Genomic DNA, 245,614 nt, shown 5'->3' with positions numbered 1-245,614 from the left:
GATGGTTTCGGACTAACTATGTTTATGCGAAAAAAAGAATACTGTTTTCTGGTCACCTGAAAAGGAGCTACGCTGTGCAACCAGTCAAAGGAAAATACTTTCATCTGTATGGCGACATACATGCAAGGGCGTCCGCAGAATTTTTTGCAGGGGGGGGGCCCCATTGGTTGTTGGCGCCGGAGGGGGGGGGGGGGGGGGGGCATGTTCGTAGCAAAAAGGCACTATTTGCGGTATGAATTTATTTATTTATATATAAATAAAAAATAAGTGAAATACACACATGAAATAAAAATTACAAACAGCAAATTAAAGTGTGGCTAGGAGAGATACATTGCAGTTTATCAACGAAGAAACAATTAAAATTAATAAAAAATCCGAAAATATACTGTCACTTCGTGGAGAAGAGTGCTCAGTATTGCTGCATACGGGTTCTCGACTCACCCGGATTGATGACCAGCACACAGCACAATATGGTCACAAACACGCAACTACAGTCACTCAGTCATCTTCCTTGAACAGCAACTGTAGACTCCACGGATTTTTCTGGGCGAATTGCGTGATTGCACGGGTGATAAATTCATTTCTGTGCTTCATTACTCGCTCTCGGTGCACACTCGTCACACACATTGATTGGAAAAACGGTTGAACGCGCACGTTGAAAACAAAAGATGTCTATACATACAACGAAAACTTATTTACAAGATAAATGCACGCTCGCAGCTTCATACACCTCGCTCCATCTTGCTCGCGCATCCGCACAGTCGAGCAACCGCACGCACACTGCTCGCCGCTCGTAGTTTTCTCGTCCACTGTCTTGGTTGTTCTCAGCTTCGTTGACAAACGGCCACTAAAAACACCGAAGCACAAATACAGAGGCGCGCACACGTGCAAGGGCTTACTTCCGTGCGACTTCCAAGGGGAAGGGACACTCGCCACTCCGGTAGGAAAATTTGTTTTGTGTGTTTTTATGGGGTTCAGAGCCCCAAAACGACTCAGGTTATGAGGAACGGAGTAGTACAGAGCTCCGGATAATGTCGACCACCTGGGTCTCTTTACCGGGCACTGACCTCGCACAGTACACGGGCGCTGTTGTCATTTGAGGCCCAGCCAGAGGTGACAGGCGAGCCAGGCAGGCGCCATCGGGCTGTGTTGACCAAAGGCGCTGGTTTTCGGAGAAGACGCAAGGGACGCTGGTGTGGGGGCGCCTCTGGAGACTGCGTCGCCGTGAACAAAAGATGCTAATCTCCTTTGCCGAAGATTCTGATAGCGGCGCTTCTACCGCACTGCGCTCTCCCGTGGATCGGAGGCACAGCGAGCGGCGGCGGCGCCAACTGATCGCCCGCTTGCCCATGAGCAGCCCGACAAAGCGGGGGTGGACACGGCTGATTTGTCTTTCCCTCCTGAAGAATTCATCGGTGGCCGGCATAACGAAGGCGAAAACAAGATGCACTGTGCACTGTCTGCCTCCGTGTCGCTATCTGTCTAGAGATCAAAGAAACAGGCACCCATTTCAAGACGGCTTGAAACACATGCTCGCCGGTGCCGCTGTATGTCTGCAACAGGTCGGCCTTCAACAGAGCTAACGATGGCGTGGTTTGAAAACGGCATAAAGACGCGTGCCCGGACGCGGCATTTCGCAGATGTGACCCAAAGCGTGGAAGCGGGGCTGCTTTTACCCTTTTGGCTGAGCCCACCACGGCCCCTGGCGTGCGGCCATCACTCACGGTTCGAGGGAGTGATTTTCCAGGGGGGTGCAGCCGCCCCCCCTTGCCCCCCCCTCCGGACGCCCATGCATACATGTATTTAGGCGAACGGCAAATATCTTTGTCGACACTAGGCAGTCTATCTCCTTTTCTTGCTACAGCGAAGGGTGTACTATAAAGAATTGTCATCATCATCAGCCTGACTACGCCTACTGCAGGACAAAAACCTCTCCCATATCTCTTCAATTAACCCTGCCCCGTGCCAGCTGCGGCCACCGTATCGCTGCAAACTGTAGAACTGTAGAACAGGGTGCACAGCTACCATAGTCCTCCATAGAGTCAGAAATAAAATTCCAATAAGAAAGGGTGTCAGGTAGGGAGACACGATCTGCCTGCCTGCACAGCTGCTTGGAAACATAGAAGCCGTTCATATATACACCCATTGGCATGCAGCAAGGCGATGGTTTTTATTCGTGGTTTTACAGAACTGAACATCTCAACGCCATTTAGTTTCCTGAAATATTGTACATCTACACCACACTGTTAGTGCTGCCAGGCACTAAAAAAGTATTTTAATAAATCGCAGTACATTAGAATTTTGGGAGATAATAGAGGGGAGTGTAGCAGCCTGAAAAAGGTCTTTTTTACTACAAAAAATTTCGGAAATATTCAGTAAACCTGGCTCGTCTGTAATGGCTAGGAACTACGCTTGTGAGAAAACGTGATAGTATTCGTTAAAGGCCTCGTTCACCAGAAAATCTGGTGGCGTTGCGAGCGAAAAATTACGAGCATGGCTGTGGCAGGTGGTCCGCATAGGCAGACGGGCCACCTGGGTCACGTGACCCTGCGGCGTCATCACCACCTGCCCACCGTGGCAGGTGGCAGTTAAGTTAATGACTGGTCGGTGCTGATCCGCTGCACCACTGCGCCAGGAGAAGTACGAGGACTCCCAGGGATCTGTGAATGCAAAGTAGAGAATGACATTCTGCATATATGGGCATTAACCCATTGCATTAACGCGTCGTCATACCCTAAGGCTGAGCTCAAGTGTCCCCTCAAATTTTTTTCTTAACATTATTGATTGATGTAAGTTGTACATTGATGTACATTGATGTAAAATGATGTACGTTGATGTAAATGTCCCAGTTTGATGCAAAGGGGTAAGAGGGGACAAGATAATTTTTTTGCAGGATGCAAAGCATTTTTTCGACGCGTTCATGCCCATTTTGAATATCGGAAAATTGTAAGGTACTCTCATGGAAATATTGAAAGTAATGGTGCATTCTTCCTCGTCATTAGGGGCTTTTAGCATACCTAAGACCTATTAGCGTACACGTATACCAGTTTACCGGACCCCTTTTGCGCACGCTCAGTGGCATAAGAGAGATTTAGCATACCGGAGAAGTACAGCGGAGGCATATACCGTTTTTACGTAAGCCTGTTGAGCATGCTCAGTGGTCCTATTCGACTACGCCCTTGTCACGCCCTTGTAAAACCGGTATACGTCTGCGCGAGTACGCCGCCTGTATGATAAATCTCTCTATTGCTGGCGCCAGGCGGGGCTATTGCTCGTGCGGTAAACCGGTATACGTCTATGCTAACACGTATCCGATAGGCTAAAATCGTCTGTCATCAAAAACTCCGTCTCGCTGTCGCAATTGCTGTCGCTGTCAAACAGGTATCTTTGACGTTAAGGATAAACCGCTTACCTGATCTATGAAAACTCCCGCGTATTAGAAAGAATGCAGCATATTTCGCTGGATATGCACCCTATACACAGACGAAGCAGCTCGCTGCCAGATCAGAAAAGAGGAAGTCGCTCAAGCACCGATAACACTACAAATATTCCATGCCTCTTTCATTGCCGTTCGCAATACCGCCAAGAACTAGGATTGTATTTACTTGTTTTCGGGAGATTGGCTCCAAACAAGAATGTCAGAGCTGGCTTATGGGATTTCGCTTTCACTCTAACACAAATGGGGCTAAGGCGGGAACAGAACTGTTACACTAAAGCTTAAATAAAGGCTGAACGCGAAATGCGCTCAGAAACCACTGAACATGAAAATTTAAAGTGGATTAAGGCACTCGCTGTCACCATTATTTCGCAGACGACCTTCTCAATTCCCTTTCATTTACGGTTGCCAAGGTTACCGTTGCGCAGGTAACGACTATTTCGGCCTTTCCCTCTCTTGAGAAGAAGACCGAAAAGTGTACCAGAAGTTTCTCAACAGACAGATGCGTCGTACATAAACCCCATGGAATCCGGCTTAAATTTACCGAGGCGTATCTTTAAGTTGATAACGGCCCGTGGGTACGAGAAAAAGCGTTCTGTTCCCGGCCAGCATTTTATTTTCTCGCGGGAAGATACAACGCTTTCCTTGCGTCATCGTTAGCTTTTCTGCCTTTTGTAGGCGTCAAAGTAACACCAGTTAAGCCTTTGTCGGATAGCTCAGATGGCATAACACGCGTCACCAAAGCTGGCTTTGCATCGCGTGGCACGTTTCCGAGTCTCCTGTTCTTTAGAAGAAGGGTCAGAAGGTCGCTTTATGACCTGCGCATACTTTTCACAAGTGTGCATACTTTTCACAAGTAAAACCATGCTGCAGCAAATCACGAGCGTTGTGCACGCTACGGTCACAATGTCAGGTGGCGGTCAGCCGAGGGCCACATGGGGCGTAGAATACGAATAAAAGAATTGACGGACACCTCCCGTTTACGTACACAGTGTTCGAATGTTTCGAATGTTTATTGGTTATTGTTGCACGGATTCTCTCCGTGCAGGGGGCAGAGGTAAAGACAAAATGTCTGACAGAGCCTCTGCGCTCCCACCGTTCAAGGCAGCATGACGTATCATTCACACACATATTTATAATAAGGGAGTAATTACTCATTGACATCCACCCAAGCGCAGCCATACGACTACAAAGGAAAGCTATACAGCTTTCTCCGAAACTTCGTAGTTAAAGAAAAATTCATCCTAGTCCGGGGTTCGAACCCAGGGCCACCGCTTCACCGGAGCAGTCGCTCTACCAATAGAGCTAACCGGGACGGCAAGCTTATGGTAGGGCGAGAGCGAATTGATCAATAACTCGAAGTGGGAACAGTGTTGGTCAAATGTTTAGGGGAATCCCCCATGGTGGAGTAGATTTGTAATATGGGAGTAATTACTCACTGACATGGTGGACGTCAATGAGTAATTACTCCCTTATTACAAATCTACTCCACTTTGGGGGATTCTCCTAAACATTTGACCAAGACACATATTTGCCAAACATATTTTTAGCACACAGCAGACAGCAACGAAAAATTCGATTATTCAGATCGCATGTCTTCAAAGCATTACACTTTCTTGAACATGATAGATTTTGAAAAGGCAGAAGATACATAAACAATAGGTATTATGTAATAAAAAAATTGGCTTACATCAGAAGTCAACAAAAAAAAAAGAAAACCACACAATTCATTGGTCCGAAAAATAAATAGCATATGCAGTAAATAGATCATTACATAGAAGCATTTCAGAAAAAAACAAGGTTTAAACTGACGTGCAGTGTAAATGCTGAAATAATGGCAAATATATTTCACAAGCGATGAGAGAAATAACATAACATATAACATAAATAAAACACAGAAATTACATAATGTAATGCAACATAGCTGAGGTTACATCTGTTATCAGGGATGAGCGCAAGTTAACAAAATGAGAATGCAATGTTACTGCCCACTAATAGCTTTTTACAGTCCTTTTTGAAGCTGTGGAAGAATTGTGCATATTGTACGCGTTAAAGTGATCACTGTTTAATATATTAATTGTTTGATAATTCAATATTTGCCTTCTGTAAGTAGTTCTTGTGGCGGGCTTAATTTAAGATGGTGTGGTCTACTTACTGGGTATGAAGTGCAACCGTCTACAGGTATTGTGTACAGCCTATTTTTATAAATCCACAGGAGTAGTTTGAAATAAACTTGATCTGCTTTAAGCATGCTGTATTTAATGAAGAGCGGTTTTGCTCGGAGTCCTCGTTTGTCACCAATATAATGTTCACACATTCTCAATATTTTCTTTTGAATCATGATTAGTTTGTTGTAGTTTGAAGCTGTCATAGTTCCCCATACTAGAATGCCGTAAGTGAGTTTTGAATAAAAAAGTGAGTAGTATAATGCTTGTTTCAAACAGGTGGGTAGTATATTTTTTATTTTATACATGCAGCCAGTAACTCGAGATAGCTCACTTTTTAATCTGTTAACGTGAGTATTCCATGTAAGGTCCTCTGTAAACCATACGCCCAAGAACTTTTGCTCTGTAACTTCTTCCAGTAGCGTGTCCTCAAATTTCAGATGAACATAGCAGGGGTCTATTTTATTTGCTGGCTTAAAAATTGTATATTTGGTTTTGCATGTGTTTAAACTCAGTCGGTTGCTGTTAAGCCAACTGGAGAGGTGTATGAGGTAACTGTTAGCTGATGATTCTATTACCTCTTTTGTGGCGCCAGTGAAGAAGATATTCGTGCCGTCAGCATACATTATTATTTCCGGGGAGTTTGGTATTGACGTTATATCATTTATGTATACCAGAAATAAGAGGGGTCCTAAGATTGATCCTTGAGGGACGCCATATTCGACTTTCAATTTTTAAGGCGAAAACCTTTAATGCCTCATCGTTGTAAGCAGGAGTTGTCGACAGAAATGTCACGCTTTTGTGATGCCAGATTGTCGACGTATACATACTGATACCGCAAATATTTTCGGTATCAGTATATATTGCAGTATATTTGCGGTATCAGGACTTGCGAAGACCGCAAATATTTTTCTACCTTTTCTTTTTTAGGCCACGAAGGCATTATTGCGGAGTATCGTGACGTACCCCAAAAAACACTCATTCCACAGCGAACGCTTTATAAGCCAAAAGAGTCCGCCGAAGCCTGCGCCCGTAAGGTGACTTCACTGCCGCAGCTAGGAAATTTTTGCCCCATACAATGAAATGCCGTGAGAACGCGTACACACGATTACACGCATATCGTAACCCTTTATCACTGTCACCGCCTTGCACGGGTGATAGGATTCCGCGCGCTACAAAGAGGGGATACAAGGCCGGCCGAGAGATTGTCGCCTCATATACTGCGATGTTTGGTACGTGTCTTCACCGTTAGGCATTCAGTCTCTTGACGAGCCAGGAACATGAAGGTGATAGAGGGTCATCGCGCTCCACGGGCTTTTTCTGAGGCTACGCTGAGGACTCCACGCTTTATATCTAACACCTCGCCTGCCGTCCGAGTGCCTCGCGAGCTTTCCTGACTTTGACGCATCGACAGTTGGACTGCCACTATCGTAAGTAATACGTTTTGCACACTTATCCAGCTGCTGATACAAAATCGGGCCCATCGGATTTCGATATCCCATCTGTACATCTTCGCGCCTGTCTGACAATTAATGTTCGTGATTTGCAGTGCGAACGGGCTGTTTGCAACTAGTAATGGGGACAACATGAACGCTGTGGTTTGTGCTTTGCGGTGAACTTTGTACTTGAATGGCCGAAGTCCCTGCTCAAAATTTTGTGCGCTGGAAGCAAAAAAAAAACGATGAAATTAGTGTTCGCGGCGCGGCATAACCTATGCGTCGGCAAGAAAGTGATCATCGTTATAATGATGAAAAAATTAGGAGTCACTTTGGCGACTAAAGTGGTGCAAGGCGAAAGCCTGAGTACAGCATTCTGCCACGAATGTGGTTGTGAATGATGATTCAAGTGCTGCCAGCGAATGACGCGTCCATTGGCTGTCTGCGTGTGTTACTGATGTGTGGTTAACATGTTAAGCTTCGCCTGTAAGAGTGGAACGCGACAGCGTCTTGCAACGCTGCCAGGGAGTCCACAGAACGCCATCGCCAATTCGGCTGTACGCCTTGCTGGACGGTAAATTTATTTTTTGAGGAAAGGAAATGTATCTCTCTCGCATATCTGGGTGGACACCTGCACCTCGCCGTAAGGGAAAGGGGGAAGATGGGAGTGAACGAAGACGCCGTATTAGCTAGACGCGCCTTTGTTCATTCCAAAACCATTCAGCTGGCATTACGGAGTGGCTAGCGTGCTCGTATCGCACTCCGGAGACCCTGGTTCGATTCCCCAACTCGACCAATTTCGTTCTCGGTTTTATTGATTTATGCGGTCTAACTAGAAAGGTTAATTAGGCTTTTTCATATTTATGTTATTATATTTCTATCCATCTTGTTCTGTCATTCACCTGTCAAATGTTGGAACTGTCTAGGATGTTCGACACAACGTATATGAAACGAGCAACGTCGAACTGAGTGGGGAAGTGCGTGGTGGTGGAGCGAACGCGGCTTCGTACTTATCTGTTTTTTTCAGCACCGTCTCCTTCCGCGGACGCTGTTGTCGCTGCGACGCGCGTCCTTCTTTTCTTTTCCTCTTTCTTCTGACCTCTTCATTCTCCTCTGTCTTAATTAGGCTACTTGATTAATTAAGCAATTAACTAAACTCAGTCCCACTTACTTGGAGCATCACTATACGATCCCTTTGATTGGTTGCATGGTTACTAGCCAAAGTACAATTGGCCCCATTTGAAATTCGCGCACTGTGACGTCACGAGCATTTCGACCAATTGAAAAACGTGACATTTTCTGTCGACAAATCCTGCTTACAACGACGAGGCATTAAAGGCTTCCGCCTTAAAAGCTCTACGTGCTATTGGAACGGCGCTCAACGAACTGATGTCAGCACCGGTGGACGGCAGGACCCCGACACTCCACGGGTTATCTTCGCTAACACTGAGTTCATTGATATGAAGTAATTAACATGCTGAAGTCGTTAGGTATGATGACTGGACACTGCAACACTGTCAGACGCGGCACTGGAGAAGGCGATAGGTCACTCCCGCGTGTCTTTTGCGTAATAAGCGCACGAACGCGTTTAGTGGTCAGAGAATTTTGCCGTGGCATCAAAGCATGTCCTTGGGACTGAAGAATCTGAGCAGTGATCCCTGCTGAGGGTAGCGGGAGATAGAGCCATACCCCACTACAACAAAGCGACCTTGGACTGAAGAAATTGCATTGAATTTTATGCGAAGCATATTATTAGAGGTACACTACAGCCCTTCGCCGTGGTTACGCGCCGTGCACACCACGTGGTACAGTGACGTCACACCACGTGACATACCACGTGACACATGACGTCACGACAGAGGAAGACGGAGGTACACTACAACCCTTCGCCGTGGTTATGTGCCGTGCACACCACGTGGTACAGTGACGTCACACCACGTGACATACCACGTGACACGTGACGTCACGACAGAGGAAGACGGAGGTACACTACAGCCCTTCGCCGTGGTTACACGCCGTGCACACCACGTGGTACAATGACGTCACACCACGTGACATACCACGTGACACATGACGTCACGACAGAGGAAGACGGAGGTACACTACAACCCTTCGCCGTGGTTATGTGCCGTGCACACCACGTGGTACAGTGACGTCACACCACGTGACATACCACGTGTCACGTGACGTCACGACAGAGGAAGATGAGGGTCCACCTCGCGCCGTCGCTGTGGTTGCACGCCGTGCAGACCACGTGGTACAGTGACGACACACCATATGACATACCACGTGACACATGACGTCACGACAGATCGCCGTCACGCGCTGGGAGAGGGAGAACGATGCCATCGCACAGACACCGGAATGTCCTCGAGCGGCATTCCCGCGCATTTCGAACGCGCGTTCACACTCGGTGTAGGTGAAACGCTCGCTCCACCGGGCAGGCGGACGCGGCTTCCGTGGCAATCCAGGCGCCCACCCAACGCGCGTCTCGGGGTTAGTCGGCGTTCCGCTGTAGCCATGCCGTTGTCTTCCCCCACGACGGAGGCTTCTAGTGGTTGTATTAAAATGACCAAGTATTCAACCAAGGAAAGCCATGTATTACCAAGCCTAGCCATGAATATGCTTCGCATCTGACCAGGGTTAACCAAGTTAAGCCTCAGCCATTTTTTTAGACTTTAACACTCTTTGCGCATCGAACTGCCGCACTTCATAAAAACTATAAGCATGAAAGGGGGTGTAAGGTATCGGTAGTGCGTGCGGGGTCATTACTACCGCTAATTCTTTCTCAGTGCCCCGCAGCTGCCTTCTTCAATGGACCCCCCCCCCCCCCTTCCTCGACGGGACGGGACGGGACGGTGGGGCGCGCTCGAAGGGAAGAATGACATTTCTTGGAACGATGCGCGCGCGCAGGCGCCGGGCCGCTCGGGCGTCCATCGCCCCTTGGGGCTGATTCGCGCCGGCTAGGCTAAAGAGCGGTGAAAGCTATGTGGCTGAGGGGCCGCCACACGTCGACCCCCCCTTGTCTTAATCCCCTCGTCTTGGCGGACACCAGATATGCGACACAAGCTCGCGACGAACGTCTCGTTCGAAAAGTCTGCAGGATTCCTGAGAGGATTAAGCACTGCCGGACGGAACGGCGTCAGGGCGCCGTTGACGAGGGGGCAAAAGAGATGAGGAATAGCCGGCGACAGCGCGTCTAGCCGCGAGCAGCGTAGGCCCGAGTTGGGTGACGCTACGGGTATCGGTGAGGCGCCGACTAGCAGCCTTGGGAAGGCTAAGTCGCCTTGGAATGCAGGTCTGAGCTCGCAGCGTCAGCTACAGTGGTAGCTGCCCGCTTAAGCCCGTTAATCCCGAATTCCGAGACGACGCCAAAGTCGAGGGTCATAGGGGAAACCGCCGTCACGTGCTCGCACGAGTGTGTTTTGTGTTTGTGTTTACTTTTATTTTGGAGGGAGAATGTTCTACCCCGGACATGCTGGCACTGGCTGGCACGACTGTGCGTTTGTTTGTTTTTATTTTTTTTTTGCAATGGAGAGGGTGTTTTGCCCTACGGAGGCTAGAGGGCTGGCCATGCTCTCGAGAAACCAATCATGGGAGCAGTGTCACATGATTGGGTGCTACCAAATGTGGGCCGGGCCTTTAGGTCTTTAAAACCGGGCCCCGGAGCCGGAAAAAGGGTTCTGGGCTAAGGTCAGGTGCTATGCATCTTCGGCTACGCCGAGTAGGGGCCTCCCCTAGTGTTAGCCAGTTCCACCTTTTTGTTGTTTGTCTTTTTGCTGTTTAATGTTTCTCCAGTGCCTAACTTGTATGTGATTGTAAATATCTGTACATAAACTTCAAGTATTCGCCTTATCAGTTATCCCTGCATCGTAACTCATCTTGAGACCGTCTCTGACGGGGCACCCCTGGTGCGAAGAAAAGCTTCAGTTTTCAAGTTAAACAAACCGCCTCTGGCGGGGCACCCCTGGTGCAAGGAAGGAAGATAAAGAACTTGTGTGAAACTTTACTGGCGCAGTCGACAGGATCCTGCGGCCATCGGAAGTCGGCGCAGGAAGAAGACTGAAGGCAGGGAGAAAGGCGACGACCAGGCAACAGGTCAGCTTTCGAGAAAGGACCTGCGGAGAGATGGCAACCAGGAGAAGCAGCGCGTCGAGTCGGAAACTCGACGGTCACCGGCGGGTCGAAGCAAGGCGACAGCAGCGGGCACAGGAACAGCGGCGTGCGACAGCTCATCGCAGCGCGCAGTGAAAGTGGCGGTGGACTCCGACACCAGGAGGCTGGCAATGCGGATCGACGCATCGAAACCGTGAGTTTCCTTGGTTGCATTGTTCTCGTCCCTGTGCATGTGTTCGAGCCGGTAGGACAACAGACGTCGTTATGGAGGGTTATCCATGGCGACCCTCACTCGATGGGAGGTGCCAAGTAGAATTGGCGAAGGCGCGCTTGGCGTACTTTGAGGCCAAACTTGCAAAGGTAAATGGCGGAAAGACGCTGCTTCGCGAGGAAAAACCTCAGGACGTTAAGTCCGTCTTGAAGGCGTTAGAGGCAAAGCGCCAGCAGCTAGAGCTCGAGCTGGCTGAGCTCAAGGGGGTTAGGAGGGCTAGTGAACTAGCCAGGGGAAACTACTCCGAGTCCAGACAGACTGCGCTGGAAGGCAAAGGCTTGTGCTCGCCGAGCACAAGTGAAGGAAGCAGCAGCCAGGTGGCTGTAAACAAGCAGCCGGCATGCGGGAACACCTCGTCGTTCGAAAAGGCCGAAAAAAAGGCAGGAGGTGAGGGCGAGATTCCTGAGGGGCGCGAAAATATCACAGCTTTTCCGCCGCTACACGCGGCTAGCAACGAAAAGGAGCAGCCAAATTCCGATGTTTCGGGGGCAATCGAGACGAAGCTGTCCGATAACAAGCTGGACAGCGGCCTAATTCCTGCAGGCTCGATTGCTGAGTTGGGGACCTCCGACACGGAGCTAGTGACAGCAGGAAATATAACGTTGCCGCAACGACACATTATGTCAGGCATAGGGCATGAAGTGCCCCATAGCGTTAGTGATGACAGGAACATTCCCTCCGAGGCAGAGAACGAAGGTGGGCCTGATGGGCCGACCGGACCGGGCGCCGCGCAGTTCTTGAACGCACCCGACGGGTGTCACACCAGGTCCTTCGAGGACAAGGAGATGCGTAGCGACTTGCCAGAAGGCAAATTCAAGTCGAATGACTGCGAGGGGGCTCATGCAGCCCCAGAATTAAACGATGCTACGGAGCCGGCCAGCGCCTACAATGCAGGGAGCGGAAATTTCGATACTTGCCCGTGCAGGAACGAGGCAAATGGCTCCAAGCGAGGCAAAGTGGCAGAAGGCAGGGGCTTGGCTTGCAGATTGATAGTCGATACGAGGAACAGTACGTTCCGTGCTACAGGTCGCAAAATCAAGTGTAGCAAGACGGACCGTACTGGTACGGTTGGACGGGGCAGGGGCTATGTCCCTTACGCCGCACGCGGTGCGTACTTGCGCGCCGGAGAGCGCATGCCTTCAGGTGCGTTGTGTAGTCAAGGTTTTGGACCTATCAAGGACCAAGAAGTTTTCGATCCTGGAGGGCAGCAGCTTTTGAATTCTCGCCCCGTGGCGTCATCAGCCTAGTGAGCTGAGTGACCGTCAGGCGTTGGCGTTAATCGGGTTGATTAACGCGTAGCGGCTCGAATACGCACAGGGACACTCGGTGCGACTAAGGAGGCTCACGTGGCCACCTACGGCCATCGTACGAGTGCTGCTGAACGCTCCAGTTGCGAGTGTCTGTGTGTGTGTGTGCTCGTTCGCGAGCAGGACGACGGTGTGCATGCAGATGGACTGGGTACAGCCTATCAACATGGACTGCGTTTTGCGGCGCACAGCAGGCATGCCACTGTGTGTAATTGTGCAATTTGCTTATGTTGTATTGGTGCCCGTGTGCATTTTGCTTTTAGTTTTGTTGGGGCAACTGGTCGCAGCGCGACGGCTTGGACTTCGGTCAATGCGCTGGATTTAAATGACTGAAACGCGCATTTGAATGTGTACATGTTCTTTATGTTCCTCGTCCGGCGAGGGTTTTGTTGGTGCAAGTGCTCACGTAATTACTAATTAAGTGCAGCACTACAGTATGTCACCCGCAGGGTGGTGTCGTGACAGATACCGATCCCTATTGTTTGTAATTCTAAAAGTGCCATTTGAGCCCTTTTTAGAATCTTGGAAAGGGCGTGTAAGGTATCGGTAGTGCGTGCGGGGTCATTACTACCGCTAATTCTTTCTCAGTGCCCCGCAGCTGCCTTCTTCAATGGACCCCCCCCCCCCCCCTTCCTCGACGGGACGGGACGGGACGGTGGGGCGCGCTCGAAGGGAAGAATGACATTTCTTGGAACGATGCGCGCGCGCAGGCGCCGGGCCGCTCGGGCGTCCATCGCCCCTTGGGGCTGATTCGCGCCGGCTAGGCTAAAGAGCGGTGAAAGCTATGTGGCTGAGGGGCCGCCACACGTCGACCCCCCCTTGTCTTAATCCCCTCGTCTTGGCGGACACCAGATATGCGACACAAGCTCGCGACGAACGTCTCGTTCGAAAAGTCTGCAGGATTCCTGAGAGGATTAAGCACTGCCGGACGGAACGGCGTCAGGGCGCCGTTGACGAGGGGGCAAAAGAGATGAGGAATAGCCGGCGACAGCGCGTCTAGCCGCGAGCAGCGTAGGCCCGAGTTGGGTGACGCTACGGGTATCGGTGAGGCGCCGACTAGCAGCCTTGGGAAGGCTAAGTCGCCTTGGAATGCAGGTCTGAGCTCGCAGCGTCAGCTACAGTGGTAGCTGCCCGCTTAAGCCCGTTAATCCCGAATTCCGAGACGACGCCAAAGTCGAGGGTCATAGGGGAAACCGCCGTCACGTGCTCGCACGAGTGTGTTTTGTGTTTGTGTTTACTTTTATTTTGGAGGGAGAATGTTCTACCCCGGACATGCTGGCACTGGCTGGCACGACTGTGCGTTTGTTTGTTTTTATTTTTTTTTTGCAATGGAGAGGGTGTTTTGCCCTACGGAGGCTAGAGGGCTGGCCATGCTCTCGAGAAACCAATCATGGGAGCAGTGTCACATGATTGGGTGCTACCAAATGTGGGCCGGGCCTTTAGGTCTTTAAAACCGGGCCCCGGAGCCGGAAAAAGGGTTCTGGGCTAAGGTCAGGTGCTATGCATCTTCGGCTACGCCGAGTAGGGGCCTCCCCTAGTGTTAGCCAGTTCCACCTTTTTGTTGTTTGTCTTTTTGCTGTTTAATGTTTCTCCAGTGCCTAACTTGTATGTGATTGTAAATATCTGTACATAAACTTCAAGTATTCGCCTTATCAGTTATCCCTGCATCGTAACTCATCTTGAGACCGTCTCTGACGGGGCACCCCTGGTGCGAAGAAAAGCTTCAGTTTTCAAGTTAAACAAACCGCCTCTGGCGGGGCACCCCTGGTGCAAGGAAGGAAGATAAAGAACTTGTGTGAAACTTTACTGGGGGTATTGTGAAAAAAGAAAGAATCATACATTAACCCACATATACCTAAACACCCGTAAATCGAAAAAAAAAATTTCAATATAAAATGTTTATTTAACTTCGGAGCTCAGGATAATCCTTGTATTGATAAAAGTGTGTGTCACAACGACGACTTTTCAACCGTATTACAATGATTGGTTGGTTGGTTTATGGGGTTTAACGTCCCAAAGCGGCTAAGGCTATGAGAGACGCCGTAGTGGAGGGCTCCGGAAATTTAGACCACCTGGGGTTCTTTAACGTGCACTGACATCGCACAGTACACGGGCCTCTAGAATTTCTCCTCCAAAGAAATTCAACCGTAAGGACTCTAGGCATATGCACTTTACCTTTTCAACCGTAAGGACTCTAGGCATATGCACTTTACCTTTTGGTGCGGTAAAACTTTAAACATTTGGCATTGACTCTGAGGTCACATTTCTCACCACGTTGAGTGGTTTTCCCACGACAGCGTAACAATCTTGCTTGCTGTTCTTGCGGAATGACAATGTGGTTGATGCGGTCAAAGATGCTCACAACTTCCAGAGGGAGACTGGCGGATATTATTGAGTATAGAAAGCTAAACCCACACAACGCAATGCTCGCACAGAAAAAAAAAAGTTTAGAGCGCTTTGAACCTACTCTAGCGGCCGCAAGCGTTATACAGTAAACCTTTAGATGTTAGATGTACTTCGTAAAAATGTGGTTCCCTACATGCAGGACACTAGGCAGATATATGTTAACTGTGCTCTTGGCATTCTTTTCTCTCTCTCTCTCTGTTTGTGTGTGTGTGCACAGCAGAACGCAGTACATCGTAGAAGCCGTCGCCAGAGCGCTTGTAGCTTCCCCTCCACTGCGGTCGGTCAATCAATCAATAAATCAATCAAATTTATTTGCATCAATCAAGGTGATGCTGGTAGCACGATCAAAAAGCCGACAAAGTTGTTGGCTTGACAGGGCTCACGCTCCCGACTAACTTACTTGTTTCTGCGGATCTCAGCTCACCGTGCGCCTACGAACTGCAAACGCCCCTACATGCAAGCTGTCAGTGCAAAGATCATTTGCAGCGTTTCACTGAATTGCCATCTTGCTCCTAGAGCTGGTTCCAAGCGACGGGATAGATGTCAGCCACCCGCCTTATCACCACGCCTGTACTATTGTTTCTTGTAGTGCGTCATTCGCGATACATGTACGATATGCGTGACATTTCGCGACCCGGACATTGTCCTCAAATACCTACATTGATGCAATTGTATCAGATTGAAGGAAAGGGGTAAGAGTGGACACGATAATTTTTTTTTGTGAGGGGAAAGCCTTTAATGCCTCATCGTTTCGACAGAAGGCTGTCAGAAGAAGCTTGTCAGCAGATGTGTCACGCTTTTGACGGGTGTCCACGGAGAATGCGAGACAGTTACTGCGTAATTTCCTTTCCTCAAATACAATTTTCATTTTATTCATTACGGCCCCTCTTTCTCTTTCTTCTTTCACTCCCACTTCTTCCCTTCCTGTACAAACGGATGACGGGTGTCCACTGAGATATATGTGAATGTTACTTCCTAATTTTCTTTCCTCAAATACAATTTTCATTTTCTTCATTACGGCCCGTCTTTCTTCTTTCACTCCCACCTCCTCCCTTCCTGTACGGTGCAGTTCAGGTGTCCACCGAGATGACAGAGATTTACTTCGCCATTTCCTTTCCTCAAAAGCTCTGCGTTCAAAGGGAAAGGCATCGCACCGAACGGGCGATGGCGTTCCTCCGTAGAATTGAAAATTGGTTTTGGAGGAAAGAGAATACGCAGTAACTGTCTCACATATCTCTAAGGACACCCGAACCGCGCCACAGAGGAAGGGATAAACAGTGGGACCAAAGAAAGGGTTTATGGTTTTGAGTTTTGTTTAACGTCCCAAAGCGACCTCAGGCTATGAGGGACGCCGTTGAGAAGGGCTCCGGAAAATTCGACCACCTCGGGTTCTTTAACGTGAGCACACATCGCACTCTACACGGACCTCTGTAATTTAGCCTCCATCGAAATTCTAGCCGCCCGCCTCGTCAGTTGTGCTCATGCGCGGAGTGTCGTCAGAGATGCGGCAGGAATAAACAGGGTGTCCAGGCTAACTTTAGCCAAGGGTTAAAAAATAAGATATTTGAGGTAGGCCAGGGAAACCACTTACATACACCCAACAGCCGACTTGCGCATCTAAGCAATTTTTTGTATTATTATTGATTAAGTAGTAATTAAGACAATTTTTCTAAATGCGTAAATATTGACTTTAGACAGAAAATGTGAATAGCAAAGTTGGAGCGCACCATCAGAAACCCCCATTCCATTTATTTGCGATAAAGAAAGCCTCACGTGTATCTTTTTTTCGAGCTCCGAAGGAAGTCCGCAAAATACAAAAAAAAATAACGTGACTAGCGCGCGCGCCACGATTGTGCTACACTCAATCCTCGCTTGAGTGAACGAAATCAGTTGCTGGTATGGCGCGACGACCCCCTTGTTCCGGCAGGCCGATATGTCGACGGTGGTTACGACGGCCGCGCGAGCCGGTCTGCTATCGTGACGGTGCAAGTTGCGCCGCAACCACCGTCGACATATCGGCCTGCCGGAACAATGCTCTAGGCACGAATTCGTTGGTAGGTGTATGTAAGTGGTTTCCCCGGCCTACCTCAAATATTTTATCTTCTAACACTTGGCTAAAGTTAGCCCGAACACCCTGTATATCACAACGACACGGACGGAGCCTGTGGTGCAAATAGACAGCTCGGAGGAAGGTAGCGCTCGTCGTACGAACGAAGGCAGCAGGAGGCGGCAAGCCGAGGAGACCGGGGAAAAGCGCGCTAAGCGTCTCGATAAGCGACGTAAGGACGACGCGGCTAGAGGGGCTCGCTCAGCCAACGACAGTGCATCCATGACGACAGATGACGATGAATCGAGTTCTGCGTCTCTGAAGAAAGCTAGACTCTCGCTACTCTACTAGGTTTAACTAGAGATAAACCACAGCCATTTTTTTTATGCGTAGCATATTGCAATCACTCAGTTCAGCCCTTGGGCGCGGCCGGGCAGCCACCAAAGTGGCGTCACGTGGTTTGGTGACGTGACGTCACCAAACCACGTAAAAAATAAAAAGAGAGAAGAAAAAAGAAAAAAAAGGACGGCTGAGCATGGTGGCGGTTGCCACCACCCCGTTTCAAAGGAGGCGCTCCTATCCATCCATCCATCCATCCGGATCCATACCTCACGGAGGAAAAGCTGCTGAGAAAATCGAGTGCCGCCAAGCAATACCTCGCGCAAAAAGACCGCGCAATATGCAACGCATCCTTGGCTTAACCAAGCTAAGCCTGGGCATTTTTAAAGCCAACCCAACTGAATATTGACTACAGTGTCCTGAAATGGACTGAATACTTTCTTCTAAACCGATCGCAGTTCGTTTCCACTAAATATTAAACCCACCTTTCAGTGAGTTTACTCGGGTATACCAAAGGGGTCAGTGCTTGGACCCGTTTTGTTTCTCATTTAAAAATTACGTCCCATCCATTGTGTCATCTAACATTCACCTATTTGCAGACGATTGCCTTGTTTTTCGTGAAATAAAATCAATCAACGATGCTAACCCTCTTCAACGTGGTCTCTCTAAGATTTCTCATTGGGGAAATGAATGGCTTATGGAACTCAGTACTAAGAAGTGTAAGATTATGCGAATACCAAGACACGCTAGCACTCCACCTGCGTAATAATAATAATAATAATAATAATAATAATAATAATAATAATAATAATAATAATAATAATTAAAACATTTATTTGAAAAATGACATTGTACAAATGCGAGCCAGCACAAACCAACAATGGGCTTGTGGGGCAGTGCTCGGCAGAATGGAGCGAGAGGCAGAGAACGGCATAGTCAATCAATACTGCACAATAATCAGAATAAAACTAAGGAAAGACAGTAAGAAAGGACGGGGGAAAAAAGAAAAAAAAAGAAGAGAAACAAAATTACACATACAAATCAAAGATAGCAGATTCCACTTCTTTCCGAGTGCTGAAAGATAAAACATTATCTGGCAGGTCATTCAACACATCTGGTACACAAAAGCCCGGACACGTTTACCATATCTTGTCCGTACTCTGGGCAAGGTAAAGCGGTCGCGTGGACGTAATGCTCTGGCGGGGACATACGGGAGGCAGAACTCATTGTTCCATATATACATAAGGATTACAGTTTCTTTGAATGATAGCCTGAACGAAGGCATGTGCGAGCATGAAAAATGACTGGAATTGTTAGTAATGTGCACACCATACATCACTGCCCGAATTATAGATTTTAGTAAAGAATTAACTTTGTTGCGCCAAAACACTGAACACAAATAGAAAGAGCAGATTCCATATCGCAGCACACTGTACGTCAATGCATGTGCTATTGTTTTTCTTATGTAAATGTTTATGTATTGTTTTCCTTATGTAGTACCTAAATAACGTCCCTTTAAAAGCAGCCACTACATATAAATACGTAAGTGTCCACATCTCTGCTGGCTTCACATGGACGCGCCATATTGAGAGCATTACTAACAGTGCTAACCACATGTTGGGCTGCAGCCACCGCGGTGACTCAGTGGTTATAGCGTTCGGCTGCTGACCTGAACGACGCAGGTTCGATTCCGGCCGCGGCGGTCAAATTTCGATGGAGGCGAAATTCTATATGACCGCGTACTGTGCGATATCAGTGCACGTTAAAGAACCCCAGGTGGTCGAAATTTTCGGAGCCCTTCACTATAACGTCCCTGATAGCCTGAGTCGGTTTGGGACGTTAAACCCCCATAAACCTTAAGGATGTTGGGCTATGTATGCCATAGCCGAAACTTTTATAAAGCCCCGTCTTCCTTGAACCTGTCACTTTACAAAACACTGATACGTTTTAAACTTGAATACACAGCTTCCAATTGGCATCCTCACCACGAAAAAGTCACTGCCTCGCTGGAGCAGGCCCAGAATAACGCTGCTCGTCTAATCTTGTCCAACTTTAAGCGTACCGCGAGTGTAACAAGTACGAAAGCCAACCTTTCTTTGCCACTCTTAACATCCGGAACATCCGGCCGGAGGGTAACTCGTCTGGGCCTTTTTCATGAGCTGTACCATCATTCCACACGACGCGATGCCCTCATTACTACTACAAGATGCTTGCCACACCGCATTGATCATCGTCTGAAAATTGGGATTGAAACATGCAACACCATGTCCTTTCCTCACGCATCACGTGGATGGAACCACCTTCCCGCAGACCCTTTTTTCGAACCACACTAGCTAACATTGTATAACAGGAGGATGAAAAATACTTTGTTTTGTAACATTCTCTGCATTTGTTTATGCATTTTGTTGGTTTGGTTTATGGGGTTTAACGTCCCAAAGCGACTAAGGCTATGAGAGACGCCGTAGTGGAGGGCTCCGGAAATTTCGACCACCTGGGGTTCTTTAACGTGCACTGACATCGCACAGTACACGGGCCTCTAGAATTTCTCCTCCAAAGAAATTCTAGCCGCCGCGGCCGGGATCGAACCCGCGTCTTTTGGGTCAGCAGCCAAGCACCATAACCGCTGAGCCACCGCGGCGGCTATGCATTTTGTCATTTGTAACCTGGCGCTGAATGTTATATTCGTATAGTAATTTGTAGCAGAACTTTTTTTCTCGGTGTTAAGTTGCATTCCAGAACGCATACACCACTCATCAATAGCCTGCAGGTTTCCTTGTAATACTGCGTGGTTAATTTGACGCTGTAATTTCATTAAAAACCGCGCAATCATCCGCAAACAATCGGACAGAAAGGTCATCATAAATGACGTTTGCCACTGAAGCGGTGGCCTTGTGGTAGAGCATCCGCCTCGCATTCGGGAGGTGCTGGGTTCGATCCCCAGCGCAGCCGGGTACCCACCGGTTTTCTAATGGGTAAAAGATTTCCCTCGGCCTGGTGCTCAGCTCTTCTAGGGTGAGATGCTTGGGAAAGGGTCTTAGACCACAGCTGGAATGCTGGCAAAGTGCTAGCACACTAGAACAACAGCGGCCCCAAGACAGTGCCTTGGGACACACCAGAAGTCACGGACAGCATTAGGAACACTGCAGAATTTCAACAAACTGCTGCCTATCTCTAATGTAGGCACTAATCTATTGCAGAGATACAAGAGGTAATTAAGGCCGACAGAGTCCAACTTGCGCAATTACTTTCAATGCAGCACTTTATCGAGGGCTTCATAGAAATCGAAAGCCTTCATCTAGCTCGCCGTTCATATATAGTATTCGCACAGTAGACATGTGTTTCCTGAAACCTTGCTGATACAAAGATAACAAGCTGCGGCTTTCTAATTCCTAAGAATTATCGGATGTGGGAAGCGATCATATGGTATAAGAGCTTACAGCACTCGTGATTGAAATGGGGCGGTAATTTCGGAGAGAGAAATGATTGCTGTTTCTGCGAACGGGAACTGCACGTGCTTCGTGCCTGTCATGAGGTACTTTACCTGTGCCAAGCGATAAGTTGAAGATATCTGTCACAAATGGAGAATTTGGTATGCCATCATGAGCCGCAGGTTTTTTTTTTTTTTAGTATCGGGTTTTAAAAGAATAGCTATGATACCTTCTTGAGTGACCACAGGTTCATTTGTGCCTACACACTGTGCAGTCAGACACTGGAGCTTTCTTCAGCTTCAGTTAATACACTCTGGAAGTAGTCGTTGAAATGTTCTGCGATTCGCCGGGGATCGATTATTGTTACATCTCCGATCTTGATTTTATTAATTTACCTTTTTCTTCCATTCGGGTGGCACCAGAATTGTACTGCGTCGCCTTTTATGAATGAATTAAGACGTCGAGAAAAGTAATTACTCCTGGATTCACTAACTTATGCTAACACCTCTTGCCTCAGTTCATTGAAGCGCGATGTTATCGTGCTATGGTGTCTTCCCACTTTCTTGATCTTGCGTTTCGTTTTAATAATGTCGCGAGTAATTCAGGGACTGAAAAGCCGGCTGCCAACATTTTTTTTTGAGGGCACATAGTTGCTAACACTAAACCTGATGACGCCGCAAAAGTTTTTCCAGGAATTGTGAACAGGATTCACTACATAGTCATACTACATGTCCAAGTAGCCAATTATTGTATCATCATCTGCCCTGCAAAAGTCTGACTGCTCTTAAGTTTTTTTTTGCTATCGAGTCCGATTTTATTACCGCCTTAAAGGTATCAGCTTGTGGTCAGAAATTCCTAGCTGTACTGAGATATTTATTCTATAAAATAATATGCATAAATAAAAGATCGAGAATAGATGTCCCGCGAGTGCATTCACGCATGCTCTGTTCCAAGTTAAGATAGAACATCATATCCAGTACTGCATCCGCTGACCTGGAAACGCCATAATTCAAGGAGCTCACATAAATTTAGGGCAAAGTTGAAATCTCGTGTGATCAGCACGTTTTTTCAGGCCAGAACTTGGAGGCGGTCATATATACGATACATGAAAGACCCATCCGTGTCCAGAGGGTGATATATACCGCACTAAGAAAAAATGTGACTCCTAAAAGGAAAATTTTCAAAAACACGCATTCATGTGTAGCAAGTTGCTAACAGACAGTAACATCAACATAATCCTTCGTAACGACTGCTACTCCACCTCCACGTGCGCCTCTGTCACGCGCCGATATAGGTGATATATCCAGGTGACGCGATATCATTGTCATGCATATCGTTGTTTAGCCAAGTCTCAGTGATCACACAGATATGGGAAATACGAAATCAAACGTGCCACCAGTGCGTCTGTTTTATTCACGACTCTTCTAGCACTGAGCGAGAACATGCTCAGCTGACAATTTTGTTTGCTAGCTTTCAGATATAGACTTAACGAGACATCGTGTCGGTCGGTCGGTCGGTCGGTCGGTCGGTCGGTCGGTCGGTCGGTCGGTCGGTCGGTCGGTCGGTCGGTCGGTCGGTCGGTCGGTCGGTCGGTCGGTCGGTCGGTCGGTCGGTCGGTCGGTCGGTCGGTCGGTCGGTCGGTCGGTCGGTCGGTCGGTCGGTCGGTCGGTCGGTCGGTCGGTCGGTCGGTCGGTCGGTCGGTCGGTCGGTCGGTCGGTCGGTCGGTCGGTCGGTCGGTCGGTCGGTCGGTCGGTCGGTCGGTCGGTCGGTCGGTCGGTCGGTCGGTCGGTCGGTCGGTCGGTCGGTCGGTCGGTCGGTCGGTCGGTCGGTCGGTCGGTCGGTCGGTCGGTCGGTCGGTCGGTCGGTCGGTCGGTCGGTCGGTCGGTCGGTCGGTCGGTCGGTCGGTCGGTCGGTCGGTCGGTCGGTCGGTCGGTCGGTCGGTCGGTCGGTCGGTCGGTCGGTCGGTCGGTCGGTCGGTCGGTCGGTCGGTCGGTCGGTCGGTCGGTCGGTCGGTCGGTCGGTCGGTCGGTCGGTCGGTCGGTCGGTCGGTCGGTCGGTCGGTCGGTCGGTCGGTCGGTCGGTCGGTCGGTCGGTCGGTCGGTCGGTCGGTCGGTCGGTCGGTCGGTCGGTCGGTCGGTCGGTCGGTCGGTCGGTCGGTCGGTCGGTCGGTCGGTCGGTCGGTCGGTCGGTCGGTCGGTCGGTCGGTCGGTCGGTCGGTCGGTCGGTCGGTCGGTCGGTCGGTCGGTCGGTCGGTCGGTCGGTCGGTCGGTCGGTCGGTCGGTCGGTCGGTCGGTCGGTCGGTCGGTCGGTCGGTCGGTCGGTCGGTCGGTCGGTCGGTCGGTCGGTCGGTCGGTCGGTTGGTTGGTTGGTTGGTTGGTTTATGGGGTTTAACGTCCCAAAGCGTCTAAGGCTATGAGAGACGCCGTAGTGGAGGGCTCCGGAAATTTCGACCACCTGGGGTTCTTTAACGTGCACTGACATCGCACAGTACACGGGCCTCTAGAATTTCTCCTCCAAAGAAATTCGACCGCCGCGGCCGGGATCGAACCCGCGTCTTTCGGGTCAGCAGCCGAGCACCATAACCACTGAGCCACCGCGGCGGCCAGACATCGTGTTGTCATCCCATGCATAAAACTGTTCGTCAATATGAAGCTTATTATGAAATAAATTCACTTTTTTCTCTTGATCTTTTCCGTTTCTTGATATTTTTCGTTTCTCGATCTTTACCTTCAGAGTCACTGCGTACGCTCAACTAAAAATGTCTGTTAATCAGTGCGTGTCCGTGGCATTTCTCAATGTCGAGCATGGCAGGTTTTATGGCTGGGTTTGCAAAGCGAGTTTGCCAGTTGGCCTGGAAGGTCATTACCCTGCTGAAAACAATTTCTATGATGCAATTACCTCACACAGGCTTCATCATAGAACATCATACAATTTGTATGGTATCCTATGACATATCTATGATGACTGCATGATTTTACAGAAATGTATGACATTTGTACGATAATTTTCTATGTTTTGTATGATAATTTTGTGATATTTGTAGTACAAACTGTATGAGTTTATTGCATCATACAACTTTTTTCAGCGGGGTATTCTGTTTAATACCGCTGCTATAACGCTTAATGAGCATTGTTTCGCAAAATTAAGGAAATATAGCAAGGTTCATCCCCTTCTTAACAAGAATTATTTGACTACTTTACTTGACTACACATATCTAACGCTGCAAGATCATAGACACTTTCCAGCAAATGAGTCACTGCTGAATGTTTTCGGCGGAAACATTGCTGTCGGCCATCAACAATACTGTTCTCTTCAGCAAAAGTGGAAATCTGTGCGAATATAACGAGCGGACGCAGAAAGTAAATGAGCCTGTAGGAGGAAATGAGAACTTGATCGGTTGTTTAATTGCGTTAGCATTAGAAAGCTTACGCCAACGGAAAAACGGCGGCCGTCTCTCAGTGTACAGCTCTAAAAACTTGCTATACTTAAGGCTTCGAGCAGAAATCGAACCACGGTGGCGCAAACAGATCACCTCCACTAGTCGCTCCTTTAGACCTCTCGACCACCGCCGCAGTCGTTATCCCCGCTTGTTAAACTGTCAGTCTCTCGAGCTGCGCTTTGGAAGTAGCCGTCTTTTAAAATAGTCATCAGCGTGATGGCTTCATCACCATCCGGGGCTCTTTAACGTGCACTGACATCACACAGCACACGGACCTCTAGAATTTCGCCTCCATCGAAATTTGACCGCCGCGGCCGGGATCGAACCCCCGTATTTCGGGTCTGCAGCTGAGCGCCATAACCGCTGAGCCACCGCGGAGTTTGACATCTGGACTGAGCAGAAACGTTAGTACACCTTTTTCACTAACAGATATATCATTTATCGGAGGGATTTTGTCAAATGCAGGGAGCTGCGGAGTGGTCTCATCATCCCTGCAGAAAAAAGCGCAAATAAAGATTTGAGGCACCAGCTTTCTCTCTGCTCTGTCTGTTACGGCACTGCCTTTGTCAAGATAATCGAAACCGATTGCTTATCGACTCACGATAAAATTCTGCCGGGGACGCAACAATAAGCTCTTTTAAACGCAAGCTTTGATAATGGCCCTTAGCCTTATTTATGGATTTTTATCGAAGCAGACATAATACAGAAAAGCAGTACTTATGCACCTGCCGGGAAAAGGAGATTGTCAGTATTGCTTCCATGCTTTTGTGACCTTACGAACTGAAAGGGCTATTTCTTTGTCACCCAAGGGTTGCAAACGCGTTTTACGAAAATTTTCTGTGGAATAGAGCACCCTATACAAGCGTACGACTAAATCTTTGAAAAACATCCTTAGCTTATCGACAGATATGCTATGGCATACACCTGGGGAAACAAAAGACGAAGACATACTGGCCAACGCGGCGAGCTCGTACAAATCACTGGCGCGGGAATAACAGAGAACAAAGGTTTCCTTTTTTGAAACCTTCTTGAATTCTATATCGAAGGTCACCATTTTGTGGTCTGAAATGCCCCCAAAAATGTGCATGGTTGGATTCATGCTAATAACTATGTTATTGACAAGGAATAGATCTAAAGTTGACATACTTCTTCTGGAACACGAGTAGATTGTTTAAATAATTGTCGTAAATTATGTGATAAGATTATGTCAGCAAAGAGCGGTGCAGAACGAGAGCACGTATCTGGGAACTCGATATATATTTAGGGCAGGTAGTGACAGCTGATCCGGATCATGGGAGGAAAATAACTACAAGAATAAGAATGGGGTGGAGTGCATATGGCAGGTTCTCTCGGATCATGAATGGCAGTTTACGAATATCCTTCAAGAGAAAAGTGTACAACAGGTGTATCTTGCCGGTACTAACCTATGGGGCAGAAACGTGGAGGCTAACAAAGAGAGTTCAGCTTAAGTTAAGAACAACGCAGCGAGCTATGTAAAGAAAAATGATAGGTGTAACGTTAAGAGATCGGAAGCGGGCGGAGTGGGTGAGAGAACAAACGCGGGTTAATGACATCCTAGTCGAAATCAAGAGGAAGAAGTGGGGTTGGGCAGGGCATGCAATGCGAAGGCAAGATAGCCGCTGGTCCTTAAGGGTAACGGAGTGGATTCCAAGAGAAGGCAAGCGTAGCAGGAGGCGGCAGAAAGGTAGGTGGGCGGATGAGATTAAGAAGTTTGTAGGGATACTGTGGCCGCAACTGGCAAAGGACAGGGTTAATTGGAGAAACATAGGAGAGGCCTTTGCCCTGCAGTGGGTATAGCCAGGCTGATGATGGTGATGATGATGAAGGCTTAAAATTTGGAGGGCGATAACATCCGCTATCGAGAAGGTGAAAACCTACCAGAACAACACTAACAACGCACTCCATTTCAACTGGATCAGGTAGTCAGACATACTGAAGGACTCTAGAAAAACATGGCTACACCCCATCCTTGGGAATTTCTGTCACTAGGGCAAATTCCGTAACATGCCGGAGTGATATTTCGACATTACCATAGCCAACAATTCGGGACAGACACATTTTTAAAAGGGAATTTTTTCATATATTGTAAGTAGTAGTAGTAGTGGTTATTTATTGGTACATTTAATATGGACGGTAAAAGAATGTTTGCTGCCCCGGCATCTGCTATCGCAGCTGGAAGCATCTGAGCTGGGGCAGCGAAATATAGGATAGCAGGCAGTATGTAGATTTCACTATAACAATTAATATATCAGGCTTACATTTTTTTCTATTAATGTTTTTGCTATCGTCAAAAACATTCCCCACTGGTTTTCTGTGGCAGCCTTAACTGCTCGATGCGAGCGATGGAAAAACTTTAAAAGAATGGACAGTTACCTTCAATATAATTTTTCATAACAGTACCTGACAGTTTTCTAATATTCAAAATTTTTGGCCACGAACGTTGGACATGGCTATGTCTATGTAACAAAGTTTCTGTGATGACTATAATGTGCGAGCTATAGGCCACAATAATGCTTTCTGGATCTTCTTTTTTTTTTAACTATACAACGTGCATTTACGCCGAGACAACAAAATGTACTTTTGGCGCGAGTGTCGGTATATGGTACCTCTTTAGACGCAGTTAAACGTGCAACGAAAGGCGCTGTTTTCATTTCAGTTCTGTACCAATTAAACATTTCGTTGTCACTTTTCATTATGTCGCAGACCAACCTGGCATTTCCTCTCTGCCCTCTAACGTCAGGTGTACTGTCCCATAAAGTTTTTCTTACTTGTCTCATGGTTGCTGAAAAGTCTTTACAAAAGGACATATTTTTTTCTATTTTTGATCTTAAAGCAGTTTTCAAGAACCTTCGCTTTATTCCCGATGACCAGTAAGTTTCAGAATTACTGGACGCGGTTTTCATGGTTTCTTTCCGACAATTCTGTGTATCCTTTGTGCTGAAGATTGCTGCTTGCCAAGGGTATTATGGAACAAGTCATCGACCATATCTTCCATACGTGATAAAAACATTTCGTCTGCGCGATCAAGGATGCCAAACACAATGAGGTTATTTCACCTACTGCTGTTTTCGATGTCAACCAACTTTGTTTTTAAAGGTTTAATCGTTTTTTTCGATATCTCTCATCGTTGTGCCTACTTCCTTCATTATTGCTGCTGACTCTTCAACCTGCCTGAGATTTGTCTCGAACGCGTCCAGTCTTTCCTGCATACATTTCCGACCACCTAGAATCTGCAACAGTAGCTGCCGAGCGTTCTGTTCAGAATTAACCTCAACATTGCCACAGCAGCAATAATGACAGCAGAATAACCTGCGGCCGCCGCGGTGGCTTAGTGGTTACAGCGTTCGGCTGCTGACCCGAAAGACGCGGGTTCGATCTCGGCCGCGGCGGCTGGATTTCGATGAAAGCGAAATTCTAGAGGCCCGTGTACTGTGCGATGTCAGTGCACGTTAAAGAACCCCAGGTGGTCGAAATTTCCGGAGCCCTTCAGTACGGCGTACCTCATAGCCTGTGTCGCTTTGGGACGTTAAACCCCAATAAAACCAAAAGAATAACCTGCGCGTAGAGGTAGACGACTAAAACACTTGTGGCACGCCAGGAGAACCGGAGAACGATTGCTAAATTTTGCTGCGGAAATTTTAATGTTGACCTACGCAGAAAGCGGGACTGTGTTTGCCTTGGCGTTGACCAGTGCCCCTCGGTGGCCGGTGGCAGAAGTTATCGGTGCAAGGCGAGCTTCTTATAAGAGCAGGGGCCGAAGTGGAGGGCAGGGCCGTCCAGACGTGCGCGTAATGTGGCAGTCTGGGCGCGCAGGCGTAGAATCTGGCAGTGGCATTGACACATGTTCCGTCATCGAATGTGCTGGCCGGTCCAGTTGAGCCCAGTGGTAGTATCTGTGAAAAAAACAGGAACCGGTTTCTCTTGTTCCATGTCACGGCATAAACATACAGTACAAAAACTTTCGTCGTAAGCATTCTTTAAAAACCAGTGAGTTCAGGGTCTTTTATGCTCAGGGTTTCTGACCGGTCCCTCATAGCTATATTGCCACGAAATGCACCTTGACTAAACAAATTTGTCTCTTTCTCTTAAGCGAATGTCCTCTTGAGTTTCGGGTGTGTATGTCGAGTGAGCGACCAATAGAAAAATCGGTAGGCAAATGCCGTATACGTGCATTTACCACACCTGAGGTAACAATTGAGTCGTGAATGTTTATTACGAAACATCAATTAATGTGAAGAAATAGTCCTGAATGCGGGTTTGGTAGCGAAACCCGTCTGCCTCTAGGGTTCTGCAGATTTCAGCCTTTATCGCAGAATCTTTAATAAAATTTGCATTTAAATTCTCCGGCCAAGATTAGTTCACAGCTGCTGTCATTTACACATTCTCAGTATTCATTTAAAATACCAAGTTTTATGCACTGCCCCCAGAGGTTCTCAATAACGTACAAAAAAACAGTGTTACTATGACAGTTATTGAGTTTTTATAGTCGATACTAACAGAAAATTAACGCAACATAGAATAGATCAAGTTGCAAGTTCAACCTGAAAAATAAGAAAGCAGCGTCGGCCGTGTTTAATATTATGAACAGTGGGCTTCTGTAATCTGTTATTGAAAGATTCATGCTTGGCCCAAGCGTGAGATATAGCTAGAATTCCCGCGTTATTTATTTCTTATTTCTCTCCCAAGCCCAAAACTCGACAGAAAAGCTTAGTTGTATTACATTAATACTATGAAGAGACAAAACAGCAGTACAGGTAAAGTGATGAGGCGTCTATTAGCGAAGCGTTAGTGACTAAAGAGGACACGTCATGGTTTGGGTACAGCGGGAGGACTCGATTCAAAGCAGTCAACTTCGCCTTGACCCTAGCCGTTCCTCTCCACGAGATTGCGCAGCTTGCTGAAACATTCTTTCTTGGCTGGCTTCATTGAAGGAAGGTGGCGAATCTGGCTGCTATCGCAAGTTCAAGAGGAAGGCTGTCGCACAAAAAGCCGTTTGCCGCTACCTTCGGTGAAGGCAAGTGCGCCTGATAAACCACAGCACAGAGCATGTGGTATAGCCGGCGTTGGAGAGATAAGTATTCGGTGCAGGTCGCGCATTGTCTCGGAAAAGGCAACTTTGTTTTGACTTTGGCGGCACCGATTATAGCAGCTGCCTCCTCTTCATTGTTATCAACGGCAGGGGAGGTATCAAGAGACGAGGAAGGGGCTCCGTTCCTCGTTATATCAGTTCTTAGCTGCAGAATTCTGAGATAAGCCCAGCAGAAATGTCAGGGCCGCGAGCTTGGACCTGAGTTCAGTGATCTCCACCCAGCCAGCTCAAGCTGCACATCAGCAGATGTTTGAGGGCCCGTTAGACTGCTATCCTCGCGAACACACACACACACACAGGGTGACACGCACAGTCAGTATGGACGGCCATAGTCCTTGTTCCAGCGGTGCTACTCAGCAGGCCAGCGTTCGGAAGCGCAAAACCCGAACTTCATTTGCGTCGGCTTCCTTCTTCTTCGTCGGCGCTAGCTGCTGAGGCATCAAACCCCAACTGTCTTGCTTACAATATATATATATATATATATATATATATATATATATAGATCGATTTTGGTCACAAAACTAGTCTTCCACGAACTTTCGTTGAAATTCACTATTTACGAATGAGAAGAATTGCATAATTAGGGAATCGCCCGTCTCGAACTGCTACCTGTTTGAATCTAAAAAATACTGCATAAAAAATACTAAACGAAACATTAAAGCGAAACTGCGCCTGCATATGACGCACCTATTTCGCCACGCTCGGCGGGTAGGCATGAGGTTCCTGCAGAAATCAGAACGATAGTGGCTAGCACTGAATCGCTATGGTCACGCTTGAGCGTGTCATGTGTGACAACCGAAAGAAAACGCCGGAGTTCTAGCCGAGCTCTGTGGTCGATTTGGAAAGGCCGTTTTTTTTATTATTTCGAAAGCAATACTGCTCGCAGTTTGAGCCCTTCAGCGTCGTCCCGGCGGTGTAACCACGTTTGACCTTTAGCATGACCTCCGCTGTGACGTCACGCCAGACGGAGAGAGACAGAGCCCCAACTCGTCTCGTCGCGGTCCTCCCAGCGTAACCACGGTGTCTTTCTCTCAGTCTTTAAAACGTCACGCAGCTGCCAAGGCCGCGGCCAATAAGAGGCGCAGCTCCGCCGGGTCAGGAAGCTCCGCCCCCGAAGGTGGGGTCGGCAGAGGAGCGCCTACCTCCCAGCGTGAAAAAAGTGACGAGAGGCGAGGGAAAGGCGCGAACACGCTGCAATTCAAATTTTGACTACAGATAGCTCGGACTCTACAAAGAGCATTAAAAAAATTCTTGCAGGATAGTATACGTCAAGCGGCGTGCTTTAACATCCCAGACATACCGCAACGTTATTAGAGCACCTTTCAGAGTCTCTTTAAGGTTTACGGGACCACGATTGAATCTAGTGGGGACAGTAATGTGTCCTGGATTGATGTCTCATTAGGTGCACTGATACACTTTCCACATAGGTACAGTACAACGGGATTTGTGTTTAGTGGTGACGCAATCTGCAATTAATTTTACGAAGTTGTTTCTTCGTGTTGCTTCAAAGTGGACAACGTTTCTCTGGAGTCAGAGGATTGCCCCAAACCTTCCTGAGGATGCTGAAAGCATCCTTTTGTTGTTGTGAAGGGCACGCAATGATGTTCTAGGCAGTAAGGAAAAGTCCCTTACTTAGACATAAAAATCCATATTTTGGGCATTTTTTGCTGCGCAGGAGTTTGGACATTTTCTGCATTCTTCCCTGCTTTATTTTATAGTATTTCTTCATTATTATTTGCTGTTCACCTGGGTGAATGAAAGACAGACTGTAGGAATTCGGCAAGTACCGGCCAGTTCAGTTTCCGATTTCAGCTTTGTATTTAAAGCAGGGGCGACTTAAGTTGACCACTATCACCCTCTAAGGCTGCACGTTTGCTGGAAGAGTTGCTAGGAATCCAGTTTCCAGCTTCATTCAATCAGAATGCAGCTCTTAACGGAAGAAAGGGAAGCAGTCACGGAAATTACTATAGCATTCCCCCGAACCCTGACTACTGCCTGTACAGCGGTGGCCCCGGGTTCGAATCCCGGAACAGGTCGAATGTTTCTTTAACTAGGAAGTTTCTGTGGAATCTTTATAGCTTTCCTTTGTACCTGTACGTGCACTCGTGTGGCTGCTAACGGGTAATTACTCCCTTTTTTACTATAGCATGAACTGGCATCTCGTACGTGACTTGCTTCTGGAACTGCAAAAGAAATTTAAGTCCTGAACGTCGTTTAGGTCAGCTAACGAAAGCGCTGAGCTGCCAACACGGTGTTATCCCAATGAGTTGAGGGAAATCTTCCAAGACAGAGCAGTTCTGAAACGAGGCAGTAAATACTCACTAGGTGTCCTGGTTGGTTTCGCTGGTAGATCGACTTTCCCGTACAGACTGCAGTACTGGTGCGATATCCAGACCAGAGAGGGTTTTTCAACCACGAAGCTTCTGAGAAAGCTGTATAGCTTTCGTTCATAACCATATGGTTACGCTTGGGTGAATGCCAATGAGTGATTACATCCTACTTTGCAATTTACTCCACCTTAGAGGATCTACCTAAACACATTGAGGCCCGTGTACTGTGCGATGTCAGTACACGTTAAAGAACCCCAGGTGGTCTAAATTTCCGGAGCCCTCCACTACGGCGTCTCTCATAGCCTGAGTCGTTTTGGGACGTTAAACCCCATAAACCAAACCAAACCAAACCAAACCAACATTGAGTATATAGTAGAGCACGAGAGGATACCCGTTATTTAAGTGCCTCGTTTTCGGTCTAATACACCCTAAACACCCGACCTCTCGGCTACGGCTTACACTGAGGGAAGTAATGGAAACAACAATAGCGGGAACATGCTATCAACCATTTCACAGCACGCCCGATGGGGCTCAGTGCTGATCGCCGTATCAGCCTTGTATCTGTCTGTTTTTTTGCAGCTCTCTTAAGAGAGACGGCTCGTAAAAAAATTCTGCAGTAGCAGAGGTAGCCATTGTCACACTATGAGATGGCTCGAAGGCGGCCGTAAGGAAAATATTTCCGCACTACAGCGGTCGCGTCGTCCTCTTCCTTCGTTTTCTGCGTTGGCAGTCGGATTTGTGCCGTGGCCAGGCCGTGATCTTTACCTTCGCCCAAAATGATCTTCAGCTTCAAAAGTTCTTCCGATTTTCCTGCCAATTCCTGAAATTCCAGTTTTGGACCGAAAAGTCCCCGAGGGAAAGTTCACCGCATGGATAATCACTGAACGGCATCCATCGCTTCTTAATAGGTGAGTTAAAATATGCGGCAACTGCAAGTATTTACTAACCCCGAGGGATTGTTACTGTTTGCTATATGTTCTTGAAAAGTTCGTACCCGTAGCGTTTATAGCTGAAACGAGAGCTTTTATTTGAAGCCATACCCAACAATTCTGGACAAAAGTAATTTTGAACGGGAAAGAGTTTATGAGCGCAGTTTTTCGGATATTGTAAGATTCCACCGTAACGATCAATATATCCGCAGTTCTCCCGTCGGCAGGCTAGCATTTTTATGCTACTAATGTTTTTGCTGCCGTCAAAAGCGTTCCCCTTTGGCTTTCCATTGCAGTCTTATCTGCTCAATGCGAGCGATGGAAACTCTTTAAAAGAAAGATTTTGCTACATACCGAAAGAGTGGACTATTACTTTAAATATTTATATACCAGTATCTTACAGTTTTTCAATTTTCAAAATTTTTTCCAAGAACGCTGGACACGATTCTTTCACACGTAATTCGATCTTTGATAACGGGGCCAATGGCAGATGCCCTCTGCCTGTTTTTTCTGAGTATTTTTGGCTGGTTGTCACTAATTTGCTACTGCGTTCACCAAAAGCATAAAAGTACCCCTTTTGTCAAAAGTAACCGAGCAAGAGGTTTTTGCTTCTCAGCCGTATAACGAAGCCTTTACGGCACTCCTAAATGCCGAGAGGTATCAGAACGTGAGAACAAGGGTTCATCTTACTTTACGCATATTCAGAGCTTAAGGGCTGCCGTGAGTGCTTCGCTAGGCGCCTAAGAAACAAACCACCTGTGCCCGGTTACTTTCGACAAAGGGGGTACACCATACATTGCCGGTACGTTACTTCCAAGTCATGGCGCTTTACCTCCACAGAAACCCTGCAACTAGTTATCATGGTCAGCAGGCCCACAGCGGGAGAAAAGCCGATCTTCTAGTTAGCCCCGTCTTGAGCCTGCCGCCGAGGCCTCCCCATACTAGCCAATTTCCTATCCGACTCAGTTGACTCCCCATGGTTAGATTCTACAGTTATCCTCACAGTTGTCTGGAGCGCCGGAACGGCGCGTTCTATTTTACATTTATGGCCATCACCACGGCCTGGCGGGTATGATGCAGCTTTTGAATGCACTCGATCTATGAGAAATGCGGGTCGAGGTCAGGTTTCGAGCCCTAGGCCAGTCGTAAATAACACAAGTGCTGTCCGCGGTGCGCCTTCCGAGCTCTAGACAGGTTTGTGGACGACTGTACTAGAGAAAATTAATGGCTCCAACCTTGACATTTCTAAGCCGCAGAAGAATTTGCTTGCAGCGTTCATCAACGATATGTGTTCAAATTGGACTCTGTTGATAACGGCGACAGCGTCGGCAAACTCGCGCAACATGTGCACTGACGCACTGTCTATGGGGACTATGAGTGACGTGGCGGTCATTCATTGTCCTCAGTGTTATTTACAGCAGTGTTAGCTACAGTTCAGTACGTGCACTTGTATGTTCCTGCTGCGTGCGTCAAATGCGTTGTGAAAAACTGTACACCCTCCCATTCGGCTACCCGTCATTCCTTTTATTGCTGAATCACACTGAAGGGCTTTCAGAGTGCTGAAGTTTTTAGTTCACCGGCCGATTTTAGTAAAGAAGTTCGGTTTTCGCTTTGAAATTGACATTTTTTTTATTTAGTGCGCTCAACAGTGACTTCACTTCTACGCATGGGAAGTCTAACATTCATCCTGTTTCGTTTTACTCGCCTCCAGATGTCACACTGCTGCCTCTTTCATAAACTGGACTATCACAACTTGGCGAGTTGAAAACGCAACTGTCCTTCATCTCACCTCGCATCTACCGCGTCCAGAAAGTTTCCGTTTCCCGCTTCACAGACAATCCCTTCCTCTAATTCCTTCCTGAATGCCTGAGACTTGCCATGGCTGGAATCGTTTCCCACAGCCTGAATGCATCCATGAACTACACCTTCCAGCAAAAATTTAATAACTTTGTTTTCGTTTGACTGATGATTGTCTATTGCTCTCTCACTCCGCTATTTATTATTCGGGTGCTTCGTGTATTAGCGAGGTTATTATTAAAAATGTTCCTGTGTGTTGCGCTTCCGTTTGAATCTCGTGCTTTAATTCTGTTTGAACACTGAATCCTATGCTTTTTCATCGCTGTCTGTTTCACAATCGTATGCCCCCTCCCTCTGTAACGAAAAAGCCTGAAGGATGAAATAAATCAAATTTGATGCTTTTACTTCCATGGAGGCAGCCAGTGAAGTGCGTGCGCACGTTAATCAAATCCCTCACTTCGCTAAATTTCGGCACTTCAGCAGCACCCGTGTCCTCGTCCAACTATTCGCTGACAACAATTTTTGTGATCCCTGCTGAAATGACGTCCGCGCTACCATTGACGCTTACGTATATTTGCTAGAGCTGACGTCTGCCGGAATCCTATACTTGGTGGTCAAATAGATTTTTTTTTTTTTTTAAGTCGAGTACGTAACTGCATCACCCTAAACGGATTTCTTAGAGGAACTCTGACTTTGTTCGTAACATCGAGACATTCTCGTATCTCCCGCAGGAATTATTTAAAGATTGTATGTTGCGCTCTTGGAAAGACCACAGAGAGAGGAAGATACAACAAAGAAGAAGGCTACTAACAAATGGTTTCTCTTTGGCGCCAGGAATGACATTTACAGGCATCACACCCCATGCCCACAATGGCGCGGTACCAGTCGTAAACATGCTATTGCCATGGTTCATACTCTTATCTACTTTCACTGCGTGGCTACCCGTTACTCGCTTACCCACACAGTGAAAGTAGATAAGAGTATGAGCCATGATTATAGCATTTTTGGAGCTGGCGCCGCCCATTGTGTGCGTATTGTGCGATGGCTATAAATACCATCCCTGGAGCAAAAAAATAAACCACTTGGTGGTAGCGTTCTTTGCTGTGTATGTTTGTTTGTTTGTTTATGGGGGTTTAACGTCCCAAAACGGCTCAGGCTATGAGGGACGCCGTAGTGAAGGGCTCCGGAAATTTCGACCACCTGGGGTTCTTTAACGTGCCCTGACATCGCACAGTACACGGGCCTCTAGAATTTCGCCTCCATAGACATTCGACCGCCGCAGCCGGGATCGAGCCCGCATCTTTCGGGTCACCAGCCGAGCGTCGTAACCAGTGAGCCACCGCGGCGGGGCATCTTTGCTGTGTCGTTCTCTCTCTGTGGTCTTCCCAATATCGCAGCATCCAATATTTAATAAATGAGTTACCAACTAACCCAGTGCCAAGTTCTACTGAAGTATACACCCGCAAGAAGTTGGCAGCGAGTAATCACCGTTAACAAATCGGGCGGCCCTGCTGTCTCGGCGTCAGGTCGGTTAGTAACCAATATCACATATCAAGTTCAGTAACGACATTCGCAAAAGGGCAATGCCGCATCGCTGTTAGTTAGAGACGAGATGCAAGTGATAGGCATGTCTGTCAAATTGATAACGGTAGACTGCACCGGCTTGTATATCAGGTTAGTTAAAAAACCGTTCCGAAAGGGACGTTGATGCGACTCGTTAGCTACAAGAAACTTTGAGAAACTGAGTCTTTACGTAGTCTTTAGTGCCTCCATATTACGTAGGTTAACTGCGTACTTTCGACCTGCGAGTATAAACAAGCAAGAAATGCCCAGAAGCGCTGCCTTGAATTCCCTGTCATCGACGTGTCGTTAACCGCTACAGAGAGTTCAGGTTGTTGCATGGCTCAGAGGGTATAAATATTTATGTATAAAGGAAAACGTCAGAATCAGTGACAGAGGTCCGTGTCCCGTGTCGAGCGGAACTTGGCACCTACTGGGAGGAAACACAGCAACTCACCGGAACTCTAACTGTGATAAGTTACCCTGTCAGACAGCGGCGGACAGTTTCGTGCATTCTTTATAGCGCGCAAAGCAAGTAACCTCCAATGAAACGCGTTGTTTGCTTTATCTCGCTGAGACCATACACCTTGGCGCCCAGGCTCCGTAAATAATTCTACCTGGATATGCTAATCGCGGTTCTTGTTTGTGCGCCGCCCAGTTCTTGGACCCATAACAACATACCTGATTAGCTGGCCCCTGTTGTGTAGTTTCATCCAGAGGAAATTTAGGTTAGATTGCGTTTAAACAGCTCGGTCATACCGACTGCAGGCGGCTAAAGGCTCAGGAGCACACTTCCCGAAGCCCTGAAATTATTAAGGTAGAAGCCTTTAATGCCTCATCGTTGTAAGCAGGAGTTGTCGACAGAAATGCCACGCTTTTCAATTGGTCGAAATGGTCGTGACGTCAAAGTGCGCGAATTTCAAACGGGACCAATTGTACTTTCGCTAGTAGCCATGCAACCAATTTAAGGATTCGTATAGTGATGCTCCAAGTAAGTGGAACTTAGTTTAGTTAATTACTTAATTAACCACTTAGATTAATTAACTTTCCTAGTCAGTTCAAATAAATAAATAAAACCGAGTAGGAAATTGGTCGGGCTGGAGAATCGAACCAAGGTCTCCGGAGTGCGAGACGAGCACGCTACCACACCGCCATGCCAGCTCACAGGTTTGGATTGAACGAAGGCGCGTCTAGTGAATACGGTGTCTTCGGTCACTCCCACCTTCCTCCCTTCCAGTTACGGCGAGGTTCAGGTGTCCACCGAGATGCGCGAGACAGATACATTTTCTTTCCTCAAAAACCAATTTACCGACGATCAAGGCGTAGAGCCGAACGGGCGATGGCGTTCATTGGACTCCCTGGCAGCGCTGCAAGACGCTCTCGCGTTCCACTCAGGCGAAGCTTAACATCTTAACCATACATCAGTGACACAAGCAGCTACACCGCACTCAAGGCTCACCGCACTCACAGCATTTTAGGTCAACAAAGCGCCCCCTGGATTTTTATGTTAGAACGGGAATTAAAAAAAATAAAACTATTGATAGTTACTACAACTATCAGCTGCAGTGCGGGGTCAGAATTAGCTTGTTAAATTGAGAAATTTGTAAAACTGAATTTCAGCCAAACATCAGTTGTTTGAGAGTTGAGTGGTTCCTTCGCAATGCGTCGGCTTGCCCAACAGCGGCCACCGCGGTGGCTCAGTGGTTATGGTGCTCGGCTGCTGACCCGAAAGACGCGGGTTCGATCCCGGCCGCGGCGGTTGAATTTCTTTGGAGGCGAAATTCTAGAGGCCCATGTACTGTGCGATGTCAGTGCACGTTAAAGAACCCCAGGCGGTAGAAATTTCGGGAGCCCTCCACTACGGCGTCTCTCATAGCCTGAGTCGCTTTGGGACGTTAAACCCCATTAACCAAACCACACCAGCTGTGAGCGCGCGCTTTGTTACACTCTGAACAGAAAGGAGTGAAAAGGGGCTAATCTGTCCTCTAGCGCATAAAAGAGAATGAGCTAGAGGACAACTTAGTTCCTTTTTACTCCTCCCATATATTCGTATTCGTGATAAGAGTGCATATGAGAGCGCATAATTGCATTCGTATATACTCGCTATACAAGAAGCAAGGAGCCCCGTGTACGTTTCACGCCGAATAAATATCGAACACCTCATGCATGCCACGCTGGCTCAGTGGTTATGGTGCACGGCTGCTGACCCGAAAGGCGCGGGTTCGATCCCGGCCGCGGCGGTCATATTTCGATGGAGGCAAAAGACTAGAGACCCGTGTATACACGGGTCTGTTTCGATGTCGCTGTACGATAAAGAACCACAGGTGGTCGTATTTATACGGTGCTCTTCACTACGGTGTCTCTCATAGCCTGAGGCACTTTGGGACGTCAAAGCCCATAAAGGCCCCGCCGCGGTGGCTCAGTGGTTACGGCGCTCGGCTGCTGACCCGAAAGACGCGGGTTCCATCCCGGCCGCGGCGGTCGCATTTCGATGGAGGCGAAAAACTAGAGACCCGTGTACTGTGCGATGTCAGTGCACGTTAAAGAACCCCAGGAGGTAGAAATTTCGGGAGCCCTTCACTACGGCGTCTCTCATAGCCTGTGTCAATTTGGGACGTTAAACCCCATAAAACTAAGTATAAAACATGCGTATCGGGGGACGATAAGAAACACAGTAAAAAATGCGTTTTTATTTGATGACTTTTTCTTTTTTTTAGAGCGCAGCTCTTTGGCGTCCGTTCCTGGGTTTCGCGTCGTCGTCGGCGTCGGCCTCGTAACCAGCTCCGCCCCCCTTTCATCCCCCCAGCGCTATCGGCGTCAGCGGCATCAGTCAGTCGCTGCTATCTCTTCCCTCCTCCCTTTATCGTGTTGTCCGCTTGCTGCGCGCGCTTCTGCCCCCATCGTTTGCCGCTGGGTGTACACGCCGCCCCCCTCCCCCCTCTTCCTGCGAGTCTCCGGTTGTCAAAGCGCCGGCTCGAACTTAATTCCTTTCTTCGCTCCTCCTCCAATGCAACCCCTGTGCGGTGGCAATCAGAGAGCCAGATCGGTGGCGGCGGATCTGTATATGTGCACCGCCCGAGCCGAAATTGCGAATACGTGTGAAAAATAAAAAAAAAATTCTGTGATAGCGCATACATGTTGCTCGATTTCTTTGCCTCAATCTATCGAAAAGGTGAAACAGCTTATTTGCTGCGCTCAAATTTCGCATTAGGAAGTAACGTAATCGTCGGTAATGTTTTTTAATATCTGCTGTGATCGTGGGCACGAGGCAGAACGCGGATGCGACTGCAGGTGCGCACAATACACATCCGCGCAGTTTTTCAAACAAAAGTGACATTTGGCAGAATCATGACCCACGCACACTGTAGCTAGATGGCTCGGCGCGTACATTCCGGTAAAGTTGTTGCCCACACTGATCGCCGTTTCGAATGGGCACGACACACGTTCCCGCCTTTTATTTTGTTTACGCAGTGTGTCTAGGCCCAAAACGCCTCTTCACCGAGGGTTTAGCTCGCTTTATCGCCTATAACCTGTTCGTGGAAAACAGAGAATACATGTCGTAGAATACGTGGCCTTATAATAGCAGTTCCATCGGCCCCGAATACCCGAAAGGAAAATAAAAGAACTAATACGGCCACGATTTAATGGCTGGAATGCCAATATATCCCCATCGAGCACGGCGGCTCTGGCTTTGTGTTTTCGAATACCCCTTCAAGCCCAGCACTTGCGGGGCACGTAACGCATGCAGTGCTCTCTGATACCTAGGGCAGTGTTCGAGTGGGAGAGTAAGAGGATGTGTGCATTTTACGGATAGGCAGTGCGTTCTCTTCACGTGGGTCGGCAAAGGGCGTCATACTTTATCGGGAGCACCGATGAACCCCAGGGGAAGAAGAGTGCTAGCTGCCCAGTGGCCGAAGCGGAAAAAGGGTGAGTGCAGTTCGGTGCGAGACATCTATCAGAGCTCGATCTCAACCGCAAGATCTTTGTTCATCTGTTTGCTGGGTTTCGGGTCGTAGAGCTTGAGTCAAAGGTCGAGTATTGCAGAAATCTTTGCTCCGGATAGTTCGTGAGTTCTTACCTTCCCTCCCACACTCTGAAACAGCGGTATTCAATATACGGTGACGTGGAAGTGTGGATATGCATGTCATTATTGTTGAGGAATTAAGGGGAAAGTGAAGAGCTGAGGATCTGCGGCTAAGCCAATGGCAGCACATCGCAATGGGCACTGGAATTCCCTCGGACGTCCTGCGGACGTCTTGAACGTCCGCATTACATCCATGGGAGTTTTAATGTCCATTGGGATGACTCTTGAATAGGCTTGTCGGTGCCTGCGGTAGGGCAAGCTAGTCGCAACGGGATTGCGAGTGAATAAACTTGTGAATGAATTTTGTACTGTAGGCTTGAATTTCGTCCCGAAGCGATGCATGGGTTATGAGGGACATCACCGTAAAGAGGGCTCCGGATTAATTTAGACCACCTGGGGTATCTTCAAAGTGCGCTGACAGTGCACGGAACACGGGCGTTTTTGTATTTCCCCTCCGAAACGCAGCAGGCCTGGTGCGGCAAGTGTGGCATACGTGAAGTAACGAAAAGTGCCGTTGAGGCGTATAACAACGCCCTGTCTGCATTTGTTCCCAAATCATAGTCTAGTGGCTCGACAGCCAAAAGTGAGCGCGCCAACGCGATGCTCTGATCTCACATCTCGCGAAAGTCGACGAAGGTGCACCACAGCAGACGCTGTCGGACTAATTTGCACTGGTTTCTTGCCGGATCGCCCGCTTTCCGGCACTCTACTCAACGGGATATCTGGCGAACAAGAACAGTTCAGCCAGTATATGCAACAGGAATAATTTAGTTTCGTCTTTTCTTAGTTTATACGCCATTTGAGTCTCAATAAATACAATTGGAGCTCTAAGCAGGAAGTGCAGTCGCCGCTGGTTGTAGAACTTATCAGCGGACGCCGTCGAGAACCCGGCCGGTCGCATTCGCTGCCGATCAGCTGACGCCATGTTAGCGAGTTGCCTGCAGCCGCAATTCTGTGCACCAGTTGTGCACTCGGAGTCGCGACAAGACAGGAATCATGGAGAACTACCGTGGCAAAAGCGAAAGCGGGCGGACTCCAAACCTAGTAGTACGGCAAGTACTAATGAAAATTTATAAAGTAATTATTTTAAAAGAAATGTGAGAGTTACGAGTCATTTATTAGCAAAGAGTTTATAATAAGATCCCTGAGAGAAACGAGAAACGTCCGGCAACATATTCAATCGCGGCACCTCCTCACTAAAGCGCTGTGACGTCATGACTACGCTCCTTCCTTCCGGCGCGACCCCAACCCGGAGTTGCGTGTCATCCTGGCGTGAATATGCTCGGAACATGACGCGTTCCATAACGGGCGCTACCAAGAGACAAAGGGGAGTATGTGCCCCGTAGCGGACGTACCTGGCAATGATGATGATGATGATGATGGTAGTGGTGACGACGATTATGACGACCATGATGATGTATCAGTACATCTGGAAGTACATTTCAGCCACAAACCCACAAACCTCTCAGAAGCGCCTGGCGTTGACTTTAGATTGCGATTTCGTCGCCTGGATGGCAAAAGCTGCATGACAGGTGCGCTGCGGTCTTTTGTCTAGAGCAAACAGCATCATCTGCGTATGCCGTAGCAGAAGGCACGCGTTAACCTGTTAGCCAATGAGAATTTCTGTGGGCTGAAAGGGGCCTCTTTCCAAAGTGTACAGTTAATCATCATCATCAACATCATTTTCAAAAAGTGAAATAAATAAAACAGATACATTAATTTACTAGGGAAGGTGGCGCTCGCTGTTACTCCGATTGAAAAGAGAAGCCTATACTGTATGGCCAATGTAGTATAGGCATAGAATTTCTTACTATTAAGTAGAGGAAACGCTGACGCCTCTGCACTTCTGCATTTCATTCACCAATGACGTTCGAGGCGTGCCGCGAAGATAGAGGCTTCGGACTGACTTCTGCTGGCTTATTGGTTGTGCTCAGGATTGGATTTCTTGGTTGTTCAGTTTCATATTCATTGATATTTTTTGTGCGCTTTGTGGTGGTGGTGTAGTTCAATTTAGCTACGAAGCATCAGAAGGCGCTTGACTGGAAGCGAGCAGAGCAGAGTGTCTGGGGCTTACTAGGCCTGAAGTCCGTTTGCTCCATCGTTTGGAGCCATCTACGCAACGAGCTGGGTTCGCTCAGCGGGAACCTGTGCTACCTGTGCGTTGAAAGGTGAAAGAAGGGAGCAAAAGTGTTTTTTCTAAATTTAAAACTGAACAGTTTGGTACTGTGAACATTCTGCACATTTCTTGTAGAAGACTCGGGGACACTTATCTTTTAAATGTGCAAAGTACTTTGACAAGCGCAACTTTATTTAATCGTATGCTCGTCGAGGATTGCGTTTGCTTCATTTCGAAGTCTGGTGGTGGCCACGTATTGCATGTGGAAACGACTTCTACTTCATGAATTAATTCACACAGATATCCGCACGTTCCACTTGTCAGCATGAACACGGCCGTAATTTACGGGTACGGTAGGTTTCCGCTTCCTAATTTATGTTTTTCTTCGCAAAACCTGTAAGCGCAGCGCCAGGAGATGGTGAGAGCCGGCACTTGGCACGTGAAAACTAATTTCTCATAGAAAAGCGAGGGTTCGGGCCGGTTTATCATGGCGTGAACCCTAGCCCATGCACGAACGTGGGGCGCGAACTCGCAATAGCAGACGACACCAGTGAAACGTTTCAATTTTTAACAATGCGAAAACGGAAGCTTCTATAATTTGTTTTTTTGAGCACTAACATTTTCTTTAAAGCACATTTGCTCTGAAAAGTGTCTGTTAAAGGGGAAAAAAATGTTTTCGGCGCTTAGCTATACTTCACGACATGAAGAGAAAGCGTCTCTCCCCACGGGTTAATTTGGGGACTGTTTGCGCCTATCTGCTCATACCGAACAATTCTGGACAAAAGCATTTTTGAACTGTAAAGTGTTTATGAATGCTATTTTTTCATATATTCTATGATTTCAGTATAATAATCATTTAATCCGCAGATCGCCAGTCGACAGGCTTTGACATGCTTAGACAGGCGTGATCCCTACGGTAAAATCTGAGGCCGCTTTTTTGAGGCAGGTGTACGGCGACGGCTGACTTATAAACGTAATGATAGCGCTACAGGACAGGCATTGTCCCTGGCTTTGCGCATGCGCGACGTGGGCGTGTGTGTGAGCGTAAATCCTCGGTGAAAGGTGACATCTATTTCCTGCCCCTTACGTACCTCGCAACAGCACTGCTGACATGTTATTTATTCGGCATCATAAGGGGAAGGGGACAGGAAACGGGAAAGAAGCTGTTAGAAAAACAAACAACGCGTAGAACTGTGAGGGACAATTTCCCTGCGGCTGAGACGCCGCTTGAACTACGTTCTTCGGTCTATGCTGCTGCACACACGAAATGCCTAGACTGCAGACGTCTCAGTGAAAAGAAACGCGTCAGTTGCAATAAAAAAAGAAAAAGAAAGTGATAACGCATTGTTGGCGGGCACGACACAAGTTGATAATATCTATTTCGATGCAATGTTTGAAATTTTTGCGGCACACATATTTCTGCCAACTGATCTCGCTTATCCTTCAAGGCAGCACCATAACATTCCATTTATTCATTAAAGTTTCTCTTGTGGGTTTCTACGTGGACACAGGCCACCACCCACCGCGGGTTCGAGCTTCGCGCGAGCCAAGGGCCCCGATCAGCCGTCACCACACACACACTGGGACACCGATGCGGCGCACTCAACCTCCGCTGGGAGGAGAGCGATTCGCCGCAAAGAAATAGGCCTCCAAGTTCACAAAGGAGACGTTTATTCACGTCGTCCTTCAGCAGTACACACGCACTCAATCGTCACCCCGTCCCGGGGGCGCGCGAGGAGCAAGGCTCCGCTGCGCGCACGAAGCGACTCGAGCAATGCGCGCCGCTAGCACGCCGCTGCAGGAGAATGTCCCCGCGGCAGTGCTGTGATCCCTCTCTCGTGTCGACCGTTGGGCCGGTTGCGAGAGAGAGTGGGCAATCAACGCAAGGTACGCCTGTCGGAGGTCGCTGGACCCCGCTGGACAGGCTCGAGCTGCTGCAGGTCAGAGGACACGTGCGGGCGAGCTCGAGTAAGCACTGGTCCGAACGGCAAAGGCCGGCACGGACAAACAGTAGTGTACGCACCTTACGCTGTCTCGGAGGGATCTCTCTCTCTGGGCCCTGCTCGGACGGTCGCGCCGTGCCCGGCCGCCCGTAGCGGGTCCCGAATTCCCGCCAAAAGGCGCCAATGGCAAAGGCCGTTGGGGATCCGGGGCGGAGCTGTGGCCAAATGACAGTGATTAGTCACCCAGCCGCCTCTCTACCGCCTGAGGCGGGAGCAAGGGAAAGAGGAGAAACAACGCAGGAAGCCGGCACAGCCGCGCAAAGGCAACGGCGGAAAGCCAGGATTCCCACATCCCCCTCTCCTTAAATGCCCTCCTGCCCATCGGCAAAGCACGCGGCCAAAATAAAGAAATCAATACACAATAAAAAGCTACACTTCAGTTCCAAAATAAAGAAATGAATGCACAAAGAAACTAGCTACACTTCAGTTCCTGCCAAAAGAAACTAAAACACACAAACAAAGGAAAAACAAGGCAAACAAACAAACACTGGCATACGCTTGTAAATCAAAACAGCTTGCAGATTATATACACGGTACACAAGGCGATGTGAATTCAACTGTACAACTATGTGACACGTGGATGTCAGCCTCAAAGTTCGATGGCGCGGCCCAGTGGCCCGGTCGGCGACTCACCGCTCGCAGGCTTCAAGTTGAACGGGTTGGGAGGGCCGACGACTGATGGCGGTCTTCTTTCCGTTGATGACGACGGGGCCGCGGCAGAGCACTAACCTCGCGCCCTTGGGCACGACGTCACGTTCGGGCAAAAGCGTTCGGGCACAAGACAGTCAGTACACCCCCCTTCACGCCGGCTGAAACGGGCGAGGACGTTCGGCGGCGTCCTGATGTGTAACCTTGGCCACAGCGAGGGGTCCTTCTCATCCTCGCGCTCACGCAGAAGCACACAACGGCACAACTCACAGGCGTCGCCTTGGCTCAGGGTTACGCGCGCACACAGTCACAGCCACAACCACGCATACACCGGCAAGTGCGCGGACGCTGGTCGGCGACAACGATCCGCTCATCAGAAGCGTCCAGAGGCGCCGCGGCGAGGGTCAAAGGGTGCACTTTCCGCCCCCCATCGCCCCAAACGCCCCGCCAACTTCCCCTCCATACGGGCCGCACAAAACTCGCACCGCGACACACGGCTCCTTAACGAGCCAACCACCCACAGTCGGGCCGGAAATGAGAAAAGGCGCGCTGTACAAACGACACCTAATCCAATCTATTCCTTCTAGAAAAGAGCAAGCACGAGCGGGCTGAAGTTTGCCTATGTACATCTGGGAACGTTAGAACAAAAACAGACGAGCAAGCGGGGAAACGAAAGTGGCTAGAAACTGACTCAAGCAAAAACAAATAAATAAACTGATAAACACACAAGGCTGGAACTGATCATGCTGCCAAAACAAAACAAAACACACCGTGCTTCGCTTGGGTAGGGCCTGACGATAAAGCTCGCCAGCTAGCTGAGGCTGCGTGCCTTCGGTTGCGGAAAAGTCCGCCGGCCGGCATCAATCACGCCGGTGACCGTCGCCTCAGATTGTACCGGTGCTCCGTACGCTTGCGTTCCGCAGCACCAGTTGTGCCTTTGCGCTTGCCTTTGATACCAATGGGTACCGGCGCAAGCTCGTCAGACCGTGACGCGTAGGCCTTCAGGTCTATGAACCCCTGCTTGCCCCTGGGGAAAGGCCCCATCAAATCGCAGGTGGCCATCTGCCACGGACGCACACTGTCAATCGGTTTGATCATTCCAGGCGGCTTGCCGCCCCGTGACTTCACCGCTTGACAGACATGGCAGGAACGGCAATAGCGGAAAATGTCACGCTTCATGCCGGGCCACGTCACCGATTGACTCAGTTTTGCAAAAACTTTGGAGCCACTCAGATGACCGGCCAGTGGTTCGTCATGAGAGAATCGCAAAAGTGCGCCTCTTAGGCTTTTGGGGATAACCACCTTCAACGGGTCGATGGACTCGTCATCGGTGGCTATTTACTTCAGCACGAGCCCGTCATGGTCCAGCAAATATGAATCCCCGGGGTTCGCCGCGACACACGCTGGCTTCTGCCCCCCTGCGCCCGCTACAATACAAGTAGCGTCACGGCGCTCCGTCTCCCTGAGACCGTCGCTCACCTCGCGACAAAAGGGGTCATTTTGCTGGGCTTTCAGTAGCTCTTACGGCTGAAAACGATTCCAGTCATCCCAGAGGGGAGCATGGTCTCGTCCCCACTCAGGTTTGCAGCCAAAATTTCCGTTCGCGTCGGCACCTCCGAGGCGCTCACGAAGAGCTTTGCCTCTCGTCCGCTTTGCGAAGCGCTGCTCGCCTGGTTAGCGGAATGGGTTAACCCGTTTGCGGGTTCCCCCTCCTTGCCGCCCGGCGGCTCGTCCGCTGTTTCGCCCCCTCCGCCTACAGGCGTCAAGGCGCCGCTGGCGAGTGGGGCACGGGATAGCGCGTCAGCTACCACGTTTGTGCTCCCCTTTCGATACTGCACCGAAAAGTCGTAATGCTGTATCAGGAGAGCCCAGCGCGCCAGCCGACCCGCAGGCTCGCGGAGCCGCATCAGCCAACTGAGCGCACTGTGGTCTGTCTGCACCACGAATTGCGTTCCATCAAGGTAGACGTCAAATTTACGCAGTGCAAACACGAGGGCGAGGCACTCCTTCTCGGTCACGGAATAATTCCTCTCCTAGGGCAGCAACGAGCGGCTGGCAAAGGCCAGCGGTTGCAGCACGCCATCGAATTCCTGTAGGAGAATTGCTCCTAAACCCAGATAGCTCGCGTCAGTCTGGACTACGAACTGTCTGGTCAGGTCGGGTAGCCTGAGCTGCGCTGTCTCGGCAATGGCTCTAGACAGGAGGCGAAAGGATCGCTCTTGCTCGGGCTCCCGTCGCCACGCGGCAGTCTTTCCCAAGAGCTAGGTCAAGGGTGCCTGCACGCGGGCACAGGACGATAAAAGTTGGCCATTCCCACACAACGGCGCAGGCCGCGTACGTCCTTGGGCGCGGGAAATTCGAGTATGGCTCGAAGTTTCTCCGCATCTGGCTCAATGGAGCCCCGGCCTCAGCGACTGCGCCTCTGCCTCAGTGGAGGCTTGGGCGGGTTGCACGAACGAGGGAGGCAAGGCTCCTAGTTCGATGAGCGGCGCGGTTTCCGCAGGGAACCGGGCCAGCGCCTCGCCGTTTCCAGAGCAGAATTGACTGCTCGCGGGGCACGGCTGCTGCTGTTCGAAACTGCCGGTTGCGGCAGCGTGACACGAACTGCTTTCGCACTGGGCGGAAAGCGTGCACAGCTGAGGCATGTGACCAGCGGATGCACCGCAGGGTGCTTCCGATACAGCTCCAATGGGAGCTGCGTGGTCGACATTTTGGGTTGTGTCGCCGTAAACCCCAATGGGGGCCGCGGCCAACCACGGTGTCTAGCTATTCGAAGGAACAGCAGCCAGCGGATAAAACGACGCTACAACTCCGTAGGGAGCCGACATGTAGCTGCCGAGTGCCCCGCTGGGGGTGTTAGACATGGTGCGCAAGCGTGATCGTCAAGGCGACCTGCTCGGCTAATGTGCCATCAAAGGCGTAAGCGCCAATTACTTAGCACGTTGGGCGCCAGTTGTGGGTTTCTACGTGGACACAGGCCACCAACCACCGCGGGTTCGAGCTTCGCGCGAGCCAAGGGCCCCGATCAGCCGTCACCACACACCACTGGGACACCGACGCGGTGCACTCAACCTCCGCAGGGAGGAGAGCGATTCGCCGCAAAGAAATAGGCCTCCAAGTTCACAAAGGAGACGTTTATTCACGTCGTCCTTCAGCAGGTACACACGCACTCAATAGTCACCCCGTCCCGGGGGCGCGCGAGGAGCAAGGCTCCGCTGCGCGCACGAAGCGACTCGAGCAATGCGCGCCGCTAGCACGCCGCTGCAGGAGAATGTCCCCGCGGCAGTGCTGTGATCTCTCTCTCGTGTCGACCGTTGGGCCGGTTGCGAGAGAGAGTGGGCAAACAACGCAAGGTACGCCTGTCTGAGGTCGCTGGACCCCGCTGGACAGGCTCGAGCCGCTGCAGGTCAGAGGACACGTGCGGGCGAGCTCGAGTAAGCACTGGTCCGAGCGGCAAAGGCCGGCAGGGACAAACAGTAACGTACGCACCTTTCGCTGTTTCGGAGGGATCTCTCTCTGGGTCCCGCTCGGACGGTCGCGCGGTGCGCGGCCGCCCAGAGCGGGTCCCGGATTCCCGCCAAAAGGCGCCAATGGCAAAGGCCCTTGGGGAGCCGGGGCGGAGCTGTGGCTAAATGACAGTGATTAGTCACCCAGCCGCCTCTCCACCGCCTGAGGCGGGAGCAAGGGAAAGAGGAGAAACAACGCGGGAGGCCGGCACAGCCGCGCAAAAGCGACGGCGGAAAGCCAGGATTCCCACACTCTCTGTATCTCTAAAATTCCATTACTTCAGCGATACACTAGTCTGCGTTTGAGGGTGGTGCAATCGGCGTCGAGCCTCGATAGGAATATTGGCTGGCTGCAGCTCTTCATTTCATTTTAATGCTGCTTATTTATTTTTTCAGTAGCACAGAACTATAAACTACTCTGCATATATGTGACTACGATATGATCCGAAGTTGGGTACAGCAATGGTATACTGCAATGTACGAGATGGCTGTTCTTGGGCCGTAAATCATTGCGCGGTGGACAACCTACATTTCGCATTATAACTGTCAACCCACTTATCAGCGGTAAAAAACAACTCCTGCACTACAGCTGCAAAAGACTCGTCGTGGCATGCTGCTCTGACATCGAGTGATGTGACATTCCGATGTCAACGATCTAAAGTCCTTGCGTCATGAAAGAGGCTTAAACCTGAATCACATCGTCCGGACGAGCCGAACTTACATCGCATGCATAGGTTTATGCATATGAAATTGTATGAAAGCACATAGTGGTCTCAGGCCCCATCCACGCGAAATAAACGGCCCGGAGGACAATAATGGGCTGGAATACACTTTGAAAAAACTGTTCAGCCTTATAAGCAGCAGATTAGCGATGTCCCAAAAGAAAGTACAGTTGAACCTCGTTATAACGAAACTGTTTATACCGAAATTATGAATATAACGAAGGAACGACGAAACACCTAAGAAGCTCGGTCAACTCGGGCTATAACGAAACTACGGCTATAACGAAGTAATCGCCGGGCTCCTTCAACTTCGTTATAACGAGGCTCAACTGTACAGCAATTGTCAGAAATGTACAGCCGAAGAGTTTTGCATCTAAGCCGTGTAGTGAGGCTCCTTATAACCCCAGGGATTCCTACTCTGATCATGAATAGCCAGCCACACTGCATGGCCCTGATGCATACACGGCGGGCTGTATATTTTTCACAAAGTCTGCATGCTGCTGCTAATCTCTTGGGTCCAGACTTAGAGGCCAACGAACAGGCTAACCGAAGCCAGCGCGCAGCGAGCTGTCAAAGAGGAAACGAAAGGAGTGGACCCTTAAAGGCAGGCAGCAGCGCGCGGGTTCGAGAACAAACTCGAGTTGGGATATTCCAGTTGAAATCAAGAGGAGAAAATGCTCTTGAGCAGGGCTTGTAAAGACAGAAAGTCGGGAGCTGCTAAGACAACATAATGCATTATAATAGAAAAAAAATATCATAGTCTGGGGCACCAGAGTGCGACAGGGAGGACCAATTAAGTAATTTCCTTCGCTAGTCGTGGCCGCGGTTGGCACAGATGTGGTTAATTAATGTGAGAGAAGCCTTCAAACTTAAGCGGACGTATAGTCTAGCTGGCTACGATAATGATGATAAAGGTGAGGAGGAGGTTGTTGCTGGAGCTCGACCGTTACGTGTGCTCTCTGTATGAGCAGTTTCCGCAACTCGGCTGTCCGCTTTTGCCGGTGGCGAGACAGCTAGAGAGCTGTTCAATGGTACCATACAGCTCTCGGTCAGAATTGACAAGTGTAACGAATATGGCTTCTAGGTACGACTCAACTGATATGAGACACTGAAACAGAAAGAAAGAAGGAAAAACACGATGATAATTTGTGTTCGATTGCGGAAGGTCAACTGGGGCCAAAGAGCGCCATGGCTAATGTGTTTGTGACCTTAACGAGGTGAGGTCAAAGATACATTTTTCCAAGCATTTCACCACAGAGAGGTCAAACACCAGGCCAGGGAAAAGTTGCACCCACTGGAAAACTGGTGGGTACCGTGCACTTCCCGCGTATACGACCAAAAGAAGACTTTCAAACCAAGTAGGACCAACGACGTTGATAACCACACAGAGAACACTGTGTTTGCATATGGCTCTTGCCAACTGCTAGCCTTCTTTTCACCGCGTACCATTTCACACAGATCGAAGTTCTTCGTTTTGTAAACGGAGGTATACTGCCTCTGACATCCCGATAGTTCTTCGTTGTCTCTACGCGCTCTTGAATACAACACAGGTGGCATCCAGTGTGTTTGTATTTATAACGACTGAAGCAAAAATCCTGAAACGTTTATGATTTATGCTGGTAGCGCGTCAATCAGTATTCCGCTATGCTTCCTCGGGCTCATTGTACCAAAAGGCAACTGGTCACATCAGACAATGAAATGAAAACAATATATACTGCCAGAAAAGCCGCCAATCAAATTGTCCGCAGGCGTTGTGTATCGAATAGTCCCACCTTATTTTTGCTCTACCTTCTAATTTTTTGTTTGTCAGATGGATCAGGGGCTTACTGTTCAGCAAGGCAGTTACGATGGCCGCTGTTATAACTTCTCTTGTTTTTTAATTTATTTTCATGGACATGAAGAATAGTTTGATGCATGGCAGCAGTGCCGGCTGCTCCTTTTCACGAAATGAAGGTAATCACATTAGAACTGACGACGTATATATTGCTCAACAAAACACAACTACTGCGCACAATGTACAGCATAGAGAACGCTATACAGACGGCGAAAATGCTAAGGTTGAATGAAAAACAAACAATAAGCAATGAGCACGCATAATGAAAATAATTGAAAAATATTAAATACAATCAACTAGCAATACACAAGCAGTGCCATAAGAAGCTAACCATAAACAAAGTCATAGGGATGCAACAACGTGGTCATAATCAGAAGCACATGATGGGGATACGCAAAACTGATCGTCAGAGAAATACTGCTGCAATGAAATAGTAATGCATGAACACATGTAAGGAAACACCGTAGAGACAGTGGAGACCGTCAGGTAGTGAACCAATATCTAGGAATCCTAGTAACGTTTATGAACTCCCAAAAATGTTGCTGTCCTCTAGGAATAATCGCAATGCCATGATTGCTCCTTTTTGTAGCTCACGCGTCAGCCTTGCACCTAATGGGTTTTTAAGATTGAAAGGACTTTTACCAAGGCTGTCAAGTCCCTCTTCAATCGTGTCGTAAAACTGTCATTTTCTGGGCCACTCACACCGCCACGGCCCCATACATTGTGGGCTGTCTGCACGGCCAAAGCTATGTTTAGAAAGTGTTTCATGTCGGCTGTTCCGAATAGCAAGCGGTGAATGAAAGGTTCCGAGCTTGTGACGGAAGGAAACGGAAATGGAAACTTCGACAGTGCGTTGATGGAATGTAGGTTCGGCTCGAAAAACATCTTTTCGCGCATACCAGCACACAGGGACTTTAAGCGACCGCCCCTTTCATACCCAGAGAACGGAAGCCTAGAATAAGCTGCACTACTGCAGCGTAATGTTGTCTAACCACTGCTTCTGCTTCGGCCTTTTCAGGAATAAGAAACGTGATTTTTTTTCAAGACTGATCGGTCCTTTGACCGAAACATCGAGTTAATAAAAACGTTTCCTTCAACGAAGCGTAAACTTCGCTATATACTTTTTTTTAGCAGTCCAGCACATGTACTCACCTATGGGGCAGACACATGGTGGCTAACAAAAAGGGTTCAACTTGAGTTAAGGACAGCGCAGCGAGCTATGGTAAGAAAAATGATAGGTGTAACGTAAAGAGACAGGAAGAGGGCAGAGTGGATGAGGGATCAAGCACGGTTTCATAACATCGTAGTCGAAATCAAGACAATGAAGTGGGCTTTGGCAGGGCATGTAACGCGAAGGCAAGATAACCGCTGGTCCTTAAGGGTAACGGAGTGGATTCCAAGAGAAGGCAAGCGTAGCAGGGGGCGGCAGAAAGTTAGGTGGGCGGACGAGATTAAGAAGTTTCCCGGGATAGGGTGGCCGCAGCTGGCGCAGGACACGATTAATTGGAGAAATATGGGAGAGGCCTTTGTCCTGCAGTGAGCGTAGTCAGGCTGATGATGATGATGATCACCGATGATTTATGAATTGCAGGGCCAAATATATACCGTAAACCTCAGCATCCCTGATGCCTTCGCGCGTATTAATTCGGACGATCACCGTTCATTCAGCTCGGGAACTCGAAATGCATCATAATCATCATAATAATCAGCCTGACTACACCCACTGCAGGGCAAAGGCCTCTCCCATGTCTCTCAAATTAACCCTGTCCTTTGTCAGTTGACGCCACTGTATCCCCGCAAACTTCTTATTCTCATCCGCCCACCTAACTTTCTGCCGTACCCTGCTACGTTTGCTTTCTCTTGGAATCCATTCCGTTACCCTTAAGGCCCAGCGGTTATCTTGCCTTCGCATTACATTCCCTGCAAAGCCCATTCCTTCCTCTTGATTTCAACTAAGATGTCATTAACCCGAGTTTGTTCCCGCGTTTGTACCCGCGTTTGTTGTAGATAAATTTTGAAGACTAGAGTCATCATTACACACACGAAGGTGACGGGTGTGACGATGACGGTGACGATTGTCACCTGTGTTTCCGGTGTAAAGTAAAATATTGAGCAGCAAGTATCATCATGTCGCGCTTTCTCATCACCCCTTTGACATACATCACGATCGCAGTGGTCACTAGAACCGAAACGTCTTCTTCTTTCCAAAGTTCACAACTCGGCAGTAGTACTTGGCGGTTCTCTAGAAACTCTTTATGCATTCGGCTTCCATCTCGTTCATACACCGCAGAAACAAACGGGTGCCTTTCGTGCTGCAACATCAAACAGAAAATGTGCCGGCAAGTCTCAGTTGTTCTCAACACTTGAAATGGGGGCTGCCGTTCCTCTGCGAAGACCGGAGAGCAAAAAGCTTTTGGGGAGCACCGAAACACACACGAATGTCTCTGGCTACTAGTCTCTGTAAGCGCTCCTCCGAAGCTCACGAGAGCCCGTATATTGTCGGTGCAAGAAACGATTTTTTTTTTTTTTCACACGAGTGCATGGTGAACTTTGAGCAGAGATGACGTGCAACTACCTCAGTATGTACAGACAAGCCTGAGAAGGCTGTCACGACAGAGTTCACCTGTTCTTCGAGAGATTCTTTGTGCCCTGTCTAAAAAAAGTTGTCGGTCTAGAACTACGCCCGGGAAAATTGTGTTGCTTAACAGTCATCACATGGATTGCCTGTGGGGACAGAGCGGGAAATATTTTTGATGCTTGCCGGTGAAAGGCAGCGCAGCTGTTTTTGCGTTTGAAAGCATCATCCTGTAAAAAAAAAAAAAAAGAGCTCAGCTGTTTTTGCGTGCAGAAATATCATCCGTTAAAAAAAACAAATGCGGTCAGTGACATTTATGCCTTCTTTTGAGGTCGACTGGTTGAGGCTCGTATATAGTTGGGCCCGAAGCCCAAATGCAGACGTCGTCGACGTATGGGGAGCCCTGCAGACCAGATGGGAGCTTTTGTGACAAATCCGCCTGTCACGCAGTTAAAAATACAAAAGAGCTCAGCACGCTGCCCTGCGGAACTCCGTGCATTAAGCCATGCTCTGCGCTTCTTCCTTCATTCGTATGATCGAATATTTTCCTGGGATGTCGTGTGCACTGTGATGACGGGACGATGTGTATGTGGTTTTGTTTGGTTTATGGGGATTTAACGCCCCAAAACGACTCAGGCTATGAGGGACGCCGTAGTGAAGGGCTCCGCAAATTTCGACCCCCTGGGGGTTCTTTAACGTGTACTGGCATCGCACAGCACACGAGCCTCTAGAATTTCTCCTCCATCGAAATGCGACCGCTGAGGCCGGGATCGAAGATACGTGTGTAGTGGCGTCAGGACCAGCAGCAGTCTTTGGGCAGCACCACGCAAGTTCACATTCAACTTCACCTACTGTTAATTCGCATTCCAAATAGGCGTGTTGGACAAGACAGCAAGCTCCTTTTGTCGAACAGATTTCTTAAATTCTTGTCTCTTGTAAACCACGCAGTTCGAGAAACGTAAACGGTCACTCAGAGCAGCTTCCTCTGCGCACAAAAAAGGAAAAATATGTTGCACAAGAAGTTTATCACAGCCTGCACTTTTGGTCCTAAATTACTGGCATTTCACTGGACTACCCCCGACACTGATAAGGGTTATTCATAGACAACTCGCCGGTGGGCCCACATTCTGCAACTATACAGCGTCTCTTGTATCCCAAGGTACAGCTTTTGGAAAGTAAAAACTTGTCATATTTAGCTATGCCGTGACATCAAGAGAAACCAAGAGTTCGATTAATGTGGTCGCCTCTAAAAGCACGCAGTACGCTCTGTTCTAATAAAAAACGTGATATCTCGATCAAAACTATTTATTTCGACGCAATCTCACCAAGAACTTTTCTGGAATCTTTGCCAAAAATGACCAAGAAATGGGGCTCGTTTCTTGGCAGGGCGGTGGACCACTTATGGCACCTCTTAGGCTTAAAGAAGAAGTGTAAGGTCAGGAAAACCCTTTCCCTCACTTTTCGAGACCTTTTGGTTTTTAGGTGTGCCGTACGGGCTTTGTATATACGAGAAGCAAATGCCGTCGCTTGGTTACTTTTGGCTAGGACGGCACGCACATGCTCTGTCCGCTGGTAACGAAATATTGCCACGTATCATTGTAGGGTCCGTTCGTTCGCGCAAGGCCGCAGAAAAGGGGTGTTATCATTTTTGTTCGAGACGCGAGAAGCGACCGGTCTAATCTCGATTGTTCACAGCCATGAACAGCTGCATCTACGTGTTTCCAGATTACTCTAGATGATCTCGACCTGTTATCTCGAAGTTTCCTTGGCGGCTTTAAATTGAACGATGCCGCGAGCAGCGGGCATTCGTAGTTCGATGATTGACGAGCACGCTTGTTGCTTACGCCGCCACCGAGTGATTCAGTTCTTTTGCGGGTGCAAGTCAGCCCAAATAAAGAGCTTCGTTTGCAAGTATTTCTGGTGTCTTCCTGACCGCTGGACTGCCGTCACTACAACGTGACATCTGGTGGAGGTGCTGGGTAGCCTTCCAGTACCGGACAACCCCTGCAAGTCGTGACACCAGCCCTTTGAGTTATTAGCCGGAAGACCTGACTCCAGTCTACCACGCAGCCTCTGGAGCCTCCAGCCATGACTTACGCCGCAGCAGTGCGCCGTCCTGTACCTCGACGACGGGACCCAAGCCCCTATCGCCCTTAGCCAGCTGCGCTGGAGCGCCGCCCTCTCGCCCGAACTCGCCCGTCCTACGAGCGTCGCACACGGCCGAGGAAATGCGTCGAGTGGAGAACACCCGACCAGCGCCGCCCACAATGAGTCCACTGCGGAGAAGCCGGTCACATTCTCCGGTACTGCCCATACAGGAGAATGCGCATCCGAGGGTTCCCATACGACGCCCCACGACCCCGACCCGGCCAGCGACCAGCCGAAATAGAGGATTTATTGCGTCGGGAAGGATATTCATCGCCGAGCCACCTATCGTGTTCTCCGTCGCCATCGTCACCGCGCTAAGTATCTCCTAGCCGACGCTACGCACTGCGTGGACGCTCCCCCAGCCCCCGAAGGTCAAACTGAGTAAAGCAGCCTCTGGAGGTGAGGTTGCTTCTGAGCGCAAGAACTAGATCCTCCATCGAGGAAAACACAAGACTATGCCTCAACGACGACGACCCCTACGGCGACGACGATCCCTACGACGACTACGACCCCCACGACGACTACGACCCCCACGACGACTACGACCCCCACGACGACGACGACGACGACAACTACGACGACAACTACGACGACAACTACGACGACAACTACGACGACGACGACAATTACGACGACGAAAACTTTCACAACACCGACGACGACGACACTGCCAGACTTGAAGCTTTTACCGCTGCACTTAAACCTTATTATGAACGCTAACGGACTCGAAGTTAGCATTCTCCGTGTTTATTTTCATTTTAAAGCATCGAGACGATGCTTCTTTGTGAGGGGGGTAATGCCACCTATCATTGTAGGGTCCGTTCGTTCGCGCAAGGCCGCAGAAAAGGGGTGTTATCATTTTTGTTCGAGACGCGAGAAGCGACCGGTCTAATCTCGATTGTTCACAGCCATGAACAGCTGCATCTACGTGTTTCCAGATTACTCTAGATGATCTCGACCTGTTATCTCGAAGTTTCCTTGGCGGCTTTAAATTGAACGATGCCGCGAGCAGCGGGCATTCGTAGTTCGATGATTGACGAGCACGCTTGTTGCTTACGCCGCCACCGAGTGATTCAGTTCTTTTGCGGGTGTAAGTCAGCCCAAATAAAGAGCTTCGTTTGCAAGTATTTCTGGTGTCTTCCTGACCGCTGGACTGCCGTCACTACAACGTGACAATATCATGTGTCTGGTTCGCGAGGCAGAGCTACAATTAACTTTTTTTTTTCGACAACATGCGTTCCGTAAAATTTTGATCGCGATACTGCAGTTCGTGTCTTCTTTCCAGTCGGCAGCCGTTTCAGTACTGAGCGTCATCGCCTTTACACACACGCGCTAAACCTCGACGTATACATGTAACTGTGAAGTGGCCCCAAATTTTCGGCACCTCATGTGGGAGTGCGGGGGGCTTCAGACAATGCGGGAGAAGCATATTCCCACAATAGTGACGCCATACACGAGTTGGATTCCGCCGAAATCTGCGGTGAACGAGACACTTAGCTCACTGTGGAGCTTCGCTTGTGTGGCTTCCATGGTTGGTCACACCTAACCCCGGCCTACCTGCATTACCCCAGCAGGCCGCGAGCCAATAACGTTTTTTTTTTCTTCAATACATTCATCTCTCTCTCGCTCTAAGTGCACGGGCTCTTGGCATCCTCATGACGTTGACGATGCATACATGTCAAACCCAGCAAGAAATGCAATGCCGCAGCGGGCACTGAGTCCAGCGCAGTCAACGAGAAAAAAAAAAAGAAATAGCGTACGTGCTGCGCAAATAGGTTTTGATGAGGTTTGCAAGCGCCATGTGCTTGTCTGCGTACTTGTAGAGAGCGGTATAATGAGGAGGAGGAGGAGAGGCCAGCCTGCTGATGCCGATCAAAGTGACATTCAGTCGCCGGTATCGTTTTTTTATTTTTTGTAAACGGCCTCCTCTACAAAGCTACCCTGTAAAAAACAGACCAGCCTATAGCAGCAGGAGCACTCGGACGCAGGTCCGTGGGGCGTGCGCGATCCGGTGAGTATATGTGCTCGTTTTCAATCTCTGTGCTGAGTGTTTAGGCGCCATTAGTGTGTCCGACCGGTCCGCGTGTTCGCCAAATGCAGCCGGTACAGCCAGCGATGACAGCGCCGCCCACCGGCAGGTAGCAGCCACATTATGGCTGGTTATAAATATTCATTCAGAACGACGGCGTGGCATCGACGCTAAATAAAAAAAAAAAAAGACGCTATGGCGCAATGGATTAGAGGCACGTGTTGCGTATGGAAAGTCGGCCGTTCGACTCCGCTCTCTGTACTGAAATTTAATTGTTATTTCAATTTCATTTTTTCCATTTTTCCCTTTTAGGTCGCAAATTGTGATGCTTAGTGGCATATAACGCCGTTTAAGAGGATTTATTATCCCTTTTAGGTAAGCCGTTGCGACAATCTTCAGTCACCGTGATCAATACACCGTGGTTTCAAGCCTTGTGGCTGTACAGGCTGCAGTTGGCGAATACGCGACCGGTCCAGTCATGAAATAAGAGTGGCAGCTTAAAAGGCAACTGCAGAAGTTTTAGATTTCGATCAGCATAAAGGGGGCTCGAATGTGCGAAATATGCAGGCAAATCACGGGAAGTCCTTTGGGGATAGCATCTGAAACAGAGACATTATTGCCAGTTAAAATCGCGACGGCCTTCAGGCTTCTCCGCAGCGCACAGCACCAAGTGGGGGCGCATGATGACGTCGTCTACGGTTCCGGTACATTTCTAATCCTTAAACGCTGCTTTGAAAGAAGGAAACCAATGATACCGAAGGCAAAGCCCGCCGAGCGTTGTTTGGCAGCATCCAACTAAGCACGGCAAGGTGTGGTTGACGGCAGTTGAAATTTGAAATCTTACCGTCCGTGACGTCACACCGAGCTTCTCCGCACTGTTTTAGTGCTGTGAGGAGAAGCCCGAAAATTTATCGTCGATTACGTCATCATTTTAAATGCTAGCTCAGAACAACTTGGCATGCTTTGCCTATAGACTATATAGATTTGAATCCTCGAATATTGCAAATTTTTCAAGAAAAAAAAAAGTGGTGCAGGTCAGGGGTAACAGCATAAGCGATGAGCTTTTATTGCGACTTCATCAGAGGCATCGACAGCGAAGACACGCGATGACGCGAACGCGACACTTCGGGCATACTTTATACGCGTTGTCGAGGCCCGTTGTGGTGCTAAACTATTCACACGTGCATGGACATGGCATTAATATGCACGTGCCACTCGCATGCTTCTGGCCGTCTTCCGAAGCACACGCAAGTACCGAAGACCGTATCGTCTTTCAATCGCTGACGATTATACGCAGACACGAGTCGTTAGATATGACGGTGTGAGCCGAAGCTGCCTTTGCTGAATCCCCGCAGTATACTCAGGTCTATCCTTGCAAACAGCTGGCAAGGCGAGCGCGTTTTGTACATTACGTGCTTCTGAAAGTAGCATCATATGTATGCCCTTTCTGTGACTGTGTCTCCAAAAGGCTTCACATTCACGAATGGCCCAGCTATACTGGCTCTCTGCATATTCCGAGCCCTCTGTACGCAAGCCTAGCTATGTGAGTGTATCAGCAGCGTGTTTTTCACATTCGTCTTGCTCTCCTGCTGAGCTATATGTCTTTTTCTCGCGTTTTCTTGAGTATTGTCGCGGCCACAACAATACGCGGAGCAAGCTTCGATGATCAAACTTCTATCGCGTGTTATATAGCGAAAATTATTAAGTACTTTGCACACATGCTAGCAAATGCCACTCGTGTGCTCACGTACAAACCCAACAAACTTTCATATCCTCTTTGCGGAACGCGTGAAAAAAAGTTCGAACGCAGAAGTGTGCTCCGTACTATTTGGCCACTTGTGCACTTTTTTACTGTTGCCCCGGAGCAAGCACTCCTTTTTGGTTTTTGAGGTGCGTTGACGCATCGCTCGTCGGTAATCTTGAGGTCCACGACACGTGGGAGGGAGTGCAGGATTCACTTTTGTGTTTCCATACTAACCGTCCACCCACATCTACTCCCCCATGAGGGATTCCCGTAAACATTGAACTTAACCCTTCATACTTAGAGTCGTTGATCAATTTAGCCTCCTCGCCCTACCAACTGGTTCCCGTCCTGACAAGGCTTAACTGGTAGAGCGACTGCCCCGGATAGGCGGTGGTCCCGGGTTCGATACCCAGAGCAGGACAAACTCTTCTTCCACTAGAAATTTTTGAAAGCTGTATAGCTTTCCTTTGTGGCTGTGAAACACTGCTGGGGTGGATGCTAATGAGTAGTTACTCTCTTATTAGATATATACTCCACTTTAAAGGAGTATATTTCCCCGAGCATTGGACTAACTTTCTCCCTTCTGCTCCGCACACTGACAGCGCGCTATAATAGCCGCCCTTTGCTGAATCCTTGCACCCCTGTTTCTGAGCAGGGCTCAGGACCAATGGATTTACTTTGTTGCTTCTTGCGTCTGACGGGTCTAGAAGTGCTTCTTGAGTTTGACGGATCTAGATGTGCACTTGACTGCAGGTGTTGTCCTTAACTAGCGCTCGATGTGTCATATTTTATATCGTACTTTCGTCAGCACTGCATGCAGGTTTTCGCGGCGACATGTTTTCTAGTTTTACATAGGCGAATGTCTTTAATGCCTCATCGTTGTTGACAGAAGGTTGTCAGAAGAAGGTTGTCAGCAGAGGTGTCACGCTTTTTCTAGTCAGACCAGAAAAAAAAAATTTGCACGATGGGATACGAACCAACATCCTTTCGTTCCGCAGTCAAGCGTGCAAATGGCTACGCTACTTCCTGTCAATGCATATGTAGTTCTACTTGTCTAGGACGCTGGAGAGTGTTTGCAGAAAGGCGTCGAATCAGACGGATGCCTCCCAAACGCCCTCCAGTGTCTCCAGCATTTGAGATTCACAAACAATTGTGTACTTAACATCTTAACCACACATCAGTCACACAAGCAGCAACACCGCGCTAAAGGCTTTCGCCTCACCGCACTTTAGGTCAACAAAGCGCCCCCCTGAATTTGTTTTCTTTTTTTGCAGAGCCATGGACGCCGGGACAGCGAACGGTGTTTATCGACGCGTACAGCAAGAACAGCTGGCGAATGGCTGGTAAGTCATGTTCACGCACGTTTCACGCTCATTTATGGTAAAAAAAAAAATACAGGCGCGCGTTGTTCCCTGGCTATTCGATTAAGAAAAGTTTGGCTTCATTTCTCTGGTTGTGATCTCGATGAAACTTACCAAGGAAATACGGCGCCTGATTGTCACACGCCGGAGAAGACGACGTTCCGCAAGCGCTTTTTTTTTCTTATCGAGGCTAGGAGCAGGATTTCGTAAGAACTATTATCAAATTTAAACCTTTTGCCGCCCATCTGATGGGCCTTGCAACCTGTGCCACAAGGGTCAATAACCGATCAGTCACAAGTTTTGGTTTAAAAAGCTTAGCTGATCGATGAAAAGAGGCGGAAGAATGAACTGAGAAAAAATCGTTACCGAATAAGAATCTGGGTGTCCTTTGTTTTTTTTTTGTTTTACAATTTTTTAATCGGAATTATCATGGCAAGCATTCCTATGTGCTTGAATGGGCAAAATTTAGCTTTTTCGTCTTACATGACTGATAACAAATGAAACGACAGGCAATATTATTGGTCAGCCACGTTAAATGCAGAATCATAGGTGCGAACCGTCGGATAATTCTATTGCAGTGGACCTTCACTGACGAATCCGAAATCTCAGACAGGCCTAGGTTCGCTTGGAAGTTGCGGTCAATAAAATCATATTCTCGAAGCAGTAGGTCCATGGCGAAGATAGTTGTTTATTAGTTCTAATTTGTTTTGATTTCTTTCGTACGGTACCAAGCACCACCGATGCTGAAAATACTGTGCGGGTTACCTGCACAACTCGTATGTCCTCCCACACATTGAGTCAGCCTTACCCAGCACCCGTCCCAAATCTCGACTAGAAACTGCCCTATATCGTGGGAAGCTCTACGTCCTTTATTTCCCCACCCATACCAGTAATAACACCTAATCAAATAAATTTCACATTACATTACGTGTTGACAATGCGATAATATAAGAGGCTAATGATGCCTTTACATCGAGTTCTGGGCCATTCGTGCACAGTTGTGTTAGGTGGACGGATGAGATTAAGAAATTTGCTGGGATAGAGTGGCCGCAGCTGGCACAGGACAGGTTAATTGCACAAGTATGGGAGAGGCCTTTGTCCTGCAGTGGACGTAGTCAGTCTGATGATGACGATTATGCATTTGCGGACCCCTATACGTCTGTTTGCAAACAACCAGACATCCCTTCGTACCATACAGCGGGTTACAGGCTTTCTCGCTGGGGTCTCGAGGTGATGACATGGACGTGTACTTATCAATTCCGGTCTGGTGAATTAATTTCCCTCCAGCCAATCGAAGTGATGCGGTCTGGTGACGTCATTACCATCCAGCCAATGGGCGAATTTTATGACTGACAACACATCTTTTTTTCTTTTTTCAAATGTGGCTTATACTGCTTTCGGTTTAAAATTTCATTCTCTCGTGTCATATGCCAGCCTCTGCAGCAAATCTAGGAGATAACTTTCAAAGCTGATCCCAAGTTTCACGCAACGAAAGGGCGTAAAAGAACTGGCGTGACACCATGAGAAAATTATTGGAGAATAATCTGGCCTTTGCTGCTTCAGGCAAGGTACCATCCTTGATAGGCGACGGATGTCGTTCTAGTCCCAAAGCGATATTAAGAGCTTGATAATCGATACAAAATGACATTTAACCATTTTTATTCGCTGTGACAACCATACTTTTTTTCACAATGTCAGCTGGGGGAAGCTTTTGATGGTGTCTTTTTGCTCAAGCCATGTGAGCGTTGTTTCAAGTTCAGTCGAGCATTACAACTCAACACAGTCGTGGGGCTTGCTCCTGGCTTGACTTCAGGGGGAACGCTTTCAGACAGATCGGCCAGAGTCGAACCAAAAACATTAGCAAATTTCTCCAAGGATTTGCTTGACGTGGCCAACGTGGCTTCCACGTTTGAGAGAGAAATAGAGAGATATAACTTCTATTTTCCAGTCAGCCGTTACTAGGTCCATAAATCCTGCTCAGCTCATCACTGACTGCGATGAAGTCGATCACTGTCGGCTGTAGTCACGCTGTGCCTTGCTTTTTCGCATGGTGTGGAATTGGAGTCGTTCCAAATGCGCAAGGTTGTACAGGGTGGCTCAATCTGCTCTGGCAAAGCGCTGTTGAGCGACCGTCGCTGGCGACGAGGGACGTCAGATTCATTTCATTGTCAAGGAAGGTAGCGGATAGTCTTTTATTGCAGTGTTTACAATGAGGATTCCATCTCGGTCGTCGTCGCCATGGTGTAAGTTAGTAATATTAGTTCTGCATACCGCTGCAAAGTCGGTCAATTTGCTTTTGACACAAACATGACAACAGTTTACGCATGCTTAGCAAAGGAGCATTGCCAGAGCAAAAAGCTGGCGGCGGCCGTTCGGCGTCGCCCACAAAAGTCCTGATTGGCTGGCGGGCAGTGACATCACTGACGTCGTCATAATAGACACATTCCATTAGCTGGAGGCATGTGACGTCACTATAGCGGAAGCGACGTTACTAGGCCGGAGAATGCCCATTGGCTGGCGGGAAGTGATGTCTTCAGACTGCAGATTTGTCTGTGTGAAGCTTCCACCTGCCAATCGCAGCAGGTGGCGTGGAGAAAGAGCTACGGAGTGGCAACCTGGGCCTCACAAGCTCCATCAATTACTTCAGGCAAAAAGGCATTTAACAACTTCAGATGCTGTCGCATTGCCAAAGCATAATAGGTTTACAAGGTGTCCGTGTGTTTTTTTTTTTTTTTTGTTCGCTGGTGATTTCCACTTCAGCACTTGCAGTATTTACCTTTGTTCACCACTTTTTACCCCTGTTTACCTTTCCTCTGTCGGGTGACTGTGTTCGACTCCGGGTTTTTCTCCCCGATTTGTACTTCCTCGGTGGCTGTTGCACCTTTTCGGGGCACTTTCAGCTGCTGCTTGGTTGATTCGTTATCTAAGCATTACCGCAAGACGCTGATTCCAGCAACTTTATATACATACTTCCTTTTTGGCACCCGGATGCAGCTAGGTGATAGCAAAGGCTTTCATTAAGTGCCGTTCGGTGGAAGAAGCATGCACTTACGTAAGCAAGTTGAACACTACGCTATTTGTAGTTTCTGCGAAACAATAATGGCTGTATCATAGCCTCCTCTATTTTTTTCGTGCCCCCTCAATCGCGGGAAACGGCGTTGTTAGGCGCCGTTCGTGCTAGTACGCGAAGCTGCCGACGAGTGGCGCGCGCAGCCCAGGATGGACTACATGGGTGAAGCGGCTCCAACACCTTCGTCGCAAGTTCGGCTTCTTCAGAAATGAAGTACAAGCCGACAACGCGAGGAAATGGGCCAAGGCAGTTAATACCCAAGTGCATGCGCAGGAGCGAGAGGCGTGGAGGGCTGCCATGGAGGGGAAGTCGACACTGGAAGTGTACCGGGCAGCCAAGCAGGACATCTGCGTTGAGAGCTTCTACGACAACAGTGTAGGCAGCCGCCTGTTGTTTGAGGCACGCGCGGGTGCCATGCCAACGCTTGTGTACCGCAAGCGCTTCGACACTACAGTCGAATGCACCCAGTGCAGAGCCTGCGGAGAGCACGACGAAACAACGGAGCACATCGTCCTACTCTGCGAGAAGCTGCCAACGCCACCGCACGAGGGCGCTACGTTTCCGCAGGCGCTGGGTTTCCGTTCTTCGAACGAGGGCTGCACAGCAGATGCGGCAAACCATGCGGCAGTTGCAGCGACGAAGCGCCGACTGACAGAGTGGTGGACGCTGGTGCGACATTAGACCAGTACTGTTTCGTCGGTATTCGCGTGTGTGTTTGCCGCTTCGCGTTTGATAGTGGTGTTTTTATGTGTGTATCTATCCAGCCAGGGCACCTTTGGTAGGCGCCCGCCCGTTACAAAGGGAAGGCTACATCATCATCATCATCATCATCATCGGAGCAGACGACGCGGCAGGAGTTGCACGCAGCGTAAAAGACGGCGCGCAATTCTGCTAAGGCTCCCAAAGCATCGCCGGGTGGCGCTGCTGCGCCTGATGTGCAGCGCCATCTATGGGAGAAAAGTAAAAACTGGGGCGCTGCTCGCTGCTCGCGCTGCTTTCACCACGCTTCTTTGCACGCGCGCTTTCTTGCACGTGCGCGCGCCCGCGCTGTCGCGATGTGTCGCCTGCATGAGCCACTATAAGATCGTTCAGACTGACGCGCAGTACTGCAATGCAAACTTAATTAAAGGGGGGAAACTGATTAGTCGCGTCTACTGTGTGGAGCAGACGGTCGACGATGAGGAGGCCCATTTGACTGTAAAATGCGTTTGTCGAGAGAGTATTAACGTCGTACTGTATGACATGTAACTAGACGTAAGTCCACGGTATAATTATACTCGAAATATGCGAAGTACTATCAGCTCTGAGAAATAAAGCGAGACACTTGTTGATCGTAGTTGTCAGTTGTTGCATGCGATGCGCAGGGCGATCCACTTACGTGCGAGTCGAAAGGACATGCGACCAGGCAACAGTTCGTCAACATTCTACTCCACCTTGGGGGAACCCCCTAAACATTTGACCACCATTGTTCACACTTGCAAGTGCGACCTGCGGGTCGCCTTCTTGCTTGAAACGAAAACTCTCCGGAATAACATTGCTTGCGCGCTTTCGAGAATTTCGTCTGCTTTGACCGCGTCTCCTGCACTCGCGCTCGGTGCGATTCTCAATGCACTACGGTGACCAGGAGGATGTCGTGACGGTATTGATGTGCACCGCAGTCGTATAAGCGTCATGATGACAGCGACAGCGGCGCGCTTCTCAGGGCCGGCCTGCCGACCCGTTTGCCTGCCGCCGCCGTCAGAAAAATACGCTAATATTGTTTGTTCGCGTTCATACCAAACCCTGGAGTAGAGCAACGTCAAAAATGAATCATTTTTGAGGATCGTTGGCCAATACCGAGCTGCTGGTAGAAGCGATAACTGCGATACAAGCATATTTCTTTTCCAAATCCGCTTTGCTGATGCCCAGTGCTGCTCGCCTGTTGTCACCTGGCTCCGCAGTTAAAGGCATCACGGAAATCGATCACGTCTTTGTTTTATTATGTGACGGTGAACATAGTAAAACGGTGACGCGAGTAGCACCTTTATTAAAGCGCTGGCGAGTTCCGAAGTGCCCTCAGCTGCAGCATCGATGCGAAATGATTAGGCTTAGCGACGACTACGGCAGCGAGGGAGCAGCGCAGCTCGTCGCCCGGCGTGGCCGCGGGCGACGTCGTTGCCGAAAGATCTACTGTCCGCGGACGGCGTCATTGCCAAAAGCTCCACTGTCTCGCCGATTAGTTCAGCGGCTTGCGACTCGCAGTCGCAAGGCTGGAAAATCGAGCAGCGAGCGACTTGCCTGCGCGTCGTCTGCCACTTTTTTCGTGCATGGTAGGGACAGACTCACTGGCTCTCCGAAGAGCGCGGCCGCATACTCGCGTGTTCGCGGTAAGAGTGAATCACCGTGTACATACGCTTTGGTTTTTACATTACGGCCTTCGTACTACCTCCTTTTTGCTTCGCCGAGACCGCGTCTGTCAGCGCGAAGATTGCGCCTCGCGCGACTCTCCCGTCGCACGTGCACACAAAGCTAGCAGGGCGTCTGCTACGGCGCCGCCCCGAGTTTCCGCTGCTCGCCGCTGCGGCGCTGGCGTCGCGCTCCCAAACTTGAGCTTGGGTTCCCTTAAGATTGATGTGCGGACACGATCGTTAAAGTGCTAAATTGTTTTTGTTAAGCCATGTGCACATGTACTTTAGTAAAAGCTGCTCATCAAGGAAAATATGAAATCGGCGGCCGGGCATACATATCGAACGTTGCTCCAGTACCGAGATGAATGCTTAAGTTTACAGCTATAACGACGGTAATTGTTACTGTGCCTCTTTGTACAAAACACGTATTCTTAGCATAGGTCGTATCTGACCCAATATACAAGCAGAAACATTAAGGAAGCATTTTTGTGAGCGATGAGTGAATGGAAAAAATTTTACTGTCGTATATAGAATAAAACATACATGCAAAAATGTTTTCACAACTTCAAAATCTTTCTAGATAGAGGCTTTGATGTCAGCGGTTTCACTACATCGTTCCTGTCCGTCACCGATAAGGCATAGTTCGCAAAAACAGGGCGGAAAAACTTTCCGCAGATGAGCTTCAGATGGCTGTGGTGGTCATTGGACGCAAGCTCACATTTCAGTGCTCCATGTTCTGCAAGAGCCTCAACTGCATTGTTGACTGCAGCTTGCAGGGGTTTTGATAAGAACCGTCTTTTGTTGAGCAGCACCTCGACGTAGCTCTTGAGGGCGTACAGAACATACAAAAACTGCGTTGAAGGATTCTGTCCTGAAGACGGATCAAACTGTCACTGGGCGCAGATGAGGCTGGTCGCGTGAGAAGAGCATTGCAGCTGCTGCAATCAATTTTTTCTTGAACGACGCGAGCCAAATAACCTCCTAACATCGCAAGTGCTGCAGTGTCTGGCGCTGGCAGCAACGTTTTCTGTGTCCTGAGAAGGTCTTCAAGGAGACTTTTCGCCTCCGGTGGAAAGTCGTCCGCGCGCTGGGTGACTGCAAGTTTCTGTGCACTGTTCAGTGCTCCAAGTGCTTGCCTTTCCGTTTCTATTACGTTGCTGTGTTGGGAAGCAGACACTAACCCAGTTTTTAAGGCCTTCTCTACGCCAGCGAGTACCGCTCTAGCATCTGTCTGATCATTGCTTCCTGCAATTCAGCTAATTCGAAATCTGTTTTTAGCGCCGCTTTATTCCGGGTTGCTGCGCATTTCAGTGCACAAGGATTAGGCGCGTTTTTGCTAACTTGTTCCGGCTCTTAGTGTGCTGGTTTCGTCGATGGTGATTGTGTGTGTTAGGAATGTTCGGTTAAAGGACTGCGCGCTTTCTTGCATAGTTGCGGATGTCGTTTTTGTGTTGCCGAATGTTTGCTTTTATATACTTTTGGTAATGGCTTAGGACGAGTTGGTCGTTTGTGGAGTAGGCAAAGGCCACATTTATTCCGCGGCCGCCGAATTCCCTGCAGCCGGCCGCAACTACGCGCACGCCCATCCATCCTGGGCTGGCAGCGCCGCCCCGCGGAGAAACACGGCGGAGTCAGACGGCGCTTCAGCAGCCTTTGACCAGGCACAGAAAAAATAGAGGAGGCTATGGCTGTATAGTGCCACAAATCGAAGCCATCTTTTTTTTTCGTCGCTACGCCCTTCGGATGCCTCGTTCAAGTTTTCGTACAGCTGTTTGGAAACAGCGACACTGCAACCAGCACAAGGCTCCAGCGAAACACCTGTTGGCACTCGCGCACTAAGCACAGACGAGAGCGCAGCCCTGACTTTGTAGTCTATTTCAGCACTTCCGAATACCGGCGCATCCGCCAGCGCTGCTCGGTGGAGGAGGCGGAGGGTGCACCGCCCTCTCCTTTCTCTCACGTCTTTCCGCTTGTCTGATAGCCGGCCAGCGGTGCGATGACGTCGTTTCATGAAACCGATGACAGCGAGATCGCGCGATGTTTAGCTATGACAGCTGTCGATGGTTAAAACGGCTCACAAGCGGCCCATGTTTCGACTCTAGCGAAACTCTCTTCGTCTATATGGCCGCATGATTTCACGATTTGTCGCGAAACGTCGCTACAGCTACTGGCCATTGCAGTGCCATTCTGGAGTGAATTTGTGACGCGAGGGTAAGTGGAGCTGCGCTGGTTTTTTTATCGAACGGGTCACGTAACCAAACGCAGTTGTTTTCCGTTCCCCGTTACGTTCCGTTCCGTTCACCTTCAACACACTGCTTGGCCCTTCAATACGGTGTCCCTCATAGCCTGCGTAACTTTGGGACGTTTAACCCCCTTAAACCATAAACTCCTGAATGGGCTTTTCTGCGGTGCACAACCCTTCCCCGGAATGGCTGCACACTCATCGAGCTGTGCAACATTTAATGCGGCAGATATCTGCGAATTACTGCCTATAGCTGTATCAGTGGAATTCTCAGTAGTGATGCAAAACTAATGGTAAATTGAATATCGATAGCATCGATAGTTTTTTTTTATACAATCGATAGCGTAGAAAGACTATCGATAGTTCTACTATGGAGCCGTAGTACAATCTATAGTATCTATAACTATCAAGAGTTTTTTCGTGCCTGCATCTCCGTTCGCGGTCCCTTCAGGACGTCTAATCAAAGTAATGACAAAATTCATGCTACAAATCTACATAAGGGGAGCCAGCCGAGGATTGTTCATTTTCCAGAGTACAAATGACTTGCATCTATGACTTTATACTCTCCGACAGATGTTGATGCCCGAGGCATGAACAAGAAGAGAGGAGAAAAACGATCACTGAGTATACTATAGTTTGCCACAAACTGCAACAAAATACATGTCTCGTTTACGCGAGAAACCAAGCTCGTGGAAGGCGACTGCTCGGCGGCTTATGACGTCAATATGTCTTCCATGATGCCGGCACACTGTAGTTGGAGGCATATTAAATGAATAAGAAAAAGAGATTCCTATCACTATTTTCTTCTTTTCCTACTGATCCCTGTTCGAAGTACCACGCAACTGCTGACCGCAAGCCGTCTCAAGCCAGAAAATTACTACATGAGGCGTTCAGAATAACATTTTTTTCCTACTTCTGAAATCTTGGAATGGTGCAGTGCCCTCAAAACTTAACGCAGGTTAAAATATAAGGTAGAAAAGTGCAAGTCTTATTAACGGTGCTTTACTTACGGATTCCGGACTGTTCCCAGTCACTGGGTTTGGCTGGCGTTATATGCATTGTCTGCGTGGTGACGCTGAGCGTTCCGGTCTAGCTCACCTGCACAACCGACAGCTCCTACTGTTTTGTAAGCAGGCAAACTCCCAAGAGCACGAAAGTCTGTAAACATAAGCGTTGAAGTTTCCATCCCATTTCGGCTCAGAAGCAGGCGCGCCCAACGATGCGTCTGGGGTCGTTTGGACGGAGCTGTTCACTGTAGCCAGCACAACTATAGACCTTCGCGGAATTTATTTTAAGCAGCGACTGTACGGAGGGTACATCTGCAGTGCTCGGTGACTCGAGTATAGAGTCCTACCATCGTTACCGCCGTCTGAATTAAAACGCCGTCAAGCTTATGCTGCCGTGATTACGCTCGGTGCGTTGCGTGATCTCGTACTATTGATAGTACAATCAATAGTATTTTTTTGCCATCGATAGTTTGATAGTGACTCAACTATACATAACAACGATAGTACTATCGATATTGTTGTCCCACTAATTCTCAGTAGCATGCATACAGGAGCAAACCAACTTTCACGGCGAGGGTCGCTCTGCGAAATATGTAGTATTTCTGAAACCTTCTTAAATAAATTGAACGTGCCGCGTCTCTTTTTGAACTGAGCAGTGCCGTTATGAAATTATAGAAAGCAGAGCTTTAGTGCATCAAACTTGCATGTCAATGGTGTAATCCTGCCGCTGCTTCCCTGCTACTTTCAGCTTCGCAACGCTTTGGTCACGGCTCCTTCGCCGCCCCTTTTTAGTACGCCCCTTGTGTTCCCTTTCTTCTGCTCATAAATTCATGAACTGTTGTGCGAGATTATCGTTACAGGCGTTTCGCATAGAGGATACGTACTAGCGTAAACGAATACCGAATCACCGGACGCTGGCCGCGCAAGTGCAGCGGTCCCGCCGAGTATACGTCTACGATACGTCTACGCTAGTACGTTTCCGCCATGCTAAGAGCCCCCATATCGTCCACTTTCGGCTGCAGCTGGTCTCTTCATTCAGCCTCTTTTTTTTTCTTCTCCGAATTATGCAAGATTTGTCTCTGATACAACTTCAAATTATCCAGAAGAAAAAAACGATGAAATGCAGTTGGGCACGAATATGCTATAAAGTTTTCTCACGGCATTCAGTCTACTTTCCATGTTCCAGATTCACGTCAAATCGAAGGGCACTGACCTATGTCAGATTTATTCCGCGAAGGCAGACAACAACAAATACCGGTTAAAGTTCAGTGCAGAACACTTGTGCGCAGTTGATGCCGGAACTGCATCATTGTCAGCCAATACGGCGTCACAACTCATTCTAACGACGCAGCACCTGTCAACCGCTTCCTATACAGCGTTGTTCCAGAGCGGATAAAACATGGGTACACGGTTTAATACTGTTCATGTGACTTGTATTTGTCTTTCTTTCCAGCATCCGACGGCGCACTGCATGAGATTTTTTTGCATTTCCGGGGTATGCAACTGCTCTGTACAGCTCTCTCTCGTCTACATTCGAGACCATTCACAGAGCGCGGTTTGTCTCTTTGGAGCGTGCTCGAAAAAAAAAAAAAATAGGTCGTTCAGACGCCAGTGCATGCCAGCCACGCAGCGTAGTATTCAGTCTTCGTAATGTAACGTATTTACCTCTTCTTTATGTAACAGCATAGCAGGTTGAGACTCGTCTGCTCAGTAAAATTCGCGGGGACCGCGAGCGGTCGTGAGTAGGTCGCCGCCCTTCCACCCTCTATCGATAAAAGTGCAAAACTTGAAAAGTTTCCCTCCGCATCTAAGCGACATATCAACAGCGCCAAATACTGTCGCCACGCTGCAGTTACTTTCTATAACTCGAACAGCATGGGACCACATTCTAGTTCCCACACGTCTGCCGCTTTCTTACGCAGCGCCGGCCGCCCCAGCGCAGTGCACATGTTCAAGGAGTCGCCGCCGGAAGACGCGGACGAGTCGGAGACATCCCTCGTCACGGCGTCCATCCTCAAGAGCTGCAAGGTGCTCGCTTACGTGATCACCTTCGCCGTTGTGCTCTGCGGGTCCGTGCTGTCCAAAAGCACGCTTCTGCTGATGACATCACAAATTCAAAGGACGCACAGTGATGGAGGTCACAACCGGACCCGACCTGTCTGCAAGGAGAAACTGTGTGAGTGTTCAGGACTCAACGCTCCAAGTGGCGAGCATGTGTGACACACAGACACGTTCTACGTGCGACATTGTATGGTTACGTGTGTCTGTGTGTTTTTTTTAGGCCACCCGTGCGTCTCTCGGGGGAGCTACAAGATTTTTTTTCATATTTTGCATATTCTGTTTGCGTTTTGAAGGCCGCGATGAAAAATTTCGGCCGTCTCGAAAATACGCACAAGGCCGTCTTGGATAAGACTTGAGACGATACTGCTTTGGATTGCCGTAAAGAACAGTGTTACGAAAAGGAAGAAAAAGATAGTAACAACCTTGTCGATCTGCTGTAACTGTCGTCTTAAACATTAGGCTGAACAGTACAAAAATTCCGGCAGCGCTAAGTTTCATGCACTGTATAACATAGCAAGCACACTCACTAGAAGCATACGGCTGAAAGTAACTTAAAAAGCAGCAAGTGCATGCCACTTATAGTGTGCCTGAGAAACCGCTGAAAGAAATCGATTGTTTAATAAACTTGTTGAACGATACTGCGCTTTGTCGTTTCAGTTTTAGACGAGGACGACGAGGACACTGAATACGTGACCGGATTCGACAAGTCAGAAAGCATCGCTTGGATGTGGGTCATCCTGTTTGCCATGCTCGTTCCCGAGGTGGTGACGTTTATCAGATCTGTATGGACCTTGATGTTCAAGGCCATTCGCAAACCTCGTGCAAGCACGTTCATTTTCGTAAGTATTCCACCGAAGCTCACCGTTAGTTTCGGCATGGTTGCATTCTTTCGATCACTTGCTTGAAAGGTCTCGCTAAGAAATATAGGGGGATCACTGTGAGCAATGGTCTCTAAAAAAAAAAAAAGACGAAGTATACCGCTCTGAAATCTGCAACGAACGCTGAAACCGCTTTGGTGGTCGCGCTAATTTGAATAACGATGCCAAAATGGCATGAATACTGCAGTGTAGCTAGGTTGTGTCGTACGTGAACCGAGGTCAGTAGTGTCGCTGGTGCCATGGATAGATTAAAAAAAGCGCGAGTTGGCGGTGCTCGAAAAACTCGCTTCTTCTCCGGCAGATGGCGCCGCGAGCGTAGGAGTCTAGCGTAAAGCCGCGCTGAAAGTGAAGGCGAGCGCAATAATTATACTTGTTACCCTGTAAAAATGTTACCATGTAATGTGAAGTAAACCCGTGCTAATGATTTAGCTGTTAAACTGTTATACATGTGAGTGAAATAAGAACAACTCAAAGTACACACAGACAAAACATGACAGAGGGAGACAGACTGCAGACAAAGAGAGCTTAAGAGAACCTACAGAGACAGACAGCCACACAGACACCGAGGCAGAGAGAAGAGACAGACAAAAAAGGCTGCAAAATGTGTTTTGTTGTGATTGACTCAAAGGCGAAAAATTCAAGACCTGCTGTGCACTGCAGGTGGTATGCACCGTCCGAAAGCACTCACCAGGCATGTGCGAATAGTAATATTGCAAAACTTTAACCAAGGTAATTTAAAATCCAAGCAAATTCCAGCACGCATTAGAGAGTCATGGCTAACGATGGTCTTCGAATATATCTTTGAAGAGCATGCGGATCCCACTCGGCGCTTTAGATTCGGCTATAATTTGAGCCGCCACCTACGTTGATTGTGTTCCCCCGTTCGTCCCTGACCGCGAGAACTGTGCGTAAATGAAAAAAAAAAAAAGGCAAATTAGGCTTTCTGCGTCCCAGCTACTCGCTTAGCTGTTTCTTAAGAAATCAGTGCAATCACCTAACATGACAACAGCGCATCTGTACACTTTAACGCTTTGAGGTGCGTTCAAGGACTGTCGGAAGTTGCTAGGAAGGAGAGAAACACATTAATTATGGTACTTGTGGCGTGTATGCGTTCGTTATTTTTCGGAATAATACGATCATTTTAGAACACTTTTCGTTTCTTTATTTTCGATGGCGCTTGCTAGCCCTTCCATACGAATTGTTGCTGAGTAATGTTACACGCTTTGAAATTTAAACCAATACAGCGTTACTCTGTTGACGGTTGAAACGCAGTTTTACAAGACGCATATTTAATTTCTCGATTTCTCGAACCAATTGCGATTCTTCGATTTCAAGCCCCGGAGGTTTGCGTATATTAGATGTTTCAGGGAAGACTTTAAGTAATTTTCGCAAAAAGGCTTTTCGGGGTAAAAATATGCCTCTTGCGGCCTAGTATTACCAGTCCTAGCGGACACCAAAAAACAGGTGAATCGTTTTAAGCAGTAAGCTGGTTAACTAATTTTTAAAAATTAACTTTTTAACTATTATAGTTAGGTGCCTATAGTGGCAATTAAAGACTTGTAGCCGGTCATTAGTAATAGACATATCAGCTTTTAAAGTTCCGAAAACGCTACTATCCTCGCCGCCGTGGCTCGACAAAATCTGGCTACATCGTGCCAAAATACAAGCGCTTTCGAAAAGCATGCCGGCAAAGCAGCATTTCTAGTGCAGTTAACTAGTCAGAAAAGCCAAATCACTAAGCATCGGTTCACGCGATAAGGAAACATAAAAAAAAGTTGTTGTACCAATCGAAAAACTCTCAAGAGAGTCTTACGCGTCTCCACCTCAAACGTTGTGGGATCTCGCACTTCTTTAAGTCTTTGCGACCCCAGTCCAGCGCCCAAGAAAGAAGTACTCAACAATTATTGCTCCTTTTAAAATTATTTTCCAACACAAGAAAGCGGAAAGATATCGTCGTGAAATATGCGGATACTTGCTTGCAGACCCTGAATTGTTCCAAAGGCTTTAGAGATAATAATAATAGTAATAATAATAACTATTAATTAGTCTTCAAGGAAACGAAAGGCGCAGTAAATGTCACTGCATATTAGAACCCGAACCGCTCCGAGAGAAAACTGATGAAAGAGGTAATAAAAAGAGGGGAAGAGAGAGGGGTGGAAGAGCCACAGCAGTGGAAGGTGCTGGTTCAATCCCGATTAGCATCGCACAGCACACGCGCGTCTTTTGCATTTCGCTTCCATCGATAAAGAAAAGGACAAGCACGAACAAGCGATTAGCTGGACACATTGTCGTTTGTTTGTTTGTTCGTTCGTTTGTTTGTGGGCGTTCACAGCCTATAGATTTCGCTTTCCGCTCTTTAACAAGAGCCATATTAGTGCACAGTGAATTGCGCATAGCCTTGCCCGTTACAAATGTCGAGCAAAGGAAACGACGGGGTTTTACTGAAACGCCGCGTCAGGTACCATGAGTAGTCTCACCAAACTTGTCTTGAGCATGCTCATTCAATAAAGGAATGAACCATTGGGCTAGTTGCACAGAGGAAGTGAGTGAAGCTTGTGTCTGCTGACAAACGTTCCGTTAGGACACGTAGGTCAGCGTTAGACAAAGAAGGCCTTCCGCCTTTCCCTTGTTCAAGTCTGTGCTTCGACAACCATTTTTTTTTTTTTACTCTTCTATCGTCAATTCTTGCATGTCACTTTTGAGTGGAGCTATATCGAGAATCTCCTGGTTACACTGAGAAAGGAAGTTTGTCTTGATATGACCATGTGGCTTTGCCTTCGGTGCAGGCTCCGACGGTGTTACTATTAAAGGTATCACTCTCTCACGCGGGTGTTTATGACATTGCAGATCTTAACCCTCGAGAGCCTGCATGTGGTCGGCACCAGCCTTTTTGTGTTCACCGTACTGCCAGAATTGGACGTACTGCGCGCCACCATGATCTCCAGCTGCGTGGCTGTCATTCCGGTCCTGCTGAAGGCACTGTCTCAGAAGGACATGTCGCGACTACCGTTGACCTTGAACATCTCGGCACTGCTGGCTCAGTGTTCGGGCCTGGTGCTGTGGTCGGTGGGAACCCGCGGTTCGCCCGCGCTGGCCGCAGCGCTGCTTCTCTCGTCGTGCGCGTGGTGGGAGTGCTTCGCAGATGAAGACGCACCCGTCTTCCGCCTGGTGAGGCTCAGGTCGCTGAAGCGGAACCTGGACCAGTGCCGCCTGTTTGTGTCAGTGATGCTCTCGCCCTGGCGAATACTCGTCATGTTAGCAACAATGCTGGTGCTGGTGGCGGTTGGTTCCTCCGTCACGGTGCCCGAACTCTACGGCAAGTTCTATGAGGCATTCCAGCAGCACGAACTTCCGCTCTTTATGTCCCGGACGTTCATCGACAAGGGAGAAAAAGTTGCCCTCGACTTGGTTGAGACGGACTACGTCTTCTGGAGCAAGCGGTGCGTATGGCCTCTTACGAAGTCGCCCGTTATTTTTGTCGCTGACAGTTTTCGTTTTCGGGTAAAATCCGATTTTGCCCATTTCTTGCACCTTGACATGTCCAGCAATTTCGGACAAAAATTTTGAAGAATTGCAAACTTGTGAGATACTTTTACGGAAATATTGAAGTTCATGATCAATTCTTCTGAAACGTAGCAAAATCTTTCTTTTAAAGTGTTTCCATCGACCGCGCCAAACAGTTAAGACTCCCATGAAAACCAATGGGGAACGCTTTTGACGATAGCAAGAGCCTTAATAGAAAAAAAAAATTCAAGGCTGCCGCCGGGTGATCTGCGCATATCTTGATTGGTATAATGAAATATTAGATTATATGAAAAAATTGCGTTCTTAAGAGGTTTGCCGCTCAAAAATGCTTTTGTCCAGAATTGTTGGGTATGCATATCACAAAGCTGAAGACACCGTAAGAAAATTGGTGGATACCAAGTTACTATTCCAAAGGGGTGTTTTGGGGCAATTAGGGGTTGAGGTTTGAGGATTAGTTCGAAAAGGGTGGTTTAGAAGTGAGGCGAAAGCATGGCTACTGACCAGACGTGTTATCGGAGTCACTGTATTAAGCGCTACCCACACTAAGGACACCCTGATCCAAGTACGTTAAGCGTTCAGTATCGTCGCTGTGATGTTGAATATTTTCGCAGTGTAAAAAAATTGCAGGCTGTCCTTCCTCACACGCGGAGTGCTTAATCCCGATGTGCATAGCATCGTCGTCTTCATCAACTTCCATCTGCAGCGCGGACAGATCAGATCAGCTTAACCTCGATTAGAACTTAACCTGAGTCTAATAATATCTTCTCCAGACTTGCCGACGACCCAGCAAAGCAAAACCATGGCTAAACAGATGCTTTCATAGGTCTACTCGGTTTAGATGCGTTAAAACCCTATACCACTGCTGCCTTCTGCTTAGACCAAATCGGTCTGCAGTGTAGGGCAAATAAATAAAGTGCACTTCGGTTTCTAGGTTTTAAGACAAGCCCTTTTAACGCTATCTCCCTGCACTATACTCTTAAGGCTCATTAGAGTTATATGAAAATCTACAATGTATGTCTTAGAAATGACAAACGTGAGTGTATGTTCCTGTTAGGAAAAAGTGTGAAGATCAGTAATAGATTAAATTTCGCACAGAGCTCAGGTCTCAGCAAGGCCACGGCACACACCCTGCATATTCGCACGAATCATCCGTGGAGCCTATAGAAAGTTCGGCGTAAGCAGTGCCGCGTGCGCTCGCTTCTGACTGACGTCGGAAACGTCTCCGTTCGGTTTGTATAGACGCAATGAAAAAAAAAGGAATATTCTTGAATTGTAGCAGAAAGAAGCTCTAAGTAACTTGTAGGCTTTGGTCCAAGCACTCAACATATGTCTTGAAGACAGCTGGGGTTTCAGTTGAGGATGTTGCCAGCTACTAGCAGTAAAAGCTTTGCGATTATTACACGGAATATCTATGCCGTGACATTATAATCATCATCATCATCATCATCATCAGCCTGACTACACCCACTGCAGGGCAAAGGCCTCTCCCATATCTCTACAATTGACCCTGTCCTTTGTCAGTTGCCGCCACTGTATCCCCGCAAACTTCTTAATCTCATCCGCCCACCTAACTTTCTGCCGTCCCCTGCTACGTTTGCTTTCTCTTGGAATCCACTCCGTTACCCTTAAGGACCAGCGGTTATCATTATAGATGAAGAAAATAAAATACAAATTTTAAGGGTCTTTCACATAGTGTGAAGCAGGTCTCACTGTCATCTGTAAATGGGAATGTGTTCGGGATGCATCTGACTAATGGACCATATGATTCGTCATGACCCACTGACAGCTGACAGATCTCACATAATTGGTGCTATGACTGAATAATGTAACCCATGGGTGACGTGGCCCTTTGATCACATGATCGATGGTAATGTCTCATGTGACCTCGCTATGTGATGACGGCACTTAATGCGGAAGGTGACCCCGAGATATCTCAGGGCGTCAGCCCATGGATAACAGCCTACGCTGTGAAAGAACAGTGACCATTCATGGCAGTGTTCTCTGTCTTTCCTGAACACGCGGCAATTGGGTTGAATTTTGCATAAGCAACGTTTGGGGTACCTCAATGTCTTTTGCAAACAGCCTCGCCCCAGTCGCCGTAGCCGCTGTCCATGCCACTGCGAGCTACGTGACCTACCGTGCCAGCGTCTTCGCCTGCAGAGTAAAGATCCAGGGCTTCTCGATGGTCCTTCCGTTGACTATAAGCGGACCTGTGACCACGCTTGTTCTGGCCGCTCTCTGCGCCCTGCGGAACAACGACACCTGCTTCCTGAGCGACACCTTGCCGCCCCACGTCTTTTTCAACTGCTACGAAGGCACTTGGTCCCAGCTATTCGCGCATGAACATGCCTGGCTCTGGTTTGCCTGGTTTTCAAGCCTGCTGTTTGTGACAGTCCGTGCGTGGAGGTCGAAGTCTCCCAGGATGGCGGCTGAAGAAAGGTAAGACGCTACTGCGCTTCTTTTACCTTCCTCACTCACCAAGCGACACGATTTAGTTTGCTTTTCTCTGTTTACTTTTGGTACTTTTCCGCAATGAGAGATCGTGCACAGTACGTGAACTTTACTGTCTCACAACGTGTTTTCAAGGCATCATTATTTTCCTTTCCTTGTTCTTTTTTTTCCTGCCGAGTGCCGAGAGAGAGAGAGAGAGAAGAGAAAAAGTTTGCAAGACGGTCAGACATCTGATGCTACAATTCTGCAGAAGTAGTTGGATTTACCCTCGATGATTACATCAATGCTTTTACTCTAATGAATATCTTTACTCCGAACCGAGGCTTCACACACGCGACAGAATATTTATGGAGAGCGAAAACGGGTGGAGGTGATTGGGCGGGTCGGTGGCGCTTGTGGAGGGTGTCGGTAGGATGGGGAGGTGATTGGCGCTTCTGGAGGGCAGCTGGCTTTCCTTTCCCACTACTTCGTTTAATTAAATTTCGCCTTGGATTTTTAGTGCGCTAGCACTTAGAGAGGCCATTCTCCCCATTTAGCCGTTGTTTGTTTGTCCTGCCCATACGCCCACCTAGTGGGCAGGCCGCCCACCTGCCCACCGAGTTGTGCATCAGATGTCCAGGTGTGTGTGTGTGTGTGTGTGTGTGTGTGTGTGTGTGTGTGTGTGTGTGTGCGCGCGCGCCTGGAAAGTTGTGATGACGTCAAAAGGTCACGTGACCTAGGTGGTAGGTAGACTATAAGCAATGCAAAACAATGGCCACACAGCGCTAGAGAACTTAATTAGGATTTGACCTAACTACACAAATCATCCGCCATTTTTTTTCGTTCCACTCCTGCGTGAGCTTCTACTGGGCAGAGGCCTGGTGCAGGGTGAAGGTGGGCAGAGGTGGTTCGTGGATGGCGCCTATAGAGGGTGAAGGTGGTTTGGTGGATGGCGCCTCTGGTGGGCGGAGGTGGTTAGTGGACAGCGCCTCTGGAGGGTGAAGGTGGGCGGAGTTGGTTGGTGAATGGCGCCTCTGGAGGGTGAAGGGGGGCAGAGGTGGTTCGTGGATGGCTGGAGGGTGAAGGTTGGCGGAGGTGGTTGGCGGATAGCGCCTCTGGAGGGTGAAGGTGGGCGGAGGTTATTGGTGGATAGCGCCTCTGGAGGGTGATGGTGGGCGGGGGTGGTTGGCGGATGGCGCCTCTGGAGGGTGAGGGTGGGCGGAGGTGGTTGGCGGATGGCGCCTCTGGAGGGTGAGGGTGGGCGGAGGTGGTTGGCGGATGGCGCCTCTGGAGGGTGAAGGTGGGTGGGCGTGGTTGGTGGATGGCACCTCTGGGGGCGAAGGTTGGAGGAGGTGGTTGGTTGATGGCGCCTTTGGAGTGTGAAGGTGGGCGAAGGTGGTTGGTGCTTCTTGAGGGTGGAGGCTTGACTTTCCGAGGCTACAGACATACCGACGCCGGCATTTTTGCGCTGTGACACTGGCACTACTTTGGCAGTAAAAACTTTCATTAGAAAGGAGGTTGTAGGGAGTCGGATTCTTAAGCTATAGCTGTCTCTAGCGAATGAGAAGTGCAGTCATGCCAACACCCTGTCTCCCCATGTGCGATGTTCCCCTCCGCGCCATAGCGTCATGAGCCAGAAAAGAAAACAAGAACGACTGGCTTAAGTAATGTGAGCGCAAATGGCTCAGCAATAAAAAAAGTGGGGAGTACTAGAGTGTCTTTAATGGCACTACTTCTTCTTTACGCAGCCTCTATTGCGCCTGAGTGCGCTACCTCAATCGCTCCTACTCCAGAGCCGGAAAACCGAGGGACAACGAAGTTAAAGACTGCTGCGGTTTTCTCGGATACAGCTGCGCTTTAAAGTTGTTTCGATTCGTTTTCGAATGGTGAGCGTGATTATTTCAGAAGTAGTAGCAGATACCCAGGCCAACCAAATGTTAGGGCGCTGCCGCGAAAAAATTGTTGCAGCATATATTATACTTCATTTCACAATGCAGTTGTATAGGGGATCACGTTTGCTGGGTTAAACGTCTTCGAAGTCGTAGTATGTCGTAACTAAAAACTATGACTTCCACCTGTGGCCCCGGTGGGCTCAGGCCCCAATTAGAACCATGCCTTAGCGTACTTTTTGCACTCCAAGTTCTTTCAGTTAGCCATACAGTTTTCAGTGAGTCAGACGACAATGCACTTTGTGAAAACAGTCCCGCTCCGAGCGACCTACACTATAAACACAAGCATGCCTATATGGGAGTAAAAAGGGAATAAGCTTTCGCCTCACGCTCTCCCTTTTATAAAAGAGAGTTCGAGAGGACAGCCCTTTTTACTCTTTTTTGTTTAGAGTGTACATCGCGCCCGCGGTGACAGTACAGTGGTTGATGAACGCGCAGTGATGCGCACCGCCAAACACGTAGGCGCACTGAAGTGAGCCATTCATTATCTTTTGGTTGCCAGCTAAATGCATAACTTTCCTGCGCCGAGGGGTTTTCACTCCTTCGTGAAGTGAGCTGTACCAACCGCACTATATATCCTGCGTTTTATATTCAGCGCTATATAGTACTACGTGCTCCGGCAGCCCTCGTTCACTGCAATGTAATATCCCGTTTGTCGGTAATCGTGGCGAGGTTTCTTAGCTGTGCAGCCTAAGAGAGCAATGCGAAGTAGCTCTGCTACATTTCAGACAAAACTGCTAACCACCTGTGTGCTTTTGCAATGATTGCTACCGAAAATCGGGAAACGAAAGAGCTTCTGCAGGCCATATAGATAGTCGTGCCGGCGAGATAAAAGCTTCGTGTAATATGTTACACGAGGTTTTTACAATATATTACGTGACTTCATGTCTCGAGTCTGTCGTAACGATAAAAAAATGCGAAGATTATCTGTTGACACTACTCCCTAGCAATAATTGGTTGATAATAGTTAATGAAGCTCGAGTGAGTGGATGTACAGCCTCTCTCAGAAATGTATAGGTCATATAGGATTTGCTGCAACACTGTGGCAGCAGGAGCAACAGCGTAAAAGTGAAAAACAAAATGTGAAAAATGCTGAGTTTCAGGCCATAAATTATAGGGTTGTAGTAGCGCTCCTAGAACTCCTATAGCAGGGCTCCTGTGATGTCAGGATGATGACCTTCGAGAGATTCGGAACGCTGGCGATGAAAACCGAACCGTACGCTGCGCGGCCAAAGAAGCGAATATATAGTGTCGCGTACGATTCTGATGTAACGGCTGTACACCGCAACTGATTTCTTGCGCACGAGGCAATAGGTACGAGCTAGTGAGCTTGCGAGGTGCGTCCGGCGGGACACGTTGCTGACTAGTTTTGTTGCCGGTTCTTCTAACGACGCAAGGCAGCGCGAAACGACGACAGGCCATAGACGACACTCACTCACGATGACCACTCGAAGCGAAGAATTCAGTGAGTCCACTTCGATCGACATCAGCAAACGCAGTACAGCGATATGCGTTCCACGAAGCTTCAATTTCACTTCCGATCGTCATTGCTGTCATCGCTGCAGAGCTGCGCAAAGCGTAACAACGTCTCCTGCTGCCACCTGTCGAGAACCGCTCAAGGCCATCGTTGCTCAAGGCGGGCGTGTAAAACACGGAAGTTACCTAATCGATTGCCGCGTCACTGTCTAGGTGGCAAAGGGCTCGTTCTGGCAGGCCGCCGTGCCTAGAAGCCCGCGTCATATTGACGCAGGCGAAGTAGTTAAACGGATCCGGGAGATGCAGACAAGCGCGCGTAGAGGGTGGTTTGATGTCACGTTACCAGCAGCACGTGTACCCCGACATTCGCGTTGAGGATCTCGTATGACACTCTATACTGTGCCGTGTTGGGTGTTACGGTATACCAACTGCAAGACGCCGCTTCTAGACCCAGCTCCTTCTGAGTGGCTGACCAAACGCGGGTGTAACCTCATCGTCACGGGCGCTGCTATCTGCCGTCTGTTGGCCAAGTTGACAGCGTCACGCTAACGGGTCTGTTTTTCAGTGCTTGGCTCTGGGCTGATATTGGTTGCATATGCCACATGTTGCGTTTTCATTGTCGCGGTTTATCGGAATTCAACTCAACAGACGCGTTGCTTTCCGCAGAGCCTCAATAGACCAAACGATCAGTTTGTGGATAACCCGCTTTAAGAATTTGCACTAAGTGATACGAAAAGACTGCGTGAATCGTGAATGGAGTGTAAGCATGAGCTCTAAACTAAGTTCGACACGGTGCAAAACTCCCGTCACTGCGTGCGCACTTACAATAGCACAAGTGACGACCATCTTTATTTTTTTGAACGCTTACGCAGCCTCTTCGCGCGGCCCTGGTACGCAAGCGCACTGCTGGAACAGTCCGTGATCCTGAACATCCGCAACCTGAACCGACTTGACATGGTAAGTCCTCTTTCCTTCGTCAATGGGTACGTGGTTGTGGTGGCAGTGCTAGTGTTTCAGGCAGTCCTAGCCTAGCGGTGTCGGACATTTCGCAAGGAAAACACGTGTACGCATGCACACTCGTTGGTGCTTGTGCTGAATTCCCTGACACCATGATGCGTCCTATAAATGGCCAGCTGTTCTGCGGCTAGACCTCCCCATCAGCAACCACGCGTCGTGTTGTTTGGAACAAAACTGTTCTAACGATGTCAAATACCAGAGTAACGTGTAGCGTGTGCTGGAAAGGTCGAATTGATATCAAACATTGTTGATTAGGGGGCAGACAAACGCATTACTAATAATTCAGTAACACTTTCCAAACAGATGTTACCGAATCCCATGAGGAAAGTGGGACATGCGACTCTTAAAATATCGTTCTTAATTTGCATTCCCTCACTCATTTCGGTGATTCGAATGTTCTTGCTTTCCTTTTTTCTCTTCATCACTCACAGACATGAAGGTGACTTTTTAGTGTAAAATTTATTCATTTGTTTGCGATTCGTACGTTCCGTACTGGGTATTATCGAACCAAGCCAGCTGTAATCTAAGCAAATTAAAAAATAGCAGTGTCCGATATATCGTGATGAAAGTGCCTCGCAGGATGCAATGGAGCGGCATCGGCCTAGCGAAGCAACCATCGAGGGCATCCGGGAGGTCGTGGAGACCAGCTTCCACAGTCCCAAGACCTTGGAGCAAGAGCAAGGCAACGGTGATGACGTCACGAGGATCTACGCGTGCGCCACCATGTGGCACGAATCCAAAGAGGAGATGTTGCAGCTTCTGAAATCCGTGCTCAGGTACGCCGCTGCGCTCGTTCGATATATGCAAACTGTTCGTTATAGAGCGCAAACAGGGAGGGTGCTTGTTCTTGTAGCCGGGAAGATTTGTTGGGGAATACAGCCAGAAATACTACGAAGGCCTGGCAGAGTATGTGCAGTTTAATGTCCGGAAGTTGCAAGGGAAGCTACGAGAGGTGCCATAGCGAATAAATCATGTCTAGCATACGCTTGTTTTTACGTCTCTCCTTCGTCCAAACGCAGTCGCCTTTTCCGGGGTTCGATCAAAAAAGTAATTTCTCTTAGTGGCACCAGTGTACGTCTGCGCGCGATTTGAAATCTGTGAAACACAGGAAGCTGTCACGGAGCCGGCGAACACGCACTAAACATCGCGCCCTGATTGAAACTAAAATGCTCCGTGCGAAAAATATTCGTTGTCTGACACGTGCACGACAGAACAGCTATGCATAAACGCCGGTAATAAATCTCCTGGCACTTATCACAAAGGCGGATTCACATGGAAAACAAGCGAACATGCATCATTCCGTCCCAGTGGCCTGTTATTATCCGACATTTGCTTCCGGATTAAAACGCACGCGCGCACACACTGAGACTGCTGCTCGAGGCACCAAAAGCACAAATTACCCGCAGCAGATAATGGTTGTTAAAGATAGAGGGTACAATTTGGGACACGAGACGAAAGGCTGACACAAACAAGCGCTTGTTTGTGTTAGTCTTTCGTCTCGTGTGGTTGTTAAAGATAGAGGGTACAATTTGTTTATCTATTTTTCATTGAATATAACGATAAGAAAGGTACCTCGGGATAATCACAGCTTGTGGGCGCTCCGTTATCCAAAATCTAGTCTTAACAATGTGCAGGTCACACAACAGCGGAAGGTTAAGCGCAAGTAGTAAAATAGTCAGGACATCTTGCGGATTTTAGTACACAGACACTCTAGCCAGACTTTCAGGGTATCGTCGGGCGTTACTTCGTATTTACACTAGATCTATCCCCATTTTGAGCCAAATGCAGTAAGTCGTGCTCTACTCCATACTGATAACCACTCCATAAGTTAGTACAGCTTCGAATAGGTCGTTAAAACTTAGAGATGAGATTGCACGTGCTGATACGTGCTGACCCTCTGTAGCGCCATCTGATACTGCTAAGAATGGATGCACAAAAAAAAAGAGAAACTAAATTAACGACTCGCTCCTCCAGCAACTTCTTTAATTGGTTTAAAAGGGGGGCTTTTGTACAGAAAGGAGTTGAGTTGAGGTTGTAAGCTGCTCGCGGTGTAAGCCTTGTGATTATTCTACCGGCAGTTGGTCCACCGAAGCGACACTTATATATCAATTATATGCATGAGTTTAGTTACAGATCAGTGACCTCTCAGAGCTACGCCGCCACTCACACAAACACCCACAATAGGCATCAGCTGCTGCTGCCGTCACCATTTCGAGTAGATTAAAGTGCCTTCGAGAAATGTCTTCAAGTGAACAGTGTGGCTGTCCTGCCACCTGGAGGGAAGCGAGTGGGACACACCTCTCCGCGTTGTAATCCGGGCAGCACATAGGGTAATGTTCTGGATCCCCGCGCACACCACGTGACATACACAGCAGGGCCGATACCAAACAAGTTTCACGCTTTCAAGTTGTGGCAAGAGCAGAACCCGTGAGAATGCGGTGCAGTAGACTCTTGAGGTCTCTTTAGTCTCTTGGCCGCACACGGTAGACTGGGTCACTTCTACACACTGCCTGCTATCCTTTATTTCCGCTGCCCCAGCTCAGGTGCTTCCAGCAGCGATATCAAATGCCGGGGCAAGCAGAAATCTTTTCCTGCCATTTATTATGTCATTAAAACCACTTAATACTACATAGGGACATCAAATGTCTAAGCGAGCGCCGTCTATTTAAAGATTCTCTTTGCATCTTGAAGGATATTCCTTAACAGATCATCAAACAGGGTTTCATGGGTGAAGCTGTTCATCGGAACCTCTGGTTGCCCAAGACACTAGAGTAAGAAGGTACCCACTAGAATGCGTCTTGAGGACAACTTCGTTCAGCTACTGTCCTCAGTAAAAAAATGATTATCTGGCTCGTTTTGGGTACGTCGTCGTTTGTCCGGCAGCAAAAAAACGCATTTATGTCTAAGAAAACTGAGTTTAAAAATTTTTCAGTCACGATTTTAACTCGTGACGTTTACACCGAAATGGACTGGTTGCCAACGATTTGAAGTGAATGACTGTGTAGCCCATATCCTCCGGGATCCAAGCCCAAAAATTGATGTCGATTCCCGCATTTTACTAGCAAGATCGGCCGATGATGGCGACACCTGTAACTCGTTTTTTGTTCTTTTTTCTAGCTTATAAAAGCTCCGGTTTTGTTCTCGGTGGGATTAGAACGCGGTACCTTATCTATACGGGCAACTTCAATTTCTCCTCAGTGTCCCTTCAAAGGGGGCCGTAATGTGTAGGCGATAATGACGATAATGAGTGTCTTGTATGTATTACGGGTTTACTTTGTCACGTGATCCACCAAGAATTCAAATTTCAGTGAATCACATGACGTCATGCGACCGATAACAGCCTCACTGATCATGGTGAAGTGATTGTGGCCTCATTTCGTGCGAACGACGCGATCTCCGCAAAGTTTAACGGCTGATGGTGTAAAAGAAAAAAAGTAAGAACGAAGTTTGAAAAACCGAGAAAGCGAACCGGCAAATACTCTTCGCAGTGTTTCAGAAGTGAATGAATCTTCCGAAGATGTGAATAAAGCCCTGCAGGGCGACACATTTTCTACAGAGTGCATATCACGACTTCGGCAAAGCCTTTGACTACGAAGCAGTCCTCCATTCTCGTGACCACGGTGCACCGGTGGCGGCGTAGCGTAGAATACGAACTCAGAGAGGCCGTTTGCGGGCTAACAATTGGCCGCTAGCTGTGTGCGAACTGTTACCAGCCGCCGGCGACCGACCGCCTTTCAGCAGCGCCAATCGTTTCTCGTTCCGCAGGATGGACAGCGACCAGAGCGCGCGGCGACTCTCAAGGCTGCACCTGGGCATAAAGGACAAGCTCTATTACGTCTTCGAAAGTGAGTTCCAAACGGCCGGGGGCTGTGCACGCCCACCGTGCAGTGCGCGGTCCACACTGTGGGACACGACGAGAGAGTGAGCGCTTAGGACGCTGAAAGCATGCAGAGTAATAGTTCGAGCAGGTGGATCGTGCGGTCGATTAAAACCGGGCCAGAACGTGCCACTGGACGAGTTGATGTGTTGTTTGTATTTTAGATGCCGCAACACAATACAAATAATAACGCCAGACAAAGCATCGGCTTCCGTTTGACATGGCTTCGTCGTCGTCTCCTGTGATTTGAACACTGTGACGTCGTTATCAAATGAAATGAAGTCTAGGAACTGTTGATTGAGATAGAACATCATGCATTATTGTTTTATGTGTACGAGTGTTGTGATGGAGTCAACGTAGGCTTCAGATTTTTTTGCTTGGTTATAAGAAATAGAACGGAACATGCCTATAGAATGGAAGGGAAGTGTTAATTTCTTTCTTTTCTTTATTAGTGCTAGCGTGCAAAGCACTTAAAAATGGTTAACAGACGGTCTCTGATAGATCTACAGTATAAGACTATACTCGGGACCTTCGGGCCTCCGTGACCTAAAGGCTAATAAGGGAGCAAATTACTCATTGGCATTCACCCAAGCGCAGCCACGTTGGGGCCCCCCTAAGCATTTGACCAACCGCCTAAAGGCTATCTGCAATAAGTACAGCATGTCGCATGAATTCGAGGAAACAACATGAAATTAACATCAAAAGTGTCCATGAATGTAAAATGTGCACAGCTGCTTGCTCTGTTTCTAACAACCTTCCATCATTTTTCTCTTCCGCGTCAGCCGCTGTCACCAGCGAATACAGGCAAACGTTCAAGTAGTTTTCCTTTATCCTGCCACTCACGATAATGGTCGTTTAGCATAGTGTACTCTTCTTTAATTATTTCCACAGAGAGTACGGCACGTGATTATCTCTGCGACGTCATGGACGCCATGACTGAGCACCAAATAGAACTTGAACCAAGTTTCCACGGTGTCTGTTGCGCAGATTTACGCCGTGCATGCTCCCCAACATGGCGGCCATAGTGACGCCAGTAGACATCTATAGACATGCAGTGACTTTTTGAAATTAGAAATGGTGAAATTCTCGCACGCACGCCCGCAGGAACATGGCCATACCAAGTCGAAAAAAAGACAGAACGACGTAAAAAATACAATATGCTTTGTGGCTTTGTGGTAGCGACAGACTTTTCAGTTGTCTTGTTTGGTTTGGTTTGGTTTTGTGGGGTTTAACGTCCCAAAGCGACTAAGGCTATGAGAGACGCCGTAGTGAAGGGCTCCGGAAATTTCGACCTCCTGGGGTTCTTTAACGTGCACTGACATCGCACAGCACACGGGCCTCTAGAATTTCTCCTCCAAAGAAATTCTAGCTTGTAGCATTTTTCTGTAGTACTTTAGAGTACTACAGAATCAAAAATATTACAGAAAATGCTGTGAAAACAAACTTTTTATTGCACTTACCTGTAGTTCTTTAGTACTTTTTTGTGTAATACTAACAAAATTTTATTGGTACTTCAAAAATTCTGTTGTTACTGCAGGTTTCGGTCAAAAAACATCGCAGAAAATCTGTTGCGACGACAGAAACTTTTCTGTTGTTTTTCGACTGGTATAGTGCCTCGGCAAATAGCACATGGGAGAAAATGACCGTGTGCACTTGGGGTGCCGTACTCGGAAGAATACGAAGCATCAGAAGTTGAAATATACGTGGAAATAAAAAAAGTTCATCGTTTCTTTTCTTTCCTCAGCGCACATAATTTTCGACGACGCCTTCAAAGATGGTCAAGACGCATCGGGTCGAAAAGGTCGCGTGCTGAACGACTACGTCCATGTTCTCATCAACACGGTGAATGAAGCTGCTCGGTGAGTGCTAAATGCAACTCAACTGGTTAGAACCGGAACTTCTTCTTGTTTCTTTAACCACCTGAAGACGTAGCTACTAACGAGTGGACGAAGATGCACCGTCGTACTTTTCTCAGAAGTCAGTTTTTTTTACTTTCACGCCGTCGACATGGGCACACGAGCTGTAATTCGTTTTGCACTTTTTTTCTCTCGTTTAGTTCACGCTGTACTGTAGTAAACTCCGGAAGAATAAATGCTTCCCTCAGCGTACAATCATCTACGGGAGTGACTTAAATGCTCCTCACTTAGCGGTCTACATGAAGTACGCAAATCGCAATATAATAGATATAAAATAAATGGTTTCGTTGGGTCTATGAGGGCTTAGCGTCCCAAAGCAACTCAGGCTATGAGGGACGCCGTAGTGAAGGGCTCCGGAAATTTCGACCACCTGGGGTTCTTTAACGTGCACTGACATCGCATAGTACACGGTCCTCTGGAATTTCGCCTCCATCGAAATTCAACCGCCGCTGCCGGGGTCGAACCCGCGTCTTTCGGGTCAGCAGCAGAGCGCCATAAACACTGAGTCACCATGGCGTCGACATAATTCGATGCACCCGTAAGATCTTTACGCAGTGTTGTGTGTTGAGGAATCATACTCGTCCTGGAGTTGTTTTGAAGCGAAAGCTTCACTACGGGACCTCGGGCTTCAGTCACGGACCATGCAAATTTGACCTTCACATGACCTTGAGCTTCGAAAGCAAAGGCGCATAACTGGCCGCCTGGGACAGTGGGCACCTTAGTCGCGCTTTAAGCCACGAAACCAATGAAGCGGGAGCTTGGAAAGCAAAGGAAAGGCGCATAACTACCCTCTTGGAACAGTGGACACTTCATTCGTGCTTTAAGCTACGTGGCGGTAGTGACAGATGTGCGCTGCATGCGTTATCATTGACAACGTTGTGCCTTTTTAAGGAAAGGAAGTGCGCATAACTGGCTTCATGGGTCAGTGGACGCCTGAATCGCGCTTATATGTACGTGGAGGGATGAGAGAGAGAGAGAGAGAGATGTGGGCTGCAGGCATTGATAACGTTGTGCCAGAAACGCGGCGCTGAAGCCATAGGCCGTCGGCGTTCATTGCGCTCATTGACGTTGGCGTTGACAACGTTTTACACTCCGATCATTTTACGGAAAGGAAGTGTTTATAACTGGCTCCCTCGGTCAGTGGACGTACACCTAATCGCGCTTATAGGTACGTGGGGTGATGAGAGATGTGCGGTGCATGCGTCAGCGCCGACAACGGTGGGGGAACTCTCGCGATCGACCATTAACTGCCACCTGCCTGGGTGACAGGGTGGATGGGGACTTAATGTACTTACATACTACAAAGACAAAAGGGAATTTCTTACCACTTATGCTGCTGGTGATGGTGGTGAAACACTTTTTTAATACTCTGAGAGAGTTTGGGGATCAGAAGACCCCGCTACATGGTCGGTATCCTTAGTCCGGGATACCACACGACGAGGCCCCGTCTCGCGCCCGCTGCTCCACACTGGAGGCCCTTTGGGACTCCAGTGTGGAGCAGTTGAAAATAGCAGTCTCCCATGCCTCTCGGGTGGGGGGTGGGGAAGGGGGAGGTGAGGATTCTGATTACATGCCCACACCATGTGAAAGATATCGCAGATCTCTCCACAGTGCGGGCAGCACCCATCTGTGTTCGGATCAAATTGTTTGGCGATGGCAGGACAGAAAAGAGTTCCTATCTGCAGGCGCCGCAGAGTTCGCTCCTCCGCCTTACTCAGCCCTTTGGCAGGTGCCGGGTAGAGGCGGTGGCTGTCGCAGTAATGAATTAAGATTTCGCGGAACCGCAGAAGCGGTTTATGAGCTTCTGAGCCAGGAGAGCTAGGATGAGGAGTCCGGTGTGTGAGCGCTCGGGCGGCCGCATCAGCGGCCTCATTGCCTCGTAGACTCTGGTGGCCAGGAGCCCAGATTACCTTTGTGTGAGTTCGATCGGCGGGAGCCCGTCTTAGGATTTGGGAGGCAAGAGGGGATATTTCCCCTTCAAGATAGTGTTCACAGGCCCGGCGGGAGTCTGTGATAACCGTTCTGGATTTTGGATCGGCGGCAGCGAGAGCTATTGCAACTTCCTCCGCTCGCGTTGCATTTGGGGCCCGAAAAGATAGCCCATCGACATTCAATCCCAGAATCCTGCGGGTAACGGCCCTGTGATGTCCACGTAGTAGACGCCCCCTTTAGATCCATATTGCCTCTCAAGCACGCGAACCCGCGCTTGTCGTCTGCCTTCATGTGAAGTCATGTCCATGTTACGCGGAAGCGGAGCGACCCAGAGCATATGGCGCCACAGCACCGGGATGTTCTCCGTCCCCTCTGGTATGCATGTGTATTGTATGTGTGAGCGGGTTAGCAGGCGACGACCAGGAGCCGTCTAATAGAGCCGCATGTATTGGTTCACGAGGTGAGCCTCCCGTAACTCCTGATAGGAGTTCAGCACTCCCAAAGCCTTCCAAAGTTTGGCGTTGGAGATAGCCACCGGGAGGTCCAGTGCTCGCTTTGTTGCCTTCCTGATGATGGCGTCAATGCGCTCGTCGTCTTGTTTGGTGGTGCGTAGGTACGGCACGGCGTAGAGGATCCGGCTGGTCAGAAGGCATGGGCGATCCGTAGTGCGTCCGTGCCCCGCAGACCACCCCGCTTGTTATAAATGCGGTGGATCATGCGCCCTACCTGTACACCTATGCTCTTGAGTTTCGCTATAGTAGAGTCCGGCCTAAGCCTGTTATTGATAAACAGACCCAGGATCCGGAGCTCTGCCATTTCTCTGATCGGACCGCCCGACAGAAATGTGTAGAGACGTGTTGTCCTTGGGATTTGTCCTGACATGTAGAAGCTCTGATTTGGCGGGAGCACATTGAAGACCACAGTCGGCAGCATATGCGTCGACTATGGATGCGGCCTGCTGAAGGCTATCCTCCATTTCCCCAAGGCTGCCCTCGGAGATCCAGATTGTAATGTCGTCAGCGTAGAGCGCGTGCTTTATGCCCGCCACCTGAGCCAGTTGGCCGGGCAGGTGCATCATGGCGATATTGAAAAGGAGTGGCGATAACACCGCTCCCTGCGGTGTACCCTGTGTACCCATAGCGTACGGGCCGTATTCCTCGTCCTCGATCCGGAGGAGTGCCTGACGCGCAGAGAGAAAGTCTCTGACGTAGGCGAAGACATTGGCCCCGCAGTTAGTGGCGTTCAAGTTAGGCAGTATCGTGCCATGTTTAACATTGGAGAACATCCCGTTCCTCTCGCTCGTAACGCCTCCCACGGCTGTGACAACCTCGCGAAATACTTGCATAGACCTTGTCTTTAAGAACCAGGCATTGGTGCAGCATGTCGAGCATATATCCATCTATTTCTCCGTCCACAAAGCTTCCTTCATGACAATCAAGAACTGTTAGCGGAGTGTTTCTTGAAGAAGGAATATGTGTGAAAAATAATAAGTTGTTTGTATTTGTACATACATGTCTTGCTCGAATTTTTTGCCTCAGTCTATCAAAACGCTTAAACAGCTGATGAGCCGCGCTCAAATTTCGCAGTAGGAAGTAACGTAATCGTCGGCAATTTTTTTATGTGCCCTTCAAAATGATTAAAACATCTGCAAGAAAGCGTTCGGCTAATTTTCCCTGTATTTGTCAATGTCAGAAAGTGGAGACCAGCGCGGCAACGACTGACAGAGCGCTATGCTAACCGCTGTACTTTAACCCCGACAATAAAATAAGAGGCAGGCGTTTCTATGGAAAAAATGACTCGGCACTGACGGCAAGCACATTCTAAAGCTTTGTTCGGCCCGACGACGACAGCGCTATGTGAACAGCTGGTAGCTCAAGCAGACGCCAGCTTTTAGTGCGAGACCGGCGGGAGACGGAATGTAAGAAGCGCAAAAGCGGGTAGGACGGCGCGACAGTCCCACGCCGCTTCGCCTGCTCCTCCCGCGTCGGCGCCGGGATCAAGCGGCGCAGCAGTTCAGACGAGACTGCATGCCCCGTCTCCGCTTCCTCCTCTCCCTCGTGCCCCGGTAAAATTAAAAGCAAAGTTATTCCAGATGGCTGCTCTCGCATGCAGCGCTCAAGGGGCGTCGCTAATAGCTCCCGATGCTGAAGAAGTTGTAGTTGGACCTCGTTCAGTGAGGAGACTTGACACGTTCTGTCGTGTTCTTCTGAAGGCTTGCTCTTTCCGTTTGCCGCTTATGAGCGCACACGCTTGAGGCTTTTAAATTTGCGATGTGTTAAAGTTGCTTTTATGCGCAGCATACTAGTCGCACAACCGAGCTCTTCCTTGCTGCGCCGCGCGCGGCCGCGTAGCTACCACTTGACCTACATCGGCGCACCACGTGATATGACGTCATAACAGCTGTGAAAGCTGGGGCTCAACCAATACCTCCTAGGAGGTATTGGCTCAACTCGCGCGCTCGCTTGCGGACGCGCAGCCTCCACCGGCGGCCTAACTCCCGCTCCTTCCGCTAGGGGCGCTGACGTCACAACAGCTGTGAAATCTGGGGCTCAACTCGTGCGCTCGCCTGCGGACGCGCAGCCTCCGCCGGCGGTATGCTTCGCATCCTAGGCTTAACCATAAGCTAAGCCAGGCCATTTTAGAGCGCAGCTCTTTGGCGTCCGTTCCTGGGTTTCGCGTCGGCGTCGGCCTCGTAACCAGCTCCGCCCCCAATGTCACGCTTTTCAATTGGTCGAAATGCTCGTGACGTCACAGTGCGCGAATTTCAAATGGGGCCAATTGTACTTAAAAAACAGATAAGTACGAAGCCGCGTTCCCTCCACCACCACGCACTTCCCCACTCAGTAAGACGTTGCTCGTTTCATATACGTTGTGTCGAACATCCTAGACAGTTCCAACAATTGACAGGTTAATGACAGAACACGATGGATAGAAATACAAGAATATAAATATGAAATAGCCTAATTAACCTTTCTAGTTAGAACGCATAAATCAATAAAACCGAGAACGAAATTGGTCGAGTTGGGGAATCGAACCAGGGTCTCCGGAGTGCGATACGAGCACGCTAGCCACTCCGTAATGCCAGCTGAATGGTTTGGAATGAACAAAGGCGCGTCTAGCTAATACGGCGTCTTCGTTCACTCCCATCTTCCCCCTTTCCCTTACGGCGAGGTGCAGGTGTCCACCCAGATATGCGAGAGAGATACATTTCCTTTCCTCAAAAAATAAATTTACCGTCCAGCAAGGCGTACAGCCGAATTGGCGATGGCGTTCTGTGGACTCCCTGGCAGCGTTGCAAGACGCTGTCGCGTTCCACTCTTACAGGCGAAGCTTAACATGTTAACCACACATCAGTAGCACACGCAGACAGCCAATGGACGCGTCATTCGCTGGCAGCACTTGATTCATCATTCACAACCACATTCTTAACGTACGCTCCCTTGCCGCACATGCCAAGGACGTACACCACGATCACATTCTGCGCCATTCCTCTGTACTTTGCTTTGCTGAAACCTGGATGGATCCCGAAGAGCCTCTCGAAATCATAGATTTCCTATACTGCTGTGGTGCTCGCAGAGACCACAACAGAGCGGCGGGAGTCGCTATCTACTTGCGCACAGGTCTCTCTGCAATACCAGTCGAAATGTTTGGCACGTCACATGAAGTTGGCGAACTGTGCGCCGCAAAGTTGCCCAACGGCTTGCTGGTAGTAGCTGCCTACTTCGCCCCTACCGCACTCACGAAAGACGTCGTGCACTTCCTGCAACTCGCATTAACCGTCCATCGATCCACACCGATGTTAGTAGTGGGGGACTTTAATGTTGACATAAAGACAAACAGCAATTTCCTAACACTTATGCGGGAGAACATCCCGTTCCTCTCGCTCGTAACGCGTCCCACGGCTGCGACAACCTCGCGAGGCACTTGTATAGATCTCGTCTATGAGAATCAAGCATTGGTGTACCAAGTCGAACATATATCAGTCTATTTCTCCGACCACAAAGCTTCCTTCATGACTGTCAAGAACTGTTTGGAGTCTTTGTTAAAGGAATACGTGTGAAAAATAAAAAAAAAAATCTCTGCCTCTCCCGTAAACGAGAGTAGAGTAAGCATGAAATGTTTACGAGCCTAATGTCATCTCGGTGGACACCCGAACCGCACCGTACAGGAAGGGAGGAACGCCACCACCCGTTCAGCGCAATGCCTTGCCATTTGAACGCAAGGTTTTTTGAGGAAAGGAAATGGCGCAGTAATTCTCTGCCATCTCGGTGGACACCCGAACCGCACCGTAAAGGAAGGGAGGAACGCCACCACCCGTTCGGCGCGATGCCTTGCCCTTTGAACGCAGCGCTTCTCCCCCGGATCACGTATGACAACGAAGTGTAACGTGGCATTTATGTGCTTTTTGCACGCGTTATTAGAAATCGGAAATTATAATTCCGTGCATTATCAAACCCACAGCTCCACTGATATCTTGATAAACATTGAGAAGGCACTGGCAGCAGTTATTTTTTGTCTCGTTTGGAGACCAACCGGCGCTTGCATGCCGGTCGCGTAGGAGGGCTTAGAGAGTCTCGTTAAATCTCGTTAAGTCTCGTACGGTGCCCGGATGTTCTCGTTTCAGAGCCCGGATGACTGGAATTCAGTGCCCGGATGACTGGAATTCAGTGCCCGGATGAGTGGATTTCAGTGCCCGGATGATGGCTCTCGGTCTCGGCGTGACGTCACCACACTGCCGACAACGGGAGCTAAAAGCATTTCATGCTTAAAAATTCTGTGATAGCGCATACATGTGTTGCTCGATTTCTTTGCCTCAATCTATCGAAAAGGTGAAACAGCTTATTTGCTGCGCTCAAATTTCGCATTAGGAAGTAACGTAATCGTCGGTAATTTTTTTTTCTCTCCCTTTCGTCTTCATGGTCCTTCGTTCGTGCCACTGCTAAAGCTACCGTCTTGAACTGTTTGGCCTGACTCCTGCAGTGTTGGCGAAGCATTTTAGCGTTGTGACTAGCATTTGCGAAAGGCGTGTAGTGAAATCTCGGCAGGGAGTTCGCATTTTTTTTCGCTGATAAAAAGAAAAAAAATGCGGTAGGGTTTTAACGTAGTTAAGCCGAGTAGACGTGCGAAAGCACCCCTTACCTGAAAGGTGAGAAAGCGAGGGACCTTAAGGGTGTCAAGGTCACCCTCAAGGTCACCCTTCCATTGGCTACAGCTGGCGCGGCACACCTCCGAACTTACCAGAGTTATACTCCGAGGCTTCACGCAAGATTTTGGTAGGAACCGTGTTAAGTAGTGTTTTCACACTGAAAACGACACTCAGCCTTTACACGAATGGTGAAACGGCCAGAAATCTCCGACAAGCTTCTCTCGTTAGACATAATTCAGTCATTCTCACGGCTATTGCTGCAAATGAATTTATCTGATAGAAAATTAATTCAAGGAATTATGAAACGAACTCTATTTGCTAGGAAATTAATTCGGAAATGAACTCTTGTTGTCTGTAAGCAAACGAGGGACGTGGCACGTTGGATTAACCTCGCTCGAGCTTTCATTTGCCGATCAACTGCGCCGCGCTCTATTAGACGCCCGGATTAGTTCACTGAGGGAGGCCTAACTAAATGATTTCTGCGCACGAAACAATACATAGAAGATGTGCAGGACGAACGATGTAGTACAAGGAGTCTGACAGGGGAACTATAGGACGAATTTGTTCGTATGTATGTACCACACCCGTGCAGTTCCAATTTTTTGTTCAACGACGAGGGATTTGGAAAGTTGCGCAACTTTCTTCTGTGTACCGTGTGAGAGCCATGTTACAGATGCCAGGCGAACATTATTACTCCCCCATATATCATCTCACACGTTGGGCTTTTCGAATAAACTGCATGAAACAGGCGTCATATTCGTTTTTTCTCCACACCTATGGTCTATAGTGGTTCAAGTATCCGCCTCGCATGCGGGAGGTTTGGGGTTCGATCCCCAGAGACATCGGATACCCACCGGTGTGACACAATGAGTAAAAGCTTTCCTCTGGCCTGGTAGGCCCCAGGCTTATCTGGTGATCTTGTGTAGCTGAAAGTACCTTGTGCCATGGGCCATGGCACTGTCCAAAGCTGTCCTTGCACCATAAAAATAAATAACCATCATTTTACCTCCATCTGCCCCGAGCAGCAGCGTGTACGGACTGAACGACATCTGGCTGGGCCCTCCGCGCGTGCTGGACACGCCGTACGGTGGCCGCCTCGAGTGGACCATGCCGGGACGCAACCCACTCGTGGTGCACCTCAAGGACCGCGCCCGCATCCGCAACAAGAAGCGCTGGTCGCAGGTAATGTACATGTACTACCTGCTCGGCCACCGGCTCGAGGCATCGGGGCTGGAACCCAGACGAAGGGAGCTGCGTAAGCAGAACTCGTTCATCTTGGCCCTGGACGGCGACATCAGCTTCCGACCGGAGGCCGTGCTCTACCTGCTGGACCACATGAAGAACAACGCGGCGCTCGGGGCAGCCTGCGGACGCATACATCCAATCGGGTCAGGTGAGCAGGCATTCTTGGTGGAACTCAGTTGGGATATTTAAAAGGCGCCCCTGAAATATGCTCTCAGAGTTGGTTTTTCACATCGTGTTTTTGTCGAAACCCGAAGCGACCAGGAACCGAACCACACGTTCCTCGCTAAGACAATGTAATGCAGCAGTTCAGCTCCAGTTTCTGTGTACAGTCAACGGCTGACACATATACATAAAAAAGGCGAGAAAACCCTCATCTATAATAATCTCTGAGCACGTTACTGCCAGCGACTAGTTACGTTAATCTGAGGTAAGGAGGCGGTTTATCTTCGCGGTGCCATTTCTTCTTCCCGAAATTTTGGCTCGTAGGTTATAGTTTCGTGCCCACGAGAACATGTCCTACTAAATGACAGCCGTGCTCTTGCTACCGGCGCCGTACGCTGTTGACGCAGGTCCCATGGTGTGGTACCAGAAGTTCGAGTACGCCGTGGGCCACTGGCTGCAGAAGGCCACCGAGCACGTGCTGGGCTGCGTGCTCTGCAGTCCCGGCTGCTTCTCCTTGTTCCGCAGCGAGGCGCTGATGGCCGACAACGTTCTCAAGACGTACTCCACCAAGTCTACGGAAGCCCTCCACTTCGTTCAGTACGACCAGGGTGCGTGTCAGTCCCGCTTCTTACCGGTCTCGGTGAGGGTATGAAATTTACACGCCTTTGGCGTGCGTGCTGTTGTCGCAACGCAGGAGAGGACCGGTGGCTGTGCACGCTTCTGTTGAAGCAGGGCTACCAGGTCGAATACAGCGCGGCCTCAGACGCATACACACGTTGCCCCGAGTCGTTCGAGGAGTTCTTCACGCAGCGCCGTCGCTGGACGCCCTCGACCATGGCCAACATCATCGACATCCTGCTGAGCGCAAGAAGGACGGCGCGCGTCAACAGCGGCATCTCGCAATTCTACATGGCGTACCAGGGGATGCTCATGGTGGGCACCATTCTCGGACCGGGCACCATCTTCCTCATGCTGGTCGGGGCCTTCGTCAACTGCTTCAGCGTGTCCAACCTGACGGCGTTCGCCTACAACGCTGTGCCGGTCATCGCCTTCGTTGCCATCTGCTTCCTCTGCTCGCAGCAGGTCCAGGTAAGGCCCGTCAGCTGCTCCTTGTACCACACCGACCTTTCGGCCCAAATGTTAAAACCCATCCCTCCGCTTCAGCTAACTGCTCTTCGTATATAATATTCGCGTAACGTTAGGAGCACAAACCAAGATTTAAAGGGGCATCGATAAATAAAATACAGCCGTCCCTGTGGCTCAGTGGTTATGGCGCTCGGTTGCTGACCCGAAAGACGCGGGTTCGATCCCGGCCGCGGCGGTCAAATTTCGATGGAGGCGAAATTGTAGAGGCACGTGTACTATGTCAGCGCATGTTAAAGAACCTTAGGTGGCGGAAATTTCCGGAACCCTTCACTACGGTGTCCCTCCTAGCCTGAGTCGCTTTGTAACGTTAAACCCCTATAAACCGTAAACGAATAAAATATTCTTGATTTCATACGCAGACTCAATTCTGGGTGCCAGATTTGGAGCGATATACATTACGGACACATGTATATTTGGCGCAGTGTTTAGACAATTAGGTATCGACCGCCGAGCTTAAGAAAACGGAACTTTTAATGTCACTCTTGATTCGTCGAGAATTTAGAAGACACCAAATACCAACTGTTCACAACCTTGTCTTCTCGAAACGCGCGGCACGTTCAACTAGAAAATAAACACATTGCCCGGAGGCGCAAAGCTACTGACAGCTTAAAGTTAAAGCTAATAATTATGTTCTTACATTGCCAAGGAATCAACATGACCCCCAAAAAAACCAGGATAACGGGACTTGATCCCACATTTTACACATGGGTGCAGCAGTGACAGAAATACTGCTTTTATTGTTGCAACATCCCAAAATGCACCATATTACTTCCATTTAAACGTATCTTATAATTAGCTCCTCCTGAACTCTCTCCCCCCCCCAAAAAAAACAAAAAACAAAATCTACGTCACACGACCATTCTTTGTTTTCAATTCAATATTTATATGTGATGGGCAAAAGTGTTGACACAAAGGCACGAGAATCAATTGCAGTTTTCTTCGAAAAAATTGTATATCACATGGAATGGAAAACGTTCCTTTTGCGATTGTGAAACGTCAAGAAAAGTAGTGTTCCTTCACCACGTATGTTTTCTGCAAGTGTGCAAGCACGCACGCACGCACGCACGCACGCACGCACGCACGCACGCACGCACGCACGCACGCACGCACACACACACACACACACGCGCGCGCGCACGCACACTATGCTATGCTATGTAACCGGTACCTGTTTCTAACATGGAATAAACTGACCTGAAGTAACATTTTGCTGGTAACTAGCTGCCTTCCTGACCTGATCGGGGTGCTGTACATTATGCCTGTCGCCCCTCCTCAGATCCTGGTGGCCCAAGTGCTGTCGGCGGCCTACGCGCTGCTCATGGCGGCCGTGGTGGTGGGGACGGCGCTGCAGATCCGCGAGGACGGCATCGCCGCACCCTCGTCCATCTTCTTCGTGGGCACCACGCTCGTGTTCGTCTTCGCCGCCCTGGTGCACCCGCAGGAGGTCTCGTGCCTGGTGCACGGACTGCTCTACTTCGTCCTCGTGCCCTCCATGTACCTCATCCTGGCGCTCTACTCGGTCATCAACCTCAACGTCGTCTCCTGGGGAACCAGGTGCGGTCTGCGCGCGTATCTTATTATTTCTGGGCACTGCTGCCGGTGGTGATACATGCACAGGATCGCTAAATATAAAAGTTAACTAGTGAGCGCGTGGCTGCCGCACTTCGCGAAGCGCGGTCGTCGAGACCCGGAATGAATTGGCGGCACCAGGTATACATGCGCGGAAAGAGCAGCCGGCCAAGCTTACTGCGCACGCGTCGATTTTCGCCGGCTTTCGGCGCCTGCGCTTCGCGAAGTGCGGTGGCCACGCGCTCTCGTGTTTCTTTTCATACTGAGCGACCCTGTACGACCATTGTCAAAAGCCAGAGGATTTGTTGTTGGTGTAAGTTGCTTAGCGAGGCTGTTGATTCACCTCAGGATCGCCTAAGCTGCCTTTTGATGGCGAGGATTTTTCTTACTGTAGAGAGGATTGGGATTGCTGGCAATACGGCATGCGCTCGTATCCGAGCGGACGCGAAGCAGTCCCCAGTCTTGGTCTCCGTATTTTTGACGAAGGGTGTACGCCAATTTATTTTACACATTCGCGGTGTCGGAAGTCGCTAAAGGCGCTATAAGAGTAACATGACCTCCAAGGGCACGGCGCCGCGGTATATAGTATACAACCCAGATGCAGCCTTTCGCGCAGGTCGGGAGACGAGGCTTTTATAGAATCTTGTCATTAAATTCGTTCGTGTAATTTAAGTCAGCTTCTGTGTTTTGCGCCTTTCAACGACAAAAACAAGTGAGGCAAATGGCGGGTTACGGAAAAAAAAAAACAGTGGATAAAAAGGGGGTCCTCAGAACAAGACGATGTGTTGTTTAGCGCAGCTTGCGTACAATGAACTACATGCGTACCGAAGTTCGAGGCCCTCGAAACCGCTTCTTCATGCATGAACGCAATTCCCCTCATTTAACTACAAAATTCAGAGCAATAAATGATCCCCAATGCGAAGCATGGGTCAGCCATGACTCGCCACGTACGATGCAGACCTTCGATCAAGTTCTCACCGATTCAGACATGTGCCCGACCCAAACGTGTCATAAAACAAAAATCACCAGTATACTTTCACTTCTGTACGAAATTTGAGCGCGAACGAGCCAACGGTTTAGCTGGGTAATTTTCCTTGGATTTTTTCTGAGCTGCCCAACGCTGTAACTACTAGGTGGATGCCAGCAAAGCAAACGCACTAGATGCTGTTCCTCGAGATACAGTTATTTCTCAATGGAGAAACATTGGTTCTTCTCGCCCGATTGCTCGTATGCATAACGGCACAACACCTTGGTTCATTCGCGTTGCTCACCCATGACTGCGGCATATGAGGTAGTTTCGGAATCTCTTCGCGCATTTGGCGCTCATGGAGTTGACAACCATTTCTGCAGATAGGTATTCAGCATATACGTTCTATAGTGGGGTCGCCTCACTGAGTCGGAGTGATGCACTTGCCGCGCGCCTTTCAGAATGCAGCAGAGATAAGTAGCGTCTCAGTAGTTCGTCGAGCAAAACTTCATTTCTTATGGCGTATTCCAATCGTCGAACTGGAGCAGAACCATGAGTCCGCGAAAGGGCACAAAAAAGCCGTATCGACCAATAAGAACTCAAGATTTGAATCTTAATCGACCACTGAAGCCCGCTTTTCGGTTCGCGCGGAGCAAGAAAACGTGCCATACGGATCGCCGACTGGTATACGCCGTTAATCTATCACCGGCTTTAATCTTAAACTTTAATCTTTAACCGCCATTAATCTATAACCGGCACTCACGGTAATACAGGACGTACTAATCCGCCGCAGTGGACGAGGGTGGCGCTGGTGAACACTCTCAAGGTTCGATTACACTACACATAAATACCTCCGAAAGCGGAAGATTGGGCAGCCGTCGCCGTATAGCTCAGTCAATAAACAAAAATTAAGTCGCTGTAAAAAAAAAACTCGCCGTAGCTCAGTTAGTAGAGCACCACACGCGAAATTCGGAGCTAGTGGGTTCGGATCCCTCCAGTGGCGGGTGGTTGTTTTTTCTTTGCCTTTATTAATCTCCCATTGATAAAAACAACGAAATAAAAGACATCCCCTATGCTCCTTGGTTTCATTCTAGTTTAGTTTAGTTTATGGGGTTTAACGTCCCAAAGCAACTCAGGCTATGAGACATGCCGTAGTGGAGGGCTCCGGAAATTTCGACCACCTGGGGTTCTTTAACGTGCACTGACATCGCACAGTCTTGGTTTCGGTGACTTGGCGTCCGTCAGTTATGTCGTAACGCGCACCTCTTTCCATTCTCTCGGCTTCAAGAGCGCAAGTGTTGTTATACGCGATGATGTATTCAATCCCGCAGGGAGACGACCACTTCCAACACCGTGCAAGCGGACCAGTCGCACCGACGCAGACCGGCGGTCTCATTGAATGCACTCGCGTCTTGTCGCATCGGCGACCTGGTCACTTGCCTGTGGTGCACAAAGTCCCCGAAGGGTGCCGCGTCCAGGGACTTCTCCTTCAGGGTGTCCAGGAGTGACTCCAAATCCGCTCGCGACAGCCTCGAGCCCCTGCTGCCGGAGAGTGGGGCGAAGATGCCTGCCTTAAGCGAGGAGGAAGACGAAGCGGAAGAAGAGAGCTCCCGGCAGCACGAGCTGGAACCCAACGGGACGGCGCTCTCAGGTTCGTGTTGTTAAAGGTGCACTGAAGAGGAATCTGAACTCGTCTTTTTGCCGCGGGAACTGGATCTACACGTTCCTAGCATTCTTAGAAACTGCGACTTATTGCCCTGTGTGGCCGATTTTTCTAATTAAATCGAATTAACGTCCGGCTCCCGCCTTTTTTTTTAATTCTCCCTCGTACGGTGGGCGGAGTCGACCAACGCGTGAAGTGCCCTTCAGCCAGCTCCGTGGAGGCTTTGCTTTCGCTTCAATTTGTTTTTTAGGTTTTCGTGAATAAATAGTTTCAATTGCAGATAATATAACCGCAAAATAAGCCCGCATAAATAAAAATACGCGCGGACTATTTGCTTCTACGGACTACTACGTATTACTCCGCCGATGGCAGAGCGGCAAGCCGCCACGGGACTGGGTGAAAGGAACTACCCGCGTTGGTCGACTCCGCCCACCGTACGAGGGAGAATTTAAAAAAAAGGCGGGAGCCGGGCGTTAATTCGATTTAATTAGGGAAATCGGCCACACAGGGCAATAAATCGAAGTTTCTGAGAATGCTCGGAACGTGTAGATTGAGTTCCCGCGGCAAAAAGACGAGTTCAGATTCCTCTTCAGTGCACCTTTAAAGCCACTGGTTACGGCTGCCTTGCGTCTCCCTCATCGATTAGTCGGGAACGTCGGTACAAAACGATAGTTTCCAGCGGACGCTGCAACACTCTAAACAGAAAGGAGTAACAAGGGAGTAAGATGTCCTCCAGCGCACACCCTTTCATAAAAGGGGGTGCGCTACACTCTAAGCACGAATACACCTATATGGGAGTGAAAAGGGAATAAGCTCCCTCTAGGGGGGTCTTTATTCCCTTTTTACTCCTTTCTGTTTAGAGTGCAGAGGATAGCTTGCCGCCTTTTTACTCCCATATAGGCGTATTTGTGTTTAGATTGTGGTCGCTTCTACAGAAGGAATAGAAAGTCGTTGGACGTAGATTCCCGCAGTATTTTTGGCGGGGAGGAAAAAGTGAAACATCAGCGTGCAGCTCTCTGCGTCGCGTTGGCTGCTCCCTTGATCATGGGAGCGAAAGAGCTTTAGGCGTGAACATCACGCTTAAGATAGGCGCGTAGAAATGAAAAAAAAAATTAAGTTTGCTATGAGCGGCATTTTTTCAAATGTATAGACAACCAAGTTACAAAGCAAGCTTTAAAGGTAATCGCACCAGTTTGAGCCCGTCCTTACCTTGGTGTTTGACATCGTCTTGTGGAGCGACGTAGACGGCAGGCAGATGAGCAGACTGGCGTAGAATCAAAACTGTTTGTTAGGTGAATTTGAGACCACTGAATTTACTGAGAGCAGCTCGGCAGCGGCAACAGCAGTACGCTCGTTTTGCCTTCGCCGGAATGTGTCGCCAGGTGGCTGTCTCCAGCAATCTATAAATACATGTCTGGCAACCCACCAGATAACAAGCTTACATCGCAAAGATCGATGTTGTGCATGACTGTGGCATTTCCTGGCTAACCTAGGTGCGTCGAGATGAGGTAGGCTAGATAACTCGTCGAGCGCCGAGAGCAAGAAATTACAACGCCATGCGCCAGATGATAAGCAGAGAACGCTCTTTAAAAAGTAAACGTGTAAGGTAAACGTGAAGAGCCTATCTCGCTCGCAGCGTACGCGAAAAGTATACCTTCTAGGGAGATAAGATTTCGGCGTTTTCAACTAGCAAATATCTTGTTTCGAACACCATACGAAAGCCGTGTAATTCGCTTGTTCGAAAATTTTCCCGGGTGTACGTGATGCGCCCAAGGCCTGAACACCGTAAAGATATAACTAAGTTGCCTAAACAAATCAGATGTAAGTGACGCCAACCAAGTAAAATACAGGAAAAATTTCCTGTATTTCCCAATATAAATTTCCCAACCAGACAGACTTCTGTCGAATGTTTTCTTTTGATTTTAAATCAGATGTAGTACTTAGTATATATTCAGACCAAAAAAAGTTGCAATGACTTGACAAAATACCCCTATTTAGGCCGTGCGGGTGTACCGAATTAGCGCAGCAGGAAATGATTAGGCAGCCCTTACAAAAAAAAATTTAGACAGTCTATAGACAATCTATAGATTTATGGCCATACACTTTAAGTAGATTTTTCTCTATAGACAGTCTATAGACTATGAATAGACAAAAAGAAATATCTATAGGAAATCAATGGAGTTAATAAGAAATCCATAGACTGTCTATATACCATTTTTATAAGGGAGTAACGGCAGTTAATTTTATGAAATGCCGGCCGGCCGCGACAGTGTGCTTCGGTTAAGGCACCCGCCTAATTACGAAGTCAAGAAAAAACGCCAAGCCCGCCAGAAGACCTTGTACTATTCGAAAGCGTCCGCGATCGAACCACGCGCGTTTATTCTTTGGAGCTTTCTCTTTCCAAACCATCTGACAAGTACGCAGTCGACCTTCACGAGCCGTGGCACAACACGCGTCACGGTGGCTGCGTTGCGCTTGTAGCAGTGCTACGCGGCTTCGGCACACGGCTTTCGTTCCTTGAAGGTGCGATAACTGCAGCCACAAGAAGGCCTTTGCAGCACAGATTCGAAGCCATCGGACAGATATTTCGATGTCATCCCGCTTCCTTTGAGCGTATACTCAGCAAAGCCAACAGCAGTCGCAAGAAAGACCGTCTTGTTAGAAGTATTCTGGCACAAAGATGGAGACACACAGAGAGAGAAGAGAACGAGTCGTCCTAAGCATTTACTGTAGCATGGCTCTAACGTGTAGCTGCTGCATTCCAGCTAATTCATGGCAGTACTATAGTACCATTAAAACACTTTATTTAAGAACACAAATCAAAATTTGCTTCCCCTGTCGCACTAGGTAAAGCTGGCCCTCTTCACGAGAAGAAGCATACAATCCTTAATAAAGCACGTTGTGGGGCTGGTTGGTGATGCATTTTCTTTTCATGAAATTTCAACAGCGCTGCATTTTTAGACGAATACACAGATAGACAGCGCCCGTCCTGTCATGTCTATCTGTGCATTCGTCTAAAAATGCAGCGCTGTTGAAGTTTGAAGAGAAGCATACAATCCTGTAGCGGTTATCCTGGGACTCGAAGCTCACCGGACCACGAGGAAGGAATTCGCAGAGTATAAATGACATTTTCTCGAGGTCTGCGTCGATAGTTCCCGAGGTACCTCTATAGACGCGTCGAGAAACGGAAGCGATGGGCCGGACGTATGCGGGCGTCACGTTGTAGCTTCCCGCAACGGTTTGCAGCTAACGACCCAAACGTGCAACGCGACAGTGATACGGTTTTGGTTAGACGCTTCCGACACACGCGTCCGATCTTGAAGGAAGGAAAGCGAAAGCCAGATCAGCGGGTCAATCGCCGACGGGCCTGGCAGCAGGTGACGGCGCGGGCTGCCTCGATCGCGCATATTTCTCGCGCGGCCTGACGGCTGCTCTGAAGGCGGCCTCACGCGCGAGCCGACCGTCTCCGAACGTGACCGCGAGCAGGTGTCCGGGCGCGGAACGCGAACAAAGAAAGCTGACGAACGACCCACTTGCAAGAGGGTCGGAAGCGACGCCTTCGGCTTGGGCAATCGCCGTGCCACGCACAACGCCCCCCCCCCCCCCCCCCCCCCCCTCCTTTTCTTTCACAACGTGCGGAGGAATCGAGCACACAAAGAACCCTCTCCCGGCAGCATTTATTTTGCAAGGGAGCTAACAATGAACGTCGCTGTGGTGGACAACGCTGGAGTAAAAAGCGCGGTGCCACCAAAGCGGCGCGGAGGTAGGGTGGCGGTATCGCCGCCATTTTGGAGTGCGGGCTCATTTAGCCTCATCAAAATATATTTGCGGAAACCAGCGTTTCCGCGTCCTTGACACGTGAGAACGCCCAGTATTGTTTCCAGACATCGAAGTCTTGCTCCAGATTAAATTTTAGAAGCTTTCTCTCCTTTGTAGCAGTCGGACAATTCTTGTGATTCAAAATGGCGTCTCCCGATCGAACAGTTGATGCCGCCACCTTACTCTGAAGATGCGCCAACGTGGGCGAGTGCTGGTCATGGTAAAGGCAGCTGTCTTTTCTGTTTGTGGTGGCAATGAAATGCGCGCGCAGATGAATCGCAACATCTTTACAGATACCGGGATGTAAAGGGCCCATCAGCTTGGGCTTCGCGAAGCCTACTGGTAGTCTCACGGCTTCCATCTAATTTTTGGAGCTTTATTTGACCAAACTAGCTGAGCAGCACGCATCCGCACGCCGTTATGTGACATCGTGTACAGGGTCAATCACACTTTGAGGGAACACGGCTCCGCGCGGCTGCGCACACGCGGAGCTTCATTGCGACCAGGCCGGTGGCAAACCCGTGCACAGGGGCAGATGACATGAAGCACCACGTCGAGGACCCTCTTCTCGCGCGCCAATCTGCACCGATTCATGAACAACGGGTTAGATGCAATGACCCTTCGCAGGTACGTGGACACGCGGAGCCGTGTTCCCTCTAAGTGTGATTGACCCTGTACAAGATCCCGAAGTCGTTTATTTTGACTGTCGAGTTCAGTGTGTTCGTCCTTTTGCAGAAGGACCCCAATGCGCAGTAGCGAAGTCCGAGTACACCGCGTGGCGTTCGCACCCGGCGCTAAGGCATTGCAACAACGTCGAGTTAGAAGCAGAAGAAAAGGTCTTTTGGAACACCCTCATCACGGAGTTCCTCCAGCCCGAACAAGCGAGCGACGCCTCCAAAGTCCACGAGCTGCAAGGGAAGTTGGACTCGCTGCGCAACCGTGTCGCTTCTACCGTGCTGTTCTGCAACGCCATGTACATTCTCATCATCGTGCTCCTTCAGCACCACAGGGACAGCCTCTACATCACCTGGCCCCTGGCGGCCAACGTTAGCATAGGCTACGTTCCTGCTTCGGGCTTCGTCCAGTTCAACTACCACACCCAACACCTCGAGCCCATCGGCATGGTGTTCGTCGCCTTCTTCGCCTTCATCCTGCTCTTGCAGGTGTCCGGCATGATGGTCCATCGGTTTCACACTTTCTCACACGTGCTGGCATCCATTTCGATACTGGACTCCTCTGAGCCCAGGGCAAACGACTCGTCTTACCTGTCCGTGGTCAAGGAACTACAGACGCCAGAAAGCGTGGAAGACCTCCCTCCGCCGACCGCTGCTGGTGGTGAAGAAACGTGCCGAGGCCCCAGGAGGGTGGACCTGGAATTCGTGCTCGGCCGCAGCCTGCATCTTCGTAAAGGTGACCAAAAACGTAAGTTGTGCCCTTGGTTGCGGCGTGACGAGTCCCAGTGTTCCCAACATAATTATACAGTGGAGTTTTTGTTGCATAAAGGGTATGATATCCTTTACGTAATCCTAAGGGGCAATGGTACCCTTTATGTAACACGCCTGCGGGGGCCTACAAGGGGTTTAGACACCGAAATTTGAGGCCATAAAAAGTCTGTTATGGGCTCCCTTTGTATGTAAGGTCACCCATAGCTAACTATTGGGCGTAGCAAACGCTTGAAAGATACTTTAATTCAATTCCAAAGAGTCCTTAAATGCACTTTCTCGTGATCGAGACCCATCGTTATAGCTATAGTTAAAGGGACACTCAGAACAAATAGAAGTTGGCAGAGAAATTAAATACAGATTTCGCCACCACCGGCCGATTTCACAAGTAAAATGCGCGCAACAAAACCGGTTTAAGACTCGGATCCCAGAGGCTACGCTACTATGCCATTCACTTCGTAACGGAGGCAGCCCGTCATTTTCGTTAAGGACGTCACGAGTTTAAATCGCTGGCAGGAAGATTTTTAAATCCAATTTTCTCGGCGATAAATGCGTATTTTGCTGACGGACAAACGTTAGCGAAAAGAGACACGGGATCAATTTTTAACGGAGAATAATAATTAGCTTGAGTTGTCCGCAATGTTTCTTCAATGACGTAACCGTCCAATGATTTTTCTGATAATTAATAATCTATGTCAATTAAACTTTTTGTTCGATTAATTAGCGCTCATCAAATGCATTTTAATTCATTCAAACTTTATTTTCATTCCTTTGCTTATTTTTGCACTATTTTGCCGTCCACGGTTGTTTTCCCGTCCACTCACTATGTCGACGTCCACGCTATTTCGGCATTTTTTGTTCTAATTAGTTAAGTAATTATCCTATCGACATATTTTTTTCTGTGCAGCATCCTCACATCATCATCTTTCATTACAACCACTCGCTTGATGCTACCTCTTCTGAGAACGTCACAACTGCTGCGGGCACATTTTGTGGACACATTTTGGTGACACGACCCTGCCGACATAGCGTAGAAATTCTTTCGCATTAATAAAGTTAACATCTGTATTTACAATTTAAGTTGACACGAGTTACGCAACAGAACTGCCTGTCGTACAACAGGGCAGTCGTTTGTTGTCACACAGAAATCCTTGTCGTGCAACAGACGTTTCTGTTGACAGGATTTTCTGTTTTACAACAGGGCATTCCATTGTACATTTCGATAGGGTTAGCAACCATGGTTGTAAAAATAACGCATTTTCTTCTTTTATTTCCTTTTTTTCACTCTTCCGCAGAACTTTCCGAGGAAGACGCGAGCTCCCCGCAGTCCGGTTTGAGCCGACGGGATGTGACCGCCATGGTGCAGCGTCACCTGAGCGACGCTGCCGTTTCTCGCCGTGCAAGGAGAGCGGCAGATCGGTCTGTTTCGTTCAACACCTCACCTGAACTGCGCTTTCGTCTGTGACGGGACATCTGGTATGGAGAGAAGAAGGCGTTAGCCGAATAAAGTTCGCAAACGTTGACGTGTCAGCGGATGCAGCACAGACCAACGTTAATGGAACTAAACGTTGGCACAGACTGCTTCCGGTAGACCCGGAATCCGTGCACTTCGCCAAATCGACACATCTTTGTGCATTTGCGTGTGATACTGTGCAGGTCGTCGAATAAAAGCACCGAAGTCATTTTCCGCACCAAGAGAGGTGTCAGTCATTGTAGCTGTGGCGAAGTCGCGCTTGCATGAAATCCCGGCTAAATTTGCGTTCAGCGGCGCGAGCGGTGTTCTTGAGTATGGTTTGATTTGCTCAGGTTTACGGGATTTAACGTTCTAGAGTGATTCAGGCTATCAGGGATGCCGTAGTGGAGAGCTCTGGATAATTTAGACCACCGGGGGTTCTTCTGCGTGCGCTGACGTCGCACAGCACACGGGCCTTTCGCCTCCATCGAAATGCCGCGGCCCGGATCGAATCCGCGTCTTTCGGGACAGCAGCCGAGCACCATTTTATTTATTTTTATTTCAAGATACCTCTAAAGGCCCTCGTCACCAGGTTATTACATAGGGGGTGGTAAAAATTAGAACATGAATGTATAAGAAGGAACACCTAACATGAGTAACAGAGGAAAAAAAACAAGAAAAGCGCAATAACTGATAGTCAGCAAAGTATCAAAATGTGGCGGAACAAGAAAACGCAAAATGAACATAATGAAAAAAAAACAACGTATATAATAAACAGAACGAAAAAAAACAAAACTAAAACACATTACGGTGAGCACAACAGAACTAGAAGAAAACTACACGCTTTGATTTTTTAAAAGTTCTTGAAATGATGTCGCATTCATTTCAGTTGTGATTGCGGAAGGCAGCCGGTTCCAATCAATAATGGTTTTGAGTATGATTTGGTAAAACTTGAAGTGTGACATGTGATGCGTTTGATGTTGAAAGGATGGTCACGGCGTGGAAACACGGCTGTGAAAGAAATCGTCGTGAAGCAACGGATGATGGTAAACTTTGTGGAAAAGAGTTAAGCGAGCCATTTTGCGACGATGGGAAAGGTTGTCAAGTCCAGCACGAGCTTTTAACGCCGTGACGCTAGTAGAACGAGAGTAGTCAGAATAGCCGCCACGGTGGCTCAGTGGTTATGGTGCTCGGCTGCTGACCCGAAAGACGCGGGTTCGATCCCGGCCGCGGCGGCTGGAATTTCTTTGGAGGAGAAATTCTAGAGGCCCGTGTACTGTGCGATGTCAGTGCACGTTAAAGAACCCCAGGTGGTCGAAATTTCCGGAGCCCTTCACTACGGCGTCTCTCATAGCCTGAGTCGCTTTGGGACGTTAAACCCCATAAACCAAACCATAAACCAAACCAGTAGTCAGAATAAATGAAACGAGCAGCACGGTTTTGCAGGGAATCTGTGTTATCTTTTATGTAGGCTTGATCTGGGTCCCATATGGCTGAAGCGTGCTCAATTTTAGGTCGGATTAATGTAATAAGCAAGTTTACGCACGTGCGCTGGAGCATGTCGAAGGTTACGTTTTAAAAGGCCAAGAGAACGGTTAGCAGCTGAATGAAGTTAATATGATAGTTCCAGGTTAAGTCTGATTGAAGGTAAACTCCTAGATACTTGTAAGTGGAAGTTGTCTCAACTGTTATGTCATTAAGAGAGTATGTGGTTGGGATGCGATAAGAATTTCTAGCAAAAGAGACGAGCTTTGTCTCAGAGCGATTTAGGGTCATAAGCCACAAATGGCACCAAGTGTTAATAGAATCGAGGTCAGTTTGTAAAGATTGTTAGTCAGAGCCATTTGTGATGGTTTAGTACACAACGCAGTCGTCAGCAAACAGTCTGATTTGTGAAGAAATGAAGTTTGGTAAGTCATTAATAAATATTAGAAAGAGCAGGGGACCAAGCACACTCTCCTCGGGTACGGGCCATTGTAGAGTTAGAACCATTAACAGAAGTGAACTGAACGCGAGATGAAAGGAAGTCTTTAATCCATGCTAGTCTTTAATCCATGCTTTAATCCATCCAACTCACTCAGTTTTACTATTTTTTACTTTTTATGGCTAGGGTTCAAGGTTGTCGCCGTACGCTCCCTCCGCAGTTTTTTTTTTTTTGTTGTTGTTCCTTCATGCCGGTTTGTAGGCATGTGGCGAAACAGAAGGCGCTGCGGAAAGCGTTGTGCAGGCGACGCGACGCCAAGGCTACGCCCGACCTTCTTCCGTCAGTCAGAACGATGCACCAATGGAGTGCCTTTAGCGAAAGTAATCCCCATGACGTCAACGGGGTTCAGAGTAGTGGGGCGGGGACGTTTTTGTTGAAGGAAAGAATGAGCGGGCTTTGATTTGAATTTTTGCAGCTTTTCGGGGCGCGCATGGCTCTAGTATTTTGCAGAGGTTATCTTCGATGCCTCATCGATGCAGTGGGCTTGTTTTTCAAAAATGTCCGGACCCTGGTCAGTGGCCCTTTAAGCATTTTTTGGTAATTTTTATCACTTTGTATTTTCGTTATGTGTTCAATAACTTTAGCAACCGCCTGCCTACACAAACGTTTTTTATTATTATTAGCTCTTCGCAGCCGCCCACTAAACCAGGGCGCACTTTTGCGGCACTTAATTGTGATAACCGGTACGTATTTTATAATGAGGTTAACTGAGTAGTTTTAAACAGTATACAGTTGTGTTCAATGGAACGGAATGGAGATTCAGCCAAGAAACGCCCAGAAAAAGAGATTAATTATGATTCATTTGGTCAAAATCAGCTCTGCTATATAACACCTGATCAGCTTGGTGGTAGTTTCTCGTTCGATAATTCTGCAATTGATGCACCCAGCAATAATGTCATGGTCAGAAGGACCATTAAGGTGAAATATTTTACAACAAGCATCGGGATTATTAGTTAGAATCAAGTCGAGAATGTTTGCAGTGGTACCTAAGGATCGCGTGGGCTTTGTAATGAGCTGAGTTAGGTGAAAATCAAGACAGGTCTGTAGGAAAGCGTGCGCATCCTTATCATTTGGAGAAAAAACGCGCACACACATTGGTCAGTCAGCGACAAAATTAAAGCCATCACACGGGTCGGGTCGACGACACAACACAAAGGCAATAATGTTTGTAGTAGTACATTTCAAGGAGACGAATACACACTCGAGAAAAGTAGAAGCTACAACTGGTATAGAAATCAGCTCTTGTTTAATCGCAATAAGACCACCACCTCCTCTTCTGTTCATTCTGTCGCACCGAAAAAATTTAAAACATGATTCGCATGAAAGGATGTCATCATCTGAGATATAATCGGTTAGCCACGTTTCAGTTAATGCTATTAACGAGGTTACAGAGGAGTCGATAAGGGAGGAGAGGGCATCACTTTTCGCTGTAACGCTTCTGATGTTAGTATATAGGAAGCATACGTTATATCTAAACACTTCTATCTCGGCAAGATAGGCGGTGCACGATCGGAAGCACCATGATGATTTGAATGTTGTCAACCGGTAGGAGGCTCAGTTAGACGCACAGCCCAGTTGCCAGTAGTGTCACAGAGATAAACGTCGTAGTTTATATGAAGGTTATTAAAATACAGACAAATCCGGTCCCCCTCCTTCTTTATCGTCTTAGAAAACTGCCACAAACACAGAGCTACCGCTGAGCCACCGCGGCGGCTGTTCCTGAGTATAGTCGCGCCCACTTTAACAATAGTTGAAGTGCCAAGAAAATACTATTGCTGTGAACTATTACTCTAATTAGCGGGTTATATGGAAAAAAGAAATACGACCGATCTCATAGTGATTTCATAAAAATAAAAAAAATCTAATAAGTTAACTTCGGCTCACAGCAGTCCAGTTCGCATAGGTGAGCGGAAGAAATTCTTAAAAAAATGTTTGGTTTATGGCAGTTTAACGTCCCAAAGCGACTCAGGCTATGAAAGACGCCGTAGTGAAGGGCTCCGGAAATTTCGAGCACCTGGGATTCTTTAACGTGCACTGACATCGCACAGTACACGGGACTCTAGAATTTCGCCTCCGTCGAAATTCAGCATCCGCGGCCGGGATCGAACCCGCGTCTTTCGGGTTCGACCTCTACTCCTCGTTGCCCCCTCCCATGGCCATGCGCCTTCCTTACCCAATAAAGGACTTTTAACTGAACTCAATCGCGCGTAAATAAGAGGGTGAAGCGCGCTTTTATTTCTATGTGTAACATTTTAAACACGAAGGCTCGAGTGACCAGCGCATGCAGCGCCCCCTCCCAACCCTCTCACTGGTGTGAAAGTGCACCCCCTCAGCTCTGCACCCGGTGCGGTCCGCACTCCCCTGCATGGTGACACCACTGATGGCACCTCTTTCTCTCTCCTTTTCACTCCTGCCTTCCTTCCGTCCCTCAGCGCGGTTGAGGTGTCCACCGAGAAGTGAGAGAAGTGAAGCAGTTACCGCGCCTTTAACTTCCTGATGACTAATCATTTTCGGCGCGGTTGACATGTATGCCGATAAGCGAGACAGTTTCTTCACCATATCCATTCCGTGAAATTAAATGTTCATCATTGCGCTCATCGTCACGTCGTCCGGGGACTCACACGAAGTGCGCGGGTTGCCTCATTAAAGGCCAAATGACGATTGCCAGAATGAATATGTTTTTACTGCTAATATATATATATATATATATATATATATATATATATATATATATATATATATATATATATATACACATAAAACCAGCAGAAAAGTTCCAAAACATGTCAGCGCAAAATCGAGATCATTCGCGTACAGGAATGTGAGCGACGAGCTCGGTGACAGTGGAGCAAACGTCAGAAACAAGTAGTACGTGACACCTTGCCACAACACTTCTGCACAGAGCTGAGATCAACCTGTCTTTGAAGTCGCCACTAAGGCGGTTTTTTGTTCTACAAAATTCAACCTGGGAAACACTTCCAAGTGCATTCGAATATCACGTTTAAGGTTTAATAAAGTAGAGAAACGCTTTAATAACGCGTTCACCCGGCGATGAACAAGCATATGGTAACCTACTGCATGGTTTTCAGAATGAAGCTGCAATGCGTGGGAAAAAAACCTAACGTATTGCATGCGATCCCCCGACGCGAGTGCGAATACGCCGCGTAGTTATGTCAACTGCGGTGTCTGCGCAGACCGCGCAAGCAGCCAGCCCGCCCGCACAACTCTACCGCAAGCACAGATGTGGCAAGAGCAGCAAGAGCAATCATGTGAGCGAGGGAAGAAGCAAGCACGCACCACTGCGCGCCTCGCGCGTACACAAATAGATGGCAGCACTAGCCAGGCCCCCAGGCGAGCGGTTGGGTTTTTTTTTTTTTTATGCTGCTTTTGTGTTCCTTTTAACTCTGAAAGACCGGCTGGCTCCTCGGCGGGAGAGGATGCCGGCGGCACTTAGCGTTCACGATCTGGCTGCGGCGGCAAGCTTGCGCGGAGGCGCGGCGCTCTCGCGTACAAAAACCAGTTTGTCTGTTTGCCCCCTCTCGGAACAACGGAGCACCTGACGGCGCAAACCTGAGACGTCCGTGCTATCCGAGCTGACCGAGACGGCATCGGGTGTCACATCATGGAACGCAGGGAATCGCCGACTGGGCCTTGACGATCCACGCTGGATCTCTCATCCATCGGTGCTCGCTCGGAGTTCAAAGCTCCGGGAGCGGTGGCCCGCTCCGTGAACGTCTTTGCCACGTTTGTTGACATCCGGTAAGCATTCTTTTCTTTTGCCTAGCTCCTTGTCTGCCGTGTGTCTAAGCTCAGTCGCGTGGTTTGCTCGCTCCGTTTCTACTACAAATGCTTTGAGAAGTGTGTGCAGCCGTCGTCTAACTTCGACGCTGGACGAATTATCAGCTACCGCTGACTCGCGGTGCCTGCCAATTGTAGGCTCGCTCTCTGGCTCAGTGCCGCTTGTCGATGACTCACAGGAACTGCTCTAAATCAAGTAGGAAGCATCTTTCCGAGAACGGGCCTCAAGCTACATATCTATCGGTGATTCACCCAGCGGTAGTTGCGGCGTGTCTGTCGCCAGCGCACTTGACCCGCAACCGTGTTACGGTCAAGACGAGGTCATCAAATGAAGCGCAACCGGCAGCTTTCGGGCGGCGTCTTGTCACTAGCGTGGCCTCCTTATTCGAATTATTAAACGCGCCACTGGCCTCAGAACTCTGTGGCGCACATCGGTCGTTGCACTGCACTCCGTGGTCGACGATCCAAGCTCATCGCTTCCGTCAACATTAGTGAGTGCAGCGTATGGGGCCACAAATCCGCGCTGATAAAGCTACGCGAAAAGTTTTTTTAGTAGTTTTGTTAGTTTTGTCGGCTGCTTTTCTCGTGTTGTACGCTGCAGTGCAGTAGCTCTTACCCCGCGCCGCGCGACACCGCGGAAGCGGCTTTATCTGGCCACTTTTGCCACTTTGTCACCCATGCAGGCGCTTCCTTATCTTCATTTTACTTCGTCTGCTGCTTGTGCGTATTTTTTCCTTCAGAGCCGCTGCAGGCTGGCCCGTTCCTGGTAGACTCTGACCGACGGCACGGGGACTATTTTCGATGGCGTCGGTGTCATAGATCATGGGAGACAGGCCCAAGTGCGAAGTTCCCCGGGATGAGAGCAAGAAAAAAAAAAAAAAGAACGTGGGTTCGGTTGCTCCAGAGTGCGTTGCAGCGTAAAACAAAGGAGTTTTTTCACGCATGAGCACACAAAAAACCAGAGATGGTTGGCAGGGTCCGGAGCGCATACGCGCCTGGCAGGCCGCGGCAAAAGGGGCCCCTGGTGGGGTCTTGCTGGAGTTATTTTCGGTTCAGAACCTCCGGGAAGAATACATGGTTGATTGGGTCGAATAAAGGGTGAATGGCCGTCGCAGCTATTGCCACACGAGCCTGTTGTGCACATGGGGCAAGAGACCAACTGGCACAATACACAGCTGCAGAGGTCCCAATTGCCTGTTACGACATTTAAACTGGCTTAGCGTACCAGAGCTAGAAAACAAAACAGATAAACTTATTGTGCCATAGGCAGCCACAGTGTTTGCTTTTAATTAATTTTACCTCTGTAGCTTTCATGCTAGGCTGTGTAGTGCTTCATTATATGGAACTATGCTTAAAAATGCATGGCTCTGGAGGAACTGCACCACAGGGTAATGCCATATACATGGCAAGTTGGACATGCCATACAGTAGTTCGTGAAGTTGAGTCACGTATGTAATAAAAAAAAAAAAGGCAGCTCAATGACGGTAACGTCTGTCATCTCTGAACTACAGGACATTATGTATTCAACACGTGTTTTTTTTTTTTTTCTCAGTTGTATGCATAACCAGTGTATAGTGACAAGACAGGTCGCACATTTCTTTCTTTCTTTCACAGAGCACCCAACTAAAATTACTGAGTACTTTCTGTTGTCGCTTTGGCTCAAGATCGTAACCATATCAATGAACGTTCCTAGGGAGATTTCATTTTGTATTAAAATATTGATCTCAGGTGCAGGTCGTGCTTATGTTGAGGGTGGTATGACATTTTCATTTTTTTTTAAAGAAGTTATGCTAGGTGATCCAAAATCAACTTCCTTGCTTTCTGTGGCTTCCTTTGGGTTAATTCCCATGCACGATTTGAATTCCATAAAGAATGGTTACTGGAATGCATTTGGTGCTTTAGAAATTGGAACTGAGTGTATTTTAGCTGCAAATACCACGCTGTTAAATTGCAGGTGTCAACCATGCCATCACGGGAACAACCCAGGAGTGGTGGTTCCTTCTCGTGTAGCAGCCCAACTTGCACAGGCCTCTTGCTGGGTGCCGTGGCGTCAGTCCTGGTCATTGGAGGGATCTTCCTGGCCTTCCACAACTGGGACTACAACTGGCTACTTGTGACAGGCATTGGGTCGCTTCTAGTCCTCATTGCAGCTGCTGTGCCCTTCTGCAGCCGGGAAAGTGGCAGGCCGGTTCATGGCAAGCGAGGAAATGGTGGCTTGCACATGGTGAGGCCCCGACCATAGTGGTCTTCATGGCATTCACAGTCATACGTTATGTTGAAGGTTTGACAAGTACTTTGGCCATTGTACAAGTGGAGTTTTTGTTCATGAAGCTCCTGTGTAAGCTTTGAATCATCTCTATTTTATATAGCATTTCCTTGTTAGCTTATTAGTCAACATTTCTGGACTTTGCTTTTTCAGGTGAGCTTGTTTAAAACTTAATTTTGTATTCTTTTATTTCACGAGCAGGACATAGTGGTCTTACTTGAACTATTGCTCTGCGAGAAATGTTAAACTACTATAGACACCAAATTTTGCTTGCATGTTTTCTTTCAAGTATGCGCCTAGCCGCTGCAGTCGCATTTCGAAGGAAGTGAAATGCTAGAAGCCTGTGTACTGTGCGACGTCAATGCACGATGAAAACCCCAAGGTGCTCAAAATTATCCGGAGCTCTCTACTATGGCATCTATCATATCCCGAGTCGCTTTGGGCCATTAAACCCCATAAACTAAACAAACCAAAACCAAATGATGCGTTAGACATAAGCATACATGTACCACCTATGGTGTTCCCCTGTGACTGCTAAACAATTTGTAATTAACTTCTCTCATGCAGTTTCAGTTTCATCAACCATATGATGGCTGTGATGTGTAAGGAATGTTTAGGTCACATGGGCCATGAAAAACAACTGCAATATAATAGCTGATAATTAGTTTAAATTCAGTACAGTACAGTACATAAGCTATCCTGCTTCAAGATTTGCAGTAGCAAAAAACAATGTATCAGCAGTTACATTGCAGTTGTTTTTCATGCCTCATGTGACCTAAACACTCCTTACATGTCACAGCCACTGCGCGGTTGATAAAGCTAAAACAGCATGAGAGAAGAAATTCAGTTATAAATCACTTAGTGGTCGTAGGTCATTATACGTCATTACAATGAAGAAAACATGCAACTAAAAAGGTGTGTCTACGGTCCCTTAGAAGAAAAATGCTTGCTTGGCTGTCTTTGCCTAGAGTCTGGTATTGCCAGAAATGTGCTATTGTGCTCAAACAGATTTAAAAGGAAAGCACTTGACCAAAATAAGTGTGCATTTTTGCATCACATAAGCTTTAAGTCAAGCTTTTAGTCAAGTGAGACACATACGAGGGGGTACCCAAAAGAAACCGGACTTATTTTTGTTTGAACTTATTTGTTCACATTTTCAGCACAGACCTTCAATATCACCGGACTTATTTTTGTTTGAACTTATTTGTTCACATTTTCAGCACAGACCTTCAATATCCTTCAAAGTACTCTCCACTTACAATGATACTGTATTTTCATTCTACGAAACAAAGAAAGTAGCACGTGGCAAGGTCGAGTGAGTATGAAGGTTGAGGAACAGAGGTCATGCCATTTTTGGTCCGAATTTCTCGTAGAGACAGGGCTGTGTGAGCAGGGGCATTGCCATGGTGGAAAAAACCAGTCACCCGTCTGCCACAAATCAGGCCGCTTCCACCAAACACTGTTGCCCAATCTTTTCAAAACATCCAAACAGAAAGCCTGGTTAACTGTCTGACCCTGCGGAACAAATTCTGAATGGACGACTCCTCTCAAGTCGAAAAAACAAATCAGCATTGTTTTGAGGTTTGGTTTCACCTGACGAGCTTTCTTGAGGCGAGGTGAATTTGAAGTTTTCCATTGGCATGACTGTTGCTTGATTCAGGATTTAATTCAGGAACACTTGAGTTGTCCCCATAGCATCGTCCTTGAACGTCTTTCTGAATATTTCAAGAGTTTGCGTTCCACTTTTTCCGAGAAAAAATCAGAATTTCACCGGCGCACACTGTTCACGAAAATCAGCCATTGCAAAAACGACACTCACACAAAACAGTCGTCACTCTAAAACTCTGCCTAAACTAGTCTGACCTCCTTCAGCGACAGCACTCGGCTTACTGACTCTGAAATGTTCGTTCTATGCGCTCCTAGCGGCAAAATGCGGTACCACAGAAGCTGTGCCGATTCAAAAAATTAGTCCGGTTTCTTTTGGGTACCCCCTCGTATGGAACATGTGGGGCTGGTACTTTCGCTGTACTCTGCATCCAATACCAAAGTGCTATCTAAGTGCTCTACAGAAAGAAGCACCTGTCTACCACTGAAAAGGCTGGTACTGCTTACAATTGAAGCAAAGCTTGCACCGGGTTGTCTTCATCTGCTGACACAGCAGTAACACGTGTTTTCTGCTGTCATCTCCAGGCCAACAGTGAAACACTGCCGTCAGCTCCTCCACTAAGTGCCACATACTCAGTCAGCCAGCTGTCGCTGAACATCCTGCCTCCTTTATATCCTGGATGTGAAGAACTGCCACCAAGCCCCCAAAACAGCCCACCAGGCGGTGTTCCAGTCAACCACATCATGAACATCAATGGCCAGAGCTACCTCCTGCTACCTATCGTCTCACCCACTGCACAGACTAGCACAAGGTATGTCAGTTGTGTACTGTTGATATATACGAACCAGAATCAACTCATCAGTAATGAGAATTGCAAGATTGTCTTGATGAGTTTCTGTAGCATTTTACTGCGGAAGCAGTGCTGCTGTCACTGTGCGAAAACACCGGTCTGGGTGACCAAAGCCTCAGTGGGGGCAGCAGACGGGAGAGGGAGAGGAGGAAAGAGTGAGGAAAGGAGGACGCTGCACTGACAAGGGAGAGAACGATAAAGGAGGAAAGTGGTGCAGCATGCTGCTTGCCTCCTTTATGCCACATGCGACACTTGCACCGAGAAATGCAATGAAACTGCAAAACTGCATTTGCATTTCAGCCAAATCTTTCCCGAGCCCTGCGTCCCACTGCGACTCCATGGAAGGCTCGTTTCCATGGGGTGCAGAACAGAACCGCGTTCCAATATTGGATGGGGTAAAAGCACACCCAGTTTGCGAAGTGCAAGAAGGAACAGCTATGTTCTTGTAAAGACATGGGAGGAAGGGTTGGGTATCTGTTGATGATACTTGACGTATCAGTGGCTGTTAAGACCCAGCAAGCTGCAGAGGACTTCACAGATCTTTAAAACAGCGTAGTCAGAGAGCACAAATCAAATTACATGGTGCAGTTTTCGCGCAAATGGAATGTGGCAGAAGGGAAAAGCATCAAATGGAAAAACGCCATCCTTCAAAGTGCAGTCTGCTTACGCAGGTCATTGCATCAGATCATCTGTAAATTCTTTTCCTAAACGAATGTGTGGATTTAAATGCATATACGGGCTGCTTCAACCCACTTTTTTACCTAGCGAGAGGCCTTTGCCTTACCTGTGTTTTTCTTTTGCAGCACTACAACGGAGGCACAGAATCCTTGTTATTCAGCCGCCCTGTCCTGCCTTCAGGTTCAACTGCCCTCGAAACAAGAAGGCGAGCGACAGAATGAACTTGACCCTGTCAGTGAAACGAGTGTTGTGCCAGAGACGCCATCCACCCCCTCTGTTCTACCAGCAATGCAAAGAGATCTCCTCTGCGAGTCTCCACCAGCGGAAGACACGACATCACCACTGCCAACAACAAATGTGTCCAGCCCACCTGCTCTCCAAGTGTTCGATGCGATTCCTTTGACAACGCCAACAGCAGAGCGCCGGGACTTGGGGGCACCCACGGCGCCTTGCTCTTCAGAGTCGACCAGCACCGGTAGCACCCGGGTCAGTCGCACCAACTCTGTCAGTGAGAGGACGACAGTTGATCTCCAGGACTCTTCTCTGCCGGACGATCTTCTCGGTGTCTCAGAAACCGATGTCGCTGTCAGTGACCAGTTACCACTGATTGTCATTGACCCAGAGAGCTCCGAAACAGCTCTGCAGAACTCTCGTGATGACTCTGCCCAAAGCACGAATGCATCGCAAGCGGAGAACGACACAGATTTCCTGCTTACGGTGGGAGCTGATGCCAGTGATGTGGACGATGATGACAGGCTTGTTGGGGCCACACCTCCACCAAGCTATGATGAGGTGGCGAGCGAGCGAAACCCGAGTGCATTTGAACCTCCTTTTGGAACGCTGTGATAATTGCCACATTGCTTTAGCAGTACCGGTCGTTGGTGAAGTCGTATTGGCTTGCCCTCAGCACCTGTGTTGCAACATTTCTTGCATGGTGGCTGTGTTTTGACAGCGCACCTGTGAAATGTTTGTGGAACTTTTAAGCTGGTATCCCAGAATGCAACTGTCTGAACTCTGCTGTTGGTGCTCTGCTGGATCTGGAGTGCGCTCTCAAAGAAGTAAGCAACTATGGAGTTTTGGGATAGGTGGATGCACGTTGCTGGGCATCGTGCTTGACTTCCTTGCTTGTTCTAATGGACAGGCAACAGGATTAATGCAAAGTATTGTTCCAGAGAAGAATGTGAAGTTGTGTAGCTATATACAGGGTCCGATGTGAAGGAACTGCAGAGTGGAAAACGGACAATGCAAAAGATGTACAGGTGATACTATAGCATGTTCTAGATGCCTTTCTGCTTGTAACTTGTATGCCAGGAAGCATAGATTGATTAAGCACTAGACACTTTAAGATGCAAAAAAGTTTGTAAACATTACTGCAATGGTGACAATCTTGCTCCATGTGAATGTTATTGCTTGCTTGAAGTAACGCATTTAAGGCAGAGTTTTTAAGAAGAGCAATGATTAATAATATGTAAACGAGACATGCGAATTGCCATCAAAGCAGGATCATGTGAGTGGGTGATTTTCAGAGGTCACTCCATACTCTTGCTCGTAAAAAAAAATTTCTTTGTGTTTTAGTTTCATAACAAAGCTAAGTGCAGCTATATTTTAATGCAAATGTATTAGGTGATTCACATGTACAGCCTCACTGTGTGGAAAGGTTCTTCAATGAATTCTGTGCTGCAGGATAATAGACTTTACTAAAGGGCTGTGTGGCGTTCCCATAGTGACCTTTTTTTTTGTTTGGTTGGCTTGTGCTTATGCGTGGAACTGATAAGAAGACATGTTAAAAATTGCGTGTGCATCTTGAATGTTTCAGTGTATATGCTGGACACACTAGTATCATGCCAGGCTTAACTTCCAAGCTGGTTGAAGGTCAAGGTTATTTTTATACATTGCTTCAACAACATATTTGCGAGACATTAACTCGGCTTGCTGATCAAGCCAGAAACTATGGGGTCCAAGCAAATGTTTGTTCTTGTCACTGCCTTTGAAGAAAATAAATTTTACAAAACGTGGCTTTCTTGGTATCACAGAAACAACTGTGGTCAAACATGGTTATAATGAATTTGAATGCCCTGAAATATTAATATACATAGTGTAGATATCATAACCTTCAACAGGCAACATGGCATTGCACAAGTAATGCTGAATCAAATCGAGATAATTAATTATGGCTGTGCAAATATTCAAAATTTTACATACGAATCAAATGTTTGTTTTCGGATTCCATTTTGTCACCCATTTGTCACGATCCCATTGCAGGTTGCATACTGTTATGCTGTCTAATCAACCATATACGTTTCAGTTCGCATATACATATATATTTTTTTCACAAGCTGCTCAGTCAAGTTTAGATTAATTTGGGTTGCAAAGACAATATGCTATATTTTAAAAGCAAGGACAACAAAGTTTTCCTATTGATCTTTCTTGAAAATCTTTTTTCAATACTGAACAGTTAATTGATATTTGAAGCCATTTTTTATATTCATTTTAATAAATTTCAATATTTGCACAACCCTAAAAATTAATTTTATGCTTGGCCAGTTAGTACAAAACATTTAGAAACTGCCAGTTGTCATGAAAATAGAAAAACTGTTCCACAAAAATCTGGACATGAATATGTACTGCAAAGAATGAACAATGCGACATGTGAAGCACTTCTCTATTCAGATGGGTATTAATGACCTCAATGTTCAGTGTTTTAAAATCTGGTAATCCTGCAATCTCATCAGGTGTAAAAGCAGCAGTTATAAAAAAGCCTAAACTCATGAATCTGCAGCAAACATTGCATGCATTGGAACAAGAATTGTGTTTCTGTCTGCTCTGGTGGTTAAGAGATTGCACGTACAAATGAGCAAGGGGCCTTGATTTGACTAACATTCAGCTTGCATAAGTGTGTAAATTGATATTAGTGAAGTACTGATCCATATGAAGTAGAATATGCTGAAGCGAACAAAAACAGTTCAAGCACAACATTTTAAAATAAATTTTTTGGCAAGACCCAAAAGCAGAGAATATCTAGTAAGCAATATTAACTGCAGATATTTTCGTCCTTTGGTTCTGTGACTCAACAGAGAAATTTTAGCATCTTTTCAGTTAGCAACATGCAGTTTTAAAGCAAAAATTCATGAATCTGCTGCAAATGCTGCATGCATTGAATAAATCAGTACCATTATTTTCTGGCAGCATGGTAAGGTTAACTCATCCGAAAAAAAAGACAGTGTGCACATAATCTAAGGTGCTGTGGTTGCAATAATTTTATTCAGATATGTGTCTATTAAATAGATTGCAGTCTCCGGCTTCCATGGCATATTTACACAAATGTACAGAGTAAACTGTAAACAAGGCTTCCCATCTTAGGAAAACAATAGAGTCCAACTGGTATAGATATATATATATATATAATCACTCATATATATGTAGATATATATATATGTAACAACCATTAGTATAAAAAAACACAACAAGTAAACGTTAGGTGCAAACTCTCTCTGTGAAGAGCTCGCCTCTCATGAGCCCATTCTGACTGACTCCATCCACATGAGACATTCTGCGTGTGCATACAATTTTGCATAAAGTGACTACAAACAATGCTCTTATGTGAAAAAGCATATCCACTGGCGCATTTAAGCACTCTTGCTCTGTATAAGTACATGGCCTGTGGAATTCGTACAACGTTTGCAAGCATAACACGCGACTTCTAAATCCCTCCTACACGTCTGAAGTCAGGAAACAAAACCAGTCACTCTACTAACCGACACCCTGTCAATGAGTTTGGAATGATGCAACAGCAACAAAAGCTGGCCGAGAACAATCTATATCTCAAAACTGCTTGCACTTTTATGCTTTCCAGCGCTGTTAGAGCTTCGATTACATCCCCTGGCGACAAGCACTGCTGAAAATCCTGCTGGCCTGGTTTCCAAACATTTAGCACCACCATGCATACGACACTTGTCCATTTCTTATGAGTAACATTACATGACAAGCTTGCTCAGCCTACTCTCAAAGAAACTTCTCCACAAGCTTGCCCATTCTACAGCTCACAGGAGTCTGTGCTACTACTTAATACACGTAAAATACATAAGTCCAGTAGGCTGTGCTACCATGTCCACGGTAATATACATAGGTAAGCTGGACTGCCAAGCGCGACGAAAGACTTCTCTCTGCATACTCCTGTAAACTAATGTTAGGCCTGTAAAAATTTCCCCAGCGGGATGTCACTGCGCAAGTCACTGCGCTACAGATACATGTTGTCTATTTATAGATATATCTGAATGCGGCGCAGTCTAACCTACATGTACTTGTGGTCTGGGCACTGTGTTCTGGAGTACTATAAACATTGAGAGCTTCACAGGTTTATCTGCTACCACTGTCTGAAACCGGACCGTACCAGGTCGTCCATTTTTCTCAAAAGACAGGTCACAACCTGCCTCTCCATGTAATACATTTTCTTTTCTGCACTATCAACAGACTATATTCCGCTTTTGCGATTATGGCCATGAAGCAAAAATAACTCGAGGTACATAGCAAACAACAGAGCTTAACATGCAACATGAAATCGGGCAGGTATAGAGACAAATTAAGCATGTAAAGCCTGGAACAAAGCACAATTTGTAGGCAACTCCGACATAAAATAAGTTGCATTCATTTTCACTCTATCCCTGTTGTACTGCAAAGCACTGACACCTACTGCCACTCGCCACGATCAAGTGCCGTAGTCTGTTGAATCTAAATCGTAAGCTCCTATGATAGCACATAACAAGGTTAGCTTAAACAATTAACAAGCACATTTAAACAGAACAACAGAGTTCATTCTCATTGCACTTCACTTCAGAGAGCCTGCTCTGAAGAACGGCAAGCATGCCATGCACAATTCACAAACCATTCGCATTGCTTGCCCTGCACAAGATTGCTCGGATACTATTGTCCGCGATGCGTCGAGTCATAGCAGTAACATCAGGCGCAATGTTTTGTTAGCCTTTGTGCACCCAGTCAGTCTGCTGAACACCGACACTGAACCTCAAACAAAAATTCCATTTAAATCACTATCAAAGCAGCACCTCAGTCTGGACACTAAGGAAATTGTGCATCACAGTAAACACTACACGTAAGTGCCAAACTGACTGCTGAGGCTACATTTTACGGAAACTGCAGGTGCAACTACGAAATGCGGTGCAAAATATGCAATGCGGCAAACTATTCATTGCGCATAAGTGTGTGCCACCTCCTCACAGCACTGCACACCTTCCTTTTGTTAGCAACGGTGCTAGAACGAACACTCGTGCTGCTTCACTGTCACAACCAATGCTGCCAACAAGAGGAAAAGACGGAAAGAAAACATTAACAATACCCGTGCAAACGATTAGGAAAAAAGAACAGAACGTCTTGCACGACCACTATGCTCTCTGTGCTAGGTTAGGGCTCCCTGCAGTGCATGCGTGGAGGCCAGAGTGCATGCTTGCGAGTCACGTGTTGGGGAAGACTGTAGTTCCCCTTTCAGGCACCTGGGTCTTGAATGCTTGGGCGCTTCTGAGTTGGGTCCTGGGGGATTCAGGAGGAACGCAGCGACGACGTCGATATTCCAATGACAACCAGCTTCCCATTGCCGAGGCTGCAGATGAGGTGCGAGTTGGTCGGCGTTCGAACCACGGTCAGGATGGGAGAGCACAGTGGCAGCGACACTTTTTCAGCCAGGCTGCAAGTACAATGCAAGATGGCTGTTTAGAACATCATCACAGAAATGCAGTTGCAAAATGAAAACAGTACGGATGCAGCTGCGGAATTGAAAAAGCAAGGTCACATCACACATTTTCTCCATGACTTCTAGCACTTGTTTGCAATCACCATAGTTGGAGCAGACTAGATGACAAACGTACAAAATCTTCATAGTGAGTACTATCGCGCTCAATATGAGTTGCAACGCGCGGTCATCGACCGGGGCTCATTCCGTGGTGTGCCTCCTCCAAACAGTCGCTCGGAATTCTGGGAGAAACTGCTGTTCCAGGAAACAACAGCACCCTCGCTCAAGAAAAAGTTTCTCCCTGAATTCCGAGCAACTGTTTGGAGGAGGCACACCACGGAACGAGCCCCGGTCGATGACCACGCGTTGCAACTCATATTGAGCGCAATAGTACATACACAGCTGCAGTAAAAGGAATAAATGAAAAACTACACCAAGTACAACAAGCCGACAGAAACGTGCAAGCATGCAAAAGGACAAATCATGCTTTGAAGAACAATGAGCGTGCATATTCAGTGCTGTTCCTGAAAGCAATGTTTTGTGTAAACATTTCATATCCTTGATATCTCTGCTGCAAGAGCTGTTTCCTCATGCTGTGGAGGCTGCAAATAAATAAATAACAATAAAACACTGCCAAAAATTAGTCCTATTATTTCTGAAGTTCGACAGCATACCGCAATTACTTGTGTAATGAACTCACTTTTTCCAGAAAACTTTGATCTCAATTTGAAGGAAAATTACAACCATTTTTTTTTTTTTTTTGCGAGTCAAAATTCTATATTATACATCTGTCTGCCCCATCAGTCTGTTAGTCCATCTGTCTGTCCATCAACAAAAGTGAGTCATAGACAAGTTGCGTCCCCACGTCATCCGTGTTTGTGTCACTGGCGTTTAGCATTGTTAACTTCAAAAGGCGTTCGCTGTGTCACAGTGTGATCTGACGATTTTGGTAGTCAATGGCACTGGTTTGTGGCAAGGTAATGCTGAACACTGGCCCTGTAGGTCAGGTGCATGTTTTTTATGCGAGGACAAAAATATTGATAGACTTTTTTCTTGTAAGCGAAATTTCATATCATACACATGTCTGCCCGTCCGTCAGACTGTTCATCTGCCCACATTCCTGTCCGTTCGTCAACAAAAGCATGTGGTCGACAAGTTGCGTCCCCATGCTGAACACTGGTCCTCTAGGTTAGGTGCACGCATTTTACATGAGGAAAAAAAAAAAGTAAATCCTCAACCACAAAAGTGGCAGGTGGGTTCATTATGCGAGCGAGTCTATTACGTGAGTAAACACGGCATATGGGCTCATCATAGGACTAACAGTGCCGTGAAACCAATACGCGTGGGCTAAGCATGCTGTGGCTTGTCGAGAATGCCCTTTTGTAACCACAACTCTGTGGTGGCACTCTACAGACTGTGCCCTATCTTTAGGTGCTGCAAGGGAGCAGAAACCCTGCAGTCGTGCTTAAAGAAGGCAGGGCATGCCCATAAATTCCACTGCTTATTGTTTAAAACAATCCAAAAATGGACTATGAATTGTTCACTATTTAAAAATGTGCAGTTCCTGCACGCACTGCACCAGGCAACCTCCTGTGCTTGGTTATAAAAAAAAAAGCAAAAGAAGAAAAGCAAGACACATAGCGCACCCAAACAATTCGTAGATGACGAGCAATCCATCTTCGTCACCCGTGATGAGGAAATCATCGCATATAGTCATGTCTGAAATGGCCCTCGACACCTCCTTCCTCAGCAGATACTTCCCGTTGATGGTGTACAGGTGAAGCACATAGCCAGATTTCTGCAAAAAATGTTCACACAACAGTAAATCTAAGGTAAGTGTGAGGCACACCACCTCACAATTTAATAGAGTAAAATACTTTTTGTCAACTTTGAAATGGCATGCAGTCTTGCTCAGGTAGTTTGTGTTTCTTTGGCACCACTTTATGACTCCCAAGTTTTTAAGGCGAAAGCCTTTAATGCCTCATCGTTGTAAGCAGCAGTTGTCGACAGAAAATGTCACGCTTTTCAATTGGTCGAAACGGCCGTGACGTCACAGTGCGCGAATTTCAAACGGGGCCAATTGTACTTTGCCTAGTAACCATGCAACCAATTGAAGGGATCGTATAGTGATGCTCTAAGTAAGTGGGACTGAGCTTAGTTAATTGCTTAATTACCCAAATAGCCTAATTAACTTTTCTAGTCAGGCCATATAAATAAATAAAACCGAGTAGGAAATTGGTCGAGCTCGGGAATCGAACCCCGGTCTTCGGCGTGTGAGACTACCATGCTATCCACTCCGCCATGCCAGCTCGATGGTTTGGAATGAACAAAGGCGCATCATCTAGTGAATACACGGTGTCTTCGCTCACTCCCATCCTCCTCCCTTCCCTTCCCTTCCGGAGAGGTTTAGGTGTCCACCGAGATATGAGAGACAGATACATTTCCTTTCCTCAAAAACCAACTTAATAACCGAATGGGAAATGGCGTTCTATGAACTCCCTGGCAGAGTTGCAAGGTGCTGTCGCGTTCCACTCTTAGAGGCGAAGCTTAACATCTTAACCACACATCAGTGACCACACTTTAGGTAAAAAAAAGTGCCCCCCTGAATTTTGACGGGTGTTCACCGAGATATGTGAGACAGTTACTGCGTAATTTCCTTTCCTCAAATACAATTTTCATTTCCTTCATTACGGGCCCTCTTTGTCTTCTTTCACTTCTACTTCCTCCCTTCCTGTACGGTGCGGTTCAGGTGTCCACCGAGATGACAGAGAATTACTGCGCCATTTCCTGCCATTTCCTTTCCTGTTCAAAACGGGTGGTGGTGTTCCATGGACTCCCTGGCAGCGCTACAACACGCTCTCGCATTCCACTCCTAAACGCGAAGCTTAAGCGTCATTAATTAGCAGTTAATTAGTATTCAGGCATTAATCTGTAATAAAACCATTAATTAGTGATTTGTCATCACTTAGTAATTAGTACTCAATTATATATGACGCCACCAGTGCCACCGAAGCAGCGAAAGTGGTTCGGAAAACGCTTTCGCCTCTACGCACTTTAGACAGTCAAAGTGCCCCCTGAATTTTTCTGGAAGACCTTATGCTGAGCAAATGCCATGGATGCTTGCAATACATGCTGAAAAATTGAAAATCTGCTGAGAGACAAACGGGGGTCGGCATGACCTGTGCCCCACACAATGTGCGACATTGTTAAACAAGTCAACATAAGTGCCTTGCATGCCTTATTTTGCAGCCCTTTGTGGTTACCGATAATGTTTTGCAAGATCCTCAATGTTCACTGCTTCTCTTGATGTGTACCCAAGGACAAAATTTTGGCAAAAAATTGTAAATTATGGGTCTTAGCATCCTGAAGTGACACATACAGCTGTCACGACCAAGATCGAACCAACGATTTTGGGGTCAGTAGCCGAATTCCAAAGCCACCAAGCCACCTCAATGGGTCACCCCACATTTTGGAAGCGTCCACTAAGCGTGCAAGTCCAAATGGCCATAGCTTAAACGGGGCCAATTTTCTTGCCATAAAATATGAAAAATGCCACTGCTGCCATCTCAGATCACATTAATTACCAAAAGTTTCCACCGCCTTTAAACCAAACAGCCATCACCTGTTGCCGATTTCTGACCGTTTAGTATACAGGGTGTTTCACCTAAGACTTTCTGCAATTTTTAAAGATAAGCTATTTGAATTAGATGCTCGCTTTTTCTGGCATAGCATTGTCAGTGGTGTAGTACATCATAATTCAGCTAAGACGTGCTAACTAGCAGGCTTGTTAACCAATATTTAATAGTTAACTTTTAAACTATTACCGTTGGGCTCCTTAATTATTGAGAGGCATGTAGCCCACCGTAAGTAATGTCCATATCCGTTTTTAGAATTTCGAGAACGCGATTATCCTTGGCGCTGTGGCCCAACAAATTTCGCCTTCATCGCGCCAAAATGCATGCGGTTTGAGAAGCTTGAAGGCAAAGCAACCTCTCCAGTGAACCTAACTCGTCGAAATAGCCAAAATTTGTTGGGCCACAGCGCCGAGGATAATCGCGTTCTCGAAATTCTAAAAACGGATATGGACATTACTTACGGTGGGCTACATGCCTCTCAATAATTAAGGAGCCCAACGGTAATAGTTTAAAAGTTAACTATTGAATATTGGTTAACAAGCCTGCTAGTTAGCACGTCTCAGCTGCATTATGATGTACTACACCACTGACAATGCTATGCCAGAAAAAGCGCGCATCTAATTCAAATAGCTTATTTTTAAAAATTGCAGAAAGTCTTAGGTGAAACACCCTGTATATCATACGTATTTTATAGCACAAGCTCCATAATATCCACATTTGCACTACAACTGCTGATGCAGTGACAAGTAAAATTTTAGGTGAGATGACATCAGAGGAAAGACAAATCAGCTGTCATGACACAGCCATCATATATCTGCATTTGCAGCACCACCTAACCAGCATGAACCACAGCAGACATGCCCACCTATACAGTAAAACCTCGTCGATACATTTAAAACAAAATTGCGGAAAAACGTATGATCCAAACTGCCTAATTTTGAGAAATTAACTTTTGAATGAAGTACAAAGACATTAACTGGCAATTTCATTTTATAAAAATGTCAGTTAGCACTTCTTGTCACAAGATCTGAACAGATCCTTTCCTAGTTCTCGCAAAAATTCAGTCCGCGTTTGCGCTGTCTTAAGCATGGAAGGAACTTCGTAACGCGTCCGGTCTGCCGAAGGCAATGACGAAAGCAACCAATCTCTCTTCCTTGCCATTTTCGGATGCTTCAACCCATAGCAACTAAATACAGTGGGGAAACCACCCCGGTGGCTGATTGTGGCAGCGTTTCTGCTCTGCGTTTGCTGGACCCGGCCTGCTTGTGAGCGCATCGCTGCAGTTTCTAGATGTGCTCCCTTGCCCTTATGCAACGCGAAAAAAACCTCAGCGTTTTTCCTCTTAATGTCACGCCCCTGCAAAAACGGTTGTCTCGAATACTAGCACGCCATTTTTTTTTTGTTGTTGTCGCCAGGGGTGGTGCTTTGCCCCCTTGTGTCTAGGCACTGCAGAGAAACCACCACAGCGGGTGACCGCCGCTGCATTTCAGCTTTTCATGTCGCCTGCTCTCATGTGCGACCCACTTGCACGTTTACATAAACATACAATACGAACACAATTTGTCGAAATTTTGTAGTAGCCTGTAGTAGCATGTTTTCCAGGAATGTATTAACCAGGAGAAATGTAGTATAACTCTATGGGACATTTTGAATGTCCGCGACTTTGAGCGAACAAACCAGAAGTCATGTGAACCATGAACATATCAACGAGGTTTCACTGTACTCGGAGACAACTTTTTTTTTTTCTGCAATGCAGCAGAGACTAGGTAGGAAAGGGAGAGAGATAGGTGTTTGTCCCTGTGCCTCGGAGAGTGGGTTCCTGAGCCCTAGCGAACTTGAGCCGCCTCTCCAACTTCCCCCTTTCACTTCGCCGCACCCCTATCTTGAACAACGAACAACCTACACCCCATGGCACGGGGACAAAAGCCCGCCTCTCTCTCTTTCCTACCTAGTTTCCGCTCCATTGCCAAAAAAAAGTTGTCCCCTCATATAGTGGACACTTGTAGAATGTGGGTCCAGGGGCCGGACTCCGGTGCGCCGGCCAATCGCGCGAGTCAAAGCCAACTAGTAGCTGGGAAAGCCAACCACGTGAGAATCCAGCCCCAGCTCTCAGTGACAGTCACTAATTTTAACAAAAGGGTGATGCAAAAGCATATTAACTGCCATGGATCAAAATGCAGAAGGAGACGGTACTCTCTTCCTAGTGTGGGCGCTCAATCAGCGATTTCGGGCCAATTTCAAAGACTAGATTTCTTCAAGCTACACTTAGGGCAAATTGTGCTTAGTCCAGGTCTAAGTTCAAAAGAGCTGTTACTGACCAGCAGAGCATGAGGATCCGGGCAGCTGTGAACACAGATGAAGCCTAGATGTGACACTGACAGCAGCGCCACCTGTTCGGGCAAGTCTCCGGGGAGCCGCAGCGTGTGCAGGAAGTGGCCCTCGCGCACGCTGTGCACATTCACTGTTCCATCCTGCAAATGCACCACAACACCACACTAATCACACCACTGTGATTAGCCCCTGTGCTTGGGGGCAACACATCCTGCCTTCAATAACCACATTTTGGACAAAGGAAATCCGTAATTCTAGGTACCCATCATAATGCTAAATCACCTCATTTGAAGCAGCAAGCTCAAGAAAGCTAAGTAAGAAAAGTAGACAAATTTGAAAGCCCTTCGTCAAAGACTTATTTAATAACACTGCCCAAAGAAGACAGAATACCGAGGAAACAAGAGTGGCATAATTACATCCTCTGTGAGAATGCAGAACACTTTTCTGCTGTTTTAAATAGCATAATGTACAGTTGCCCACAAAAGTTTTCGGAACACGAAAATTACCAACAAAATTTAATTTCTGAGCAGTTACAGCATGCCTCCACAAACTGACAGATGAACTCCGTACTTTCCTCCGCGAACAGCACGATGCATTTCTTAATGCCTGGCTGTGCCTCTACGTAAGAGAGAGAATTCAGGCTTTGTGTGATTTCAGCATACTGAAAACTTTTGCGGGCACCTGTACCAACTGTTTCTGACCATGCAGGAAAAGAAAAAAAGAAAGAGGAACTGAAGAAACAATTAGAAGGTCCAAAAACACAGCTGAAACCAATAGGGTTGCAACTGGTCTTGCTGGCATTTTTGGGAACTTGCAATTTTTAGCTTCATAACAATGGCACACAGTCATCAAAAAATGAATATAGCACTATGGCACTTAATGGCAGAATTGCAACTTACTTTTTTTAGAGAAGAATCGATTTGGTGGATTAATGGATGCCTTCACGACTGTTTGAGGGGAACATTATGTGAAAAGGTTGAGAGGTAAGCCTACCGACATACCTTTGAACCAGAAAGGGCCATGTCCAGCTCAGTGATGACAGCAACACAGGTCACTTCGCTATCATGTCCACACAGTATCTGAAACGGTTTGTAGGGAAGAAAACTGCCAGAACCCTGCACAGAAAATGAGAACATGATCCTGCTGAAAGAGCAGCAAACAAAATTCACATTGCAAGCGACACTGACATGGTTCCACCCATCACAGGTAAGTCACAACCTGTCAAGTACTGCGTGTAAAGACAAGAACGAGTATAGTGAGATGCAGATTTAATAAACAGCAACATTTCAGAATGAGTGATAATGAATACTGGTCACATAAAGAGAGTCTGCAACTACCTCTATCTCTGATGCCTTCATTTCCCCGCTTACACTGCTGGCATGCTGGAATGCAGAGGTGCGGACCAAGAGCAGCAAGCGCCACATTTCTGATCCGCAGCAACCTTTATGCCACTATGCTGTACCTTACTTGCCAGCAAATGTGTTGAAGACTGCATCCAACTACTGTTCCAGTAAAAATTGATTCTTCGGCTCTTTCTGACTACGTTGACTTTATACAACAGCAAAAGACACCTTCAAGCTGAGAAAACTGGATTTAAAGATCTTCTCACCGGCCGATTCAAACTGCTGGCATCCTTACTGAAAAGGACAGGTTTAAGTAAATGGCGCCTCAAAATCAGTGCTGACGCACGCATTTCACTTGCAGGTGATGGTAACACCTGTACTCCATTTTCAGTGAGAGTGGTCTACTTGTGATTAGAATACTGCACCCTATCAGTACAGGCCAACTTCTATTTTTAAAGAAATACACGTACACCAGAAGCAGCAGCCAGAAATTCAGCTGCAAGACACAAAACCCAAGGAACGGCGCCATAAGAAGAGATTGTCAAATCACCAGCTGGTTTAGCTCCCAGATGATGCAAGTCGTGTCACGTGAGCCGGTCATGAGGTACATCCCACAGTTGTCCGTGGCAAGGCTTGTAACCACGTCTGTAAACCAGAATAAAACGATTAAGGTGCAAAGCCGCCACGCCATGCTGCTCCCACTGTAGCTCGCGATGCTAGTGTGAGCAAAGGCTCACCTTTGTGCAGGATGACATGTGCCACCTGCTTGGAGCGCAGCAGGCTGTAGGCACGCACACTGTTGTCCCAATGGCCCCCAGAGACAAGGAACTTGCCGTCTGAGCTGAGGACAAACAGGCGGCTATGCACCTTGGCTCCCGGCTGGAACACCCCAGCCAGCTTCTTGGCACTCCTAGAACCAAAAAGTTAACAATAAGGCAGTCAACCCTGCTGAGCGGAGACACAGTTTCGACTTTCACTTCTTCCTTGAAGTTGTGAAAAGTCTAGCTGGTCCTCAATTGTTTCACGCAATTTCTAAACATACTTTAGATTTCCCCATTAAAGTGGTCCAGAAACACAATTTTAGTTAACTGTTTTGCCTGTTGATTGCATACAGTGAGTTATAATGGTGTTATTAGTGTCGGTAATACCGCGTATATTCCGTTTTTTAATATTTTAATGTCCTCCCAAAAACAACTTCATGGCTCTGATGGTGTCGCCACACAGTGGCGGGTTTTTAGCAGCAGATATGACATCACCTGGCGCGAGCTTGATGATCAGACAAACAGTAAATATACTGCAAATTGTGTGAATAAAGACACATTTTGCCACCTGTCTGCGTTTTATATTAGATCAACAAAAACAACTTATTTGTCTTAGATAAAAGCCCTGCAAAGCAAGTAAAATAAAAATACACCACCAGGGGTGCTCTGGCACGGAAACGACGCTGCTAGTCTCAGCAAGAACGAGTTACAGAGAGCAGGCAACCATGGAGTACAAACTTCCGCGACGTCCTCTGGCTGGCTGTTTTGATTGGTTGCGCCAGGTGCCGTCATTGGGAGAGTGAAATAGGAGTGGGAAGCCCCGCTAAAATCGAGTTGAGGGCAGCGTTTTGTTTCCTTGTATTTTGAAATTTCTTCACTGAATAACTCCCGTTCCTGTGCATCGATTCCTGTAATTCTTTTTAAGTCAGCATCTGTGTGACATAAACAACCCACCTGAAGTATAGCCGGTATCCCCTCAAGCAGTGTTTTGCAGCCCCTTTAACAAGCTATGGAGTGGTTTCAATATCAGATGCTGAGAGTCCTGCACTCAATGTCAAGCCACACGCTGACCAGCACATGTCTAAAGGCAATGGAGTCCATTATGTGCTAATCATGACATTGCAGGAATGATGCGGTACTTCATATAGTTTGCTGTCCTAACTATGTCGCAATATACTTTTCTCCTGTTTTGAAATGCTGAGCACATGCTGTTGCCATGTTAAACTTTATCAATTCAGAAAGCTGTGCAATTTTAAGGCTTCTGTATTTTTCACATGACAAAAGCAGTGCTGTTTAGACAATAAATTAGCGGAACAGCATTTTGAGCTCCTACACAGCTTTCTACGTTCTTAGATGCTTAACTATGTGAATGCACGCCACATCTCTGGAGTACCGGAGACTAATCTGAAGCCTGTCATTTTTGACATGTTGTTGGCCGATTAGGCTTTACCCTGTCCTCTTCTAGACCTCTTGGTTAAATCAGTCGGTGAAGTGATTGCCCTTGTCTAAAAGTGGCCCCAGTTCAATGCCTGGAATAAGATGATTTCTCAACTAAAACATGTGACAAATTTCTGCAGGTTTCCTCAACAGCCACAGGACAGCACTCAGATGAATGTAGCAGTTTTAATTATTTTCTTCTAGAATAACTCCTGAATTTTGGGTGAGGATTCCTCTAAAGAAGTTTATTGTACACTTCAATTCAAATATATTGTAAATAGATAAATCATTTGCTTCAAAGTGAAAGATCCTTATGCTTGGAAATCCCTGGCAGCCATTTTGAACTAACTAAGAGACTCTTCCTCTAAGTAACAAAACACTGAGCGAAGGAGATGGACATACTTGGGATTCTGAAGGTTAAGGTCCTTCTCAAAGGTGAAGTAGTTGGGATAAGACCGGGTGCGATCATATGGCAGCCAGCCATGGACCCCAAGAGAGCCATCACAACCCACAGTGACCAGGGTGTCCATGAGACCATGTTGCATGAAGGAGCGTGCTGGTGACTTTGGGATGTTCACGTGTACAACAGGACAGCTCAGAGGGGCCTGCACATTTGCCACAAGCATTCAGGTGAGAGCCAAACCCAATTCCACATGACGAAAGACTAAAGCCAAGGTCGCAGAACAGAACCCAGAAAACAAGCAGCAAAATGTTTTACAAACAGGCATTTTTCCCAAAATGTGCATTTGCAGTGAAAGTTGTCACTGTCAGTGACCAGAAAACAGCAATATTAATTTGGCAAAGCTTCTGAAGTCATTTGATTCCAAAGGAGAAATAGGATCAGGAAAAAAGTTGACGGCAAACAAGTTAACGAAGAGAAAAGGGATGAAAAGATAAGCGAGTGTGTTGGCGATAAGCACACATACAAGCAGGCAATGCATGATAATTGCAATGAGTTTTTTTTTACTCAGACCTTTTCACATCAGTTACAACAACACTCAGAAAATTAATCAAGCACTACAGTTAATATAACGAAATTGAGAAAAGAGTCGAGAGGACAACGTTGAATAGAAACCAAATAAGAAATATCTGTAGGTGAAACCACCTATAAAATTTTGAAGTAAATGCAATTTTAATCAGTTACTTTTTTTTTTAACAGGTGCAAGACTACTGCACAACCACCGCTGCCCTAGGAAAGGCACTCTTTGCCTCGCGTTGCCACTGCTCTCTGCCACCTCTGCTACTAACGCATGACTGCCATTGGCAATGAAATCACGTGAGCAACCAAGTGGCAGCGATGACTGTGCACTGCTTGTCCTGTTTTGCTTTGCTATGTCCTATTGTTTTTCACTGCTTTTGAGCATGAAATGTTGCAGTGCCATGTGGTGTGATGTTGCAAATGCAAAAGCTGTGGAGACTGCCGTATTTGGCACTTCAAGGCATGGATCCCGTTGGAGCACGGCGCATTGCGTCAACAGTGGTCCCTTGTTGCGATCATAGATGTTCCTCTTGACGCTTTGTGTTTTGTTGTCAAGAACTTTTGCATGGTTCGGTCAAGTTTTTAGTTCCACAACATTAGCTAACTGATAGCCTTTGCCAAGAGCTTGTTATACCAAGGTCAACCGCCGCAAAAACCTTTGTTACATGGAGTTAACAAATGTACGTGCTTCAGTGGGGGTGGTCATGGGGAATTAAGAAACACTGCAATATCGAGAAATTTGCTGCATGCAGGCTCATTACATCCAGGTCTAGCTGGAAAAATATTTGACCCTAAAAATGAGGTGTAATGTATCACCACATAAAAACAAAACGAAAAGCTTTTGAAAGCTAGAAATGAAAAGAAACAGCATCAAAGCAACAAATTATTTGACACATCTGCACAAACAACATAATGTGGGCATTTGTACTCCCTTTTTGACCTCGAATGTGACTTCACATCTTAAAAAAAAAAAAAAAAAAGATTGATAACACTTGATTTGAACACCGTTAAAATACCATTGGAAGAAATTTTACGAGTGCAGGCCCACAATATCTAGCAAAATTTGTGACCTAAATAAAATTAACGGAATAATGCTTAGCATAGTCTGCCACGATCTCCTCGCCACAGTCAAAATGCAAGCCTACACATGAGATGTATAATACGGTACAGTATTATACAGTAATACAGTAGACCCTCGATGACACAAACCTCATAGCGCCGTTAAAATAATCGTACCATCCAAAATTTGCGTACAGAAGCATGGGAAATACATTCATGCCCATCTGTTTGCAGCTGATGGAATTTTTTTATGGCCATGCTCCAACATTCACTTGTGATGTTGGCAATGTGTGGGCTCTGCACCTCGCTGCTTGCAGTGTGTACAGTGTGACTGGTGACCATGGCAGCAGTGCCTGGTGTTCATAGGTGCAGTCACGGCTCAAGAGTTTGCATCATTCCTAATGGCATGTGAGTGTGTTTGGAACACACGAAATTCTGCAAATTGTACACAGTGCACTCCAGCCAGGGTATTTCACGAATTCATATGAACCATGCTCATATCATAGAGATTCTACTACATTACTTTTTTAAACTTGGCAAACGACAGTGCGCATTCTACAAGGTTCCCGACTCTCAGATCACAAAAGCTTTACAAGCACACACAAGGCAAAAAGGTATAACTAATTCCACTCAATTATATCTGCAAGACACAGGGTGCTTACATCCACCACATAGGCCTTGAGGTTTTGCAAGAACAAGAAGAGGTTCGGGGGCTTTGTGTCAGACTTGGTCATTCTCAGCAGGGCTCCCTCATGGGACAACCTTCTTGGATGAGGTTCCTGCAAAAGATCCTTCTCTCAGCCACATGCTTGAAGTGCCAGAACGAAGAAATTTTTCTTGTGCATGCCACATACTGAACTGTTTGATGTGCAAACAGTTACCATGTGGCGATTGCATTCTAAAAAATGCAGTCTACAGATGACAAAGATAGGAAATTGTCTTCTTGATTATAACGTCTACATTGAGCACCACTTTCCTCTATTTTTTTTTTACTGTGCACTTTGTTGACACCATATGCTGCAATGCACAAAGCAACATAAAAAACAAAAATGATTCCTTCATGCTGTTTGCAAAACACAGCAACACATTTTGTTCCTTAAAACTATAAAATGAATGCCTTCTACACCTTTTGTATGCAGCACACACTAATACGAATATATGTATGCATATATCATTTGAACATTTTACACAGTGACATTTTTTTTTTTTTAAAGTTACACAATGTAACAACCACTTTGTGTTATTGAATATCTGGTTAGGCAGTAGGCTACACCATTAAGCCATATAAACACACATCTGAAGTTTTACACATCACATCACAACTGAAGCAGCTTCTAGATTTTTTTTGTTTTCTTTGTCAGTTTTGTGCAGCAACACCCAAAAGAAATGCGAGCAGACCTTCAGCAATTGGCAAGGTGTCTGGCCAAAATTGTTGATGATTCCTTCAGTAGCTTCACGCTGAACAGGGTCCTTGATGGCATCCAGGTCAACAGCACCTGTCGAGCACAGCACAGGCACCCACTTAGCGTCCGTCATTCATGCGAGACCTCTCAATCTGACCGTAGGCTCACACACCTTCGTATGAGACGTAGTAGAACACATTCAGTGCCTCAACAGCTGCGGGTCCCTTCTGCTTGTAGCCGAAGATGAGGTCGATCCACTCATGCAGGTGGAGCGATACATACTCCGATTCCTGTCGGAGGAGGAGAAGCATGCTTACAACACTGAGGGAGCGAATATCCATGAAGAGAAAAACCCTCTTTCTGGAAGCCAAGTTGTGTACAAGTCTACTATGTATGCTGTCATTAAACCTTTCAGGTAGAAACAAGTCTTTTGATTTCGATTTTGGTTACCTAAACATGTTCACTGCAACAGCGATTTTAAGAGCCCTGATTCCTGTGTGTCGTGACCCGTAAACGTTTGGGTGTGGCATGACCCCCAAGTGAGCCTCACGCGAAGCAGACTTCGACCCGACAATAGATTGCAATAGCAACTTGGCATATGTGTTTTTCGCAGGCTATTTGAAAAGCCTGATCTTTCCCACGGCTTCAATGCATCACTAAATATTCGTGTAGCACAGCGTGAATACAAGACGTGATCTACCAGTGACCCATGATGCAGTGAGCGTGTTAATGCACAGAGATTTTTTCAATCCCCAACTAGGTTCAATTAACAGAAGTTGTCTGTAAAGCATACCGCTCCTCTGCTTCAAGAGAAAAGAACCCACAGGACGCGATGGCTGGTTTCATGTGGGAGGACAATTTCACATCTCAAGAAATACTAGGTTACCCTTGACCAAGCTAAAGGAAACTATGCTGCATGGGGAGTTTTTAATCTCTTGTTGGAATCAACACTTTGTTTTATGAAAAAAAAAGTCTGTAGCGAACACACCAGCGCTTTCCTATGCTTGTAGATGAAGTCCTCAGGGGAGCTGGCCCACGCAGGGAGCCTGACATCGTCCACCTGTTCCTTTGTTCCCTGGAGTCGTCCCAAGTCAAATCCTGAAGGAACAAAGAGCAGAAGTGAAAACCTATTATGTGGCTTTTTTTTTTTTTTCAGTCTACTCCAAAGGTTTGGTTTGATTTTTGTCGGGCTTAATGTCCAAAAGCGACTCGGGTATGAGGGATGCAATAATGGAGGGCTCTAGTAATTTGGGCCACCTGGGGTTTTTTAACGTGCACTGATATCACACAGCACAGTTCCCACAAACGTTTACCAACTCCACATCTTGTCATCTTGTTAACTGAGTTCTCAAGAAGCACCACAATAATATGCAATCGATGGACAACACTATCAAGGCAGAGCACTTCCGAATTATTGCACCACATCCTCCTGCAAGAAGCAACTGTACTATGCCGTGCTGGAAAGTAAAAAATAAAACACATTTGTAAAAGTAATACAAAGAAATATGACCTCTCTGCCAACTTTAACGAGAGGTTTATTTGTCATTAGTTTGCACCAAACTAGAGAATATGAAAGAAGCCAACAGCCACAGAAACCAAGGGGCACAGGGGATTTTTAATTAATTTATTTATTTTGTGGTGTTGATCAATTTAGAATATTACTGAATATGTTATCGCTTAAAGCGAATTGATTAGAAAAGCAGAAGAAAAAACAACCACTGCCGCCGGTGGGATCCGAACCCACGACCTCCGAATTACGCGTCCGGTGCTCTACCTCTGAGCTACGGCGACGGCTGTCACACCTTCTGCTTTCGGGGGTATTTATGTTTACAAATAACCTAACCTTTGAGAGTGTTCATCAGCGCCACCCACGTTCATAAGCGGCGGACGTGGAACGTCCTGAGTTACCGCAGGTGTGACGTAGAACGTCATCGAACGGAGAGGGTGGAAGCTGCGTGAGAACCCTCTTATGCTTCCTATGGCGTCAAAGCTGCCAGAACCGAGGCCCTCGCTAAGCAATTAAGCAAACAAGGAAAGGGGAATAAGGGGCTCGTTATAAATATGACAGAAACCAACAGGCACAGAAACCAAGGGGCAAAGGTTTTTTTTTATTATTATTAATTTATTTATTTTGTGGTGTTGATCAATTTAGAATATTACTGAATATGTTATCGCTTAAGGCTAATTGATTAGAAAAGCAGGAGAAAAAACAACCACATGCCGCCGGTGGGATCCGAACCCACGACCTCCGAATTACGCGTCCGATGCTCTACCTCTGAGCTACGGCGACGGCTGTCAAATGTTCTGCTTTCGGGGGTATTTATGTTTACAAGTAACCTAACTTTGAGAGTGTTCATCAGCGCCACCCATGTGGCGCTGATGAACACCCACGCAGCTTCCACCCTCTCCGTTCGATGACGTTCTACGTCACACCTGCGGTAACTCAGGACGTTCTACGTTCACCGCTTATGAACGTGGGTGGCGCTGATGAACACTCTCAAAGGTTAGGTTATTTGTAAACATAAATACCCCCGAAAGCAGAAGGTGTGACAGCCGTCGCCGTAGCTCAGAGGTAGAGCACCGGACGCGTAATTCGGAGGTCGTGGGTTCGGATCCCACCGGCGGCAGTGGTTGTTTTTTCTTCTGCTTTTCTAATCAATTCGCTTTAAGCGATAACATATTCAGTAATATTCTAAATTGATCAACACCACAAAATAAATAAATTAATTAAAAATCCCCTGTGCCCCTTGGTTTCTGTGGCTGTTGGCTTCTTTCATATTTATAACGAGCCCCTCAATCCTCAAACTAGAGAATGTTACATATATAAGGCTGCTTTTTTTGAAGCTGCATTGAGGAAACATATTCCATTCACAACTTCTTGTAGCATACACTCTCATTTGAAAAAACAGTTTTACATTCAATGTCTCACTGATTCATGGTCTTGCTTTATGTGGTATACAAACGAAAGGGATTGGCTACAAAACCACCCAGTACATCAGACAAACAGCCGATGCACACAAAATTACACTATGCTGTACATAAGTACACATGAGCATGTGATGAGCAGTAAAGAGAATTTTTGGACACTGTGATAAACAATACGTTCAGTCAAAATTTAAAATTCCCAAATGTATTCTTTTAATAGGTCTTATACTAATCCCGACATATGTAAATCATGCAAGCAAAGATTGCTGTGGCTATCAACAGAGCGTCTGAAAAGATCACACAGTACTTTAAAGCAGCAGCTCTTTCCAAGCAAGAAGCTGACACAAAATAGGGACAAAGTGCAAGGCAGGTACCATTCATGTTTGTCAAGAATTCCGGCAGGTAGAAGAACTCTGGTATCAGCTCTTTGACATCATTGGGACTTTCCATCAGCATCTTCCAAGTGCCCTCGAAGGAGTGGAATTGTCGGTCGGCCACATCAAACCTGACAAAAAAAAAAAAAGGAACATGCAGAAGCCTCCATTGATCATTCTTTAAAACCTTTGTCATGATCGCCTATCACAACACTCTGGGAAGAAATATAACCCAAGCTTGCTGCACAGAAGGGTCATAGAGTTAAGGTCAGAGAATTGGTGCAAAGGCCAGGGCAGGACATGCACTAACATTAGAAATACATAAACACTTTCTTCAATTCCTGCAAGGTTTGCAAAAGCTAGGCACCAACACTTGTTAGGGTATATCCCAAACCCTTGTGTTTAAGTTACCTTTAATCACAAGAAACATGACTGAGCAGTTCATTGCCTGATGCTTACTGCTACTGTGGATGTCTTCAAGCAGGTCTGCTTACTCTAAAGCTGGGGAATTAAGTGACTGCACAACTATATTGTATATTTGTCTCAATGCACCCCATGATAAGGCTGCCCAATGCAGAAAGTCTAAACTGTATTCCATAAATGTATGGCGCAAACAGCCTCAACCAAGCCCTAGTTTCAGCTGGCCAATGCTTTATATCCAATGCCAATGCCCTATATCCACTATGCCCCATACACCACTATGCCCTGTACTCCATGACACCTCATACTCCGCTATGTCCCATGCACGCCACTACAAACAATTCCCTGCATCAGTGAACTACCACTCACACTGGAAACCACATGTATACCAGACCCAGTAAATGACAGTACTATACATATTAGCAAAAACCTACGATGCTCGCCCAGATCACCTGACTATAGCTCAAAAGAGCTTGACCTCACGTGCATACATATATAAGCATGCCTTAACTTCAAACTTCATAAGATTATGCTGAGGAATGAACCTGTAACACTCAGTTGATCACTGCCATGGTATCCCTAGCAAATGAATGTCCACTTTTAGTTTCAGCGCCTTAGATGCAAAGCGCATACACACAGTCAAGCCTGATCACCAGAAAAGGCAAATGATAGCACACCCTGTGCTAGAAGCCAGCCACGGGGTGTACTCTTGACAGCTATGCATCCCCTCAAGAAGCCTCACCTGCCGCTCTGCAGTTCGATGTGCAGAGAGGTGAAGGGTTCCATGCGCACCAAGTAATGCAGGACGCCAGCTGAGTTGGAGTAGTGTGTGCCATAGTGGAACTTCTCCACTGTTCCTGTGATGTCCACGAAACTGTCGTACCTGGTAGCAGTGCAGTAAGAAACAGCTTCTTCTAAGCCCTGGCTACAGGCTCATTTATGAGTCTCACAAGGCTAACAGGGATACAAATACAAACTATTCACTCAAACCACCAAGTCAGTCATGATTTAGGCTCAAGGCACATTAAAGATGCTAAGGACAGTCAACGGGTGCACAAAACAGGTACTCAAATACAACTCGACTGGCTTAAACAAGAGCACAAAATTTTTGTGTACTATAAAGCTAACGAAGATTTTATTCAAGTAAAAGTTATCCAGGAATGGACTATCTCTGAATGAAGTTTTTAAGAGAACGAAGTTTCAGAAACCTGTACACTTTTTTGCCGATTTTTTTTAACATTTTAGAACGCAAAATTTAGGTTTCATATTGCACATGGTATCCGATGGTCAAATAATGCTCAATGCAAAATTTGTGATGCTCCGATAGTTCCACATGGTAGGAAAGCAGTTTACCTACAGCATAGGCAACAAAGCAAAGCTATTTACAAGAACAGTGGGATCAAGGACAGTGATTAAAAGAGGAGTGCAGCACAAATAAATTTACTTCTAAAGCTACATGCCTTTCACTGTGCACACATAGCTGACACTTTTCTTACATGCTACCATCAGATCAACTTGTATATTATATTTGGGCTTGTATACCTTTAGGTTTGTATTACGTGCATGCACAATACTAACGCTGTCAAAGTTTCAGTGTGTGGGACTCCAATTGTTCGTTCAATCAAACAATGATGTTTGAGATTCAATAAAAAAAAAACTGATTGTTTTTCAGAACCCACCTAAATTTATTGTGAAGTCAAGCACATTAAGAGTTATCTAATGAAATATCTAATGAAAAACACAGCAAGAAAAGACTGCTCCCAATGTGCAAAATACATAAAAAAGATGATATGTCAGTTGCACACAGCAAGACACAATCAGCTGGTGAATTGCACAAGGAACAGTTTACGGACAGCCTTCTTTTGATGTCACACTGTTATCGCTACCAAAGAAAGCAGACAATTCCAGCAATATCAAATGCGGCACCTAATTAAAATTTCCAGCCAAAAAAAAAATACACTACATTCAATGTGCCAGATCTTACTGGCTTCATTTATAAACATTAAAATAGTTCAAGCGGGCACATATTTCCTTCTAGATATCAGAATAACTCAATAAATATAACTGACTGCACGTAATACATGCATCAAGTTTATGTACGAAAGTACCTATACTGGTGTTCTCTGTCTGTGCATGCCAGTTCTTCGGTTGCTACGCAGTTGAAAGTCGGGATATATTATGAATACACATTCAATTGCTGATCTTGAAAACACGTAAAAGACATACAGTAGGCCCCCGCTATAGTAAACTCAGTTATAGTAAAAACTTGGATATAGTAAAGTGAAGCTGCAGTTCCATATCGCCTTCTGTACATGACTGTACATTCTTTCTGGTATATTAAAGATTTTTTTCGAAGAAACATCTACAGTAAACAGCATCTGGCCGTGGTAATGTACTTCCAGAGGAATGATGACATCGCGGCGCATGCGTAAGTCCAGGATCACGAGGCAAATGGATATCGCATGCGCTTGTTCACATGGCTTCACCACCAAGCTCGACAGCCGCGAGATGAAGCTACCTTTTCGAGGACCTTGAGGCCGTGAGGCAAAGCACACAGCAAGCATGGAAATACTAGTAAAGTTGGTATGAACGTGGAAAGAAGGCGGCACAGGTCACTGAGAAAGGAAAGCCAGTAAAAGTGTGGTGAGGGGTACAAAAGGGAAGAAAACTGCGTGCGTTCATAGCACAGCAGCGAAGCACAGGGAAGCAGCGGCAAGAAGTGGAGGCGCAGCGGATCCGAGTAAGTGGTTTTTCCGCGCTTGACTTTTAACTACTGCTTCTTAAATGACACTAAAGCCACAGAAGATGATGCCATGACCATGGAAAACTTTGGTTTTCACATACAATCAAACTCGCTTCATTTTTGCAGCCATTTTGTATTCATATAAATGCAGTACTTCCACGAGACGTAAATGATGTTGAAAGCGTGGTAACGTGTGATAACTGACAGTAAATAATTATCACATAAAGGGATGATAAGAGCACGACGTAAGGTATTTCTGAGTGCTTGTTTTATAAACCAGCATTTCTTCGTGCTTAGTAAGCAGCCAGAGAGCATAGCCAGAGCCATGCCATCACTAACAACTGATACAGTAAAGATTTTTGCTGGTTTGGGCTACTTTACTAAAGAGGGGTTCTAGTAGTATGCTACCTGTCAGGAACAGAACAACAATAATGCTGAAAGAGACTTACTTGGCCTTAACTTCCTCAATGTTCTTTGGGTTGATTATGCCAATGGGACGAGACAGCTCCCGGTAAATGGCAGGGTCTTCAAAGTCCAGCTTGGGAGAAGTGTAGTCCGCCAGTATCCAGGGGAACTGGAATGAAATGGTGAGTGGTTTGTCTCAGTGCGCAATGGTGTACCTCCGTCATATATTCTCCAGCTTGGCTTGCAAGCAGCAAGCCATTGTGGTTTCATTTGCCTTTGTTGGGATTAGTGGTGTTATCTTTGACATTTGATGGTTTAATTCAAAACCACTAAAATGAAAACCAGCATTCAACTGCATTTAGCAAAAATATAAAAATGTCTTCCTCCATAAAACTGTTCGCAGCCCTCGCACAAACAGTTTTGCAAAACTGAAAACATAGCAGGCACATTACAAGCTTGAAGCATATGCCAAAACGTGTGATTCCCGTGAAACTGTGCCGTTTTCTTCCATTCCTCCCTGACCACAACATCCTGAGTGAACAATTTCCACACCTCACCAGTCTGTTAACCCTTTCAGGCGCTTTGTACACAATTGCGTAAGCAGCAAACTTACAGCTTTTTCGGAGAAACTGGAGCACTTAACAGTGATTTCATTATTTCAGCCAAATTGAGCACCCTTCTCGTAGCAAATAAGTTACTTTTTGTACCATGTAGCGAATGCAGTAAATAGTATTTCACATAAGAGTGAGCTAGGTAGCACTTTGTCAGCCATTTTTGTGCAGACAGATTTTGCCGCGAGTGAAAACATCGGCTGTTTTTGCTCAATTTCGAGCGTAATGTGAATCTTCAAAACACAAAGTGATTCCACGATCCCTAGGGTGCTTACCTGACACACGCGAACATTTCGATGTTACCATTTCTAACAAATCTGACATTTGGTACCGAATTCTCCACGTCGTTGTAAAAACTTACCTGCTGGCCTTTCACGTACGAAAACTGACAAATTCCCTTTCTTGAGGCCTGAATATACTACTTAGGTGAAAAAATAATTGATCTGAGTCAAAACAAAAAATGGCGCCTGAAAGGGTTAAAGTGAACAACCAGTGTACCGAAAAAGGTGTTATGCTCTGCGGTATCACTCCAATGACTTCAACACATAGCCGAGAAGTCATGAAGATTGACAAACAAAACAGACTCTTGGCTCATGCTTGCTGAACTTACCACAGGGTACTGACTGAGGTCGTTGTAGGTACGTCCTGCAATGGTGTTGAGGTGCATGAGGTACTCAAAGTTGGAGATCTCCCGGTTCACCCAGCGCTGGGTAAGGCCCGATGCCCGCAGAAGCTCAGCTGGGGAGCGGGTGCCAGACGAGTAGAGAAGGTTGGGTGGATGCAGAGCCACAACCCGACCAAATATTTTGTTCCGCGTCTGCATAGCAATCACACAGGGACCATAAGCTGTCAGCAGCTTTGGCAGTCTCAGGAGCACTTCCCACTGGAGGTCCCGTTCACCAGCGTATTCAATGTGTTCAAGTGAGCTTTCATACACAACTACAGCAACCATAGTGCTCATGTTCATTACAGAATGCAAGTACACATGCTGCTCTCCCATGGCTGCCGCCACACAGTTGTGTGCTTGGGGGCTCCACAAACTAAGGCTGAGTACTGTTCAAGTACTGCGAAAAATATTTACAAAAAAAGTACAAATACCAAAGAAAATATTTACTCCACCTTTTCTCCACCAGCAAACTAGCTAAGCAAAATGAAAGCTTTTAAGAATATGGCCACAACATGCGATCTTCTCTAGCAGTATTTCTGAAATCGATTCAACAAATTTGGGATCATGCATGGGAACCAACAGACAAAAATGATACAGAAGAGAAAAAAAAAATGAGCTAACAGCTCCAAACGAGTAACATCAATATGCTTACTTTTCCATAAGAGTAGAAAGGAATTCCTCACAAGTATTTCTGCCCATCCCTTTAAAGGGGCACTGCAACATTAATAAAGCATGAGACCTTTAATGTTTACTATACGCAAAGTATGATACATTGTGATGCCCGAGTGCCCAAACAGATTGCTGAAACAGTAAAAGGCAATAATTTAATCTTCTCCAGAAATGTTAATTTCGAGCCGATGGTGTCGAAACGGAGCAGCGATTCGCGGCAACGGAAATGAGGTGGCAGCCAGACTGGGCGTTGTCTTTCTGATTGGCTGGGTGTCCAGTTTGAGCCAACTTGCTTTGTACTTGGGAAATGGAACCAAGGTATGATGTCTCTTTTCACATGCAACACAGCTTTTCACATGCAAAAAAAACTGAAAAGCAGCAGTGAAAGCGAACGAAACTTAATGCTTCATAAGAACAGCCCTAAGGGCAACACTTTCCATTTCTCTTCAAACATTTGTGGAGGTAAGCGCTGTTGAAACTGCACCGAGATGGCGAGAAGAGACACTTTGCCCAAAAATGTGAAGAAAAAAGCCAGACAGGAGGCAAGGTTGCGGGCAGAGGATCAGTGTTAGCTTTCCAATCCTGCCAACAAAGAAACATTGGGAGCTTTCCATGTCATCTCTGCCTACCCCTGCCCTGACTATCGCACGTACGCGATGGGGCGACACCATCAAAATGCGCAGCTCTGTGGGCTGCCCTTGCGAAGCAACTATTGTATGCAAGCTACCGCTACCCATGCACAAGATGTGGTTCTGATTGGTAGTGCCCAATACCAGTGCTGGGCGAGTGAAACGTAATTTCATCTGATCTTTTTATTTTTAATTTTCTAAGTGAAATGGCTTTTGTTCCCATGCTCCAATTTCAATCACTCTTTTTGTACCAGTCTCTGGAATACATAAGTAATTGATTTAGCGTGATGAAATCATTGTGGTGCCCGTTTAAGTACAAACATCTGAAACCGTGTGTAAAAATTTCTGACATTTCTAGAGATGGAAAATTATTGCCAGCATGCCACAAGAAAACTTGATTAAATTTGCCACTACTGACCTTTGTTGTGAAGTTAAGGAAAAAGTTGGTCTGATCAACGAGAAAGAACTCCAGGGCAGAGCGGCGCAGGTTGTAGCGTCTCAAGTGGACTTCTCGCAGCATATGAAGAGGATATGTGAAGTCGTGCCTTTCACCTGCAGAGAACAGTTTTCACTACTTCAGTATCGATAATGACAGCCACTTTGTGTCGGTTCCATGGAACAAGACTGCAAGCACTTGTGAGTCACAGCTACAGTGGGCAACTCTGCAAAGTCTTTAGCAATGTTACCTAGCAAATGAAATGTGTGGCCTTGCTCCAATTAGAGATGCACTGCAGCTTGAGCATAATGTATGATATATGCTACCACATCGGTGGTCGGTCCCTGAGATGGATTAGAGTTTGCAACCACCATGAGCAGAGGCTTATATAGTAAAAAATAAAAAGGGAGGGGGGGGGGGGGGGGGGGGGGGGCTCTAGTGGCTTGAGGAAGTTTATATTTTTAAATAGAGGCACATACAAACTGCATGTGAAATCACCAAAACGTAAGTGGGGGCTCTGCCAAATGCAGGTACAAAATTGTGTACAAAATGGTGCAAAGCTACGCCAGGGATCAGGAATTAAAGCAGAACATTTCTGCCAGTCCACCTTTCCAATAATAGCAGTAAACTGGCCACATTACGTTGTAGCTCTGCAATGCATTTTTCTGAGCAATCACTTAGCTGCTTCTCTGCAGCGTTTCACACTGCAGTCTTTCCATAGCCTCTTGTGTGGCCTAGTCTGAAACTTTTACAAGGTTGATTAGCACCAACACCAAATGAAGAATTAATGATGACACAGCAAGCTCACAACAAAAGTATAATAAGAGAAAATACAGACAACAGGATACGGATAGGTGTATGTCCTGTTCCGCATAACAACCTCTAGCAACTGCACGGAGCACAAGGGCACATGCAGGACATAAAACAAAGCTGCACAAACTACAGGCACCAAAGCTGTTAGCTGCACTGTTAGCTGTCTATGCAAATTTGCAGGTGCTGCATTAATAGCTGTTTCTCACCATTCCTCCAAAATTCTAAACAACCAAGTATAACCAAAACTACATAATCATAATCAGCCTGTGGCCGTTACCTTCTTCTCTGACTGGTGAAAGGTCAATGAAGTAGATCTGAGTGGCAGTGACCTCAAAGCGGCCCTTCACGACTTTCATCAGCGTCACCAGTTCACAGTCTTCCTCAATGACAGGCTTCTTCTTATCAATGGTGCCATCTGGATTCTCCAAGCTGAAAGATATAGAAGCTTTTTGTTAAGGAAAAAAAGGTGCCCTGAAGTATTTTATCAGTACTTATCATTCTTGGAAACAGCATAAAAAAATATGATGAACCTCCCTTCCCCCAACAGATGTTCAGGCAGAGGGAGGAGACAGCCGCAGGGCCCTCAGAACATTCATAGCATGGGAACAATCACAAATGCTGCTCTTACTCGAAGAAAAAAAGGCAAGCAACGATGTACATTTTTATTTTTGCGTGCACTTCTCAGCTACTAACTACGTTTCTCGGCTAGTACCTTTTTTTTCTGCCGCGGTCCCGTGAAAAATGTAACAGCAGGGTTCTAGGGTAACACAGACCATATCACCCCTACACCAAGTCATTATGAAACAAACATATAACAAAAATCATTAATGAACCATAAACTTTGCTGAGAAGCACCTGACAGTCTGCAAACCGGCTGCTGTGCTATGTCATCTTTCAGTAAAGAATAGCAATTTATTTTATTTCTTTAGAGCATACTGTTGGCCTCACAGAGGCTGTTACCAGAGGGGGCGAAACTGGCATGCATTATAAATACAGCAACAATATGTCAGCAGCATATCAGCAGCAATCATGCTTCAGCAGCTACATTAGCCATTTAGATTACCTAGTGCAGGTTGTTAAAACAGAAGGTTTAATCTGTCATAACATTTTGTAGGCTTTTAATGAAAGTCATGATGCATCAAGCATCAGTGTTTGCACTTCATATCGGAAGACAAATTGGCCAAATCTGTGTTTTATATTCCAGATGAATGTCCCTAAACCGCCCTAAAGAGACCCTTGCTTTTCTTGTTTCTCGAACTCACAAGATTAAAGGGGACCAGATTGATTAAAAAGGGCTTTACAGAGCTTGACCTATCAACTCTGCACTCACGTGTGCAGAAGGGTTCGGTGTGCTACAGACGAGCTTTCTTTCTTTAAAATGCTGTTTTTTTGCAATGAAGTACTTATATTCTAATATAAAGTTAACACTTAATAATTATTTTTCCATTCCCTTGCCCTCCTGAGAAAGATCCTTGTAGCACATGCGATTACAGCCTCACAAACACGTGAAGGAGTAAGTAGTTTGCAATCTAATCTAAACAGTGACCAGTCAAGAGAAACAGGCCACAAATCTGCAGCACTAACAAGCCTATAACCAAAAGACTCACTCCTGCACTTGTCCTTGAAGAGCTTGGATGTCTTCTTCAGCCACAATGTCTTCCTTTTGCAGCATGGCTCTAGCCTCAGCCGAGATGGGAGGAAGCCAGCTCGTGCTCTGGTTTGTCAGGATACCTGCCAAGAGTGTGACAGCATTTAAAAGCACATTAACAACCAAAGCAGCAAATTCGATGTTTAGGCACAGTGTGTAAAGGACAAAAATGGCTGAGGCTTAGCTAAGGTTAAGCCTTGTCAGATGCGAAGCATATTGATGGCTAGGCTTGGTAATACATGGCTTTCCTTGGTTGAATACTTGGTCATTTTAATACAACCACTAGAAGCCTTCGTCGTGGGGGAAGACAACGGCATGGCTACAGCGGAACGCCGACTAACCCCGAGACGCGCGTTGGGTGAGCGCCTGGATTGCCACGGAAGCCGCGTCCGCCTGCCCGGTGGAGCGAGCGTTTCACCTGCACCGAGTGTGAACGCGCGTTCGAAATGCGCGGGAATGCCGCTCGAGGACATTCCGGTGTCTGTGCGATGGCATCGTTCTCCCTCTCCCAGCGCGTGACAGCGATCTGTCGTGACGTCATCGTGTCACGTGGTTGGTCGCGTACAGCTCCGAGCAACGGCGCGAGGTGGGGGACCTGTTTCTCATCTGTCATGACGTCATCGTGTCACGTGGTGTGACGTCATCGTGTCACGTGGTTGGTCGCGTACAGCTCCGAGCGACGGCGCGAGGTGGGGGACCTGTTTCTCATCTGTCATGACGTCATCGTGTCACGTGGCGTGACGTCATCGTGTCACGTGGTTGGTCGCGTACAGCTCCGAGCGACGGCGCGAGGTGGGGGACCTGTTTCTCACCTGTCATGACGTCATCGTGTCACGTGGCGTGACGTCATCGTGTCACGTGGTTGGTTGCGTACAGCTCCGAGCAACGGCGCGAGGTGGGGGACCTGTTTCTCATCTGTCATGACGTCATCGTGTCACGTGGTGTGACGTCATCGTGTCACGTGGTTGGTCGCGTACAGCTCCGAGCGACGGCGCGAGGTGGGGGACCTGTTTCTCATCTGTCATGACGTCATCGTGTCACGTGGCGTGACGTCATCGTGTCACGTGGTTGGTCGCGTACAGCTCCGAGCGACGGCGCGAGGTGGGGGACCTGTTTCTCACCTGTCATGACGTCATCGTGTCACGTGGTTGGTTGCGTACAGCTCCGAGCAACGGCGCGAGGTGGGGGACCTGTTTCTCATCTGTCATGACGTCATCGTGTCACGTGGTGTGACGTCATCGTGTCACGTGGTTGGTCGCGTACAGCTCCGAGCGACGGCGCGAGGTGGGGGACCTGTTTCTCATCTGTCATGACGTCACCGTGTCACGTGGCGTGACGTCATCGTGTCACGTGGTTGGTCGCGTACAGCTCCGAGCGACGGCGCGAGGTGGGGGACCTGTTTCTCATCTGTCATGACGTCATCGTGTCACGTGGTTGGTCGCGTACAGCTCCGAGCGACGGCGCGAGGTGGGGGACCTGTTTCTCATCTGTCATGACGTCATCGTGTCACGTGGTGTGACGTCATCGTGTCACGTGGTTGGTCGCGTACAGCTCCGAGCAACGGCGCGAGGTGGGGGACCTGTTTCTCATCTGTCATGACGTCATCGTGTCACGTGGTGTGACGTCATCGTGTCACGTGGTTGGTCGCGTACAGCTCCGAGCGACGGCGCGAGGTGGGGGACCTGTTTCTCATCTGTCATGACGTCATCGTGTCACGTGGTTGGACGCGTACAGCCACGGTGACGGCGTGGGGCATAGCTCTAGCAATATGCTTCGCATAATATAGTATAGAGCAGTTGTTGACTGACTTTATGGATGTCAAAAAATTCGGACATCTTGACTATTCATACACCTCACCACAAGTTATTGGAGAGATGCATGTTTTTAGGCTGCTGGGTTTTCCTGTCTTTTCTTTCCCCATCTCCTACACTTCCAAAAAATTGTTTTGGCAGCTGCAAGGATGTACTTAATGTTGCAAAATGCAAATTAAATGCACCAGCAGCCAGTTATCACACTAAACGTCATTTCAACAGAACCAAGAATGTTTCGATCCTCATTTAAATACAACAATTAATGTTAGAAGATTTACGATGTTGAGTAGCAGCAACAATGCATACCATTCATGTCTCCACAAAGGCATCCGCATCAACAGATAAGGCGACTTGTGAAAATATGTTTGCCAATATACCTATTAATCTATAGGTCTAAATATCAAAATGCAGTATACTAACTACACAACAAAAAGGGACCATTTTCTTAATAAGTAGGGAAGTACAAGCAGAACACACACAGACAAAAGTCACTCAGTTGTTCCAGTTTAGCAGTAAGTCATAAGAAGTCCCTATAAAAGGTATTTAAAAAAAACATTTCGCTAACACCTTGGCCCCTAATTTTGTCTCCGAGGCTAGAATTTCTGGGGAAAATAACAAATATGCACTCACAGTTACCTCTTACCAAAGTGTACCATAATATATTTTGCCCTTTGTAAGCATTGAAGAATTTTGCACACTGTAGCAATCACTAAAAGCATACTGGCCCAAACTAAATGGAATAGAAACACCAAACTTTAGTTGTGTGTTCGCTCTTTGGAATGATGCCCAAGACAAAAGTAAACAAGGAATACCATGTGGAATTCACCTAAGCCTGGTAAACAACTTATAGTTCAATTTTATCTCGTATGTGGTTACGGTTTCGGTTTCAACAGCCGAGAAGTGGCTATGATAGCCCAGACGAGGTGAGACAACATTGAGGTCATGTGAGGCATACAAGAACTGCAATAAAATTGCTTCTTTAAAGTTTTCATTCCCTCCTGCTTTACACCTGCCAGCTCCAAGAGCTGGAATGACAACAAATGAACAAACTACTATTACATAACAAATTTGGTAAGCTTCACATGAGCCACAATGTCTAGGCTCATCTGTGATGTCACAGTCATCATTCAGTAGCTGCAACCAAAACCCAAATTGAGAGAAAAAACTGAATTAACTGATCTAGTAAGTGCAGGCAAATTTCACGTGGTGATCTGTGCATACCAATGTCTAACGCATCATTTCAAAGAAAAAAACGTGCAACCAAAAATTTAGTGTCCCTAACTTTTAAAGAGACAGAAAGAGTAAAGTTTAATGACAGAAAGGGTGGAGAGGTCAGTTTCCTAACCTCTAAAGGAAAACTACGATGCCTGTGCACCTCCGCAAGCCTTCCTGTAACGCATATTACTTAGTGGTTCAATGAACATGAAGTCAAATGACTGTGTAAGTGCCCAAACCTTGATTATCCCTGAGACAGCTGGCTTGGTAATGACTGTCAAAGTTGTGGTTCAAAGTCAGCTTGAGCCTCATCCTGGCGAAGTTCTCCTGCTGCGACAGTTTCCAGTAAAGTGGCTTGTTGATACTAGAGATGAAAAAAGTAACAGTAGACATGACATACGGCGGTGGAGAATTGACAAAGTCATCTCACTGCTAGCATGCGGAATGGAAAAAAAATTGACCAGGTCTCTCTTTGTCAATATCAACGTCAAAGCTAGTAACCTGCGCAGCTTTTACAGACTGCATGCAGCCTACAACGCAAATTTCCACCTTGTTGCGCACATTGTCAATGTAAATTGAAGGTGACTGAAGATTATCTTCAATAAAATTTAAGAAATCAAAGACTTTAGCAAAACTGTTGAATCTCCTTTGTTGGCATCCATAGTACATAACTGTAACTTCACTGAGTTTGGCAATTATGAACAAAATCAACACGAAACAGCAGGTATGTACAGTGAAAGCTCGTTAATTCGACCCCCGTTAATTCGGAAAATCGGATAATTCGACGCGCGCGCGAGGTCCCTACAATTATACATAGGAGTCTATGGGGCGAAACTCTCGTTAATTCGAACAAATTTTGCCGTGCGTCGGTTAATTCGACTTCACTCCGCAGCCCGCCAAGCCGGTGTGCCGAGAGCAAAAAGAAAAAAAAAAACACTGCCATGAGCGGCGCTACTGTACGGCTGATAGGCCATCCGTATGGTCATATTATCATCCATCCGAGGAAGCGAGTTAGCGGCAGCCGAAGGGGCTGGCGTCTTTTTTTTTTTGCGCTTTGTTGTGTCGCAGCAGTCGCTACGATCGCGGTTATTTACGGCGCCTTTTTTGGTAAATGCGCGCTTTGTCAGCGTGTTTACTGCGCTGCTTGTTGTTGCTATTTTGTTGCGACTGAGAGAAGGGTGAAAGGAAATTGCAAGGGATTGCCTACTGGCTCAGCCGAGCCACCACCGCTGCCATGTGCAGATAGAGGAGAGTTAAAAGATCAGAGGAAAGATAACGAGAAAAGATAAGACCGGCGGTCCGCTGGCTGAAAAAAGATAAGCGGGGAGCTGCGCTCGCTTCACCTCCTCCCCACCTCCTCCCCGCGCTGCTTTCGGGTGGGTAGCCCGCAGGGCCTGCGCGCCTCGCCTTTGTGTCCTGTCAGCTGACCGAGGATGAAATAATATAAGTGACAGGCGCTGACAACGACGACGATTTATGATTGTGAGCAGTTGTCCCAAATGCCGAAGTGCACGGTGAAAGAAGCCGCAGAAGCCTTGTCTGTGCGGGAGGACTTCTGTGAACAAATCCCTGACGGCGCGTGTGCCGTGGAGCACCTGGCAGCTGTTAGAGCTATCGTAGTCGCTCAGATTCGCTCGAAAAAGCAGACGGTGATCACAGATTTCCTTGCCAAATAATGGTATACGTCCTGTTGCGGCAAACATTGTTTTTTGTTGTTCATTCGATAATTCGACATTCGGATAATTCGACAATTTTTCGCGGTCCCGTCAGTGTCGAATTAACGAGCTTTTACTGTAAGTCATCTTACTCAATAAATGTCTGATTGTTTGAGTCTTCGAACAAAAACAGAAGTAGAGGATCAGGTCATGCTGTAAATTTAAGATGAGTGGGACACAGCTCACATATAGCAAGCAGCGTCTAAAGACAAATAATGTTAATATTCCTTACATACATTACTACACTTTCGTCAAAGCTGCACATTAAGTGACTTCAATATTGGCTTCAGCCAGCACACAACATACTCACACCGGGAAGAAAGCACCCAATAACAAGAACAAAACAATTACCAGAGCCAAACTGAGAAAGAATTTGTATTTTGGGAAAGTTCAGTAAACAGGCTGACACCTGTTTGAACAGCTGGCACAGACAGCAAAGGACGTGTTAGTACTATAAGGAGGCTGCCGAAGTTGAGAAAAAGAAGCTGTAAAAAGCAAGAGCTCTTGAACAGCCAAATGCTTCAAACAAAGATGGCCACGAAGGTTCTAGAGGCCAACATTTTTGAGAAGGAAGAAAAGGAAGGTGCTTAAGGTTTTAGTGACATCGTGCAGTGCCAGCATAAATATCCAATGCCAACCTTGATGCCCAGGGGCCACAGGGCCCTGTGAGGAAAAGCTTGGTGGCCTTCCAACGTCGGCAGATGAACAAGTGTTGGTTTCTGAGGTTTGTTTGCACTGCAAGTATCCGCTGCTGCTCCTCCACAAGCCGGGACTGAAATGCACTCAGTACCTGCGACTGTGCAAAGTTGCTCAAGTTAGTAAGGAAATAAAACAAAGCATTTGAACAATACTGAGCTAGCTAGTTCACATTCTCTGTGGTATGAAATATAGTAAGCCTACACAGTAAGTATTGTCAAACTAGGTGGCCAGCCTTGGAGTTTATCTCGAGCGTGTTACCTGAACTTAGCAAGCTCTCATACTTTATGCACCCTGAAATGCCATTAAAAATGCCCAGTTGGGACTATGTACAGCAGGCTAGAGAATTCACTAAAGCCAAGTTATATGACGCTCAGAGTCTCATAAGTAGGGCCCGGAACTTTAGGCTTTTGCCTAAACATGCCTATAAATGCCTAAACGGGGGATTTTTGCATTTGCCTGCCTTTTTTTTCATTTTTTAGGAAATGCTACCTATTTAACCTCATTTGTTGCTTATAAATGCCTAAATCCGGCATTTCGGTCCTCGGTGCTGTTCTTCAATTTTGAGACATCTTAAGTATGGCGAAAGGCGCGCCGATGCACGCACAAACGGCGCGGGTCTCGGAAAACGTTTTTCTCAAATTGGAACTGGCGCAACCAAAAAAGTTATACTATAACATCCTTGAGTGTAACCCTGCACCCGAACCAGCGCCGTCCAACCGGAGATCGTTACCTCAACGTGCTCCGTCCAGGCGGGGACCGTCGCCTCAACGCGCGCAGGACTCTCACCTTCTCGCGCTCACTGCTCGCTCGTCGCTCGGTCGACTATCGGCTGCCTGCCCCTCCGCAGAGAATGGCCACTTATTTGCCTGCCGCTTGCGGAACAGGCGACACTGCCTTTAGCGGGCTCACAACCTTTGCTTCGTCAGAGCTCTTCATTTCATTTCGTATTGACAAGTCTAACATGCCGAAAGAAAAGGCATCGAGACGCGCTCGTAGCAGGCAGTGGGTTTCGCAATATGGAGGTGTTTTTTCAACTGATGGAACTGTGCTTTCCTGCAAAGCACGCGAAACATCAGTATCAAGTGAAAAGCGTTGCCATGTAGAGCAACACGTCGCTACCAACAAGCATATTGCAAACCTGAAACGAACGAAAGAGGGGACTTCGGAGCTCCTACTGGCGGTGGCTTTCAGCGGCAGTTCGACAGCAAAGGAAACGTCATTTGCGAAATAGTTGCGTGAAGCATTTTTATCGGCAGATTTGCGTTGTGGAAACTGACCACCAGTGATTTTCGGAGCTTTCTGGTATAGTACACCAGGCAGCATGTCGCCGCATGTGTCCGGTTCTCTTTTCCCCAAGTGGGCGCGTTAGTATCTAGCACAAAACAGGTGTTTATGAAATCTCCGTCAAGAATTGCTGTTTTCTGCTCCACAGCACCGAACATTCATCTGCCGCCAAAGCCTGTTTAGACTCGATGAGGAGCATGGATAAATGCCGCAGTATATTATGCACGGCACTTTGAAGTGCTCAAATCTGTCTTTTGAGGAAGTCGAGAATAATGCTACGTGTGTGATCCAACCAATAGCTATGTTTGAAGAAGCGAATTCGGAAAGAGACATGACATACATCAGTGCAAGCTTCCTAACATTGACGGAAAGGATAACAAAGTTGGAAAACGCTGTATTCTCAATAGATGAATCATTCAAGGCAGTCGAAGTGCAAGCAGCACTTTGGGGACTGGAACAAAAGGGCGCTACTGCTTCTACGAAGATGCAACAGTTGGTAGAAAAAACAAAATAGAGGGCTAGAAACAAGTTCGCACATCACAGACCATATACGCGTAGACGATACGGCCAGACCACGTGAAGCCACGAACCCCCGTGAACTGCCATGTAGAAAGAAGCTACGCGAAACGAAAACCGACAGAGCTTCAAGTTCGAAAACCTGAGATGTGCTTTATTGTGGCATGCTTCAAATGAGGACTGCGTAAGCTCCGTGCTTGACTGAAAAATCTTGTACTAATAAATAAAGAGTACTATTCAAAGCGTCTGTTTTCGTTTTATAGCGCCTATTTCTATATTTTTTTAGAGCCTAGGTGCCTGCCTATTTCGGGTTCTTTAGTGCCTAAATTTCCGGGCCCTACTCATAAGGCATACGAGGCAAATTTTTGCACACACTGCTTTTGCCTACATTACTGCTGCAGAGCTCTATGCTATTGGGCTTTCATTTTAGACCAAGAGCTCTACTCCTTGGGGTACAACTTCCAATTTCGATGTGGATGACACAGTGACCTTGAATGCCTCCCAAGGTCAAACTGAACTTGACTGCATGGTAGTATAGCCCAAGCTATGGTAGTATGACCACGTGATCATATGACTAGGACCATTGGGTACATGACCTTGGCCTTTGACCCCGACATTTGATTTGAGACAGTGGACGCCACATCGACAATGACCTTCAATGCCTCACAAGGTCAAAGCAAACTTCACCGCGTGGTGGTATGGCCCAAGCTATGGCGTGTGACCATGTGATCACATGACTGACTATTGGGTACCTGACCTTGACCTTTGACCCTTGATATTTTATCCGAGACAGAGGACACCATGCTTAATTGCTTGTTAAAGACTTGTAATCTCAGATCTATTTAACAGAGCTTTTGGTTTGCTTTGGTTTATGGGGTTTACATCCCAAAGCGACTAAGGCTATGAGAGACGCCTTTTGCTCGTATAACTTGGTACAAGCCACGTTGAACCCCAGCCATTTTTTCACATTACACCCCACAAAGATCTCCATATACCTGGGATTATACAGTGATGTAAAACAGGTAAATTACGCTATAACAAATGTAAAATTTAGCTCTGTAGGTAAGCTTAGACGAAAACTATGGCTAAGCTGGTTCTAGCTAAGCACTAGAAAATATTTTGGCCACTAGTAAGTAAAACCTCACTATAGTAAATTTGCATATAGTAAAAATACGAGAATAGTGAAGTGAAACTGCAATCCCATTTTTTTTTCTGTGTATAGTAAACACCTTTAGTAAAGAAACGGTTACAGTAAAGAACATTTAGCCAAGGCGACGCACTTCCCACGAAATAATGACATCGCAGCATGCGGTGAGTCTAGGACATCTCAGAGCAATAGACATGCAATGTTGTAATTGCAAAACCAACAGCAGGAAGCAAATGAATATCGATATCGAAGACGTGTCACGGGGGAGGGGGGGGGGGAGATGGCTTAACCCCCCGGCTTGTGAGCTTGGAGGAGAAGCCAGCTTTTTGAAGGCATTAGGTTCATAAGGCAAATTGCGCAGCATGCAAGAAAAAAAAAAGTGCGTGTGTGTGTGTTCAGAGCCATGCCATCATCAAAACTGATATAGCAAACATTTTTGCTGGTCCGAGCGACTTTACTACATAAGGGTTCTACTTGCTAGAGTACTACGAAGACTTTGTTCACTACATTTCAGCACAGAGATGAGAAATTATGTTTAAATGAGCAACGAAAAGGTGGCAGTGTACTACCAAATATGATCAAGCTTACCTGAAAACGAAGCTTGCTCTCACCGACCCCTCTGCTTCGTTTATGCATGGCAACCATGATACCTTCGTAGCACTGATTCCAGAAGCCATTCATTGCTTCGCGCTGCTCCCTAATCAGCATTGAGCTGTACTGCTCCTGTACCGGCTTCACCTGCAAACAAGGCGTTACGCAGTAACTGTAGCAAACTAAACTCACCAATGCAAGAGCACACGACAGGGAAGTTTTTTCCCATTAACACATGAAAGGAGGCGCTCAATGATGTAATTGAAGAAGCCTCTTGGCACGGCTAAACATCAAGAGCATTAAGTGATCTTATAAATGGTTAAGATGGACAAAAAAATTGCAGAGACGCATGCAAAACTGCTGCAGAAATTCATTCCCACTGATAACCCCCAAGAACCCTTGTTCTCTATTGAAGCCATTATCTTTTTTGTCTACTACATCTACCTCTCCTCCCAAGTTCAACTGGATAGCATGAATTACATGTCCAAAGGTAATGCTGCTGCAAGGTTTGGATAAAAAGGATAATGCCTCCTTGGATAAAGGCATTATCCAAGGTTTGGATAATGCCTAGAACGCATTTCTGCACTGCTGTTATCAGATACAGAATCGCAATAAGTGGTATGAACTACTAATATGAATGGTAGCAATGTGGCGCTCTATTCGTGACGAAAAATTGACACTAACCACATTGGAGACAAACGAAGTCCACTCAGATGTGAGAGCGTACTTCTGGAACTGGTCAAAAAAGGCTGGGCCGGCATCCATGTTAGGCTGCGACGGCAGGTGCTGCCAACCACGCAGCCTTAGGCTCACTCTTTCAAGAAGAGCACGCACCACGGGAATGACGAACGAGTACTGCTCCTGGTCTCCATCTGGAATGGCAGGTGACAAGGCAACAACAGGTGACCACAGATGAGGGCTCAGCTGACCATCAAAGACCAGGCGTCTGTTTAGGAAGCACTCCACAAGTACTACAGCAACAGAAGGACACACCTCAAGCGACACAACGCTGTAATGCCGCATCCATCCAAAATTTGTACAAGCCTCTTGTTCTGCCCCCCCCCCCCGCCCCACCTGCTTTCGTCAGTGCTGATTAGGCCTGCTATTAAAAGTACACCTCATCAATGAATAATTTGTGGCTTACTGGTTTGTGCAAAAGCCCACAACACAAAACTCCATGAATTATTTAAAATATGTGAATAGCAGGGAATTCTGAGTGACAACTAAAAGCAATAAACACAGAAATTAAGGCAGTTGTGTTGGTGCTACCAGCAATGTGCAAAAGTGCACATCTTCTTCGCTCTTTTTCATTCCCACAAATTTCAGAACTTTAAATCTAACCTTAAACGCTCACACAAATTCAATTTGTGCTCGGCAGTGTATATTACTGCTAGTTCTCAAATACTGTCGGCAATGGAAAAATTCCTTTTCTTTCACAATTGATAAACACACACGAAACATAAAAAAAGTGATGATATAAAGAAAATGATAAAAGGAAACTCTTAGCATGCAAGAGTTTGGAAAATGTGAATGGTGCATATGCTAAAGTACATCACTACCCCGCCTACCACACCTAATTCTCGAGGCCTCAATCAGTGTTAAGATTAAAAATGCGGTAAGGCGTAAGAAGAAATTCCAATTATTGTGCGTGCTCACAAAATGTGACACAAGCACATGCCTGGATGAGTACAGTACCGGCCATAATCATATGGAGCACACATAGACAATCAAAGTTTTCTCACGCCTTACCTAGCGAAAATTCGGAAGTACTTTTTATATACATTAGCACTTCCTGCTGGTGCACTCGTGTATGAACCCAGGAGACCATCATATCTTCCCTACAAAGGGTGAGATAATTCCGAACTCTGAAACGCACTCCATAATATTTTAGCCACACCTGTACACACAGGAGGTGCACCATTTCTGGCTTCAACTTCTTTCACACAGAAGTTTTGAAGCACAGTTCAAAGGCATTGCGCGACATTAAAAGTCACCGTGGTGGCTCAGTGGTTATGGTGCTCGGCTGCTAGGAGAGCGACATATTCTTGAGCCTCTATAAGGTTTCTGCAGGGGCTAAGTGAGCATGTTTCTACTTATAGAAGAGGCGCTTCTTCGGAATGGTGACACGCCTCTCATGCGCCAGAAAATCGAAGGAACTGTGTCATGATTCAGCCGCGCCTTTTCGACAGAAATTTCCAGAGATCACATTAGGGACAAGCCCTGCATGTAGCCGCACTTACGAAAGTGCTTCGAGCAGAGTACGCTTGTTTTGGTCGGCTTGAATTCTTTGTCACTGCACTGCCGCCGCGGTGGCTCAGTGGTTATGGTGCTCGGCTGCTGACCCGAAAGATGCAGGTTTGATCCCGGCCGCAGTGGTTGAATATCGATGGAGGTGAAATTCTAGAGGCCCGTGTACTGTGCAATATCAGTGCACATTAAAGAACCCCAGGTGATCGAAATTTCCGGAGCCCTTCACTACAGCGTCTCTCACAGCCTGAGTCGCTTTGGGACGTTAAACCCCATAAACCAAACCAAAAAATATTTTAAGGTAAAGTCTGAAAACCACTGTAAACAAAAGCTAAAAAGCATTTCCCGTTGAAAAACAATGGTACCATGATTCACAGGACAATTTGCCGTAAGAAATGCCGACTGACCTTTGACTGCTCTGGCGAGGACTGCGTTCACCCCAGTGAGCAGGTAGCAGGACTCCTCGAGCGATGCGAACGGGCGCGTCTGCACGAGTGTGTGCAGCCGAGCCGTGGCCATGGCACAGAGCTCGAGCTTGTGGCTCCCAGCGCACACCAGCAAGATGCCCAAGGCCAGCTTGGACATCTCCTCCCAGCCCTCATCTCCCGGCGACTCGCCAAACACCATCAGCAGATCCATGACCATCAACACATGCTCCAGGAGCTGGGGGAAGGTTGGCAGTGAAGAAGTTACGAAGGGGGACACAGTCACCACATGTGCAGGTTAACTGGTTTGAATGGAATATTTACCTCATAGAAAGAAACCAGCCAACTGAGACATTTTATTTTTTTAAAAATGCCATGACAGCCAATGTGACGCAACTGCAGCCATTAAAGGGCAACTGCAACACTTTTTCGAGAATTTCGCAATATTTAAGGATTCAAATCTACATAGGCTGTAGGTAAAGCATGCCAAGTGTTTTTACACTAGCAGTAAAAATAGTGACGTAATTGAGGATTGAACTTTGCGCTTCTCCTCAATGCACCGGAGGCGTGCAGAGAAACTCAGTGTGACGTCACGGAAGGTATGATTTCAAATTACCGCTGTCGTCTGCCACGCCCTGCCCTGACGCGTTAGACACTGCCAAACAGCTCTCGGCAGGGTTCGCCTTCGATGGCGTTGGTTTTTTTCCTTGAAAGCAGGTGTTTGTGCGTTGGAAATGCACCGATACCTTCGATGACGTCATCATGCGGCCCCCCACTTGGCGTTGTGCACTGCGGAGAAGCTTGAAGGGCGTCCGGATTTTAATCAGCGATTACTTCACTACTTGAAGTGCTAGGACGAAAAGACTTCGCATGCTTTACCTGCAAGTTTCACACATTCGACCTTCTTAAGCTCGTTGATTTCTAAAGCCAATGCAGTTTCCCTTTAAGGACAGTGTGAAAATACACCGCGATTTTTAAAAATCTTTACAGATTTTTATTTAAAAACTGAATGATATGTTTGCGCGATGTCTTGAGCTGGACTACACATCAAGGCAGGCATTACGCACCTCATATGGATCGATAATTAGATGATTAATTAACTTAAATTAACAAATACACTTTTTTTTATTTTACGGGCAAGTTTATATTGTGAAAGTGATGGCTGTCAACATCAAAGGCGATCACTGTTTCTAAATTTTCTTAGTCAGCATGTGGCTCGAAAAAAATCTAACATAAAAAATTCACACTTGCAAGCTTGCTGAGTTGGCTTTTTCACATTACTTAATTATAAAAAGGCACTGCTGTGTGTCATATTGTAGCTGCAATAAAGTTAACTTCTACATCACCAAATACACCAACTGCGCCTGTATTTAATGCATAAGAAGTGCGAAAGGCATCATTTTATAAATACGCAATGCAGAAAAGCCAATCTCAATGAGCTTTCAAATGCGTATTTTTTACATTTTGATACTTCGAAACACATTGCTGATTAAGAAAATTTCTCGCCTTCGATGTTGACAGCCGTTAATTTCGCAATATAACCTTGCACCTAATATTAAAAATATCAAAAAATCAGCCGCCGCGGTGGCTCAGTGGTTATGGTGCTCGGCTGCTGACCCAAAAGACGCGGGTTCGACCCCGGCCGTGGCGGTTGAATTTCTTTGGAGGAGAAATTCTAGAGGCCCGTGTACTGTGCGTTGTCAGTGCACGTAAAAGAACCCCAGGTGGTCGAAATTTCCAGAGCCCTCCACTACGGCGTCTCTCATAGCCTTAGTCGCTTTGGGACGTTAAACCCCACAAACCCAACCTAATATCAAAAATCAGATAGTTGATTTAATTTTAATTACTATTTTTAATTACTGATCCAGATTAGGCAAATAATGTCCGCCTTGCTATACAACCCAACTCAACAGACCACGTTGACGTATCTTTCACAGTATTTGAAATAAAAATCTGTAAAGGTTAAAAAGAAACCACTCTGTATATAACATCAAAGGGGGTTGAAAAAGAATGTTTTCAGGCTGTTCAAGTGTACACATAGTGCCAAGTACATCTTTTCAGTTTCTGCTTCCTAGCTGCACAATATAAAAGCAAACAGCCCCCTGAGCAGACTGCTTAAGACTGCAAGTCTCAAGTCCAGGAGCTAAGCTATAGGAAAGTTACACACCTCAAATGAACCTCATGTCAGAAGTAAGCTACCTACTCATGCACAAACAAAAAACAAAAGCTTAGCCTCTTTGTCTGCACTGTTGAGGAATTAAAAAATTGTGCTCACTTTCTCGCTCAGTCGGCTCTCGTCCTCAACATTTTCATGGCAGACAAAGTCGAAAACCAGCTTCATAAGCTCGGACGCATTCTCGGCATGGGTAGCATTAGCCTGTCCTGAAGAGAAAAATGAGAGAGAGACAAACGTTGAGATCGAAGCAAATCGAATCATGAGCAATTTCTACTGCATAAGAAAATACATCCCAAAATATCAGGACCGCCAGCCATGTGACTAGCAGACAATTCAATACAAAATAATGTACAGTGGTGAGCAGCCTTGTCTAGAGCGCTCGGGCGGTGCACTTCCTTGCAAACAAATCCAGATTTTGTGGCAGCCTCTAGGGTCCAGCTGCAACGCTTGCACGGAAGTAGCGCCAGACAGCCTCGTAAACAAAGCAGGCACGAAAACTTTGCCCTGTAATGAGGGGCTGCTCTCTAATTTCGGTTTTTGTTACCAAGTGCGCACTGCTCAAGCGCTCTAGACAAGGCTGCTCACCACTGTACATCACATAGCAGTATCAAGTGCAACATAACGATCAGAAAGCATACTTAAACAACTGCTGTATATTTCAGAGAACAATTCTGAAAAAAGTCGAATGAAATCATGTTCATTCAAACTTGCTTAGTTCAAACTGACGCTTTGGTTCGGTTAACATCAAGTGCATTGAAAAGGTCCTGTTTTCCGACCCCGCATAGTTAAAAACAATTAACACTCTCCTACGAGTTTGAGTGATCAAGACTCTACTACATTAAGACTTTCATGCAAGACTACTGCCTTTAGATGCAGGTCTTGAAATGATTAAAAAAAAAAATGCGAAAATTTAAATTTTGCAAAAATGGCATATTCAGGTTCAGTACACTTCCTGCCTAAAAAGTTTCAACGTCTAAATTCAACCTTCAACCACTAAAATATCTATACATTCCGTGCCTACGAAGCCCGGAAATGGCAATATCGGAGCAAAATGTGGCAGGACTCCGCACCCGTCGCTACCCGCAACCGTGTCCCCGATGGCCCCCATCATGGTTTTGTTTTAAAGCTGGGCCCCTTCACTTCTACCTCGTATTACTCATTTTTGTGAATATTTTTGGAATGCTCACATTCCGTTGTTTTCTGAGGACTCTACAACGACCTCCAAATGGCTGGCTCACGCACTACAAATGCAATTTTATCAGCTTTGGGTTTTTGCCGATATGACTAGCGTTACGAAAATTTTTAGTATGTTTTTGTGGTCCAATTTCAATTAATCTTATATATACCGCTGAGTTCAGAAAGGACTAAGACATGCAGCTATGCTGTCTTTGTTTGGCTGAGCAAAACATTTCAAATTCTGTGAAGCATAATGTCACCTAACTATACTTCACAGTCATGGTGCTTGGGCAAAATTTAACGTTTTTACATGATGGTGTACTGCAATTAGAATATATAGTTAGCATAGCTCCAGATGGCAAGTCTTTGGCTACAGCCCCCTTTCCAATCGAAACCAAGAAATATAAAAAGGAAGTGCTTTAATAACCTGTAAGAATTTAACTAATTAGGGTTCAGTTATTTGCCTACAACATAGGAAATAATTGAGATATACTGAAACTAATTATATTTTTGAAAACAGGATGAAGAAACGTATAAGAAACACACCTAATATCACTACAATATCTTTAATAATAAAAATATTCATTTGAAGACCCGCATCTCCCCTTAAAGTAACCCTGGCTTCAATACTGCCTAACATGTTACAGTCGAACCCGGGTATATCGAATTCAAAGGGGATCGGAAAATAGTTCGATATAGCGAAAATTCGATATACAGATACAGGCTAAAACAGCACTCCCGATCATAACAAATTGTGGCTTACCGTTTGGAACAGCCGCGAAACACATAGTATGGGCACTCAATGTGACAGCGCTTTATTTCGCGGGAAAAAAATCACTAATTTCGGGCTGCTTTTTCCTCTGGAAAACGAAGTTCGAAACACTGGTCTCGATCTTCTCGAGACTGTCCAGGTGCGAGAGCCCAGTGCCTTCCATTTCGCCGCAACAGCGCCGAATCAGGCTGAACGCTGACGCTGTGCACGGATGTGTTTCTTCGACAATACAGTTGCCCTCGTCGTCGCTAGAATCGGCGTCTTGAATGCCAGCTATTCCGGCCACAATGTCCTCATCAGCGAGGTCTGCTACCGCTTGAACTTCGCTGTCAGTCACTTCGGACGGAACGGTGCCGGGAAAATTGGACAAGTCGCGAAACGCGTCGTCCAAGCACTCATCGGACATTCATCTCCGGCCTTTTCAAGGCCTGAGCTCTCTTTTCTCCCCAGACCCACGAGCGACCGTTTTCTCTCTCTTCCTTTCCCCAGGAAGCGTGGCTTGGACACGCCGCCACGTGTCTCGATGCCGCGCGCTCCCTTCGTTGAGCTCCAGTGACCTTGACCAAGCACACGCCGGCGGTACGGGAGGAGTGGAAAAGCTCGCGCCGGTGGGGTGCAAAAACGGGGGAACAAAAAAAAGAAAAGAAAAAAAAGGCCCTGCGCCTGCTGACTGACTGCGGAAATGTTCTCCACTGAGGTGGCTGAGGACCGGTCAGGAACGTCTTTGGGGAAAGCGCACCTTCCAGGGGCGCGGCGTTCGATATATCCAATGTCCGGCGAAAATGGAATTCGATATACAACGCAACTGTCCTATACTTTTACATAGTATTTTCAAGGGGGTAATCTGTGTGTTCGATATAGCCAATAATTCGAAATATGCGGGTTCGATATATCCGGGTTCGACTGCATTACAAGCCAAACCAAAGGAAGTGAAAAAAGGTTTACCATAAGTACCTGATTCCTGCAGGCTGGTGCAACAGGCTTGGAGCAGCCTTTCAAAAAGCTGCCGCCTGATCTCAAGATGTGACGCAACAAGTTCGTTGGTCATGGCAAGCTTGTTGACACATACCAACACTTGACCTCGTTCCTGGTGCACCAAGAGGTAAGAAAAAAAATATGCTCATTAGAGAAACTGCCCAAAAACAGCAGAAAGGAGGACGTCAATAGAATGCACAGCCATAGACCTGCCTTCAGTTGCACTAAAGCTCAAAACACAGCTAGGCGTATTAAATAAACTTCGGTCCAATTTGCAAATTATTTTATGTATAAGGCTAGTGTGTGTTTGGTTGGCTAGATAGAACCTTGGCTACCATCTCAATGGTCTTTTGTGAAGGCTAGCATGCATGCGCCGGTCAGTTATCACGGTCAATCATGAATCAGTGATGTACAAACAGCTCTGCTACCCGGGCCAAAAATCACTAAGCAATAGTAAAACACCTAGACATAACAACAGCTATATAATGATCTTCAAAATTTCACCAGCGCTGCGACTAGGAACAAGAACAGAGAAGGAAGACAAGGACAAGCGCTTGTCCTTGTCTTCCTTCTCTGTTCTTGTTCCTAGTCGCAGCGCTGGTGAAATTTTGAAGATGTACCAACTAGCTCAAACCACCATTTTGCTCCACTACATAATGATCCATGTAAATCGGTGTTTAGCTTCTGTTTTAACACGTTCACTGCGCCGTGGGTCCCCGATGGGTCACATTATTTTTTTTATGCTGTGTGGCCACAAATACTGGGTCCCATCGGACAGATTTTATAGCGAGGTTTTCCTCCTCGGACCTCACAATAATATCTGACCCATGGCTTCATTATGTGACTCAGCATACAAGGCCACACAGCATGGATAAATGTCACCGACTGGTGACCCATGATGCAGTGAACGTACTAACACCTGCACAGCTAACATCAAGCTGAATCATAACTTACACTTGCTTATAGTATAAGCAAGAAGTAATGCCTATCCCCTCAAAAGAAATTATCCAATTGCACTATGATATGGAGTGTCAAAGGTAAATTTTTTAAATTTTTAGTTCAGTTTATTAACTTCTACTCGAGCTAAGAGAAATGAATAACGCATGCAGCAGGTGTGTGTATGCATCTAAGTGAGCATAAATGTACCACAAATGCCTTGAAACAGTTAACTACCTGATGCGTTTGTGTATACTATTTAGTAAGACGATAATGGTTCAGATATGAGCAGCAGATAAAATCACGGAACACAGAACACACCCCGCAACAACACCAAGAACTGTGTAAGTGAAAAAAAATTATGCTGATTCTATTACCATCATCAATCCTATCTTGTGACAGCATTTATTTCTAGCAATTCCCGCCGAGTTCAACACGACTTCTTTTTTAAACAACTCCTGCCAAGTTCAATATTATGTCCTCGGTTAAGGCGGGACCCTGGTCTTGAAAAAAAAAAATTTTATTAATGAAGTCACAGTTATGAAATTTTCAGGCCACATGTATTTTTGTGTGCTGATTTTAGATATGTCATTTAATTTCGTGTAAAACAATTCCTTGAGCACTTGTGCAATTTTTATGCAAGTATTTTGGGAAAAGTTTTGCAGAAAATTTGCTGCAGGAAACTCGCTGAAATGCATGCCATTGGGTTCTCTTGACACCAAGGAATGCAATAAGGGTAAAATTATCATCCTGGCTATCATAGAACTTGAGTTATAGAGTTTTGAATTTGTCACTTCAGAAGTGAGAAGAAAAGTGTGTATTCCTTTTCTGAAGTGGCAGCTTCAGTACCTTATAACTCAACTTCTATGATAGCCAGGATGATAATTTCACCCTTATTGCATTCCTTGGTGTCAAGAGAACCCAATGGCATGCATTTAAGCAAGTTTCCTGCAGCAAATTTTCTTCAAAACTTTCCCAAAATACTTGCATAAAAATTGCACAAGTGCTCAAGGAATTGTTTTACACGAAATTAAATGACATATCTAAAATCAGCACACAAAAATACATGTGGCCTGAAAATTTCATTACTATATCTCGATTAATAAAATTTTCTTTTCAAGACCAGGGTCCCCCCTTAACTATTAATGCCTACCAAAATGATTGCAATGTGCATGAGTTCTTTTCCACACTGAGCACACTTGTTAACCGGAGGAAACTTGTGTGCTTAGTGGTTGCTAAACACAGTGCCTGTTACAAAGTCCTTGTATGAGGGTTCAGTTGACGCGCCATCCAAAGACAAGACTGACAAAGGATGAGTTGAGGATGAGCTGCTGTTACACCGCAAACATGACTTCAAGTAATTTCACCATCATCTCACCTCGTATTTTTTTTAAATAAAAAAATGCCCTTTTTAATGAGCAACTGTTTTTAAAGTCAGTGACAAGCCTCATCCTTAGTGTAATTTTTACCAGACCTGACAGAAAACCTGCATCATTTGTTCCACACAACCAGCAATAATTCACTTCCTCTCCTGCTAGTTGTGCATGACTCATCTTTGCAGCAGAAACAGAGCCTGGTAAGCAGTCTTTGAGCACGTGCTTTAATTAGCTAACTTCTTTTTTCTTTATTTTTTCCCTCTCACATCGATAAAAAGCATCCATAAATAAGAACTTATTGTCACAGAACACGTTACTTGCCTATGCTATAACACTTGCTAGACACAAAACTACAAAACTATTACGCAGGGTATGCTCAAAAGTTCAGACCAAAATGCAAAGAGATTTGTAGCTTGTGTAAGTTGCATGCAATACTCTAGCACCAAATCAGCTGCTACTACAAGTGTAGCCTTTCTCAAGAGGTTTCTACACACATAAGCAGAACTTTGATTTCAAAATCCGCTTGGTTACTGTGCTCTCGAATACAAATGATATGAATGCCACAAGCCAACACAGCAGACCTAACAAAACTGCTGGTAGGCTGGAGCTAAGCATCCAACTTGTCCTTCTAGATAAGGTTATCTGTTGTGATACTGAGCTGACCACAAAAAGAGATTACAAATTCGAATATCACTAATGCACTACGAAGTTCTTTTCAGTGACACTTAAGTTCACAGAAAAAAAAGAAGAAACAAAGATAACTTCAGTTACACTCATGTCTGATCTAGAGCAAAATCTTTTCCACCTTTTGTTTCACATTTTAGTGTAGACAATCAGGCAAGAAAATGAGTAAGCACCGGCTTTCATTCTACAGTGAACTGAACCAGGCAGTGAACCATGACCCACCATCCAAGACTGCTTAGAGGAACCCTCGATGCCTCGCCAAGCAAGAAGAAATGCCGCCTCCACAACACAGCTGATCAGCTGTTCCTCAATACCACCACTCAGGCCATTTTCTACGGGGCTTCGCACTGGTGATGTACCCAACCTACAGGACCCAAAGACAATGAGATGAAGAAACAACCTTCATGCACACACCAACATGCAAGCAGAAAGAAATCAAAGGAAAAGCCAGGCGCGACATTTGTTTGACAGTTGAAAGAAACGCATATCCGGACAGATTATGAGGGGGCCCCCATAGGGAGTTCTTGTCCCCCCATTACAAAACTGATTTCGCGGTGGTAATTTTCAGGGATCCTGAAACACGTCCTTATTTATCCTGAGAAACACCTTGGAACTGTCAGGCTTCCGTAAAAACGGTGTCATCCTCAAAGAATTTATCCTAAGCACCCAAGAACTGCAGGAAAATTAAACATATAACATAATAATCTTTAGTTTCCCCAGTTTCTTGCAGTACAAATTCTCTGTTCCATTTTCCCTTGAACTGTAAATGTGGCAGCGATGCCCTGCCTACAAACACTGGTGGCTGTGCAAAGATGTGTGGATGCCCCATGGTTCATTTTTTGATGCGACAGTATAAATTGGACAGAAAAGGCACTGGAAGAATTGAAGGAATGATTCCTCCACACTTTGTTCATGAGCACTGCACGCCGTTCAAGGTTAAGTAACTTGGTTATGATGTCCTTGGCTACATCATCATCATCATCATCAGCAGCAGCAGCAGCAGCAGCCTGACTACGTCCACTGCAGGGCAAAGGCCTCTTTCATGTCTCTCCAAGTAAACCTGTCCTTTGCCAGTTGTGGCCACCGTATCTCCGCAAACTTCTTAACTTAACTTGAGCCTTGGCTACACATCCTACTCTTAAAATATTTTTTCAGGCATCCTTTAACACTGTCCACTTCAGCGTGGCCATCAACCACATCTACTTTTCAAGTTGAGCCTGTCTAAAAAACACCAAAGCCTATCCAAACACTGACACAGCCTTATGAAGAAACTTATTAATTTCATAACAGGCAACAGCCACTTTCAACGATATATTCATAACATATATTCATAATGAGTAAAAACATGCATTTGCGTAAGTTTGGTGGCCCCTAATACTGAACGCAGTGTGCATAAACAGTGTCCTTACAATGAGAGCAAGAACTCTCTTTTTCCCTGGAGAAAAACATTTGCATCCTTGGTACTACTACTGGCACACCAGAATACACAACTTCTGCAAGGATGGTACAAATAAAAAATACACAAAATAAAATGAAGACAGCTTTGAAGCTTTCAATACAAGTCTCTTTCTTGCCACTTTTCACTGCAGCAATACAAATCTCCAAGAAAAAAGACATGCCATATGAGGTAACTCAGGATGTCTAGCTTCAATAGTTTGTGCCACACACATAGAACATGCTGATGGCACCTGAAAGAAGACACACCAACATGCTTGCGGCATGCAATGCCCGCCAAATGTGTAACCAGATTGCATGGCAACATATGTAAGCAACTGAGATTATTGATGGTGTGATTTTCATCCAATGAATAAAAATATTTCTCGGTTTATTACAGTAAAATCTCATTAAAACGTACCCGCTTAAACAGTATTTACATTTTAAGAGTAGTAAAGTCAAATCCTTGATTCAGCTCCTATTGAAAATAATGCATTTTGAATCCGCATAAATCGCACCAGCTTATTGCATATGTGTCGGTCAACACATACTGCTTCCATTTTTCGTCATATGCGCGCGTGACGAAATTACAGCGGTTGTGGTGCCCCAATGGTGGTCTGGTAGACTAGTATTGTGATGCAGCAATGGTAAGTCATACGGCCAATGGAAAATTGCAGCCAAGTGGAACTATGATGGCTATGACGAGCGCCATCCCTGGAGCTCTCTTCGCAACAAGAACTGTGCATCGGCTCACCAGCAGAGTATGTCATGAGTTCGACTTCCACATCTAACCGAAGCTGGGACAGAAATGCTGGGCACTCAACATAAGGGAAAAGTTGAAGTTAGCGCTATTGAACATGGCACAAAGAAATCGGTGCTGGCATGCAAGAAAGATCCTTTCCTTAAAAACTCCCGAACCATTTGCTATTCGGTTTGCCTCTAGTCAGCTGGGCCACACAGGAGGATGTCGTTTTATTGTCTTTTATCCATTCGCCTCTGACTACCAGCTCTGCAATAGTATCATTATACATTTATTGCACACTGCGTGAACAGGTGGTGCTTATGAAGAGTAGTGTGCTTTTTATTGTTCACTTTTTTTTTATGGCTGGGGCGCCGACACGGCGCCTACCCAATACAAAGGGGGCAGTCAATAAATAATCATCATAATCATCATCATCTTTGCAGCTATACCTGGGCCACATATGACAACACCACTGCCTAACACTCATTGCAGGCTGGCAACGCGTGGCTCACATCTTTTGCGCCGGAGAGATGCGGGGGCTCTGGTCTTGGGCCCTGCGCAAGGGGGAGGGGGTGACTGCAATGGGGCTGCTCCGTTGGGCCGCATCGGAAGCCAGGTCCTCCTGGCTTGAGCACTGGCTGTTGGTGCGGGACCGACCACTGCACACACACACAAGCAGGATCAGTCAGGTGGAATGTGGACACACAAAAAGACAGAAAGCTGCTGAACCAATGTTTGCAACTGACTTGGGCACATGACTACAGATGTGACGATCACACACTAGCAGACAGGTTCACCAAAACAAACGCAGCTAATGTTCTAAAGGTGTGGGGGTTGCCCAAGCAGATCCCTTGTGTAAGACTTAACAATGTTGGGTGTTTGTGTCTGCAGTGTGCGGGGTGACCCTAGCCTTGCACAACAGTTTCTAGGGTTTACTCTTAATTTTCCTGTGCAAGTTTACTTTGGCTATCTAGTCATGACATTTTTATGTCATCTAGTCATGACATTTTTATGCAAAAGAGGACCTTCTAGACTTCTAAGTAGTAGCACCAATAGGTGCGATCCGCCTGGCTCACATAAGCACATAGGCTACATCGAGAATGCCCTCCTCAGCTTGCTTGGAATAACATTCTCATCGCCCAGAAAGTGAATGCAAGAGTTTACAGTTAGGACAAACTATGATGTGGACGCCATTTAAACTGGGGTAATGGGGGGCGGAAGAGAAGTACAACAACTGCTGTAGAAATTAAACAATGAATGCCTGAATGCCTAGGTATCCCCATTTAATTCGATACACCAGAGTTTGACTATACTGCGCATGTGTGCAAAGTGAGAAGCGTGCCCAATGTTAAGGGCCTCAATCATTTCATTTCATGCGCGCCATGAATATCTAGCAATACTTGCAACAGTCAAGAAAAGTCACTGCTGTCTTTCCATAGCCACTGTGTCTAGGTTGTAGCCCTGGTTAAAGGGACGGACAATGCGGATGACTCTATCCAAGTTTTGTTTTCAGTAAAATCAAATTCTACGACTCTTTCTGGGCACATAGATGCTTTTCTGGCAGCAAAAGACACATTTATTGGTGAGGATTTTCCATTAAAAAATTTTCCTCGACCGCAATCAAAACTCGTAACATGAATAGTGAGGCAGCATGGCCTCTGGAATCTGTGGATAAAACTGTGTAAAAGCACCACAGTTAACTTGAGAAATCGGCCTAGGAGTTGGCGTTCTCGGTTTAAACAGAAAAAATAAATAAATAAATGTACACTGAGTCTATTTTTCAAAACTCTGTTCTAACGAAAAAGGTCAGTATCCCTTAGATGTATGCCATAGCTTGTTGGCTATTCAGTGAGATTTACAGTCGGTCATAAGAGGGAATTAACAAAGTGCAAAAGCCAGGAGCACGGTGAGACAAGGAGAGTGTTGGACAAAGAAGGGTCCTGCAGTTGTACCTTTTAAGCTATTGCTCTGCTATTCAAGACAAGAACCAGGTGCAGACCAAGACACACCACTACCTCGTCAAGATCCATCTAAAAGAGCAGCGCCTTCTGTTTTCACACTGTCATCACCTTATCAGGAGTTTCTGCACAGCATGAAAAGGACACTGACAGTGTTTGGAACCGTAACATGCCACTGGCAATACAAAACGATGCACAAGCATCGTGGAAAAGTGTCATGCTCTAGCTCCCTTCCGCTATGGATCAACGGCACTTCCATCACTGCCACCATCATTTCACATTTCCAGCATTTTTTGATCGTTTCAAGACCCGCATCTCCTAAATGCGGGTCTTGAAACGATGAAAAAATGCGAAATTTATATTTTGCAAAAATGGCAGTTGAGTGCCTAAAAATTTTCAAGGTCTAGATTCAACCTCGAAGTGCTAAAATATCTATATATTTCGAACCTACAAAGCCCGGAAACAGCGATTTAGGAGTGAAATGCGGCAGAAGTTCATGCCCATTGCTTCATACGACCACGTGCCCAATGGCCACCAGCTTGGTTTCAATTGAAAGCTAGGCCCTTCCCCACTATCTGGGATTACTCGCTACTGTGAAATATTTTTTGAATTTCCACATTTGGCTGTTTTTTGAGGGCTCTAAACGCCCTCCAAATGGCTGGCACGGGCACTTCAAGTGCGATTTTCTCAGCTTCATGTCTTTTGCCAAAATGACTAGCCTTAAGGAAGTTTTATTAAGTTTCTAAGGTGCAATTTTAATTTTATACTGTTGAATTCAGATAGAACTAAACTGTGGAGCTATGCGGTTTTTGTTGGGCTGAGTCAACATTTCAAATTTTGTGAAGCAGAATGTCACCTAACTCTACTGCACAGTTAAGGTGCTCGGACAAAATTTAACATTTTTATATTATGGTGTACTTCAACAACAATACAATTAGCATAGCTCCATATGGCAGGTCTACCGCTCCATTTCAATCGAAACCAAAAAATGTAGAAAGAAAGAGTCTCAATGACCCATAAGAATTTACTAATTAGGCTTCAGTCGTTTTCCTATAATATGGGCACTAACTGAGATATGCTGAAACTAATTACATTTTCGACAAACCGGAAGAAGAAACGTATATAGTACACACCTAATTTCATTACGACATCTCTAATAATAAAAATGTTCATTTCACGACCCGCGTCTCCCCTTATGGAAGAGTAGCGTCCTTATCGCTAGAATGTGGTGATTTATTGACACAGATCAACATCAGTTAGTCTCAGTGCCCCTTCAATGTGCATGGTCAGCATTTAAAAATAATGTCACACTAAACGTTTCGAAATTACAGTCATCAGTGCACTCAAGTGTGTGTATCACTGTGTTCCTGTGCGCAGCTCCGTCACAGTCTTGTAGATGCAGTTCAGCTCCAAGGACTTCAAGTTTCAAAAGTCAATGCTTGCACGCTCGCATGCATGAGGTCCTACACCTAGGTGCACTCTTAATGAAAAGAAATGCCACTCACAATTTAAAAGAGTACACAATCAGAAAAAAGCCACCACAGAGTGGCCCACAAGGAAGCCCACCTGCCAAGGAACTGGGTGATCTCAAAATCAAAGATGTGCTCCTTGAGGTGGGAAAAGATCTGTGATGCTTTGGGTGATCCCGGCAGGATTTCCTCGAGTGACTGCTGAGCGACCAGGGCCTTCTGGGAGAGGCGGTGAAGTGTGCCACGCTTCAGCACAGGTGACCCTGCAGATGAAAAGAATTCTCATAAGGTATGTCCTCGGTGGGGCTCCGATTCAGTTAAATCTGTGCAGACAACTGCTTTTTTTATCTTATTCAAGCATATATCAGGCAGATATGTAGCATCACTGTTCAGAAAGTAGATGCCCTCCCTCCCTCTTCCCATGCACAATCACGCACATACAATGCAGCCTTAAAGACCTTTGCATGTATGAAAGTTCAAGCATTTTTTTAGTGCAATGTTCCCTGTGCTCCTCACTACACAGCCCAACTCTAAAATGGCTCAGATTATATCATTTGCTAAAGCCAAGTGAGAGTTAAAACTGAAATCTAAATACATTTGATGAAATAAAATAAGAGACCAAAACACGCTTACAACTCTTCCACAAAGAGACCTTCAAGAATAACAACTGCACTTTTCTCTCGAGTAAGTCTTCAAAGAAGCTTTTGAGGAAATGAGTTTTTTTTTTTTTTTTTCATTACTGAGGAGGAACTAAAGGGCAGCATATAAAACAATCCCGAAAGTTCTAGAAAAATTCCCAGCTTCACATGGCAAGCTTAAAATCTTACCCACCGAGCATCTTGCAGTCACCAAAATGCAGTCACAACAACCAGGAAATTAGCCTCTATATAATAACAAAACAGCCCAGCTGCCTGCCTCCCAACCCCCCCATATGCTTTAGCTGCAGACAGACACCCATTCCAGACCTAGGCAGAATGTGAACCATGCAGCTAAAGAAAGGAGCAAGTGGTATCACCTGGTTTTTCAGAGTCTGCATTGGCATCGGCTTCCAGGGAATTGAGGTCAATCAGGTCAAGTGTGGGGACAGTGGCCTGAAACGCGCGACTAGCCTCCGAGATGGGCTCCTTGATGAGCAGGCTGAGGACACACTCCTGCCACCCAGTCTGTGCTGCCAGCTGTGGCAGCAGCGAGGCGTTGTCAGTGAGCACTCCAAGGAGCTGCAAGGACAGGACAGGGGGGAACCGTCTTGTATGTGACACAAAGAAATCAAAGTAAGGCTACTGGTAAGACATGCAAAGTCCTGTACATATCATCACCAACATCAGCCTGACTACGCCCACTGCAGGGCAAAGGCCTCTCCCATGGCTCACCAGTTAACCCTGTCTTTTGCCAGTTGCGGCCACCGTATCCCCGCAAACTTCTTAATCTCATCCGCCCACCTAATTTTCTGCCGCCCCCTGCTACGCTTGCCTTCTCTTGGAATCCACTCTGTTACCCTTAAGGACCAGCATACGTGTCAATGCAATAGAACTCATTTAACCTTCACTACTATGTGACTTCTAAAACTCATTTAACTTTCATTGCCATGTGATCTCTGACAGTACCAGCAACTAACCAGAGATTTTTTTCTTTTTTACACTGAATAAAAAAAAAAAGGCAACTTCCCTGGTTTTAAAAAAATAATGAACCCAAATTATCCATAGATTACAGTCGGGCCTGGATATAAGGAACCTGGATATTTAGAATTATTGGCTATATCGAATGCACAGATTGAAAATTTGGTGTACAAGTATATAAAAAATACGAGCAGTACATTGAACTACAATTTCACCGGTCATCTGATGATGTATCGAACTGTGCACCGCACCTGTGCAAGTGGCCCTTCTCCTAACGATGGTTTTTGATCACTTTTCGCACACAAAGACAGGTTGGCCGTGTAGCACTGGATCCCTGCTAGCAGCACTAGCGCTGTGAAACCGTGTGACAAGATGAACATGGGGGATGCTTGAGGGCGACTTTCGATCTCTTGTGCTCATTTTCCATGCCACATTGATGTCTTACAGTGAAGCCATCCTAACTAAAGCCTAGTGGCATCTCTCGCCTGGCATGCTTCGCTTCAGAAGAAGGACCTCGCGGTAACCAATTGTACCTTAGTTTTAACGAGCGATTATTCTATTTATAGTCTACTCATAACAGGATTAGACATGTTATGATAGGCAGTGGCTAGTTCCAAAGAACTCTCCATTGCAGCTTAGATGCAAAGCAGGTTAGGCCTAGCAATGCCTATTGAGCGTTGCACTTCAGTACGCCTGTGGGCGGCACATAGCTGCAAGAAGGTTACCGACAGCTATTTTTTATATACCGAATTACCGATATATCAAACTATTTCGCGATCCCCTCCAAGTTCAATATATCCGGGTTTGACTGTACTGCATGCTAATGAAGAAAATGCTACTTCCACTGAAAACGCAACTTTTAAAAGCTAGAAAAGGCCAGCACTAAATTTTTTACCTTCTTTGCAGCGTAAAATTTGAGTTCAATGTCCATGTTCTTAATGAGGTTCAGCACAGCAAGAAAGCCTGGAAAGGCTTGCGAGATATCTGAAATAAAGCAGTGTGAAGCATTAACGCATTTTTCATCCACATTTCAGGCGCCAACATACAAGTAGCATAACAACCTATAACGGTGCAGTAAGCACACAAACACAACACGGCTGTCCAAAGGAGTCACTATGTCATGCTTCACTTTCGACACTTCCCTCTGAGACAAGGTTTTTGAGTAATTTTCACTCCTCCAATGCACTGTAATAACATGCAAATGGACAGCATAGCTGCAGTAAATTGCTGAAATGTTCTCTTTTCAGGTGAAGTGACTCAACTAAGATGATAACATGATGATTTTATCTTAGCAGTGCAAGGGTAGCACAGCCAAACAGCACCTAGACTAACACATTTCTCTGCACGAGGTAGGGTCAAAGACCCATTTTTTCAAGCATTTCACCCAAGAGAAGTCGAACATCAGGCCAGGGAAGAGTCTGTACCCACTAAAAATCTTGTGTGTATCCCAGAGATATATTAAGAGCTGCATAAAAAAAGATTTTACTACTATCAGAAATCCTTACCTGACATGAGTATCAGGTTGACAAGCTCCCTAGCTACTTCACTAGTTACGTCACTCGATGACATTAGACCAGTTAAAGATGCAAAGCCTACTTCAGCGAGCCGTAGCCGTGATTTAGACTTCTCGTAAACCTTGTCGGACCTCAGCAGTGCTTGAATCAACTGGAATCAATAGACAGACATTCAGTGAAAGAGATTAGCAGAATAAGTCAACAGAAAAGATTACAGCAACAAACATACTGACACTAAGGAGACCCTCAAAAAGAGAATAAGAATGAAACAGCAGACACATAACAGCCAAGTACGATCACTTGTACAAAACAAACATAGCAGAAAAAAGCAGCAAGGTAACCACCACAATGGTTGGTCCAAGGCTGCGTTTTTTTCCGAGGTTGCACAGCAGTTGCACTCTGCTCCAATGCATTCTTCACACTATGCAAAAAACAAATTGACCCCACAACCGAGCCCTTCAACAAACAGAATATACAGCCAATCACAAGTATGCGTCTCACCTTAAGAACCTTAACCTTGGTGCAGCTGGAGAACTCTCTGTTGAGTAGAATGCAGTAGAACAGCTCGGCACAGTTCGGCTCGTAGAGAAGCAGCACAAGCTGATCTTTCGTCGAGGGGCTCTCGAGTAAGTGCAACAGCATTTCAACCATCTCCTTTGCCTACGGAGTCAACAAGGCGCTCTCAGAGACAATTTGTCAAATCACTTAGTAGGTCCTTCAACATCTTCAGCTGTGCTTCAAGTTTGATACGAATCATCAACTAAAACTCACCAATTCCTCTTTCCTCTGAGACAGCACATAAGACACAACTGCGCTGACATCTTGAATGCTGACATCACGCATCATGTAGAATTTCACCAGCGAGAGAACGGCCATGCGGATTGTCTTGACATCATCAGATGATAGCAGGCTGCAGTCACTGTCAGTAAAAGAAAGAAAGCTCAAGTGAAACAGGAAGACCAACATTACATTACATGCAAAAATAAAATCCTCCCACTGGTCAGAGGTTTTAAACTGTCAAACCCAAACCCAAACCCAAGTGCGCACGCACGCACGCACGCACGGACGCGCGCGCGCGCGCACACACACACACACACACACACACACACACACACACACACACACACACACACACACACACACACACACACACACACACACACACACACACACACACACACACACACACACACACACACACACACACACACACACACACACACACACACACACACACACACACACACACACACACACACACACACACACACACACACACACACACACACACACACACACACACACACACACACACACACACACACACACACACACACACACACACACACACACACACACACACACACACACACACACACACACACACACACACACACACACACACACACACACACACACACACACACACACACACACACACACACACACACACACACACACACACACACAGAAGTAACTATTAAGGGTTCAAATACAACACTGGAAAGGAAAGGTCAAGCTTTGCCACAAAGCTAATACATATAGGCCATGACTTGCAGGCAGTTTTAGTCATTAATCTTATGTGCTGTGTAGAAACCACATCCTGTTTAGAGTGTTGTATATATTACAGCATTGGTTAAACATACCGCTTTTGTTGCCTCCACAAAAGAGTACCAATAACCTTACAACTGATGTGGCAATATTGTTTTTACAGCTGATGAACAAAAAAAAACTAACCTGTAAAACATCTGTACCATGTCCAGCAGAAACCGGGGTCCATACTTCTTCCTGAAGTACTTACGGTCTTCTTTGATTATAGTGGTTAGATACTGAATGTGCCCTGCAGGAAATAATGCATTCATTTGAGGTTACAGAAAAGGAAAGTTAATGGAGCAAGTACAAAATGTGACCAACATGATCATGCTAGATATGCTGACAAAGCTTTACTACTTGACTTCAAGCAAAGAGACCAGTGTCAACTTAACAGCATATCATGCGTATTCTAAACCAGCAGTGAACAACTGCTTCCTCCACAAACTCAGCGGAGCAACCATAGAGCAGTACATACTCTTCAAGGATGCAAAAATACTTATTTTTTACTCCAAAGCAAATGTGAAGCTAATTATTCTAAATCTGAATAGCTTCTAAACCGAAGCCAGTAATCTGTAATTACCACATGGGAGAGACAAAACTGACCATTCACATTTTATCAATCTGCAAATAACAAGCTTGGTTAGTGATCTTTCTGAAATGAGGCTTAAAGCATTATGCATGTTAGAATAAGGCAGCAAGCCAAGACAATTTGAATACTGTTTTTCTTTTCTTTTTGCAGCAGCATTGGATGCCTGTGAAACCATAAGCATGTTTAGAACAAGCCAAACAAAGTTTGAAAACCTCCTTGTCAACTTGTCTGTCATGTCCTTGTCTGTGTCATTGCCAAGGAATTTGTCAAGGACGGTAAGCACAACAAATGTGTTAAACAAAATGAAAAATGTAGCAGTGGTGCTCCCTCAGAGATAAAACAAAATAGAAATGCATGAAATGAGATTCTTCTGGAATATATCACACAGTTTTGTTCACATGTGTTTCCACCTCAGTAGTACCAATTTCCTTTATTTTCCAGCGAATAAAGGCACATTTCTGAGCGCTTCCGAACTTCCATGTACTACTTCAAAAAAAAAAGTCACGCTGATGAACAGTTTCTCAAGACTTGAAGCCCAGACTGAATAGAGCCTTACTCTATTTGATATGGGAATTCTTTCAAATGTGTTTACAAAGTCCAAGTTTCTTCCACCTCTTTGAGTAAAATGTTTTAGCCACTAACACTTCTTTAATGACTGTACCACTGAAGCACAACAATGAAGTGGCCTATTCACATCATACCAAAGAAAGGGTGAGCATTATAAACAACAGACTGCATCAACAAGAGCCAATAACACTGAGATGAATTTTAGGAGAATAAGCCAGAACTGCTGAACAATGCGAGCTCAGAAATCTGACACAAAAAAGCACGCATGAGGCTGCTCTCAGAGTTTGAAGCAACCAGATACGCCCATGCAGAGTGCCTGTTGTTTCCCAACCAAGACGACCGCAGGCAGAAAGGAGGTTGGCTCACCTAGCCTCACTGGAAAGCTCCCCTTGCTCCAAATTCTGAAGTCAAAGAGGATGTGCTGGTACACAAGCTGCAACATTTCTTGAGCATTTTCCACAGTGCTTGCGTTCTCTACCAACAACTGCACAGCCATCAGGACATTCACGTCGATGCAGTGGCCTGGGACCTGTGGGCCAGGTAGTGTGCCCCATTTCAGCAATACAAAAAAAGAAAAAGAAAAGGCACACAGCCAACTGTGAAAAACCCTTCCATGCAAGAAAAAGACAAGAAAAAAAGGCAAGAAACAAAAAGGCAAGGCACTGTGGTGTCTACTCTCTCCTTACCTGTGTTTTTCACTGCAATGTTACCAAAGTTTCAGTGTCAACATGAACAGCTTTAAAAAACAATACGTAAAGATTTGACTGCAAGGTTCAGTCTATGCATTTCCTGCCTAAGAAAACAAGCAAGCATACATGGTTAAGCAAGTTTAGTGCGATGAACAATGAGGCACTGAATGAACTCATCAGCATCAATCAACAGGATATCAATTAGGCATATTTCAAAGCACAATTGGCCACATTTTGTTTACAGAACAGATAGCTTTGTTCAGTAATTTCTTTAGGGCATACTACTTCCCCGAGTTAAAGCTGCAGACTGCCTACTGTCCAGTTATACAAAGTCACTATACTAATAAAAACACCATACCTGAAATTGATTACTACAGTCTGTTAAACTACTGCAAAGCATGAGCAGGAGGTTGTAAAGATGCATAATAAACAAATATGCTCAAAGACAATAAAGAGGCACAGTGGTTTGTCTTATTCACTCCTCTAGGCAAATGGGACATTTGCTGAGCACAATTTTAAGTGCTAGAGAAGAACATTAGATGCTGACCCTTTGCATGAGGGCTCCAATGGTTGGTATCCCAGTGCGAGCCGAGAGCTGCATTTGGTTCTCCGAGCTTCCTTGCATAAGATGCTGTACAATGACCAGAAAGCTAGAGACTTGATTCTGAGCTAACCTCAAATCTGCAAGGCAAAAAGGAAGAAGCCAGCAGGTAAAAAAAAAATTGGCCAATCTTCTCTGGGTCAACAGTTGGCAACACAAATGGGGCAGTAAAAGAAAGGTAACAGTGCTGCAAAGAAAATTCCCAAGAAAGGCAGCAGTTTGACAAAGGTGCTACGACAGAACAACAGGTGGACTTCAGAAAGAATCGAAAAATTTTCTTGTTTCAAGTGCCTTTCTCGGAACAAGTATATTCTGCATGCAAAGCTAGGAGGCAAAAACATGACAGTGAACTAACTCTGAAACAGTGCGAAAAAAAAAAAAAAATCCGCATGCACACCTGCCACATGCGACCCAGCTCCCATGTTAGTAGTGTGTTTGGTACTAAAAAAAAACATAGAAAAGTGTGTTTGTATCAACTGTCAGCAACTTAATGTAAAAATGTAAATACCCTAAACCTGCAAAGATGTATCGCGAGGTCTCACCATGGAAAAAACAAAGCACCCTAGGATCTAACATAACATGAACTGAAACAATACATAACGCAAGGCTTATGTCCCAATCAGTTCAATGTGAATTTAAATGCTTTTTAAGCTGTCGGCTCCAAGCTACATAATAACGTGCGCAAAATATCTAGAGGTTTCATTTATAGAGCAAGAAAGAGGCTTTAAGGTTTTTCCAACTAGTAGTTTTTCTACACAGTGTTCCAATACATTCATTTTAAAATATCCAATTTAAAATGTCTCTGCGATTATTTTTTACAATTCCTGTTAAAGGTGCACTGAAGAGGAATCTGAACTCGTCTTTTTGCCGTGGGAACTCAATCTACACGTTCCGAGCATTCTTAGAAACTTCGATTTATTGCCCTGTGTGGCTGATTTTCCGAATTAAATCGAATTAACGTCCGGCTCCCGGCTTTTTTTTTTTTTAATTCTCCCTCGTACGGTGGGCAGAGTCGACCAAAGCGTGGAGTACCTTTCAGCCAGTCCAGCGGCGGCTTGCCGCTCTGCCCTCGGCGGAGTAATACGTAGTAGTCCGTAGAAGCAAATAGTCCGCGCGTATTTTTATTTCTGCGGGATTATTTTGCGGCTATATTATCTGCGAATGAAACTATTTATTCACGGAAACCTAAAAAACAAAATAAAGCGAAAGCAAAGCCTCCACAGAGCTGGCTGCAAGGCACTCCCCGCGTTGGTCGACTCCGCCCACCGTACAAGGGAGAATTAAAAAAAAAAGGTGGGAGCCGGACGTTAATTCGATTTAATTAGGAAAATCAGCCACACAGGGCAATAAATCGAAGTTTCTAAGAATGCTCAGAACGTGTAGATCGAGTTCCCGCGGCAAAAAGACGAGTTCAGATTCCTCTTCAGTGCACCTTTAAATGTCACAAAATGCACAGTCATGGCCCCCAATGTCAAGTGTTTCCAACCGAGCAATATGTGGATGACAAATAACACTGCCAAATACTTGAGAACTTCTATATTCTAGTAGTCTTGTCAATAGAGTAGAATCTTGATGATACGATCCCAGTTGATACGAATTTCAGGGTGATACAAATTCATAAAATGCCCTGATCACAGTGCACCGAGTGCAATGGGCAGAAATTCGGGTGTTACGAACAGCCCCCCCCCCCCCCCCCCCCCACTGCGGATGATACGAATGTGCGAGCCGCGACCACGCCCTCGAGCACCAAGTAGTTGCTGCCTGTACATTAATGACGCCACGATTGTCAATACTGCAGTGCACGTCGCGAGCAGTCAGCAGCAGCATGCGGCCCATACATCGCTGATGCAGCAGCAGCCAGGAGCACGAAGCACGATCAGCACAGCACAGATGTGCCGAGTCAATGGTTGTGCGCTGTCATAAGTACGTATTTACCCAATTCCAACGCGCACCTTTTTTCGGGGAAAATACGTCTCAAAATCGCATGCGCGTTGGATTCGAGTGCAAACCCAAACTGCCCCATAGCTGCCCATCGTCATCGCCATTATACGATGTGAGAGCTTACTAATGGTGTGTTCGACTGGTCGCTCCCACGATCCGGTTCAGATTTGGCAAAGTGAGAGCCGCTCTCGCTCCGAGCGCATAGCGAGACCGGTCAAGCCGAATGGTCAGCAAGTTTTCAGAGCGAAAGTGCAGGAAGCAGAAAAAGGACGTAACTTCCGTGACGGCGTACCCAGCGTAATGATTCGTCTTTTTTTCGACATTTCGCCTCACAGAGCCACACAGCAGGGACGTTTTAACTGCCTCTAATACCTAAAGCGCCTAAACTTGCTTCTACGGATGCGTAAAAATTGACGCGTTAGGCCTCGCCAGACCGGTCGTGGTGTGCCGTGGCCAACGTTAATGGAGCCGTGGCTACCCTGGCTTCGCATCCGTCTCCGCGAAACGGCGGAAGTGGCTCTGTCACGTAAACACATCTCGGGGCCGCTCCGACTTTTTTCTCGGAGCGCCTCAGAGCGCTCTGAGCTGGAGGCGGGCGCTCTGAAAGAACCAGCTGAATGTAGTCAGAGCACTTGATTTCGACCAGCCGAACGTGCGGCTGCATCTCAGAGCGCTCTAGAGCGATCTGAAACGACCAGTCGAAGACACCATAACTGCCTGCAAACATGGGAACGCATTTGCTCGTCGTTTTCTGCGTCGCAGGAACCGTTTTCAACCGGTGTGGCGCTTGTCATTGGTCGCGTGCTCAGCGACCACGGACCACGTTCACGGCGACGTATCCCGTGCACTGCCGCGGGCGGACGCCTCATCACTGCCTTTGCACGATCGAGATACGCGGCTCAAAGAATATGTTGATGAAACAACGGTTGTTGGAAACGCGTCATTTCGGCAGTAAAGTTCCAAAAACGATGAGAGTCCTTTCTGTTTTGCGGCCGATTCTCTGACAGAGATTACATCGTCCGCAGGCGGGGCACGCCGCGCCGCTGACGAGGTCGCGCATCATGCCGATCGCACAGATAACAGCGCTTCCGCACTCGTTTTTACGCTTGTTTTGGCCGTCGAACATCGTTATCTTTCGCTCAGATGCACTGACGAAGTTATGGATGCTCCGCAAGAAGCTTGAAGGATCCAAATGGTGCATCGCCGTTGCCGCAGTTACGCCTAGCAGCAGACGACCCTCCCGTCACCGGAGCTCTCCACTTGCGCTTGGGGCGTCTTCCTTTATACTGATGCTTTGTCAGGAACTTGCGTGAACGAAAATCTCGTTTCTCAGTCACATCCATAGCGGGAAAAGGAGAAAAACCCGAAAACCCGGGCAGAAGCGTTGGTTCACGTCTCGGTGGCGGCAGAACGAAGAAAGAGCGTCTGCATCCAACCGTGCGGTGGAATGCTCGTAGCCAATGGAAGAGCTCCGATCGTACCACGTGATTTGAAGGGCCAGTCGCGACGCTAGACTCGGGCAGGAAACGATCTTTTTTTTCGTATTTTTATCAAGAATGCGCCGCTGCCGAAGTGGCTTCTGGTAGAAGATGGGTAGGCCTACTTCCCCGCCAAAAATTCAAGAGCAGGCGACGCCGTGGAGTGAAATGCCGCGTTCCCGAAATTCGGTCAAATTCGCACTTTCGGGAGCCACCGCGAGTGCTTTATTTGCATTTTTTACTAACTTCCCATTGATTATCGGCTTTGATTTTTTTATACATAAAAGAGGCTTGGGGGAATACAAAACGCAAGAAAATACAAAATCGACTTTATCGAAAAAAATTTCGGTTTTTTCACCCACATCTCTCCTTAAAATATAAAAACGGTTGCAAATTATTTTCATTCGTGGAAGTCACATGCACGTTAGAAGCGGGGCTTGTAGTTTTTTTTTTTCATTACCAATATTGGGCGAGCCTTAGAATCTGGGCTTGAATTTTTTTTTTGGTGCCGTAAATTGGGTGCGCGTTGGAATCGGGGGCGCGTTGGAATTGGGTAAATACAGTAAACCCCATCGGCCGAAAACAGATCTGCGTACATTATTCATATGAATTCTGTTTATTTTGAATTATATATGAATTTCGGAGGATATGAACATTTTTCGTGACCCCATGAAATTCGTATGATCAAGATTCTACAGTACGACACACTAAACATCTTCAGACTTTCATTATTTTGTCAACAGCACTTTGCTAAGCGCATGGCAGAGCAGCATCTGCCTTCAGGATACTTTCATCGTACCAGTTATGAGGCTTTGTTTCAGCACCTTCCCATTTCGTGTCGCCAATTTCGGGAAGATAGGAAGGCATACAAAACTACCTATAAGTGAAGTATGTGCTTGTCAGCACAGTGTCATCGATAGCTGGCACAGCTTCCAATTTTTAAGCTTTTCTAACCGCCTCGTCTAACTACCACAGGTGATGTGATAATTTGTAGGTGTATAAATTTTGGGCCTTTCAGAGTGCAAGGTATTTGAACACAATCACAAGAATGCACAGCATCAGCCACACTCTTGCATGACCATTTTGTAAACGGCACTTCAGAGCAAACAGGAAGCGGGGAATACAAGTAAGCCGACAGTGAGACGAGACAACAGCAGGCCAAAGCAGGACAGGGAGCCAAAAACGCATTTGCTGGAGAAGCAGTTAAGTGTAACAGCATGCCTGACCCTTGGCAAGTGTTTTAGGGTCGCCCTCCGTCTCCCGCAGCAAGTCCAGCAGCACGGACTGCGGTCCTAAGCAGAGAAACAGTCAGGTGTGTGTGCGCTCCCCTCCACAGTGCAGCAGTCATCACATGCTCGCATCACAACAAGGTGGCGAGCGGGGCAAGGCCTGTGTGTGCTCTGCAAATCGCACTAAATACGCACGCTGCAGCCAGCGACATTTCATCCGCAGAGCTGCCAACACACACGACACCATCAAGAACACAACTTGCATAGTCCTTGTTAAACACTAGAGGCATGCAAACATGCAAACAGTGAGCCCACTAACCACGAAACTGAGTTGCCCAGTCATTAGAGTAGCTTAGCGCATCATCATAAACATCAGCCAGCAATCCCCAGTCGTTTCAAGTTTAGTAATTAGCCCTCCATGACTTCATGTGACAGTCCTCTGACTGTAGCACTGCAACATACAGAACTAGTACTAAAAGTGACCTGGAATAAACACTCATAAGTGTAAAATTCTGCGTTTAAAAAAGTTTGTGATGATAAATTTGGATAGAGGTCGCATGTTACAGCAGACAAGTGGCTTAAAAAGATAATGCATAACAAACAACAGCAGGCGTTAGCTAATACTTGCAAGGTAAACAGGTCAATTACAGCACAAGAAGCTGTCTTAAGCTCCCATATACTAATCACGCAAAAGGACATTGGTGCTAAGCGCTGATGACTCGGAAAATGAGTCACTAACGAACACTAAGATGAGCAAAATACAGCTGTTAAAAAGAAGGTTATTATGTACACACCTCTTAATGCCTTTCCATGTGTTCATAAATATTGGCCACACTTAGGTAACACAGCAACCAGCACCTAAACCACCTTGCATGCATTTTTTTTCTTGTAAAAGCTAAACACTGCATAAAGTCAAGATCACTGTTCCTATTATTAAAGTTGATTTCAATCCATGAAACTTCGGCAAACAAAAAGAAAGGAACTGCTTGCTGGCAAAGCACAGCTTGTAAACCCGTGAGCATAACTTGCCGGAAAAAGATGATGAGGATGACGGGACTACGATCCAGTCATCTACGAGTTCTTCCGAGGGCCTGTGGTTGGAAGGCGTGCAAGGAGTCTCAAAGCTCGGAGAGCACTTTGGGATGGGCTTCCCAGAGTTCTCCAGGAGAACATAGAGTGTTGGGAAACCCCCAATCAAGTTGATCGTATCCTGTTAAAAAGAAACAGCCATTTTTTTTATGTGTAGCAAGGGAAGATAAGCGTATGACAAGTCTAGCTCGAGATGTAGTCTGTAAAAGACAAACACTAAAGTAGAATTCCCAAAGGCCTCTTTTCTTAGCCTAGTTTAAAAGATATCAATGCATAGTTTGCATGTAAAAGCCATCCCTGAGTATGAAGCACACTGCAGTGAAGGACTCCGAGCTGAATTCCATCACCTGGTGCACTTTAACACGCAACAAACTCTTTGTAGATGGGTGTTTTCACATTTTTCTTCCATCAAAACATGGCCACTGTGGCCCGTACCAAACCCTCAGGCTCATGCTCAGCAGCAAGAGCATGCGTTATTCACAGAGCGGCTACCGTGAATCTCTTTGGCCTGTGATCAACTTTACTGTAATAATTATCATGACAAAAACAAGCAAACATGGTCCCTTCATTGCCCAACTATTTAATGCAACAGTTACTGTTACGAAAATTGCGTTCTGACCGGAATAAAAAACAAAGTAAAGCGGAATCAACATTTCAGTTGCCGTTAGCTATACGATGAAACTCTAACCAGATATCCCTTGTGCTACTAAGCAGTACAATAACAGTGATAATGCAACAGAATATGACTGCTCATGTTGTCCACAAATGCCAAATAAACTGCCCAAATTAGATGCATGCCTCCCTTCACCCACAAACATACAACATACCTTGACATTTTGGGTGTGACAGTAGCGGCCTCTGACTGTGCCATCATAGAGGGACAAAGTTGGGGCAAGGTTTGTACATGTTCCATCCAAAGATGCCTGCATTTGGCAACAAACATATTGCGTTCATTGCCTTTCAATGCACAAACCGGAGCAAGGCTCTGAAGCATAAGCTGCAGAGCCTCTCTATATCAGCACATGACATGAGCTTAAAAGAGCACATCAACACACAAATAAAATATAATTCAACCAGCAAAATAACAATATCTCTCAGCCGAAGAACTATAATTCTTTTTACAGGTTTACCCAAAAAATTTGCCCCTCTGTTGCATTAAGGACTATATTTTAGAAAAAATTTCAGCATTCCTATAAAAGCAAAAGCCTCTTTATAACTAAGCAAGCCTATACTAACTGTGAACAAAATAAACTGAGTGCAGTTCACAAAAGATAAAGCAATGAAAAACACATGCCAGTAAAAAGCTTACCTTTGCATCATAGTAAAGAACTAGCTTCCCTAGCAGCTCTGAAACCTCTACAGAGTCTTCATTCTTGAACAGTGTGTAATTCCTGGGACCTATATTAAAGGAAAAGTGTTCGTGGTTATCATGTGACAGCAAACAAAAAGCTTGCAAAATTTCTCAAAGCAGTAGGCTGTAAAACCATGAGGAAAACAAGAATTATTACCTCCAGTGTACATAATCTTCACTTGAGAGGCTTGGAGTGGCTCGCTGAAGAGACACAGCGAACCAATTTGGCCCTTGAGACCTCTTGACAAGCCCCAAACCTGCGAAAAACAAGTTAGACTGAAGAATGAAAAAAAAAAATAATAATAATAAAATGCACCAGCAACAGTAGTTGAGCATAAATTAACACACAGTCTGCAGCCGAAGGCCCTGGTCAAGCTACGGTCAGTGATCATTAAACTAGAGCCTGCAATCTGCAACAGCTCTGTAGAGGGACTCCTTTGTGGAATGTCTTTTAACACTTTTTGTTGATTACTCTCAAGCATTTTCCCAAAGAAGGAACCACAAACACACCAGTAATATTGAAAAGTTTGTGTTGCCATTTCACATCCCGCTTTCCAAAGTGAAATCCAAGAATCAATAGTAAGTTGGCTAGCTTTTTGATTCTTCCAGCCTTCCAGAAGTTTGCACATAATCTTTTTTGGCTCATAGTGCAGTGACAGTATAGCTTGGTGCCTAGTGGTGGTGTACAGCAGAACCCCACTGTTACGCAACATTTTTCATGCAGCGGCAGAAAAAAATATATAGCAGCCAGGAAACCTAGTAGCCAGGAAGCGTGCAAAAAAAATGTACATCATTGTTTGTGTTTCTTGCTTTTTGTTTTCTTACTTCTAGTAACGGTCACGTGATTCTTTGGAATTTGCAAGGCTCTGTGGTTGTCACGATCGTTTGTATGTGCAGAAAATCCTAAATGCCTTGTGATGGCTCTCCATTTGCTTGGGCACGTTGGTGGAAGGAAGGCAGCAACAAAGAGGGTGTGAGCGCACAGCGGGCATTTGGATACACTTGAGCACTTCTGTGCTGTTTTCATGGCAGCTGCCTTAATCCTACACAATCCTCGTCTATTGTAATCAAGAAATTGCGTGTTTAAGCTGCAGGCCACAAAGAAAGTGTGGATGACAGAAACATGCACCAGAGCCAAGCCACACAACTGCATCTCGTACAGGACTGCCCATGGGGCATTTGCTGCGGCATAGTTTCATTTTCACGCCTTCGGTCGTTCATGCTCATGCCGCAGCGGTGAAGGAACTGAACTAATAGCCAAAACGGAATACACGCCGCACTCAAGTGTGCTCGGTGTCGACATTTGTGCAACACACCGGAGGCTGCCAAGCGCTGATAGAATCGAATTCCGTGTTGGACGGCGTGCCGTTGCCGTTCCACGCGCATTAAAAGTAGGCTGTCAAAATGCCGGCACGGGTTAGAGCACTATCACGAAGTGACATTTGCAACATATCATGAAAGAAAGTTGCCACAGTTGCAACGCAACAGCCGAGTTTGTATTGCATAGGTTTCTATGGCAGCTTGGACAGGACTGGCTTACAAAATTTAACAGCCGGGAAAATAGCACCTGGGAACATTACAGCGGGGTACTGATGTATTAATGTTGCAGTGGTGCTACTGGGCTCATACTGTGGTGGTAGTATATTTCCGATACCTTCTTGTGGTAAAATTTGTGCCCACAATACAAAAGAAAGAGCTCGGAAGCAGCTGCAGTGGCCACCATGGCTAGTGGTAATCAGAACTTAATAATATGAGAAGCTTATGGCCAGCACATAGTCCTACACACAACACTGAGAAAATTCCGTAAGCACCACACCACCTAACCAACTTGATATTGCATGGCCGTCTAGTCACAATGTAGAAGCACGGTAATGCCAAGCCCCTCTCTGAAACCAAGGCAAGTGGGTATGCAAGATGCACATCATTATGGGCAAGAGCGCATTTCAATGCAGCCTGATTTAAGGGGGGACACTACCCTAAACAGTGAACTTTTGAGCCAATTGCTCGATTTCATTGAAATTTGTGGGGCTAGTTTATATTACTGGTGGGACCACCTCTGCCAAATTTAGTTCTTCTAGAATAAGTATGAAGCAGATTATGCAACCTTTGTGCCAAGGATGACTATGCTTGCTTAGGAAAACTGTTGTTCGAAAAATAAGGGTAATTTTCCCAATTTTTTGTGTTTTGTGGCATTGGGAATGTCCAGAGCACACAACTGTGGAATTATTTTGCTTAGTTCTCCTATATTTTGAAAGAATGACACCATGCAAAGAATGACATTGGATTTTAATTTTGCATCAATTTTTTTAAAGTCATTTTCTAGTGTGAAAAAAAGAGAAAAAATAGACAAACTGAGTGCACAATTGTGTTCCTCATAAAATTTCACTCCAGAAAACCTGCTAAAATACCAATATTATCAAGTAATATTGGAATGATAGTTTTTCTAAGCTGACAGTTCACTGGAGAAACAGGAGATGAGAAAAATAGACTCACATGATTGAAAATCATCCCATTTTATTTTAAGTACTACAGTGTTCAACACAAGCCCCCAGCTGATTAATAAAATTTGGCAGAGGTGGTCCCAGCAGTGATATTCGCAAGTTTCAATGAAATTGAGCAAGCGGTTCAAAGTTCACTTTTTAGGGTAGTGTCCCCCATTAACATACACTGCCCTGCTGCAGCATCTGGGGTGCCACAGCAAGTACAAAAGCGAGCGAATGACTCCTCTCACTTGTTCGTGCGACTCCAGCGGTGTCACACTGACAGACGGGTCGGGGTCAGCATTGAAGGCACTTCGAAGGTTGACTGGAACACTGGGGGCCATGGAGAAAATTTTGTCTGTGTCCCAGCCACTGAGGAATGACCCAAGGGCACTGTTCCTGAGGAAGCCCCCACTCCCTGCCACTCCCTGGGCAGGATGCTCTTCGCTGCCCCCGAGACCATGCTCGGGCAGCATGCCAGATGTGATGCTGTCCCCAGAGGCTCTGCTGTTTGCTGCTCGCCTTTCACTAGTTGGCGTGGTCGGTTCATTGGAATTCCCACAAGCGACGTGACACTGAGAAAACTGCAACACAAGATTTCATATCAGCTGCAAAAGCAAAAACGGCAGCAGCCTACAGCAAAGCAATATGCATCTGCCCAGAGTTATATCACTGTCACCACAATCAGTCTCTGCTGTCGCTGAACGAAATTTCAAGTTTCAAGTTTATTTAAAACGCACATAGTAATACAAATACAATAAAATCAGTACAGAAGGAGGTCCCATAGTACACGACTGTCGGGGGGACCTCCTAGAACAAATCAAGTGGGGTAAAATTGCAAAGAATGGAAGGCAGTGTATCAATTAGCATAAATAAACAATCTACAAAAAATTTACAATGTTGTGTGTGAAAAATGGAACAAAAAGTATATACAGCAACAACTTTGAAACATAATGCAAAGAAAATGAGACTTTAAACAAGGATTACTACTGTTTAGGCATGTGAACTACACAGGAAATTAATTAAGTACTCTTTAATGCGGTGATGAAATGAGTGAACAGTATTTCAACAGGATATGCCGGCAAATATTGTGGTAAATTTTCCATAATTAGTCCTCACTTTAGGTAGAAGAAGATTATTACGCTGTTGAAACCTAGTAGAATTAGTATTTATAAGCTGATCAGGAAAGCCATCAATATGAGCATGATGATTAATTACCTTGTAGATAACGGTGGATGATTTCACAGCGAACAACTGTTGAAGTGGAAGTATGCGCAAGCTATGATAGTGGTAAAGAGTGTGTTAGGAATGAACTGAATGACATGAGCCTGATGGCCTGATTCTGAAGGCGCTGAAGTCTTTCAATGTGAGTGAAATATGTATTTCCCCAGCAGGACAAACAGTAGCTAAGGTGACTGTGGATATATGCATAATATAATGAACGTAAGATGTGCGGTTGAAAGTATGCACGTGTTTTGATTATGATATGAATACCGAAGCTTTGTAAAAGTGCGTACACGCTTTCAAGAAGCTGCTCCGCATGCCCAACATTAGCTTACTGTCAGTGAAAGGTTTCCATGGTTAATGACTGACATCATGCAATGTTCACTGTTTCTAAGTAGCACGAAACCACCCCCCCAACGAATTGTATGAAATCGCATCAAGCAACCTCTGACAATGCATAATACCACCCCTACATTTCACCATTGCTGAAGAACTCCTTACATATTCTTGCCAGCCCACTCTGTCAAGACACAGGTACTATAAAGACAAGCTTGCATTCCTATCCTAAACTGCAACCTTAAACAACAAATGCAATATGCCATACAAGTTGGATCAAAGGAACACCAAAGATGACTTTATATATGGTTGATTTGATTCTACAAAAGTTCCAGGCCTATGAATCATGTTCTCAGCTTTCTTTATGCATTTGATGATACAGTAGAACCCCTCTATAGTAAAGTAGTTCGGGCCAGCAAAAATATTTAATCAGGGTCTTTACTATATCAGTTGCGGGTGATGGCATGACTCTGACTATGCTCTGGCTGCTTAATAAGTACAGTGTCCCTTTAATGCTTTCCTTGTTCTGACCCTATCCAGAGCAGCACTGCAAAACACTGTCACTAATAAGTCAGTAAAAAATTGGGCCATTCACACTCAAAGCATGCGAAACATTGTAAAACTGGCATGCATTCGAGTGTGCAATTTTTCAATCACCAACCTCGCTAAGTGAAGGCAGCTTCACTTGCACGCTGACACGTTGTCTCCCATCAATGAAGACCGACATAGTGCTGTTTGTGAATGGACGGCGGGCTGGTGTATGGCACACATCCACACTATGCTGCAAAATGAAACGTGGCTTGAATACACGGCAAAATGTTTGCAATTTGAACTTGCACAATTTGAAATGACATTTAATACAAACTGACACTTCGGTCCCAACAGAATCACGACAGTTTGAAGACAAGCGAAAAAAACTCCCCTTCATTTGAACTGTTCAAGGTTTGAAACTCAATTTTAACAAGACTGTTGCCTCCAAAAGCTTTGGTGAAAAAAGTATTCCAATGCTTTTCTAGCCACCAAGGCAATGCCAAGTGCTCTGGCCAGACATAATGTGGTTATTCAACACAGCAGTCATCAAACATTAAATGCCAGTAGGTAAATGTTGAAGAAATACACACAATGGTACAGTCCAAATATACCGTATTTACTTGCATATAGGTCGACCCCTATACATTGGGCTCGCAGCGAATTAAAAAATTATTCGAATATCAGTCGACCCATATCTTTTGAAAAACAAGCACATACGTCGTAGGTCAAACACACACTTCATCTGACTTTAATCTCTGAAAAGCGAGCAAGTATACAGAAATCTAGGCACGCGCAAAAAGAAACCTGATGTGCAATCAGATGTGCAATCAACAGACCCGCTCAAGATATGAAATCTCAGCTGTAAAAAGGTTCACAGATGTATCGCTGACACAACTTTTTCTTCTTTTTCTTATGTGGTACGCCTCCAAAACCTCCCCTGCTTTACTATCACCGCTCCAGCCCAGAACGACAAAATATACTGCTTTCTAAGAAATGAGCGAAAGAGCAATGCGGGTACACACAGTAATTCACTTTGTGCACCCGGATGATGATGATGAAGACCTGCGTCACGAATATAGGTCGGGGTTCTTTGGTCACGAATATTGGTCGCTAACTAATTAAGGGCAACATTTCTGAAAAAAAGGTCGACCTATATGCGAGTAAATACGGTAAAAGCAAAAGGCATTCACTGAAAAAATCATCAACATACTGTAACAACTCACACCTCATGTAGTACCTCGACCTTGGGCATATCAGGTGTAAATAAATAAAATAAATTAAAAATGCTACAAAATGCTGTGCATCATGCCTGCCATTCTCACTGCACGAAGGATCTGAAATTAACAGTGTTCAATAATCTGTGTCTGCAATTTCAGTTTTCCATCTAAGTGTTGTATTTTAGTTGTTTAACAGGCCTCCTTATTCATAGTGACAAAGTAAAAGGACAAAGGCACCAGTGTTCAATTTTGTCACAAAATTTAGAGATGCTTAACGTTGATGACTGATCTCTAAACTGGAACAATTTTGTTTCCACATTACAGCCTGCATGAATTGCAATGCAAATTGACAGTTATCGTTGATACCTCAATGAAAAAGTTACGAACTGCAAAGCATTTTGTCACGAGTGCGCAATTCCTACTATGCAGAGCCTCGCCGTTTTCCTCTCTTGCTGCCCCACAAAGCCCTGCACTTCCCAAGTGCTTCGCTGCTTCCTCTTTGCATATCCAAGGTTCTCATCCTGTAAGTTTTTCACCATCCTTAAATACCATTCAAGTTGGCACAGTGGAGAATACATGGCAGTGGTACCAGCGCATATTCACACATGCATATTCACATTGTTCACCTGCTGCCTACTTAAAGGGACACTGAGGAGAGCTCTATTAACAGTTTTTTTATAGCAAAATCCGATAGTTCGGCATTTCATGGCTTTGTTGCCACTTGGCCGGCAGCGAAAGATGCATTTATTTCTAAGAAATTTGGATTCGAAGTTGAAATAGTTTTTCCCGCCGCTCTGATTCAAACTTGGGATTCTGCTATGACGACACAGAACTAAGTGACGTGAAACATGACATTCACATGACGTAACGCAGACTCCGTGATTTCTGGCGGCCAGCAGTGCGGCCCAGCAGCAGCCGAAAAGAAAGCTACCGCCGGCCGCACGTTGGAGGCATCTATCGGCTATTGCGGCCGTCGCTTCGTTTACATTTGCACCTGCGTTTTGCCAGCGTTACAATGGATCCCGTTCTCGAAGTCGTCAACGAAGTTCTCGCAAATAGACGCCTTTAGCATACCGTGTACCTCGTTACCGTTAGCGGAATACCGGGAGCCCCCATACCGCTGAGAGCAAGTGCTGATTGGTCCCGGCGCTGCAGGAGCGCGCGTAGCTATCGGGTACGTGGCGCCATCTGGCGACATCAAGGAGATTTGCGCATGCATCTGCTGCGCCTCAGTGATTCGTAGCTTCTCGTGTCCTAGTGTTGCTAGAACTATTGGTTCTAGCAACACTGTTTTGTCCTATGACGCCATGAAGCTTGTACTTGCGAGTTTGGCCTGTGGCGGCGATACCTGTATTTTGGTTCTTGCTCTTTTCTATGTTACAGGAGCTTTGTTGTCAGTATGAATGGCGTTTTTGTAATCAGGAGCTGGTATTCTGTCGATGCAAGTCAACTTCAATTTCTCCTCAGTGTCCCTTTAAAAGAAATGTCAGCCCCACCTTTTAAAGTTGATTCCTTTCGGTATGAACACTTCTTTATTTTAAAACTATTGCTTGCGGTCTAGTTCAAATCAACAAGCTTACTTTATAGCATCACTTTCATCATATCGCTGCAGAAGTTTTAGGCAGAAAGTGATGACCAATGAAAGCAAGTAAAAATGTAGACAGGACAGGAACTCAGCTGTCTAATAAGCCCACAATTATGTGAAATTTTCTAGAAATAACAAGTTACTTGATGAATTTTTCAGGAAAATAGCACATGTCTGCATGTATATGCACAAAGCTGTTTCTACATTTGGTTGTATATCTTCTGAACAAGCTTCTACCGTGGTATGTGTTCGGCAGATGCAATCTCACTGTAGTCTAACAAAGGAGCAAAGCAGATTTACGCAATGAAAAAACAAGCAAATGAAAAATGAGCCCAACTGACCCATGTCTCATCGTCCAGAGTGATCCCTTCCACAGGAATGGCATAGTAGTCTTTCTTGGTGGAAACAGCAACCACTAGTTTTCCTTGAGCAGTAAAGAATGATTCTAAACTCCCATTGGCGGTCGTAAAGCTGAAATAGTAAAACTTGGTAAGAGTAAGCACCCGACACTAGTTTTAGTACAATCAACTGAAATATTTGGCAAGCTTATTAAAAACCAGTTTTATTGTCAGAGAGTGGGTTCATATATTACATAGGATTGTCATTACACTGATTAGTTAGCTCAATGAACATTACTGCAACACATCAGCTCACAATGGCCACAACGAGAGGTACCCAGGCATTGTATAAAATGCCAATACAATTCTGCAAGAATCGACAGTACCTTCTAGTGTATGTTAACAGCAATAACATGAAGTTTTGTGTGAAACTAGAGAGCAAAGACAACCCACATGTTAATAGAAGCTAACATAGCACATACCGCAAAACTATCAATAAAAATACCTATTTTTCAAGCCAATCCACATCTTAGATGGACATAGTTTTTTTAGATCGTTTTATTGCATGCTCAAAAGAAAAACAAGATCAGACACCAGGACGAAAGTCCTATTATTCCTAAACATTTCAATCCATATAAGGCCGTTGTGTACAATGGACGCTCTGACAGCAAGCTGTGTCGTAGTTTCTCTACAAGAGCAGGTTTCGAAAGTTTCTTTTTTTACTAAATAATCAATTAGAAATCAACAGCAAAACCTCCCATTCTCCTCGTAAAGTAACTACCATTTGCCTAGAGGCCTTTTGACATGAGTATTCATCATATTTTCCTCAACAGACAACAACTTTCTTAAATATGCTAGTTGAAATGAAATTGAGTGACAAGTAGATACTGTATCATTCATGGTATATTTGCTGACGGCTTATGGTAATCAAAGCTTAACCTGCATAAAGTTGCTAACAACAAATGACAAATTCATTCATGCCTACAGTCCAATAGCTATTTAGAGTACTTGAACAACAACTGTGCCTTTTTCCTCTTTACATGCAGAATACAGGGACCAAAGATGCAATCAGGAAATGCATAACCACTAATACTTTTGTCTCAGAAGATGCGTCAATGTGATATCGAGAGAAAAGACTTGAACCTATAGAGCTGCCTTCGGAATGGTGCCTCTTTCCGCACATTCAGTTTTTCAAGCCGCAGCCAAGCATGAAATGCGAACCCGGACCCAGGCCACTTCTTTATGTTTGGAATGACAATTCCCTGCAAGAGAAGTGGGGCAAAGTAGAGATTAGGGGCACTCAGAGTACACACGAAATAAATACAAACCAAGATTTCTCCAATGTCTTAGCTCTATACCGCCCCCCCATAAGAAAGCTACAAAACCGAGTACAATTTCCCCACTGAAGAGAAGACTCTCACCTCGTCTGGATCCCTAAAGTCAAAGAAGTGGCATGCCCCAAGCCAGCCATCACTTTTCACCATGCTGGATAGGGCGTACATTAGTGGCAGTGTGTACTGGTGCTGAAAGGTCAAAGGAGAGGCTCTTTAGCACTTGCAAATACTTACCGCAGCATACTTACAGAATTTTTGAAGCAACACTAGATACAAAAGAGCAAGACACGACCATCACAATGCAACCTGAATGCTTGTTTCTAATTTGGGGACACTCTTTAGCTCTGGCAAAATACTTACCATTGCATACTTACAGATTTTCTGATGCAATGCTAGATACAAAAGAGTACCACATGACCATCACAATGCAACCTGAATGCTTGTTTCTAATTTGGGATTTCCAACTTCAAAGGAAAGGCCCACACTGAATAAAGGCAATCTCGGACAAAGAAAAAAACATGTCGAAAAAGCTCAGTGCTACATCGTCACAGACACAGTATGAACACTAAGGATTGCCACATCAGGTTTCGTCTTTCTCTGCAGTCACTAGTGGCATGGTGTGCAACCTAATCTTGTTCTGTAGTTAAGCTTTGCTTTCAATGCTCTCTTTGCACAGCAAAAGAATTTGCACAATTTTTCCAGTAACAATGCAACTAAGTTTCTTTATTTCGTTGTTACCATATCGTACCATTAATTATGCAGCACTGGCTTGCAAGTTCACTCTTTCACCCATTGCTGACCCCACTTCACTGTACTGCTGCTGCAGAGTTTCTTATTTTCTTTATGTGCAAACTTCCGCATGTGTAACCTTCCTTTCTAACTAGTACCGCATCATTGCACCAATGTTTATCCTTTGCCTGCCCTCATTAATGCATAAACAAATAACCTAATGGGCCAAGAATGATCTAAAGCTTTAAATGCAAAACTGGTTTGGTTGGTTTTGGTTTATGGGGTTTAACGTCTCAAAGCGACTAAGGCTATGAGAGACGCCGTAGTGGAGGGCTCCGGAAATTTTGACCCCCTGGGGTTCTTTAACGTGCACTGACATCGCACAGTACACGGGCCTCTAGAATTTCTCCTCCAAAGAAATTCAACCGCCGCGGCCGGGATCGAACCCACGTCTTTCGGGTCAGCAGCCGAGCACCATAACCCCTGAGCCACCGCGGCGGCAAATGCAAAACTGGACTACTGCTTCAGATATAAACCTTTTTGTAAACTATTTACCACATTTTTCAGTGTATAAGTCGTTTTTTCTCCTGAATTTTTTGTCAACCTGTCTCATACAACAGTGCGACATGTATTACAGCAAAGACGCACCACCGCACGGCATCTTTTGCTATGCCTAGTAGTTATGTTAGAAAAGGAAATCGATGTGTAGAAAGAGCCATTTGCATGGGGGTGCCAACTTGGACACAGATGCGACTCATAGACTGCAAAATATGGTAAGCTAAATTAAGGAGCTTCAAGTCAAACTGCAAAAAGTGACATGCTTCAAAACTTCCAGAAACAACATAAACTTACTTGTTCTCCACAGGAGTTTGGCCGCAAAAGGTGGAAAAGTGCCTTCAGCTCGGATGTGCTTATGGAACATGAACCCAGAGTGACCAGAAACTTCAGCAGCTGCCCTGTTGTCACAAAGAAAAATGCAACGCCAATGAAAGGCTGCTGGCGAGTGTTGGCAACACCCTGACTACTTCTGAGAATTATGAGATGCCAGTTAGGATAGTGGGTACAGAGAAAACAGTAAGGAATGAGCCCGTAAGCATGATGTGATTGGCTTTTGGTTTGGTTTATGGGGTTTAATGTCCCAAAGTGACTCAGGCTATGAGGTACGCCACAGTGGAGGGCTCTGGATAATTTTGACAACCTAGCGTTCTCTAATGCACGCTGACGTCGCACATTACATGGGCCTCTAGCACTTCGCCTTCATCGAAATGCGATCGCCGCGGCTGGGATCGAACCGGCATTTTTCAGGTCAACAAGTGAGCCCCACAACCACTCAACCACCGCAGAGCTGTAACAACTGAAATACCTGCACAGTCATGCCAAAGCTGCAAGGAATCACCAGCCCTTACCGACAGCTTTGCCACCGATTGTGCTGCTCCTGCTCAGCACGTGGATGACCGCTGGGATGACCCCGCCCCGTGCACAGTCCATGCGTGACCTGAGCGACCCTTTCACCATCGAGTCGAGCTGCTCAGCCAGCCAGAGCTGGAGGGCATGCGACTCCAACTGGGGGAGCCAGTGCAGCAGGTGGATCATCAGCTCCAGGTTGCGAAGAGTCGATGTCCCCGTCAGGCGAGGGGTCTCCTCAACTAGCTGCAAGCAGAAAGACCCAAGAAGTTACTACCCCCTACTTTTCATACAACCACCAAGAGATTTTGCGAAGATACTTGAAGAATATTGCTCCAATTCAGGAAATTGATTTTTTTTTTTTGCAGATTTTTCTTTTCATTTTCTTTCTGGTGTTTAGCAACAGACATTGCCCAAACAAGCTTTTTTTTTTTCCACAATTATTTCCCTGTAGGCTGTGATTCCACAACACTGAGTAAGATAGATAGGAGTGCTGACTCTGACACATCACAATGCATTAAGCAGGAACAATTTTGCTACATTAACACCTAGCACATGTCCGATGCTCACAACTGCACTGTACTCTCTCCCTCTGCTCGTCGAACATGGCTTTGTGCACGCTTTCCCCCTTCCGCTATCCCTCTTGCAAAAATAACCACACCGATGTGCCAACTGTCGAAATTGCTGCAAAATGCAATGTTGTGGCGACCAGCAAGCAGACAGCAGACGAAATGGCACCTTTGCACATCACCTGCTAGCTTGGAAATGTACAGGTGGGTTTGGGGTTATCATTCAGTCAGTGCAAAGCCGTTTATTTTCTGAGATAATGCTTTTGCTAACAAGAATTGGCCAATGTGCACACGTTGCAGCCAGCTCTGAAAGAATGCGTGCTCAGAGAAGGAAGCAGCAAGCTCATTTGGCTCGATGTCAGGTTGCTTGCTCACTGCTCATGCGGTTTTTGGGTGTCATCTGCCCATGACCCATGAACATGACTCAACAGGAGTTGCAGACGACACACCCACCCACAAGATGACTGGTATGCAGACGGCACAGCAGAGGCGACAAGCACATGCTGTGCTTGCTGTGCTGTGTTGCGTAAGTAAAGAGTAGGCGGTGAACTGTTTACCGAGGTGCAAACCAGGATCTGATAAAGGAAAAGAAAAAGCCCCCCTGTTTCAGCTGCCATCTGATTGAAAGCTTTTCAAATAATGGAAACCGAACACTCCAAAGACCAACCAAGAGCTAATTTGAAGTAGAGTGTGCGCATAGCATTTAGAGAAGGAAATGGTTTCTCAAAAATAATACAGCAGCTAGAAAGGAACTATATTGCTGAATGAAGACAACTTATAAGCGCAAGAGAAAATTGAACTAAAAGACAAGAAACACGTCTGCATGGGGCGAGCGTACATATCACAGCCGGTGCAATTTGTGAGATGACCTGCAAGACAAACCTGATTTCCAGCGGCTACACGTTAGTGCAGCAACACGAAGCAGATGGCAACTGCGATGCATGCATGCGCTCGCAGAATAAGAGGGAGAAAGCGTCGGGCACCCCGGACCCCAGAACTGCCGGAGCTGCAGCACTGCGGAAGCATTCTGACAGTGCCAAAACCAAATCTGAATGCCACCTATCAGATTGACCACCAAACTTTCTCCAATGCAGCAAAATTGATCCCCTCTATCTTACTCTGTGCTTCACAACAAGGCTGGCATTGAGAAGACATGACACCGTAGTACAGCACGGTTCATTACTGCATTGAGAAACTTAACAGAAGAAATTAAAGTTACCACATAAGAATGCACAAGACAAAGATGATCAATAAAACAGAAGCTGATTAGCCTAGAGACTGTTGTCCGCATTAAGTTAATGCCGCCTGGCCTGCTTCACATAAGAAAGATGCACCTGGTCACGAGGCTTAACGTCAATGCTGAAAAACCACAGTAGCCCAGTATGAAAAGTTACACTATTAACATTCCACATGCATACTAAGCCAACCTAAAAGAAAGTCTGAGCCTGGCGTCACACAGGCCACGAACTGTTTCTGGTTAGGGCCCGATTACACGTCCATCCTGATGAATTGCTGCTACCAGTTACACGCATCAGTTTCACACTGTAGCATTGCATAATCACACACAGCTAGCCTTTGCCTGCCTACCTCACATGGCAGAATTCAAGTACATCTTCAATGAGATTGCCGAGTCTGACACGTTTCCATTTCTGCTTAGCAAGGATCACATAGTATAATAATAAACAAGAGGTGGCCTGGTTTATAGGGTTGAACATCCCAAAGTGACTCAGGCTATGAGAGACAGTGTAGTGGAGGGTTCCGGATAATTTCAACAACCTGGAGTTCTTCAACGAGCACCAACATCGCACAGTACATAGGTTTCTAGCATTACACCTGCATCGATAAGACTGCCACGGCTGGGATTAAAACCCGCACCTTTCGGGTTAGCAGTCGAGCCCCAAACAACTGAGCCACCGTGGTGGCGATGAACAAGAAATGCAAGCTCCTCAGAGACTAGATAAAAACAGAACAGAGCAAAGCCCGGTTGTAGAAGCGAATACTGTCTTGCTCGTTCATATGGTCACATCCATATGGCCACATCTATACAATACTGAGCAAACTGGTGACAGGAAGAATGTATTGGAAATGCTTCACGGAGCTGCAAAGGAAATGCAAAAACTGCATAAGGCAGCTCAAAAGACCACTTAATACACCACCGTCAACAGGCTTCCTTCCCCTCTGTCCAGTCTTACTGTTAGGCCTTTTCCTAAAGCAACATAAGTAGCTACCCTATGCAAGAAAAAAAGCTTACCCATTCCAGAAGTGTTTCCAGTGTGCTCTGCTGAGGCTCCCCCATAGTCTTCAGTGTGCTAATCAAAGTACGATAACCCTGCATGCTTGAGAAGTGCTTCTGCAGGAAAAAAAAGAAGAAGGATTTGCTTTCCACTGACATCACCCAAACACTGAAAAGATATTGTTTTATCTCTAAGCTTCCCATATCCTCATTTACACAATTGCCAGTCAGTCGACCACTACCCTTACAGATACAAAGCGCTCCCTGCTTAGAATGCCTAAACCTTTTTATTTCATGTTCATGCGCCGTACCTTTGCAAAGGGATAGTTGGACAGGAAGACGTGAATAAGCCGTACAGAGGAGGTGGCAATTTTTTGCGCACTGCTGCTCTTTAACTGCAAAGACATGAAAAACATAGCATGGATTATTATTTTGTCCCTGAAGGCCAAACGAACACATAGAAAAACTTGACATATGATTTGCCGCCAATATAGAAAGTTCCCTTTACACATACAAAAAAAAAGGAACACTGAACAGTGAACATACCTTGAAATCTTAGCCTACCAAAACATAACATCAATGAACGTCAACCCCAACTGAGGTTTATATCAAGCACGTCATCAAATAACACCAGTTCGAAATTAATATCAATTTAATATATATATTAAAGGGTATCACATACTCAAGTATCACATACTCAAGAATAATTACAAATTTTTTTCACAAGCCCACGTGATCAGGAATTCAGCAGCCAAGCATGACCTGACATCTGAAAACCTATCTGAATTAAATTTGGTTTGGTTTGGTTTATTGAGGTTTAACGTCCCAAAGCAGCTAAGACTATGAGGGACGCCGTAGTGAAGGGCTTCGGAAATTTCGACCACCTGGGGTTCTTTAACGTGCACTGACATCGCACAGTACACGGGCCTCTGGAATTTCGCCTTCATCGAAATTCAGCCACCGCGGCCGGGATCGAACCCGCGTTTTGCGGGTCAGCAGCCGAGCGCCGTAACCACTGAGCCATCGCGGCAGGGTTGAATTAAATTTTTTTTCAAAGGAAATTGTTCTATGAAGCAGAAACAAGCCTGAATGCAGAAAATAAAGAAAGAGCAACATGAGCAAGCCATAGACAGAAAATCATACTTTGGTTCCATGAAGAGAGCGAATGAGGCGTTCAACCAGTTCGTTGTCGTGAAACACCTTTTTTAAGGCCAAAGTGCAGTTCGATGAAAAGAGCTCTTGCAGACCACCTGCAATGGGTAGAAAATACAAAGGTAAGGTTTTTTTTTTTACCTCATGTCAAGTCATACGAAGTGGCCCAGCATGTTGAAATCGCCTCTTACTCATCATCCACTGAGCGGTGTCCACTTGCGTAGGCCTCTCTTCTTCTGTCATCAGCTTTGACAGGTTCCCCAAGTATTCACGCACGAATGCATTCAGGTCCACCTTTCTCTGCGCCATTACCAAAGTGCAAAACATCTCAATCGCTGCACTCTTCTGCACAACATATTCGGTGCATGCAAAGATTTCAGACTTTCTGGTTGCCAAACAAGAATGTGTAAAGAAAATCATGAAACATCATTTAAGTGACAAAGTGTAATGTATGACAGAATGAAGCAGCTACATTATGTTCCATCTACTGCAAATGTTAATTTGTATGAGGCATTCACAAATCAGTCCCATATGCAGCAGTAAACTTTAGCATGATTTTGCCAATAAGTATAGCAGTATTTATTGCTTTTCTGTCCATAGCTAAGTGTCAGCTATACTAAACATAACACTTTATTGCTGCTAAACTTGAATATTTACTGAGCAGTACCCTATCATTAAAACTAGTGAACTATACTATTGCTTTTCACAGCCTTACTGCCAAAGAATAGCACAACAGGCACAAAACCAGTTAGCTATACTATTCAAATTTCAGATTACATAAAACCAGCTGCAGCAACAATTTTCACTGCATGCTCCTGAAGTGTGGCTGAGAGAAAGGAATGATCTCAACAAAGACCTATTAAAACAGAAAACACCAAGCCATGGATCCTTTGACATTAAAAGATGATTAATGACTTTTATTATCTTTAGTTCTCATATGGTTGGACTCATCTCCAATCAGATAATTGGACAATCAAAAAAGTGCAAAAAATGTCACTATATTCTGCAGCTGATAGTTAATGTAAGCATGAAATCTTTCTAAGGGCAGCCCAGCACCACCTACAGCTGCACGAAGAAACTCGGTTCCGTCATATCCATGGTCAATGCAAATTCCTACTGGAACGCCCACAGTGGACTGACAGTGCATCGCGTCCAACTCCTACTTACAACCTGTCACTTCTATGTCACCACTGGGCCACCACTTTATGCCACCACTCTATGCCATCACACCATGCCAAAGCTCTATATCAAAACTCCGTGCCACCGCTCCGTGCCACCGCTCCATGCCACCACTCCATGCCACCACTCCATGCCACCGCTCCATGCCACCGCTCCATGCCACCGCTTTACGCCACCGATCCATGCCACCAATCCATGCCAATGCTCCATGCCACCGCTTTACGCCACCGATCCATGCCAATGCTCCATGCCAACACTCCATGCCACCGCTCCATGCCACCGCTCCATGCCACCGCTTTACGCCACCGCTTTACGCCACCAATCCATGCCACCAATCCATGCCAATGCTCCATGCCACCGCTTTACGCCACCGATCCATGCCAATGCTCCATGCCACCTCTCCATGCCACCGCTCCATGCCACCGCTCCATGCCACCGCTTTACGCCACCGATCCATGCCACCAATCCATGCCAATGCTCCATGCCACCGCTTTACGCCACCGATCCATTCCAATGCTCCATGCCAATGCTCCATGCCAATGCTCCATGCCAATGCTCCATGCCAATGCTCCATGCCAACGCTCCATGCCAACGCTACATGCCACCGCTCCATGCCAACGCTACATGCCACCGCTCCATGCCAACGCTACATGCCACCGCTCCACGCCACCGATCCACGCCACCGATCCACGCCACCGATCCATGCCACCGATCCATGCCACCGATCCATGCCACCGATCCATGCCACCGATCCATGCCAACACTCCATGCCAACACTCCATGCCAACACTCCATGCCAACACTCCATCCCAACACTCCATGCCAACACTCCATGCCGATACTCCACACCAACACTCTGTGCCAACCTTCTTTGCCATTTCCACACCATTTTGATGGCCCTGATAAAGACATATATTGCATTGCTCTGGTTTTTCAAATTCACCCTGCTATGTCTGCAAAACACTTTCTCCAAGCATACTAAGCTTAGTAAGCCAGAAATCGAGTGCCTTGTAGCACCTAGCTAATATGCCCATATCTCACTTGATGGCGTCCGCTTTATAATTTAGCACCTGAATTGAAAAGGATTTTACCAGAAATAGAAACATAGGAAAAGTGCTCACTGCTTCCGGCGGGGAGGCACAGAGGGTGACGATACCCTGGAGAATGCACCGAACCGCCGTCATCTTCACCTCCAGGGGGCACTCCAGCTCACGCAGTCGGTGAAACAGGATTTCTACTGTGTTCTGGTTTATTGCCACTTGAGCATTGTGCTGCATCAATAAAGTAACCAGTGGCACAGCAATAGATCAGACACACATGGGCTGTCAGCCTGGTCTTCTGACAAAGCAGTCCAACATTCAAACAAATTATGTGCACACAGCTCTGTAACCGACGAAATTAAACTGATCATAAGCCTATGCCATACTGTCCACAGCAAGCACGTGAAAGCACAATAACGAGAGAAACGAAAAGTTTGTAGAATGAGAACCCTGTTCAACATACAAACGTGTACATATGCACAAACACAGGGTGTCCCACTTGACTAAAGAAAGGTGATAAGAGAGCTCGTGCAATCTGCAGAAGTGACATTTGAAAAGATGTTGGTGCAATCGCTTTGATGTTGACTAACTAGCAATTAAATGATCATGAATGATCATGATCATTTATCAATGCAGTGACTTTAACTGTTGACGACAGGCAACAAACATTACGACTGATCTTCACAGTGACTACACCATGAGACATTGACGCTTCATAGCTTTTTATCATAGTTTGTGTGTATGTGTAGCAAATTCAAGTGTTAAGCCAATCTATATTAGTTAGTAAACAAATGATGTAGCCTCATTATTTTATTCACAAGCACATTTACACAACGCTACAGTGAAGTATAAATACTGTTGCAGCAAAAAGAATGCATGTATGTGCGTAAATGTGCCTATTCACTTACACAAAACCTCGACAGGTGACACGCAAATAAATACGCTATATATGTCTTGAGTAAAAACTCAGTAAAACTCGTTCTGCTCACTATGCAGAGCATAATGCTTACTCACTCTAGGTCAAGACCAATAAAGGAATGCAAAGGTGCTCGATTAGGTTAAGCTTTGCCCTCACTGCTGTATCAATAGGAAGTCAAACCAAAGCAGTAGTGAACTTCCTTGTCAAACACTTACGTCCACCATCTGCAAAAGTGAAGTTTAAAGTGATGTGAAAGCTTGTCAGCAAATGTGCTTTTTGACGGCGTAAGTAGCATTTGTTTGTATCACAAAAGTTAGTTACACAAGGACACTCACCTGCGCTCCACAAATAATCGCACCAAAAACATGAATGAGCTTCATCTGTATTGAGGCAGGTAAAAAGCAGGGCTTTGAGGAGAGGCAATCTAGGAGAACAAGAGAACAAAGAAAGCATCATCATTCAATCCGCACAATATTGCAGCATCCCCAACAAAGAAGCAGCCTAGCTCAAAAAATATTCAACACTGAATTCTATTCCCTGTGGAAGAAAAAAAAGAAAGGGAGCATGACTGCTAATAATATAGTTACCTAGTTTTGATTAGAAAGAAGCCAACAGCCACAGAAACCAAGGGGCACAGGGGATTTTTAATTAATTTATTTATTTTGTGGTGTTGATCAATTTAGAATATTACTGAATATGTTATCGCTTAAAGCTAATTGATTAGAAAAGCAGAAGAAAAAACAACCACAGCTAATTTTAGTTCAGCCTCGTGGTCAGAGTAACTGCAACTTTACTTTCAACTGTGTAGGACATATTAATGACACGCTACACAAAGCAAGCGTTTTAAGCTGTTGCTAACATTAGATGCACTTACATTAAAAAAAATGTAGAGGCTGATTATCTTAAAGGGCTAAAGTAACTTGAAGGAAAAAGTGCAACGATGCAAAAATGCACTGAACAGGCATAAATTGCCTATGTAATTATACCAGCACAAGAGCCGGACAAGGACACCATGTTGCTGCCACCACACTTTCCATGATTCCTGCTGCCAATGCCACAGCCCAATTGCCATGACAGATCTGTCACCAGTGCTTCTTTTTAGTTACACCTATACGAACAAATCTAACAAGCTTAAGCAAATGAAGGTATGAGAAAGATTTGTAAATGGTTGAACTTTCCTGCCATTTTGTAGAATCAGCCGTACGCACCCTACAGAAGCAAGTGGAATAATTATATTCTGCAATCATACTGGAAGTTGACCCCCTCAAACTCAAAATTTCTGTGTTACACTGACAGCTAGCACATCCCTTCATTAAAAGCTGCATATGAGTACAAATTGAAGTAAGTGACATAATAAAAGGAGTGTGTCTCAGTGGAATACGCCTAGCCTTTCATGACAGAAGCCCAGCCTCTCATGATACATGAAGAAGCACAGCATCCCGCACAGAACAACTCAGATCGCAACAAGAAGCGGCCGTTGCCTGTATCTGTGCTATGCGCAAGTAGCGCTAAAGTGAAAGTCAAACAAGTCTAAAAAAGGTTCTTGTCCAATTCCTTGCAATATGCAAACCACAGTTCATAATTATTATAACAACCTCGCAGAACGGTACTTCACTATCCATTCATATCACCTGTAACAACAGAACAACTCTCCTTTTCACCAGCACCAAATAGAAATCTGGTTGGCATTTAAGTATAATGTCACAATGAGCCAATTCCAAATGCTACAATATTCAATCCTTCTTTGTTATACAAAACAATTTTTACTTTAAAAGTGAGCATTCACATGAAATGTATATTTTCATTTGATATAAATTATACAAAATGTTTTAAATGGCATATAAAAGCTCACCATAGAAAAATGGGATCACTTCAAGATGAAGATGCGATGGGCTAACTTTATATTTCGTTGACTCCAAGGGCACCCTGAAAGAAATGTATGTGTTTGTTATTACAAAAACCAAACTACATTTGCTCATTATAGCTTTGCAGGCATTAAACAGATCATCTGGCTATTCTGAAGTGGAAACATGATGTGAACGGTGGGACCGGATCAGCCTATAATACCAAGACATGCAGGATAAAAGGGCACTATTTAAATGTACCACTAATAATAATGTTAATCCTCGTTCGAAATTCTTTGCATGGGCGAGTCAATGACATCATGCAGCTCCCAATGTCATGACACTTCACAACTGTGCTAGCGCATTTCTTTCATTTCTATTGCTTTCCTTTTTGTATATCTGTCTTCCTAGACTGCTACATCATTCTAGCTTTCTTGCAGAAGTCATTTATAAGCATAAATGGCACAAGAGCTGGCCCATTAAATACATTATGCTGGCCAGGTGTCAAAAACTGCAGTGCCTCAGGTAACGTTCCACATCCAAAAAACAGTGTTCCACAAAAGTTTTAGTGGTCATCGTTCACTGAAAAAATATTCACCACTTCTCTAACAGGCAGTACGCCTGAAAGCTTCAAGTGTTTAAGACAAAGCATGACCAATACGAAAAAAAAATTTCAGCATTGAAATAAATGTCTTCCAACAGTGACAAGCCCCAGTCCCTACTCTTCTCTCACAACATCAAACTTAGAGTGTGCCTTTATAACATAATTTAGCAAGTTTATTCAGTAAGGAAATGAACGCGTGTGTAGAAAACACTATCCAGCTACACGGCTACCCACACAATTGGGAGCTTGAACTTACTTGGCGCACATCTTCTGCCAGATGAGATGTGGGTCATATAGAACTTCGAGAAAGATGAGCACGGAGAGGAGGAAGCCAGTTGTGTTCTGGTCATTTGCATCTTTTGAGTGTTGAGTGTACTGAAGAGAACAAAATGGAGTAAAAGGCAACTTGTGCAACACCGGTTACAACTGTTCTGGAAAAAAAGATATGAGTACCCTACCTGGTTGGCAACAGCTGATGAAATCACAATAACAAGAGGCACTGCTTCGCTAGTTGAAACAAATGGAATGTTGCTGAAGTTGCTATGAGAAGAAGAAAAAAAACAGGAGGACTGTTGAAGCTGTAGACCCTGCACAAATGACTGGCTAGACAACTGGACAACACGAATAAGTTACTAATGCAAGGTAAGCAGAAACATGCAAAGTTTTAGGTTAAGTGGCAGTCTTTGATAACTAACAGATAGCACCTGATTTTCAAGGGCTGAACGTAACCAGAGTAAAAAGGCCAAGCACTACAAAAATACTGCTGCACTTGATATTACCACATGATTTCAAAACGGAAACTGTTAGGAGAAGGCAAAGACAAATAAACTTCAGTAAACCATGATTCTCCTTCACGAGTTTCCTGACCTGGAAAATTGATAGCAAAACCTCTGATAACAATGGAGTCAGGTGGCATTCAGATAAATTTATCCACTTCACTAGTGTTATGTACAGGAAGCAAGTGACATAAAAGGGGAAATAATGCATACCGTGACAGTATGCTGAGCACTTGAACAGCCACGACGGCTTTCTGTACCGTTTCAACAGTGACACCCGTGTTGCAGTCATCGCTACACTCCCTCAGGTACGACTCCACCACTTGAAGGAATCCTTCAGGCAGGTCTATCAAGTGAGGGCTTGTAGCGGACCTTTGAGAAATCAAGGTGACACAAAATGTGATCATTATGACCCAAGATGGCACACAGATATTCAACAATGAAAACGGTGAAATTATGGTGAAGAATGAGCAAGAACAGGGGCCTGGAAACAAACCAATGACTGCACAATATCAAGCATTAAAAGCAAAGAAATGTGCCATGCACCACAGCATCTGCATACATTTCCTTCCCTCAGGTGTTTCACCTCAGGAATTTTATGCCAATAACATGCATAAAAAGAGTGCTCTGAAATCTCAATTCATATGTTTCATTTGTTTTCAAGTTTGCATAGCAGCACTCACTGAAAAACCAGCTGTGCAGCAACATTTAATGAAAAATACACAAAAGATAGCTTTTTATAACAGGCCTTTAGAAAGAGCTCTAAGACGCATATGGGCATTCAGAGTTCACAGACACTTGAGGCCTTGTAATAAAATTGGTAGCATAACGAATACATGGACTTTTCACAGTAAGCGTTAAATCAGCAACAGTTCATTGTCATGGAGATACAAAATCATACCAGCATGCCCTATAAGGTTGTGTGCAAGAAAAGAGAAAGCAAGATACCTCAAAGCTGTAGAGCTTGTGGAACACTCTGTTATCAAGATGGCGTTGAGTCCACAATTACTCATGTGTTGTCAAGCCAACAGCTCACTTAGATAGCCTTTTAAGAGCCTCTATCGCAGCAAAGCACCAAGCAAAAACGCAAAGGTGGTTTTCGCCACAACCGCATAGGTAGAGCAGTGCAATGCATGCAAGGCTATGTGATTTGGCAGAAACCAAACACTCCTAATAATGAAAGGTATACGATTGCTTTTAACAAAGATCTTTTGCTTCGGCGGAGAGATCAAAAGTGCTTGTCCCAATTATGGCTTTGTTGGGCATGCGAAACGGGACAGAGCTTTAGGGCTTCAGAAAAACGCACAGGTCGTTACCTGCTTGGGTTAGCTGGGAAATCTGTCTTCAAGCAGTCTCCGTACTGACGTCGAAACTCCACCATGTACTCCGACAGTGTGGTGGAATTCCGCTGCGGAACATGAGATCGTCGGGTGAGGGGAGCGGTACAGCCAGTCTTTCAAGACAGCGTGAAATAAGGAAGGCTTTCACATGTATTACAAGTACGGTTTCAGATGCGGGTACACGATACGTTCCAGGCGATTACTGTCCAAGACATGATCTTCGATCTCAGCACCTCCAGCTACAGCCGGTTAAAATGTCTGCGTTCAAGGATCGTTGGCACCCACCCACTTGATCAGCAATTCTAATGCACGAAATCAGTCTAAAATATTACGACTTACGGGGCTACTTCAGTTTATTCTTGTTACCGTGACGCAGTTCACGTTTGTTTAACAGAGCGCTTCCAGATTGCGTAAGTTGCCTGGAGGAAGTGTAACATTCCGGTGCGGCAGTCACGAAAACAAAACAGAACAGGTGGAGTCGCAAAGGTATCTCAAAGCCGATTGCTCTGAAAACAGCTCACAACAGCCCAGCCAAAATCGCTGGCGTCTGCTCAAGTGTACCCTGAAGCGCTCTCGTACAGTGTTTAGTGTAGAGTAAAGGAACTGTAAACATTGCTACCTTGATTTGGTAGGCACTCCATAGGGCTTCGAGGGCTTCCTTCGCTGACATTTTAGCAACGAGACCGCATCGCTGCCGGAGCTGCGGGTAGGTTCATACAGCCGCAGGACGGTGCAGCCTTAAAGCACGTGGATTTGTCAAGATTCACAAGCTCGTTATCACCCTTCAGGAACAGTGGAACCAGCCATTGCGGGTCGGAGACTGCACTAACAAGCCCACACACGGATATGTAAAACGTCATGTCAGGTAGGCAGCATAGTACGACGGGGCCAGCGCCAGCGCTACCGCATGGTTGCAGTTACTGCCATATTCGCCAGGTGCCGCCGCCAACATCACACCTTTTAGTGTGATTTGTCACAATGGCGTTAGGTGACGCTTGCTGTCCACTTGGTGTTCGAGACTGTCGGACACCCCGCGTTTTCTTGAATGACAGATGAGCGCGTTGGCGCACTGTTGCAAGAGGCGTATTCTTGACACCTTCGAAGACAGGTGATAAGATGGATGTTACAGACAAGAATGGAGGCTAGAGACACTTCAGCCGGTTGCGCTAACAATAGAAACGCGAGACTAGCCACCCCACCTCAGTCTGGTGAAATTTATCATTAGCAAGCTCTGAAAGATAAAAATAAAGATATGCTACGTTTTTTATTTTTTCCGCAATAATTTTGCGACTTTCCTAGGTCCATGCAATTTTTGTTACAGTTTAGTACCTTGCGAATGGGCGTGTATTCATTTTACGCTTCAGAATTAAGGGATGCGAATTAATTAGTTACTTATGGAGGTAAACAAAATGAACCAATGATGACCTTTTCAAGCTGGCTGCTTCTTTTTCTCTTTTGAATAACGAAAATAAAATAAATCTTAGCCGATTAGATTTCATGTTTAATAGGTCTCTAATTTTTAGATGACCGTGCAAAATTATTCGGAAATTTTAACTGCCATGAATACCGTGTCGACACCAACCAAGCCACACCATAAATGCCGTTGGAGTTTTACTCTGCGGTGCTATACACCTAATGCCATTTTTTTAACTGTTTGCTAGCCGCCTTAATTAGTATAGCAAAAACTGCCTCCTAAATACCACGTTAAATGACACTTCGCTGTGGTCTAGTTTACCTCAAAGGGATCTACGACACGGGATACTCGGTTCTGCTAGAATTTGGAAACATCAGTTAGGCTATCTGGTGCAGAGTCTAGAACGTGATGAAAAAATAGAGTATTGGAATGCGAGTGAAAAGTGTCACACATAAAAGGGCTCAATGTAGAAGAAAGTGCTGCGTCCCCTATTCTTGTGTCTCGTGTCAACGTGCTTTTTTATCATATTCACTAGACTGCAATTGGCCATTTCGCCGTATTGTTTCCCTTATACTTCGTGTTTTCTCTATCAGCCACTGGTCAATTTTCCCTGCACGGCAGTTCGTTTAAAGTCACTTCGAAACTATATATTTCCCTTCGATGACTGGCGTGAAAAACATACTGCACGCCTACATATCTGGGAGGCTATTCAAATTCATACTGCCCCGGTCTAGAGGCACTGCGAATTAACGTTTTTCATAACCACCACCCACACCCAGATTCCGTACGTACCAACTGCTACCCGAAGCTGGTTTCACTGCTTAACACTAATGTTGCGCAGTGAAGAGTGTAACCAATCATGAAAAAAAATAATTAGCTGTGGTTCAATCCGGCTGAACGTAATAAGATGAGCGAAAGCTCTGTTAAACTTTATTGTATATCGATTCATTGTATTTACACACTGTACCAGACGAATCGTATGGTCGGAGAGCCTCCGGCTTGGCTCTTCGCTAACCATCGGCGAAACGCTCTCATGGATGGTTGGTGCCCTGCTCAAAGTAGACGCACGAGCAGCCTCGGCTGCTCGTTTCCGCTCTCGTCTAGCACGCTCACTTTCCCGTTTCTTCTCAAGCCTAGTTTCGTGCTCCTCTTCCGTTCCAGCTTGTAATCGGGCACGTTGTCTTGCTCTCTCTTTTGCCAATCCAATCTGACGCCATTCCGTATCGTAAAGATCATCAGATTCCGCTTGACAGCGACGATACATCGTCGAAGCACTAGTTCCGACACGTTGCTCATCTATGGCTTTATGTGAAGGTAAGCACACGCTTTTATATAGGGAACGGCGCGTCTCGCGATTTTTGACAGTTGCGAGTGTGCTGTGAGCACCCGTATACGCAGCAGTGGCGAAGCGGAGCGAGTCACGTGATTCGATAGTTGCGAGGTGAGCGAGCGCCCTCGGCTAAACGCGCGTAGCTGTGGCGAGGCGTGACGAGTCACGTGGCATGACGTCAGAGCCGAGCCTCCTGGACCAAGGATCGACCACGGCGCCCAGTGACCCGTAAGGGTCACGAACACCAATTTATTTACAATAAAGTTTTTTCCATCCATCCATCCATCCATCCATCCATCCATCCATCCATCCATCCATCCATCCATCCATCCATCCATCCATCCATCCATCCATCCATCCATCCATCCATCCATCCATCCATCCATCCATCCATCCGCTCCTTCTGGTTTGAAGGTCAAATTTCATAGCCACATGACCTTCAGCCTTGCACGGGAGGAGTAGAGCTTTCGCTATAAAACTTTTGTGCACCATCTTCTCTCGGATGGGGAAAAGAAGTGAAAGCGGCAGCTGCGTAGTATCCCCCGCCTCGGCAAAAGTACCTAGGCGTCATTGACGACAAACTCACCTGGCGGCCTCACATTTACCATGTCGCAGTGAAAGGGGCTCGTGCCGTGGGCATGTCACGTAGGTTGTGCAGTCACCGGTACGGTATGCGCAGGGATGTGCTGCTAATGATTTACATAATGTATGTCAGGCCCATTTTAGAATTGGGCTTTGTGTTGTTTTCAGGCTCGGCTACACACAAACTTCGTCCTCTCATCCTTTTGGAGAGGGAAGAGCTTTGGATGTGCCTTGGCATCCCCCAAATTTGTGGTTATCAATGTGCTGTACCTTGAAGCCCGTATTCCCCCTCTCTTATCTCGATTTCACTTTCTAAATATGCAGACTTACCTCAGAATCTATGAATCACATTTTCACCGTTCGCAAAGTATTTTCTGTTGGCAGCCGACCTTTTTTGGTGCTCACTAGCCTCGTTTTCATGCCCCACAGGTTGTGCTTGTGCAAAGACTACTTGAGACTTTAAACGGGCAAATTTACAACATCTTTCCAGGGTTAAGCTGTGGGTCCTCTGTCCGCAATGTTTTCGACATTTCCCCCCAAAATGCAGAACTTTTACCACCCCGTATTCTAAATGGACAATTAGAAGATCATTTAATCTATATCTACAAATATTGCAATAGCAACCGACGCCTTGCAATGCAATGAAAAGGCAGGAGTGGGAATTTTCTGTCCGCATTTAGACTGGTCCTTTTCACTGCGCCTTCTGGATTTCATACCTTTTTTTCAAGCAGAGTTTCTGGTAGTAGTACTACTTGCTCTACGCAAGCTAGGCCCTTCTATTTCTGCAGTGACAGTCATTACCGATGCTTTATCTTTGTGTTCGTCCCTCCCATCGCATATTGACTGTCCCACTTTAAGCACTTTTTTTTCCCCCTGCTTTCTTCGCATTTGAGCCTTGTGCCTTTAATGTCACAGCAGCGTGAGAGTAAATGAGATCGCTGATAACCGCGCAAAGGCTTCCCTAGGCGGCTCATGTTTCCTATCATCCTGGCTACAGCGTATATCACAGCACCTGGGTTTCGGCGACGTGCGTTATTAAGCGCGCAAGACACAGCACTTTTAACATCGGCGGAATATCAACATCTGCGGTATTTCTGGAGCAAGAAAGTTTGTCCATATCGACAGCTTGAAGTATCTCTGACGAGGTTGCGCTGCCGTATCCCTCCTCTAAAGTTCTATCTACACAGGTCTAGTTTGGCGCTATCTCCCCTCTGTGCATTTTGCAGTGAGCCTGAATATATCGATTATTTTTGTCTTCATTGTCGCCGTTTCACCTCGTTGAGAAGAGGATGAGCCCTTGCAGCATATTGGCCTTAGTTTGAGCAGCCCGCTCTTGATCATTTGGAACCACCACACTTGGGTTCAGCCACAGGTCTATTTGTGCAGCTGTTCACAATTTCTTGCTGGAATGTCATCGACTGCATTGATAAATGTTACAATATTTTCTTTTCTATTAATAAATTCTTCCTTTTTTTCTCTCTCTCTCTTTTTCATCCAAACTCTTAACTCTTGTCCCTGCACTCCTTGAGGTAGAATTCACCGGTGTTGCTCTCCCGCGTGTTTTGTTTTGTTTTGTTTTTTTTTTGCCTTTATTATGCACAGGTGAATAACACCCTCTGCCTCCCGATTCTTGGCTGATTCCCCAGTGTGGGTATTCGCCATTTTTTTGAAAGGCTAACAACAACAACAACAAGAAAAGCGCCAATTTCGCACTCGTCGCTCAGTCCCGGGCTTCCAAATAATTTCGCACATATCCCAGCGGCGGCACACGAGACTATAGCCAATAACAGAAATCCTTGCGGGAACGTGACTTGCGATCGCTTCTGTGCATGGTTTCAGCGGAGAATCTGCCGACACTCGCTTAGTCATGGCTAAATCTTGGTAGTAGTACAGTTATACCTCGTTATAGCGAAGTCGAAGCGGGCCTACGATTTTTTCGTTATAGCCGTTGTTTCAATACAGCCGTAATAAATTACCTTGGCCGCACCTGTCGTATGTCAGCGGTCCAAGACGTAAGATATATAGATGCGAAAATGCGAAACGCACTGGACGTCAGCGGTCAGGTAAAGTACCGCTCACTCCCCTCCAAACCGGGCCTGCGATTACACCGTCTTCTATCAGCCGAGCGGTGAAGCCTCGAAGGCGAAAACAAAGACCTACATGAACTATCTCGTTGCCATAGAAACCGAGTGCTGTCGCCGGGCGCTTGTTTCTTGGCGTTAGGTGAGCCGCACACTTTTGAGCGCAACCATGTCGTACACGGGCGGTAAGCATTTCTTTTTGCTTTTTTGGAGCGCGAGCACTAGACGGGGCGCGCAGAGGCGGCCTGTGGGAGCATATCATGGAGGGAGGAAAGAACTCAGGAGAGGCGATTACGTCACATTTTTGAAGCCGGCTCCCCTCTGCTCCCCCCCTCCCTACTTGGCAGCCATCTCGGAGCGCTTGCGCATGCGCAGCAGGCATTGCAGCAGACGACGCCGTTGCGCCCAGCGTTACTATTGGCTGCGCCATCGGCCAAAGACTCCCAGAAGTCCTTGTGAAAGCGCGTGATTTCCTGCACACTTTTTGGTGTGCGGCTCGGATAGTGTGGGCCTCTCCTGAGTTTTCCTTCCTAGACGGAGGGGCGGCGGCGAACGAACGAGCCTACGGTCGAGTGAACAAAAGAAAGAATGGGAGTACGCAAGGTGAGAGTTACTGCTTTGTCATCAAGGCGCCAGTTCTACACCTGTGTAACAGGTTCAAATAACGCGCGAAAACGAACCGCTCAGCGAATCGTCATCTCGTGCTGCTATATACAGAAACTATATGCACTCTAAACATGAATAAACCTGCAAGGGTGTAAAAAGAGAGTAAGCTGTCCTCTAGAGCACTCCCTTTGAATGGCAGGGTATGCGGCCAAAGTCGCGGAGTACTGTGCTTATATGGAATGTTTACTTTTGGCTGCAGAGGAAAATCCCAATTTAAAAACAATAACTTGATGCTGCTAGCAATGAGAGGAGGCTTTTAAACGTGTAACAAGAGGTTTTGAGGTTAGCAAATAGAGGCGATTGAAACCCCGGTTAAAATTATCATAACTTCTAGAACTTGGCATATTTCGAAGAGGGAATTGGTTTCCGTTGTCAACCGTAAATATTGCGCATATTTAGTTATAGAAATTTATCCCAGGGTTTGGGCAGCATGGATTTCCCCTAAAAAGGCGCACTACAGGAAATCTTACTTTCTTTTCATTCCTAAATAGGCTAATTCATGTTTTAGAATGTAGGAGACTGCGGCGCGGGCCGCTCTGTCCCTATCTGCATATATCTCCTACCTTCCACTTCGCTTCCACTTCGCATGGATGTTACCATATGCCACATGGCGCTGAACACTCAAAATCACCGCGGGAATTTCTAATGTTCAGTCCATTGCTTTGATTGGCTGTTGGAAATAGTTGGTACGTGTAAGCACTGGAAGCGTATTATAGGTCAAAATTTACAGCGAGAAGGAAGAGTCGGCCATGATAATCGTCATGTTCCCCCAGTATCTCTCGGGAGAGTCTAGTTTTCTCAAAATTACAAGTTCAAAACATCTCCCTTGGAGTTACGTGGTGTACGCTCCCGCACTCTAAACAGAAATGAACAAAAAGGGAGCAAGGTGTCTTTTAGCGCACTCCTTTTTATAAGATGGAGTGCGCTAGAGAACAGCTTACTCCCCTTTTACTCCCACATAGGCGTATTCGTGTTTGGAGTGTGGCAGCTAAGGGATGACGTTGTAGACCGATACAACTCAAGAAATAAGCGGCGAACACCCCTCAAAGGATGCCCTCGACCAATGGCGTTGACCGATTATCATGACGTCGTGCTTAATCCCCTTGCATCTGTGTGCGTGACATCTTGGGGGCTTGCAGGTGCAAGGGGATTAAGAACCGAATAAGCGGATTAACCGCGATTTCAGGACAACCGGTCTATGGCATTGGCTGGACGGCCTCCTTCGAGGGGCATTCGCCCCTTCGTTCTTGAGTTGTATCGGACAATAGTTGCCGATGTCCAGGAAAGCAGGGCATGTGCCTTCACCCTGCAGACCGAGGAGAGCACAGCGAATATAGGTACACCTTAGGCGTGCACAGGTCTCTACGTGTGTGTGTACCTTGGCAGAGGCAGCGACATATGCTACGAACGGATTAGGAAAAGAAATAGGATCTGTGTGACTTGTGTTCGCCTGCCGTGCACGAAAATTCATCGAATGAGAAGGCAAGGAAAATCCATTTTCGGCGACGTGCTTCAAAGGCAGCACTCGTAGTTCTTTCACATACAAATTTGCATGCAAATTACGTAGCCGCAAATGACAGCAGAGCACTGACCACTTAGAGTTTGCAGCCAACTGTGCTTCCTCCTCATTTTCATTCAGATCTTTTCTGAGCCAGTGGCGACGCCCACTGCATCGGCCAAAGTCGGCGGTCTCCTCACCAACATCCAGGAGCCCTGCGTCCTGGACTCCTTGTCCCAGCCTGCAGATAGTCCTCGTATGTGTCAAGCCAAGGCGTCGCCGAACAGACCATACCACGCTGTGGAAAGTCGGGAGGCGACCCTGGCGGTCGCAGCTTAATCTGAACCCGCGACTAACGCGCAATATTCCAGGCACTTGCATCCTTGCGCGGCTGAGGCCATCGCTCGGATTATCGGGTTCGTCCTTCCCGCCCTACGCGGCCATCACGCTTGCGCGCGACGTCAGAGGCGACGTCGATGACATCACGGGCGTTCTTTGGGCTTCCGGCGTCCGCTTGCACCAGCCGGCGGCGTCAGTGGCCGCCACGACGTCGTCGGTAACCGTAGACAGGTCGCGGCATCCTGGCGCCGGCGTCGAGTGTCCGACGACGCTTGGAGCAAACAAAGGTCGCGTGCCAGTCGCTGTTGCCGCGCGCCGGTAACCCGAACGCCGTTCGATAGCGCACACTGTGGCTATACCGAGGAGGGGCCCCTATTTATAGATGGCCGCGTGCCACGGCCGATATTAAGTTTACACCATTAAGCAGGCGCAAACGACCAGCGGGTCGCCATCGAGGCGGTCGGACCCCTTGAGCTTGTACAATGTATCCAGAGGTCGGTTCTCGGATGGCCTAGAAAGGGACAGCGTATGAAAGACGATGTGCAGAGAACGAGGGGAAGGGAAACGAGAACGGACAACAGACAAGATACGAACAATGCATCACTGCTCAGCGGTGGTTTTAAAAGGACTCAATGGTTTAAAAAAAAAAAAAGGAGAGAATGAAAGGGGAGGGGGAGGGGAGTGAGGGGGAGGGGGAGGAACGAAAACTTTCACAGAAGAAAACCACATTTACTTTTCATTCGACAAACTTTTACTTTCACAAATAAATTTTGAGATACAAATTGTGTAAATAGGAACAAGTAGGAATAGGAGCAAATAGGGACATGCAAATAGGAAATTGTGAAAGTTAGGAACCCCCTTCCCGTGTCCCGGAGTTCCCCTTAAATTCACCCCTGTCGTTGCCTTGCGCAGCCTCTGGATGGTTCCAATGTCCTGGAGCGGAGGAAGTTCGCGCACGGCGTGACAAAGTGCACTCTAGATTTACCTACGCATTGATTGGGCGAACTATAATTAGCAGTGCTTTGTTGCTTTCCAGATTCTGTTGCATAATTCCTCGGATTTCCGGCTTCTTAAGCTTTTAAAACAATGTATTCTGTTCTGTCGTGTGCAGCAGAACAAAAGCGTCTCCCTTGCAGCGCTCGTAGATCAGCTGCATAGCAACAGCAAAGAAAGAAAGGAAAACGAGTTTTCTCTCTGACATTCTTTTTCCGCAGAGTGCTAAATGACGCACAGAATAAGCACATATATTTACAAAAAACTAATGAACTGTGCATGCCACATTTTCTCTCAGCGTCCCATTATTGTGTCCGCGAGGCAGCCTCATGACTTCATAAGAAAAGAACAGTGATAATCACGAAAATTTTGATACTGTCGTGCTCGGCGAAATGTATGAAAATGTGAAACATAATGAAGTATCCTCCTTTTTCCTCCTTGATACTTTTCATTACGAAGTGTGTGGAGTGTTATAAACTGCAGCTAATAAGCTTCACACCATGGCCACCCACTCTGGAACGTGAGTCTTTTCAAAAAAGAGATTATTCCATGATCAAAGCAGGTACTGCTTGGACAGCTGAAACGTAAAACCACAAAATAAGCGTAAGTTTAGCCAAATTCACTTACCGTAGCATTTGATAACAGTTCAGATCACGACGAAATAAATGTGAAGCAACCTGTTAACTGATGGCACTCGAATCACATTTGAAAGTAAAACTTCTGTACTAGAATGCAAGGCTCAGTGTTTCAATACTTTTCGCAATGCAAGGGGCTTCATTTGATTTGTCACATGTTAATTTGAAATTTTGTTAGCATATATTGGCTAAATCAGCTGTTAATATTCATAAATACGTTAACACGTTTTGGCGGGCTAGTTGGTTAAGCATCTTGAATAAACAGCGCGAACGAAGACGAGCACGAAAGACAAGGAAACGGGTGTCGTCCGTTTCCTTGTTTTTGTGCTCGTCTTCGTTCGCGCTGTTTATTCAAGATCACATATATGCCTGAGAGTGGTATCACTTGGTCAGACAATCCTTCGAGAACAATCCTCTGTAACTGCTATATAATTTTCTTGAGGGGCCTGCTGAGAACAACGCTTCCTCCAATGCAGGGTAAATACGAAGAATTGGTTCCAGCCCGTGCCCGGGGTAGGTATGCTGCTCAGGACACGCGCTCTGCACAGTATAGTGTAGCCCATTTCCATTCCCTCTTATTTCCAACCCAAAAGGGTACGGCAAACTTCGCATTTCTACTCCCTGAGTGTAGGTGTAGACTGCGTACCCCATGCGTGGAGAGCCTCCAAGACTCAAACCTGCATCTCACTCCCCCTCCAGCCGTTTGTGGGCTCTTCAGCCACTCAAAGACTTCGTACCCTTACAAAGACACCACAAACACGTGCCCCTTCTTGGGAAGTTTTCGAATGCCAAGTTGGAAAATACACAAGTAAAGAAAAGAAGAGGTAAGGCAGAAGAGGCGAGGTATCAGCCTTCACGATGACAGGTGTGGACACCGAACGCGTCTTTCCAGAGCAAATAAAAGCATCGAGTGGTAACAATGGGTGAATAAAAATAGCGATAGGCAAGAGCCTGATATAGGACAGGATAGAGGACACGCGGAGACGGAGAGCGAACGTTAGGCACTCTTGAAACCCGAGCCTACGAACAAACTGCGCGCCGTGGCAGGGCGACACACAATGGATGGGAGACGAAGCGCGCATGGTTCCCGCTGCTCGGCTTTGAATATGTCTGACAATGGCTTCCGCGTACAAAGGAAGTGCACGCGGCAAGCGTGAAAAATATACTCCCACTTTGGGAGCCTAAAGAAGGAAGACAGCTTGGAGAGCTTTTGACGAACGCTCGGTTTGCAAAGGTGGGGACCACGGAAAGTGGATGGTTGACTGTGGGAAGTGGATATGCGTTTAGGGAGGCGAACAAGATGTGGTTCGCGATAACAGCGTGTATATGCTTGTCTGTCTTTTGACTTCGCTGCTGCAAACGTGCACGTTCATCGTATAGTATGGTGCCACCGGTTACGACGGCTGTCTTGCCTTCAAACAGTTGTCTGTAGATGTCGCAGCCTCTATGTGCTATTTGTTGGTGACGTAGTCACAGAGATCAACACAACTGCGCTGTGACAAGGGACATGTTGCTGTGGGACGCAGCAAGGGTTTTGGCGTGCGCCAACTGGTTCGGATGGGAATAGTGTATATTCCACCAGCGTTGCTGCATGTATGCGGTTAGGTGGCGTAAGAAATATAGGCACATATGCTCCTTGCGAGACAGGTCTCAAAGATCTAGAAGATCCACCTTTTATCGATGGCTATGTCTGCGAGGGGTGCAACAGAACAACAACGGAGAAGAAATGGGAAGATGTAGGTATGCTGACACACCAAGGAAGAAATTGTCACATAGTAAAATCAACTCGCAAAGAGCATGTCTGGGCATCAGGAACATTTGCAGGCAAAACGATACGGCTAGGGGTGGCCTATTTATGGAAGGGAAGAGTTGCAAGCAAAAAAACATGGGTCCAGGGAAGTGTCTCTATGACGATATAAAAGAGTTCGGAGACGGTGACGATATAATTCTATTGAGGGGTACGAATGGCCACATCGATTATCTATCTGTATTGACACAGATTACAACGGTTAAGGCTAAAACTCTGTGAGCAGCGCAACCTAGTTATTATAAACAGAGAACCTAAATGTGAAGGAAAAATTACATGGCAATTCCGCAACAGGCAGATGGCCTTTGACTACTGCCTAATGTCGCAGCGAATCGCTAGGTAGATTGTGAAGCGATCATAAATGTATTAGCCTGAAGATGGAACACCTGGCCAGAAATATGGAATGCAGGAAACACAAGAAGGAAACACAAACTTAAACGACAAACAAATAGCGCTAATAGCAGCAGCCTTTGAGGGAGCAACAGAGAAGCTCCCTTTGGAAAAGTGGGATTATAATCGGTTAGAACGACTGATATGTCAGAAAATAAAGAAAGAGAAAGTGACAGACCACTGGAAAGGAAAAAAATAGAAAAAAGAAGCCACGAAACTGGAGGAATAACGAAATTAAAGAGGCAATCGAACAACCACGGGCGGCTTCGAGAGAACATAGAGAGGCGAGCAACGACCAGCTTTCTCGGGATGAAGTAGATAAAAAATTGGGATCTTATCGACAAAAGAAATGGAAGTAGAGATCCTCGTCCAAAGTAAAGCAAATCAGTGTACTGATCGCTGAATGGCTGAAGTTCGCAATAAAACTGTAAGTGGGCCAAGAAAATTTCAGAACCATATAAGCTCTCTGGGTAAAAATGACCAAAGAAAGCAAGAAATTTTTCAAGAAGCTGAGGGAGGTTATTTAGAGGGAGACGATGCTGTGAAATATATTACATCGATTACAGCTGAGCCATTTAAGAACGCCGATAATGCAATCTTTTTTAGTGAAGATGCAGCACAGGACAGCGATCAGGAAGAAGTTTAGAATTGAATAATTTTAACTGGAGAAAGGGGAGATAAATATTCGTAAATGCGCCGCCATCTTGATAGAATAAATTTCAATCCGGCAAATTAATGAACTTGGTCCAAGCAGGAAAATAGTGTTGGTAAAAGCATTGGAAACAGTCATATCAAATAAGCGAATTCCACACAGCTGGCGACGGAGTAGAATGAATTGATCTATAAGGAAAATGAGGCAGGGCCAACATGAAATCGTTGAATCCGATTACGATCACTTCGGTTACATACAGACTGACAATGAAGGCAATAAAACTGAAAATGCAGACATGGATAGGATAAAAAGTAATAAGATACTGGAGGAACTTCAGAACGAGTTTAGAAGCGGTAGGAGCTCAGATGATAGCCTGCTCGTGCTTAAGCTGCCTAGAAATAGCTAGGACGGGAAACAGGCCTCTGCATTTAGCCTTTCTGGACGTAAGCGGGAAGAACGACAACGTAAACAGCGGGCCATTATGGAACATACTCAAAGATGAAAGTATCGGTCATGAGATAATTGATTTCCTACAAGAAATACACCGAGATAATAAAGTTGAAATGTCACGGGGCGGTATAAGAACTGCGACAACAGTCGAGGTATATAAAGTACTACGGCGGTGTTGTCCGTTATCACCACTGCTTCTCATGATTTATATGATAAATATGGAAAGAACGTTACAAGAAACTAATCTAGTTCATTATCTCTGCTACAAATAAGGTGGAATGGTCGTACAGCATAGGCTCCCGGGTTTAATGTATGAGAGCATTATTGAACTATTAACTGATAGTAAGAAATATTTACAAAGTCGGATTAATACATATGGAGCAGGAGACGTTCTGGGGTTCAGGTTTGGAGCTGTCAAGTCAGGTTTGTTGATATTTGACGGTTTCACAGATCAGGTCGTTACAACACAAGGACATGAGATACGGCAGAATACAAATATCTCGGGATATGCAGAAAAACACGGAATTACTACTAGGAAGAAAGGGCGAAGAGATGCTGGGATAATGAAACGTAAGACATTATGGGAGTACAACAAATATGAAGCGCTGAGAGTTATTTGGAAAGGAACAATGGTGCCAGGGCTAAGTTTAGGGAATGCGTTTTGTGCCTAAGGGCAGAAGTTCAGTCGAGATTAGAAATAAATCAGAGAGCTGTTGGAAGGTTAGCTCTAAGTGCCCACGGCAAAACTACAAACGAGGCAGTACAGGGGGATAGGGACTGGGCATCGTTCGAAGCACATGAAGCTCAGAGTAAAATATCGTATGAAGAACTCCTGATGGAATTGGGCAATAGCAGGTGGGCAGCTAAGGTATTTCAATACCTGTACAGAAACAGTCGGTACCGGTACTCACCTATGGAGCAGAAACGTGGAGGCTAACAAAGAGGGTTCAGCTTAAGGACAACGCAGCGAACTATGGAAAGAAAAATGACAGGTGTAACGTTAAGAGATCGAAGGGGGCGGAGTGGGTGAGAGAACAAACGTGGGTTAATGACATCCTAGTCAAAATCAAGAGGAAGAAATGGGCTTGTGCAGGGCATGTAATGCGAAGGCAAGATAACCGGTGGTCCTTTAGGGTAACGGAGAGGATTCCAAGAGAAGGCAAACGTAGCAAGGGGCGGCAGAAAGTAGAGATTAAGAAGTTTGCGGTTAAGATGAGATTAAGAAGTTTGCGGGGTACGGTGGCCGCAGCTGGCGAAGAACAGGGTTAATTGGAGCGACATGGGAGAGGTCTTTGCTCTGCAGTGGGAGTAGTCAGGCTGATGATGATGATGATGACAGAAACAGCGTCGATTCACAGTGGCGGAAAAGGACAATATACTAGTCGCCAGTAAGTATGATGGAAACCGGACGAATAAAAGGCTTTAGACGACAGGTCAAAACGCAGGTGGTAAGTACAGGATTAACTGAAAGGAGAAAAAACAGCCTTTATGCCTGAACAGCGAATAGAAGCAAATCTGGAAGGAATCGATCTATATGATAACTCAAAAGGCAACGCTCTGCTGTTTCAAGTGTGATCAGGGTGTCTTAGAACGCGAAGCTAAAAAAGAAAATTTAACCAAGATTACATATGTGCAGTGTAAGATAAATCAGTAGAAACAAAGAAACACACCTTACTACAGAATGTGGCAGTATCCATCCAGATGTCGATATAGGCACAGTCACTTCCCCTGAGACCCAAGGGTTTAGTGATAACAAAATTATTCACAATAACAAAAATAAAGCAATTGTAATATTGGTGGCTCAAAAGCAGGGCGGTGACGTAAGGATAGAAACTGAGAATTCAAAATTCGTCAAGCGCAAATTCAATAGAATTAATATGCAAAAAAACTGGCGAATTCATAGATAACACCACCATATTTGGCAGCTTGGTGGGAGAAATGGAAAGAAAAAAATACATATCAAGCAAGGTGGCCCACCCGCCAGCACCCCGTTTCAAAGGGGACGATCCGTCCGTCCATCCGTCCGTCCATCCATCCGTCCGTCCATCCGTCCGTCCATCCATCCGTCCGTCCGTCCATCCATCCGTCCGTCCGTCCATCCGTCCGTCCGTCCGTCCGTCCGCCCGCCCATGGAAGCTGGGCGTGCGAGGAGTCTGAAGAGGACGTGAGCCCGTTGTTGGGAGAGGGCAAACGTGAGGGCCAGCGAGGTTGTACATGCGCACGGATGGCAGCCTCTGGGAATCTGGTACCGTTATATAATCATCAGCAGCAGCCTGACTACACCCACTGCAGGGCACCGTTATATATGGGTCAATAAACTTGTCACTGCCGCTGTCGCAATTAAAAAAAAAATAAAAACGCATGGAAGTGTAATGTGAGCCGCTTAATAGACTATTACACCCCGAGAGACTCTTCTGTGGTAGAGCTGTGGTGCTCTACGCGCGCAGTGGCTGAGCGTGGCTCCACAATTTCTTATACCGGTCTTAACTTTTCTCTTGGCGGCAAAGAACTACCTTTTTTTAATATGTGGAAGAAAAGAGATACCGAGTTTGAGGAGATGTTCTCTAGATGATTTCCTAGACACTTCCTAAATGCTGATCAACCTAATTCGGGTTTTTACATAATTGGAACGACATCATTCGTCCTCGGAATCGAAACGCTACAGACGGAGCGGTCAGCACGTCTTGACCTTTAGCCTAGGCTCGTGCCCCCCGGCCTTTATAGCAGAGAGCGTTACACATAACGTCAACCTCCTCGTAGCCGCGTCTCGCTGCATCGATCATCGAAGGCCAGGGGGAAGAGACGCGTTAAGCCCAGGTGTGCGCACCGCTCGTGGCTCGGGTGCGACATGGGGCAACGACAGTAGCGGAATCAGCAGCAACGGAAAGACGAGGCCCTAGCGACTCACCGGCGCCTGCCGGAGACGCGCCTCGCGGCCGCTCGGGTTACGAGCGCCGTTTGCAACAGGAGAGAGGAGGGGGCGAGGAGACACGCACAGTGGCGTACGGAACACGCAGACGCACGAACGGCCGCAGCGCCACAGGAGTCAGAGGTGTGTTGTGCGGACGGCACTCTTGGGCACGTGGCCCGCGGCAGCCGTGACAAGCGCACCGAAGGTGCTTCTCAAACAGAGTCGGGGGGCCACCGCTTCAAATATCCTGGCGCCGGCGGTCGCTCCCTCTTGCCCGCGCCAACGCGGCCGCCATCGTGCGTACAGTGCGTGGAGGTGCGTAGCGCGCGCGTGCCAGCGTGTGTAACAACCGCCCCTGACATGGATGGGCCACTCGGCCACGCGCCTGCCAGGTGTGTCGGACATGCGGGCCCTGGTTGTCGCCGTGTGCCTCTACCTCAACCAGGTCGCATTGGCCAGCATAGGGTAAGCCGCCCCGTCCTGGACGCAGCCCTCGGCGCCCGCTGTCCACTCGTTTCCTTGCCCCTTTACCCAGGCTAATTCCTTTTTCTTTCAGGGCACTGTCTTGCAGATGGACACTTGTAGATTTCGCTATTACCTTTTACTTTTTTTCGCGAACCAGCGCCCCGATCAGCTAGTTGCGTTTGTCTATTGTTGATTGTAATATCCGATAACAATTGGTCTGTCTTCAAGATCAACGGGCTTTGACTTTCAATGATCGTCCCCTTACGTGTTCTTACAAGCCGTGTCCTCCAATTACGCCTTGGCGAAACGCACACGCTTATGAGAACGCACGAAAACGAGTGTTATGAGTTTTCCAGTCGCTGAGGGGTTTATTTAATTTTCAGTTATTTCATGCCTGCAATACCCTTTCGGTCATTACAACGGGGAGATAGAAATTAGCAAGAAAACAACAATCAAGCATTTAAAACACGATAAAACGCAGCAACAGAGGTGGATTGAACACAATCTGGAGACAGAAAATTCCAGCCATCGGTTGTTCACACAGCTTCTTAAAGAAAACTTATTCTGAAAGTATGCTCCCGTCTTTGGGGTATATGTATTTGTGGGTGTTGCACATATTGATGACGATATACGCCAGTTGGGGATGATGAAAGCTGTAATAAAAATTTAAGTCTGCGATTTTTCTCTGGGTCCGGAAGTGTTCTCTCTGCAGCGTGCTCTTACTTTCCGTCACGCTATGCCTTCTATAATAATTGCCAAGAACAAATCGGGCTGTCCTATTCTGTAAATTTTTTTTCCTGTTTGTAATCTGGCAATGAATCGAGAAGTCTATAGTTGATATAAGGTGATAGATTATAAATCTGTAGATGCTGATGACCTATAGGTAATCAATTTTTGCATTTTTACTGTGCGCCCTAAAATCCGTTACCGATCTTCAAAGGTAACAGATATTAAACGTCGGGGTTGAGTTTCTGAGTTGTATAATCTGTTTTCTTGCCTTCAGGGCTGTGAAGCACGTCGTCTTCAACTCTTTGCTGTTTCATGCAGCTCTGGTACATTGCTGTTAAAAACTTACTAAAAACTTCGGCGTCACAACACGTGAGAATACTTTTGCGAGTGCACTGCTCCGTTCACATGTCGAGAACTTTATCCTCCACGGTACAATAAGACCGGTGCACATTGGTCCGTGACATCATCAATGTGCGGAATATTTGAATTATCGTCCTGGCACTTTTAGGGACGGTTTTGCATAGGGCTCGCTGTCAGCCATTATGCGACGGTTTCACAAACACTATAGGGGCATAGGACTTCGTATGTGCTGCTCCTATAGTGAACATGTTTTGTTCTAGGCGCACTGAGCATTCGAGCAGAATCCAGATGAAACTTTTGGCGTGGACAAAGGCAATCAGCCTACAAACACCCGGTTTATGCCTTGACTGTATACAAAGACAGCCTGTAGTAAATCGCCATTGTCCAAGTACTTACTCGGTTCTATTTCACATTTGCGTTCCAGGGTCTTGTCAAGGTCAAAGACCATCGTGCTAGACCCCGACCACGAGGTCTCCCAGCGCGAGTTCTGTCGCCAGCACAGGAGAGACCCGACCATGAGGCGCTTCTGCGCCTCCGAGCCGGCCGTCATCCACACCATCGTGCACGGCATGCGAACCACTGTGAACACCTGCCAGGCGCTATTCGAGTGGGACCGCTGGCAGTGCGACCTGCTCCAGGATCGCAAGCATCTACTTAGGAAAGGTACGCTGCGCGTGGCAAACATATCAATTTGAATCATGCATTCATTGGACTTTTTTTCGCCCAGAAAACAGGGTTAAGCATAGTTTTCTTTCATTAAATTTCTAGCCTTGTGCGGGGTCAAGTGGAGAGAGCTCCCATGCAGTGGTCGTTTAACAGGGTCCCAGACAACATCAAACGTCCTGAGGACGTCCTCAGATGGTCAAAACGCCCACACTGTAACGCATCAACGGCCCTGATAGTAATGAAATAATTAAAGAAATAAATGGTTTATTGGTTTATTGAGGTTTAACATCCCAAAGCAACTCAGGCTATGAGGGACGCCGTAGTGGAGGTCTGCGGAAATTTCGACCACCTGGGGTTCTTTAACGTGCACTGACATCGCATAGTACACGGTACTCAAGAATTTCGCCTCCATCGAAATTCAGCCGCCGCGGCCGGGATCGAACCCTCGTCTTTCGGGCCAGCAGCCGAGCGCCGTAACCGCTGAGCCACCGCGTCTAGAACAGGATATTCTGAATACCTTCGAGTGCATCCATGGCTAAATGTTCTCTTGATGATGTCCTAAGTTTGTACTTCGCTGGATGACTCAAGAATGAAAATTCCTCGACTGTCCTACAATCATTCTATCGCAGAGCAATATTATGGAATTGATCTGAGATCAAAGCAGCTTTAAATCTCACTCGGCTCTCATTACTTGAAAACTTATAAACCTGGTCTTATGTGTCGCATACTTCTGATGGGGTTGAACTGTTTAGATTTTTGGGTCATTCGCCTTTTCTATTTAGGCAGCAGAATCCAACTCCACTGAACTCTACGGTTCTGGGCATGGTAAACCCGTACTGCACCTCTTCTTTTTGCATATTCTGGTTACTTCTCTTACATTAGCTATGAATGCGGCACTCCTATGAAAAAATGGCGCTTAATACAAATTCTGAAGTAGTACTGAAAAAATCCTCAAACATGATCCTCAAGACATCCTGAGTATGCGCTACGGACGGACAAATAGGTCCCATTTGAGGACAAGTTAGGGACAACCTGAACATCCTGACGTGGGCATCCTGAGGACGTCTTTGCGTTGTCTGAAGAAGTACTGACAGTCTTCTAGCCCCCCCCCCCCCTCCCCCCTCTTCTTCCAGGACCCCTTTCTCCTGCGCATCCCGGGGGATATACATGCACTAAAAAACATCTCACTTCTCTCTGGTCCCTGGACGCAGTGTACCGCGAGACAGCCTTCGTGTACGCCCTGACGGCGGCCGGCGTGGCTCACAGCGTGGCCCAAGGTTGCCGGACGGGCAGGCTCAGCCAGCGGTGCTCGTGCGCCGAGGCCTCCGGGCAGCAGCAGGGCTCCTGGAAGTGGGGCGGCTGCGGCGACAACTACCCGTTCGCGGCCAAGTTCGCCCGGAGGCTCCTGTCCCGGGACTCCCGGAAGAAGAGGCCGCGCACGCTGCGCACACCCGTCGACACGCACAACATCGCCGTGGGAATCAGGGTGGGTGTCAACCCCTTCGTCGACCGTTTGTGGTGTTCAGAGATCAGGGCGGTTGGCCTCACAAAGCGCGTATACAGAGAAGAGGAAGAAGAGAAGATGAGTGGGGGTTGGTGGAAGGAGAGCTGCGGGTAAGGGAAGCAAGCAAATGAGGCAAACAGCTGAGTTAAGGACGAATGACTGCTGCTGAGACATAGAGAGCAGCTTGTACACCCTTCGAATTTTTTAACGGTATCATGCGAGCATCGACCGTTCGCTTGATCAGCACCCTATGACGGATTTGCATCGGCAAACTCGCCGAGAGTTGCCGCATGCGCACAAAGCCGAGGCCGCGGTGGCCGTCGTCTTCTAGGCTGTTCCAAGAGCTGCCCGCAGCCCCCGACCCTTTCCTTCGATCGCAGCGCCGCCGATATTCAGAAGTCACGTGCCGCCGAGCTGCAAACAGCTTTACTCAGCGTTTCTCGAACGAGCCTTGCGATCAATTTTTCGTTTGCTCTTGTTTTGTTTGCAGCTGTAAGCGGATATAGCTGTGGTCCACGATTCTGATAAGCGGAAAATAAAAAATGCCAGATAGTGCGGTAAGCGCAGGAAAGGGTCGGGGGCAGCGCGCCGCTCCAGGAACAGCTAGCCTGGCAGACGACGGCCGCCGCGGCCTGGTCTTCGTGCGCATGCGGCAACTCTCGGCGAGTTTGCCAATTCGTTCCGTCATAGGGAGCTGATCAAGCGGACGGTCGACGCTCGCGTGATACCGTTAAAAAATTGGAGATGTGTACAAGCAAGAGAATGGCGACCGAGCTGGGCAGAGTGAAGCGCATCTTATTACAGATGTTAGAAAACAAACGGATTTCACCAAGTTGTTCATTAATTATACTCTTGACAATTCCGTGGAAAGTTGTGCGGCTGAAATAGATGGCGGTTGTTGAAGCCGAGCCAGCCAGCTGCATGCTATGTGGCCTACGTATCTCAAGCGAGTCCTTCGCAAACTGTTTTGTTTGGGCATATGGAGCACTGAGAAGATATTGGGCGCCTGTATAGGCAAACATATTGATTGATCGTAAAACATTTTATTCGTCGGAAAGAGCTTGGTGCTAAGAGGTCTTCCGCAAAAAGATCGCTGAAATCGAGAGGCGAGTCGAGGAAGATGCACTTACACTGCTAACTCAACAATAGGCATACATGGCGTTATTTTGAGCGATTTTGCGGCGTTACTGTTAACCTGAGTTGGGTAGTTATTTCTGCAGTGAGACACAACTCCAGAACGAAGTGGCAGATGCCTCTGAAAGCAGGCCCTCTGGCCAATGGCGTGGACTGATTTTCATGGCGCTGCGGTTACTCCGATTAAACTGTGGTTATTCCGCATTCATTTGTCTCCGCGTCTGATTTCGCACTATCCGGCCTAACGCTATCGGTCAAGGGGGAAAGGAAAGAATAGGCCAAGGGGGAGAATCAGTTCACGCCATTGGCTGGAGAGGTTCCTCTGCGGGGCATTTGCCGCTTCGTTCTTAAGTTATATCCGACTATATAGGTCTTTTACGTAACACTCCAACGTGGCTTTACTGCGCAGCGTATCTTTGTCGTCAACCGGGTATTTTAAAGCCTTCTTCAGAAGTGCTTTTATGAATGGCCAGGGCACGTTCACGCGCACCGTCGCAGACGTTGAGGCGCGGTATCCGACCCGTCTGCAAGTGCCACGGCGTTTCCGGTTCCTGCTCGGCGAAGACCTGCTGGCGGGAGCTGGCGCCCTTTCCCGAGGTGGCCGTCAGGCTGAAGCGCAAGTACGCCAACGCCGTCAAGGCCGAGATCGAGAACAAGCCGGGATTCGCCGCCACGGACGTCCTGGTTAAGCCCCGCAAGGTTTTGGTCGGCACGTCGGGCACGACGCAGAGGCCCAAGTGGCTGGCTGCCGTCACGGCTGAGCTGCGGAGGCTCGGAAGGGACAAGCTAGTCTTCCTCGAAGAGTCTCCGTCCTTCTGCGAACCGAACGTGCTGACGACGGGCATGGAAGGCCGCCGCTGCCGGGATCAGCAACACTGCAGCGAGGTCTGCTGTGACCGCGGGCACCGCAACTTTACCTTAGTCGTGTACGAGAGGTGCCAGTGCCGCATGGTGTGGTGCTGCACGCTGGAGTGCAACATCTGCGAGAACGTCACGACCGCGTACTCTTGCCTGTGACGTCAGGCTGCTTGTTTTGACTCGCCTTGGCTTTGCCACAGAGCACTCGAGAACCTAGATGTGATGATGATGATGTGATCTAATGTAATGTTAAGGCAGAGCTATTGGTTATGACGACATGAAATTGTGAGGACCTATACCTGTTGTTATTTTCCATTTTGAGTTGGGTTGTCAGAGGCACTGCGAAGGTAGTGTTTAATTTTTGGGCGTTTACTACAACAGTCATCTACCTCTCGCCTTTTGCGGTGTCTGACTACACGTTAACTGAGCTGGTTGCAAATACAACGGCCGCCTGAAATAGTGAGCGGATAGCGATCATCGCTTTCCGATATACCGTGCTCGTCTAGGCAGTTAGTTTCTTGCAACAACTATGGAGTAACGTACTGTCGCGAGCGAAAAATATTAGCACAGATCATTGGCGATCACAATTCGTATATCTCACCACGCGGCGCTGCGGTACGCAGACCTGCCTAACGGGCCATTTCCATGTTTGCAGCAGAGGGGGGGACGGCAGGAAGTAAGCTTTATCAAGCGTGCACCGCCCGAGCGTCGAAGTGCCGACCCTACATGACTGCGCTTGCGGCATTTATTTTGGCTCGGTTATCATGAGCAAAGATGGCTTCTTTTTATTACCGTTTTTTTATGTCCGCGATGGTTGGCAAAAGGAACTCGCGGGAACAATAGTTGATAGCGCTGCTTTTAGCCAGTAATTTTGCTGCCCGTGGCAGTCCGCTGAACCCCCCTAATACTGTAGAATGGAAACGGCCCGGCACTCTCGTTATCAGCCTCTTCGCCACCCGCAGCGCCACGCATTGTCATTCCGGCGCTCTCATGGAGGAAGGAAAACTAAGGAGAGGCCCTTCGTATTCCCAACGCATTGACGAGAATGTGGCGGAAGTGACGTCAAAATTTAGGCTTAAAAAGTTGGGCCACTAGCAACGTTGTCGTTGTTGCTAAGAAAACTCGGGCCACTAGCAACGGCGTACGGCGTCGTTAGCGTCGTTGTTGCTAGGGGCCCGAGTGTTTCTCGGTGGCGGTGGACGGGCTTTCGGCACGGTGTGTTCGGCCTTGCGTGTTAAAGTCTATATGCCTGGCGTCGTGACGTTACGCACGCATCTAAGATTGCTTTTAAATGCAGCAAATAACCGCTCATTTGATATTTTGTTCGCCAAACTTGGTGTCGTTACGCGGAGCGATCGATGCATTGAAATGAATCTCGCGAAAAGGTGGCACTCCGGAACCGCGCTTCGACACGCGAAAAAGCGTTGATTGTTTTTATCAGCGAACTTTCGCACCTCACCAAGCAGCACAGAAACATGAAGCCGCTCTCGGCGATGCTGAGCTGCGTTTCGAAGGCCACACGGCGGGTGTAGCCCGAGGAGGATGGTGAGTGAGCTATAAGCTGCGCGCAATGTCAAGCGGCGCTCAATGTCGTCTTTCTTCGCCTGGCGTCGGAAAAGGTTCACCGCACCTGTGCGCCGGTCTGTGTCCAGGTGCGTGTTTACGGGGAGGGAGGTGTAGGAGTGTAGCGGCGAGCGGCGCGGTTTTTTTTATACCTTTCTTTTAAGAAGCGCTTGCGAGCCGCGCGCGATCCCTGCCCCGTAGCTGGGTGGAGAAGCAAGATAGTGAGGAAAGCCGAGCCAACTTCCGGTTGCGGGGCGGCTTCACAAAAAGTGACGTCAGGGCCTCTCCTGAGTTCTTTCCTTCCTCCATGGGCGCTCTGGTGTTCCGTCACGTGTGCTAATCTTTTTTACCCGCGACTGTACACACTGCCGCAACCAGTGTTACGTGCAACCGACCAACCGGTGACGCGCATTATGCGCTGATGATTGGTGAAAGAGCAGGTGGAGCGTATTGCATCCCTTTTTATTCTTTTTTTTTGTTCGAGAGTATGTTGGTGACGAAATGTACTTCGGAGTCCGTTACGTAAATGCTGAACTTTCGCTCTGACTGCCGCCATTGTGTTGCATGTAATATCGAGCGCGACTGTACACGTTCTTTTTGGTGGCGTAACGGTAGGGGTTCACTTAGCCACGTTGGGCTTATATCTCCTTTGAACCCATTGCATTTTCTAGAGACACCTTTAGCAACAAAGTTAGGGCACTACTGCTGGACAATAGAAGCCTTGTGCACGCGCTTTGCTGCATAGTTCGCCTCGTCACAACGTTTCAACGCAGACAGCGGGATCAGCATTGCCTGCAGGGAATAGTATCGCAGAAACGGTCAGCTGAGAAGGTCTCGTTGTATGGCGTTTTATGCGAGTTGAAGCACCGCATTGTTGGGGCCCTTTAGCAATTTGAATTATTCTTCAATGAAAGGGAGCAATAAACTTCGCACTGTTCAGTGATTTTACCGGCGTCTCGAGAGCGGCCGTTTGTAAATAGAGAGTGTTCTCTGGTCTTTTGGGAGCGTCATATGATTCCTCCAAGCAGCGCTAGAGCTGGACTCCATCGCTGTTGGAATTTATTTCACTTTGGCGCATCTACCTCTCCGCTTCAAGCTCATGTATGTAGGTGTCGGGAGCAGTGCGCGCTCTTGGGATAGCCGATGTGGTCTGGGGAACAAACTTCAATATTTGCTGGTCCAAGAGCGGGCAGAATATTTTTATACTTTATGTCCTTTTTTTTTTTGACGTGTTACTTTGTCAATCTGACGTGCTACCACGGTGTTTAGTAACACACAAAGGCCCGCAAGTGTCTAGATCACGTCCGCACGAGGCGCCTCCTTTGGTTTAGTGCCGTTTTTGTTTATAACGGCAAGGTTTTCTTCTCATGAAACTTTTTGGTGTTTTTTTTTTAATTTTGACTCTTTCTTGACTGTAGCTTCAAGTGGCAGTTCCGTTTTTTTTTCTTGCTTTCTTTTTTCAAAAACAAATGAGCTTCAGACAACCATCGAACGATAGTGGGCTATCGTAAATGCTCACGCCATGCTAGAGAACAATGTAGCCCTTGTTGTGCTTGTTTTACGCAGTTTCCGGTGAAACAATCATGATTTGTCGCTTGTCTCCTCCAATTTTGTCGTCTTCTATACATATTTCTAGGCTTTCAGAGGCTCTCTGCTGCTGTGAATTGCAATGCTGGTCAACCTCGGAAGCTGAGTGTGTAGTTTTCGTTCGCTGTACTAACCTCGTCGGCCTACATACTTAACTTATGCATAAATATCAGCACTGAAAGGGACTATAAATATCGATACAAAATAAATCTATATGGATAGGTTACGTGATCGAAGGATGTCAAATATTTCGAGTACATGAATAACCGGGCAAGATAGAGAAAATATTGTAAATATCGTGTAAGCTCGGTGACTGATTCTCAATGCGCTTTTCTGCACTGTATGAGCCATGACAATATTGAAATGCCCAAAATTGATAGGTTGTGTTTGTGTCTCGTGAATTGTTCAAGATGAAAACATCTGAAGTGTGATATAGGACTAGGAACTACTGTATGAGTGACAATTTTGAGATGTGGCTTGAAGCAGTTTTTATGGAGCGATGTATAAATAATGGAGTGCGAAACATGAAAATATCAAAATGACAGGGACACTGGGGTGTCATCACATGCGGCAGGTCAAATCATGGGGCTCGGTCATTACGCCACACTTTGCTCTCTTCCATGAGATTGAACGACAGCTTTCCACGGTGATTAGGCGGGGAAATCACTTAGAGCATTAAGGAAGGAAAGCTTAGGAGACGCCTTCGCTACCCGAGCTGCACGCTAAAAAGTGTGCCGGAAGTCATGTGTTTTCGCAGTGGCCTAGCCAATAGTTTTAAAAAATGTGACGTAACGGTCTCTCCTAAATTATTTACTTCCTCCATGATTAAGAGGACCCGATTATTTAACTGCATTGTTGAAATGAAATATTCAGGAGTTGATAATAAGGGAGTAATTACTCATTGGCATCCACCCAAGCGCAGCCATACGGCTACAAAGGAAAGCTATACAGCTTTCTCAGAAACTTCGCAGTTAAAGAAAAATTCGTCCTGGTCCGGGGTTCGAATCCGGGGGTGGATGCCAATGAGTAATTACTCCCTTATTACAAATTTACTCCACCTTGGGGGATTCCCCTAAACATTTGGTCATTCAGGAGTTGAGTTTATCACTCCCTATTAGGCCAGCCCTTATTCACAGTAAAACGCCTGACAGAGACAATATTAAGCCTTTCTATAAATGGGGTATATTTCATTAAGTTTTTTAATTTGTTCGTAGGGCACGGGAAGCATAAATGTTATGAATGTGGACGTAGACCGCACGAAATCGCAGTTCATGTTACGAAGTCATACTCGTGCTCAGCTGAATAATAATAAAATATGCTACCACAGCTGCTGAGAAGCAAATTAAGTGTGAAGGCGCTATCTACAATTCGTTCCACATCCTGCAGAACACCATGTTTTTATCGAAACTTATTTTGGGATTCATTTCTCAAGTCATTGTCCAGAAATTTATCGTTACTATACGTTGTGTCATTGTGCTGAGCTGTTTATGTGCGCATTTCCTCCAGGAAAGGTTAACATATGGCATCGCAAATGCAATAAAGTCATCTTTGTTGAATAGTGTGTGTACTTCGGCGAGTCGTTTGTAAATGAATGAATGAGTCTGATATTTAAGCACGTGCGTGGTTTTGCGATCTTTGCTTTGTCTGAGGCAATAAAAATAAGATACTTGTATGAAAGACAAATTACAATAAAGGAAGCGTTTCCTTTGTATTGCTTTTCAACTGCAGTGCAGACAAGTTGCATGTAAGTATATATACTAAATTATATTTCCTTCAGTTCGGTTCAAAGCGACTGCAAACTAAGGAACAACATTTATATTTCAATACACCTAAATAACTAAGGGCTTTTCACTTTAAAAAGCAATTCAGAGCATTATACGGCTCCCGAATAATCAAAAGACAACAAAAAGCTTTGTTCGGCCTTGTTGGTTCGCGTGTCTTCTGAACATAGCGCAGTAAAGGCAACGGCAACACAGCTGGCGCTATCTTCAAACTCTAGTTCGGACGAAGTCACACGAGGATTATATAGCAAACGGACAACCACGATCAGTCAGTGAGCAGGCGCATACATTGAAACGCCCAGTCTAGATGTGCTACACGTGGAAGACCAAAAACACATGACGGGAAAACAAAAAAGAAGGAAAAAGATCAGAAAGAGAGACAAGGAGTAACTGTTGCTCGGCAGAGTTAAAAAAATTCTAAGGGCGATTACGATATTCCCTAATGCGAAATTCGAGAGCAGATTGTGTAGGTGTATCAGGCTCTGTAGGCCATCGTTTTGCTTTGCTGGGTCGTAGGCACGTCTGGCGACGATATTAGTTCGATGATGGTATTGGTTGATGAAGGTCATGATGTGCAATGTACAGCGCGCGAGAATGTGTATATTAGTCCGATAGCAGTGTTATTTGAAGGAGACGACGACGGGCAATGAATAGCGCGAGTGTGTGTTGTATGTAGTTATGCACGAGGCGTGGTCGGCTGCGGCGATAGAATACAGTCCTCTCGTGCAGTGGCCAGTGAAGCTAATCTGTTCGCGCCGCCATGGGTTCGAATCCCAGTAGCGGCTATTTACTTATTTATTTATTTATGGTTTGGCTCGGCCATTCCGACGGCGGCAACGCGGAGTAACCGAGCCAAATATAAAAATATAAACAAGAAAGGTCTAAAGACCAACGATCAAAATGGCAATAAGGCAAGGAAAATCGTAAAAACAAAAACAAGTTAAAAGCTATAAACATTAACAAATTAATATGATGTGGCTTAAAAGCTAATGAAAAGGGTTTAAAATTGCGAAGTATGTGAATAGCAAAATGGTCTTAAAGCCAACAGAAACACGGAAAGAGCTGAAATTTTATGGCTAAATGTGCTGAAGAGAAAATAAATTTTAAACCTTTGAAAATTCATTAAAAATTCGGGCACAACAGAACTGGACAATGTAAGGGATACCAAATGCATTTGCTTCAGTTTATGCCCTGATGTGATGTAGTTGATGGTTATTGTGTGGTGTAATTTTTATTGACAGTAATTTTTTTGTGCTCACTCCTGCTTGGGGTCATGCGACTCTGCAGTATTGTTAATAAATAAATAAATAAAAATGTGCAGGATTGTTAACCAACTCTACATTCAGTCTTGCTTTCATGTAAATTAATGGAAGGTTAATGGAAGGAATTGATTAATTTTGTGCTTTTTTTCTTTCAATGGCATCAATATTTTTCGCTTAGTCTCGTATGCTTTTCGCCGCCACGGTGGCTGAGTGGTTATGGTGCTCGGCTGCTGACCCGAAAGACGCGGGTTTGCTCCCGACCATGGCGGTTGCATCTCGATGGAGGCAAAATGCTATAGAGGTCTAGGTACTGTGCGACGTCACTGCACGTTAAATAACCCCAGGTGGTCGAAATTATCCGGAGCCCTCCACTGCGGCGTCCCTCGTAATCTTGAGTATATTTCGTAATCTTAAACCCCATTAGCCAAACCTAACCAATCATATGCTTTGCAGTGGTCGGTAAGGTTGCTTCCGAATTTGTTTCCTGATTGCTTCCTGGTTTCTTGCTGATTTGAAAACTAATCAGGAAGCAACCTTGCCGACTATTGCAAAGCATGTGAGACTATAAGTGAATGAAAAGACGCCATGTGAAGATAGAGAACACAGAACTCAATACAGAAATTAAAGATAAAACAGAGCGCGAAGTCATCATCATCATCATCAGCCTGACTACACCCACTGCAGGGCAAAGGCCTCTCCCATGTCTCTCCCATTAACCCTGTCCTTTGTCAGTTGCCGCCACTGTATCCCCGCAAACTTCTTAATCTCATCCGCCCACCTAACTTTCTGCCGTCCCCTGCTACGTTTGCTTTCTCTTGGAATCCACTCCGTTACCCTTAAGGACCAGCGGTTATCTTGCCTTCGCATAACATGTCCTGCCCAAGCCCATTTTTTCCTCTTGATTTCAACTAAGATGTCACTGAGGCATATTTTATTAGAAATACCAAAGTGTCAGCACATCTTCCAACAATTTACATGACAGCGAGTTTGAATTTCTGGACGGTTATCTGTAGGGGTGTTTAATTATTCTGCGCGTTCGGTTTTCCTTACGCTGTCTAAGTCTGTTGTGTCCGAATTTTTAACGGTTTGAAATTTCTTTCAAAGCTAAAAGTTTCAGTTTTTCTGTGTTTTTGTTGGTTTTAGATCACCCTTTTTTCTTTGTTCTTTTCATTCCCTCTTAAACCACAAATTTGTTGTGTGTAGGACTTATACACTACTGTTTTTATTTTTAGCATATCCATTGCTACCGGCTTTAGCTTTTAACTTGTTTTTAGACTTTTACTTACCTTATTGCCGCATTGATTGTTGGCCTTCAGATATTTCAGGTTGACCTTTTTCTGGACACCTCGTAACTCTGCAATGCAACAGTGACTCATCTTCTTGGACCAGCAAGTCTGGATCCTCCAGCTAGTCCACAAGTCAGCCGCCGTTAGCGGAGCCCTGGACTAAGGGTCCCGACCAACCGGCTCCTGCGAATTACACTATTCTAATTAAAAGTTTTCTCTCTATCTCTGGTCTTTTCTCCTCTTCTTCTTCTTCCTCGTGTAGTACCTCTTGACTGTGCGTTCCATTCTATACGCATTCGCACTGACTGATTGTGGTTGCGCGGTTCTTATATAACCCTCGCGTGACTTCCCCTGAAATGAAGTTGAAATTTTGCACCAGTTCCTTCTGCTGTGTCACGGCCGCTCGATCTTCAACCGGCCGTGATCTTCGAGTGGTTGTCGTCCTTATATTTTGCGCTATGCATGTTTACAAGAAGAAAGATACGAAAGATATACGAAAGTTACGAAACTACCAAAGATACCGGGAGAAACGAACAAGATACATGCGGTTTTATAACGCATGATAGTATAGTATAAATGCAGTGATGGGTGAATAACGTGGTAAATGAGGCAGGTAACGCAAAATGTTCGTACATACCTTGTGCTCCCGGTCCCTGCTGAACCAGCAGTTGGATCGACTGCAAGTGGACGTCGTAACACGCGTTTCCTTTTGAGGTAATCAATATTAATTTTGCTATGGCGTTCGCAGTGAGATTCTCTACTTTGAAAATAATGATTTCGGGTGAAACTATGCACGCGTGCCATCCTTTATTACACAGCGGATATATATGTATACTTAATATACGCGGCCGCCACGGTGGCTAAGTGGTTGTGCTCGGCTGCTGACCCGAAAGACGCGGGTTCGATCCCGGCCGGGGCGGTCGAATTAAGATGCAGGCGAAATTGTAGAGGCCCGTGTACTGTGCGATGTCAGTGCACGTTAAGAACCTCAGGTGGTCGAAATTATCCGGAGCCCTTCACTACGGCGTCCCTCATAGCCTGAGTCGCTTTGGGACGCTAAACCCCATACGCATTATATACGCGAATCTACGGTGTCAACAAAATCTTGAAACTCGTTTTGTACGAAGACTGTCTTCCTGAGAAGTGTATTTCCAGGAATCAGAAGTGACTCTCCTAATCTTCAAGCTTTTATTTACTGATCAAGTGTAGGATAAATGCCACGCTTCAGTAGCAAGATTTCTAATCGTTATATTATGCGATTAGCTTCGAGCGTCGTAATGCTCCGTCGTACTTACGTTGTCACGCTGTGCTGGCCATTTCTGCGACAGGAGGCGATATAGAGTTGCACGTAAGTATAAGCCTTTAATGGCTCATGCTCGCGGTGTTTGTCCATGCTCCCGGTGTCCGTCCGTGCGCTCGAGTTGTGCCAACTGAGGCCTCTCCTCCGCGCAGCGGCGCAAGCTACTCCCCTCCTTAGCAACCGGTGCTCCGATTGGGGGCGCAGCTGTGCATAGCAACCGTGACGTCACACACTAGCGGTATAACAAGCGCGCGCGCGTCGGCGGTGGCAGCTGCACCGCCGCTCCTTCGCCGGACTCGTTGCAGTCGAGTGAGTGAGACGCATGGCTCCGAAGCGGCCCAGTGATTCCGCGCCAAGCAGTTTGGGGAAGCGGCAGTGGGTTGACCACAAGGCTTTCGCCAAGCACACTTTAGAATTTCCCAAGTGCCTTCGGCAATTTTTTCATTGCTCCTTTCATTAAGTTAAGTTCGAAGTGATATCAAAGTAAGGAACAGCAGGCTATAGATGTGTTATGCAACACCTGATCAACGCGTGTGTTTATCATAACCTGTAGCAAGTATCGACGTCGAGTGTATACTACTATAGTTCGATACAACTCAAGAACGAAGCGCCAGATCCCCCTCAAAGAACACCCTCCAGCCAATGGCGTCGACTGATTTTAATAACACCATGGTTAATCCGATTAAGCGGTGTTATTTCCCACTAATCTGCCTCCCTCTGCAATTTCGCCTTAAAGCTGGTACAACGGGATCGGTCAAGGGGGAGAGGGGGAGAATTGCTCAAGGGGGAGAGGGGGAGAATTGCTCAAGGGGGAGGATCGGTCGACGCCATTGGCTGGAGGGGTTCCTTTGAGGGACAATTACCGCGTATTTCTTGAGTTGTATTTGACTTCCGTGGTGCACTAAAGGGACGTATACAACTAAAGATCGATGCAGCAAATGTCCTTCAGTCAAAGTATACCTCCTCCGACCAATGGCATCGCCCTACTGTCATGACGTCGCAGCCAACCTCACTGCACCCGCTATAATGTGCACATTCACAGCGGCCGGGACACGTGCAAAGTCATGACGATAGGTCAGCGGCGTTAGTTTCAGGGCCTAGTTTGATTGAGAGACATTTACCGCTTCGTTCTTGAATTTTTGCCCGTCCAGGCTTACACGAGCGTGTAGCTGGTGTACACATCACGAAGACTGAAAATTTACGAGTGTCGGGTGACACTAAAAGCCATATTCAAAGCACAGTGATTGCATGTTATACCACAGATAAATTCGATCCCGCTGTGACGGCTGCGATATTCTGCTTTTCTGAGCGCTAGAACGCAGGTTATATGCCCTCCGAGGCCGCCGTATTTCGATAGAGACGAAAGCCAGATGTATAATACTCATCCGCTGCGATTTTGGTGCAGCCTATCGCACGGTTTCGAAACGTGGCCATTAAACATAATTCGACACATTCTA

The 245,614-nt window shown here is 46.5% G+C and overlaps 4 protein-coding genes across 8 annotated transcripts; 3 read left to right on the top strand and 1 right to left on the bottom strand.

The window, feature by feature from the left end:
* The first annotated feature begins 6,742 nt into the window (after window positions 1-6,742).
* On the top strand, window positions 6,743-109,507 carry LOC149342841 (chitin synthase chs-2-like). Of its 2 annotated transcripts, none has more exons than XM_089545342.1 (17): window positions 6,743-6,833; window positions 60,800-60,868; window positions 71,515-71,768; window positions 72,311-72,492; window positions 75,379-75,971; window positions 78,139-78,495; window positions 82,784-82,868; window positions 83,508-83,704; window positions 86,694-86,773; window positions 88,550-88,664; window positions 96,825-97,192; window positions 97,614-97,814; window positions 97,901-98,295; window positions 99,629-99,906; window positions 102,220-102,539; window positions 107,106-107,792; window positions 109,108-109,507. In XM_089545342.1, exons 2-17 carry the CDS (start codon window positions 60,804-60,806, stop codon window positions 109,275-109,277), a joined length of 4,347 nt encoding a protein of 1,448 aa, XP_089401468.1. In that variant the 5' UTR covers window positions 6,743-6,833; window positions 60,800-60,803; the 3' UTR covers window positions 109,278-109,507. The 2 variants fall into 2 exon arrangements, with proteins under 2 accessions (XP_089401468.1, XP_089401467.1); XM_089545341.1 differs by lacking the exon at window positions 6,743-6,833 and adding an exon at window positions 6,901-7,031.
* A 5,118-nt stretch (window positions 109,508-114,625) lies between these two features.
* On the top strand, window positions 114,626-122,462 carry LOC149342840 (uncharacterized). Its single transcript, XM_089545340.1, has 4 exons — window positions 114,626-115,008; window positions 117,002-117,271; window positions 119,504-119,730; window positions 120,573-122,462. The coding sequence occupies exons 2-4, from the start codon at window positions 117,011-117,013 to the stop codon at window positions 121,291-121,293; spliced, it is 1,209 nt and encodes a 402-aa protein (XP_089401466.1). The 5' UTR covers window positions 114,626-115,008; window positions 117,002-117,010; the 3' UTR covers window positions 121,294-122,462.
* A 1,219-nt stretch (window positions 122,463-123,681) lies between these two features.
* On the bottom strand, window positions 123,682-214,818 carry LOC149342839 (neurobeachin-like protein 1). Of its 4 annotated transcripts, none has more exons than XM_089545336.1 (60): window positions 214,534-214,818; window positions 213,891-213,982; window positions 212,788-212,946; window positions 212,257-212,338; window positions 212,055-212,173; window positions 211,203-211,276; window positions 209,686-209,774; window positions 208,513-208,662; window positions 206,404-206,512; window positions 206,204-206,310; window positions 205,372-205,455; window positions 205,079-205,177; window positions 202,261-202,504; window positions 201,707-201,810; window positions 200,213-200,314; window positions 199,935-200,053; window positions 198,795-198,924; window positions 195,782-195,901; window positions 193,812-194,144; window positions 191,238-191,337; window positions 191,039-191,127; window positions 190,557-190,652; window positions 189,670-189,850; window positions 188,638-188,703; window positions 183,939-184,072; window positions 183,069-183,231; window positions 181,691-181,793; window positions 180,725-180,872; window positions 180,455-180,613; window positions 179,945-180,104; window positions 179,335-179,423; window positions 177,839-178,040; window positions 176,921-177,086; window positions 173,909-174,055; window positions 171,443-171,584; window positions 168,195-168,336; window positions 165,401-165,507; window positions 163,108-163,363; window positions 161,138-161,325; window positions 160,451-160,600; window positions 156,855-157,012; window positions 154,741-154,865; window positions 151,435-151,558; window positions 150,105-150,256; window positions 148,997-149,130; window positions 147,224-147,430; window positions 146,047-146,171; window positions 143,597-143,737; window positions 142,435-142,565; window positions 140,124-140,233; window positions 139,308-139,425; window positions 139,131-139,228; window positions 138,395-138,511; window positions 136,097-136,299; window positions 134,234-134,406; window positions 134,047-134,141; window positions 133,155-133,268; window positions 132,141-132,293; window positions 127,834-127,985; window positions 123,682-126,142 (listed from the first exon to the last, which is right to left on the bottom strand). In XM_089545336.1, exons 1-60 carry the CDS (start codon window positions 214,582-214,584, stop codon window positions 125,998-126,000), a joined length of 8,130 nt encoding a protein of 2,709 aa, XP_089401462.1. In that variant the 5' UTR covers window positions 214,585-214,818; the 3' UTR covers window positions 123,682-125,997. The 4 variants fall into 4 exon arrangements, with proteins under 4 accessions (XP_089401462.1, XP_089401463.1, XP_089401464.1 ...); XM_089545337.1 differs by having other exon boundaries at window positions 168,204-168,336; window positions 214,534-214,817; XM_089545338.1 differs by lacking the exon at window positions 188,638-188,703.
* A 14,978-nt stretch (window positions 214,819-229,796) lies between these two features.
* On the top strand, window positions 229,797-239,393 carry LOC149342838 (protein Wnt-9a-like). The gene is made up of 4 exons (XM_089545333.1): window positions 229,797-230,127; window positions 231,641-231,879; window positions 233,094-233,368; window positions 235,019-239,393. Exons 1-4 carry the CDS (start codon window positions 230,027-230,029, stop codon window positions 235,535-235,537), a joined length of 1,134 nt encoding a protein of 377 aa, XP_089401459.1. The 5' UTR covers window positions 229,797-230,026; the 3' UTR covers window positions 235,538-239,393.
* The last annotated feature ends 6,221 nt before the right edge of the window (window positions 239,394-245,614 follow it).

This window comes from Amblyomma mixtum, chromosome 5 (assembly GCF_055824585.1).
Source record: "Amblyomma mixtum isolate Tamu chromosome 5, ASM5582458v1, whole genome shotgun sequence".
Classification (NCBI taxonomy): domain Eukaryota; kingdom Metazoa; phylum Arthropoda; class Arachnida; order Ixodida; family Ixodidae; genus Amblyomma; species Amblyomma mixtum.
Note: the sequence above shows the minus strand (reverse complement) of the source record. Positions and strands in the feature narration are given on the sequence as shown.

Excerpts from the sequence above, each read along its gene's own strand:
- LOC149342838 (XM_089545333.1), top strand. The coding sequence starts at position 230,027 with ATGGGCCACTCGGCCACGCGCCTGCCAGGTGTGTCGGACATGCGGGCC. Across the intron at positions 230,128-231,640 it reads GTCGCATTGGCCAGCATAGG|GGTCTTGTCAAGGTCAAAGA; the intron begins GTAAGCCGCCCC and ends TTTGCGTTCCAG. Across the intron at positions 231,880-233,093 it reads CAAGCATCTACTTAGGAAAG|TGTACCGCGAGACAGCCTTC; the intron begins GTACGCTGCGCG and ends CCCTGGACGCAG.
- LOC149342841 (XM_089545342.1), top strand. The coding sequence starts at position 60,804 with ATGGACGCCGGGACAGCGAACGGTGTTTATCGACGCGTACAGCAAGAA. Across the intron at positions 72,493-75,378 it reads GTGCAAGCACGTTCATTTTC|ATCTTAACCCTCGAGAGCCT; the intron begins GTAAGTATTCCA and ends ATGACATTGCAG. Across the intron at positions 75,972-78,138 it reads TACGTCTTCTGGAGCAAGCG|CCTCGCCCCAGTCGCCGTAG; the intron begins GTGCGTATGGCC and ends TTTTGCAAACAG.
- LOC149342839 (XM_089545336.1), bottom strand. The coding sequence starts at position 214,584 with ATGTCAGCGAAGGAAGCCCTCGAAGCCCTATGGAGTGCCTACCAAATC. Across the intron at positions 181,794-183,068 it reads GAGCTTTCCAGTGAGGCTAG|GGCACATTCAGTATCTAACC; the intron begins GTGAGCCAACCT and ends TATTTCCTGCAG. Across the intron at positions 154,866-156,854 it reads TGTGGCCCCTGGGCATCAAG|TATCAACAAGCCACTTTACT; the intron begins GTTGGCATTGGA and ends TTTCATCTCTAG.
- LOC149342840 (XM_089545340.1), top strand. The coding sequence starts at position 117,011 with ATGCCATCACGGGAACAACCCAGGAGTGGTGGTTCCTTCTCGTGTAGC. Across the intron at positions 117,272-119,503 it reads GAAATGGTGGCTTGCACATG|GCCAACAGTGAAACACTGCC; the intron begins GTGAGGCCCCGA and ends TGTCATCTCCAG. Across the intron at positions 119,731-120,572 it reads ACTGCACAGACTAGCACAAG|CACTACAACGGAGGCACAGA; the intron begins GTATGTCAGTTG and ends TTTCTTTTGCAG.